This window comes from Dasypus novemcinctus, chromosome 4, assembly GCF_030445035.2.
Source record: "Dasypus novemcinctus isolate mDasNov1 chromosome 4, mDasNov1.1.hap2, whole genome shotgun sequence".
NCBI lineage: Eukaryota > Metazoa > Chordata > Mammalia > Cingulata > Dasypodidae > Dasypus > Dasypus novemcinctus.
Genome location: NC_080676.1, coordinates 24,962,641 through 25,250,998, shown reverse-complemented (window position 1 = coordinate 25,250,998; position 288,358 = coordinate 24,962,641). Strand labels below are relative to the sequence as shown.

Genomic DNA, 288,358 nt, shown 5'->3' with positions numbered 1-288,358 from the left:
AATCATATAATAGCAGATTTGAGGAGGCAGAAGAAAGGATTGGTGAGCTTGAAGAAATGGCCTCTGAAAGGAACATACAAAAGAAGAGATGAAGAAAAGAATGGAAAAAATTGAACAAGGTCTCAGGGAACTTTAGACAGCAAAATATGTGCAAACATATGTATCATGGGTGTCCCAGAAGGAGAAGAGAAAGGAAAAGGGGCAGAAGGAATATTTAAAGAAATAATGGTAGAAAATTTCCCAACCCTATTGAAGGACATAGATATCCCTGTCCAAGAAGCATAACATATTCCCATCTGAAAAAATCCAAATAAACCAACTCCAAGACACATACTCATCAGAATGTCAAAGGCCAAAGACAAAGAGAATCCTGAGAGCAGCAAGAGAAAAGCAATGCATAACATATAAGGGATATCCAATAAGATTAAGTACTGATTTCTCACAAGAAACCATGGAGGCAAGGAGACAATGGTCTGATATATTTAAGATGCTACAAGAGAAAAACTTCCAGCCAAGAATCTTATATCCAGCAAGATTGTCTTTCAAAAATGAGGGCGAAATTAGAATATTCACAAATAAACAGAAATTGAGAGAATTTGTAAGCAAGAGACAGGAATTTCAGGAAATACTAAAGGGTGTGCTAGAGTCTGAAAAGAAAAGACAGGAGAGAGGGGCCTGGAAGAGAGTCTGGAAATGAATATTATAACAATAAAAGTAATTTAAAGTGTTAAGAGTGGTGAAAATAAAATATGACAGATAAAACCCAAATAGTCAGGAATAAACTTAACCAATGATATAAAGCACTTGTATTCAGAAAACTGAAATTCAGTGTTAAAACAAAATTTAAAAAACCCTAAATAATTGGAAGAACATTCCATGCTTATGGATTGGAAGACTAAATATCATTAAGATGTCAATTCTACTCAAATTGATATATAGGTTTAATGCAATCCCAATAAAAATTCCACCAGCATTAAAGAAAAAATTGAAAACATGATCATTAAATTTATTTGGAAGTGTAAGGAGTCCTGAATAGCAAGAAACATCATAAAAAGGAAAAGTGAACCCTCATCTCCAGACTTTAAAGCATAATACCTGCCTATACTGGTAAAAACAACATGGCACTAGCCTAAATACAGATGCAATAGACCAATGGAACCAAATTTATGGTTCAGAAACAGACCCTTACAGATATGGTCAAGTGATTTTTGACTAGCCGGTCAAACTCACACAGCTCGGGCTGAACAATCCATTCAACAAATGGTGCTAAAAGAATTGGACATCCATAGCTGAAAGAAGGAAAGAGGACCCCTATCCCACACCTTATCCAAAAATTAACTCAAAATGGATAAAAAAAACTAAAAATAAAACCAAGAACTATAAGAACTACAACACTTCTAGAAGAAATTATTGGAAAATATCTTCAAGACCTAGTGGTAGGTGGTGGATTTTTAAAGGAGATAAGAGGAGAACTAAGTGGACTACTGAGGTTTAGTGTATGTAGAAGGTTTAATTAGCTTTACTGTAAAATTGTGAACTCTCTAGAGTGGATGGTAACATACAGTGAGTAACAGCTAGTTTATAAATGAGGTTGTGACTGAAAATGGTAGTCGAGTTATGTAAATGCCAATTGACAGAAAGCTTGAGAATAATCTAGGAACTGGATAGCACAGTAAACCAAGAGGTGGGTAAGAATTGTGGTTGGTGGACCCACATCCTGGGGAGGACTAATGCCATCAAATAGAGGGAACTGTATCCCTCGAGAGAAAGGGTGGCTCCCAGGGCATTGGGGCAGTTGAGCAAGTTAGGCCCTGAACACTATTCCATCTATCTCTGGAAGTGGCTCCTCAGGAAACGGAGGTTGGCTGTCACTGTGGGCACCAAGGTGGAAGGGAAAATGGACGTTAAATGTGTGGAACCAAAGTAAATGGGGGGTAAGAGAGGAGTTTCTTGAGAGTACACAAGGATGGATATAAAACATGTAATATTACACCATAACATATAGGAGATGACAGACTGATAATGTAAACCATAATGTAAAACATAGGATAACTAAAAATGTAAAGAACTGTGTATCCTAAAGTATGCACCATAATGTAAGCACAGATGTCACCTTGTTAGAAAGCTAATGCCTCAGACTCTGTACATCACTTTAAGTAAATATGATATGAATAGGGCATAAGAGTATCACTGTGGAAGGGAAAAGGTTTTCTGGTGGATGTGTGGGAGTGCTGTATATTATATATATACATTGCTGTGGTCTAGGACTCCTGTGAAGAAAAGCTGAATAATTAGGGGGGGGAAAAAAAAAAAAAAAAGAAAAAGATAGGATGTGGAATTTTTTCAAGTCAACATTCTTTATCTAAGTTCTTTATCTAACTTTATCCAAGTTCTTTATCTATCCTTCAAACCCATCGCTATATGCCATTCCCTAGTAAGGGACCATGACATTATATTGGGCTTCAAATTTCGGGGAGTTCTGGATCACAGAGTGTTTCAACAATGGCAATGGAGGGATACTGGTATGGGATACCAATGACAGGTGATATATGGCTGACAGGGAGCTGTACAGAACATATGTCCAGGGTGCATGGTAATGTTTGGATATACTCATAGTGGCAACAATTAAAAACCACAGCAGGGGGGGTACTGGGTTCCTGGCCAGTGGTGCTCTGTCGTGGTCTCTAGGGGAGCAGCAACAGTCTCCCAGGTACAGTGGCGGGGACCGGGAGGGAGTGAGGGTTCAACAGTGAGCCCCTGATGCTAATGACTATGCTTGTGAGCTGATAAACCTAAAATAAGAACAAGGCCTAGAGCAACATTGTGCCTGGGAATTTCCTCCTGTCAGCCTTCATGTTACTCAAATGTGGCCAGTCTTGAAGCCAAACTCAGCATGTAAATGCAATGCCTTCCCCCCCAGCGTGGGACATGACACCCGGGGATGAGCCTCCCTGGCAACGAGGGACCACTATCAACTACCAACTGATGATGCAACTGGAAAATGACCTTATACGGAAGGTTCAATGCGGATCAGCAGAATATCCACGTCTACATAAAATACCATAACTTTAAAATGCTGTTTGACCTAAAGTAAGGGGGAAATGAAAAGGAGAAATGACTTTATATGGCTACGAGTTTCTAAAAAAGAGTCTGGAGGCTGGCAGAAGGATTGCCCTCATGCACAACTGAGCAGAGTCAGAGAGACAGATAAAGCAGATACAACCCCCAGATATTGGTTCCTTTGAGGGCTAAAGAGACCCATGGGAGTTATGGTCATGGCCGATGGGGTTAACTACCAGGGCAGATGGCCCCTCTTTGGAAATGGTGTTTATGTGTGATGAATCTGGACTCAGATGGGATCTCCCTTCATAAGACTTTCATGCTAATGTGCTGGAGGTGCAGTTAATGTTGGGGTTTAAGATATATTTAGGGGATTTGAATCTCTGGACTGACAATGTGATAGCCAGGTCCTGAGCCTCAACAGACTCCAGCACCTACAATCTGATCTATTGGACTTACCACACTCAGCTAAGATGGAGTTGAAGAAGGACAACCACCACACCATGGAGCCTAGAGTGATTACAACTGAAAATCGGAGGATTGCATCCAGCATCCATGTGGAATCTGAGCCTCCTCTTGACATAGAGGTGCAATGGACACAACCAATCCAATGTCCACATAGAAGAGGTGGCATTGGATTGGGAAAAGTGGACATGGTGGACGATGGGTATGGGGAAAGGCAGGAAGAGATGAGAGGTGGAGGCGTCTTTGGGACATGGAGCTGCCCTGGATGGTGCTTCAGAGGTAATCACCGGACATTGTAAATCCTCACAGGGCCCACTGGATGGAATGGAGGAGAGTATGGGCCATGATGTGAACCATTGTCTATGAGGTGCAGAGGTGCCCAAAGATGTACTTACCAAATCCAATGGATGTGTCATGATGATGGGAATGAGTGTTGTTGGGGGGGGGGAGAGGGGGGGTGGGGGGGTGGGGTTGAATGGGACCTCACATATATATTTTTAATGTAATATTATTACAAAGTCAATTAAAAAAAAGTAAAAAAAAAAAAAAGAATTGTGGTTGATGGTACAGATGCAAGAGTGTCCCTTGTTAGCTAGAACAAATGTATATCACTACTGCAGGGTGTTGGGAATGTGGAGAAGCATGGGAAAAATAAAGCTGGAGTGACCTATGGACTGTGGTTAGTAGTAATAATATAATATTCTTGCATCTATGCAAAAGATGTACTGAGTTGATAGGCAGTATGGAAAATGTGAGGCAAATGTACACTATGGACATGGCAACAATCAGATGATCTGCATTTAACAAGTTCCACCAGGGTTTTGGTGCACACTGAAGTTTGAGAAACATTGTTTTTTATCAGTGGTTTTCAAATTTAAGTGCATGCCAGTATTTCCTAGAGGCTGCTAGGCCTCACTCCCAGAGATTCTAAGGTTGGCGATGTGGGGTGGAGGCTTAAAAAGTTTCATTTCTAGCTAGGTCTCAGGTTCTACTTCTGCTGCTGGGGCAGGGATCCATATTTTGAGAAAAATAGAAGAGGCTGATTTCTTCTGAGTAACCTAGCACCCTTTTCTATTCAATTAAAATTTTCTACAGAAATTAATCTCTTTTTTACAACTTTTAGAGAAAGCTTTCACTTTATTTGATTCTTATCCTTTAAACTCAAACATTTCAAAAAGGTATTTTAAAGACTATTCTTTTTAAAGCAATATTTATAAACCTTAAACCACCAAAAATGTATACAAAATTAGACTTAACTATTTTCATTAGTGACTTGACCTAATTTTCATGTTCTCCCAGGCTTGAGGAGAAATAACTCACCTTGAATCAAAGGTCTGCAGTAGCCAGCTTCTACTGGCTTACAAAAGCTGAGTGAGGAATTGTCAGTCTCTCTCATTAGTATCTTGACCATGGAGAAATGGTTTACCTACACTGAAATCAGAAAATGCTGTAAGCCAGACTTTTTCACCCTTAACTGTTTTTATTGAAAAAAATTTTTAAACATTTATTTATTTTAAAGGAACTTTAGATTACATAAACGTTACACAAAAACTATAGGGGATTCCCATATGTTCCACTCCCTCCCCCTCTGTCATAACTTGCAAAATTGTGTGGGACAGAGTGTGAACTATAATGTAAACTATAATCCATGGTTAGTGGCAATGCTTCAAATCATGTTCATCAGCTGTAACAAATGTACCACACTAACGGACAGTTTTTGAGCATTAGCACATCCCTGCCATGTATCCTCTTGATTCACCTCTGATGCAATTATGCACTTAGGGCTCCAAGACCATCTACTACCATTGTTTTTCCTTCCGCAAATCTGTTTGAGTTCATTAAAAAGATGTTCTCACCATTCACTTGAATTATTTTATGTTTAACCAATCCTTAACAAAAATGCTATGGAAATTTCTTTCCTAGAAAGCGTACATTCACACAAAACTGTAAAATATATGCTATTTCAAGGAGTTTGTGAACCTCCTGAATCCTTACAAGGATAACCTATGTTAAGTAGGTCTTTGGCTGTCACCTGCTTTCTGAAACCTTTAGGCCTTTTCACAAGTTGGCTCTAGCTTATATCACCTTATAATTTAGCTTTCTCCCTACCTAGCTAGAACTGAGTTTTCCTATTACTTCTTTCCACGGACACCTTTCCAGCACGGTTCAGATGATTTCTTCCACTTCACCATTCTGGCGTTTTGTTTCCTACACAGGCACATTTAGAAGACAAAAGATCATGATAACCTATGTTCTGTGTTTCCCAGGTAACTTTCCCTTCCTTGGCTTGCAATGTTTTTCTCACGTGCTCTGGCCCTTGTCTTTAGCTCTTCGAAGCTATAGAGTATCTTGTTTCTTGTTTGAGCGGTGCTCAAGTTTCATGGAACATAGAAAGCTTCTGCTTTCCTATAAATCTTTATATTCTACCTCTGATAAAGACTTTCCTATTTCAAGGGCTCAATATTCTTTTCTCCGGCACTTTAAAACAGATTGTAACATTATTTTGAAGCAGCAATGGAAATGAATTTTTCTATAAAACGTGTTTTAATTCTATGTTTCCACATCCAGCCTAATCATTTTTGTACATAGAGAACAAAAGCAGTCTAGTGCAGTGAAAAGAAGAAAAGTTGGGGGGCTCATATTGTTTTATCCTAACTTGGGAGTCCTTCAAGTAGTCAATTAATCTCTCTCAGCCTTAGTTTTCTCAACTTGAAATAGGAATAGTGATATTTTCATGCGATTGTTGGGAAGCCTCTAGTGTTTTCCTAAATCTGCCTGGTCTGAATCAACAGAGGCATTTGTTAAGAAGACAGGCTCTCAAGCTTCTTCTCAGGAGATTTCATTTCAGTAGGTCTGGAGAGGGTCTATTAAAAAATCAATTTCCCAGGTGATTTTTATCATCTCAGAAGTTGGGAAAATACACTGATAATGTGTGTGTGTGTGGGTGGGTGTAAGCATTACTCCCTTGATACATCCAGACACTGATACATGACAACTCATTGTTAAGTCCTTGCCACTTTTCTGTTTATTGCTGACACAAATAATTAGCACTTTATTATGTCATGTAATGTTACATTATATTTTGTAACAACATGAAACATAATGATGATACATAATATTATTTTGTCACTAGTATTTTCATATATATGAGTCTTATTTTCTCCTCTAAATTTTAAGGTCTTTATGGGGTGCATCCATCTGTCCTCTTCCATGACTCATAGAATATACTTCAGAAAAGGCAACTAATAAATATGTATCAAATGGGTGATTAATTCATTCTTCCCCTTACAATATTCTTGAGTACACAATGTTAATGTTCTAACTTTGAACTTTAAAGAAGCTATTGGGGAAATTTCAGCCGGATTGCAAATTTCAAAGAGGTGACTAGTGAGCTGCAAACAATAGGTTTAGGTAAGCGATTTCATACAGGTTTCACAAAACTTAGCATCTTGTTTTTTTAAAAAACACTTTCAGTGGCCAGTGTCTATGTTAGGAAGCCACGTAGCTTTATTTATTTTATTATTATTATTTTTACCCCCTTCCCTCCCATCTATCTGTTCGTTGTCTGCTCATCTTCTTTAGGAGGCACCAGGAACTGAACATGGAACCTCCCATGTGGGAAGGGAGTGCCCAACTGCTTGAACCACTTCCCCTCCCTGCTCATTGCGGCATCTGCTGCTTGCAGCATCTGATGGTTGTAGAGTCTGCTTGTTGCAGCACCTGCTCATCTTCTTTAGGAGGCATCGGGAACTGAACCTGGGACCTCCTATGTGGGAGGCAGGCACCCAACTGCTTGAGCCAAACTTCTCCCCTTATTTGTTTTTAAACTTCCAAAATCTTCAGCTTACATGTTATCAAAGCATATATATTGTTATTTAAGAGCAAGAGGATGCATTAACAGTTATTTAAAAATTTGATTGCATTACCACCCAGCCTTACATCATCACAGCACCTCACTCTAGGTCCCCTCCCAGAGACATATACTGTCGGTCAGACCTGAGAAATATTACTTTTCTCTATACCCTGCATTAGAAAAATATATTTAAAACCCTCTTGAAGAAAGCTTCTTCTTTCTCTCTGTGCCTGGGGAAAGAGAAAAATTCCAATCAATTTTGAGTGTCCAGGAAACAAACTTTTTCTGGTGAAGCTGAGAATATCCTTTAGAAGATAGAAGAGATCTTTGTGTCAAATAGAAGTAACATTTATATATGCTTGATCTTTGATAAAATAAATCTTAATTCTCTTTTATTTTGATGAAGAATTTATTTTCTATCTATAGGTATTCAAAAACTGTATTCTTGATTATCATGGTTTCTTTTTTTTTTATTTATTTATTTATTTATTTTTTATAATTTTTTTTATTTTTTATTGACTTTGTAATAATATTACATTAAAAATATATATGTGAGGTCCCATTCAACCCCACCCCCCCACCCCCCCTCTCCCCCCCCCCCAACAACACTCGTTCCCATCATCATGACACATCCATTGGATTTGGTAAGTACATCTTTGGGCACCTCTGCACCTCATATACATTGGTTCACATCATGGCCCATACTCTCCTCTATTCCATCATGTAGGCCCTGTGAGGATTTACAATGTCCGGTGATTACCTCTGAAGCACCATCCAGGGCAGCTCCATGTCCCGAAGACGCCTCCACCTCTCATCTCTTCCTGCCTTTCCCCATACCCTTTGTCCATTATGTCCACTTTTCCCAATCCAATGCCACCTCTTCTATGTGGACACTGGATTGGTTGTGTCCATTGCACCTTTATGTCAAGAGGAGGCTCAGATTCCACCTGGATGCTGGATGCAATCCTCCCATTTTTATCATGGTTTCTTAAACATCCCCATTCTCCCCTTTTCCCCTTTTCTTTTCTTTTCTTTTTTCAACAGGCAGAGTTGTTCCACTTAAAATATAAATATACATTAGCATAAGATTCCTTTAGTGGAAAGAAAAGAATACAAAACACAAATGACTATCATCGTGAGTTAGTAATTTCCCAGGGAATGAGATGTATGAGAGTTTTATTTATATTGCACTCTCTTTTGAAAGTGATTTCTTGGTTTGCAAAAGTGAGATGGTATGCAATTTTCTGTAAATTATCTCAACAAATCACGAGTGGGCACATATCTGTGGTTTTCTTGAAGGGCGGAATATTCCAAGGTCTAGGCTTTGGACATTATCCTCTATTTAAACCCATTTTCAGTCATTTTCTTGGCCTATGCAGACATGCCCTTATCAATTCACAATTCCAAATGACAGTTACAGATCTGACAAAGTTCTGTTTTAGAGCTTATGCCTATGAATATTGGAGGAAATAGCATATTGATTGGGATCTTCATGCTGAATGAAACAGGGCATAGAGAAATTGTTTTGAGTTATAGTTTACCTGATCCGTAAACTTATGTCCAGAAGTGGATGTAAATGGAACCAAGCTTTTTCGTGGTTTGCATATTGTTTTAGTTTCCTGGCTCCTAAAACAAATACACTATACCCTGAGTTGGCTTAACAACAGGAATCTATTGGCTCACGGTTTCAGAGGCTAGAAGGCTCTCCCTACATGTCTTATGGCTGCCTGGCAACCTTTGGTGGTCCTGGGCTTTTCCAGCACATGGCAATGCACATGGCCGCGTCTTCTCCTTTCTCTTCCAGGTTCTGTTAACTTCCAACTTCTGGCTGCTCCCTGTGGCTTCTTTCTGTGTCCAATTTCCTTTGCTTAGAAGGACTTCATCCTTATTGGAATAAAGCCCTCATTCAATTTGGGCACACCTTAACTAGCAACATCTTCAAAGGTCTTAACTTATAAATGGTTCCACACCCCCAAGACCATGGGTAGGGACCTGAACATGCCTTTTGTGGGGGACATGATTCAATCTCCAACACCTATTGATGTGCTCAAAACCCCTAAACTGACAACTTGCAGCTATACTCAAGGTACGATGCATTTTGGTTTAAAAGTGCAGTCCCTTTGTTAATAAGCATGGTAATCTCACCAGGATGCTCCAGATATTGGCAATATTCCTCATTTATCTTGCTAAAAGTACACTCTTGCTTTTGAGTCTGTTGACAATAATGATGGTAACCTGATGGATAGATAATTTTAGAGTCAGAGTTGATTGCTCCTTCAAGCATACAGCCAGATCCATTTAATTTGTTCTCTTCGCTTTTTCTCTTGTCTTTTTGTTCATTTAATATTTTCTCACACTTCTCTTCCTATTCTCATGTTATATGTAATCAACAATTCTTTGCAGGTAGCCTGTAGGTAGTAATAGGTCCACTTTAATAAGAGCAAATCAAATTTCCTTGTTTTCTGTCTCTCCCTGCCTACCCACCCCCCACCCCCTGCAATGAGGAACTCAGGAATGTCTCACATCAGCTCGCAGTCTGCTCCTTCCAGTCACCACTACTGCACTGCATGATCTAGAGTTTCTCCCCAGCTATTTACGTACAAATTTTCCATCTCTCCTCATCTTTCCCATCATCGCCCTCAGTAGACCTGTATGATGGTCTGTGGTTAAAGGGTTGCATGTAGGACTCAAGAGCAGTGCTATTTATGCACCAATGTGCCCCAGGACTTAACTAAATAGTTCTTTCAATTTTTATCATCAGTCTATCCTCTCCCTAGGACTCAGACATACATCAAAGGCAGGGCAACACAGACTCAAGGGCATCTGCTGTGGTGGACTCAGAATCACTCAAGACTTCAACTCTGGGTCAAACTCATCATGGCTGGGTCCTTCTTTGACAAAGATGAGTTCTCCCTGAGGCACCTCAGGTTTATGCATACAGGTTTCAGTTGATTTGTCCCTCAATATGTCAAACATCTGAGAACTGGATCTCACTTCCACTGAAGCAATAATATCTTGATTCTCAGAGTCCTCTGATGCAATAAGGGAGGTCAATGATCATTTAAAACAAAATGCTGGTCTCAACTCGCTGAGTTGATTTCAAATCCAATAGATTCATCAACATCTTGAAGATCACTGCTTTGGGATTCAGTTTCTTTCTTTTTTTTTTTAATGTTTAAAAAAAAAATTTTTTTAAAGATACTTAGATTACAGAAATGTTACATTAAAAAATGTAGGGATTCCCATATGCCCTGTTCCCCCCACACACCACATTTTCCCACATAAACAACATTCTTCTTTAGTGTGGTACATTCATTGCAATTGAGAAATGCATTTTGGGGCATTGCCACTGAGCATGGATTATAGTTTAATTGTAGTTTACACCCTCTCCCACACAATTCTGTAGGTTATGGGAAGATATATAATGGCCTATATCTGTCATTGCAATGTCATTCAGAATGATTCACAAGTTGTGAAAATGCTTCTGTATTACAACTGTTTTTCCCTCTCCTTGCCCTCAAAGCCTCCAGGGCCATTGCATCCACATCATTGTTGTAGTTTCTTCCATTGTTAGAATTACAATAAATCTACAGTAGAATACCAGTAAGTCCACTCTAGTCCATAGTTCATTTCCCAATCCTGAGGATTCTGGGATAGTGATGTCCACTCCACCTCTAACTGAGAGGGGGCTTTGATCCCATATAGCCGATGGATAGGACTCTCTTGCCTGCAGTTGCAGGGTCTCTTGTTTCCTTGGTATGGTGGTTGTCTATTCTCACCTCCCCATTAGTTGTCCTTGGTGAGTCCAATGACCTGGAGAGTGGGTGTTGCAACTCTGCTGGGGCTGAGGGCCCACCCAGCTGGCACATGGACAGCCCAAAGATTTAAGATTCTTGGAAGTACACCTACCAACTCGAGCATCAATATGGGTTCAAATAGAAGGGACAGAAGAACCATGTATAGGGAAACCATAACTGAGTCCAACTCTGTCACTCTCAGGAGCATAAACTCTGAAGTAGGGTCCACTGGCAAGGCACCAAACTCTGGTGGTATTTGCCATGACCCTATGACCTGGGTGTTTCCAAAGCCTTCAGGACCCCCACTATTTAGGATAGTATCTACTTTGGCTGTCTATGAGATCTGTTGAGACGTGCATCAGTGTTATCTCTGGGATGACCTCCTGCCACACTTTGAAGTCTCTTAGCCATATAAACTCATTTGTCTTTACCTTTCCCCCCTTTTATTCTAGTTTTTTTCCCAGTTGCTTTGCTAGTTGGTGTTTGGTAACAATCCCTCAGTGCCAGGGAGGCTCATCCTTGAGAGACATGTTCCACACTGGGGGAAGGTAATCCATTTATTTACTGAGTTTGGCTTAGGAGGGGCCACATTTGAGCAACAAGGAAGCTCTCAGGAGGTAACTCTTTGGCATCCTGTAATACTAGGTTAAGTTTTAATTTCAAGAGCAAAGGCTTATAAGCAAGTTGTCAATATCAAGGACCCATCAATGGACCACCCTCCTTAACTAGTCATTCCCCCTGTACTTGGGAGAGTGTTGCTGTTCCCTTAGATAATGTGGCAGAGCTTTCCAGTTTGGGAATTCAGTATTCTTTCAGTTATTATGTGACTCTCCACCCACTAAGACAATGCCCCATGAACATTTGAACATATTTATATACTTTATATGTGTGCCCAGGTGAACTTCCTCCCATCATTGATACCCCATACCAATGATCCTTCCTTCCCACAGTTGTAACCCTTCTGTGATCCAAAACTTCTTCAAAAATGAAGCCAATGAACTGGTCAAATACAATTAATAGGAAAATGAAATAATAACGATAGGTTTAAATATAAGAAATAAACTACTAATATTTTTTTAAAAACTAAAATAAAATTAAAAATTGGGATATTAAAAAATAATCAAAAATATCAAAAATTTTTTTGACATTTTTCCTTTCATCACTGTAATATCTGTTGTCTTGTATGTACAGTGACATTTTCTTCCATGTATTCTCCATGTCTTACTTTTTTTCATTTTGTTTTTGAAGAAGTTTTAGGTCACAATAAAATCACATACAGAATACAGGGAACTCCTATATACCCAACATCCTCCTCCTTTCCCCCCATCCTATATTAATACTTTTTATATGTGGATGGTATATTTGTTACAACTGATGTATAAATAGTGATGTATAAATCACTAGACTGTACTGTCTGGGCTTTCAAGTTCTGTCTCCAGTGGTGTGTAGTTAAGCCTGATAGAAAGTGAGAGAGCATTGGACTCCGACAGCAAATGATTTAGATCTTATCTAAGCTGTCGAACCTATCTATAGTGCTCACACCTTTCTATCCCATTGGATTCTATTTTCATGTAGTTAAAGTACACTGAACAGGTCTTCTTGGTTTGGGATACTCAGTCTTTTTCATGTTCTTTCTCTTTTTTTTTTTACCTAAAGTTGAGTGTGATTTAGTTATTTTCCTACCAATCTTAATAGAGAACCCACTGAAAGTGAGTATGCAGTGAGGATGATGATATGAGAACTCTGAAAGTATGATTTGAGCTGTTTTGTGCATGTATCTAAAAAGCTATGTTTTAAACATATTTCAAGTTTAGAGACTTTCCTTTACAGTCCTGGGACTTAGATCTAACGCAAGAATATTCACAAAATCCTTTAGATTATTGCTTTTTAATCCACATCTAAATAAATTCACTTTAGAGAGACAAGGAAAAAAATCAGGGTTATTCCAGTGCTATCTCTCATCCAGGAATCCAAAAAGTTTAAAAACAACAGCAGCAACAGCTCATTAATCTTATAAACTTTATTGCCACACGTAGTGACGAGGAAAACTTTTGAGAAGCAAAAGTGTTGTGGTGTTTAAAGGTAATAGAAGTGAAGCAGACTCAAGGCAGAAAGCAAAGCTTTCTGTTGAATTATCTCAAGGAAAGCAATCCAGGGCTTTGTGGGACAGAGCTCGGTGTAGACTTTAAACGGTGTCCGAGCGTTCTTTGATACCTCATTAAGGGATTTAGTTGCTGAGAAACATTTGAAACGCATTTCCTGAAATCAATTTGCTTAACAGTTGTCAACTGGAAATTTTTTTTTGAGATATCCCATGTAGCGAAAGCCCTAATGCCCTTTTGATTAATTGTGTTAGTTTAAGAACATAGTAAAAGTCTAATTCAGTAATCATTTCTGAAAGAACTGGCAGATCCGTTTGATTTTCTTTGGAATAGATTGTTTATGAGTTGGTGACTTGAGAAGGAGTTGAAGAACATTGAAAAAATAAAGGCTCACTCATCAGTCATGCTGTGGTTAAATGGACTGGTTCCTGACAAAACTACTCAATGTATTACACTTTTTTATGTTTGGTTCATTATTTGACAAAAATCATAACAGGTCTTTTTAGGAGCAAGTTGATAAAAATGTTTTTTTCCCCCAATCAGACCAGAGAGATGTGTAATATGAATCATCTTTGCAAATAAGTGTCTAAAACCATATTTTCATTTGATGCTCTAGGTCAAGGTTGGTTTTTCTAAAGAAGTGATCTCTGTTTTATAAAAATAAGCTACCTTTTTAACTTATTTCTTTATATCCCTCCAAGTCTTCAATTATTGCTTTTCAGTACTTCACTATCATTCACACTACGTTCCATCTAAAGGAATGTAACCATTTAGTAAAAAGAATAAAGTCTGTTGTCTGTATGCATGTATCCTAAGAAATAGATATGATGAAGTTTCCTTCCTTTTAAAAGTAACTACTTCAAGTCCCTTGCTAGTTCTTACGTCACTGGTTCTCAAAGTTGGTTCCTGGGAAAGCAGCTTCAGCATCACCTGGAAACGTGTTAGAAATGTTAGTGTGTGGCTTCCAGGCGTCTTGAATCAGAAACTTGGGCACTGGGGCCCAGCAATCTGTGTTTTCACAAGGCCTCCAGGTGATTCTGATGTATGCTCAAGTTTGAGAACCATTGTCTCCAAGTCAGCTCTAGAACTTCCCCTAAAATATCCTTTTAGCTTGGTCATGTGTCCAAAAAAAATCCACTACTTCATAAAATCGAAGAGTCTGAAACAGCTTTCACCATCTTTCTGAATCTGGCTCCAGTTTAGTTACAGTGAACAGCACATTAGTATGTTGACTGATAATTCAGGGTCACAAGCCCACAGGTCTTTTGGCCATGGAGGTAGCATAGGTGAGACGTAGAAAAACTGTAAGACAATAAGGAATTGTGACAACCGTGTGAATGAATGCAGGGTTTCTTCCTGCTCAAATCCCCTGAAATCCTTAGCTTAAAAAATCTCTTTGGGTAAAACAGAGCTGCTGTCTGCAACCTTTGGTTTACATTAAAGTTAGGAACGCCAAAGAAATCTAACGTCCACTCTCAAGAAAGCTTTTGTAAATAGTGATGTTATTTCATTCTAATTGCTATTGAAATTGCACATATCTGGATACATATAAGTTACTGAGTAAATAAACAAAAATAAAAGTGTACAGTGCAGTAAAATTCTTTGCTTTGACTCAGACCTCAGAAAATCGAAGTCACAGGGTTTGAGCTCTTTTTACAATGAGTTGATTTTATCCCTCATCTGATTTCACTTAGCAGTGAGTTAAGAAATATATGCAAGAGTAAATCCAAGACAGATGTCACTTGGGAAGAAATAAGAGCATGGCAGAAGCAGAGAAACTAACATAAGATATGACTTTTTTTAATCTAAGATCACCACTATGCAGAATTCTTGGGATTTGTGATAAAAGTTAATATAAGTAAAGTAAGTATTATTGATTTCTTTCCATTTGATGAAGATTTTGAAAAGGGAATGACATTTTTCCCCCTTCCAGAATACATAATAACTTTTTAGTTAGCATGTATTTCCCCCACTCCTTCTCCTCTAAACCTGAAAAATAGATATTATTTCTCTTTAGCTTACTGAACATATTTGTTTCAGGCTTCTGGAAACTATAAATAAAAAATTAAGCAAAATTTAGATATATGCTCTCTTTTATTGTTTTTTTTCCCAAGAGGATCATTGATATGTTTTAAAGATCATATATTTATATTCTAAAGTCAGTGAAATACTCTATTACTTGGTGTTTTAAATGTGAAGTAGATAAAACTCTAAAAGTTTATCTGAAAAATTGACCAATTAGGACTGAAGCCTGAACAGTTCATTTCTGAAGTATTTCTTCTTTGGTTGGTTCTCCCGCTCATCTGAATCATGGGTCATATACTCAAGTGACTGCATAGGGCAGGTAAGGGAAAGAGTACAACTGGCCAAGTGGAGACTGTGGTGATTTGGACAGGAAATGCCTCATCTGAAACAGGAAGTTGCTTCTCAGCTGCAGATTTTTGGCCTGCAGGAAATTGAGACCAGCATTCCCAGATCTTCCAATCTTCCAAGAGAGGCTGAAAATAGCTACTTGTTAAGTTTGAAAAAAGCAACAGTATTTGGGTCAGACACCATACTCTGTCTGTCCTCTGAGCTAGCACTTAATCACCTACCTTCTGGTGGCTTCAGGGATGATGGGTGCAGGGTGGGCCTTATGGACTATGAGTCAGAGTTTCTGGAAACATCCTTCTCTGGGATTACTGTCTAGATGCTTATTGGAAGATGACTCCTGCACAGAAGACACGACTGGTATGACAGCTCCATGCCCCTTGCAGAGGCTGAACTTGTCTAACCTGATATCTTCAGAAAACCTTCATGTGGGCATGGGACAGGTGGCCATCTTGTCATGGTTTGTCTAGGACTGCCCTCGTTTTAGCTCTCAGAGCACTTCATCACTGGAAGCCCCTCAGTCCTGGGAAAACCATGATGATTTTTCAACCTGTTTAGGCCTAAGGGGCTGAGTATGGTTAAATACATGCAGATTTGAAGAGAAAGAATTTATATGAAGGTTTCTACAGATTCCAACACCATTTAGAGGCAGCTCTAAACTCTAGGAACCTGAAAGTGTCAGATTAAATTCAGTTTAACAGCAACAATTTATTGTACATCTACTATGTGCCAGATACTGTTCTAGGTACTTGGGCTTCTTATATCACTGAATAAAAGAGCAAAGATTCCTGCTCTCAGGGAGAGCAATTTATATTCTAATGGAAAGAAACAGACAATAAACTACAAACATGAAAGAAAGTCTAAATCATATAGAACAGGGGTTCTTAACCAGGGGTCCATGGATCCCCAAGAGTCCATGAGCTTGATTTGAAAAAGAAATCAACTTATTATCTTTATTTTCTCTGACTGTTAACTGAAATCTAGCATTTCCTTCCCTTATGAATGTATGCAATAAGTAAGTTACAGTAGTATTCATTTCACCTGACTGGCAAAGGGGTCCATAACGCAAAAAGTTTAAGAACCCCTGATATAGAATTTTGAAAGGTGATAAGTGATGTGGAAGTTTGAGATTATTTTATGAATCCCCAAAAGAGAACTACTATATTTGTAAACTCATCTATTCCTCTGGGTGTGAGACCCTTTGATTATATTAAATTTGATTAGAGCATCTGTTTGCCTTTGATTAGAGCATCTGTTTAAGATTGCTGTAGAGCTTTTTATTGGGCTACATTAGTGAGGCGTAGACTCAGGTTGAGTCCTTGCGCCCTTGCTGGGTCTGATATAAATGGACACTCAGACAGACACAGGAAGAGGGAGCTCTGTTGTTTTTAAACCTACCATGTGTCAGAAAGGAGAAGGCTCAGACAACTGAGGTCCCAGGGAGAGAGGAGTCATTTGCCTGATAGCTTTCAGCTGAGTGTGGGAAGAGAGCAGAAGAGCTGAGCCTGATACAGGAGTCCCAGGAAGAAACAAACACTATGCCAGGAGAGAACTACAGGATCCCGTAAGCATGAAGCCTCAAGACCTGGGTCCCTGGAGCTCAAGAGGAAAGGGTGAGCCTGGAAAGGAAGGCTGACACCTGGGAGGAGATTGGTGGCCCTCTTGATTTACCACGTGACAACTCGTTACCTAACTTTGGTGAGAAAGCTGCTCTGATGGTGCCTCAGTTTGGACTTTTCATGGCTTTGGAACTGTAAGTTTTTATCCAAAATAAATACCCTTTATAAAAGCCAACACTTTTTTTTAAAAGATTTATTTATTTCCCTCCCTTGTGGCTTGTTTTTTCTTTCGATCCTCTGTGTCCATTCACTGCACATTTTTTTTCTTTTCTTTTTTCTGTGTCTGCTTGTCTCCCTTTGTTGTGTCATCTTGCTGTGTCAGTTCTCCGTGGCACACAGGCCATCAGCTATCTGCAGTGCACGGGCCCACTTGCCTTCACAAGGAGGTCCCAGGACGTGAACCCAGGGCCTCCCATATGGTAGATGGGAGCCCAACTGAACTGATTGAGCCACAGTTGCTTCCCCCAACATTTTTTTTTTTGGTACTTTGCATTGACAGTCCTTTGGCAAAATTAAACAAGTGCTATGAGAAAAAGTAATGAAGAATAAGGGAGATTCAGGGTCTGGAAATAGGAATCTACGTGCAGTATTAAGTCCTGTGGTTGGAATTGTTATGAGATTTAAAGGAGGAAAGGAGGTGGCAAAGAAGGTATCTGGGGAATGTGTTCTAGGAAGTAGAAACAACTCAATCGAAGATCCCTTGGCAAAAAGCAACTGAATGAATAGCCAGAAGGCCAGAATGTTGGAGCACAGTGAATGAAGACAAGAGTTGTAGGAAATGAAGGTAGAGTGATAACTGCAGGAGAGAAATCCTTAAGGAATTTTTTGCTCTGAGGGAAATGGGATGCTATCTCAGAGTTTTGAACAGAGAAGTGACATGATCTGATACATTTTAAAAATGTGAATTGGGTTGTTGCGTTAAGAGTGGATTATGGTGTATGAGGAAGGAGAGAGGAGATCTTCTAGGAGGTTACTTAAACAATCCAGGAGAGAAACATGGTGACTTGTATAGTGGTGGCAATTGTAGCGCTGAATAAAACGTCAAATTCTGGAATTTTTACTGTTTGTTTTCAAAATAATTTTAGTATAGCTGCAAAGATAGTACAGAGAATGCCAAATACCCTTCACCTAGCTTCCCCAATGCAACATCTTACATAATGTTAGTGCAATAACATTGACCAAAACTAAGGAATTAAATCTGTTACAATACTGTTAACTAACTACAGATTTTTTCAGATTTTATGAATTTTTTCACTAGTGTCCTTTCCCTGATCCAGCATCTAGTCCCGTACACCACTGCACTTCGTTGTCATGTCTCCTTAGACAACTCTGATTTGTGATGGTTTCTTGGTCCAGACTTTCCTTTGTGACTTTGTCAGTTTTGAAGAGAATTGGTCAGGTAAATTTGCAGACTATCTCAATTTGGGTTTGTCTGCTCTTTTCTCATAACTATACTAAGGTTTACAGACTTGGGGCCAAGAATACACACAAGGTGATGAGCCAAACTTCTCACACCATCCCTGTGGGTCCATGATATCACCATGACTTATTGCTGATGATGCTTTTTTCCCCTTTCCACACTCTGTTCCTTAGAAGTGAGTCAGTAAATCCAGCCCATACTCTAGGGGAGGTAAATGAAACTCCATCTCCTGAAGGGAGGAACGTCAAAGAATTTGTGGGCATATGATAAAATCTCTACATTCTTTTACAAATAGGTTGGGGAGATACTTTGAAGCTATGCAAATATCATGTTTCTCCTTGAAGTTTAATGAATCTTGCCTGCAGAAATTGTTTTGGTGGTGATTTTCTATTTCCCTCCATTCCTTTGTCAGTTATTATTAGAATTCTTTTGTCCCTTCTACCCAATGTATTTATGTATTCAATCATTTATTTCAGTAGGTCTCATGTCTGTTTTTTTTTTCCTTTGTGATTATAATCCAATACGATTGTTAATCTGTAACTTAAATTGTTCCAGTTTTGGCCATTGGAAATTTTTTTTCAGTTTGATTCCTGCATCCTTTTGACGTACCCAATTAATTAATTAATTAGTTGCTTTAGCACTTCCTTGTTTTTTGGTGCTACATAATATTCCATGCTCATCATGTATTTTCCCTGTACTAGCTCTGGAATCAGTCATTTTGCCAAGAAGCCCTGGTACCCTTTTTTTTAAAATGTATTTTTATTAGAGAAGTTGTGAACTTATAAAACAATCCTGTACATGTTTGGAATTCCAACACAACACCCCTCCACCAACAGACTACATTGTTATGGAACATTTGTTACTGATTATGAGATAATATCATCAGACTATTACCACTAACTATGGTCTATAGCGTACATTTGGTATATTTTTTCCATACCCCCTATTATTAACACAGTACATCTTTGGCATTGACGCAAGAATATTACAGTATTGGTGTGACCATAGTCCATAGGTTACTTAAATTATAATTTCCATGCTCTCCACATTCTTACCACTGTGCACTAGTTAAGTACATTTATTCCAGTTCATAGAAGGACATTCTTGTAGTTGTATTATTAACCACAATTCTCACCCACCTCTGAACTCACTATGTTTTTCAGTCCCTAGATTTTTCTCTAGCTTTCTTTCAATTGGCATTTACATCCCTAGACTACCCTTTCCAGCCACAATTCCATTTATTACCCAACTACATTAGTTTTACTCACTATAACGTGTTACTATCAACTCTATCCTTTTCTGTGCTGTTATGGTCAAGTTGATTAAAATTTCTACATACATTAAGCATCAGTACCCCTTCTCAGCCCTCCTCTTATCTCCTAACAACATATACTCTAGGTATTAACTCCATGCATCCTTCATATTTAGTTTATGTTAGTGACACCATGCAATATTTGTCCTTTTGTGTCTGGCTTATGCCACTTAGCATAATGTTATCATATGTGTCCCCATTTCATTTCTTCTTACAGCAACATAGTATTCCATCATACATATATACCACATTTTTGTTTATACCTTCATCATTTGATGGACACTTGAGTTGTTTGCATCTTTTGGCAATTGTGAATAATGCTGCTATGAACATTGGTGTGCAAATGTCTGTTTGCATCACAGTTTTCAGTTTTCCTGGATATATTCCTAGTAGCAGAATTGTTGGATCATATGGCAGTTCTATATTTAGCTTCCTGAGGAACTGCCAAACTGTCTTCCACAGAGGCTGTACCATCTCACAATCCCACCAACAGAGAAGGAGTGTTCCTATTTCTCTACATCCTCTCCAGCACTTACTGTTTTGTTTTTATTTTTAAATAATGGCCATTCTATGTGGTATGAGATGATATATCACTACCATTTTGATTTGCATTTCCCTAATAGCTAGTGATGTTGTAAAAAGCACATTTTTTTTTCATGTGCTTTTTGGCCATTTGTATTTCCTCTTTGGAGAAATGTCTATTTAAGTCTTTTGCCATTTTAAAATGGATTGTTTGTTCTTTTGTTGTTGAGTTGTGTGATCTCTTTATATAGAATGGAAATCAAACCCTTACTGGATATGTGATTTCTAAATATTTTATCCTATTGAATGGGCTGCCTTTTACCTTCTTGACGAAGCCCTTTGAAGCAAAAAAGAGTTTAAGTTTGAGGAGGTCCCATTTATCCATGTTTTCTTGTTGTTCATGCTTTAAGTGTAAGGTTTAAGAATCCATCACCTACCACCAGGTCTTGAAGATGTTCCCCTACATTTTCTTCTAGCAACTTTATGGTTCTTGCTTTTCTTTTTAGATCTTTGATCCATTTTGAGTTAATTTTTGTATAAGGTATGAAATAGGGGCCCTCTTTCTTTCTTTTGGTCATGGACATCCAGTTCTCTCAGCACCATTTGTTGAATAGATTGTTCTGCACCAGCTAGGTGGGTTTGACAGGCTTGTTAAAAATCACTTCACAAAAGATGTGAGGGTTGGTTCCATTCCTCAATGTGCCTATCTTTATGTCAGTACCATGCTATTTCTACCACTGTAGCTACTGTCCTGTCTACCCAATGTATTTATGTATTTGATAATTTATTTCAGTAGGACTCATGTTTTTTTTTAACTCAATTTTTTTAAACTCACTCTCTCGGAGTTCATAACTTAATCACATCTGAAAAGTGACTTTTGCCACATAAGGTAGTACAGAGATGTATTCACCAAATGCAATGAATGTCTCATGATGATGGAGGAGAATGTTGCTATGGGGGTAGTAATGGGGTGAGGGGGTGGGGGGTATATGGGAACCTCATATTTTTTTAATGTAATATTAAAAAAATGAATAAAGACAAAAAATAAGATAGTACATTCATAGGTTCAAAGAATTAGGGATTGAATATCTTTGGGAGAGGTATAATATTCCATCTACCACTCCACATGTACATACATACAACATTTATATATATATTTATCTCTATATACTAAAATAGATGAGTTTATACTGAAATCTAGATCTATTTCAAAGGTAGAACCAACTTGATTTCCAGTTGGCTTGGATATAAGATGTGAGAGAAAGAGGATTCCAGAATGACTTAAGGTTTTGACCTCCGCCATTGCTGCTGTCAACAGAGAAGGAGAAGGCTATGGGCAGAGTAGCTTTTGCAGGAAAGGTCAGGAGTTTGGTTTGGACATGTTGAGTTTTAGATATCTGTTAGAAATCCAAATGGAGCTGTTGAGTGGTTATTTGTTGATAAGAATTAGAAATTTCAGAGCAAGGGTTGATCTGGAGATATAAATTTGGGAGCTATCAGCATATAGATAGTATTTAATGCCATAAACCTTGATGGTATTATCAAGAGAGTGAGTGTAGATGGAGAAGAGGCTAAAAGATAAAGCCATGGCACTCAGCAATATTAGGAGATTGTGGAGAAGAGGCAAATGAAGCATAAATTAAGTTTAAAAAGATGACTTTCAGCTTCCTTGTTAATAAGGTGAAACAGAATAGCTCTGATCTGGAAGGAGTATGTTTTATGATTGATATAAAAATTTAAAATGGATACTGAATACCAGTAGGAAGAAAACTACTAAATAATAAAATATGCAGGCATGTCATCTCAGAATTATTAAATCAAAAGAAATATCCCCCTAAGTCTCAGTAGAAATTTGTATTTCTTTTGTTGCTTCTTTTAGAAGAAAACTGAAAAAATATCCTCAATTTGTATCCAGGTAGCTAAACTGAAATGGTTCCACTGAGATTTGTTCTAACCCATTAGTTGCAAAAAAAAAAATGAGTTATTTAGAAGAAATTGACTTTGACTTGGTCAGAGTATCACACATAGTCTTGCTGTTTTCTTTAGACTTTTTGGATTCCAAGCAGTCTTAGAAGAAGTAAGATTCAGGTTGACCAGCCCCCCAATTTACCAGACCTATAAGGCAATGAAAGTTGATTTCAGCTACTTTATGAGCTGTTGGCAGATAGAGGGAAACTGATCCTCAAAGACAATTGCTTCAAGTTGTATAAATTCTTTTAACTCAAAAAATTTCCTATGGTACTGTAGAGATATTAGTCCTCATTAACAATCTTATCCTCCAGTTCTCATAGCACCAATTATGTGTATGGAAACAGACACAAAATAGTATAAGGGCAAGATTACAGCAAATAATCCTTCCCATGACAATGTGAAAATATATATTCAAGAGTGGAGATAAGCAAAGGTGAAAGAGTGACTGATTACAAAATGAGACATAATGTCAGTCCGTTGATTGAAGATGTAAATGTAATTTCTCCTTAAGTTATCCTGTGGGTTGAAATTTAGCAGTATTAGACTGTAACATCACATGGTTTATCTAGGCACTTTTGTTTTTAATTTAGCACCTAACCCAAGAGGAGTGAAACATAGGAATACAGCTTGCCAGTAGATGATGCTTGGGCAGGATCTTGCCTAGGTTGGCATCTAAAACTCCTGAAATTGCTAAGTCAGTTAAAGGGTGTCAGGCACATTTTAATTCCAAGGGGTTGTCCAGGACCTTCTAGACATTTATGTGTGTGGGGTGCGTGTGGGTATGAGAAAAATGTGTTCATTTCATGAGAATGCAAATGATTCTTAATGTTGACTGGCATGTGCATGAGTCTACTAGAAGTTACTTTGTCATGAGGGATGGGATGAGTAGTGCCAGTACACCTAGCAGAGGGTTCTGTCGCATTTGGTAAAAGTGAACAATGCCTATCCATCTGACTGCTTATTCTAGAGCCAGAAGATTATACAAACACTTAAGAATGTAAGAATTATTTCCATACTGGTCTGTCAGCCCAATAGTCCATTTCACAAGGCTGAAATGACAAGACTCCAGGAACAGATGAGTAAGTTCTTAAATAAAATGAAGCTTCTATAAACCTCTACAAGGCATTAAGCAGCATCTCCTTTGTTTAAGTTAGCAGTAAAGACTCATGGCTAAAGCTAAGTGTGCTCTTAATGATACATTAAAGATCCACAGGCATAGCTCTCTTGTGTGGGATACTCACTTTCTGTTTTATACAAAAGTATGTCCATAAATAAATGCCAAAGAAAAATGTCTTCAAATAAGTAGGTTTATATGTCTAATACTATGGTAATTTGTCTTTGAAAGAAGCGAACTAATGCTGTATTGTTTCCATCTTTATAAATACACAGAAGTCATCATGGGCTCTGTGCCAGGCAGCAGATCTAGGTTCCTTGGATGTAACCTTGGAATTTCACTATTACTTTGATCTGGTTGAGTAAGTAAAACTATGTGGGGTTTTATTTAAGAATCTATTTTTATTAGTTTCTTATATTTCCCTAGGTTAAAAAACAACAACAGTGCTCCAAATAGGATAATTTAAATATAAATGAAGTTCTGATCCAGAAGTTTCACAATTTAGTTTTGTGGGATATTAATAAGCATTGCCTGGCAAAGGGCTTTATTGTAAAATAAGTTTGGGAAATGCTGTTTTTTTTTTTTTTAAAGATCTATTTTATTTATTCCTCCTCCCACCCCGGTTGTCTGTTCTCTGTGTCCATTTGCTGCATGTTCTTTGTCTGCTTCTGTTGTTGTCAGCGGCATGGGAATCTGTGTCTCTCCTTTGTTGCGTCATCTTACTGTGTCAGCTCTCCGTGCATGAGGCACCATTCCTGGGCAGGCTGCACTTTCTTTCGCGCTGGGAGGCTCTCCTTACGGGGTGCACTCCTTGCTCGTGGGGCTCCCCTATGCAGGGAAACCCCTGCGTGGCACGGCACTCCTTGTGCGCATCAGCACTGAGCATGGGCCAGCTGCACACGGGTCAAGGAGGCCCGGGGTTTGAACTGCAGGCCTCCCATGTGGTAGACGGATGCCCTAACCACTGGGCCAAGTCCGCTTCCAAATGCTGAACTTAGTAAAGTTAAGCAGGTGTCTTTACTGAAAGATTACTCAGAATTTTTAATATGAAATGTATATTTTGAATCTCTGGGAAAAGGATATATATGTATTTTTGTGGGGTCGGGAGTTATGTGTGTGAACACTACCTGGAGAAAGTAGCATATCCAGGACATACTTTGGGAAATAATGGTTTGGAGGAAAGTACTGGGGGCTGAGAATCAGTGCCTTGGTCTGATAAACAGTTGAGTCATTAGCTGGCTATATGGTCTTATTTGAGTCACTTAACTTCTCTGTCCCTTATTTTCCTTGTATGTAAAATTAGGGACCTTTAAGACCTCTTCCAGCTCTAAGAAACAAGTCTCTGTTTTGTGGAAGGATATCATTAACCTTGTTGAACTAACCACAAAGTGCATACTAGATATCACCAGCTTTTTAAATGATGCATTATGGATCTACAAACCATAAACTTACTTACGCCCTTCTTTAAGCTTTGACTCAGAATTTTTAAAGAACAAAGTCTTATTGGGTTAACTTCTGGGCTATTTGTCTCAAAACAATTCACATACTTTAATGGGTATTTCCTAGTTCTAATTTCCAGGTAAGTGTCTGTTATGGTGTCCTTCTTGTTTTAGGATACCACTGTAAAGACACTCTCTTCTGAATTCAAATTACCTTGGACCTTTCCTTAGTCATTTTAGAATCAGCCATGTTGACTCTTTAGACTACTCAATATCAAACACGGGGGTATTGCCCAAAGTGGATTAGAATCCTTGGTAGATTTCTCTACTTAAGTTGTCTTTCAGGGTATTATCTGATTCTAGAACACAGACTGAACAATGCGGTTCCCTTTGGGGTCTGGAGATGAGTTGACATCTAGATCTGTGGAGACAGAGCTATGAGCCTTTGAGCGTGGACCCGCACTTCAGCAGGCCACGTTACAGTGTACAAGGACCTTGTTTGGGGTGTGTGTGTGTGTAAATATTTGTTTTATTGTTATTCTGGTGATACAGAAACAAGACGGCATTCTTTTTGTACATTTCCTCCCCTTGCTTAACATCTCTTGGGATGCATCTTTGAGCCACTCTTCATACTTTACAGTTTATGGGAATAACTAATCAAGATATCTGGATACCAACTAGGTGGATAGTTGATTGCCAATGTCACCCAAAAGAGATGAGATTTTTAATTGAGAGGAAAAATATTGGCAAAACATGTTTTTGTTTATTTACATAAATTTGCTTAAAACTAACATTCAAAAGAATCTCGCATCAGGAACCTCAACTATTTTACAGAAGAAAGTAGAAGCAGTAACTGAAAAAGATATTCCATAACGTTTGTCTTGCAGAACTTGACATTTTAAAAGAAAAAACAGAATAAATAGAACAACGGTATTGCTTTTTCTTCCTTTTAATTTAAATATACATATGTATAATTTGGAGAGAAGCAATTTGTGGTAGACCAACAAAAAATGGGTGTTTAACAGATATCTGTGATATTGCTCCAAACACTCTGCTTCCTTCTAAGCGAGAGCCAAGAATATGGTGTGGTTTATAACTTATGGTTCCTTCTGACCAATATTCACCCCCACCCATCCCTTTTCCTAAAGAAAACAGCAATGAAGGTAATCAAAAGCAAATATTTCTTTTGCTGCTCTTTGAGTTAACTTATGATAATCAGAAAAGAATGACAAGTTTTGTTAAAGAAAAATAATTATATTAAGAAAATGCTCTTTTCCTACATACCCCACACATTGATTAAATTGGGTCCATCTGTAGGGTAACCATGACTTTCGAGCCTTCTCAAAATAGCCCACATATGTTCCCCTTTGTCCTAGAACAGTGTCCTAATCTGCTCGCACGCTGGCATGCTATTTCATCAGGAAGGCATGCTGGGCTTCTCATAGGATCGAATGCAATGATTCCCTTCCTGGGAGTCATAACACCCAAGAGTGACTTGGAAACAAGCTACTTGTGGCCTGATCTGAATGATGTGGAGCATCCTGGAACCAATTCATTATTCTTTGTCCCTATGTAATACTCAGCCACTTATAGTTTCTCTGTGTACTCTTCTCAATCTCTCTCTTCCAGTTGGTCCATGGGGCTGCTAGCTTGGGGTTTCCTTAGAGTTTATAAGTTAAATAGGATGGAGTAAGGATTGGGATGTGAGAAAATTGCAAGACCTTAAAAGTGGAGGTAACTTTTGTCAAAACTGTGAAGAAGTTGAATGAGAGAAGGATGCGGGAGGAGTGGATTTTTCAGTTTCTTTCCAGAATTGCTTTTTGCTACTCCTCAAACTTTCAATATGCACATACGCACACACATTCCATTCCTTGCTCTCTTGCTTTGCCTTTCTTGAATCCCATTTTTAGTTTCGGTTGCCTACCAATATAAATCCACCTTAAGGTCTTATTTTTTAACCATATCCACTGTGATATCCACTGAAAACTGCAAAGGTATAATCTTTCTCAGTATTACTGGTATCATAAACAGGACCAAAAGCCTTAAGAAGGCCACAAGAATAACAAAAAGAGATCATAGTAGAAGAATTACTAGTGTTGGAGTTGGAGTTTGTCCCTTTTTTTTTTTTTTTTGTACTGGGGCCAGGGAGTAAACCCAAGACTTTGTATATGGAAACCTGGCGCTGAGCCACACTGGCTTCCCTGAGTTGGTTTTCTCATTTGTTTTGCTTGTTATTTGTTTTTGTTTTTTAGGCGCACCAAGAACCAAACCCAGAACTTCCCATGTGGGAGGCAGGCAACCTCTTCAGCCACATCAGTTCCTGGAGTTGGTACTTTGAGATAATAGTTGATGAGGCCAAGAAGCACTATTAAAAGTAGATTATTGCATTTCAAAGTGACAACCACAAAAATCTGTCACAATCAATTTTATGTAGCATTTCCTGCCAATACTATTTTGGGATCTGGAAATAGCAGTCAGATAATGTTATTAAATAATGACTTAGAAAAAATTTTCTACTTTGCTCTTCTCCAACATTTTATTCATATAAATGCTTTTCACCTTGAAGCCTTCCTTTGCTAACATCAGGCTGCTGTAAACATAAGCATGTTATTTTGAGGATGTTTAGGTGAGAGAGCTCTGATGAGTTGAGTTCCCAATTAGTGGTACTGATAGACTTGTTGAGACTTCTCAGAATCTTAACTGCCTTCCAGGACTTCTTTATGACTCAGCTCTTTGCTCTGTTACCTAAGTATGCTTGGTAAGTTTTTATGTTACACCTGCTGACCAAGTTAGCTACTACAGTTTCCCACAGCAAGGGAAGAGCCAGCAGTTCTTCCTCCCTCCCGCTCCCATGGTATCCCTCAGTCATTGCTGTGGGCTGTCTACAGGGAACAGGCAGTGCCCGTGGTCATCACATAGTCAGTGTTTCTCCCATGGCTACGATCCAAAGGACTCTGTGCCTCTTGCCACAGAGGAGCTGGACAGGGTTCAGAGAAAGATAAAAGTAAGATCAAGGGGTGAGGAAGACTTCCAGTGAAGATGGACTAGAAATGCGGTCTGGAGAGACCAGAGCTCTCAGTGGTGGTAATGAAGAGCCTGCATCAGTTGCCTAAGGCAAAGAAGTTTGTGTACAAAATCCCTGAATGGAGAACGGGGAAGCTATGTTTGGAAACCCAAGAAAGTCATTTTAAGATCAATTAAAAAAATAGAATGAACTTTCACCTCCACCCTATTTCCTAATGATGCCCTCCAAGTTATGGCAGCATCTGAAAAGACAATGCAGTGGCCTTCAGGAGTTAATATATTCCCTGGAAATTAGAGACTTTGACCGATTTCAGACTATATGGTCAAAAAAAAAAAAAAAAAAGAATTTAAGACTCCTCACTGGTTCCAGATTGGAATATTATTTTTCTAGCTGAGAAACATGGCCTTTTGGCAGGCAAAGCCTGTGCTCATGAGCTGATGAAAATGCTCCCAGTGCATGCTCGGTTGCCTTCCCAGGTGACATGAACAGCTGGTGCAAAATCCCAGACCTCAAGCCCTGCCAGACCACAGGCTACTGAGCCCAGAAAACAAGACCATGACTCATGGTGAACATTCACTGCCCTGAGGTGGATATGGTGACAGCCACACACGTGGTCCTGGGGCAACGCGGACCCAGTCACCTCTACCATCTGCGTCCTGCCATGGATGCCGCACCCACTGTTCTTGACAATCCAAAAATGTTTTGGGAATCTGCTTCCCAACACCGTGGGCACAGTTCTGTAGAGTGCGTATGCCCTAAATTAACCTGGTTTAACCTCTCTTTATTTTCTCTTTGCCTGGGGACTTTGTATTTGGGGAAGATGCAGATTTTGCATCTGATTCTTTCCTTGAGAATAAGGCTCCTGAGTAAGTCAGAGGCTACTTCTGATTTTGTGGCAGCCAAGATCAGAAAAGTGGGCCCATTCCAGCTGTGGGATTCTCTGATTGGGGGAAGTGGAATCTCAGCACCAGCTGATTGTTGCCTCATGGGAAAGTAGGCCCAGGATTGCCAGCTCTTCTAATTTTTTTCAGGGGAAGCCAGAAATCCAAATTCTTAAATGGAACCCCTGTCTTTTAAATATTGGCCACTAATTCAAGTTGTAAAAAAACACAAAAAACAGTAAAAACAAACCGCTGTGTGTCAAACAAAACACATTTTCATATTAGCAGATTAGGCTAATATTTGGCCTATGAGATGCAGGGAGAAGTTACTGTAAAAACATTTTTATTACTGTCTTAAATGAGGGTTTCTAAACTCTGACCCCCTTACAGCTAAGAGTGCATATCTACCTCTGAGATTCTGGGATTATAGTACAATGCTGTGCAAGGGTGAATTTTCCTTGAAGGCTATTTTTACCTTAAAAATTCATGTTAATTTTGCATCTTTCTCTGCAATAAATTTGTGTTTAGTTTAATATAAAATTTTGTTTTGGGTTGTTTTTTGGATTCCTGGCACATATTTGATTTTCAATAAATATTTGTAAAATGAATGATTAAATTACAGTTGATACTTCCAGAAGTTATATCCCGCTGATTGTGTAGTTTCAGGTATCCCAGTGTGAAAAATGTGCCTTAGGATATGAAGTGCCATGGTCTTTCTGTTGGTAGGTGATGGAGTTGGTGGCCTCATCAGGACCCTCAGGCAACTTGCACTTCTTCTAGCCATTCACCAAGTTCAACTTATGAAGGATTTCAATGGAATCTTTGAACTATTATTCTCATCATTTAGATTCAGTCCCCAGCCTGGAGGCATCCTTTTCCCCCATATATTTATGAAATATCTATTGTCTTCCAGACAAGGGTGGGGAGTACATAGATACATTTTAATCCAACATGGAAAGTGAAACCAGAGGTACAGCGGTCGAATCTGGGGCCCAGACATCTGAAGGTTGTGCAATCTGTGCTACGTATTCCATGTCTTTCTCTACCCAGGGAGTCAGTCCTACAGACATTACCCTTGCTTCAATTATCTCTGTATAAACTTAGTGGTGTAAAACGACAACAATCATTTCTTATATTTTCTTCCTTGGTTCTGTGGGCTGATTGTACTAAGCTAGGCAGATCTTGCTGCAGGTTTCTCTGCAGTTGTCATCAGAAAATGACTGAGAATGGAGTCATCTCAAAGGTTTCCACACTTAGGTGTTTGGCAACTGCTGCTTGGCAGCATCTTATTAAGGGCTACTGGCCAGAACACCTGCATGCTTCCTCTCCATGTGACTTGGGCTCCCTCCCAGTATGGCAGTTGGGTATGAAGGGCAAACATCCCGAGAGACGCGAGATGGAAGCTGTACTCCTTTTCTCACTTAACCTCAGAAATGCCATAGTTTTACTTCTGCTGCATTCTCTGTGTCAGTGCAGCCTCAAAGTCCTGCTCCACTTCAAGGGAAGGGGGTAGAGCATCGACCTCTTGATGGGGGGGTGGGTATCAAAGAATTTGCAGACACATTTTAAAGCCACTAAAACTTCCATATCCCCTCTTTTTTTTTTTTTTTAATCTCTGAAATATCTTCTGAAGACAACTTGGCAGCAGTCTCTTCTTTACCACAATTAAATTCTTACTCTTGCTGACAAGGCCTTCCTCCTAGTTTGGGTCTCAGGTGGTGGACAACAGGGGCGGCAGAGCTATGGTGTTGTCTTAGGCTGAGAACCATTGAACTGATGCAGTCCCGAAATCTCAAACTGTAGTATATATGCCATGTAAATCATAGATATCATAGAGTTTGAAGCCACAGAGTGAAAATGGTAAAAACTTTCTGGAGCATCAGTTAATTAAGTATTTGAGAGGAGAAAATAAAGTAATTTAATTGGCAGGACATTAAAAATGCTACTTTCATATTCATATAACCTGAATTTTAAATATTAAAAATAATGTTCAAGGAAATTTTGACTTGCACCGTGTCCCTTGTGGCCTCCCAGGCTCAGTAGGTTCATTCAGTTTCCTCTCCTATGTTATTAAGGATTCCTTGTAGATGAATTCGTGAAGCACTAACCCTCTCACTTGACTGTCAAAAGCCAAGGTTAGAGTGCCAGCTCTTAGTGGAGCATTTGAGCTGAGGCCTTCTAGAGTCTACGACCTGCGCTTTAGTCTTCATAATTCTCTGTCTTTCTGCACACTAGAGCAGGAAAGCATCTGCCATTGCTGCAGTGGTTCTTGGTTATACAGAGTCAGCTATAAATTTTACATTCCTGTGCCTCACTTGGTTCTTCTCTTCCACCTGACTTGTAGCATTTTTACTTTTGGGTAGTATTAGACTGTGGTAACTATCATCTGTGGAGTTGTTCTTGTTTGCTTGTTAATTTTTGCATTACGTCTTCTTTTCTGTCCTCTTATAACAAAGGAATTTCCCTTTGGGAGAATTCTCTCTGATTTTATGAGGTCTTGTTAGAACATCAATCATGTACCCTCACACCTACTACCCCCAACCAATTTCTACCCCCTTCCTTGGCCAAGAGCACAACATGTAAACTAAACTGAGCCAAATCAGGAAACCACATATATTAGTTTTCTACTACTGTTGTAAGGAACCACCACAGATTTCGTGGCTTAAAGCAGCAAAAATATTTTCTTTTATAGTTCTGGAGGGCAGAATTCTAAAATCAGTTGTACTGAGGGCTAAAGTCAAGGGGCCAGTAGGACTAATTCCATCTGAAGGCTCCGAGGAAGACTGTTTTCAGTTTCTAGACACCTCTGTATTCCTTGGCTTGTGGCCCCTTCTTCCATCCTCAAAGCACATCACTCCAATCTCTTGCTTCCATCATCACATCACCTTCTGTCTGACTTTTCCTGTGTTCCTCTTATAAGGACCCTTATGATCACACTGAGACAACCCAGATAATCCAGGGTACTCTCCCCATCTCAAGATTCTTAATTTATTTGCACATGCAAAGTCCCCCTTCCCATGTAAACTAACGTATTCACAGGTCACAGGGATTAGGATGTGGAACGTCTGTGGTGGGCTATGATCCTATCCAGCACATCACCCAGGGTGGTTCATTAAACCAAACAACCAGCTGTATGCCCAGGATCTGAAAACAAAACAAAACCTGAAATCTGAGCTGGTAAAGGAAACCAGTCAGTAAGAAGAAGAATTCATTTATTCAGTTAATCAATCAGCAACTATTGACTGAGCACCCCAAGAACTGGAGATACAGTGGAAAACTAGACAGACCAGGTCTCTGCCCTCATGAAGTGACCATTCTGGTGGCAGAAGCGGTCAATATGCGGTGAGGCAGAGCATGTATTGCCAGGTGGTGGAGTACAGGGAAGAAACACCAAGAAAGTAAAGAGACAGGCATGAGGGAGGAGGGTGCTGTTTTAGGTAAGCTTTCAGATAGTTCCGAAAATATTTAATATAGAATGTAAATTATATTTCAAAAGACTAAAAATGGGCTCATTACTTTTATATGCAAATGGTCATGGGGTTTGTTTGAAGAGTCATTGAGAGATGTGCCGATGAGCTCTTTTTCTCTCCATGGAAAATTCCGACATACAGGAACTGAGTTTGCTCTAGCACTTACAGAGTCCCACAGACTGGTCAGGGAAGTCGCTCCAGACTAGCCACCCCAAGCCTCAGTTTTCTTCAGTGTAAACATGAGACCACAATATCCACTTCACAAGCTTTGTGGGAAGACCAAATTAAAAGATTTGTCTGTGAAGTGCCTGGCATGCTTTTGATACTCAAGTATCAAAATCTCTACTCCTGGGGTAGGGAGTTGACAAAAAGAAAGTGATTCAAAATAAAGCCAGGCAGGGCGAAGCCTGTGCGTGTCGACTGGCCAGAGTCCATGAATTCTCTACTCTGAGTTTATCTGAACTGCCCCAACCCCAGCTTTCTATCCTTTCGAAACACAGAATAAAATCTCTACATCAGATTTGACTAGAGTCAATCACCTGTCATGTCTGGAACAGGGATTGTACCCAGATTGTCATTAAGCCCCAATAACCACAAAGTCCACATCTATAAGAAGAACGGGAGCCAGTGGGTGAAAGCTCATTAATCGAGGAGAACCCATCACGTGTTGACTGGGCTCCCAAGAGAGACGGTACTGTGACTTGCAGGGCAGACCACTGTATCTCTGTCAAGTTGGAAAGATGGTATCTGGAAGCAAACCCTGGCGATTTGAGAATTTACTGTGTAGCCACTTTTGTGAAGTGGTTCCTCCTAGAGAACAAATTTGTTGTGAGGAGTGAAGTGGTTCCTCCTAGACAACAAATTTGTTGTGGGGAGTGGAGAAAACTCATTTCTGTTTATTACTTTGAGTCTGAAAATGACTGGTGGGTGAGCAAGCACATTAAAAAGTGTATTTGTTCCATGGTCCTCAGCTTAGGCTGGCATCCCAAACCATGTTTTGCTGGAAGCAGGATCATGTGATTTTACATACAGAGAGTTTTCCACCAAAATTAATAAGTGGATGAAAAGCAAGCCAGTACGCTCTGGGGCAGCAAGATGCCTTTTGGTCAGCTGATGTCAGAGTTTGGTGGCAGTGGCACTGGGGGCTGAGTCTTCAGGGGCATTTTCTCTGCCAGTGGAGCCACCTCGCTTGGGTCAGCCACAACTATTCATTGCTTTATTCATTGCTGATGCCTCAAAGAAGATGCAGGTTTCAACTCTGACAACATGGGTCCTGTCCCTCAAGTATATCATTTCTCTCTGAAATGTAGTGTCGTAGCTGCTGGCCCCATTTGCTGCCTAATGCTCTTTAACTATGATGACTTTTTTGTGGCTCCTTAACCTGCATCTCCAAACTAGACATTCCAAAACAGAGCACTCAACATAACATATCCATCACAGAAGGCTTCCATAACATGGACAAGAGGGTCACAACTGAGGACCACAACACAACCTTGGAGACACTGCACCAGAAATAGCATCACTCAAGTGTCCACTTATGAGGTGGACAAGCAAGACTGTTGCAAATTTTGCATTACTGGCATTGATGGAGTCAGGATAATCTGGGGTTTCAAGACCTTAGAGTCTCCTGTTCAGGGTCTTTGAATAATATGAAGCCGAGTGACCCTCCAGGCTGTAGCATGAGAAACTGCACCTGACCTCAGCTCTGCTGTAAGCATGATGGGAGGATAGCCAGATATAAGGATACACAAGCACGCAGTGCGCAGATATTGTTTGTGTGTTTTTGTTTGAATATAATTGGTGAAAACGTTGGTTTTGAAAAAGCAGCAGTGATTGTTTGTTTGTTTCATTCCATTCTTGACCAAAGCTCTCTTTAAGAGTGTATTATGGGAAATTGTCACACTGACTTAAAGGAAGGGGTGGGGAAATATATAAACTGTCTGCTAGAAAATTAAATAAAAACACTGCATGGGTAAACATACATACACACACTAAAATCAGATCATTTGAGGAAAGACAAGAATTCTTGATTATTGGGGTGATGACTTTGAAATGAGCTTCTCATGGCATTTATAGATTGCTAAGACTTTTGGAGAGAAGCAGTAAATTTGTAGGTTGCACCCTTTATTTAGAGTGAAGACAACATTATGCCTTCACACTGCTTCTAGCTCTGTGATAAACTTGGCTTCTGCCCTTTCTTTTTCAGGCTACAAGTCAGAGGTTTCTACATGCCAGTTCACTGACTTTTGCAAGTTTACCTTCATTTCAATCATCTGGGGAGCTTGTTATATAAAATAGAGTCCCTGGTCCCAGTTCTAGATAGTTTGATTCAGTAGATTTGGGGTTAGACCTGGAAAGGCCACTGAGCCAGGACTGTATCAAATTCCATTTTAGATAGTACATTTATTAATAAAGAAAATGGTTATTTTTCTTTGTGTCTCATGTGCAAACTTTGCTAATTATTTGCTTTAAACCTGTAAAAGAAAAATAGTAATAAAAAGCCACATGATATTTCCCTAACATAACCTAATATTTTCCTTACATAATTTTCTACACCCATCCCCGTGTATTTAATGTTTGTTCAAGGACAGAATCTCAAGTTCATATTCAAAATTTTCTCTGGCATCTTTAATTGTGCTGTGCATAAACTATTAGGACCTTTCCTAAACCACTTAACTTTCATGAATTTTAGCTTGGAAAAATAATAAAACTCCATTATAACTAACCACATATCTAAAATCTATATTTAAAGACCCGAGAAAGATGGACTTTTCAGTAACTGGTATTGGGACAATCAGATAACTAACTGGAAAAAATAAAGTTGAATCTCTAATACAGTGCACTGGTATAAACTCCAAATGTATCAATTAATCAAATACTTAATATGAAAATGAAATCATACAATTACTAAAAGATCACAGGGATAAATTTCTTTTTATGATTTGAATAGGGAAGGTCTTGTTTATGACTCAGATTCCAGATGCCATGAAAAAAGTAGATTGTCCTAATAAAACCAAAAACTTTTGCATGGCAAAAAATAAACCACCAGTAGCATGTCAAAAGACAAACAATAGTCTGGAAAAAAGATTTTCAGTTCATATTACAAGTGAGAACTAATATCTCTAATATAGAGAGAGCTCCTTTAAATAAAAATATATAATTTTTAAGAAATCAGCAAAGGATAGCAACAGGTACTTAAAAAGAAATACAAATGGCATCTAAAGCTTTTGAAAGATGCTAAAAATTCCTCATAATAAGATAAATGCAACGTGAAACTATATTAAGGGAAGCAGATGTGGCTCAACTAGTTGGGCGTCCACTACCATGTGGGAGGTCCCAGGGTTGGGTCCCAGTGCCTCCTAAAGAAGACAAGCAGACGCCACACCCGTCCCAAGGAGCCAGACGCTTGAATGAGCAGATGCCACAATCCAGCAGACGCTGCAGCCCACAGTGAGCAGATATGACTTAGGCCACTGGGCAATCGCCTCCCACGTGGAAGGTCCCGGGTTCAGTGTCTGGTGCATCCTGGACAAGATGAGCAAACACTGAGCAGACAGACAAGAGAACCATCGGCGGGGGGGGGGGGGGAGGGGGGAGGGGGGGAGGAATGAAAAAAAACCTACATTAGGATATCATTTATCATCTAGTGGACTGGTAATGTCCAAAAGTTTACCTTCAAGCACATTCACATGTTGCTAGTGGGAATGTAAATTAGTACATTACCTGCGGAGGGGAATTTGACACTAACAATCAAAATTGCAACTGCATTTACTCTTTGATACAGCAATCCCACTTCTGGGTATTTATCCTACAGATATTCCTTCCCATGTGCAAGGTGATATATGTATGAAGTTATTTGTTGCAGCATTGTTTGTTGGAAGCAGTCCAAATGTCCTTCAAGAGAGGACTGGTTAACTAGTTCATGTTACATCCAAACAGTGGAGTACTTTGTCACAGTAGAAATGTGGAAGCTATGATGGGTATGGAAAGACTCCAAGACATAACATTACACAAAGAAAGACATTCCAGAGGGGTGCGCATAGGCTAAGTTCTGTATAGGAAAGGAAGGAAAAGAGTGCACAATCCTATTTACCTTATATTTGAATTTAAAATCTCTGAAATATATAAGAAACCAATAAGAGTGGTTGAGGATAGGGGGATCAAGATAGAGTCAGGGATGTATCCATTTCACTGTATTCCATTTTATATGTTTTTAAAAAAGAGCCATGTGAATGTATTACCTATTGAATATATAAAATAAAATTTAAAAACTCTCTGTGAAAAAGCAAGAATGAGCAGCTCTCATGTGGGTAGGTAGTGTTTTAAACTGAAATATAATTTTAATTATGCTGAGGTGAAGAACATTGTGGACTGTCCCAAACATCATAAAGGAAAACATCCCTCCAAAAGTTGTGCACTGAATGGACTGGAACTACAAATTCATTTTCCCAGAGTGAGAATGGACCAACTATGAGCCACACCACCTCAAGTGGTATGTTTAAAGGTTTCTTTTTTCCCTGAGAAATTAATCCATCCAGTCAGATTTTATTTCAAAGAGGATAAAAAAGCACCAAAATAAAAAAGGGTGTTACTAGTCCTCAACTATGTATGTTGGCTGCAAGTAACAAAAAACTTTTCATAGCCAGGAGGAAGGGGGTGGCTGGCATTGGTGCAGTGGCTCAACAACATCACAAAAGTGCTACCGAAGTCCCAGTCAAACATGTGTGTGTCCAAGAGGTAAGAAAAAGAGGGAGGAGAAGGTGGGAGGGAAACAAGCTTTGCCAGAATTCCCCAGCCCAATTTTCCTTTTGCCTCTTTGGTCTTAAACTGTGTTACATGACTAGTTGTAAAGGCAAGAGTGGTGGGTTGGGAAAGTGAGTATTTAGGTTTACCAGCCTCTGTGGTTGAAGAAGAAGGGGAGAAGAGAATTTGAGAGGCTTGCTTGATTAGCTAAACAATAATGTCTGCCCCAGTATGGAAATGGTAGGTTTCATTGTACTAGACAGACTCCACCGATGGCTTCTTCAAGTGTCAATGTCAGGATGACCCCAGAGGGGATTGATTTGAACCTCGGCTAGATGCTTTTTTGAGGCTAATTTCCCCGCATTTTAGAGGAGGATGGACTAAGAGATTCTGTTTGAATTTACTGGGCCTTATTCTTTAGGAACAGCCCAGCTCTTTTCTGCAGCTGTCAGAGTAGAGTGCACTTTAAAATAACACTATTAAAACCCCACGCTCATGTTCATTATTGTTCTAATATTTCACTTTGAAAAATGGCTATCAGTAAGCACGTCAATGACTTTTTGAGCAAATCTGTTCACTGAATATTCTAATGGACAGAGTAGCACATTCTTTAAGAAATCCCCTGATGATAAGCTTGTTTGCCTGGAGTTTCTGAGATTATTTCAGCACCTTTGCAGGTTGAGAGGCCGTTCTGATCACTTGACTATTAAAGATTTGCATATGACCTTTCAGCCCAATCAAATAATTATTACAAGCCAAGCCTTGTAAAACAGAAGTGAATATTCTTAATCAGGAAATATACTTTCATAAAAATGTTTGTGTGTCATTATGCCCAGAGAATGCCTTCTCTCATAAAAGGTTTACATTAAAGAATGATTTACATGTTTTCCTTTGTGAAATTGGAATGATAAAAATGATTTTACTAACCATCTTGATTTTCTTGAGCTTCTATTTTATTCAGAGATTATAAAGAAGAAATGGAGGTTAACTGAAGCAGGCAGACATACCGATAATCCTTCGCAGTGCTGATAAAAACTCCTGCCGCAGGCTGGGAGGAAGAACTGTAACAGAGTTCAGGCTGACACCAGCAAGGGCTGCTGATCTTCACCAAATGGCCACAATCTTACATCACCAAATGACCACAATCTTACATCAATGTCCTGCTTGCTAATTAATGACCTGAGCCCCAAGGGCACCCTGCCCAAACAACCCCGGTAGCCCCGTAGTCCGCCCACTAGTCCACATGGCTCACGGAGTGCACGTAGTAACACACTCACCATAAATCATGCTCCCTTTATCCTCCCCATTCCCCCACGCCCTCCCTTCGGTTCAAACAGCTATTTAAGCTGCTCCCCCAGCTCACCCCTTCAAGCAGAAACCTCTTTTGGTGCTGCTCCTGAATTAATGCAACTTTAGCTCAATAAACTTGTCTGTACCCCTTTTGAAGTCTGTTTTATTTTCAGCATGACTTCTTATTAAAATCTAATTTTGACAACCATAAAAAGGAATGAAGTTCTGATACATGTACAACATGAGTGAAACTTGAAAACATAGGCTGAATGAAATAAGCAAGGCACAAAAGGAGAAATATTATACGAGTGTACATATATGAGCTATCTACAGTAAACAAATTTATAGAGAAAGTAGATTAGAAGTTATCAGGGGCTGAGAGGGTGGGCAGGTGGAGAGTGAGTGATTAATGGGTACAGAATTTATGTTTGTGGATGAAGAGCTAGTGATTAACGGGTACAGAATTTATGTTTGGGGTGATGAAAAAAAGTTTTGGTAATGGATGGTGGTATGGCAGCAGAAAATTGTGAACATAACTAATGCAATTGTGCACATAAAAATGGTTATAATGCCATATTTTAATGGTGTATATGTTAACACAATAAAATTTGTTTTAAAAATGCAATGTTTATAAATTTTCTGTGACCAGCTTTTTCAAGGATCGCTGTTAACATTGTATAGTGTATCAATCAGGATGCTCTAGGGAATCAGAATCAACAGGAGATAGCTGTAAATATCATGAGATTTTAAAAAATTGTCCCACACAACAGTGGGGATGCACAATTCTAAATTCTGTAGGGCAGGTTTCAAGCTGTGACTCCAGTGAAGGTTTTTGATGAATTCTCTAGGAAAAGCTAGCTGGATGAAGTAGAGATGGAAATTCTCCCTTCTGATGGCTGAAATCAATACATCTCCCTTTAAGGCCTTCAACTGAAGTAATTTCATCAAAATTCCCACCTATAATAGGTGTACACACATAGGAAGGGGTTAGCTTTAAGAACAGGATTTTCTAGAATCCATGAAACCTTCAAACTGCCACACTCCACCCTCTGGACCCCCAAAATACATGTTCTTTCTGCATGCAAATTACATTCATTCCATCACAATATTTCAAGATGCCTTAAATCATTTATGTACAAGTCTCATCAAAATCAGTTATAGGCATGTATTTCGTTCTGTGGCAAAATTCCCATCAGGCCGTGGACCTATGAAACTTAACAAAACAAGTTATCTTCTTCCAATGTACAAAGAAGGGACAGTCAGAGGATAAACATGCCCTTTGACATAGGAGGAAATTGGAAGGAAAACAAGGGTTCACGGGTCCCAGACAGTTCCGAAATTCTGCAGGGCATACTTCATAGCAGGGGTTCTTAACCAGGGGGTTCCGTGGAAGGATTTCAGGGTGTCTGTGAGCTTGAATTGAAAAAAATCAACTTATTATCTTTATTTTCTATGACCTCTAACTGAAAGCTAACATTTCCTTCACTTATGAATGTATGCTATAAGTAAATTACAGAAGTACTCATTTCACCTGACTGGCAAAGGGGTCAGTGGAACAAAAAAATGTTAAGAACCCCTGCTCCATTAGATTTCAAAGCCTGAGAGTCATCTATAGAACCAGGGTTCCTTCTTCTCAGGACTTGGCAGAGCGGCAGTCCCACCTCTCCCAAGGGATTATTGCCCAGGGGCCATGCATTCAGCTTCACCTCCATCAAGCATCTGGGAGGCTGCTGAACTCTTAAGGCCTCACCCTCTGAGAACATTGGGGTGATGGCCAGACTCCCCAGCCCTGGGGATTGTGCTCCACCCTCTCTGAAGCCTGAGGTAGTAGCACTCTCCCTGTGCCAGGGCAGGCTCATCTCTCCACACACATGGGTGGGCTCCCTCTCTTTGCCAGAGAGTTATTTTCAGGCCAGACCTCAGTTTCCATGGTTCTGCCATCAAAGTCATTTTTCTGTCAATTACTCCCTGTTCTGTCTTTTTGGTTGAAACTGGCAGTGGTTCTGCTCATACAGATCTTGCAAAAAACTTGTTGGTTTTGGATGTAGGAAACAGGGGTTCAAGCCTTCAGACAGTAAGACTTTCCACAGATCCTTCCTGGGTAATTGCATTTCCAATCCTGACTTGCAGGGAAATGGCTGCCTGGTTCCCTGTTCAGTAAAATTCTCAGATGGGGCACACCTCTCCAGAGACTTATATTTCAGGGGCTCAGAATTTCCCAAACCATCGGTTTCTGGTTTCTTTATGCCCAGGTGTTCAGTTCTTAGTTATCCATTTCCTTTTGCATTTTACTATGTTGCAAGGAGAAGCCAGGCGGCACTTTCCACATTTAGTTTGGAAATGTCCTTAGCTAAATATTCAAACTCATTACTTTCAAATTCTGCCTTCCATCTAACATCAGGAATCAATTTTGCCAAGTTTCCGCCGTTTTAAAATAAGGTTTGGGGGACTTAGGGCCAATCTCCCCTCCAGGCAAAAAACAAGGTAAAAGTGGGGAAGAAGCATTTTCTCCTAGAATTTACTAAGTAATAAATGGTACCTATTATTATTTACATATAGAACCTTGACAGTTTTCAGATCGATAGGATTTTAATGAATCCTGCCCTTTTAAGATGGGCCCTGGGAAATGGAAACAATGTACTGCCAAACTGGAATTCTGTAAACTCTGTTCTGTATGATGCAAAATGGGTGCCAGGAAAAATGGATTCCAGGTTCAAATAATTTTGGAAAAAACTGAATTAAGAAAGTAAAATAGATTTCTTCACCACAGGACATCTGAGAGCCTTTTATATGCTGATGTGCATTTGACCCTCTGATAAATATATATAATGAAAGTCTCTATTTCGAACTATTTGTTCATGTGCATTTTCCTCTTAGCATGTTTATATTAACATTTTAGGGACAACGTTCTGTGGAATGCCAGTTGGGGAAAGGGTCATTTCGATTAATTTTAAGTCAACCAATTTATCCAAATATACTGGAAAAACAGCATTAACTATTGTATACTTACATGTCGACTTACCACTGACTTAAGCCAAACAAAATAAGGACATGAAAAGCAAAGCAGAGTATATATTATACAAAGCAGAGTATATGTTAGGCACTCCTGCCTACAAAAATTTGCTTTTTTTTTTTTTGTTTCTGACCCAGAAAGGCAAATAAAAGTGGTTAAGCTAATTCTTTCTTAGACAAATGTTTATTATTTTCTTCCATTTGAATTGCCAGTGGCCTTGATCATTGCCAAATGCTTTATAGTGAACTGGCTGGTTTCTGCATGTGAGCCCTAATATACACTGGTGGGAAGAGGAGGATCTGAATTTTGGGCCTCATCAAATTTAGATTTCTAATTAAAACAGAAGAATTTTGAAAAGCTCATTTTGTCCTTGTAGTTTATTGTTTTATTTCTAAAGTCTCCTTTAATAATAGTAACAAAATTGGACGCCATCTGCATCTAATTCCTTTATAATTCTTCTGTCCAAATGTTGTATTAAAAATTATTTGTTCAAACATAAACTTCTGGATAATTCTGATTTAATTCAGTTAATTTATTTCAGCTTTGGACTTGGCAGGTAATGAAGTCTAACTGGTTTCTAAAGCATGGACGACTGTTTTTTCAGTTTATTTGTATGACTCTACAGTTAAGCCTTGTTCCTTTTGTTAATAAAGATTTCAGCAACTAATATTTTGGGAGTATGTGCCAAGCACATTATTCCATTTGTTCTTCGCAACAGTCCTCTGAAGTAGATGCAATTATTTTGCCTGTTTCACAGATGGGGACTGAGATTATAGAGAGGTTAAGTAAACCCTGAGGCCACCCAGATCGTACAGAGCAGTAACTAGCTGGAAGCTCAGCCATCAGGACCTCAGTCTATCTCTTAATCACCATGTCCAGTTTTGGGGTACGTGGAGATATAATTTTTAAGACTCACCTGGTTCTTCAAGGTCTTTGCAGAGCAGTAAATCCGTGTGAATCCAACATCCTTAGTTTACTATTCACATGAATACGTCTATATTTGGTAACCCCCAGGGCTCTCTCAATAATTAAAAAACCATAATGTTCAAACTGTCCTGGGAGGGAAAGATTAATAGGAACAGAGAGTGAACTAATCTTGTTTAATTGGGCCAGCATGAGTGGCTGAGTAAAAAAGAAAAAGACTAGTTCGGTCACAGATTGGTGAGGATGTGGATTGTGTACCTGGAGTGTGAAATGGAAATGATACATGGCAAAAATCTGAGCTACAGAGGAACATACTTTACAACCAGATCCCTGGTGAAATGAAAGTAGAAATGCTAAGGCCTCAGATATCTGGAAACTGCTGTAAAAATATTTGTCACAACTATGATTTCTTGTGCATGGGCATCTTTACAGATATGCCAAGATTTATGCTTTATCTGACCCAAATTCTGAAGGAGTCGATGGTAACAAATGAGGATAAATTACTTCATCAAATGCAGAAACAATCCCTTTATTTTATGTGTTCTGGGATTTCCCCCTTCTTTTAATTGTTCCAGCTTGAGAAATGTTCTATCAGGAGAAACAATTATGCTCCATGAAATCTTCTGAAAGTATATTTAAGCCACATGTAGGCTGCTCTGTCCTCTTTTCCTCCCTTCAGTCCTGTCCTATTGAGTGTAAAGTTTTTCACCAAACCTCTTCTCGGGCAATCCTCCAGTGCTAATACACAGGATACTAAAAGGCCTGAAGTAGAGTCTCTACCTCCACAGGGTGCCCGGACTCATGAAGTATCACACAAACACATCAATTACCTATCACAGAGAGGAAAACTGCCGCAAGGGGTATAAAGGAAATGTGAAAGTCGGTGGGCCTCCAAGTAGGTAGAGCTCTGAGAATAATAGAGAAGATGGCACAAAGCACAGAAGAACATCTGAGCTTGTCTTAAATCATAAGGAAGATTTTGACTGGTAGAGAAGGGCGATGGGTAGGGATTTCAAATCTGAAAGTGCTTTCAATCAAAAAGAGTGATGGGATTTGTAGGTAGATGAAGATTACTTATCCAGTTAAAGGCATGCAAATTTAATTTAAAAAAGCAAAACAAATGCAATACAGACATTTGTTTCAGTCTTAGCCTGTGGATTGTCAATTTTCCACCCTACATTAAAGATCCAAGGCCATGCGTCTACAGCCAACAAACCCAACCCACCATTCAGTACTTCCAATCAGCTTTTATTGCCTTACTCTTTTTCTAAATAGATTTATTTATTTATTTACCCCACACTCCCCCACCCTTCGTTATCCACGCTCTGTGTCCATTCACTGTGCGTTCTTCTGTGTCTGCGTGTCTTCTCTGTAGGTGTATTGCCTTACTCTTAAATATGAGCTGACAGATATCTGAGGAAAGCCTTTAACAGCATGGTACACATGGTATTATTTCCAGTGCACATATATATCAGCAGAGAAATTTGCTTTGGCTGAAGGCAACTGGACAAGATTCTGGCCACCCCAGGCTCCTTTTAGTTATCCCAAAGGCTAATGAGGCCAATATATTGATGCATCTATAGGTGTAGATGGTTTATGTGTCCTGGACACTGGGTAGGAAGCTGAACATTAGAGTCTTCCCAGCACATTAGCATTTTGAGTATTTATCTCAACACACCAATTCTTAGCTGTGTGCCTGTCACACATTAAGTACCTAATATAGATGTTGAATTGGTACAAGCCAATTTCTAGAGTAGAAACACAGATTACTCATGTCATTTTCCAGAGCAAATGAAATATTTTAAAAAATTAATTTAAAAAAAAACCCATGTCACAATTCCCATCCCATAACCAAAGGGTATCTACAACTACAAGCAAAACAGTTCCTTCCATCTGCCCCATAAGATCTAAATTCCTTCCATCTGCCCCATCCTCAACTTATGAACAAACATAAGGTGGGAATGCAGCCATGGACCAAAGTAGACTTCTTATTATTCTAGCAATGGAAGAACTTGTAACACTGAGGTGAAAGAGTGGCCACCAGAGGTTCTGAGGGGAGGGAGAGGGAAGAAAGGTGGAACGTGGGGCATTTGGGGGACATTGGACTTGTTCTGCATGACATTGTGATGATGGATGTAAGCCATTATACATTTTGTCAAAACTCATAAAATTGTACAGTGCAAAGTGTAAACCATAATGTAAACCACAGGAGCAATGCTTCAATTTTCATTCATCATTTGTAACACATGTACCACACAAATGTAAGATGCTGCTTATAGGGGAAAATGTGAGCAGGGAGGGGTGGGGTATATGGAAATCCCCTATACTTTCCATGTATCTTTTATGTAATCTAAAACTTCCTTAAAAATAAAGTGTATTATGAAAAAAACAAACAAACAAAAAAAAAAAAACAAAAAAAAACCCCCATGTCATATCCACCAACTATGTGCACCCCATCCTCTCCCCCAGTCCCTCGTAAGCTCTAATCTACTTTCACTCTCAGCAAATTTACTATTCTAGCATCTCTTATAAATGGCATCATACAGCTTAATTTCACTGAGCATGATGCTTTCAAGGTCTGCTCTCTGTGTCCATTTTCTGTGTGTTCTTCTGTGTCCACTTGCATTCTTGTCAGTGGCACTGGGAATCTATGTCTCTTTTTGTTGCATCATCTTGCTGCGTCAGCTCTCTGTGTGGGCAGTGCCACTCCTTGGCAGGCTGCGCTTTTTACATGGGGTGGCTCTCCTTGCAGGGCACACTCCTTATTCGTGGGGTTCCCCTATGCGGGGACACCCCTGCGTGGCACGGCACTCCTTGTGAGCATCAGCACTGCATATGGGCCAGTTCACCACATGGGTCAGGAGGCCCTGGGTTTGAACCCTGGAACTCCCACATGGTAGGCAGATGCTCTATCAGTTGAGCCAAAACTGCTTCTCTCAAATATCTTTTTGAGACCCTGTTTTTGCTCTCTTTGGTTATAAACCTAGAAGTGGAATTTCTGGGTCATATGATAATTCTATATTTAACTTTTTGATGAACTGCAATATTGCTTTCCACAAACAGAACATTTTCATTTCCACCAACAGTCCACTAGACTTGTAATTTCTCCACATTCTCTCCAGCATTGTTTTTTTGTTTTGTTTCTGTTGCTGTTATGGTTGTTTTAACCTAATAACCTTCCTTGAGGTATAAAGTAGTATCTCATGGTGGGTTTGATTTGCATTTCCCTAAAGGCTAATGATGTTGAGCCTCTTTTCATATTCTTATTGGTCATTTGTACATCTACTTTGGAAAAATGTTTATTTAAGTCCTTTGCTCATTTTTTAATTGGGTTGTCTTTTTGTTGTTGTGTTGTAAAAGTTCTTTATATATTCTCAATATCAAGTCTTTATCTGCTGTAAGGTCTGCAACTATTTTCTCCCATTCTGTAGGTTGGCTTTTCACGTTCTTGATAATATCCTTAAATGCACAAAGTTTTTAATTTTGATGAGGTCAAATTTATCTATTGTTTCTTTTGTTGCTTGTGATTTTGGTGTCATATCTAAGAATCTATTACTGAATACTAGGTCATGAAGATTTGCCCCTATGTTATCTTCTAAGAGTTTTTAAATTTTTAAAAATTTCTATTTATTTCTCTCCACTCCCTCCATTGTCTGCTCTCTGTGTCCATTCACTGTGCGTTCTTCAGTGTCTGCTTTTATTCTCATTAGGTGGCTCTGGGAACCGATCCAGGGACCTTCTGGAGTGGGAGAGAGGTGATCATTCTCTTGCGCCACCTCAGCTCTCTGGTCTGTTAAGTTTCTTATTGTCTCTCCTCTGTGTCTCTTTTTGTTGTGTCATCTTGCTGCATCAGCTTTCCACGTTGGCTGGCATTCCTTGCACAGGGTGGCATTCCTGCATGGGGCAGCATTCGGTGTGGGCTGTCATTCCACATGGGCCAGCTCACTGTGCAGGCGAGTTTGCCTTCAACAGGAGGCCCTGTGTTTCATACCCTGGACCTCCCATATGGTAGATGGGAGCCCAACTTCTTGAGCCACATCAGGCTTCCCATAAGAGTTTATATATATATATGGTTTTACCTCTTCTTTTAGGTCCTTGATCCATCTTGAGTTAAATTTTGTATATGACATGAGGTAGGGGTCTAACTTCATCCTTTTGCATCTGGATATCCAGTTTCCCAACACCATTTGTTGAAGATACTATTCTTTCCCCATGGCATATACTTAGCAACCTTGTCAAAAATCAATTGACCATAGATATGTGGGTCTGTTTCTGGACTTGCAATTCTGTTCCTTTGGTCTATATGTCTGTCTTTACGCTAGTATCACACTGTTTTGTTTGCTATAGCTTTGTAGTACAATTTGAAATTGGGAAGTATGAGCCCTCCAAATTTGTTCTTCTTTTTCAAGATTATTTTGTCTATTTGGGGCCCCTTGCAAATCCATGTTAATTTGAGGAACAGCTTTTCCATTTCTGCAAAAAGTGCTTCAGAGATTTTAATAGGAATTGCATTGAATTTGTAGATTGTTTTTGGGTAATATTGGTAATATTGATACCATTTTTTTAAAAGATTTATTTATGTCTCTCCTCCCCAACCCCTGTTGTCTGCTTTCTGTGTACACTCTGTGTGTTCTTCTTGTCTGCCTGCACGCTCAGTGGCACCAGGAAACTGCATCTCTTTTGTGTTGTATCATCTTGCTGCATCAGCTCTTCATGTGTGCGGCACCACTCCTGGGTGGGCTGTGCTTTTTTCACATGGGGTGGTCTCCTTGCAGGGTGCACTCCCCGTGCATGGGGCTCCCCTACACGGGGGCACCTCTGCATGGCACAGCACTACTTGCGTGTGGCTGCTCTGCACATGGGCCAGCTCACCACATGGGTCAGGAGGCCCTGGGTATTGAACCCTGGACCTCCCATATGGTAGGTGGATGCTCTGTCAGTTTAGCCATGTCCACTTCCCCATACTGATATCTTAACAATTTTAAAGTTTTCCAATACATGATGAGATATCTTGTCATTTATTTAGGTCTCCTTTAATAAAATCTTTCAGCAGTGTTTTGTAGTTTTCAGTGTACAAAGCTTCTATAGCCTTAGTTAAATTTATTCCTAAGTATTTTATTCTTTTAGATGTTGTTGTAAATGGAATTGTTTTCTTAATTTTCTTTTCAGGTTATTCGTTGCTGATATATAGAAACATAATTGATGTTTGTGTGTTGATTCTGTACCTGTCACTTTGCTGAAATAGTCTGTGAGTTCTAGTGGTTTTCTTGTGTATTCCTTTGGATTTCCTGTATATAAGATTATGTTGTTTGCAAATAGAGATACTTTCATTCTTTTTTTCCAATTTGGATAGCTTTTATATATTTTTCCTGACTAATAGTTCTGACTAGAACTTCTTGTGCAATATTGAATAGCAGAAGTGAAAGTGTGCATCCTTGTTTTGTTCCTGACCTTAAGGGGAAGGCTTTTAAGTTTTTCACCATTGAGTATCATGTTAGCTGTGGTTTTTTTTCATAAATAGACTTTATCATGTTGAGAGTGTCCCCTGTATTCCTAGGTTTCTGAATATTCCTATCAAGAAAGATTGCTGAATTCTGTTGAATGGCTTTCCGCATCTATTGAGATAATCATGCAGTTTTACACCCTTTGTTCTATTTATGTGGTGTTACATTGATTGATTTTCTTATGTTGAACTACCTTTGCATTCCTGCAATAAATCCCACTTGGTCTTTGTGTGTAATCTTTCTTTTTTTTTTTAAAGATTTATTTATTTATTTATTTATCTCCCCTTCTCCCCACTCCCCCGCCCCACCCCGCCCCACCCTGGTTGTCTGTTCTGTCTATTTGCTGTGTCTTCTTTGTCCACTTCTGTTGTTGTCAGCGGCATGGGAATCTGTGTTTCTTTTTGTTGTGTCATCTTGTTGTGTCAGCTCTCCGTGTGTGCAGCGCCATTCCTGGGCAGGCTGAACTTTCTTTCACACTGGGCGGCTCTCCTTACGGGGTGCACTCCTTGTGCATGGGGCTCCCCTGCATGGGGGACACCCCTGTGCACATCAGCACTGCACATGGGCCAACTCCACACAGGTCAAGGAGGTCTGGGATTTGAACCGTGGACCTCCCATGTGGTAGAAGGATGCCCTAACCACTGGGCCAAGTCCACTTCCCTGTAATCTTTTTAATATGCTGTTGGGTTTGGTTGGTATTTTATTAAGGATTTTGTATCTATATTTTCTTGGTTTGCTAGAGCTGCTATCACAAATATCTCCAACTGGATTGGCTTAATAAATGGGAATTTATTGGCTTATGGTTTTAAGTCTAGAAGAAGTCTAAAATGAAGAGTTTGGCAAGGCTTTCTTTCTCCCCAAATCCATAGTACTCTGGTACTGGTGGCAGCAACCCTTCGGGCTCTTTGGCTTATACTTCTGCCTTTCTTCATATGGCCATGTCCTCTCCTTTCTTTCTTCTGTGACTTCTGGGTCCTCTTTTTAAGGCCTCCAGTAATCTGGATTAAGACCTACACTCATTCAGAGAGCCCACACCAGAACTAAAAATAATTTATTGAAGAGATCCATTTAAAATGGGTTCATAATCACAGGGATGCATATTGAGGTTAGCAACATCATTTGTTAGGGTATATAATTCAACCTACCACATATATTCACAAGGGTAATTAGTCTGTAACTTCCTTTTTTTCCCACTTATTTTTAATTGAAATATAGCATTCATACATGAACATACATAAACAATAAGTGTATAGTAAAAGTTGTGAACTTATAAAACAAACATGCATAACATCAACCTACCACCACCACCTTGCATTGTTGTGAAACATTTGTTATAAATTATGAAAGAATATCATCAAAGTCTTATTATTAACTATAGTCTATACCTTACATTTGGTATATTTTCCCTCCAACCCACCTTATTATTATTATTATTATTTTGAGGTACAGGGGCTGGGGTTTAACCCAGGACCACATATGTGGGAGGTTGGCCCTCAACTACTGAGCACATCTGAGTTGGTTTTCTTGTTTGTTTACTTGTTGGCTGCTGCTCGCTGTATTGTGTTGCCATTGGCTCTATCCATTTCCACATGTTGTAATTTCCTTTTTATTGTGATGTCTTTATCAGGCTTTCATATCAGGGCCTTCATATCAGGGCCTTTCATATGCTGGCCTCCTAAATTGAATTACGAAATGTTCTCTCCTCCTGATTTCTTTGGAAGAGTTTGAGAAGGATTGGTATTGATTGTTCTTTAAAATGTGTGGTGGAATTCACCTGTGAAGCCATCTGTTCCTGGGCTTTTCTTTAGTGGAAGGTTTTGATTTTTGGTTCAATCTCTGTACTTGTTATAGGTTTTCTATTTCTTCTTAAGTCAGTTTTGGTAATCTGCATATTTCTAGGATTTTTTCCATTTTGTCTAGATTACATAATTTACTGGCATACAATTGTCTCATATTCCTTTTCATTTCTTTTTTTCTTTTTTTTTTTAAAAAGATTTATTTATTTATTTAATTCCCCCCCTCCCCTGGTTGTCTGTTCTTGGTGTCTATTTGCTGCATCTTGTTTCTTTGTCTGCTTCTGTTGTCGTCAGCGGCAGGGGAAGTGTGGGTGGCGCCATTCCTGGGCAGGCTGCACTTTCTTTTCACGCTGGGCGGCTTTCCTCACGGGCGCACTCCTTGCGCGTGGGGCTCCCGCACGCGGGGGACACCCTTGCGTGGCAAGGCACTCCTTGCGTGCATCAGCACTGCGCATGGCCAGCTCCACACGGGTCAAGGAGGCCCGGGGTTTGAACCGCGGACCTCCCATATGGTAGACAGACGCCCTAACCACTGGGCCAAAGTCCGTTTCCCCCTTTTCATTTCTGTACGTGTAGTAGTATTATCATCATTTTCATTTCTGATTTTAGATACTTGTGTATTTTCTCTTTTTTTCTTTGTCTGACTAAAGGGTTGAGAATTGTATTGATTTTCTGAAGCACCAACTTCTGTTTCATTGATTCTATTGTTTTTCTATTCTCTATTTCATTTTTCTCAAATATAACCTCTTTCTTTCTTTCTTTCTTTTTCTCTCTCTTTCCTTCTTTTTTTTTTTTAAGGTACTAGGCCTGGTTATTGAACCCAGGACCTTGTATGAGCTACATCAGCTCCCCTGAGTTGTTTTTTTCATTGTTTGCTTGTTGTTTGTTTTTGTTTTTTAGGAGGCGCTGGGGGCTGAACCTGGGACCTTCCATGTGGGAAGCAGGTGCTCAACAACTTGAGCTACATCTGCTCCCATATCTAATCTTAATTTATTGTTTCCTTCCTTCTGCTAATTTTGGGTATAATTTTGCTTTCTTCTTTTTCTAGTTGCTCAAGATGTAAAGTTAGGTTATTAATTTGAGATAATTCTTTCTAAAAATAAGCATTCATAGGTATAAATTTTCTTCTGATTACTACCTTGACTTCATCCTGTAAATTTTGGTGAACAACATTTTCTTAATTTTCATTTACCTCTAAGAGTTTTCTAATTTCTCTTATAATTTATTCTTTAAATCATTGGTTGTTTTAGAGTGTGTTGTTTAATGTCCACATATTTGTAAATTTTCCATTTCCCTTCTGTTATTGATTTCCAGATTTATGCTATTGTGGTTGGAGAAGTTACTTTATATGGTTTCAATATTTTAAAATTTGGTGGCGGACTTGGCCCAGTGGTTAGGGCGTCTGTCTACCATATGGGAGGTCCACGGTTCAAACCCCGGGCCTCCTTGACCCATGTGGAGCTGGCCCATGCACAGTAGCTGATGTGTACAAGGAGTGCCATGCCACACAGGGTTGTCCCCTGCTTAGGGGAGCCCCACACACAAGGAGTGTGCCCTGTAAGGAGAACCACCCAGCACGAAAGAAAGTGCAGCCTGCCCAGGAATGGTGCTGCACACATGGAGAGCTGACACAACAAGATGACACAACAAAAAGAAACACAGATTCCTGTGCCACTGACAACAACAGAAGCAGACAAAGAAGACACAGCAAATAGACACAGAGAACAGACAACTGGGGTGGGAGGGAGGAAGGGGAGAGAAACAAATAAATAAATAAATAAAAATCTTTAATAAAAAAAATAAAATTTATTGAGATTTCTCTTATGCCTTAACATATGGTCTATCCTGGAGAATTATTCAAGTGCAGTTGAAAAGAATGCATATTCTGCTGGTATTGGGTGAAGTGTTCTATATATGTCCATCAAGTCTAGTTGGTTTATAGTGTTGAATTTTAATTTAATTTAATTTATTTTGGGGGATAAAAATCAAGGACAGTGTTGAGGTCCATATTTAGTTGAACATGGTGGAATAAAGATACACTCAAAAAGCACAGAGTAAAAACTAAGAAATTGGCAGAGCAGAAAGTCAGGGGCTAAAGGTATCCGTGAGTTTGACCATACTTCGAAAGTTACAGGCCCAAGATATTGATTTAAGTCGATTGCCTCTAGATCTCAAGGGACTGCAAAACCTTTGCTACTACTGTCTGGATTTTATCTTCATTATATCAGGTATCATAGTCCATCTTCGATTATAGGTGACTGCAGGTGATGTGTCCAGTCTCTGGGGCAGGGTCTCATTGAAACGTGGCCACCTCGCTACAGTCATGGCAATGGAATGGGACTGGTAGAATTCATGAATAAGAGGAATCTAGGCAGAAAAGCAGTGTGTGTCTGTGGCAACACTATGCTTTACTTAACTCATCAAAACTGCTACTGAACCTACTGAACCCTTGCCCCTGTGCCACGTATTGCATTTGTTAGGAAGTCATAGACACCTGTGGAGCAACCATCCTCCAGTCTTCCACTCCTCCACCTCTTTTTCTATTGTGTGCCATTCTGCAACCCGGGGGATAGTGAAGTCTAATGAAAAGGCCCTGCCAGACCTCAAACTCAGAAACCAAGCACAAGCAGCCCCAGGTGCTTATCAGAACAGGAATTCTCAGTGGCAGGGACCCCTCTCCCAAGTGCATAAAAACCACACTCAAACAGTCGAGATTAGTCTCTCTTCTCTGACACAAACTGGGAGCTGCCATCCATTGACCCCAACCCAGAACAGGGTTCAGTCACCCTGGGAGACTGGCCTGATGTGACTTCTTCCCCTGTTCTTTTGGACTCTTTGTGTTCTGCAAGTGATAAGAAGCTCTGCCCTTTCTGGACTCTATTCTGTACAATAAGACAATTTACTGTAAGTTTCTGTTGTGCCTGAGCCTGTGTTCCCCAGATGCACAGTTGCAGCTACTCACTTCACAGCACCGTCATTTGAGGTATCTTGTGTAGGTATGGCCATTACACACGCCATAAACTTCTTGTGGGACTGTTATATTACTAAGCACTCCCTTTTCACCAAACAACTTTACAAATGAGCTGAAGCGTAGGTTTTATGAGCGCAGAAGTTGTACTGATTCTGTTTACCAATGTATCTTAGGCCTTAACAAGGTAAATATCTGTCGAATGAATGAAAAAATTTAATAGTTGCTCAGTACATTTTTAACAGTTTCTTTAATAACACATCTCAGTGAACTGGAGTTAGAAAAAATGTGGTGGTTGGTGGCTGATGAGAAACGGGCACAGAGTAACATATATGAGCTGATCTGAATAACCTATTGCCATGGTCTCCTTTTCTTTTCTTGTGGTCAACTAACTCCACTTGTAAAAGCATGGTTATTTCAAATCTGTTTGCTTGGTGATTTTCTCACTAATTCACAAATAAATCGCAGTATATGCTAACAAACTGAATTGGATCTCCTAAAACACAACCTCACTTTCCATATTATTGAAATTGTATTCTCTCTCTGTTTTAAATGTATATGAAAGTATGGCCTGGGTTAGATTTTTAGAGGCAATGCTAAAGGTTAGAGGAAAAATATCTACAAAGTTTGCTCTTGCCTGCCTGCCACTGTTCATGGTTATGGTCTTCGGAACCATAACCCACCTGCATGGAACTGAAATTTATGACTGAGGTTTGTTAAACACTTCCCAATTTCTGAGCAATATAAATTTCCTCTGTGAATTGAAATCATGCTTGTCAATTTCACATGCTTGAATCTTGGAGAATACAGTTCTAGGAGCTATTAAATTTACTTACCAGAGTAAAAACTTTTATTTTGTGAGCAAATAATGTAATTAAAATACTTGGGTATGTCTGATGGCCTTGTGCTGATATTGTAGTGGTCTGAATAGAAAAATACACATATTGATCAAATATTGGGTTACTTCTGCCTTCTGAATTTTTATTTGTTTTTTCTGAATAATTTTGCATTATGTAATTGTAGCTGTTCTCTTTCTGCCCCATGTATTACTAGTGTTTACTGAATGATGGTATATCTTTGTTAAGGATTGGTGTGAAGCACAGTGCATGAGAAATAGAAATTTCCTATGAGAGCTGAGCTGGGTCCTGTGGGGGCAAATTCCAAGGTCTGGTGGAGAGAAGTGGAAAATTTCATGAGCCATGGGAATTCAGGCTGTTTTAGTTTGCTAAGCTACTCAAAGCAGATACCATGAAATGCGTTGGCTCTAACAATGGGAATTTATTAACTTACAAGCTTACAGTTTTTAGGTTGAGAAAAATGTCCAAATCAAGGCATCATCAATGCTTTCTTCCCAAAGACTGACTGCTGGCAATCCTAGACTTCTCCATCACACTGCAAGAAACATGGCAACATCTGATGGTCTCTCCCCTTCCTTCTGGGTTTCCTTGCTTTCAACTTCTTGCTTCCATGGCTTTTTTCTCTCTTGTATTCATCCCATTTACAAAGGAACCCAGTAAGAAGATTAAGACTCACCTTGGGCCATGCTTTAACAGACATTATCTATTCAAAAGTCCTGCTTACAATAGGTTTACACCAATAGGAAGGGATTAGCTTTCAGAACATGCTTTTCTGGAGTAGTACAGTTCCAAACCACCACACAGACTTACTGTGATTTCTTTGATTGCTGCGTGATGTCTGAACCAAATAAAAATGTGAAGGCCTTTTTGAAAGAAGTAACTAATTAAAAAAAGATGTATTTCAGCCTTAGCTCTGCCATCTTTCTAGGTAAGTTATCCTGTATAAACAAACTAACTTCTGCAAGCCTTGTTTGCCACGCCTGTTCAATGTGGCCTAAATGAGGCACTCCATGTGAAGTACCCAGAACTGTGCCTGTAACTTTGTTTCCTGCTCCCTCTTCTTTGTCCATGCCTTTATTCCTATACCTTAAATGGCCTATACTGGTGACATTAAGCAAGTGAACATTGTATTGCATTGAGGCAGGATAGAGAGTGACCTACAGAGGAAGGGGCCAGAAAACCTAATAAGCCTGGGAAGAGAAACTTAGGCATTGGCCTACGGGCTACAATTAGCCAGCTGAGTCACAGAGCAAGTTAGGAAGGGGCAGCTCATTGCACACACCCAAAGGCTGCATTATTAGGAGGCAGCCAGCAAAGAGGGAAGGGGAGAGGGGTACCACCACCACCCACCCCCCAACTCACCTAGATTTCAGGCTACCTCACACCTCGTGGACGGTGACCAGAAGCTAATCACCACCAATCAGCATGTCCTGCAAAGGTCATGGACAGCAGCCAGAAGCCAATTGCCACTGGACAGCAATCCCCACACCCCTAGGTACCCCCACCCCTGGGTCCCTGCATCCTAAGACCTTGCTTAGCATACACCCTGGAGTCCTGTTCCCCCATGAAACAGGGGACCCCAGGGCAGAACTTCCCATTTCTCCCCCTGGAGAATGCCCACCATCATCTCTTTGAAGGTGCACTCTCTTTTCCTTACTTTACCTCCCAATAAATCCTCTTCTTGCATAATTAATTTATGGCTTGTCCTTGAATTCCTTCTCATGATGAAGCCAAGAACCTAGAGCATCATATCTCAGTTTTTCAGATGAGTGATTGAAAGAGGAGGTTGCACACATGTATCATAAAAATTGAAGGATTCTGAACTGCTCTTGTGTCTCCCATCATGATTCCTGGTATTCTTTGGGGGTTCAAGGCACTTGGTCTCAGCAGTTTCTGTTTAAAATGCTTTCCTCTGGCCTGGGAGAGCATCACATACATCCAATGACTTGCCACATCCTCTTGAGTGGTGGGCCTACTTATTGGATATGCCAGCAGGGTCCTATAAGACCGATAAGGTTAAATTTGTTAGATTTGGGAGTCATTCATCAGGCAATTATTAAGCTCTGACTGAGCCTGGCCCTGTGGTGGGTGCCCGTGCTTCTGTGTATGTGGAGGTATCTGCACAGACTCGTCGTCAGTGAGGGCTGGGTGAGGCCAGAGGGAGGGCACTGAGGAAAAGAGGCTGTTAAAGCTATGCATGAGCAGGATAAGGCTCCAAGCACACTCTTCACTTTGGTCTTAGAGCTGGTCCTCCTGGAGAGAAAGAAAAGGAACTGCCCCTTAAGCCATGATCATTGTGATAAGACAAAGGTAAAGGTTTTTGTGATGGCACATTTGAAAAATTGCTAGGGAAATTTGCACAATCTCATAAAGGCACCCATACTCCCTACTAGATCTAAGGAACAATGGCCTAGAAGGAAATTAGTGGAGAACTTTGAGTTTAGACAATAAGGGGCCTTATTCAATGATGAGAAATAGAGAAGGCATGGGCTCCCCTCCGGCTTTGTTCCCAGTAACATACTGTTCCTCTTATTTAGTCATGCTGAGACTTTGCAAGTGTTTCACTGAAACACAGTATTGGAACTGGGACAGATTTGAGATATCATCTAGTCCAAATCCCTCAGTTCAGAAAAGAAGAACCAGAAGCACAAGGAGATTAAGTGATTTGCTCAAGGTCACAGGCTTCTAATGACAAGTCTCTTTATTTCCATTCTATTTTCTTTCCTCTTGGAGTTACTAAGAAGAAACAGCATTAAAATAATTTTGATCATTTAATTGTCAATTTCTCTCTTTATACTTATAAATGAAGGCATGCATTTTCTAATATACTTTTTTTTACTTCTATCAAATCAACTTAAAATGTTGGTGCTGAGATGCTTTGTGAATTAAGCTTGGATTGTTTGAACTATAACTCATTAGCTTTTGAAACTTGAATTCTTTCCTTCTTGCAGTATTCCTTTTCCTGTAAATAGTCCTCTTTTTTTTTTTTTTAAAAAGATTTATTTATTTATTTAATTTCCCCCCCTCCCCTGGTTGTCTGTTCTTGGTGTCTATTTGCTGCGTCTTGTTTCTTTGTCTGCTTCGGTTGTGGTCAGCGGCACGGGAAGTGTGGGCGGCGCCATTCCTGGGCAGGCTGCTCTTTCTTTTCACGCTGGGCGGCTTTCCTCACGGGCGCACTCCTTGCGCGTGGGGCTCCCGCACGCGGGGGACACCCTTGCGTGGCAGGGCACTCCTTGCGTGCATCAGCACTGCGCATGGCCAGCTCCACACGGGTCAAGGAGGCCCGGGGTTTGAACCGCGGACCTCCCATGTGGTAGACGGACGCCCTAACCACTGGGCCAAAGTCCGTTTCCCTGTAAATAGTCCTCTTGACATAGTTTATTACTATAGATTTCAGCCATCCTTCTAGTTATTCTTACCATTTGATATTTATTTTTATTAACTTCCACGTGTTAGGCAGCTGCTCTGCTCATTTTGGACTCATCTTCAGGGGCTCCCCTTATTAGCCTGGCCTGTTTTGTAGAGACAATCTTAATTGGTCTAATTCCAAATTACAAAATAGGTTTATATTTAGTTCGATGTCTGCCAAATCCAGTTGATTTCAGAATGAGCTATGGCTTCTAAATATTTTTTTACTAAGTTTTACTCCTGGCCTTATAAGATACCTTTATTTGTAACTTTGGATTTATAAAAAGAGCTATAATGATCAAGCCCGGGTATGCCAAGTAATTCCAAGTTTGTTCTTCATGGTTCATAAGCTACAGGCATTCAAACAAGGGATTATTATGTTAGTTTTAGATTTCTTAATAAAGCTGGTATCTTGCAGGCATTTTTGCATACATAACCAGTTTTCTTAGCTTCAAGAAAGCAGTAGTTTCTATCTTACCTCAGCAGATCCAAGCTATAAATGACCTTATAAACCACCAGGGCAATCAGTAGTGACAGATATTCTAGAAGTCTGTGTTGCCACAAATGCTTTATTTTGACTGTTGCAGAGGATATTGGTTAGCCTATTAACAAGAATTTCATATGCTGAAAAGTCTGCATCAGCTCAGAATGTTTGCACTGACCCCGAGATGACTTACCAAGGAAGACTTGGGATCCTAAAAGTGAGCCGCAGAGAGTGTCTACTTACACCTGGATCTGGAGGCTGTGCATTTTCCTGCTTTATGCTCAGGGTCAGAAGATCACTGGGAAGGAAGTGGGCTTGGCCCAGTGGATAGGGCGTCCGTTACCACATGAGAGGCTGCGGTTCAAACCCTGGCCTCCTTGACCCGTGTGGAACTGGCCCACGCACAGTGCTGATGCGCACAAGGAGTGCCCTGCCACGCAGGGGTGTCCCCCGTGTAGGGGAGCCCCATGCACAAGGAGCGCACCCTGTAAGGAGAGCCTCCCAGCGTGAAAGGAAGTGCAGCCTGCCCAGGAATGGCACCGCACACACACGGAGAGCTGACACAAGATGACGCAACAACAAAAAAAGGAAACAGATTCTGGTGCCGCTGACAACAGAAGCGGACAAAAAGAACAACACGCAGCAAATGGACACAGAGAACAGACAACTGGGATGGGGGGGGATTAAAAAAAAAAAGATCACTGGGAAAAAAGTTCCTCAGTAGTTTTTCCAACTGAATTGATTGCCCTTCTTTTTTTTTTCTTTTGAGAAAAGCAGGAAAACAGATTTATTTTACTTCCCTAATTATTTAAAGAGGAAAAAAAAAAAACAATTTGGTTATTATTAAAATCTCATGGCTGATTGTTAATTTATAGTTTTGGGTGTTTTTTTTTTTTTTTTTTTAAAGATGATTGCCCTTCTTGATCATAGGGCAAATTTACCCTTTAGTAACAATTCTCTTGGGGGAGCTTATGGAGAGTAGTATGAAATATTTATTGAGCAAGGCTGCCTAATCTTTTGTGGGAGAGTTCAATTGAGAAAACATTTAGTCTGATAACATTTGTGAATTTTAAGGTGTCTGCTTCCCATTTTCATGTAGCTCATTTACAATAAATAATGAGTTTCCACATAAAATCAAATTCTTGCAAATCTCTGGATCATTTTAAATAAGCTCAATTTGCTGCCATAATCACATTTGAGAGCATGGATGAGCCATCAAGCGTTTTGACCTGTACTACTTGAATAGATTTCGGCCTCCCCATGTTATGTTGCCCTTTATGCCAGTCATTCTAGTTCTTGCTTTCCCAAGTAAGTTAATTTAAGCTTGTGTGAGGACTACTTTTTAAGGGTAGAGTGTTTTAATATATGCCCCATTTCTTAAGAGCTCTGCATGGTGGAACCCACTGAGCCTCAATGAAATCCACTTTGTGAGAATCTAGAAAATGGACCTTTGGGGGATCAGTGTAACATTGGGCCTAACAGAAACAGTGTTCAATTCAATAAAATGGTTTAGTCCTGGAAAAAAATGGTTGCCTCCAAAATATGAATACTCATATGTTCACATGTAAGTTAAATTTTATGTAGAATCTGAGAACATTTTCATGTATTTGATACAAAGGTGGAGTTTATAAAAGATTGTCTGAGATCTAGGAAGCTCTTAAAATGACTCCTTTCTAGGAATGTTAACATCATCAAAGGCACAAAATTTAGAATTAGAGATCCATGGAATTTAGAGATGGCAGATACTTCAGGAATAATCTAGTTCAACTCTCTCACTCTCCACTATTAAGAGTTTTGCTTGCTTGTTTTCTTGGAGATGAGAAAATGGGACCCAGAGAGGGTAATTCTCCAAATCCATGCAGCCCTGGAGGACATAACCTTGAGCCAGCACAAAAGCCTTCTTTCTTCTGGTCTACCACTTTTTTAAGGTGGTTCATCGCTGCACAAAACAGTTTAAGGGTAGATCTTGAAACGGGCAATTAGATTCTGGATTGGAACCAAGTCTAGGATGTAATTTCAGTTTTCCACCTAGGATTTCAAAGGAATTAATTTTCAATCTCTCAGGCCTATAAACTGGGGCCAATGTTGCAGAGGGGCTATCCTGAATCCTTCCTAACTCTGGCATGTGTTACAGACTACACTTCATAGCATTCAAGGAAGTGCAGAGCGCCCAGGAGTTTAATGGGACAACAATTTAGAACCAATATGTTTAGGGCTGGATAGGGGGTACTAGATCCCAATAGATAAATGGCCCAAGCATCCGGGATAATTCTTTGCTATATCTGGGATGCAGTGACTCAGCATAACTGCACTTGGCTGCTGGGGGATGAACTTGATCAGACTGATCCTTGCACCAGCTAATCAGTATATGTATCATGATAGGTATGCCACTGTAAGAAGAGTCAATCATATGTTCTGATAGCAGTAACATAAAAGCTCCCTTGTAAACGGAGGAGCGGAGAGGTCAAAGGAAGCTTAAAGGAGCAGGAGCAGAGAGAGAGCAGAGGAAGGGAAAGACCGTGGAATAAACTCAATATGCATAAACTCCCCTCGGCTCCATGTGCCTTTTGCTTTGCTAACGGCCCTGACTTGCCTACTCTGGCAGAGGATCTTAGACCCAACAGCCAATTGCTTTCCAGAGGAGTCAAAATGACAGCTGTGGAAGAGACTGTAAATACTCATGCATATTCTTGGCGTTTCCTACATTTCTCAGTGTTACATTTGACCAGTGCTAGCCAATGAATGTGAGTGAAAATTTGGATTCTCACAACCAGGCCTAGGTGACAATGTATCCTACCTGTTTTTCCCAGTCCCCTCTCTAACCCTGTGTATGTGGCAGGAAGCAAAGGACTCCAAAATGGCAGGTAAAAATACTAGAAGGATAAAGGAGTCATGAGTTAGAGAAGGGCCACACGGGAAAGCTGCCAAACCTACAATGGATTTGGTGTGAGACAGAACAAAATTTTTGTGTTCTCAATTTCTGGGAATGTTTTTTAATAACAGTTTGCATCAGTTAGCCTGACAAATACAATTGCCTTTTAAATTTTATTTATTCATTTTACTATGAAAGCCTGAGTAATCTGTTAATAGGAGATAAGTGGCTACAGAGGAGTCATCAGAAAATTTCTTTAACATAATTTTCTTTTGTCATTTAAATCCTGATAAGGTAATTTCCAGATGGCCATGCAGTTTGTAATGCATAACATCTAGAAATTTAAGCCCAGTTTTTCTTCTCAATAGATGTTATTCTCATATTAACTGTACATCTGAGGTCCCATCATGGTCATTCATATACACATATTTAAGCCTTTGATTGTTCCACCCAGAAACCAATAGCTTTCTTTTATTTTTTAATTTTTAATTTTTTAAAATTTTTGTCTTTATTTTTTTAATGTTACGTTAAAAAAATATGAGATCTCCATATACCTCCCAGCCCCCTCACCCCACTCCTCCCCCCATAACAACAACCTCCTCCATCATCATGAGACTTTCATTGCATTTGGTGGATACATCTCTGAGCACCGCTGCACCTCATGGTCAATGGTCCACACCATAGCCCACACTCCCCCACAGTCCACCCAGTGGGCCATGGGAGGACATACAATGTCTGGTAACTGTCCCTGCAGCACCACCCAGGACAACTCCAAGTCCTGAAAACACCCGCACATCACATCTCTTCCTTCTATTCCTTTCCCCCAGCAGCCACCATGGCCACTTTCTCCACACGAATGCCACATTTTCTTCAATTACTAATCACAATAGTTCACGAATAGAATATCAGTAAGTCCACTCTAACCCATACTAATGGCTCCTCGTATTAGCAAACAGGCCAAGCTGACATAACAAAGAAACAGCCTATATTTCAGACTCAGGCAAGATAGAAATTTGTTTCTCTCTCATTTAACAGTCTAGAATAGGCCCAGAGTGAGGTTGCTTAAGGACCCATGTTCTTTTTATCTTGTTACTTTACTGTCCCATGTTGACCCTATCTCACCAGCACTGCATTTGCTGCACCATGGAGTCCAATCTCCTTTCTAAAGGATGTTGTCTACACATTCATAAAACATAATCACATGCCCAAACCTAGTTTCAGGAATGGCTTGAAAATGTATTCCCTTCTTGCGTGACTGTGTGTTCAGACAAAACATGGGGAGTTACAAAGAGGAAGAAAAAGAGAAGCAGCATTTTTTTTTAACCCCTGCCCTGCCTTGTGGCTTTGTGCATGCTGTCTGCTCTCTGTGTCCATTCGCTGTACTTCTTCTGTGGCTGTATTTATTTATTTTTATTTCCCTTCCCCCTTGCAGCTTGCTTGCTGTCTGCTCTCTGTGTCCATTCGCTGCAGGCTCTTCCGTGTTCTCACTTACCTCCCTTCTTTTTGTTGCGTCACCTCTGCTGAGTCAGCTCTCTGCAGCTCTTGTGGGCTGGGCTGCTCTCTGTGGCATGTGGGTGAGCCAGCCTTCACAAGGAGGCCCTGGGACATGAACCAGGGCCTCCCATATGGTAGACAGGAGCTCATCTGATTGAGCCACAGCCGCTTAAGAAGCAGCATTTTAAAAAATCAGTTTTATCGACACATATTAATGAAGCATACAATCTATCCAAAGTGTACAATCAATGATATTTGGTATAGTCACATGGTTGTGCATTCACCAATTCAATAATTATTAGAGTATTTCCATTATTCCAATGTTAATAGTAATAATAAACAAAAATACCAAGACAAACTGTACCCCTTAATAGTCCCCTTTCAATCTCCCTAAGCTTCCCCTGCCATACATAGCTACTATTTCATTTCTGTCTCTCTAATTAATTTTGTACACTTATATTTTTCTTTTCTTAGGCATTTTTTTTCAACTTTTTGCCAACTGTGGGGCCTTTGATCATGTTTCAGTATCAGAAGGGAAGAGTTTTGTTGTACTCTGTACTAAAGTGTAATAACGATCCTTGCAAATGAGAAGCTTTGATACTCCCTGAAATAATAATCAGCATCTCTATTGGCATATAGCAATCTTATTTTTCCCATTGTTAAGGAACTAGCACAGAAAATGCTCTGACATGTGTTATTTTCAAAGCGCCTTTCAGTGAGCCTCCACTGCATTCGCCCTTGGAGGTCAGGAGGCAGGGGACCAGTGCAAATATTTAACACCAATCAGAGTGGGAGCCAACTGTAAATACATGGCAGACCCATAGAGATGCAAGGGTGGGGCCTGCTCAGTAGGGGTCTTTGGAGCAGGAAGTGCAGAGCCTTATGGGAAATAATTTATCCTAAGGGAAGTGAGAGTTTAGATTCAAAAGTGTGGTTTGAAGGGAAGGGAAATTCTGAGCTCAATATATTATCTTTCACTCAGCATGTTGCCATGAGCTCATATGTGAGTCCACGTTCAGGTGTCTGTAATAACAGGGTGCACAAATACACACACACACATACAATTTTAACCTCATAAAATTTTTTGAGGATGTTGAAAGACAAGAGGGCAGTGGCATAGTAGTTGATGCAATGGACAGATTCTATGCTGGAAGCTTTGGAAGTCGTAAGAGATGGAGCCCTCGGGCAGGATGCCAATGTCTTCTATGTTTGGCATCAGCGCGCTCAGAGCTGCGCCACTGGGGATGGGTAGCGGTGATGTCCCTTCAGTGAGGATTAGCAGCAGGGTCCCCCTTTGTGGGTATTGGAGCACAACTGCTCCATTAGGAGTCGGCATTAATAAAAGTCTGGAGCCAGAAAGGAGGGAATTCTTTGTTATTTGAGGGTAATAACCTTGACTGGGAGTGGATCCATAAAACTCTCAGAAATATTTGAGCGGAAGGTGAGAGGGTCTGAACTTTGTTCCTGTATAACGAATGGGAGTAAAGAAAGAGACCGGTGACATTTACTGTGAAACTCTACTGTCTCTTCCTACCTCTTCTACCCTCTGTTACTCATTCTATAAACAGGGACCTCACAGTTAATGGTCTTGATCCACTTCATCTGGTGCTTGGGGCTTACGAAGCTGGGCTCCAACCCAGTTAGTTACCTTGCTGCTCCCCACACTGCTGGTCTTTGCCATGGATTTGCCAGGATTCCCAGAAGAGGGATGCACTGCGGCCATTCTCTCATGCTCTACCTGGATTATCCAGTGTAGCACTCTTTCTATTCAGGGACCAGGAGATTCTGATCCTCTTCACGAAAGGATACCCCCCTCCCATTTCATACAACCCGACTTTTTCTTCTATCTTGTCTTATCCTCTCTTTGAGTATCATTTGCAGCTTCTGGTTCAAGGTTCCATGATGGATACGCTGAGAATCACACTAATAAGCAAGTTTTCCTTGTTCTAGCTTTTTGTTTCAATTTTCTGATTATGTTTTGCTAATCAGTCATTTGTACTGTAATATTTTAATCTGGAAAGATACCTTATTTACCAGGGGATAGGATTGCGAGTCATTTTATAAAATGACTCAAGAAATGGTTTTGGGTTGGCCTAATTGGGATGTATTGAAAACATTTGAACAGGTGTGTTTTGTGCTAGAAGGATTAAGGACAGTGGCATAAACTCAGCTCTTAGTCCCCAAACAGTTTGTGTGTGTGTGTGTGTATGTGGTGGTGGTAGGGGGACTGAGTGCCATAATGTCTTGGGTGCTGAATCAAGCCCTGAAAGTACAAAACAGACTCGAATTCTGTTCTCATGTTGCTTACTAGGGCCTCTAATTTCATATTAGTCTAACATTTTTGGCAGAAAATCAGGCTTAAAAAGGAAAATAACAAATGTTGTGGTGAAATAGGAACACTCAGTCATTTCTGGTGGCCATATAAAATGGAGCAGCTGCTGTGGAAGCAGTTCAGAGGATCCTCAGAAAGCTAAGTATATAAGTACCGTACGACTCGGCAACCCCACTAGTACGTATATGCCCAAAAGAATTGAAAGCAGAGGCTTGAATAGATATTTGCACACCAATGTCATAGCAGCATTATTCACATCTGCTGAAAGATGGAAGCCACCCAGGTGTCCTTCAAATGATGACTAGATAAACAAAATATGGTATATTCAACCATAAAAAGGAGTGAAGTCCTGATACATGCAACATGGATGGACTTTGAAGACATCATGTAGAATGAAATAAACCAGACACAAAAGGACTAATATTATACGATCTCACTGATATGAAATAATTAGAATAAGCAAAGTCATAGAGTTACAGGATATAGATTATCAGGGATTGAAGTGGGGAGAGGGAATGGAAAGTAAGGCTTAAAATATACAGGGTTCCTGTTTGGAATGATGGAAATGTTTTGGTAATGGGTGAGGGAGATGGTAGCTCAAATTTGTGAATATAATTAACAGCACTGAATTATGTATCTGAAAGTGATTAAAATGGGAAATGTTAGGTTGTACACATGATAACAGAATAAAAATTTTAAAATCTATGGAACTACCAAAAGTGAACCAAAGTTAAGCCATGGATTCTCTTGTTAATAGTACAAATATAAAAATGTACAATCATCAATTGTAACAAATGCTCCACACAGGTGTTTATAATAGGGTGGTATATGGGAGTCCTGTATTTTATGCATGATTGTTCTATAAACTCACAATATCTCTAATACAGACCAAAAAAAAAAAAATTCAAATGTTCTTTCAAAGTTTAAAATTTTTAGTTTGAAATTCTAGACTCTATGATCTGGCCCAAAATAACCTTGACAAGGGATTTTTCTTCTCTTGGGTTGGAGCTAACCCAATTGCAAATTGAAAACTGCAACAACTACTAACCTTGACTCAGGTTGTACTCTTCTCTTGGTATCTCCATTCTTCCAGTTTCCCTTGGAAAATTCTGTTCATCTTTGAAACCTAGCTCAGTGATGCATCATCCTAAATTTGGCCTGTGCAAATAGTCACCCTTGGATGTAATCTCTTCCTCATTTGAACTCCTATATCATTTCCATCATCACACATCCTATATCATATTCTAGTTATTCTGGCTTTGATGAATTCTCTCCAGTAAGTGTTAACCTGTAGGTTGCCATTGTGTGAATTAGAAAAAGGCACGCCTTCCTCGAGTTACATTACTTTCATCTGTTTGGAAAATAATTGCAATATACAGATTCTGTTAGAAAAAGAAAATTACAGCCACCTGTGTGAAGTGTTACAAATATACAAATTATTTTTTAAAGAGATGTATGGTATTCCCTGAACCGTGTATCACTCCAGACAGCAACCTGATTTCACTTACTAGATCATGCGTTGCCTTCTGTCAGAGCCAGGAGTGAGAACCGGCTCTCTGAGAAAAGCAAACAAACACACACTGATTTGTAGTGTCAGCTTGTTTCAAGCTACCAACATGTGACGTAAACCAGCGCACAAATTCCTGAAAATTTAATAATCAGGTCTCGTGAGCAGGAAAGAGCTCTTGGTTCTAGCACCCCATGGATGGGGCTCTGTTGACTAATTTTACTATCTTCAGAACTCAGTCAATACTGAAGAAGCCCTGAATAATGTAAACATGGAACATAAAGGTGATGTGCATTCAAAACCCTTGGCTCCTTGCCAGTGTGGCCATCTCTTATTTTTTATGTTTAAGCATTTGGGTAATGTAACTTTTTAAAGACATACTCCTTTAAGGCTGGAGTGCAGAAGTTCCTGAGAATATAACAGTTCATTATTAGCTTGCCTAAGGTAGAAATAATACCTATAAATAACCTTTCAGGCAAATGTAATGTGCCAAAAGGAGTAAAATATCAAGGTTGTGTTATGATTAGCATTTCCATGGTTCTGGGCTTCTATTTTCTCAAAGTGTTTCTCAAACCATTCATATTTTAGCTACTTTAGTGAACAAAACCATAAATATTTTCCTGACATATTAGTGCTTATACAAGGAAGGTCCTTTCTTGGTTAATTAGCTTGCATGCTGAGATGAACTTTGAAAGGCTTGTTAAGTGCTAAATAACTAACCTCTGTATGATGAAGAATGTTTATTTTATAAAGATCAATGTTTTAGTCTTTGCATGAGTGAAACAGTTATGACTACTCATTTTAGCTTAGAATAATGGCAACTCATATCTAGTTATTTCAAATTTATGTTGTATCCCTATACTCACCATTTAATAACAGACTAGCGAAGAATAGTAAACATTTTTGACAGTTTTTTTGTAGTTGCATACATTTTTTTCCATTAGAAAATAGTCTCTGAGTTTAGGATACATTTTCAAAAGGTTTAGATAATTCTGCAGTATTAACCAATGAGTATTTCCTTATACCATGTATTTTCTCTAGCTGCTGTGACTAAGTGCCACAAACTTGGTGGCTTAACACAAATTTATTTTACAGTTCTATCCAAAGTCTGACATGGGTCTCACTGGGCAAAAAACAAGGTGTTGGCAGGGCTTCCGTCCTTTCTGGAGGTTCTAGGGGGGGAGTCCATTTCCTTGCACTTTCCAGGTTCTCTAGGCGACTGGAATTCCTTGACTGGTGGCCCCCTTTATTCTGTCTTCCAAGCCAGCAACAGCTGGTTGAGTCTTTTCACATGGGATCTTTCTGAGCTCTTGCCCCTCTTTTTCACTTTTAAGGATCCTTGTGATTACACTGGACCCACATGGAGAGTCTAATTTTAAGGTAAGCTAATGAGCAACCTTCATTCCACCTGCAAACCCACCTGGACACTCTCCCTATTTTCAGGCCAGCTGATTAGCTTCCTTAATTCCAGCCTGCAACTGTGATTCCTCTTTGCCACGTATCCTAACATCCTTACAGGTTCTGGGGAATTAGGGCATGGGGCATGGACATCTTGGGGGCAATTCTACTGCCTGCTACATACCTGAATGAAGAAATGTGATTATATATTTACACTTTACTTCTGAGCAAACTAAGTTTCACAGGAGCTGAATAGGTTTCACAAGGTCTCTGGGGCAAGGACATTTTCTGAATAAAGTGAAGATTCACAATACTATAAACTGTTTTCTCCCAAATTATTATTTTGCCCCAAACTCCAATTTTGTTTTCAGTGTGCATTTGCTTTTGTTCTAATTTTTGCTTTTAAAGAAATCCCTTGCTATTTAAAGGACTGCACTTTTCATACTTTTTCTGTTTCAAGAGTGTCTAGTGAGAAAAATGATTCAAAAGGGATCAAGTAAGTGACTCCAAGCAACAAGAAAGACAATATGGAAAAACGAAATCCTGGTCTTTTAGCAAAGCCCTCGTGTTCTTAAGGACTCACGGAGCTTAATGAGTGTCGGGGACAAGTCAGAGGTAACCACCAAGGTATTAAATTCCAGTTCAGTGGAAATTAGTTTGCTGGTAGCTGGAATAATCTCCTCAGAGTGGTGCATGTGATTGACCATTTCGAAAAGGAGGAAATTGAGGCTTAGAGGAGCCAAGTGCTTGCCGTGCAGCCATTTGGCAGGTCTGTGTTTTGCACATGCATGTCCCCTGATCTATCTGGCTCACTCTTTGGATTCAGATTTTTCCACAGCACTGTGCCCTAGTTCTTCTGCACTGTGGTAATAATATTCACCATTCTCTAAGGAGTTAGGTTTGTAAAAATTTCCCATCTGCCTGCCTTCTGATTCTGAGAAGATCTTGATCCTAACTCTGATTTTAATTCTGAGCAAATGGAAGGGCCAATAATTCTTTGTTCAGTGCAGTGAATTAACAAGGACTGGGATAAGAGCAGGGTGCTAAATTCCGAGGAATTGGACAAATATTACCCTTACCACACAGCTTCTGACAAATGGAAGAAATACACGGGGCTGCTTTCAAAGTAAATGAGGAGTTAACTTTGTTGATAGCATAAGATGCTTAAAAAAAGTGAGGCTATCTTGTACCAATCAAGACATGTCAAAAAGCCAGCTGTGACTAAGGACTAACTCTGTCAACAGACCAGGATTGCGTATTGCTCTTTCCTGTTTCCTTCCAGAGCAAGCAGAGTAATTTTGGTGGTTTTGATCTTTTGTTGCCTCATTTTATATATAAATTTAAGCCAGAATAGTTCCTTATTTCCTCTTCTGGTTGTTGAAGCCCATTTATGCTGACAAATGCAACTTAGGTGTTATGTCTTCCAGGACATTTTTGGCATGCTAGGAACTGGAAGTCATCTGAATTGTCAGATTTTGTATTCTCTCTCTGTCTTCTATATTACACATTCTGCTGTGTAATATATTTTATGTTTTTAATGTCTTGACTGTATTAAAAGGTCAGCTGTATTCATTTCTTTTAATCTCTTAATAGACATGATATACTTCACTCATAAAAGGTGGCCAGTTGATCAATGAATAGGTGAACGGATACGCTGGACAAGTGTAGTGTGTACTGTTTTATCTTCTTTTTCTTTTCTAACTCCTTTTCTTTTTTCTTTTTGTTCCTTATATAGTATCTGGAACATAACAAATATTCAATAGGTGTTTACTGATTTGTTTAAAATGCTTAATATTCCCTTAAAAATAAAAAAGTGTTAGGTAAAGTAAAAAGGAAATTGGAAAACATTGCTTTTCATTAGTTTTCCTTAAAAAATTGCTTTGGGAATTATTGGCCACAAATGATTGATTTTGATAAGTTAAAATGCATTTTATAGTGATGTAGAGAGCTTTGATAGTAACTTTATATAGATTTTGGACTTTAACATACATTGGTTTGTTTCCCAGGCTTGCCACTTGATATCTGCATGAATTTGGGCAAATCAGTTACTCTCGCTGAAATGCAAATTCACCATCTGTAAAATGAGGGTAATGATCCTAATATCATAGGTTAGTTGTATTTAATGAAAAACTGACACAAACTACCTAAATTACATAGCTGGTTTATAATTAATATTCAATAAATATTTTTCCCTTCCTTCCCACCCCACTCTATTAGGATTTTTAACTGGCTTAAATATATACTGGAGCTAAAATGCACAATGTTTTTGTTTTGTTCAAACAAAATTAAAATTAAAGTTGACATTTATACAAATTTCAATATGCACAATGTAATGCCAACTGAAATGCTCTGGGAAGTGTTTGAGAAGTCGTATTACTGGTGTTGAGAACACTCATTTTCTTTTCTGGGAATGGTGTCTTTCTTCTTTGGGAAAACTGCCTTTCCCTAACTACAGAGGGGATCAATGATCATAATTTTTACCCCTTCCCACCATATCCTAGCCACAGGGGTGGGTATGCTTCCAAAATGGGCCAGGTTTTCTCTGGGATGCATCATATGTAGACTGCAGTTATCAGCCTGTCCTCTCAGTCAGAGCCCGGAGTGGTTAAGCTTTGTGGCTTTCTTTAGAGAAAGCCAGTCTTGAGCAATAAATGAGACACATGGAAAGTTACTCATACCAGCCCATTTTGCAATGTGAAATCAACAAAATCTCCAGTTTTTGCTTGATTACTGTGAGTCTGATTTTTGTACCTGCAAACTAAAGTCTTTACAAATAGAAGCATTGTGCTGCCTGTCCCTGATCAGTCTCTTAATTTTAGCACCTGACCACACCAGGTAAATCGTGGTGCCTACCAGGGGAAGTGATTGCTGTTGAATATACTGGCTTCTGTTTCACAGCCCTAGGCTGTATCCTTAATTTGACTAAGGCTTGACAAATGCCAGGGTTTTGTCTGGGTGGAGATCAGGTAGGATAGAGAGGCCAGGTCAGTCAACCCTTCAGCATTTTCTCTCTCTCTCTCACACACACACACCACCTTTAGAGTGTATGCTTTGTTCTCACAGAATCACTTGTCAGAGAAGTTCCGCCAAATTTCTTTGCTCAGCAGTTATATGTTAAAGCCACCTCGTGAACTGTGAGATCTGCTCTGTTCCCAGGGAGTCTCCTGATCAAAATTCACTGTACAAGAGCTATGGGATCTAAGCTGCCTGAGACACCAAGCTGAATAGCTTTTTAAAAAATTAACGAAGCTTTAAATTCAGGGAAATTTTATTCCTCTTCTTTTGTTAATTGCCCCCTCTTTTTCTCCCTTCTTTTTTTCCTTCCCACTTCCCTCTTCTTTCCTTCCAATAATTTTTAAAATGACCTTTAAAAATACTTAAAAAAGCATATAGCCTAAAACATAAACCATAATGTAACCATGGTTAGTAGCTATGTTTCAATATTTGTACATCAGTTGTAGCAAATGTAACATCCACATGTAAAAAGATCATTGTTGGGGAAGGGGGAGAAAGGGGAGGATGTTGGCTATATGGAGGTTCCCTGTATTCCATATGTGACTTTACTGTGACCTAAAACTTTTTGGAGACATAATTAGAAGAAAAAAAATGTAGGACACTGAGGAAGAAATGGAGGAGATTGTTTGCCACTGTACATACAGGACAACACCTATTACAATGATGAAAAGCAAAACGTCAAAAAATTTTTCTAATAATATTTTTCCTTTTAAGACCCCAATTTATTTTTTACTTTATTTTATCTAAATTATCATGTATTTTATTTCTAATCTTTAAACCTATCATTACTATTTCATTTTCCTATTCATTGAATTTGGCAATATATTAGGACTCATTTTTGATGAAGTTTTGGATCACAGAGGGGTTCAACTATGGCAGGGGAGGAACACTGGTGTGGGGTGTCATTGATGGGGGATGCATGGGTGGGAGTTCACCAGGGCATGCATATAGGGTATATAGATATGTTTGAATGTTTATCGGGTATTGACATTGTGGGTGGAGTTTCACATGACAACTGAGGGAGTCCTGAGTTCCCATCATGGGGAGCTGTGTCACATTCCCAAACAGAACAGCAACAATCATCCAAGTGCAAGGGCAATGACCAGTAAAGAAGAATGGTCCAATGATGGGTCCTTGATACTGATGACTATGCTTATGAGCCTGAGTGCTTGAAATTTCAACTTGGCCTAGAGCTGCAGGGTGTCTAAGAGTTAATTCCTGAGAGCCTCCATGTTGCTCAAATGTGGCCACTCTCTAAGCCAAACTCAGCATGTAAATGCATTACCTTCCCCCCAGCATGGGACATGACTCCCAGGGATGAACCTCTCTGGTACCAAGCACTGGCTGGTGATGCAACTAGAAAAAGGCCTTGAATAAAAGGGGGAAATGGTAAAGACTAATGAGTTTATATGGCTAAGAGACTTCAAAATGAACCAGGAGATCATCAGAGGGGTCACGCTTATGCATGTCTCAGCAGGAGCCCAGAGACAGCCAAAGTAGATACAACCCCAGGCAGTGGGGCTCCTGTGGGCTACAGAGACACCTAGGTTCTATGGTCATGACAGATGGCTCTGGAGTTCAGTGTCATGCCAGTGAATCCTACTTTGGAATTTGTGATCCTGAGTGTGATGGAGTTGGACTCAGATGTGACCTCTCTACACATGCCTCTTCTGTCACTTTTACTGAATCTGTGATTGGCACTGGGGTTTGTGTACGTTCAGGAGACTTAAATCTCTGAATGGCCCATGTACCAGTTGGGCCCTGAGACTCAGCAGAGTTGCAACACCTACTCTCCGGTTCATTGGACATACCCAGGTCAGCTGATGGGGAGGCAAGGATGGTCAGCCACCACACCAGGGAACCAAGAGAGTCAACAACTATAGGCAGGTGAGTCCCATCTATCAGCCACGTGTGATCTAAGCTCCCTCTCAATTAAGAGTGGAGTAGGCATCACCATCCCAGAGTCCTCAGGATTGAGGAATAAATTATGGCCTAGAGTAGACTTACTGATATTCTACTATAGAACTGTCATAACTCTAGCAATGAAAGAATTTATATCATTGATGTGGAGATAGTGGCCACAGGAGTTAAAGGCAGGGAGAGGAAAAAAGAGGTGCGATATGGGGGCATTTTCAGGACTAGGAGTTGTCCTGAATTTTTTTGGAGGGACAGATGCAGGACATTATATATCCTGCTATAATCCACTAAATGGACTGAGAGAGAGTGTAAACTACAATATAAACTATAATCCATGCTGTGTAACAGTGCTCCAAAATGTGTTCTTCAAATTCAATTATTGTACCACATTATTGAAAGAAGTTGTTGATGTGGGAAGGGTGGGGGGCTTAGGGATTGGGGTATATGGGAACCTCATATTTTTTAATGTAACATTTTGTGTGATCTATGTATCTTTTAAAAATAAATAAAAAATATATTTAAAAAAGTAATATTTTCCCATTATAGCAATATTTAAAATACAGAAAAACAAAACAAAGAAATAAGAATCACCTATAACACAACCACCCAGAGAGAGATTCTGTCAATTTTTGGCACATATTTTTACAACTCATTTTCTATGCAACAATATTTTAATATAGTTGAAATCATAATGCATATTCAACATTGCGTCCTTTTTTATTTTCATTTAGCACATTGAAATATTTCTGCTTTCGCTTTTTATCCCTATTTCTTTGGTATTATAAATAAAGCTTCATGAACTTCTTTGGAAGTATATTTTAACGGACACAGGCATTCGCAGTATAAGTGTTAAAGGATTTATACCAAAGTAATCAATAATCTAGATACTTGTCCTATTTGTGTCTTCCAGGATGTAGACTAAGCTTTAGAAATTTATTATAATTTGAGGTGATCAGATTGGAGATGACAGAAACACATTAATAGCAGGAAAATAAGATAATATGCCAGTCCTAAAAAGTTATTATTAATTTCTGGTAGAACGGAAATCCAGAAGTTTAAGAATTAGTTATAAGGACCAGATTTCCAGATCTCTTTCTCTGCCCAAGCTGAAAGCCCATCATTATTTCCCTCTAGAGTCAATGATCAATTTTCTGCCAGCCTTCCCCAGTACGACCACCTAAATTTGTTTTGTCAAACAAATAAGAAGCATAGCATTTTGGCTATGAAGTTGAAAATAAGTGCAGTTTTTCACTGTTTTAGAAGAAATGCAATATACAAAGAGATGAACTTAAGAAAACATTGTTAAAGAAAAGATTAGAATGTAATAAAATATGCCAATTTGTCTCCAGTCACGTGTGGCTCTCCTCTTTGCCTGGTCAATCGAATCAAGTTCCTCAGCCCAGAAACACTTCTAGCTTCTGCCCAGTTCATCTGATTATGCTTGTGATTTGCTGTAACATTTGGCAACCTTCTCACTTAACTTTTAAAAACAAACCAGCTCAGAAAACAGTGGTATTTTTGGAAGGATGGGGTAGCAAAAACAAGAAAATATTGATAAAGTAGTTTATATCGTTCATTTTTTTAAAGATTCAGTTTGAAATTAGCAGAAAGTATAAGATTACATATGGGTAAGAGCTACATTGGGTCTAACAATTTTCCAGACATAAACGGGATTAGGATTTACACAGAGGGGGCTAAACAGAATTTACTAGGCATAAAAGCAAAAGTATGAAGACTTTTACTATATTTTATTTCATTTTATTTTTTTGAGACTGGAAACTGATAAAATTTTCGCGTTACCTGTCTTTGACAGGATGGAGTCTTATTTTCTCTCCAAATGAACAGATTTGTTCTACTTTGAGAGCTCCATCTGTGGCCATAGGAATGATAAAGTCTTTTGAGAATATGAGCAAGTTTTGTCCCATCAAAATGCCTAACATTAACAATAGCACAGACCCAGACTTGATAAAACACTGCAGCTTGTTCTTTGGACTAAATTGTGGTCTAGATGGACTTATGCATTTAAAAGGGGTTTTGAGATTATCCTGGCCAGTTGTTCCTAACTGGGGGCCAGATTAAGGATAAGGCAGCATTGGGCACTTTATCAAAAGACATATAATTCCTTCTTCCACTGAGAACAGATAGACTCTAATTCTTTTATTATTTCAGATGAGAAAAGCAGAGGCCCAAGAAATATATCAAATGACCAAGGCCACCTTGCCATTAGTAGAAAAGTAGAACTAGAACCAGAAGGCCTTTTCTCCCAGCACAGTGCCCTTTCCACTTGCACTGAGAAGGAAGCATGAGCATTTCAGCATGGAGGCAGACTCTTTACCAGTGGGTGCTACCAAGAACTTCTCCCATCCCTGGGTTACATCAGCTCCTTAGTATAAGATACTTCAACCCTTGGTGACTCAGCCTCTGAACTCTTTCCTCAACCAGAACTCAGTCATGCTGGAATTGGATTTAGGTGAACGATTACAGGTAGGTTTATCTGATATAGCTAATTGAGAATAGCTACCTAAGGTGCTCATTGAGAATCCCATGCACAATTAATGATACTGGAATTGCAAAGGGGATTGGGAAGTTGGTTTTCTGACTTGGATCTATCCCTTGGTTCTAGAAAATCTTGCATTTCTAGAGAGAGGACCCAGGTCCTGGAGATTTTTTTTTCCAGATATTTTCACTAAAGTCCCCCCACATCCTGCCACCCTGCCTCTGAGGAATGGGTGCCTGCTGTTGAAAGAGCTAGCATTTGAGAAGTCTAGTACTGTCCATACGCGTACAGTTCTGACAGGATGGCAATGAAGTAATGCATAGAGTTGTTGTATTCAGAGCTAGAAGCTCCAACTGCTCAAATATACTAATGTCAGATAGGTATATTTCAGGCTTATTTTAAGGAAACAAGCCTTAAATATTCCTTGAATTATCCATGGGAATGTTGGTGGTGATAAAGGGGGAAAAGGGTGAGGATATCCATGGAAAGTTTGAAACCATATTTTAAATAGTCTAATTAATTTTAGGAAGAACTCAGGAAATGAATTTACTGAAGTTTCAAGTAAAAAAAGATGGTAATATGCAAACATGTTCATAGTTACATTACTGGTAATAGCCCCAAACTAGGGACTTCCCAAATGACCATCAACGACAAGATGGATGAATTGTAGTATAGTCTCATGACAGAATATAATTCAACGATGAGAATTAATGATCCACAACTAAACACAACAATATAGGTGAATCTCACAAATACTAATGCTGAGTGAAAGAAGACAGACACAAATACATACCGATTGATTCCATTTATATAAAGAATGAAAACAGGCAAAACTAATGTGTCGTATATGAAGTCAGGGTGGTTGCTGTTCTAGGAGAAGGAAAGCGAGGCAAAGAAGACGTCTAGGGTGCTAGCAATATTCTATTTACAGGGCTGTGTTCTGCTGGAGAAAATTAATTGAACTATAACTACAAATGGTTTAAGCAATTTTTGTACATATATTCAGCAACTTCTTTTAAAAAGACAAATGAGCATATTTTCAAGAGACAAGAAAACCATTGCCCATATTTTGGATAGAAATTCTCTTACTTTCATGTTTTGTTAGGGAAAATAAGGATTTTTGGAGGCATGCCTTTTTTGGTATAAATCTTACATAATGAAATGAACTAAATTAGTCAATAAGAATAGGAAAAGAAAGGAGCATAAAAGCCTCAGGGGATGAATTCCCATTAGGGATTAGACATTTCTTTTTCAGAATTCTATACGAGCTAGAATTCTAGAAGCAGATCCATCGGAGGAGACGAAGCCTCCCATTTTTATTCAGAAATGCGCTTTCCAAAGCTAGGCAGTTAACACTATAGATTAGTGAGTAATGGGCTCACAATTTTGATTTATTATCAAAATATTTTTATCAGATGATAAATCTGTAAAGATAAGGAGACATGGCACTACAAAGATGCAGGTTTGCCCTTTTACAGTAGCCACTCTCAAGGACAGACAATTTCGAAAATCCCACTTGTAAACCAGAAGTATTATATATTTCTAGACAACTGTCCAATGGCAATATTCACCACCAATGATTGTGTGTAAAGCTTTTCATCAATATGATTTATAAGTTTAAAAATCTCAAATCTTCATCTGTACATCACTTTATACATCTTGGTTCAGAACTGTTTATCGCAGAATAAAGAACCCTACCAAAACTTTAATATTCAATGATTACCAATAATAACAGTTACTTAGTCTGTCATGTAGTTAATAATTAAATATAAAAATTATTATTTATACATTACTACAAATATCTTAAAAAGACCAGTTTTGAGAGAGCAAGAACTTGCTTAGAAAATTGCAGGGGTCCCCAAGAATTTCCTCATCAGTCAAAGCAGGTACAACAAAAACAGTATTCGACATTCATTTTTTGCTTTAAGAGTATTAAAAACAAAATGATCTCAGGATGCATAATTAATAATCCACAAAATTAGTTTAAAACTGTTTAAGCCCCAATATGTATAAGGATTCTTTGGAAGGGTTTTGAAGGAGCATGAATGTTGCAAATAAAAGGAAAAAGCACATATTTAGGCAATGCATTTTTAACATCATGTCACCACTAATTTTGGTATCCCAAATGTATTCTTCATCTTTCTCTCTTTGATCAGAAATCCCAGTTTATATCAACAAGTGGTTAGCACTTTGCAAGGGACAACATAGAATGGACATAACACATAAGAAACAGAAATGAACAGTAATATCATCTTTAGAAATTAAGCATTATTTACACAGAGAGAAGTGATTGATTTGATAGACATTAGACCCCCTCCTCACTTTGCACTCTTTCCAGAATTACCTAACTTTGTCTTTATTTTTATTCTGAAGCAACGATCATTTCAAGAGACTCCCTTCTCTGTTAATTACTCTAAGTAAGTACAATGATCTCCATAGACCGTTTTCTCTCAGATAGAGTTCTCCATTTCTGTGGTGCTGGCAAGTGTGTGTTGTTACTTCTGGGAATCACCAAACCCGGCATTTCTTTTCTGGATTCATGTATGAATTCTTCTGACAATGAAAGGCTTCCGAAAACTCAGGGGAGTTCTGCAAAGTCCCAATAATCCTTCAAAACAAACAAACAAAAAGTCACCATCAGAACTGGCATTTTATGTCCATACTCCATCAAAGCTCTGTAGAATTTCTCCATGCAGGTCAAGTGAGTGAATTTGGAATTTGCTGTTTAAAAGGGAAAAAAAAGTAAACTGGTAGAATGAGTCTGGTCTTCTCATTAGTAGAATTCATAAGAGAGGTAAGAAAGTGTGGGAGTTAGCATAGATTCTGAAGACAGGCTGCATGGCTTGAATCTGGGTTATGAACTGTATTTATTTCATCTCTCTGTGCCTCAGTTTCCTTATCTGTAAAATGCATGTAATAACAGTACCTGCATCCTAAGGTTGTCATGGTGAGTTAATAATTTATAAATACTCTATGTTTTTGCAAAATAAGCACGTAATTCATATTTGGACTTTAGGTTATTACAAGGAGTTTGGTCATCGAATAAACGCATGATATCTCATTGTATCTTGCAAGAGCTCACACAATAACTTAAATATAATAGGCTTCAAATGGATATGTGTTGACTTGATTTAGTAGGAAAACTTTGATTTTATTTAATAGGGAAGATAATGAATGATTTTCTTTTTTTCCAAAGAATTCCTAAGATACCAGAAACTGGATTCAGTCTGAATAACTGGAAAGGGCTGGCACAATACCAATTTCTTCTTATCTCTGAGCCCAATGGGCAAAAACAATACCGCCTCATCCACTATCGGCACCACGCAGCATTTGAGGGGAGAGACAGGTCAGTACAATGCTGCAGAGGTGGTGTTTTCATTTCAACCCAGACCTGGCTCCTTCCCTTCTTGTCCCTCTGGGACAATCTCGCCACACCTACCTTAGGTTGGGAGGAGAAGGCTGGGAGGAAGAGAGGCCAAAGGCCATTCCCTTACTGATCCTCTCCTACCTCTCTTTTGCAGACCTGAGGCAAGTGGACTGGTATGGAGGGAGGACGAGGTGCAAGGGGCATTGAGCGTACATTCTGATTTACTGAAATCTCTAAAAATGGCGGCTGTGCTAAGATGTTTATCAACCTTACACTCCTCCCTTCTCCAACCCCATTCCCAGCACAGCAACCCAAGTGACCTTTAAAAATTTTAACCAGGTAGCATCATTCTCCTATTTAAAACCTTCCAAGGGCTTGAAGGAAATTCAAACTCCTCCCCATTGCCTTGGAGGTCCTGGGGGTTCCAGCCTACCTTCCCGGCCTCCTCACAGCACATTCTCTTCCTGTGCCTCATTAGGCTCAAGCCATGCTGATCTGCTTTCCATTCCTCAAGTCTGCCAAGCTCTGTCCCTCCTCAGTGGTGGCTTCTCCTGCAGACGCCTGGAAGGTTACTACCCAGGAGCTACATGGCTAACTCCTTCTCAGTCTTCATGCCGCACAGTCCTTCTTTGAATACCGTCTGAATTAGATCATCCCACTTGTACTACTGCTATTAAAGCACTTATCACAATTTACAATTATTTAGTCTCATTCTTTACTGTCTAACATACCCACTAGACTTTAATCTCTATGTGGGCAAAATCTCCCGCATGCCTTGCTCCCAGTGGTATTTCAGTGCCTGGCACAGTGAGTTGTATACTGCAGAACCAGGACATACTGAATGAATGAACCTGTGACCTGGTCAATGTGACGACATGCATAGGAATAATAGAGATTATGAAGGAAAACATTGCTTAGTGTTTTTGTTTGTTCACTTGCTACTATGGACCAACTGGTAGATAAAGAAAGCATTTCATTTATCTATCTCCATTTCAGGGACAAGCGATTCATACAGAATTTCCAAAGTCTGACTTCCTAACGTTTTGTCCACCACCACATTCATTAACTGTCCCTCCAGCGGCCACCACCACCACACAACATTTGGATGGTTGTTTTTCAGGACTCAAAGAGGGTTTTTAAAAGGAATCTCCCTAGTGTGTGTTGGGGAGGAGGGATTGCTATGGGATGGGAGCCAGAGCTGGGAAATTTAATCTGTTAGTCCACTCAAGAGGGAGAAGATTGGCCTCTCCAAGAATGTAGACAGGCCCAGTAATGGCAGGTTGAGTGAACGACAAAGACTTGGCTGCACTTCTGAGAACGGCCCTGCGAGGATCTCTGAGAGGAAGGCAGGTGGCTGCTGGGAGCCTGAACATGGAGTCGTGCCTTGGAGGCCCTTGCCCATGACTGTTGGAAGGAAATGGAGCTGCCTGGGCTCAGATGGGTCACTCGGACTGTAGGTATCTCAGCAGGGACCATGGCAGGCTAATTCCTAGGGGGGCTATTCCCTAATTTCTAGGCCCTTTGGATTCCTGTATAACCCTAGAAAAATGTTTACTGAAAAATGGCTGAAATTAAATCTCTTGCTATCTCCTGGTTTAGGATAGGAATTTACAGCTTGAATTAACTTGATAAAAAATTTGCCATTTCTTACCTCTGAATGTTCAAGAACAAATTCACTCCTGGTGAATGGTGAAAGTGATCAAGTATGGAAGAATCAAAAAAGGTCTTAGCCATCAGGGATTTGCACTGGTGCTTAGTCTTTAAAGTCTAGGCTCACGTAAGTTAGAGGGGAGCTTTAATTTCACTTCTCAACTCAGGAAGCTCTACACACTGGCCAAGAGTTGTCATCACACTGGCCCCTGGTTCCTCATACTGCAGAGCAAGCTTCCACACCGAAAGGGTCAATATTTAAGAGTTATTGATGGGTACAGCTGCACTTTTTTGTTTTAATTTTTTTAAAACATTTTCCAAAGATATTGTCTTAGATATTGTCATGGGCGACAAGTATTTCAGAAAAAAAAAAAAAGTTCAAGCCTGTGACTTAATCCTCATTTCTCTTAAACACATTAAAGAACTTAAAAGAAATGACTCAAAGAAAGAAAGTCTTCACAAAACACCACTGAGAGTTAGCAGTGCAGGGACACTCAGCACAGTGTGCACCCAGCTCTCCAGCTCCATTTTATCTCATCTTCCACCAAAAGACTTCACTTAGATACTGTGATTCTGAATAATTATATCAGCAACACACCAGGATTTCATTACTTTCCTAGGATGCTAGAGCGTGGTTGTTTATCACATCAACTTCTTGGATGTTGTAACATCTGATCAATCTGCTTTTGCAAAGCAGAAACGTTATTAATGAAATGAGTCCTTTCTCTGAGTGGGAATCGCATTTCATTAACATTGTATAGATTATGTACATGAATTTCATGCTATATGAAAACTACATGATTACTTTTATTTCATTGTCAAAGAATCTCGTGTAAAAACTATCTAAAAGATATGGTATTGAACATATTCTATCACATATCTGACTACTCTTGCCTGTAATTAACTGGGTTTTTGAATTACTGAATGTACTTTTTGCAATTAATGGGACTTTAGGCACCCTTCGATTTCTCTTTTTAAATGAAAGACTTGGCTACAAAGTTAATTATCCCATTCATGAGGGTCCATCTAATCTTTATCATTAACTAATTTTCATGATTCTTAGACATAAAGTTACACTGACCAGCATGTGTTCCACTACAAATTCAAGAAAAAATAAATGCCAGAGTACATTCTTAGGTATTGGGTAATGGTTAACAAGCACAAAGAGGACTTTAACGGAGCCTCAACAAAATCTATACTGATACTTATAAGGATATCAGAAAGCAATGCTAATATTTAAGATCTATAAAAGAAACATCAGAATTTCAAGGAATGCCTAGTCTAAGCCTGCTAAATCATAAATTAAGAAGTATAAAAAGCCCAATTACATGAAAATTGTCTGCATAAAGCATTGGAAAGAATATTTCCTGAAATAGCGAAAGTTAACCCGTGGACAGTATTTCTTACATTGTGAGGCACTGTTATATAAAGTGTCTCCTTTTTTTGACTGGAAGATAAAATTGGGTAATCAGAACACCTAAGCATCATTACTATGTGGGTGGCATATACATTGGTAACATTTAGGCTCACTTCAAAACTTGTTTTTAAGAAGTATGGTTATAGTCTCATATTTTATATAGAAATATTATACCTGAATATCTTTAGGAACAAATTTATAGATTATAGTAAGTGTTACCATAACAAATACCAATTCCCTGAATTGACTGTGGATGGCTAACCAAAAACTGGATTTCCAAAAAGGACATGTGAATTCAGTTTCTAAAGTGTAAGGGAAAATGTTCTTTTCTTCTTTAATAATAAAGGTTTTAAGTAGAAGGTTACAAAATCTCCCATTATTTCAGAAACATTTCTACATAAATTACCAAGTAAAATTTTTGAGTACGAGTCAATGCCTGTTCATTTTTAGGGGTCTTTTAAAAATGTGTTTTACTTTGTATTGCCAGGAAGCAGTCTGTTTCCAAAACAAAATGTAACCTCAACCTTTTGCCAAGGAAATCCTTTACCTCCAGAGAAAATATTAATTTCCTTGACAAAAGGTTGATATTCCATTTACCCTTTTGAAAAAATATCATATGCTTCTCTTTTTATGAATGAAGAGGTTACAAAGAGGCATCTTTCTGGCCAGAACAAAGAAAATGAAAGTTACAAATAATTGCATATGCTTATAATAAAATAACTATTTTCAGTTTAAAATTGGTATAGAAAAGTTATATACTTAACTATATATATACATCATATAACCAGCGATCAGTTATTGGTGTTCTGAACTATGAAAAACATAAAGAATGAGCAGCAAAAGGACTCTGACTGTCAGTTGATATGGAATGTTGCAAGGGCCATACATTTTATTCACAGGAATTCTTACTCTGTTCATATCTCTGTTATCAAAAACTAAGCCTAATGCTAATTTTCAGACACATGTTGTTATAGGCACTTCATATACATCACCATTAATCCTCTTAGCAACTCTGATGATCATTTAATCCTCATTTTACATGTGAAGGAACTGAGGTATGGAGAGGTTAAGTAGCCACTTGTAATGGCAGAGCTATGGTTGGAACTCAAGTGTGTTTTTACTTCAAAGTTTGCATTTATTTTTACCATGTAAGTATGTAATAGTCTGTTTTTTAGGCAATTGAATGGAGGCATGGGATGGCTATAGGCAGGCAGTGTGATGACAGAAAAGTGAATTAGATTAGAAAGAAACAGAAATGTCCTAATAAAAAGCCAAAATGATAAGTCAAAAAACATCACTATCTCTGGCTCTTCAGTGTAGGGATAAATAGTTCTACACATTAGAGTTTTTAAGGATTTCACTAAACTAATTAACAGTGAAACCATAACTAATGATAATAACAAGAGTCTTTGTCATCAAAAAAAGTTAGTTTTTTTTTCAATATATTGTGGTAAGGGAAGAAGGTAGAAAATATATTTTGAACAAGACCTTTTAATCTAATGGTTAAGATAAAAAATGTTAATACTCAAAAGAAACAATCTTTAGCAATCAAAAAATTAATTCATTCTCCAAGGAAGCCAGATATACATGGTTTTACAAGGTATTACAATCATATTCCTTAAATTCACCTACAGCTTTCATGAATGTTATGTTTTGTTCTTGGGGATATGTAAAGTAAAGCTTTGCCAAATTAGATTGTTAGGTTATTATTTGTGGGTTTAAAAATGCTATCTGTTATTCTCAGAACTAGATTCTTATACCTTAACTACTGAAAACTTCAGTAAGAAGAAAATGACAACTTTTAAAAATTAAAACTAAAATTACTTGGATAAACCATAATGGAAATTGATCCTATGACTTTTATTGCTCATTATTTAAAAAGCTGTTAATTTGATATCTTAGTAAGACTAAATTTAGCTTGGTTATACACTTAGTTGTTGTATTAGTGAGCTTTGAAATAATTGTTGAGGAAAATACAAGATGATGATGATGACAAAGATGATTCTAGAACAAGGTGAGTAAATTCTTCAATTTTTGTTTTTTAAAGGAGAGGTATCAAGGATCGAACCCCAGAGCTTGTATATGTGAAGCAGGTGTTCAACCACTGAGCTACACCTGCTCCAAATTCTTTAATTGTTTTATAATTGAACATGGCTTTTCCCCAGGAATGAATGATCTGAGCTGTTTGTTCATACCTATTTTAGGTAAGGTTTTTGAAATCTACCCCATCAATTCTCTTTTGTTCTCAAGCTCCTTTTCCAACCATCTTATAAAAGGTTTAGTTTTTTTTTTTCTTCTCAAACTTTCTTGCCTGAGAGGTTTTACTGAGAAGGAAATAAGTGATTAAGAGTTATATTGCCTGGGGAAGAGGTGCCACAGGAATTCAGTTCTAAAAGTAGATATGTAGGGATCTAGTATTTAATATTCAAACGTTGGTTAAAATGATTCTCTTTCAATCCATTGTTCTTAGAGTTTCTGATTTGGGGCAGATCTTAGATACTTCCTCTCTGTATAGCACTTTTCTCCAGCATCTTTGATAGGTTATTCTCTTACTTTGCTTCTTTGCACTCTCTCCTGGAGCTTTGGGAATAACTTTAACCCATGTTGGACAACCCCCAGTTAGTAGAAATGGAAATCTTTCTTTGGAACAGCTATTCATTGGTTGTGGCCATAAACCATTCAAAGACTCTTAAAATGTCTTTGTGCTGCCTAAGGTGAAGTCTTGGTTGGACTCCATCAAGCATTGAACCTGGGTCCTATAAATTATGAGGATAAGAGCAGCCATGGCTATCACCTATGCTTCTTGTACAGCATGGTAATTACCCTCATGTGTTCTTTTGATCCTATCTCTGACTCTCAAAAAAACCCCACACAAAACAAAACAAAACAAAACAAAACCACAAAGCACCGGATTCCCAAGTGTTATACAATCTTAGTTAGAAAAAACTAAATTCCAAATTTGGAAGTAATGGAGCCAATAATGGAGCACCTTGAAAGCAGTTAATACACACCTGAAATTGCCTGGACTGTGTACATCGGTTTTAATGGAGTTGACAGCATATTCTGGCCTGTACGTCCCACACCACACCTAGGGATAGGAATAGAAAAACACAGCAGTGATTTAAGGTATAATCAAAGATTATTTGTTTGGCTAGGTTAGGGGGAAAGGAAACTATCCATTGTAAAAATTAAATTGGAATTCTGCATTCCTCAACCATTTACCCTTTAAATAAATATTCCATGATAGGCAACCAGGAACACAATTACTTATCATTAATATGATCTGACAGTCTGTTATACACAATTAAAGCTGGACAAATCAAATGCTCTGTCACAATTAATTAAAACAAGAAAACTCAGCATGCAATACCTAAATTACTGTGAAATTAAAGCTCAAAATGATTTTTATAACTATCAATCAAGAAAAATATAATACCTGGGCAAAGTTCAAGAAAAACAGCTGTTTGTGGTTTAGGTCAAGTCCAGGAAGTAATTTTTCTTCGCCATTCTTTTTAACATAATTCTGATAGGCCTAGGAGGTTAATGAAATAGAAACATGTTGTTTATAAGTTCAAAACTTACATATAAACCTGTGGAAGGAACCAGGCAACCAAGTAACTGATATAAAATAGTACCATTGTAATACATTTAGATATGGCAACGTACAACTATTTCATGAATTAGAAAGAATAACTAGAAATTATTTATAAATGCTCTGAAAAGATGAGGATACTGATTAGCAGACGACATGAGCCTGACACATATCAGATGACCACCAACTTCTGTTGAATGAATGAAAGACATTAAATAAGAGCTGAAAAACTTCTTTCAATGTTGTTATACAGATGGATAGGTAAATGCAGCCAGTTGGAGGAATGAATTGCCAAGGGAATCTGCAATGGTCATTTTTAGCTTAGTTACTACTCTTAGCAAAAAAAACAGACCCACCATTTAGGTTGAATGATTTTTGCCAAAAATAAAGAGATCCCTTAGAGCTCTAATACCTTGTGATTCTAAGGATAAGGATAAATAAAACACAGGACAGATAAGCTGAACCTCAGTTACCTTAGGAAGACGGAATTTAGGTTGCTTGAATGTCAGAAAATGTTCTTGATTCTTAAAGATTTATAAACATTATTGAAAAATGTAGTTTTCCTCTGATAAACATATTTTAAAAATGATCTGACAGACAAATCCCTGATACGTGTCTCTTTTAATTTAACACAAAGATGGTGATCAATTAGATGAGCATAAGATATATTTCACATCTCCTTATTTGCCATCAACATAATTTTATGGAGCCTCTACTATGTAAAGATGCTGGGGATAAAGGGAAGGTTTGGGCCTGCTCTTCCTTAGGGAGCTCACAATCTTGTAGGAGGATAGGACACCACATGTTAAGATTTCGAGTATTTTCAAAGTATAACGAAATATTTGCACAACTGCCATTTGTTTTGTTATTTCAAATATGCAGTTGATTTAGGTGAGGATCTCTATGGAAGTGCCATGAATCCGGACTTTGGCTACATTTTTACAGTAGTGATTCTCAGTTTCACTGTAATGGGAGCATTGGTAGTGCCAATGCCTTCTGCATCCAGCCAAGATGGAATCATGGAGACTAGATTTACTTTCCTGCCAGAAACAATCAAATGGACTAGATACATGGAATCCACAACCCTGGACATGAAGTTAAAAGGAGGGTGACCCCTGAGAGATAGTAAACCAACAAGGTAAGTCCTCCAATTGCCCCAGCTTATTGCTGTGAAAGAGTTTCCAGACCATGACATAGGGAAATCCAGTCTCAGTTCCCAATGTACTGCTTGAAGAGAAGGAGCTCAGTGTTTGAGGACACCAAAGACAGAATACTGGAGAGGAGAGAGCTATGCAGAGAAAGAATTCCAGAGACCAGAGATGGCCCCCTTGAGTATTTAGTTGAGTACTGATCTTCGCAAGTGTGTAAGCAAACTACCTGAAGCTAGGGAAAGAACCACCCAAGATTAGAGATAACAGTGCTTGGCACTCACATAGGACTTGGAATAATGCCTGTTCCAACAGTAAGAATGGAAAAACTTCAAGATTCACAGAGTAGGGTCTTGCCTCACTAGTGGGGAATAATTGTCCCAGATGCACCTAACATGTTGTAAAAGCCAGAACCAAAAAGATCAAAACACTTCCAAGTAATTTAATTATATCCCAGAATAAAACCCTAGAATACTGAAAGGAATACAAAAATATCAAGCATCCAGAGAGGTAAAATTCACAATGCCTGGCATCCAATTAAAAATTACCAGGCATGCAAAGAAGTAGGAATCTATCATCCCCCAGGAACTGGCTGAGATTCATTCCTTTGGAAACTTGGCAGCCAGCTTAACTTCTCAAGTCTCATACTCAAACCATCCTTGGCCATTACCTAAATTGCAGGTACCTCCAGTCATCTCTCCCCACATTGCACTGATGCTTCGTCTTCTCTAATCGAACCATCAATGGACTCCTCCTTCTCCCTTCCACAAACACTTCCAGGGTGAACAAATAACCCTATATACTCACCTCCTCCACTGAACATTATTAAGACAAGTCTGGTTTTACCCTGTGGACAATATGTCCCCTATATCCTCTCAAATAGTCCCTGCTCATTCTTCCATGTGTGGGCTACCTCAGGATTGGGAAGAGTACTCAAAGTCACCTTAACCCTTCCTTGTGTTTTCAAGACCATAATTTTTCCACACTTTATGAAAATCTCTTTTTATTCTTATGTAAATGATATCCACTAGTTTGTCCTCTAATCCTTATTCAGATCATCAAAAAATGGCATCTTTTATAGTGTATTTGCTGCCATATCTCTAAAACCTGGAATAGTAGCAAACATACAGTGAAGACCTCAACAAATATTTGCTCAATGCAAGATTGAACAGAAACCTAAATGAGATTCTAAGGGAGGTTCCATTCACTATTTTTTTTTAAAGATTTATTTATTTATTTCTCTCCCCTTCCCCCCTGCTCCGGTTGTCTGCTCTCTGTGTCTATTTGCTGTGTCTTCTTTGTCCACTTCTGTTGTTGTCAGCGGCACAGGAATCTGTGTTTCTTTTTGTTGCATCATCTTGTGTGTCAGCTCTCTCTGTGTGCGGCACTATTCCTGGGCATGCTGCACTTTCTTTCGCACTGGGCAGCTCTCCTTATGGGGCGCACTCCTTGTGCGTGGGGCTTCCCTACACGGGGGACACCCCTGCGTGGCACGGCACTCCTTGTGCGCATCAGTACTGCGCGTGGGCCAGCTCCACAGGGGTCAAGGAAGCCCAGGGTTTGAACCGTGGACCTCCCATGTGGTAGACGGATGCCCTAACCACTGGGCCAAGTCTGTTTCCTTCCATTCACTATTATACTCTTCCATAAACTAGTATACTCCTTTGGGTGTAAAAGTTTGACTGACTATAGGGCCACATACTGGACTTCAGTCCCTTACTGTATCATTATAACTGGGCTTTGGTTAAATAATATGCCTGTGGCTTAAACTAATCATTCTTCCCAAATGCTGCTTTATCTGCTATGAAACTGAAGGCTCTGCTCATTACCCCACACACTGACCCTGAAATAATCCATCTTATAGGGCATCTTTTCTAAGAAATTTAGCTCAGAGATCATTTCTTTAATGAATGTTGTCTCCTCTAAGGAACTTCAATACTTCTTATTTTCTACTGATATATCATTCTGTGTTTCTTCTTCTCCTTGGCTTCTTGGAAGCTTATGGGAAGGTTTTCAGCTCAGTCACAGCACCTGTATGAACACTATGGCTAGCAAAATTAAAATCCCCTTTCTCCACATGCATCTTCTATTTTCTACCCATCAATTATTACTTAAATATAGAAAACACTCAAACCACTAAAATGGGAAGAAAACATTATTACTTACTCTGTATGCTTGTCCAATACCTCCATTATCAGCAATGTTTTCTCCCAGTGTACTAATTCCATTGAGCTGTTAAAAAAGAAGAAAATATTCTGAGCTATACTAGAATTAATTATTAAGAAAAGATCAACATTTCACTTAATAGTTAACATATCTGAAATGTTCCAAGACAATGCTGATAACATACGTGTTGTCCACCTGCTAGATCCCATGAAAAGTTTCCATACTGATACACCATGCACTGAGATTGGTCTTTAAAATTATTTGCAGATTGTTGAGTCCACCAATCAATGAGGTCTCCATCCTTGTTAAAATTTCTACCTGTAATATATTTATTTAAACAAAAGAGTAAGATATCTTTAATTGAAAGTTTAGGGAATGAGAAAAAAACAATCTTGGAGAGTTTGAACTCAACTTCCAGGGAAGATGGTGGACTTACTCTGCCTCCCAAAACTGCCAGGAGATGGGTAGAAACTTCTGAGATAACTGTTCCTAGGCTCTAGAGGATAGGGGAGCACTCTGCAGAAACCAGGGAAGAGTGGGACTAAGAGACTGAGACTCTGTGGTAAAAAACCTGAGTTACTCACTCCGTGGCAATGACTAGAGCCTACCCCACAACCTGGAGGTGAGTCACTGTGGTTCTGGTCCCTGGCTGGCTGCTGCTGATAGGAAGAGATATGGAGGACCTCTTCCAAGTGCTGATTATGGCATTTAATTGGCAAGTATGTATTGCTGGGTGTCAGCTGTGAAGCATTGTTTTAGCCTAGCCCCGGCATGGATCCTAGTGGCCACTGTTTCAACACCACCCTCAACAGAGGCAGAGCCAGCAGAGGTTGAAAAATCACAATGCTTCCTTAAGACTGTAGGGAACAGTTTGTTGAAGAGTGCTATTTCCTGGACAGGCAAGGAAAGTACAACTTTAGGGAGTCAATAAAAATGCTTTTTGGCCTATTTCCTGCCCTTCTTCCCAGGGCACTTTGGAGCTGATCTGCGCCCCCTCATGGGTCCCTGACCCTATTTTGGATGGGAAATAACTCTTTTCCAGGGTGATCCTACTCCCAGAATTTGTCCTCCAGGCTAAGGCAGCTAGAGGCAAGGAAAGGAAACTTAAAAAAAAAAACAAAAACAAAGCACTATAGAGGCAAAACCAAACCAAATAGAACAGATCAAAATTACCAAAGAAGGAACATAGGAAAGGAAGCTTTCTCCTGGGGTGAAACAATTGCACAAACATTGCAATCTTAAAAATTGTACTGCATACCCAGGGCAAGAATCTGATGTAGGAAAGTGGATGTGGCTCCACTGATAGCATGTCCCCTACCATATGGGAGGTCCAGGGTCCAAACCCAGGGCCTCCTGGCCCATGTGGTAAGCTGGCCCATGCACAGTGCTGCCATGCACAAGGAGTGCTGTGCCACACAGGGGTCTTCCCTGAGTAGGGGAGCCCCATGTGCAAGGAGTGTGCCCCACAAGGAGAGCCGGCCCAAGCAAAAATCAGTGCAGCCTGCCCGGGAGTGGTGATGCACACATGGAGAGCTGAAGCAGCAAGATAATGCAACAAAAAGAGACACAGATTACCAGTGTCACAAAGAATGCAAGCGGACACAGAAGAACACACAGCGAATGGACACATAGCAAACAAAGTGGGGGTTGGGGGGGGAAAGAGAAATAAATCTTAAAAAAAAATAAAAGAAAAAAAAGAAACTAATGTAGAAGACTTGAATAAATTTCATCAGTTAAATGTGGAAAATTCTAAAAGTCTAAAATAAGTTGAACTAAGAGTCAAAGAAGAGCCTTAGCACAAAGCCAATCAACAATAAAACCCTAGGCAAGAGAGAGAAACTGCCCATCAAAGTAAACTCAAGATAATAAAATGCCTAGACATGAACAAAAAATTACAAGCCGTACTAAGAAATAGGAATATATGGTCCAGTCAAAGGAACAAATTAAAAAGTTGGAGGAGACATAGAATTTGGAAAAACTAAATCAAAGATGTTCAAACAAACATCTTAAAGCAATTCAAGGAGATGAAAGATAATATGGCCAAAGATATAAAGGATATTAAGAGGCCAATGTGTAAGCAAAACGAAGAATTTGAAAGTATACAAAGAAACATAACAGAACTTATGGGAATGAAAGGCAAAATAGAAGAGATTAAAAATGAACTAGAGTCATGCAACAGATACCTGAACAGGTAGAAAAAAAGAATCAGCGAATTAGAAGATTGGACATTTGAAATAGAATGGAAAAAACTGAGCAGGGCCTCAGTGGATTGAATGATGATAAAAAGAGTATAAACATACACATCATGGGTGTTCTAAAAGGAAAAGAGAAGGGAAAAGGGACAGAAACAGTATTTGAGGAAATAATAGCCAAAAATTTCCCAACTTTTATGACAGCCATAAATATACAGTCCAAGAAGCACAATTTACTCCAAACAGAATAAATTCTAATAGACTTACTCTAATATAATACTAATCAGAATGTAAAATGTCAAGGACAAAGTGAGAATACTGAAAGTAGCAAGAGAAAAGCAATGCATCACCCACAAGAGAACTGCAATAAGATTAAGCACAGATTTCTCACCAGAAACCATAGTGGCAAAAAGGCAGTGGTATGATATATTTAAGGAACTGAAAGAGGGAAATGGCTAGCCAAAACTTTTTATCTGACCAAGCCATCCTTCAAAAATGAGAGAGAGTTTAAAACATTCACAGATAAACAGAAACTGAGAGTGTGTCAATAAGAGACCTACCCTACAAGAAATACTAAAGGGACTTTGGCAGGCTGAAAGGAAAAGACAGGAGAAAGAGTGCAGAAATGAAGATTATCATTAAGGGTAACTAAAAGGGTAAACAGAGAGACAAAAATAAGCTATGACATACGTAAACCAAAGAATAAAATGACTGAAGTAACTGACTTTACAATAATACAATGAATACTAAGGGATTAAACTCTTCAATCAAAAGGCACAGATTGGCAGAATGGTTAAAAATAGTAATGATCCATCTGTATGCTGTCTACAGAAGACTCACCTAAAATTCAAGGACACAAACAGATTGAAAGTGAAGGGTTGGAAAAAGATATTCCATGCGAACAGTAACCAGAACTGGGTAGTTATACTAATATTGGATAAAATAGACTTTAAATGTGAAACTGTTTTAATTGATAAGATACTATATACTAATGAAAGGAGAAATCCACCAAGAAGAAATAGCAATCATAAATATTTATGTATCTAACCAGGGCGCCCCAAAATACATGAGGCAAACACTGGCAAAATTGAAGGGAGAAATAGACATTGTCACAATAATAGTTGAAGAATTCAATACACCACTCTCATCAATAGATAATCAATAAGGAAACAGAGAATTTGAATAATATGATAAATGAACTAGACATAACATACATATATAGAACACTGTACCCCTAAACAGCAGAGTATACATCCTTCTAAAATGCTCATGGATCATTCTCCAGGATAGACCATATGTTGGGTCACAAAACAAGTTTCAATAAATGTAAAAAGACTGACATTATACCTAGCACTTTTTTCTAATCATAATGGAATGAAGCTGGAAATCATTAACAGTTGGAGAACTGGAAAATTCACAAAAATATGGCAGTTAAACAACACACTTTTAAATAATCAGTGGGTCAAAAAAGAAATAAGTAAATAATTGAGACAAACAAAAATGAGAACAAACATCAAAACTTATGAGATGCACAAAGACAGTGCTCAGAGGGAAATTTATAGCCTTACATGCCTACATTAAAAAAGAAGAGGTAAAATAAAACACCTCAATACACACCTGGAGGAACTAGAAAAAGAACAGCAAACTCATCCCAAAGCAAGAAGAAAGAAAGAAACAACAAAGATTAAAGAAGAAATAAATAAAGAGAATTTCAAAAAGAGATAGAAATTTTTATAAAGGAACCAAATAGAATTACTGCCATGGAAGACCACAATAATTGAAATGAAAAATTCCCAGGAGAGTTTCAACAGCAGATTGGAGCTGGCAGAAGAATCAGTGAACGCAGGGACAAGAAGATTGAAAAGAATCAGGGTGAAGAGCAGAAAAAATAATTAGAAAAAGGAAAAACAGCCTAAGAGATAAGTGGGACACTATAATAATATGAATACCATTACGGGAATCCCAGAGGGAGAAGAAGGCAGAAAGAAGCAGGAGGAATATTCAAAGAAATAATGACAGAAAACTTCCTAAACATGACAAAATATGTGAATATGCATTTCAAATAGGCCCAGTGAACACAAGATAGAAAAAAGTGGAAGGGAAAATCAACCAGACAAATGGTGGTAACACTGTCAAAAGCAAAGGACAAGGAGAGAGGTCTGAAATCTGCAAGAGAAAAGCAATATATTATGTACAAGGGAGTCTCGATTAGATTAAGTGCCTATTAATCATCAGAGATTATGGAGGCAAAGGGCAGTGGGTTGAAATACTTACAGTACTGATAGAAAACAATTGCAAACCTAGAATTTTACATCCAGTAAAACTTTCTTTCAAAAATGAGGATGACATTAAGACCCCCCCAGATAAACAAAATCTGAGGGAGTTCGTCAGCACTAGGCCTGTCCTACAAGCCATGTTAAAAGGAGTTCCTCAAGCTGAGAGGAAGGATACAAGACAGTGAATCAAAGTGGTATAAGAAACAAAGACTTTTGATAAAGGAAAGCATATGGATAATTATAAATACCAATATTATTTCATTATTTTTTTTTGGTATATAACTCCATTTCTTTCTTTTTATAGGTGTTAAAATACAAACATAAAAATAATAATCATAAATCTATGGTATTGGACACACAATGTACAAAGATATAATATGTAGCAAGTATAAAAAAATAGGTGTGGGAACAGATAGGTATAGGAACTGTGTATGCATATGCTATTGAAATTAGGTTGGTATCAGGTAAAAAATGATGGTTATATATCTATGATGTATTAAACCTATGGTAACATCACACAAAATATATGAAAAATATATCCTGAAAGAAATAAGAAAGGCCTCAATATAGTACAGTAAAAAAATCAAATAAATATAAAATTAGGCATTAACAGAAGAATTGGGGTTCAAAAAAGGCATAAGACTTACAAAGACCAAGTAGGAAAGTATCAGTATAAAGTCCTGCATTATCAGTAGTTACTTTCAATGGAAATGGATTAAATTCTTAAGTCAAAATCAAAGATTGGCAGAATGGATAAAAAAGCATGATCCAATTATTTCCTGTTTACAAAAGACTCACCTTAAGTTCAAAGACGTAAGTAGACTAAAAGTGAAAGAGTGGAAAAACATATATCATACAAGTAGTAAACAAAAGAGAGCTGGGGTAGCTACTAATAAGAGATAAAATAACTTTAAGTTAGAAATGGTTATGAGAAACAAAGCAGGTCATTTATAATGATTAATGGATCAATTTTTATACTGATTAATGGATCAAGAAGATATAAGAATTATAAATATATAGGCATCTAACAACAGAGACTTCAAATATAGGGCAAATGTTGACAGATTTGAAGGGAGAAATAGACGGTTTCACATTAATGGTAGGAGGAATTAATATACCACTTTTAATAATGGATAGACCATAGACAGAAGATCAATGAGGATATAGAAGCCTGAACAATACTCTGAACCACTAGGTCTAACAGGCATATATATAAGGCTCCATCCAACAGCAGGAGAGGGCACAATGATCATTCTCCAGGACAGACCATATGTTAGGTCACAAAACAAGTTCCTATAAATTCAAAAATATTGAAATCATACTATGTATTTTTTCCAACCACAATAGAATGAAACTAGAAATAAAAAAAAAAACAAACAAACAGAGGAAGAAGTAGAAAATTCACAACTATGTGGAAATTAAACAAGGTATTCTTAAACAACCAATGGGTCACAGTTGAAATCACAAGGGAAATTAGGAAATATGTTGGGACAAATGAAAATGAAAACATGATATACCAAAACTTATAAGACACAGCAAATGCAGTACTTAGATGCAAATTTCTAGCTGTAAGTGCATATATTAAGAAAGAAGAAAGATTTCAAATCAGAGACCTAAACTCAAAAATTGGAGGATCTAGAAAAAGAGCAAACTAAACTCAAATTGAGCAGAAGGCAGGAAATACAAAGATTAGAGAAGCAATAAATGGAATAGAGAATAATAAGAAAAAAAAATAAAGAAAATCAACAGAACCAAAATTTGATACTCTGAAAAGACCAACAAAATTAACATTCCTTCAGCTAGACAGATGAAGAACAAAAGAAAGAAGATGCAAAAACTAAAATCAAATGTAAAGGAGACATTGCTGATGACCCTACATAAATATAAAGGACTGTAAGAGGATACTTTAAACAAATGTTCACCAACAAACTAGATAACCTACATGAAATGGAAAAATTCCTAGAAAACCAATAACTATTGACAATTACTGAAGAAGAAATAGAAGAGCTCAACAAACCAATAACTGCTAAAGAGATTGAATCAGTAATCTGAACCCCCCCCAAAGGAAAAGTCTAGGACCAGACTGCTTCTGAGAGGAATTTTATGCAACAATCCTAGAATTAACAATCTAAGAAGAATTAACACCAATGCTGCTCAAACTCTTAAAACAAACAAAACAAACAAACAAACAAAAGCAACTCAAGAGGAGGGAACACTCCCTAACTCATTCTATGAGGTCATCATTACCCTCATTTCAAAGCCAGATCAAGACACTTCAAACAAAACAAAAAACAGAGACCCATATTTCTTACTGATATAGATGCAAAAATTCTCAATGTAATACTAGCAAATTGAATTCAACAGCTCATTAAAAGAATTATTCACCATGATCAAGTGAGATTTATCCCAGATATTAAAGGGTGGTTCAACATAAGAAAATCAATTACTGTAATACACCCCATTAAAAGTATGAAGGAGAAAAACCACATGATAATTTCTGTTGGTACAGAAAAGGCATTTGACAAAATTCCACTCCCCTTCTTGATAAAAACACTTAGAAAACTAGGAATATAAGGAAACTTCAATATGATAAAAGGCATATATGAAAAGCCCACAACCAACGCCATACTTAATGGTGAAAGACTGAAAGCTTTTCCTCTAAGATCAGGAACAAAACAAGGATGCCCTGTCACCATTAATATTCAACATAGTACTGCAAGTTCTAATCAATTTGGCAAGAAAAAGAAATAAAAGGCATCAAAATTGGAAAGGAAGAACTTTCCCTATTTGCTGAAGACATGATCCTATCTACCAAACATCCTGAAAATCCACAACAAAGCTTTGCATTAATATATAAATTCAACAAAGTAGCAGGTTACAAAATCAACACCCCAAAATCAGTAGTGTTTCTATATACTAGTAATAAACAATCAGAATAAGATATAAAGAAAAATTTCTTTTTACAATAACAACAAAAGAATCAAGAATCTAGGAGTAAATCTAACCAAGGTTGTACAATTACAAAAAACTAGCAAACATTACTAAAAGAACTCAGAGAAGACCTAAATAAATGGAAGGACATTCCATATTCATGGACTGGAGGACTAAATATCATTGAGGTCAATTCTACCCAAGCAATTTACAGATTCAATACATTCCCAAGAAAAATTCCAATAGTATTCTTTGCAGAAAAAGAAATGCCAAATATCAAATTTATATGGATGGGTAAAAGGCCCCAAATAGCTAAAGCCATGTAGAAAAAGAACACACTTTCCAGACTTTTTTTCACAAGGTCTCAGTAATCAAAGCAGTATGGTGCTGGCATAAGGACAGATATATAGACCAATGGAATTGAATTGGGAGTTCAGAAAACAGCCCCCATATTTATGGTGAACTGATTTTGGGGAAAGATTAATCCCTCAACAAATAGTGCTGGGAAAACTGGATGTCCATATGCAAAAAGAATCATGGTGGACACTTACCCAACACTATATAAAAATCAACACAAAATAGATCAACAAACTAAATATGAGAACAAGAACTACAAAATTCCTAGAAGAAATCAAGGAAGCATCTTCATGGCCTTGTGTTAGGCAATGATTTCTTAGACTTTATACCCAAAGCATAAGCAACAGATGAAAAAATAGATAAATGAGACCTCATGAAAATTAAAAACTTGCACATCAAATGACTTCATCATGAAAGTAAAACAACAACCTACACTAATGGAGAAAATATTTGAAACCACCTATATGGTGTTTAAATATCCAGAACACATAAAGAATTCCTACAACACAACAACAAAAAGACAACCAAATTAAAAAATGGGCAAAAGACTTGAAAAGACATCCCTCCAAAGATATACAGATGCTCATCATTAGTCTTTAGGGAAATGCAAATCAAAACCACAATGAGATATTTCACATCCACTAGAATGGCTATTATTTAAAACAAACGAACCAGAAAATAATTGTTGAAGAGGATGTGGAGAAGTAGGAATACTCATTCATTGCTGGTGGGAATGCAAATGGTACATTCTAAGGAAATATAACTTTCTGCAAAAGTTAAGTATAGAATTACAATAAAACTTGGCAATCCCACTTTCAGGTATATAATTGAAAGCAGGTACTTGAACAGATATTTACACACTAATGCTCATAATGGCATTCTTTACTGTTTCTAAAAGATGGAAGGAACCCAAGTATCCATTAACAAATGAATCGATAAACAAAGTGTGGTGTATACACACAATGGAATATTACTCAGTAATAAAAAGGAATGAAGTTCTGACACATGCAATAACATGGATGAACCTTGAAGACATCATATTAAGTGAAATAAGCTTGGTACAAAAGGACAAGTATTGTATGATGTCACTAATATGAAATAAAGCAAATTCATATAATCAGTAACTAGAATATAGGTTTCTAGGGTCTAGGGTAGGGTTACAGAATAGGGAGTTAATGCTTATATTGTACGGAGTTTCTATCTGGGATGACCGGAATGTTTTGGTAATGGGTAGTGATGATAGTAGCACAACATTTTGAACATAATTAACAGCACTGGGAACATATTTAAGTGTGGTTAAAAGGATAAATTTTAGTTTATATAAAAGTTACTGGAATAGAAATTTTTAAAAAATCCATATTACTATACAACACAGTGAACCCTAAGTTAAGTCATAGACTACAGTTAATAGAACAATTACATAAGTATTTTCTCATCAATTGCAACAAATGTACTACACTAATGCAACAGTAGGGTAATATATGAAACTCTGTACTTTTGCATGATTTTTTTCTGTAAACCTACAATGTCTCTAATGAAATATTTTTAAAAATGAATGAAGTTCTGATATATGCTACCTCCTGGATGAACCTTAAAAACATTAATGTAAATATAATAACCTAGACACAAAGGCTGTACGAAGTATGATGTGGCTTATATGAAATATGAAAATATCAAAATTCAGAGATAAAGTAGATCAGAAGTTGCTGTGTGTTGGGGGAGGGGCAAGAGGACATTACTGCTTAGTGGGTACAAAGTTTGTTTTGGGTGATGAAAACATTTTGGTAACAGACAGTGGTGAAGGTAGCACGATAAGGTGAATGATGTTCATACATCACAACTTAATAACTGAATTGTACACTTAAAATGGCTAAAATGCTAAATATTATGTTATATATCTGTTATCACAATAAAAAAAGTTCTAAGATTGAAATATCACTGCACAAAAGATACTATATTACACTGGGCAGATGATGTGAGAAATGGTTATCCCTCTTCATCCACAGAGTTGATGAAGCCTTCTCTGTCAGGGCTTTCTTTGCTGATGTGCCTGTATATTGACAGAGAGGCCTATGTGGCTCTCAGTACCTCGGTTGAGACCATCAGATTAAATGCTCCTGATCATTTCCCTTTTTGAGCTTCAATTACATATGTCATATATTTTGATAATTAGATTTTTACTACCTTTCTTATATTTATCAGTGCTGTTGTCAATATAAAAAGGGCTATGAAACCTAGTTCACCAATTCCCAGCATTGTAACTGAGCAAGTCCTTTGTGTACTTATATTTTATTTCATTTGAGAAATGGAAATAGTAACAATAGTTACCTTTTAAGTTTGTTGTATAGTTTAATAGATACATAATAAGTTCTTTTTGAAAATTCGTATCCTTCCTGTTCCCTTTTCTTTCTCTGGTTCTCTAAAATTGGGGCTAATAAAAGCTTAGTTATTTTCTCTCTATTGTTCTCTTTCCACTTCTTTCTACTTGTGAACTATCTTGGTTCTAGTTTCATGAATACATCTACATATACACCATGTGCCTTTACTTCTATTTCTCTTTAGAAACTCTACATTTATTTTTCTATTGGGCACAGCATATTTAAGCATGTTGGCGAGGTGCTGAACTAGGTACTAAGTGTAATATGCTTTAAAAAAAAAAGAAGTCTCTGACTGAGAGCAGTTAAGAGTCTTATGGGCACTGCCAGTTGGACATGCTTTACTTTCTTTTTGTTTGTTTTGTTTTAAAGATAGTTTTATTAATGTTGTAAAACCATTCGTTTGTTTTTTTCTATATATTTTTTCCTTTATTTTAAAAGAAGTTTGAGATTACATAAATGATGCATAGAAAATACAGGGAATTCCCATATACTCCACAGTTCCCCTTTCCCACACTTTGCCTCTTAACAACTTTCATTAGTGTAGTATATTTGTTACTACTGATGAACGCATATTGAAGTGTTGATATAATTTCTGACTTTTACATCTGATTTTAAGACAAGGACCCTGCTCTCTAAGAGTTTGGAGAGATAAAATAAATGCAATCAAGAAACAAGAATTTATTAATGGTGTTGACAAATGTCACACTCTTTTGAATGCAAGTTTTTGCTTTATTCTGTCAAAGTGCATTGCCTACATGGCTTACCTCAGTATTAGAAATTTTTTATCTTCTTAATCAACAACGTAAAGGGGACAATGCAAGTATGGTGAGTATATAGTCAAAAGATACACTGGTGAATGTGTTTTTGTACTGATAAATTATAAGAAATATGAATCAAGTGTATTAGGATCTATTTCAGCGAAAGGAAAATGTCAAGTGCACTTTACCATTGTCATCGAAGCCATGGGTGATTTCATGCCCTATGACCATGCCGATGCCCCCGTAGTTCAGTGACTTAGACTGCTGGGCACTGAAGAAAGGGGGCTGCAGAATGCCAGCAGGGAAGACTGAAAAGAAAGAAAATGGTTCAAGATTATCTGTGGCATTGTTCTATGAATGGCAGGTGGGGGGGTTGGCCATTTGTCTATTAAGCTATTTTCCAGTATGTCAGTTTCACTTAGTCATTTACAAAAATCTTTTGTGATAGAAACTAAGGCAGGTCTTTCATTATTGATGACAACAGAGGTCATAACCTTATGATTTATAATCACAATTCCCAGTTTACAATCTCTTTTAAGAGTGCTTTCTGCTGCAAGCAGTTTAGAGGAAGGAATAATTGTACTCTTCAAGGTCCCTGACCCCTTATAAAAATTTGGAATGCTGGGAGAAATAGTCACTCTCAATAACACAAGTATTATGTTTAATGTTATCTCTAAAAATGCATTCGTTTAAAATCGCTTACTAAATACACAGAGTCACAAAATTTAGGGTATCCCCAATCACATAACCCTATTTTATTTTCATAAAGGCATTTATGATTACCCTTATATTCTGTTGTTTCCTTGTTTATAGTTTGTGTCCTTCCTTTTCCTGTCAGTCTTGCTCTTAGCTCTACACCTCAAATACTAGCTCAAGAGCAGAGATTTGTGTTTCTGAACATCAGTTTGCTTGTTTGGTTCATTTGTTTTTTCAGTTCATTGTCCCTGGCACCTAAAATTTGAGTAGTGCCTAGAACATAATAGTTGCTCAGGAAATGTGTTGAATAAACATATAATTAATGACAAATCATCTTAATTTATTATGGTGCCTCAAAGACTTTAGTAAATAAATAATGTATAGTTTTTATACAACTATCCTGCTATCTGCACTACCTTGCTAATTTTTTCTGCTTAGATGTCTCACAAATTTAAAATTTAACATATCAACATCAAACTCATTATCTTTCCCTCTGAGTCATCACTCTCGACTTTATTATTTCTGAAAACGAATGTCATCTGAAATGTCTCAGTCACCAAAGTGAAAAATTCAGGTGTATTTTTGATGCTTCCTTTCCTTTATAAAGTCCTTTACAGTGTCTTTAGACAAAGACCAGGTGGTGTATCTTCCTTCTGGGAGCATTTTCAGTCTTGCTGCCACCATCTTAGTTCACACTCTGATTCCTTGTCTCAATAATTACTAGACTAATCTCCTCATTGGTCTTCTCACTTACTGTCTCATCCTACTCTAATCGATCATAAATCTAGTACATCCTCAATCTATCTGGTAGCAGAGTTATGTTCCTAGAGACAACCGTGGTCATCATCACCCTCCTGTTAAAAAATCTTTAACGGGCTTCTCATTGCTAACAAAGTCTGCCTTTGGGTTGACTCCAGGGTCCTCACCTTCTTCTCTAGGTTCAGCCACTCCATTATTCTGATATAAAGTATATCCTAGCCAAACTATACTTTTATCACTTAAAAGTACACTAATTTCTGGGCCTTTGCTCTTTTCTTTTGGAGTACAATTCCCCTGTTCTATGCAAAGAAGACCATTGTGTTTGGACCATGTAGAGGCAGCTGATCTCTGACTTAAAAAAGAAGTTAACATTAATGCTTATAGTTTAAAAGTTTTATCTTTCATGTTTTAAAACCCTGATATCCTTTAAGAATAAAAGAAACATTACATTCTGTAATAAAAAAAAAAAAATCTGTAGTACGAATACCTTTTACAGGCAAAGTCCTGGCCCATTGCCATGTGGGATGCCAAAGACATCAGAAGATCCCTGGTCTTAAAAAACCTAAGATCTAGTTAGTTCAGAGAAGCAAATACTGTTTCTTTGTCTTCCAGGTGGAGTGAATATGATATAACCTACATGGGATTTAGGGATAAACATTAGATATTTACAGAGGAGACTTTAAAAATATCTTGAGCAATTTAATTGCTCTCCAGACCCTCAAAAAATCTGGAAAGTGGCCATAACTTTCATATTACAAAATAATTTTAAAAACAAGTACTTTTGTCCTTGGAGAATTTTGATGAAAAGTTATACCTCACGTGTAGCTGCCTGAGCTATCAACAGTGCCAAGAAATTATTTTTAGCTTAAAGCATAAAAATCATGTGCCGTACTTTATTAACTTAAAGTGCACACTATCTCCCACACTATGTACTTTGATTAAAATCCACCCATTATATAAAATGCTCTTATGAAACATGCTATCAAGACAAAACATTAACTGTAAAGATCCTGCTGCTTTAATTATACTTTGATATGCCATTCTCCAGGCAAGTGATAAGATTTTTATGGCTCATATTAAATACCAGACTTCAAGTTCAACCTTGCAAACTATGATTTCCCCTTGCACTCTGTCAGCTAAATCTCTGTGACCAAGATCTTGCCCATTAGCACCCTTGCTGTTACTAGTAGCTTTCACAACCACTGTTTATAACCCAGCTGATTAGTTGGTTGTTTTTATGCTCATGATGGCCAATGACTTAATTAATTAAACAAGTCTTTGGACTATGAGACAAAGGATTCTGTCCCCTTCCTTTTCCTTGGTTTATTTTTTTCAAGCTGCAAGCAGTTCAATTTTTGAGTCTTTTATATAAAGCTAAGCTTGCAATCAAGGTTCAAGTTTTTTTGGTGGAAAAAAAATTAAACATTCTTTTTATATTAACTGGAGTACAATCATGTTTGGAAACATTTCTTCTTAATTTTCAAGTCTGAAAATAATACTTCTTAGATTTAGTTGGGCACTTCGGAAAATTTAACTGTCTCAAGGTAGTCATAGTCATAGACCACCCAGGCTGTGATGCCCATAAACTTCTTGAAATTGAAAAAAAAGTTCATTAAGAGATTCCTAGTGTATTTTTAATGAAAAAGAGGAATGCAGCAATAGTAAGAGTCCCCATTTGACTTGGTCATTTCCTTGGACAAGACTTAAGAGTTAGGGAGATTTAAATAGCATTTGAAACATTTGTCAAGATACTCAAGTGCAGCTTTCCTCATGGCCCTGGTGGCTGCTAGAGCTCCATGAAGCAAATGTGCAAGGAAGTGGAAGCAATGAATTAAATACTTTTGGTTTAATGAGGAAACCATTAAAAAAGTCTTCTTGTCCTGAAAGTTGACTATTTTGTTGATGTGAAGTGGCAGGGGTGGGGACAGAATCAAAACTGACATTTAGCCCACAATGGTGAGTTCTGAAAAAACTGGCAGGAACTGAGTTTAGGAGTAGAAATTATTGATGCAAATAACTCCCTATATAAAATAAAAACAATAAAAATATTTTATAACATAAAATGGCTAGTCCATAAGAAATTGTATGAGATATAATTTGGGGATATTTGTATGTCTTGGGTAGGGGGTGGGGGGGGAGGCATTATGAGACACTATTCTATACCAACTCTAATTTCATACACCGTATAATGCATACAATGTACATCATATCATAGCCACTAAGACAATGTTGCAAGGGATGTGTATGTGTATGTTTGTACACAAGTGCACACATACACAACATACACATATTTCTAACAAGGAGAAAGACAAAAATCAAGATCTTCAATTATTTTTAGCTAAGACAATCCCACTATGAAGACTTAAATGAGTTGTCAAAGAAAAAAAGAGCACATGTCAAAGATTTCTCCTCTTGCATGACACTTTCCCCTTTCTGAACTGCTGTTATTAGCAGACAAAGATATGAAAAGAGGTTAACAATTTTTCTTATTTCATATTTCTATCAAATGAGTTTACCCTGACAAACTTCAAAAGGTCTTCCTTTTGCACTAAGGATATTCGTTACAGCCAATTCTTGATTATCCAGAGGAAAATTGTCTACTTTCTAAAATAGGCAACTTTTCATCTCTTATTCCTTTTGCTGTGTGATTACGTGGTATGAGGATATTGAATTCAAAGTGATATTCTGGTCAGGGTATCTCTGAGATGGAACAATTTGGAGGTACCTCCAGAGATTTGGGGTAGTTGAGTCAGCCAAGTTCCTATATTGATCTTAACTGCCCAGATCTGCTGTAGAGAAGGGCTGTAGTGATCAGCATAGCAGAGTGGCCCTAAAGAGGATGTGCCTGGATCTTCTCTGGGGATGAGTCAGCACCAGGTGTGTGATGACCCAGGATCCTTCAGAAGCTGGGTTCAAAAGAAATTACCTCCCTTAAACTGTGCTAATGCAGAGCCATGTCTGGGCTGCCTTAGTTTGCCCTGGGATTCCCCTGAAAGTTAAAGACCATCGAGAGATTAAGACATTTTTAAGATAAGGTATGATGGTTTCCAGGAATACATAACAAAGGATGGGCTGCGTGGATTCTGAGTTGATCATTAAAGAGGCTCAGTCTAGGCTTGGGTAATAATTTTCCTAGCTGGGAAACATATTAGCCTAGACTTTGAGCTAATGGATTTTAACCCAGGTTCACTGTCTTAATTATTATCTAGATGTTGTATAAAAACAACCTTTTCTGATTACTTTGTATAATTCGTTTTCATGCCATATACCAAAATAAATTCCAGATAGATGAATGGTTTAACTCCAAAAATAAAAAGTATAAAAATATTAAAAGAAAATGTATATAACTTCTTAATTTAACTCTTCCTAAGCTTAAAAGTAAAGAGGTAAGGAATAATCAACCTTTTAAAAAAGGATATAATTAATTTTAAGGTTTGTTTTTCAGTCAATGATAAAAATCATGCAAGATTTTCATCATTTTTTAATCTAATTGGTTATAGAATTTTTAAAAAAAGAGGCTTCTGGAAAATCTGACATATGAAGAGATCAGTTTAGAATAATGTTGAGATTATCTTCCCTCTTGATTCTGGACAAAACTTAGGAAGGATTCAACTGAGCACACCTGGAGAAGTTTGCTCTTCTGTTAGGTTAGAACATCTCAGGAAATGCTGAAATCAGTTTGCATGACTTTCCACATACTAAAAATTGTTGGGAAAAATTGGTTCCATTTATGTCATATTTAAGAGACATAGGGTTTAAAGATGTACAAGGTTCCCAGGAAGAGAAAAAATATAGATCTTTGTTACACTGAGTCATTTGGTGATTCATTACACCATTCACTCATGTATTAAACTCCCATGCATATTTCTGTGATATTACTCTCAGTGAATATATAAATTTCATTTTTTCCCCATTTTTGATCAAGATACATAAAATTTTATATGGTTCAATGTAATATAATTGACTTTCCAGCTTTCTGAGTCAGCTCCTTGGAGTGAATATGATCCAGTATAGGACCATCTCTATCGGAATCGGCATACAGAACTGCCAGAAGAAACGATCTCTCAAGAGTGAGCTCTTGGAACCTTAAACCACTTTAGAATACTTAGGCTTCGAAAGTCTCAAAGTGAATATAACTTTATGGAGATGTATTTGATATATTTAAGGGTATTTAAATCACAAAAAGTAAGTATCAAGAAGAGAAGCCATTTTAGCTACAAACAGGAATATTGTAAAAGAACCAAAACTATTTAGCATACTGTATACTAATTTAAAATTTGCCGTTTTAGTGAAAAGATGTACATGGGTACATTTACTTTCAAGAAGTATACTTAATAAATTAATAACCCAGCCCAGCTCTGCGTCTGGGAATACTGTAGATTGGCCACATAATGCACCCCAATTTGGGAAAACCAGAGAAGTATTAGAAGTAACAGAGAATTATTTAGTAATACACCTTACCTATCTGATTTCTGCCTGAAGAATAAAAGGCATTGACTACAGCTGCTCCGCTTATCCACCTATAGGAAACAGAAGAACTCATTACAAATGATACTGCATTATCTAATTTGATCTGCTAACCACAGTAAAAACATTATGACTACTTCTAGGTGCATCTTAACTTTCTGTGTTTGAAACATGGTCAACAAATTAAAATTAGCTCACTGAGAGAGCTCACTTGACACTTCTATTTTTTGAAAAAAATCAGCACATATCCAGGTTTGTATCTATTTTGTTTGCATGATTTTTTATGGAGACATCTTTGATGGGTAAAACCCATTAAAATGTATCTCTTCAGAATTGTGATGACTTAAGATTTTATTGAAACGTGTTTAGCTTTATGTTCCTGGTACCAGGTAACTATGCCAACAATTCTGGAATAGTTGTAAGAATATCAAAGTACAGGTAGTTAAAACTACAAATTAAGTATATTTAAAATTTTTAAATAGTTTATGCCCTTGGCAGCTAGTATTGCTTAATGTGCTTTCCCTTATGGCTACTACTTAGTTTTTTGTTTTTTTTTTTAAATTCAATATTCCATTAATTAAGCAAAGGTATATTTTTTGTATAATAATTGTAAAATGAAATCCAGGTGGTCAGTTCTTAAGTAAATTGGTCTGCTTGTCTGTCTATACCATGATTTATAATCTGCCCAGAATCTAAGGATATATAAAATATAGTCCCTGACTTCAAGAGACTTCAATTTAGTTGAGATGAGACAGATAAATAAATAACTATAACACAACGTTGAGTGACTAAATGGAAAAGATAGTTTCCCTGATGAAAATTACGGGGATGATTTTAAGGTAAGTGTTCCTGCCAATGTACCTATATTTTTATGCTCAGATATTAGAAGAGTGCATTTCGATGATCATATGTTAACAGTAAATCCTAATGTAAAGGCTGGACTATAGTTAATAGTACAATTATAAACATGTTCTTTTATCAATTGTAATAAATATACCACACTAATGCAGAGTGTTAAATATAGGGAAAACTATGTGTTTCAGGAGGGTATATTGGAACTTTGTATTTTCTGCATGATTTTTCTCTATAGTTATAACTTATCTAATAAAAAATTCACTTCTGTCTAACAGAAGTAATATTCCCAACTCAATAAATTATCATATATATGGTTATGTACTTAAGAAAAATGGACACTGATTGACTCCAGATAACCTCTTAAATGTCAGCAAACATGCACACACTTTAGACAATCCTACATTATCTAATGACTCCATTGCAGTCATTCCACATCCATGGCAACATTTAGCAAGACAATTATTATCCCACTCTTAGAAGTTTACAGTACTTAGCACAATGAGTTTAAGTCAGAACTGTTTCCAGGTCCTGCTTTGCAAGGTAAGCAGTATAAAGTCAGCTGCCTAAATCAGCATTTTAGCTCCAATTTCAGTAATTATTTTGAGATATCAGATATGTATCCTATTTTTATTTTTATTTCTGAATAAAGCCTGAAGATAGAGGTAAGAATGGTTGGTCAATGTGTTTCTTCTTAGTTTGTTATTGCTGTTTTTAATAAAGAAACAAAAAACATTTTTAAGCATGATGGTATGACTGATATAGCAGTCCTCCCTAATTTCATTATAGCTGAGTCACCAGTATTTTAATATTTCTTGCAGGTTGATGATGACCAGTATAGCATTTTATTTATTTTAATTAAACTACACAGCTTCCCACATGATTTGTGATGATACCAGAACATCATGTATTTGTAAAACTCATAGGATAAAACTGAGAGATCAGAAACTATATAGAAGTGGATTTTGTGTGATCAAGAAATATTACAAAAGATTCATAAAAACAAAAAGCATGATCATGAAAAAATATATTAGGAATATATATATTATATTATGGAATTATATGGCTAATCACAAATAAAATATACAAAGTTTTGGTTTCAGAGTCAGTCAAAAATGCTAACAATGAAATAGAAAAGGTGCCCATTCAAAGGCTTTTTTTCTTTTTAGCTAAGTATATTATAGAAAGAGGAGCTACATATATGGAACTGATGTTTAAGGCAGCAACAGATCTCAAAAGTCGGATATAGATGAATGAAATGTACAGTATATTACCCATCTTTTGATGACTTTTTTTGTAAAAATAAATTGTTTTAGTGCCTCTCTGCTATTATTACATTACTTTGAGGAGTTTAAGATTGCATTTGGATCAATGCTTGAACTTGGCAGCAGGGTGGGTTTTACATATTAAAATGGTCACTGTACATTATATCACCAAGAAAATAGGCAGCTCTTTATGACCACAGAACACTAACATGAAATTAGAATTATGGTTATTAGGTGTACAGAACACTAGGGTATACTGTATGCCTTTTCTTCTTTGAGAACGCTCATGTGCGTTCTCCTACCACCCCTGAGTAATTATCCCAGCTCAAAAACATGGGGCATTTTGTTCCTGGGAATGATCAGAACTTGCAGTAGTACTCTGATTAGATCATTACTTCTTAAGGTCATCACCTTAAGATAACGGCTACAGGCTCAATGTCTAATATTTGGTGTCAATCATGAAATACCTCACTGTGTTAACATAAAAGCTAAACTAACAGTGCAAAGAACTTTTTTTTTTTTCCAAATTAAATGGTGACATAACAGAATTCTAAGTTCTCTTGACTTGGATGCAGTCTGAAAGTTTCAGAAGTTTGCATTTATGCAACATGACAAATCTGACCCTGAGTAGCAGCAGACAAAAGAGAGGCAGAAGAGAAAATCAAATGGTGGTGATTCTTGTCCTACAGTAAATGGACAGTGTAGGTTACCTGTTCTGTTCTTTGATTTCTCTCCCTGCCTCCAGTGTTCTATGTGTGTGTGTGTGGGTGTGTGTGGTTTAAAGTGGAGAGTGGGAGGATAGGCGGTAAGAAAACTTTATTTTTAATTTCTGAGGCTTAATTTTGTCAGGTAAGCTTATTCTTGCTTTGGGGTACGTAACAGTAGAACACAGAAGGGCCACTAAAAGCAATGTTTCCTTCAAATCTGAGCTAACAATGTGGATGGGAAATATAACTGAAAGACCCCTGAGAGAGGGACCAGGTGTTTTCTCCTCACTCTTATTACCCTGAAGAACCTAAGTGGTGATGAAATGAAAGTGCACAGACGTCACGTTTATGGCAGGGAAGTAAAGCAGAAGTTGACAGCCAGATCCTACCACCTTTTGGTTGTAATATCCACTGGCCTGCAAAAGCACTTGGAATAAAAATTCTCTTTCACCCACCCACGTGTAACTTTAAAATGTAAAACAATAAAATTATTAATGTCTCCTTCCCTGCAAGTGCTCAATTTCTCAGCATCTCCTGGTCTCTGGGCAACTCCTCTAAAATTAGCAGTACAATATAATGGCTTCCTGTGACTTCCTCAACTACCCCTGCGTGGAAAGAGTTCTCCTTTAATAATTGTAAAAATCACTGTAATCCTTTACATTTATTAATATTTTCTCATCAAGACTTTAAAATTTTCTATAGGCCTTCATTCATCTTTCAAAGAACCCACGTAAGATAGATGGCGTCTCCGATACACAGGTATCGAAAATGAGGCAAAGCATGTTTTTGTACTCCTCTTCCTAATACACGTATAAACTAGGTCACTCAACTTGGAAAAGAAAATATAACCTAAGGAGAAAGGACTCTCAACTTCCAATCGAATTTCTTACTTGTAAGCTGTTGAACTGCACCTTATGTAAAAGTTCACGATCATCATTAGGCGACACCCCTGTGGATACGGATGAATGCTTTTCCCCATTTAATGCCATTTCCTACGGCCCTCTTTCACAATTAAGGTACTTCTCTCTTACTACAGCTTCACACTCAGGGTGTCACCTTACCAATAACAAGCTTTAGGATGCCGGCCTCGACACCACCCTGAGGTCTTTCTAGAAGACCCATCGTGACTAAACCGTAACCACAGCAACGACGATTTAATGAGCACCTAACTTACGTGTCCAGCACATTACACAAGGTAACAGCCATTTGCACAACCATGCAAGGCGAAGTAGACATGGTTATCCCTGTTTACAGATGAAAACGGAAGCTCACAGGTATTATGCCAGCTGCCTAAATTCACACGCCTATGTGGAAGAGCAGAGATTCTAACCCAGGTCTGCCTGGCTCCAAAGCGTATTCTCTTTCCACTGTTTACAAGGTGCAGGTTTTTTTGTTTTTTTTTTTTACCCAAGGCACAAAGTAGAACCAAAGAGCCTCATTAAACCATTCATTGTCCTTGCCTAAGTTGTTATCCTAACTGAAGTACTCTGAGTGACTTCTCTGGTTCTGTCAGAAGGGACGAGAGCCTGGACTCCCCTGCTGACTAAAATTGGGAAGAATCCATTTCTCTTTCAGTGAAAGGTAATAAAAATCACTACTTGATTTTCTTTCTAGACGTAATCACTGGGTTATGTGTCATTCTCAGTTTGGCAACAGGGCAAAATCTTTTCACTCTTCAATTCCTCTTTTTGTAGGTGTATGTGTACCCACACGGGTGTGACTTGCCACATTCGGAGAAATTCCCAAACTGGGAGGCATAACATGAGCACTTCTCTCAGAATTTTATTTTGGTGACTTTTTCCCTATTTAGAATAGTCATGGGATATTTCAGGAAGAAATGAAGTGTTTCCCACCCCATATAACCCTTAGCACTTACACAACTTGACATTATAAGTCTCCTGTCTCTCGGGCCCAAAAGAAGGTAACTCGGTGAAGCAGGGGCGTCCAGGTTTTGCTCGCTATGTATGCCTAGATTTAGAACAGCATCGGAACACAGTAGGCACTCAGTAAATATTTGTTGAATGGATGACTCAGCTTTGGGTAACGGGTCCTCCCACCGCCAAGGAATGGGCCCTTCTCCTCCTGTGGCTCTGGGAGGGAGGAGGCCAGTGACGGAGGCCAGCACGGCTGCTTTGCAGGCTCTGGAGAGCCAGGGCACCTGGAAGCGGGCACAGCCTGGACACGGGCCTCTCAGAGGGTGCCCTGGTAGAAAAATACCAAAATTCTCTAAGTTCTCCCAGTTTAAATGACATTGCAGGGCCTTATAGTTACATTGCTTGAGAAATGAAACATGCATAAAAATCTGTCTAAAACTGCAGCGTTTAAATTATTCAACCTCCCTCCCTATATCCTCCTCCCCCTCTGAGAACAAAACAAAATAAAATCCCTCCTGGGGTGCTAATTAAAAAGCAGAATGTTTTTGCTGGTAAAATGTGTTTTGCTTACAACACAAAACTGTATCAGGAATGGCAAAAAGAATATCTTTGTTGGATTTATGGGAGTATAAAAGATGGAAATCTAAAATTTTCTCCTATTACATGTGAGAATATGAGTACACTGCCATGGCAGATACTGCCATGGGGAATTAGTGTGATTTGTTCAAGTTTAGTAGTCTGAATATCTGTTATTCAGTTTTCCGGCTAATACCTGCTGACTCAAACATTATTTTTCACAAATCTTCCCTAGGTATCTACACTCCTGGTGTTTCATTTGTGTCCCAGGTTTCCAGCCCTGCACCCGTTCCCAGGATTGGTCATAACTATGTTGTCCCACAGAACCATCCAAAACTTACCTGACTTTTTTTTTTGCTAATCAACTGAAGAATACAGAACTTATTTGGAAAGATTGTTTCTAGGATATCCAGTCAGGGAGAAAGTCAGAAGGGATATTTTAGAAAGAGTGAGGTACTTCCTCACCTCTGCAGATTTGTTTTTTTCTCTTGTGCCACTTGATGTGGACAAGTCAAGGGAGGAGAGCTTGTGGGTTCTTATCAAAACTTCACAGTGTGGATTATAGAATTTTAATATTGGAAAGAACCTTGGGGACCACATACAGTCTATATCGACCTGCTCGTTTTATAAATAAATTGCATGGCTTTTAAAAGGTCATCCAGGTAAAATGGCAGAAATGGGCCCCTGAAAGAGTGACTCACAGTACTGGTTAAATGGAGTCGCTCTCAGGTTGGTCGCCAGGTTTGGTGGTGCTGGCCCTTAATAAAGAAATACAGAGAACCACAGCTATTGAGCTGTCAGCCTAACAGTTACCACTTACTTCATCCAATTGCCTAGATAGGAAAAAACAGCGGGCTTGAAGCAACACAAGAGAAGAAATGAAATAACCATTTTATTTTATTTTGTTTTGAGTGAGCCCTCTGTTCACCTCAATATTAACTTAAATGCTGACATTTCCAGAATACTTTTTGTTAATAAGTAAGAATTTATTATGGTTTAAAAATGAAAGAGGGAGGATGTCCTAGCACTTTGTTTCCTTGTTATAAGACCATTAAATTCTGCTTTTCTTTAGATTTAATTTTTCCTTACCTACCTCTGTCACTAAATTTTGAATTGCTGAGTTGAGAGCCATATCTTATTCATCTTTTTATCCTCTACAATGTTTAAGCACACTGCTACACATATAGCAGATGCTCAAAAATGTTTATTGAATTGGGTTCCATCAACATCAGCATGTTTTTATTTTGACGCATAATGACAGGAGAGATGCAGCAATGAAATAAATGTTTTGAGCCATGGCTCATAGGTCATGTTTACAAACACTAGCACTAGTCATCACAGTTACATCAAAGAAAGCTTTGCCCTTGGAAACTAGCAAAATAACCTCAAGTCTAAAACCAAAAAAGGAATTCATTTTGTTTTGTTCTTTTACATATTTTCTGTATAGAGGTTTATGTTTGTTCTATGGACTCTGGATTATTACATTAGCAGAAGTAAATAATTTTAGAAAAATTGGAAAGTAATTTTGTAGAAATTAAATTCCCAATGCAGCACTTTTTCTTTCCAATAATATGATACTTTTGAAAATTTTCACAAACTGAGAGGAAGGACACAAGGCAGTGAAATCAAGAGGCCTAAAGGAACAAAGATCTCTGATAAAGGAAACCATATGGGCAATTATAAATGCTAGTATTATTTCATTGCTTTTTTGCTACATTCCTCCACTTCTTACTTCTTATTAATGCTAAAATCCAAATGCAAAAAATAGTAATGATAAATCTATGGTATTGGGCATGCAAGGTACAAAAAACAACTTGTAACTAATACAAAAAGAAAGTAGAGAGATAGGGGTACAGGAACTACGTGTATATATATATATACACACACATATGCACACAAATACTATTGAAGTTAAATTTGTATCAAATTAAATAGGATAATTTTATATTTAGGATGTTAAATTTTAATCCATGGTAATCTAAAGGAAAATATATGAAAAATGTATATCCAAACAGAAATTGGGGTGGCAGACTTGGCCCAGTGGTTAGGGCCTCTGTCTACCACATGGGAGGTACACGGTTCAAACCCCGGGCCTCCTTGACCCATGTGCAGCTGGACCATGCACAGTGCTGATGCATGCAAGGAGTGCCGTGCCACGCAGGGGTGTCCCCCGTGTAGGGGAGCCCCACGTGCAAGGAGTGCACCCCATAAGGACAGCTGCCCAGTGCGAAAGAAAGTGCAGCCTGCCCAGGAATGGTGCCGCACACACTGAGAGCTGACACAACAAAATGACGCAACAGAAAAAAGAAATACAGATTCCCGTGCTGCTAACAACAGAAGTGGACAAAGAAGACACAGCAAATAGACACAAAGAACAGTCAACTGGGGTGGGGGGGAGGGGAGATAAATAAATAAATAAATAAATAAATAAATAAATAAATCTTAAAAAAAAAAGAAATTGGAAGGGACACAATATCATACAAATATAAAAAATCAAATAAGTATGAAAGTAGGCATTAATGCAAATTAAGGGAAAACAGGTATAAAACTTACAAAGACTAAATAGCAAAATGGCAGACGTCCTGAATTACTAGTAATGACTTTAAATGTAAATTGATTAAGCACTCTAGTCAAAAACAGAGATTGGGAGAGTGAATAAAAAAGCATGACCCAATTATATGATTTTTACAAGAGGCTCACCTTAAATTCAAAGACATAAGTAGGTTGAAAATGAAAGGATGGAAAAAAATATACCATGCAAGTAGTAGCAAAAAGAGAGCTATGGGATAGTTATACCAAGATCAGATAAAATAGACTTAAAGACAAAAATTGTTACAAGGGGCAAAGATAGTCACTATATGTGGATAATGGGGTCAATTCGGTAAGAAGATGCAACAATTATAAGTATATAAGCACCTAACAGCTAAACCCAAACTATATAAAGCAAATACTGACAGATGTGGGAGAAATACATGGCTGTACAGTAATAGAAGGAGACTTTAATATACCTCTTTCAATAATGGATAGAAAACCAATACAGAAATAGAAGACTTGAATGAAACTCTAAAACAACTAGACTTAACAGACATATAGAACACTTCACCCCAAACAACAGAATACACATTCTTTGCAAGTGTATATGAATCATTCTCCGGATTAGACCATATGTTAATTCATAAAAAGTCTTGAAAATTTTAAAAAAATATTGAGACTATGCAATGTGTTTTCTCTGGCCACAATGGAAAGAAGTTAGAAATCAAAAACAATGGGACACATGGAAAATTCACTAAGAAACTGAACAATGTATGCTTAAACATCCAATGGATTAAAGAAGAAATCACAAGGGGAATTAGGAATGAAAATAAAAATACAACCTAACAAACATATGGGAAATAGCAAAGGCAGTGCTGAGAGGGAAATTTATAGCTCTAAATGTATACATTAAAATAAGATTTCAAATAGAGACCTAACCTCAAATCTGGAAGAACTAGAAAAAGAAGAGTAAACTAAACCCAAAGTGAGCAGAAGGTAGTAAATAACAAAGATTAGAGCATAGATTAATGAAATAGAGAATAAAATACAGAAAACCAACAAAACCAAAAACTGGTTCTTTGAGAAAAATCAATCAAATTGACTAACTTTTAGTTGGACTGACAAAGGAAAAAGAGAGGGAGCAAATAACTAAAATCAGAAATGGAAACAGTGGACACTACTACCGACCCCCCGAAATAAAAAGGTCTATAAGAAGATACCATGAACAAATGTATATCAATAAATTATATAACCTAGATGAAATGGACAAATTCCTAAAACACACAAAGTACCTACACTGACTCAAGAAGAAATAGAAAAATCTCAACAAACCAATAGCTATTAAAGATATCCAATTAGTATTCAGAAACCTCCAAAAAAGAAAAACCCAGAATCAGATGGGTTCTAAGGAATTTTACCAAATATTCTTAGAAGAGATAAAACCAATCCTGCTGGATCTCTTCTAAAAAATTAAAGAGGATGGAACACTCCCCAATTCATTATATGAGGCCAACATCACCCTTGTACCAAAGCCAGATCAGGACACCACAAGAAAATAAAATTATAAACCAATATCTCTTATGAAGATAGACACAAAATTCCTCAACAAAATACTAGCAGATGGAACCAACAGAACATTAAAAAAATTATCCACCATGATCAAGTGGGACTTATCCTAGTTATGAAAGAGTGGTTGACCACAAGAAAATCAATTGAATAGTACACTACATTAACAGAATGAAGAGGGAAAACCACATGATCATCCCAATTAATACAGACAAGGCATTTGGCAAAATCCAGTCTCTTTCTTGATAAAAACACTTAGAAAACTAGGAATAAAAGAAAATTTCCTCAACTTGGTGAAGCACCTATATAAAAAACCCACAGCTAACATCATACAAAATGTTAAAAGAATGAAAGCTTTCCTTCTAAGATTAGGACCAGAACAAGGATGCGCATTGTGACCATTATTATTCAACATTGTACTGGAAGTTCTAGTCAGAGCAATTAGGCAGTAAAAGAAATAAAAAACATTCAAACTGGAAAGGAAGAAGTAAAACTTGCCCCTTGAGGAGATGACATGATCCTATATACAGAACATACTGAGAAAATGCACAGCATAGAGTTAAAAGATAAATTCAGAAAAGTGGCAAGGTACAAGATCAAAACCCAAAAGTCAGTATTATGTCAATATACTAATAATGAACAATCAGAAGAAATAGAGGAAAAAATCCCTTTACAATAGCAACTAAAAGAATCAAACATCTAGAAATAAATCTAAACAAGTATGTAATGGATTTCTACATAGAAAACTACAAAACTTTGCTAAGAAAAAAACTCAAAGACCTAAATAAGTGAAAGGACACTCATATTTTTGAATCAGAAAATTAATATGGTTAAGATTCAATTCTTCCCAAAGCAATTTACAAATTCAACACAATCCCAATCAAAATTTCAATAGTCTTCTATGGAGAAATGGAAAAGCAATTCCTCAAATTTATGTGGAAAGGTAAGGGGCTCTGAATAGCCAAAGCGATCCTGAAAAAGAGGAATGAAGTTGGAGGACTCACACTTCCTGATCTTAAACCTTATTACAGAGCCACAGTAATCAAAATAATATGGTAATGGCACAAGGACAGACACAGAGACCAATGGAATTGAATTGAAAGCTCAGAAATCAACCCTCACATTTATGAACACATGATTTTTGATGAGGGGATAAAGACCACTCACTTGGGAAAGAATAGTCTCTTCAAAAATGGGGTTCAGAAAATTGGATCTCCATTCACAAAACAATGAATACAAAAATTAAGTCAAAATGGATCAAAGACCTAAATATAAGAGCCTGAACTACAAAACTCCTAGAAGAAAATGTATGGGACCATCTTCAGGACTTTGTGTTAGGCAATAGATTATTAGCCTTTATACCCAAAGCACAATAACAACAAAAAGTGACTATTTGGGACCTCACCAAATTTTAAAATTTTGTGCCTCAAAGGACTTTATCATGAAAATAAAATGACAACCTACATAATGGGGGTACATATTTGGAAACTGCATATCTGATAAGGGTTTAATAACCAGAATGTATTTTAAAAATTCTTTAACTCAACAACAAAAAGACAAACAACCCAATTTTAAAAACGGGCAAAGGACTTGAATAGACATCTCTCCAAACAAGTGGACAAAAAGCACATTAAAAAGGTGCAGCACCATTAGCCATAAGGGAAATGCAAATCAAAATCACAATGAAATACTATTCACACCCAATAGAATTACTGCTAGTTTTTAAAAAATGGAAAATACAAGTATTGGAAAATACAAAAATTGGAGAGGTTGTAGAGAAATGGGAAACCTCATTCATTGCTGGTGACAATGTAAAATGGTGCAATCACTGTGGAAGACCATCTGGCAGGTCTTCAGAAAGTTAAGCATAGAATTACTATATTATTTGGCAATTCCATTTCTAGATAAATACTCAAGAGACTTGAAAGCAGGGACTCAAACAGATATCTGCACACCTACATTCATAGGAGTATTATTCACAATTACCAAAAGATGGATGCAACCTAAATGTATATTAACTGATGAATGTGGTATATACACTTGATGGTATATTATTCATCCCTAAAAATGAGTGAAGTTCTGGTACATGCAAAAACATGGATGAACCTTGAAGACATCATGTTAAGTGAAGGGTGATGGGAATGTTTTGGTAATGGATGATGGTGATGGTAGCATAACATTGTGAATATAATAATCAGCACTGAATTATATATTGAATGTTGTTAAGAGGGGAAATTTTAGGCTATATATAGAAATTTAAATCTATGGAACCACACAAACTGAACAGTGAGCCCAAGTAATGAACTATAGTTAATAGGCAATTATAAAAATGTGCCTCCATCAACACCAATACCAGGTTTAATAATAGGGTGGTATATGGGAATCTTTTATTTTATCCATGATTCTTCTGTAAACCGACAAGTTCTCTAATTTTAAAAAATGTAATGGGGTGCTATGAGTAAGAAGGCAACCGTTAAGTCAAACAATATGTAGGTTTCTGTTAGATGGACAAGGACAGGAGGGGTGGTAGAAGATAAAGATCAAGTTGGGGGAAACACACAGGCATGATTTCAAAGTAGTTTAATATTGTTGGAGTTTTGAAGCCATGGTGTGGGTAGCTCAAATCCAAAGTAATTCTGGAAAATCAGTTGGGAGACATGGAGAATCGTGTACCTCTTTTTAAAGAGTTTCTGCTTCAGAAGATTGGCAACAGGAATACATTGAAGGGTTTTCAACAGTAAATAAGATGATCCAGTTTGTGTCTTCAAAAGATTTCTTGGGTAATAGTGTGGAAGATAAAATGAAGAAATGTGAAATGATTGGCAACAAGAATTTTAAAAATAGAATTTCAAGGGCCTCTGGTGAGCAATGAGAAATTTCTGAATTAAGGCAGCAGTAATGGAAATGATGAGATGGATTTTTCCCATTCCCAGGTAATATTTAATTAGCACCCGATGGATGTAAATCTTTTTGTACTGTTTGTTGTTTTGAGATAAGATTTGAATTAGGTATGCTGTCAACATCTAGAAATATGAGGGGAGAAAGGGATCAGTCTAGGCTGATAGCATGACTTTTTAATTTCTGTCTTGGTGGCAATAAGATGGAGGCTGTTGAAAAATGGACAGATATGAAGCAAAGTATCATAAATTTTTGTCCGGAATGGCAAATATTGTGCTTGTAGGGTCAACGGGACAGCTATGGAAGATGTCGCATTGGTAGCTAGGTATCTGGTCTGGAGCTCAGGATATGGATCTGAACCAGATACAAATACATGGTAGTCATACCAATGGTAGAAGATGTCAACAAATGTTTTAAGAGTTTGCCCAATGAAAGCATGTGAGTGATGAGAGAAAAGGCCCTGGAGTTTATTACTTGGTTAATTGACTGGATTTATTCAAATTATTTCCTACTTTGACAATCTAACTCATCTACATTTCTCTCTAAAAACCTGCAATAGTCAGCAGAGTTTTTCTTACCTCTCTCCCTTCAATTTTAGGTATGCACACCTATATCTTCTGTAGGATTTTGGGAGTGAGGATCTTGAGCACAAAAAATGTAATTTCCTGAAAAGTAACTACAGGTTAAGTGAACAAAGTGGAAGCAATAGATGTTATCTAGCTGACCATCCATACTGAGGAATTGAACTTGGTATTACACACATGCAAAAAGAAAAGTGCAGTGACTATATTCCTATTTCAAGCAGGTGCAACATTAGTCAGATCCTTTTACTGCAAAAACCAAGAAGAACAAAATATGAAGGCCTTTTATTATGTTGTGTCCTACAGTGGGAAGCCCTAGTGATTTGATGGAATTACTGCTATCAGAAGTGCTCCCAATATTTTAGAAGAGAAAAATAACTTTCAAATCTAAATTGGTGGAATTAAAAACATCATCTTGTGAAACATTACACAAAATTCAATATGAACAAGTGTGCTCTAAGGCAAAAAAAGGAAATAACACTAACTTAGAGGTTCTCACAGGTATGTGTGTGTGTGTGGGGGGGCGATGTTGCTTAAAAAGAATATCATTATCTGCATCCCACCCACAGAGAAATTACACCACCATCTAGGGTGGCTATGCTGGGAAAGCGTTTTAACTACTTACCAGGTGATTCTAAAGTCCAGACAGTGTTTTGACACTTGTACTCAATACACAGGCAGAAGATGGACAAGGAACAAAATCTAGGCCAAGTATGGCAAGGAAGACCTTAGAAGTCATATTGCACCAATGGCTGACTATCAGAAGCTCATGCAAAGAATCCACAAAGAACTACTGAACAATGCTTCTTATTGGCCAAGTATTCATTAACGTATTTACACTAATTCTGATATTTATCAATTTAAAGAGAGGCCTCAGAGAAAAATCAACATATATGATGAAAGGGAAAGAACAGTGCAAACTACGCTACAAAATGATTACAGAACTGGGATCACCTTAGTTTCAGAAGAAAACATTAAGCAATAATTCAACAATTATTTTTAAAATTACAAAATCTCTGGTGTCACGTGGATGCATGTTATTTTAGCCATTTCCAGTAAAACAATTTGACAATATTTTCCCAAAGATATTCTATACAGTGCTAACAATTATTAAATGTATATGTATGTATTTTTAAAGAAATAAAATATTCAGACTTGTAAGAAGTAGTCTCAGACTGTGCTTTTACCCACAGGGAGTCCTTTATGATGGCTTTTCACAGGTTTCCAGGGACAGGACTTGATAACTGATGATAACATCTGCCCTCTGTACCCACTCTCCTTCCTGCTTCTCAGTTGGGACATTACACCTTCTCTTATATTTGCAGCCCTGGTTTTAGCACCAGACAGCACAAAATTTGTTCTAATATGAACCTGGAAGTCAGCACAACAATCTTTCTTTCAGGGCACCTCAGTGTTGCAAGACAATAAAATAATGTGTAAGGATTGAAAAGTATTGACATTTCCATTTATGAATTTTGTCCAACCTGTTCTTAGTTTAATGAGAACAGAATAGTCATGTCATCAAACAGCCCACTGTATTTTGTACCTCTCTTGGCACAACACTTCCCTGTGGTACAGTTTATTACATCATGCCTTGTTTACCCTCTGCTGTTGTAGGCTAATGTAATGTAATAAATAGGATTCACCTTTGATTCTCCCAGTCCCATGACACCTAGACTTATACAGTGCTACAAAATATGAGTTAGATGAATGAATGAAAGAACAAATGATGAATGAATGAATGAATGAACCAAGCATCTCATTCGTAGGCTATTGTGTTAGTTGTCATGCAAATCAAATGAGTATATTTATTTTGACTTGCTCACTCATTCATTAAATCAGTTTTGACAGAGAACCTTCTACGTGTTCAGTACTATGCTGAGTGCTGAGGCATTAATGGTCAAAAAGAATGGCCCCTGTTCTCTAGAAGCTAACAGTTCTCAGTGAGAAAAAGTCAAAATCAGCAGGGCTAGGGATTTAAGTACACACAAATATATATGTCGATAAATGTTACACCCATGCATTTAACTGAAAAATAAGCACTGGTAGTTAAGATGAAGTACTAGTGTCACTAAGAAGGAGAGATTAGGAGCATCTGAAGGATATGAATGAGGGGAATTCCTGTCATCTCCTATTTGGCTACCACACAGGGTCTCTCACAGGGTTGAGAGAACTGTTACATATGGCAATTCTAAGAAGGGGATAGAACTGTAGGATGCCTGACTGATGGAAAAAAGGTGGATAAAGAGAAAGCTTGAGGGAGGTATGGGTTACTTAGGCTAAGGTGTTACTGAGAATCTTATCCACAAACCAGGTAGAGGGGACAGGCAATAATGAGTAAAATTTAAAAAATCAAAGAAGCGAGTTCATCTAAGGACACCCCAATGAAAAATTGGGGTGGGGATGAGAACCTTACCTAGAAGTTTAGCAAAATACTCTTAGATGACATTAAAGGTACTCAATGGAAGGAGAACATTATACTGTTAAACATTTTTTCCAAATCAGGCTCTTCCAATCTGACAAAGAAGAGGAATAAAAAGGCCTGCTTCTGAATGAACACATTAGAAACTGGAATATACATACTCTTCCTTGTCCACCTTTTCTCGGAGCTTCTTTAGTTGTTTACTTTGACTGAACTTCAAATTTTGAATTATGTTCTCAAAGTATTCCTCTTCATTGTAGTTCAACTATATTACATAAAAATATTTGGGGAGAAGTATTAAAGCTAGTATCTTCAAAAGATTTGCTAAAAACACAGAGGGAATATCTTCTTAAATTCTATCAGTTAATAAATTTAGCAGAGAGAGCATTAAAACTTACCAAAGAAGGATTTAATTCAAATTAGCCTACTTCTATCTTACAAGCCACTGCAGCTCTAACTGAATCACCACTTTAGTCTATTCTTTCATAAGTAATCAAATGAAACCAGGAGTCAGACAAGCCTCACAATGTTAATATTTAATCCTTGCATGACAGGTGAGGATAACAGCACATTGTTCTTTAGTACTTACTATGTGTAGGGACTCTGTCAAGCACTTTACATATATATTATACCCATTTAATGCTTATTAGTAAGGGCTGGTATCCTCACTTTGAAACTGAGGAAACTGAGGCACAGGGCAATTAAATCCCTTGCTCAAGTGCACGAGTGGTGGAGCTGGGATTTGAACCCAAGGAGCCTGGCTCTGAGTCTGCTCTTGGCTACCACACTCCTGCAGTAAGGACCCCCAGGGCTTGCCCACCAGAACTAGCTCAGTTAAGAGATCACCAAGCTTTTCTGCAAATGGAAAGGGAGGAGAGGGCACTGCAGTTTACCAATCCCTGCCTCAGGCTAGAAATCCCTGGGTTAGGAATTACTGTCATCCCTGGACTGGGGCAAGAGTCAACTTGTCTCCAGAGTTTCAAGCAGTGATGGTAATCACAGCTGAACAACAGGATGCTCAGCTGAGTCTAAAGTCAGTGTTAGAGGGACTTTAATCCCCTGAGTTTCTGGTTCTCAACCTTAGGTTGTTGTATTTTTTTAAACAAAAGAGGTGTGACCTGCTGGATTCAGGAGGGGAACAATTAGAAAGTGGAAGGAAACTAGATTTGACCAAGGAGCCTGAGAGCTGCCTGTTGCTCAGTCCAACCGATGATGCTACCTCGAAGCCCACCCTTTGATGCTCTTTAAATAACACTAGATTTTTCTTAGTATTCTTAAAATGCAATACATGGAAAACAAAATAACATTACTCATGTCGATCAGTTACAGTTCAGGCCAACACAATTTTGGCTTCAGTGCGAACGGTTTTACACAACGACCTATGGTTGTAGGCCACTTCACCAAATTTCTGGCACCCCATAGCTAGAAATGACAGTTACTGACTCCAGGTATCATTAGCCCAGAGTCGTCATAGAGACTTACCTCAAGGTATTCATTATCCAGTTTGTTGTTATTTGTAATAATGTCATCAGGATAGCCGATTCTTTCTTTAATTGCTAAGGCCTATGAAAAGTATAACATTGAATGTGCGGATTATTTAACTGTCAAATACAAATATCATAATTTACCTATCACTAGCAATTGAATAACTTGATCCACATGGCTTACAAATAACAATAGTATATGACAACACTTGGAGACCTCTGCAATCTGCTTCTTCCCAGGGCTCAAAATACTAAAATAGATCTGGAATTTAGCCTCTAATGCTCAGTTCTCATATGCTGCAGCTTTCCCAAGAAAATCAAAATGAAAACTGGCAAGTCATTGTTCCACATACATTATATTCTTATGAATTTTTCTATGAAAAGGCTTTTTCTTCAATTTTACAGGAGTAATATTTAGAACATCCAATCTAGCAGCTTATAATTATCTTTCCACTTCATTGATGTGGTTGAGAAAACAGAGATGGCTTACAGGTTTAGTGCTAATATTCTTCCTGAATATTGGTTCCTGGGAGTTTTAATGTTCTGTTTTGGTCTCTAATGCCAGCATACCCATCTTTTGCAAGGTTAAATGAATGACATCAATTAAATGAGTGGAAAATAGGTTTCTCCCTGTTATATCAGCTCACATTTATCACTGGTCTATCACTTGGTATTTCTAACTTTAATTTTTAATTTCTTTTTATTACTTTATTATTATTTGTTATTACTTTCTATTTACTTATTTCTCTCCTATTTTTTTCAAAGATGCTTGACTTTTGGCTTTTCCATTTTACCCTGCTCTTAGTTTAATTAACTTAAAATTTTCAAGGGGAATTAAGCCTCTGTCTCTGAGTTATATGGTTCACCAGAAAATGTATGTGGTTTTGTTATAAATCCGCTATATATGCCCAAGGATTTACCAAATGGAACAGGTGATGTGTGACTGACGTCAGACCAAGCCCTTTCTTTTTTTTTTTGCAGGTTTCTGCACCACAAGCTCATTACAAACCACTTCATAGGTACAAATTAAGCCCCACCCAGTGGTACTTTATTTCCAAGGAGATGTCCCCAGAATGTTCAGAGACAAATTCTGCGGAAAGTAAAATGTATCGCATTAAAAAGGATGTATTGTCAAATACTTTGGGTAAATACTGTGGCAAAAACATGAAACAGGTTTCTGTGTTGTGGGACTTGACAGAGTCTAATTTTATTTGGAGGGATTAAATTGTCCAAATATTCATTCAACAAATGTTCAAGTGCCTAAGAGCCAGGTACTTTGCAAGGAGCTGAGGATGCAATACTAGGCAAAATTGTTGGCCCATAGAACTTACTGTGAGAGCAACAACAGAGAATGAAATGAGTATCAACTGTCAGGTGTGATGTATCATGCTACAAAATCACACCCCAGGAGCACATAACCCAGTCTGGCATGAGATCAGGGAAGCCTTCCTGCAGTACATGTTTCCTAAACTCGTTTGATCATGGGATATTTTTGTGGAATGTGTAGGTCTGGTTTTCTAGGACACCACTTTGGGAAATCTAGAGGCTAGAATAATCAAAGAGGCTACACCAAATGGTGTCATGTCATGGGTAGCGTGGGCCTAAATTCTAGGCCTAACGCATGTAGGACTCCTTAAGAGCTGAAAAAAACAGTCTTTCCAGGTGATTTAATTGTGAAAAACTGGATTATAGGCTGATTCTGTTATTTCAATTGGTTAAAATAGATTTATTGCAATATAATCCTCCTGGGTCAATCCAAAGAATGGTTGGATCTTCCCACCTGCTCCCGCCCATCCCGCCAGATACAGAGGAATAATCAGGTTGCATGTCAATGTTGCTCATAAAGCACAAACAGTTTTCAAAGAATATGCTTTTGATGACCTCTAGTTTTTATATAGTTTTCAGGACAAATGATCTAAGTAAATTTAAGCCTAAGATTTCTGTAGTTATCTTAACTGTATTCTTATGCAATATATTAGAAGCCTCAATAAAAGTCAAACAAAGCCGGTGGATAGAAATAGTTGCTAGAAGGCTCCTTTGACATCTCCTTAGACCACCTTATAATACACAAATATAACGTACTATCTTACATTTGTTTGAACAGAAATTTAATAGTTTTCTTCTTAGGTTATGTAAAAAGCTAAATTGGGCATGTTTTAAAAATTCTGCATTAAATTTTGCAATTAAAAATTTCGCATTAAAAATCAAGGGCTTTTAGATGTTCCATGAAAGAAGGAAAAATATGAACAATTGATATATTATCTTTTAATTCCTTGTTTTCTGAGATCTTGCTTAAACAAAAGTGAAATGGTAATATTTTCTTTACTGGTTGGAAAGAAGTAATGAAAGATGAAAATCATGAAATAAAATTTACCCCTGAAAAATGTTTCTAGAAGTATTAACATCTTTTAGGAGCTTGCATTTATTTATCTAATCCTTGATAATATTTTTTCTTATTTAAAGTTAATCTTTTTCTTTAAAGAAATTTCTCTTTGATAGTGAACACTGCCTTGATTATTACCTTTTCTTCAGCTTTCTTTTTTGTTTCAGCATCCATCCAAGTAAGGTCATCTAAAGTCTGAATAAATACTTCTCGGATCTGTGTAATCAAATCCTCAACCTCAAACCAAAAGAACAGAAGACAAACTCAGGCCACAAATTCTTCTTTGTAACATAAATTTTTAAGAAATAGAGCTACGACCTGTCTTTATCTGACTTGATAGCATGTTAATAAATGTTAAGTGTATAGACAAACTGCGATATAAACAAAAGGGTGGGTATATGTGGAATATTACTGCCATTAGTACACTACTAGTTAAATAGTTCTTAATATATACATCAGTAAAAAACATCACCATCAGAATGTAGTAGCTTCCACTGTCATTTAACACTAACATAAACTATTAACTGTCATTGCCACCAGTAGTTTATTTAAGCATGAAGTAGCATTTCAATAGTTTCTTTCATCCTATTTTTAAATTTAATTGTTTTTATTTCAGTAACAATGAAAAGTGGGATGCGTTTCTTATACTACAAATAAACGTTATTTTACCTTCCAGGTTTTGAAGACAACATTAATTCTTGGCCCATTTTGCTAATGGAATAGATTATAAATGATTGTATCAATAAAACGTGTGTCTGGGTACTCTAGACAGGCACACTGCTTTTGGAAAACAGATAGCATGTTTTAGACTAAATAATGTGAGAAGCAGACTTGGGAAACAATGTCAAATTATGATCCAGAGGTTTTCTGCCCGATTAACAAAATCTTAATGAAATTATGGACTATTGGAATTGCCCATTGATGTAAACAAATAATTAATAGTTTTGTTGGGCTGGAAACATTACCACATGTTTACTCTCTCCAGCAAATGCTGATTCTACATAAAGCCTTCCCACAGCATTTTCCATATTCCCATTGACATAGTTTGCACAACGTCTCCAAGTTGCTATTTCTGATGTTGTTCCATAAAGGGCCTGTGAAAGGGAGAAAGGAAATGGCATATGACCAGAAGTAGAAGGCCGGAGCATGCTAAGAGCACACGTTTCACGAGGTTCTATTCTTTCTGTCTCTCTTATGTTCTTGCAGTATGTATTGTTTTTTTCCTCAAAAGGCATGTGTCCCTATCTTAAGATATAATTCAATTGGATTATTTATATATGATTTGAAAATAAGATGTATTTTTCAGTGACATGTCCAAGTAGGACCTTCGGTCATTACAAGTTAATAGTTTTCTGTATAGTTTTAGAGAAAAATAAAACCCTATCATGACTGCATATACATAAATGGGAAGTAATGTTGAACAGATGCAGCAGGGGGGACATCTGATATACAAAAGAATACATTCCTAAAAATATTAAAAAATAAAAAAAATTAAGTTTAAGTAAAGAAAAACACATTCTTGCTGTTTACTATTTCAGCTCAACTCTGTATATTTAGAAGAACTATAATTATACACATTTAAGTACCAATAATGGGGTTGAATTAGGTAAGGGAAATTCAGCACAATACCATCCTTTCCATTCTTTATTTTTAGAATGTGTTTAGACTTCCTTTTAAAGAGTAAAATCTGAAGATTCTATTCAGGCACAGAGATTTTCTCTCCAGGACACCAACCAATACATTTGTTAGAATCTTCTTCCTCAATCCCTCTTACCCTGTCCCCTCACAACAGGATTAAGATGATGATTGCTTAAATAATGTAGATGCAGCCTAAGAAAAGGCCTTAGGGTTATGTCCAGGTAGGTGTGCTTTCAATGGATTGTCCATGTCAATGTAGTCCATCTATGTATATGTCCAGTGTGCTAGGAGCACCTAAAAATTAAGCTAATGGAGATAGACACCTCTGAAATTATTTTTAATATAACAAAATTCAAGCCAGTAATCTTTCATGAACTGCTTAAATAACTTAATATAGCTTCTTACATTGCAATGTAATCACAGTGCCACAGTAGACAGTCAAGGATGACAAAGCCCATGTGAACTGATTTCCTTCCTGGGCAACATATCCTATTTATGGGCAAAACAGTCAATGTTTGGCCTTTGTCTCTTGGCAAAGTTAACCATATCCTAGCAGTGTACATGGCAAGCCACGTATCTCCTTATGTTTAAGTCTTAAGAAAAAAGAGATTTTTTTTCTTCACCTTGCGGAAAGCATTTCTGGACTCCTTGTAGCTTCGGCTGAGGCTGCTTACAAGATCCATTATGAACCGCCAGGACATTAAATTTTGAAGATCTCTGTATAAAAAAACCCACCACCCAGCAACAGAAAAGATGAGGCTGCAAAGCTTCTAAAGAGTGATATGAAATGTAAACTTTGAGGATATGGGCACTCTGACATACCTACCTGGATGTATATTTGGTAAGAATGAGTTTAAGTTTGGTTAAATATTCTGGAGCATAAACAACCACTTCTTCCTCATTTGGAATTGTAATATTCACAGTTGACATGATTTGATTTGTGAAATTTGACCAGCTGAATGGCTGGGAAAAAAGCAGGCATAAAACATTGAGTAATTATGGATTTCTCTTTTCCAAGATTCAATTATGATTAGAGGGTTAGACATTAAAGGGTGTTGGTTGCATCATTACATAATTATTGCAATAGTCAGTTTAATATTTGTATAGGATATTTCCTCCTTAATTTTTTAAACCAGTTTTTGAATTAAAATGAGTTCTGCAACATGATTATTCAGATAGCAGAATTTAAACTATTTAAGAGCAAAAACAAAGCCTCTCATAATTAGAGACTATACAACTAGAAATTAGGCTCATCGCCACCTTCATGATCTAAACATAATTAAAAAACAAGAAAAAGAAACCTAACTTTAAAAATAAGGCTTCCTTGATTTATACAAAAATTGAAATATATGTAAAGTGTTTATCTTTTAAAAGTGAATACTAATAAACAATCCATTTGAACAAAGTAGTACATCTCAGTGGGACATACGCTGTAAATGAAAACATACTATTATAGCAGAGGTATGGTGATATTAAAGATACAACACAAATGGTCCAATTAAGCCAAACATAAAACATTTTAAACTATCAATATTCAGTCTACAGTGGTTCTTCCTACAGTTTTTTTTATGCTTTAAAAGCTAGGTTGCCAAAAGAAGGAGTTGTGCCTTTCTATTATTTCTTAAATAAGAACTGTGGTTATTCAATCACCAGTGGAAATGTAAAAAAAGCCAAGGAAGTGAGATTATGCAAACCTTGCTGAAATGCCACATTTTAGTGTTCGAAAATGTTTAAGAAAATTATCAGTATCTGAGGCTCTATTATTCTAATATAATATGTATCTATATATAAATATGCTGATCACACAAGTATGAAGTTCTTTGTATTTTTCTTGATTTTCTTTGGTTGTTTAAACCATTCTTTCTAAATATATTTATTAAACACTTAGTATATTAAAAAGTTCTGTGTGAGGGGAGCAGATGTAGCTCAAGTGGTTGAGCACCTGTTTCCCATGTACAAGGTCCCAGGTTCAATCCCTGGTACCCCCTACAAACAAACAAACAAACAAACAAATAGAAAACAAAATGCAACTCTCATTGGTGAGCAAACGTAGGTCAGTGGTTGAGTGCCTGCTTCCCATGTAAGAGGTCCTAGGTTCAATCCCTAATATCTCTTTTAAAAAGTTCTATGTGAGAAATGCTTTACTCAATAGGTAATTCCCTTAAATAAAATCTTTTTTAATACACTTAGTGCCAACAAGAATTCCATCACTGAACGTGGTAGTTTGTAGATTTTCCCATGGATGTTGCTTCATTTCCTGATCATGAGTATCAAAAAATACACAAGAATAAATACATAGCTGAAAAAAGATAATTAGATACTAACTAATGAAGTACAATTAAGCAAACAATGTCAAATGCTGCTTATTAATGGAATCTATGGGAAAACTTTCTTTTTATCTCTTACGGTCTAATTTTTCATTTTTGTTCTGAACACCACAGTAGACATTGATAGGAGCATGGACATTCTATAAATAAATTATTCTTTTCAGAGTTTAAAAATGTCGTGCCTTTAGTGTTTGAGTATTTAAGTCAGATGACTACATGATGTTTTTTCAGAAAGATTTTCCATTTTAATACTTTCTAAGCCCTTTTCTATGAAGTCCCTAATATTATTGCATAGCTGTCTTGAAATTTTACCTTTGAAATTCAGTGCTAATTTAATGATTAATGATTCAACTTTCACAATGTTTAATGAAAAAACTTAATGACTTCAGCAAAGTTTTTTTTAGATCGTGTCATGAAGACAAATGGTTGGTGTCATCTAAATTCATTTTGAACTTCAATTTATTTTAATAAGTAAGAGATCAGTGAATTTTAGGAAATAGCACTTAAATGTTTTAATTTTAGGGAATGGCACATAAGAGAGTACATAAAACTTGCTACTTACCTTCCCATCGATCTCTAATGAGAAGTTATTCTGGATCTGGGCCAAGGTCATTTTGTTATAAAGAAGCATTGGATCGTTTCGGTCTTCAGGTTTAGTTGTAGCCTATGGATTTAATTTTTGATCATTATTTTTGAACTAAGAATTCTTTAGAAAAATGCAACTACATATGAGGGTAAAAGAAGTTTGGGATAAATATACCATATAATTTGATTTCAGTTCTATTCTGTAATTGTTTTGTCATTTATTTTAACAGATCAAAAAGTGAAATTTAAGAGATTCAGTAACAATTATCAAGAGTTGGCTGCAGTATCAAGTATAAAATTCTTTCAAAATCTTTTTGTATTTTGATACTTGACAAACCACATTATGCAATCAATATTTGTAGCCCTCTTTTCTCAGGTTAATGGCCACTGCAGTTTTGTCTCCTATTGTTTTATAGAGTAATAACTCTCTTGGATATAGTCATTACCAATTTATCTCTCAAATACTCTGTCTCCCCAACTCCCACTCAGTACCTCAGTTAAAATACAGGCCAAAAAAAACCACAAAAAAAACAAAAGTCTCAGCAAGGATTTTAAAACAGGTAAAACAAAGAGAGTTCATAGTAGCACAGTTAGGGTGCAAGTTATCTGAGAAGAGTGACAACCCCAGTGACTGTCTTCCCATCCTGCCCAGTTTCATGCTCTATACTCAAGAGCATCCATTTCTTTTTCACCAAATCTAAATAAGAGACAATTGCAATAACTCCTCAATTAGTAACTGATGTGAATAAATGCAATTTTAATGGAAAGAGATAAAAAACAAAGGTTTAAAATAGAAATTATGCTCCAGTGTCAATGAGTCCAATTTCTCCTTTGGGTTACTTATTCATTCATTTATTTAAAACAATTATTGAATATCTCCTGCATATAATATCATGCTGAACACACAGAGATACACAGTTGATACATGATGACTAACACTCATCCCAATCTTTGAGTGGAGTCTAAGAGAGGAGAAAAAATATAGACACAAATAATTTTGAGGTCTGAGAACTGCAGAGTTGAGGTTGGTGAAGGTAGTCCATGGTCAGGGAAGGTGCCAAGTGGTGAATATCCTGGGAAGCAAACTGTCCTCTAACAATTCTGTTACTAACACAGAACCACACAGAACCCATCAAACTACCATTCATCCAGCTGCAGCTTCAAGTACAGTCTCTCTGATAGGAGTTTTTGTGTTTCAGATGGACCCAGAAAATCCAAAATTGCCTTGAAAGATCTTCAGGCTTCAGGACTAATCAAGTTAGAATGGCTTTGTTAAGAGGTGGAAGATGTAGGGGAACAGGTTGTGGTTTGTAGTGCCAGAGGGAGCTCTATGGAGCCTATGGAGAATCTGATCATAGGTTCAATCAGTAAATCGGATGCCACTTGGGACCCTGGCAGAGAAAAAAGTGCCAACCCAGACTCCAAGGGTTCATCTGGAACTAGAGGAAATTCAGGAATACACCGCTTGGGCTTTGCTGCAAAATTTTTGTCTGATCTCCCTTGAACTCAGCAGACTGACAGTCCGAAGTCAGTGGCATCACCCTGTCATTTGACCATGTTCAGTTGTGAATGCTTCTTAGCAAAGCAATGCCTTAATGGTCAGAAACAATCTCTGAAATCACCTTAAACTTAAATAAAATGAAATTAAAGTTAAATAAAAATTGTACAGGGCAAAACTAAAACAGCTTTTCTGAATATTTTCCAACAAGTATGTATTGAGCCTCAAGGGCATGGCAACAAGTTTGTCTGTAAATGGTAGAATTTTGACGTAATACATCTATATTAGGTAATTAACTATACCTAGTTCCACGTTTGTCAAACTTAGTGTCTCTTGGATATCAGGATCCAAGTTCACTAAAAAATTCTACAGTTTTAAGAAAGGTCTTTTTGAAGTCAATGATCTATTACAGAGCTATGCATTTTTATTACTTGATTAAGGAGTTGCACAGAATTCACCTTTTACCCTTAAAATGTGATAGAAAGAAGGGAAAAAGTGGTTAATATTATTCAGTGTATCTGAGAAAATGTGTTTTACATTGGCAATTTCTTTTTCCAATTCCATAACTCGATTCATTTCCATAGAAAGCTGTTTTTCATCACTTGTCAGTCCTTCTTCTTGACGAATCAATTTAGCCACAGAAATCATAAAATCCACATATGCTATACAAGCCTGTGAGAAAAAAACAGCACTGAATTACTGGACAACATTCTAAATATTCATCATAGTGCTTTAACTTAATTTTTTTTTCATTTCAGTATTACTTTTCGGTAACAAAGCATAGTAAATTAAAACCCTTTCTAAATCCTAACAGAAATGACCTGGACAGATTCTTAGAAGGTCAATGTGCCTTACAGCAAAGCAATAAAGAATAATTTGAAAGTGTTGTAATTTATAATAATTGTGGGATGGAGATTTTTAATTTTCAATAAAATTATTTTAAATTGCCTTAATGAGAAAGCAGTTGCAAATACTCAGTAAGCAACAATACTTCCTTCTCTTAAATAATAAATTCCTTTAAAAATCTTTTCTTAGATTTTTCTCTTCTCATATATATCATAGTTATTTTTTCAATTATTCATGAAGAGATGGTCACAAATTCATATAATATTACTGGGACATCTTTATATCTGTCTTTGCAGGCCATGCAGTATTATTTTTTATGAGATTGTGCTCTTATGAGCTCCTCCAGGAGCTCATAACTAAAACTATGGGTTTTAGTTAATACCATAATTAGTTCTAGATACTGTGAAATTTCATTACAAAATATTAATACCATGGATTTAGCTTTCAGTTTTCTGAGAACTCAAAATTCTTCACATACATTTTAATTTTTCAAAAGTTATAAACTAGTTGTATTACTGACCTTTTAAAGAATAAATAAATGTTGTATTCAAGGTCAGAGGCCATAACATCAAGAAATGGAGTCCTGCTTTTGTCAATCTCAACCTATTGCTATTTATTATTTATTAAAATAAATTGTGAACTCATCTCATTAAAATTTACTCAAAATTCAAGTTCCCAGCAACAGCCTTACTACAAGCAGGTAACTGATATTAGGAAAGACATGATAGACAAATCAGGAAGAGGTAGACTCTTCTATGCTTCTAGGACTTGTTCAAGGGTGACTACAAAGGAATATGATCCAGTGCTTAACTTTTTCACAGTTTCAGGAGGATTTTATATCCCTATTAAGTGATAGTAAGTGAAAGAGGCCCACTTATAGTTACTGGGAATGCACAGGCACATTTGGATTTACAACTACTCATGATGAAGACCAAATCTAAAACCAGTAGGGAGATGAAAACAATATTTTATTAAGCAAGAATCTAAGCAAATTGTGCACAGTATTTGCTTACAATGATCTTTATTAGATTCTGAGTCAACAGTTGCCCCATGGATAAATAGGAAATTTTGAGTTTTTTTACAGGTTATGACAATAAAAAGTTTTTAAAAATAAACCTAATCACTATGGTCACCGGAGTGAAAAGATGATTCTGTGTTCTCGCCAACACCATTCTTTTCCAATGAAAGGTGATCAGAGTTGTTGTTTCGCTTTGAAGTAAACAACTGTCTGAGTTTATACTTCATGGGACCAACTACTCCAATGTATAAGCATGCAGTGTTTTGCATTAACTGTATTTCAAAGCACATATTTTCATCTGCCTTGGCATGGAATTACTATTGACTGTGAAGGTGATGATAATTTGAATTTCCCAGTATCAATTTACTGAATTTTTTTCCCTCTCTACTATAAGACATACTTCTTTGTTAATGAAGTGAGAAAACAATAACCAGAATCCTCTTGTGCACTTTATTGACTCTGAAAACTAGTTTCACTCCAGTATCTGTATCCTTACAGATATATTTCAAGACTAGAGCAACTGGCCTAAGGCAAACACAAGAACTTTTGATGATACTTCTAGATTACTAAGCTGGAAAAGTTTCCCAGAAAATTGGAAGCATATGTCACTGGCTTCAGGGATGCTTGGGATCTTTATGCAACTATATGGAATGTTCTACTTCCTTTAATGAGTTTGACTACATGGTAACTACTCCAATGTGACTGCTATCTTATTATCTTGATCATCTTTCCTGGTTTCCAAATTTATCTAGTGTTGTTAGAACCCTGGTTTACTGCTGCTGTTAAATACTTTTTACAAGATATGATTCTACCTCAAGATTTTCATTTTCTTCTTAGAGATCCTTATAGATATGTAAAAGGACAAATAATGCTAATTGTCATGATTTGGGGAGAGCGAAATCAACAAATACTTTAATATTTAAATAGTCCATTAGTGACATAGTTTTTAAGTTGAAACTGAATTTTTCCTTTTTTTGCTACTGAGAAAACAATTAATTATTATACTAGGACAGGTGCCAGAATCTGCTATTTCTTTTGACAGTCACAAGACAGCTTCTTTGGATCTTTGGAATAGTAATTCAGTGATCCTTCTTATGAAGAAGGTCCCACATAGACATCATGTAGCCTTTCTTAAAAAAGGCTTTCCTTTAAAAATTATTTTTTGCATACACTAGCACTTACAGTAGCAGGTTCAAAGACGATAGTTTGTTTTAAACTGTTGGGTAAAATCTGTATAATAGCAGTTTTGTGGTTTTTATTACAAACTATCAATGAGATGATATTTTTCAGTACTCAACACCATGAATTTTTATTTTAATTAGAACTAACCTCATTTTGAGGATCAAACAATGGTGTTTAGAAACTGGCTCTGTTTAGAAATTGGGGTCCTCTTTATTAGAGAATGTTTGTTTGTTACAGTCACCAAAGAAGAGAACATTGTCATTTGACTACTGTTTTCCAAATGTGAATATCAATGCTAATGAAAGAAAGCAAGACCTAGAGAGGAAAAAAAAAAAAAAACCCCGGGCACTCTGGCTGATATTTGGGTACCTTGATGCTCTACCTACCTACAGATCAGGAGTTTCATTTCCAAAGATTCTCTTCTGTGCCACTTAGGTTTTACCAATATTCTGCCTTTTCTTAAAGGAAGAAAACCCAGATAACATGGGGCATGATGTGACTAAGGATCCACAGAACTGAGTTATTCTTAGCCACTGCTAATGAGGGATATTTAATAGTGCTGCACAGGAAGTTTCCTGTGGGAACACATAAGGGACCCATTTTGAATGAAATACCAAACAGGAAGGATATATTGCCTCTCAAAAGGTTAGAGAACATTTTCCTGTTTAAGCAGTATGTCAGAGGCATGTAGCTGCCAGCATAGAGAGACTGGCTCCTTGCAGAGCGACTCCAGACAGACAGAATCAAACAGCCATTCCTGGGCATTGGAAATGAGAAAGTCCACAAATGGAGCAGGATTCTATAGCAGGAAGTACACAGAACAAATGAGGACCCACCATGGACAAGCACGGAGACTGTTTTGGGCTTTCATTAGGTCATTATTGAAAAGAAACTGGAGATTTGTACAAGAAATTATATAACTGCTATGGTTTGTTGCAAATGTTTAGAAAACTGCATATTGTTCTTTTCACAAACTAAGTTCATTTGATCTCAAAAATATCCTCATTGTATTTGCTAAGTCCCAAGTTATAAAGCTCCTTTCTGTTTTGTTAAATATGTATATCTGGACTGAATTAGTCTACTGGTACTCAAAAAGGTCAAAATGAGGTCAGCAGTCCCTCATGCAAGATCTGTCTTACCAAGTCAAGGCTATGTGTTACAGTATCACTAGATCCACAATATATCACTCAAACACATAGTGGCTGAACAGTTTAAAATACACCAATGCTACGCTAAGTTTCAATTTCACAGAAAAGTTTCCTGAAAACCTCCCTGTTGCTCAAATGTGACTTCTCTAAGTCAAATGCAGGATATAAATGTACTACCTCTCCCCGACCCTCATCCCCCCATGTGGGACATGACTTCCAGGGATGAGCCTCCCTGTCACTGAGGGATTATTACTAAACATCAACTAGCTATAAATCTGGAAAAAGATCTTGACCAAAGGGGGAAATGGTAAATCCAAATGAGTTTTTATGGCTAATAGATTTCAAAGTGAGTGGGGAGGTCATTCCAGAGGTTACGCTAATGCAAGTCTCCGCAGGATCTCATTGACAGCCACAGTAAACAGTGCCTCAAATAACAGGATGCCTGAGGGCTCTAGGGACATCCAGAAACTACAAGCAGGGCAGACAGTTCAGGAATTAAATACCCTGTCAGTGGGTCTTACTTTGGAATTTATGTTCTCCAGTGTAACAGAGTTAGACTCATTTATAAGTTCTTTACATATGGCTCTTCTGCTCCTTTTATTTGAACCCATGATTTCCACTAAACTTGATAAATACATGTCCCAGAGATTTAAATCTTTGGTCTATCCATGTGCCAGCTGAGCTCTGAATTTCAGCAGAGTTGCAACACCTAATCTTCAAGTTCATTGAACTCACCCAGCACAACTAACAAGGAGATGATGATGGACAATGCCCATCCCAAGGAAAGAGAGTATGTGCAACTGCAAGCAAGGTAGTTCCATCCATTATCCTATGGGATCTAAGCTCCCTCTCAATTAGAAGCAGAGTGAGCATCACCATCCCCAAATACTCAAGAGTGGGGAATGAACAATGGACTAAAATAGACTTATTATTATTCTAGCAATGGAAGAACTCTTATCATTGATATAAAAGCAGTGGCCACCAGAGGTTCTGAAGGATGGGAGAGGGAAGAATAGGTGTAATAAGGGGGCATTTTGGGGACATTGGAATTGTCCTGCATAAAATCACAATGATGGATATAGGCTGTTACATATTTTGTCATAACCTACAAAATTGTGCAGTACAGAGCGTAAATCATAATGTTAACATGGCTAGTGGCAATGCTTCAATATGTGTTCATCAATTGTAACAAATGTACCACACTAATGAAGGATGTTGTTAATGTGGGAAAGTGTGGAAGGGGGAGGGGGTGGGGCTGCTGGGAATCCCTTGTATTTTTTATGTAACATTCATGTAATCTAAAACTTCTTAAAAAAAATACACAAAAGTTTTCCCTTTGAGAGCCACCTCTAAAAGTATCCTAGGTCTGCTCACCTTGCTACCATCCTAGTCCATTACCTGGATTACCATGTGACTGCCTCTCTTATCTGTTTCTGTTACTGCCCATTCTTTTTGAAAACAGCAGCCAGAGTGTAATTAAATATATATATATATATATATATATATATATATATATATAATCACACCTATATACCCACCCACACACCCTTGCCTCCATTCACTCATCATATCACCATGGTTTATTTCCTTTCAGTGTATCTTATTTACTTAAATTATTTACTTGTTTCTTTATTGTCTATCCCCTTCTATTAGAATATGAGTTCCATGAGAATAAGGACCTTTTCTGGCTTGTTTTCCTTGGTATTCCTAGTGCCTACAAAAGTATCTGTCACATAGGAGATACTCAACGACTATTTGTTGAATAAAAAAGTGAAGTTAAATGTTAAATATATGAAGTAAGTTGTATTAACTTCCTAGTTCATTAGAACTTCTACTCTCAGCCTAAGTCCTGAGCAGTTTCTCTCAGCTTGTATTTTGGGTGAGTGGGAAAACAAAATTTTATCTTGGTTTAATCTCAATTCCAGCTTGAACCTTCTCATCTAAAATCTTGCAAATATCAGCTTGTGCTCTTTCCTAGCTAGGTACAGCTTGGAGAATTTTCCTGGTCTGTGTCTTTTCCAATGCTGACACACAGACCCTGTGGCTCCTCTTTCTGCTTTTAGTCCATCATGGCCATTTTTCCAAAGTCTCTATCCTTATTCTTTAAATGTCTCCATTTCTTATAAATCCCCAGTTTTTCTAAAAGCTCTAAGTTTCTTCATAACTCTGCCTCTCCCCTTCTGCTGCCATGCCCTGCAGCATTGCAACCTACAGCGTCTAATTTCCAATTCCTTCCTCACCTCATTGAGGCTCTAATTATTTAGCCCAGTGATTTTCTCTTTTCTTTTAGCCTTGAAATGCTGTGTTCAAATAAATAATATTGCCAATGTGTAAACAAGTAAAATCAATCCTGATGAATTTTCTCGAAGTATGAGTATATAGGAGGGTGTGATGGCACAGAGCCCTGACATTGGCAAATGCAAAGTAGACCTTAAGTTTGGAAGCCACTGCCTTAGCCTGTTCTACTTTCTCAGACAAATGTCAGCATAGAACATAAACATATATATGGCCCAATTATGCTCAAGTATTTTGGATTTGTAAATGACCAATTTCCTTAAAGAAAAGGACAAAGTAAAGCTTAGCCTTGATGATAAGTTAAAGAGGCGGATACCCCTCTCATTGTGATAAAGGCACAATTAGGTGCTATCTAGCTCTTGAGACCATCATGGGTTTACTCAGTCCAGCTGTCTATATTTATATTTAATAAAACATATAGGAGCTTTTTTAACTTGGGACTTAGTGAACACAAAAGAATTTTTTTCGAGACCAACAATTCAATTTGTAAAAAGAACATACAGTGTCCCAAACATATGCAACAAACTTCAGAAGCTATACAAGTTCTCATAGGAATTTCCAGTTTCTCTTTATTAATGACTTGATGAAAGGATGGAGAAAGAGAAACTTTGAGACCAATTCCAAATCATCCCCAGTACAGAGTTCAGGAGCTCTTCTGCTGTCGGTGAATCAAGATATACAAAAATTTTCAGGTGGTTGATGGCCAATCCCGAGAATGGGAATAATGATTTTATCAGCATTGAAATTTTGAGCCTTGTAAGGAACAGAATTATTTTGAAGCACACTAATTCTGTCCTTTAGGGCAGGGCAGTTGTCATTAAGAGAATTCTTTAGGTAATTAGAATATGTCAGACCTGAGGTCCTACCTATTGAACAAGGCAGATATGGAATAAAAGGCTCTTCTATGGACCTATTTTGAATACTTCTTCATCAAGGGCAGAGGTCTCTCTCTGAGAAGAAAGGGCTGTTCTACATCACCCACCTTATCTAGGTTTGACTAATGGCAGTTTATCTCTACACAATTTGTTGGGATTCAGTGTGTGGCTTTATCTCTAAACAGAGAGATACTGCGTACAATAATAGTTCCTTCTGTGGTTAAACACACCTCTCAAAGTAATCTAACACAGATTCTGCCCAGGCTATTAAGACCACCAACACCAGCAGACGTGTTCTAAACTGTTATAAATTAAGTCAACTGGGGACTAAATGTATATTCATTAGAGTGCTATGCGGTGTGGTGTCTGCCGAATTCAGACTAGAGGGCAAAAGATGATTCATTTAGATAGGCGCTTGGCACTAGATTTCTTGTTCTTTTTGAACATCTAGTGCTCTTTTGTTGTCCTAGTCAAGTACCTTAGGATTCTCTTCACAAAAGGACTAAAGAGCCATGAGTGAATTAGTCCCTTTTTTCCTTTGTGAAACTTCCCTTTAATTCTAGTATGGAAAGTGGTCAAGTAGTATCATCTCTCTCCCTTTTCAACAGCAAGATTTTCCCATTTGTATTTCTAGAAGGCCTACCTGAAATCTTATGTAACTTAGGAAAAAAGAAGTTGAAATATCCTAAACTTAAGGACCAAAACCATTTGGGGAAATCAAAAATTTCATATTAGAAAGGTCAAATTTTCATTCATATATAGCAGAAAAGATAAGATCCCTAGAGTAAATTATTATGTTTTCATGTGGTATACATTGCAGAATTTTGTACTTAATCAAATTTCAGGGTTATCTTTATGTCAGAAAATTTTATTAAAAGTAGTTGGGCAAGTGATATCACGATAGCCTGCAAATATTTTAACAAGTTGCAGTTAAATGGCATATCACAGTCTATCTAGAATGAGATGAGAAACGTGATAAAAAATATGATTTCACTGAGTACAAACATGCTGTAGCAGTTTGATGTTACTTATGAATTCCAAAAGAAGATAAGGATTATGTCTGTGAACTGGTCTATTCCTCTGGGTGTGATACTCTTTGATTGCATTAAATTTAAAGGCTGTATGTTTACTTGATTAAACAAGATTAGGGCTTTGATTCCATCGCATCAGTAGGACATCATCAGGATTGAGTCCCCAGCCCCTTGGTGGGCTATATAAATGGACACACAAGAAGACACACAGAAGAAGACAGAAGAGAGAACTTTGTCAGTTTTGATCCTGGAGCCCTGTGGAGAGACGAACGATTTGCCTGATAGTCTACAGGTGCCCTTCTGAAGAGAACAGAGCAGCTGAGAAGCCCTGAGAGATAAGCCCTATGCCAGACTACAGCTGAGATTTGAAGAAGCTGGGCTCACAGAGTGGTAAAAGGAAGAAGGAAGGAGAGACCAGGAGAGATCTCTCTCCATCTTGCTTCAACATGTGGCAACTGACTTTGGTGAGAAACCAACCTTGAGTTGGACTCTTTAGGGCCTTGTAACCGCAAGCTTTTACCCCAAATAAATCCCCTTTATAAAACCAACAGATTTCTAGTACTTTGCATGAGCACCCCTCTCAGCTGGCTAATACACATGCCTGTGACAAAGTCTCTGAGTTTGCTACTGGGTTACCTCAACTTTTTCAATGTAGGAATATTTCAAGCCCTTTATTAAATTTTAGGCACTTACTTCTCAGTTTTTATATAAATTATCCCTTATTTTAGGTCTGCTAGTTAGTGTTGTTTTTTCTTTTATCTTCAGAAAGCCATTCTTTTCTATTACTCCACCTATCTTTGCCACTTGATTCCTGAAAAATTTCTTTGCCAGTCCCTTCTTTCTTCATCCAGCCTCAATAGTGAAATAGAATGTATTATGGAAGCTCTCTGCTTAATTGCAAGAAACTTTCTTTTGGAAAATGGAGCATTTCACTAAGAGTTAAAGGCTAGAACTTCTTCTTGACTTTATTATCTATTCAGTGTAGATCCCTTATCAAGGAATCTGCAGTCCTTCTGCACCTAAAGACTGAGAATTCTCAGCCTGTTGTTTAAATTATTGGTATGTGGTGAGGTCTCCATATAGATGACAGTATGCAAAATGCAGTATGATATCTGTTTTAAAGAGGCAGGTGGGGAGAAATACAGTTTAAAAGGTTGCTGTGAAAGGGTAATTTGACATCAAATTGCCTGAAACAAGCAATATTTTCATTTCTTATCTTCTATTCAAAGGGGCAAGACCTTATCTAAAGCAGATATACCTTTCTGAATGTCAGTATGATCCTTCTTCCCTCATGTTTTGGGAACCAGAATTAGGATTTAAAGACATATAAGCAATTCTCAATAAATCTAGTAACTGAGGATTACACATCTCTAGGAGCATAACACTTGACAAGATCTGTTTATTTCCCGGGTAGGAAGCTTTGCATAAGATGCCAAGCTAATAAGACATGTCAATTTTATAAAGCATATATTTGTTCAGTGTTTGTACAAATGTCAGTATGGCCTTCAGCCTTATATTTGGCCTGTGCAGCACTGAGTTAACACTTTTCGATTATAAATCCCTGAGAAATGATAGCATCTGTCTGTTCTTGTGTGGCACTTTATGTCATGTACATGAGCTGGCTTAATTAATACTTTTAAAGGAGAGTATTAATTAAAACTCTCCAGGCTTTTGGTAGACGTATCATTGTCAACTGGAAAAAGACTGGAGCATGGTGACCTCTAGTAGCTATTCCTGCTCATCTACTCACAATAGAAGCCTTTTCGTGGAATTGTTCTGTCAATCACACATCCTACTTTCTTGAGCTACAGGGATGGGCAGGCACTGTCATCTAGCTAATTAGAGGACCCAATCCCCTGTGGAGGACCAGGTGATATAAGCAAGTCCAAAAAGAGCCTTTCCTCCGACATTGATAAACACTGGGAGAGACGGAATTTTATTTTTCTAGATTGTGAAGCTGTAAATGCTCACCTTTGATGCTACAATGGAGATATCCATTTTTTAAACATCTCTACATATTTAATCTAGAATGATGACTGGGAAAATAAGAGAAAGATGGCTCAGCTCAACTCCTGGAAACAGCAGCTATGACTAATCCATCCCTAGAAAGTTTTGTTATGTTAGCCAAAAAATGCTTACAGTTAATATTCCATAGCTGACACATGGAACCTTTTTGTTCTGTTTCTTTATTTGTAAAATGAGGGCTTAGATTAAATTTTCCAAAGTCCCACTTAGCCCTCAAAGTCTGCACATGTGTGACTTTAACCAGAAAAGATATATAATCCTGTCATAAAAAATATGAGAATATATATCATTGAGTTTTGATTGCGCCAAGCCATGTTCCTTCTTTAATTGAGAGGGAGGTAAATAAAAGGAAAAGGAACTGAGATATTTAATTTTAGAATGATAACTAGAGGAGTACAATATGCATTTCTCAAAATACAACATTTAAAACTGTCAGAATAAAAGCAAATGAGTTTGAAAGCCAGAAATGCCATTAACAAGAGAAAAATTAGGTTTTGTGTTTAAGGAGGTGAGAAATAGTTCTTGAAAACAAAATAAGTTATCTATTTTCATTACTCAGTGATGTAGCAACACAAGGCATTTTACTATTTTGAATGCCATGCAAATGTCACAACACAAAAATTCCATTCCCAAGGTATTAAAAGCAAAAACATACACCTGTGAAGTGAAACTTGTCTTACTGTGTAATTGTAGTAGCTATTTTCACTGTGTACTTGAGGAGTTTAGTATTAAGATTATGGAAGATGATTCCCCTAGCAAAGCAGGAGCTCTGTGACTGTTTTAGTGGGTTATTTAATTTATCTCTCCTTACCAAATACATCGAGGACTGAAACTGGGTGGGAAGATCAAGAGGGAGTAAGGGCTTTAGAATAGGAAGTAGCAGTCTGTCTCCAACTGCCAGGGTAGGCGGCCATAGTGAAGGGAGGATCCAAAGATGATGGCCCTAAGTGGCCATGGTAGCTGCTGAGGGTGGGGAGTGGGAAGAAGAGATGTGATGTGGGGGCATTTTCAGGACTTGGAGTTGTCCTGGGTGGTACTTCAGGGACAGTTACTGGACATTGTATATCCTCCCATGGTCCACTGGGTAGACTGGGGGAGAGTGTAAACTATAATGTGAACCATTGACCATGTGGTGCAGCAGTGCTCAGAGATGTATTCACCAAGTGCAATGAATGTCCCATGACATTGGAGGAGGTTGTTGTTATGGGAGGAGTAGGGTGTGGGGGGTGGGGGGGCATATGGGGACCTCATATTTTTCAAATATAACATTAAAAAAAAATAATAAAGACAAAGAAATTTTAAAAAAACCAAAGATGCTGGTCCTTGCCTTTGCTCAGATTGGCGAACAGCAGTTGCCTTTGCTCAGATTGGCAAACAGTAGTTGATCAGTTCTTTTTTTGGCAACAGAACCCCACAATACAAATAACATAGGGTTCTTGTGATTGAGAAGGGGTGAAACCTCCCCTTGTACCCAGCTCCTGAGGCCTATTTGCAGATCCTAGGACTCCACACTCTAGTTTGGAAAAATCATTGGCCTCCTGGTGACCCCATGTCAATCCCCATAACTTCTCTTAGATATTTTCAATAAAATAATGTGAAATGCAAAAGTACAGGACTCATCAAATGTGTAAATACACTTCAGGCAAATTGAATATGACAGAGGAATGGGTCGAGAGAGGCTTCAACCTCAAGGTTGTGAAGCCATACAGACTATCAGAAGAGAAAAAGGCAGTGACTCATTGATGGCATGGAGCTAAAAGAGGATCACTAGGACCAAGGCTCTTTCTACAGAGGGGAATAAAGGTTCTGGAACCTAGCTAGAGCCAAGGGAATTTCCAAGAGGACACAGAGGAGGTGAGGCAAGAAAAAAGTATGAAGGCTTTAAAGACCAGGGAGAGAGGTAAATTTGTTGTTCCCAAATGGATGGGACTTTTTTGCACCTGAGGGTGGATTCCATTACTAGCCTAGAACCCAAGAGTACTAGGACAGCCACAGAGTGCATGTGACAAAAAAGGCCAACAGTCAAAGTGAAAATGAGAGTCCACATTCAGAAATGTGTGGGGAAACGTAGTAGACCTGGCAGTGCCGACGACCTGCACTTCTTTGGACTCCAGCTTTTAGAGTAAAGGCTATGAAGGCTGAATTGAAAAGAGGAAAAGAAATAGATGGTTTGTAAGAAGTCTGAACCAGATAATCTGAGATTAGACCTAAATTATGTTAGGATAAGTGATCTGTGCTCAGTAAATCATTTCCATTAGCTGAAGGCGTCCTAGACCTCACACTTACCCAAAGCACAAGGTGCAGAATCAAAGAAGGGCCTCCCAGAGATCAGGTTCTTTCTTTTCTTTCCTCTTGTATTAGTCAACCAAAGGGGTGCGGATGCAAAATACCAGAAGTTGGTTGGTTTTTATAAAGGGTATTTATTTGGGGTAGAAGCTTACAGATACCAGGCCATAAAGCATAAGTTACTTCCCTCAACAAAGTCTACTTTCACGTGTTGGAGCAAGATGGTTGCCAACATCTATGAGGGTTCAGGCTTCCTGGGTTCCTCCCTTCCTGGGGCTGGCTTCTCTTTCCTCTGTGAGCTTACTTCCTGGGGCTCCAGCATAAGGCTTCAGCATCAAACTCCAACATCAAAAAAACCCTCCAACTCTGTCCTTTGCCATATCTTTTATCTGTGATTCCTCACCCACCAAGGGTGGAGCTCAACACCCCACTGGCACCAGAGGTTTGCCTGATTATCAAGTAAACCTCTGAATGCAATATAATCTAATATGCCCAGAGGAAAAGATCAGTTTACAGACATAATCCAATATTTCTTTTTGGAATTCATCAATAATACCAAACTGCTATACCTCTCTTCTTCTCCCTTAACCACTCATCCACTGATTCAGCAATATTTATTGAATAATTACTAAGGATGAGTAACTGAGCTAGGTACTGAAAATACAGCTATGAATAAGTGAGACCTGATACTGGTACTACTGAGTTTACAGTTTTTAGAAAAAAATGGCATTAAAAAAACAAGAATAAAGAAACCCAGGTGCTGTGGGAGCATACGGATGTCTAGTATAAAGTTCCAGGGAAGACTTTCATGGAAAAGGGACATTTAAGCTGAGACTTAAAGCATGAGACAAAAAGGAAGAGTGCTGGGCAGGTGGGCATTGTGTGTGGGGCAGAGGGAATAGCACAGGCAAAAACGTGTAATTGAGGCAATCCATTTTGATCACTGATACATAATGATATTAAGATTTTTGCCAGCTTTATAACTTCTTGACTAGATATTATTTACCCTTCTCATCATTGTTTTTCCCATGAAGCAATAAAATTCTAAGAAAAAAAATGCTTAAGGGAGTTGATTTCTTTCAGATATAGCAGGGTGGTGGAGAAATTAGAATTAACCTTTATTATAATTGGCGGTGGATGCAGAGGGAAGTAAGTGGTGGTGATTGGGAAAGACCAGCAAATATCATCAGGGAAATAAGAAGAAAATTGAGATTTCTTTTCCCTAGCTACACATCCTCCCTCTAAGAAAGACTGGATTTAAAAGAGGGGGAGAGGGGAGCAGATGTGGCTCAAGAAGTTGAGCACCCACTTCCCACATAGGTGGTCCCAGGTTTGGTTCCCAGTGCCTCCTGAAGAAACAGAAACAAACAAGTAAAACAAATGATAAAACCAACTCAGGGAAGCACATGAGAGATCTCTGATTCAATCCCCAGGCCCTCATACCTCAAAAAAAAAGGGGCGGATGAGGTGGGTACAGAAATATTCTGGTAATTAGCCAGGTATAGCATGGCAAGTAAAATTTATCTCATGCCAACTCCTTTCAACTAGAAGGAGGTTGCTTGGAACTTAGAGCAATGGGTTGAGAAGGATTCTAAGGTCTGAGGTAAGCAGAAAGGAGTGCTGTGATCATAAGCCATGGTTACGAAAGGGGGCAGGCAGCAAGCATGCTATGAGTTTGGTAGTCTGATGAAGATTATGGGGGACACCTAATTTGAGATGATAAAAACTTCTGGGCTACAAGTGCCTGAGTTTTCTTTATTGTTTTGTTCATATAAATAAGTATGCTAGTAGGAAGTACTACTCTTAGAAAGTTGGAATGATATAAACCAAAGACACAGAGAAAAAAAATTCTACCTCCATTTCTATAGTTCTTCTGCTGAGTGTCCTAAGGGAAAACATCTGAGCCTCAGATTTCTCACCTATAAATTCTATAAACAGAATGTGTTACTGCTTCTAAATTTGATTAATGCTATGTTATTTGACTACAAACACATATTTCCTGAAGTCCATTGGTATCCAAGTTCCTCTTTTTCCTTTTAGTAATAGAATCTCCCCTCCCAGCAACCAAGTTTTAGCAGGACGCAGGGTCACCCAGGCCAACACTACATTTTCGAGCCTCCTTTGCTTTCACATGTGGCCACATGACTGAGTTCTAACCAATGGAATGTGAACAGATACATATGCAACTTCTGCATTCCTTACTTATGTAAGTAAGGAAATTATTTGGATTCTTTTGAAGCCAATAGCTGCAACTCATATAATAGTCAAATTGTACCAACCTTAAATAGCCCACACCCATTTGATTATTTTGTACTATTAATTGTAGCCTTTTGAAATGAATTATTTTCTTCATTTGGATGTTTTCTAGCCATTCAAAAAGATAACCTTACAGTGACTTTATTCCATGTTATTACGCTTAATCATTAAGCAAAATAATTGCTGGGGGAAGACTTCTGGGAAGATGGAGGACTAGAGAGGCAGAAGATTACTTTTCCTCCAGAATAATAACTAGAGGACAGGCAGAGACTGTCTGGAAGGCCATTCTGGGGCTAAGGGAACCAGCAGAAGGCTAGACACCACCCAGAAGAGAGAGAAGTGAAGGAAAGGAGTCTCTGCTGGCTGGAAAAATCCCATGAGTAAAGCTACAGCACTAGCTGCTAGTGCCCATTCCCCCACCAATGCAGCAACCAGCAGGGGTACCACTGACCCCTGACAGGCAGCTGTGGACTGAGGGGGTTGCAGGGGCTCTCTTCCCAAGATAGGGGAGAAGGAGGGACACAGTATACAGCAAATTCAGATTTTGGCCAGCAAACTTGGTGTGGTGGGTTGGAGGGGTGCCAGCACATAGCTACTTAACAGAAAGCCCTAGACAAGAGAGAGAAACTGATCATCAGAGTAAACTCTGCATAATACTCAGATGCCTAGACATTAGCTTACAAGCCATACTGAAAAAGGAAGATATGACTCAGGTAAAGGAACAAATCAAAGCTCCAGACAAGACTTAGGACTTGAAACAACAAATCAACAATGTTTATACAAATCTCCTAAATCAAAGCATGGAGTTGAAGGGCAACAGGACTAAAGAAATAAAAGACATTAGGGGAAACGGACTTTGGCCCAGTGGTTAGGGCATCCGTCTACCACATGGGAGGTCCGCGGTTCAAGCCCTGGGCCTCCTTGACCTGTGTGGAGCTGGCCCATGCGCAGTGCTGATGCGCGCAAGGAGTGCCCTGCCACGCAGGGGTGTCCCCGGCGTAGGGGAGCCCCACGCGCAAGGAGTGCACCCATAAGGAGAGCCGCCCAGCGCGAAGGAGGGAGCAGCCTGCCAAGGAATTGGCGCCGCCCACACTTCCCGTGCCGCTGATGACAACAGAAGCGGACAAAGAAACAAGACGCAGCAAAAAGACACAGAAAACAGACAACCGGGGGAGGGGAGGGGAATTAAATAAATAAAAATAAATCTTTAAAAAAAAAAAAGACATTAGGAAGATGCTGGGTGAGCATAAAGAAAACTTGGAAATCTTGGATAGAAAAATAACAGAACTAATGGGAATGAAACACACAATAGTGAGATTAAAAATAAAACAGAGGCATTAAACAGCAGATATGAAACCATGGAACAGGTATCAGTGACACAGAGACAGAAGAGCTGAAATTGATAAGTGAGAACAGTAAGCAAAAAGAATGAAAAAAATTGACCAGGGAAACAGGGAGTTTAATGGTAACACAAAGTGCAACAAACAACATATGTGACATGGAAGTTCCAGAAGGAGAAGGAAGGGAAAAGGGGTAGAAAGCGTTTTAGAAGAAATAATGGCTAAACATTTCCCAATTCTCATGAAAGACATGAATACACATGTCCAGGAAGCACAGTGTACTCCAATTAGAATAAATCCAAATAGACCTAAACCAAAACAAAAAATATTCGGAATGCCAAATCCCCAAAATAAACAGAAAATTTTGAAAGAAGCAAGAGAGAAGCAAGACATCATATACAAGGAACATCGAGTAAGCCTTAGTGTGGATTTCTCTCCAGGAACCATGGAAGTGAGAAGGCAGTGGTTTGATATAATTAAGGTACTGAAAGAGGAAAACTACCAGCGGAGAATTCTTTATCTGGCAAAACTGTCCTTCAAATATGATGATGGGTTTAAAATAATCACAGATAAACAGAAACTAAGAGAGTCTGTAAATAAGAATCCAGCTCTGCAGGAAACACTAAAGGGAATTCTGAAGACAGAAAAGAAAAGATAACATAGAGGTTTGGAGGAGACTGCAGAAGTGAAAACTATCAGAAAGGGTAACCAAAAATGTAAAAAAAAAAAAAAGACAAAAATAAGATATGACATATGAAAACCAAAGTATAAAATAGTTGAACTAAGTAATACCTTTACAGTAATAAAATTGAATGTTAACAGATTAAAGTCCCCAATCAAAAGATATAGGCTGACAGAATAAATAAGAAACATGAGCCATCCATATGCTATCTGCAGGAGACTCACCTTAGACCCAAGGAATGCAAATAGACTGAAAGTGAAAGGCTGGAAAAAGATATCTCATGCAAACAGTAACCAAAAGAGAACAAGGGTAGCTATACTGGTGTTAGACCAAACAGACTTTAAATGCAAAAAAGTGATGAGATGCTGAGGTCATTATACTAATAAAAGGCACAAATCCACCAGGAAGGAGTAACAGTCATCAATATGTACGCAAAATAGCCAGGGTACCCCAAAATATATGAAATAAACTCTGGCAAAACTGAAAGGAGAAATAGAAATCTCTACAATAATAGTTGGAGATGTTAACATGCCACTTATGTCAATAGCTACAACAATAAGACAGAAGATCAACAAGGAAACAGAGAACTTGAACAATATGATAATGAGCTGGTCCTGCCAGACATATACAGAAACTGCACCCCATTAGTAGGTTATACATTCTACTCAAGTATTCATGGATCTTCCTCCAGGGCTAACCACATGTTGGGTCACAAACAGATCTCAATAAATTTAAGAAAATTGATATTATACAAGGACCTTCTCTGATTATAAGGGAATGAAGCTGAGAATTAACAATAGGTGGAAAAGGGGAAACTTCGCAAAAATATGGAATCCAAACAACACACTCCTAAACAATCAGTTGGTCAAAGAAGAAACTGCAATAGAAAATAGTAGGTACTGCAAGACGAATGAAAATGAGAATACAACTTACCAAAACTTATGGGATACAGAGAAGACAGTGCTGAGAGGAAAGTTTATAGAACCTAAATGCCTATATTTTAAAAAATGAAAGAGCTAAAATCAAAGATCTAACTGAACATCTCATGAAATCTTGAAAAAGAACAGCAAAGCAATCCCAAAGCAAACAGAAAAAAAGATTAGAGCAGAAATAAATGAAATTGAGAACAAAAAAATAGAGAAAATAAAAAAACCAAAAGCTGATTCTTGAGAAAAATCAATAAAATGGACAAACCCTCAGCTAGACTAACAAATAAAATAAAAAAGATGCAACTAAATAAAATCAGGAAAGAAAGAGGGGTGTGCATTAGGACTGATTCCAGAGAAGTAAAAAGGATCATAAGAGAATGTTATGAGAAAATGTATATCAACAAATTAGACAACCTGGAAGAAATGGAAAAAATTCCTAGAAAAACACAATCTACATTGACTCCACAAGAAACACAGGTACTCAATAAAACAATCACAAGTAAAGAGATTGAATCCATCGTCAAAAATCTTCCAACGAACAGAAGTCCAGGACCAGATGGATTCACAGGTGAATTCTACCAAATGTTTCAAGAAGAATTAATACCAATCTTATTTAAATGCTTCCAAAAAAGTGAGGAGGGAAAATTACCAACACATTATATAAAGCCAACATCACCCTAATATCGAAGCCAGATTAAGATACTACAAGTAAAGAAGTACAGACGAATCTCTCTAGTGAAAACACATGCAAAAATTCTCAACAAAATACTTGCAAATCCAATCCAATAGCATATTAAAAGAATTATTCACCATGATCAAGTGGGCTTTATTCCTGGTACCCAAGGGTGGTTCAATATAAGAAAATCAATTAACATAATACATCACATTAACAAATCGAAGGAAAGAAAAACACACGATGATCATCTTGACTAATGCAGAAAGGTATTTGACAAAATCCAGCATCCTTTCTTGATAAAAAACATTTTGAAAGATAGGTACAGAAGGAGAGTTCCTCCACATAATTAAGGGCATTTAAGAAAAACCCACAGCCAACATCGTACTCAATGGGAAGAGGCTGAAAGCTTTTCCTCTAAGATCAGGAACAAGATAAGGATGTCCAATGTCACCACTGTTATTCAACATTGTGCTAGAAGTTCTAGCTAGAACAATTAGGCAAGAAAAAGAAATAAAAGGTATCCAAATTGGAAAAGAGGAAGTAAAACTCTCACTATTCACAAATGACAAGAGCTTATATTTAGAAAATCCCAAAATAGCTAAAACAAAGCTATTAGAGCTAATAAATGAGTTCAGCAGAGTGGAAGGATATAAGATCAACACACAAAAATCAGTAGTGCTTCTATAACCTAATAGTGAGCAAGCTGAGGTGAAAAAAAGAAAAAAAAAATTCCATTTACAATAGCAACAAAAAGACTCAAATATCTAGGAACTAATTTTACCAGTAATGTAAAGGATCTGAATTCAGAAAACTGCAAAACACTACTAAAAGAAATCAAAGAAGACCTAAACAAATGGGAGGACATTCCATGTTCATGGATTGGTAGACTAAACGTCATGAAGATGTCAGTTTTAACCAAACTGATTTATAGATTCAACATAATACCAATCAAAATTCCAACAGTCAACAGAAGTCAATTACCAAATTTATTTTGGAGGGAAAGGGGTCCCACATAACCAAAAACATCATAAATATGAAGAACAAAGTTGGAGGACTCACAGTTCCTGCCTTTGAAGTGCATTATAGAGCTACAGTGGTCAAAACAGGATGATATTGGCATAAATGGAATTGAATCGAGAGTTCAGAAACAGACCCTCACGTCTATGGTCAACTGATATTTGATAAGTCTACCAAGTCCACTTTTTTGGGACTGAAGTCTCTTCAACAAATGGTGCTGGGAGAACTGGATATCCATAAACCAAAGGATGAAAAAGAGGACCCCTCTCTCATTCCCTGTACAAGAATCAACTCAAAATGGATCAAAGACCTACACATAAAGCCAGGACCATGAAACTCCTAGAAGATAATATAGGAAAACATCTACACGACCTGGTAGATGGGCGTCTCTTAAACCTTATACCCAAAGCATGAGCAACAAAAGAAAACAATTGATAAATAGGATCTCCTCAAAATTAAATACTTGGCATCTCAAAGGACTTTGTGAAGATGATAAACAGACAGCCTACTCAATGGGAGAAAATATTTGGAAATCACACATCAGACAAAGTTCTAATATCCACAATATATAAAGAATTCCTACAACTCGACAATAGAAAGACAAATGACCCAATGCACGAACAAATGACAACATGGATGAACTTGGAGGACATTATGTTGATTGAAGCAAGCCAGGCATAAAAGGACAACTATTGTAAGATTTCCAAATTACGAAATAAATATCATATACAAGCTCATAGAATTAATAGCCAAAATATATGTCACCAGAGAATAGAATGTAGTTAGAGAATGGAAAGCTAAAGTTTAATGTGTGCAGAATTGGTAAAAAGTTGTTTGTAATTGCTTCGAAATGAATAGGAATGATGGAAGCACATTATAGGATTTGTAATTAGTAGCACTAACATATGGGTAGGATAGTGTTTTATTTCTTGTTCTTTTTTTTTTTTAATATCAGAGAATGAATATGCTCTAATATTGATTGAAGTGATGAATGTACAACTCTGTGATTATACCATAAGCCACTGACAGTACATTTAGAAAAACTGTATGGTTTATGAACAGAAAAAATCAGGTAGGTAGGGGGAAATACACCAAATGTAAGCTAGGGACTATGATTAGTAGTAACACTTTGACGATGCTCTTTCATAATTTGTTACAAATGTTTCACAACAATGCAAGGTGGTGGGGTGAGGTGTGAGCCCTGCATGATGTTTTTACATGTTTGTTTTGTAAGTCCACTATGTCTCCTGCAAAGTATAGCACTATTGTTATTTTCTTCTGTTGTTTCTTATGTCAGTAATAGGAGCTCCAGATCCTCCAGCAGTTCTAAGGGGTGTGACTCCCACTGCCTAGCTGATCAATGTCAGAGTCAGATGTGGCTGCAAAGGATTGTCTGAGCCTGATTCCCCTACTCACACAGATCTTAGAAAGACAACTCAGAAGGCTCTGCAAGGGTGATTTCTCTCACTTAGACTACGATAAATATGTTCATTTCTTGAATGATCCAATGTAAAGGTGAGTTAAATCATTTAAAACTGACTTTTAAAAATTAATCCCCTGGCTTAAATACTAAGAATCAAAAACACAAATAAGGAATTTCAAATTTCCTTTGATTTCTTAAAACACCTTCATTCTTTTTTATGGTGCCTAGTTACCAAAGGTAAAAGGTATGTGATCTCTAATATGTGATTTTAAGTATCCGTCCTGAGTAAAGAACATAAAAGAGTTGAGTTTAAATTTGTCCTTAGTCTTTTTCATTATTTTTAAGTTTATTGCAGGTGAGTTCGAGTCTTTTTCTTGCTCTTTTTTTTCTTCCTTACCTCTTTATATATACCAGTGCATTCATAGTAATCTCTGGAAGGGAGACCAAGTCGTGGTTGGTCAATCTATAAAAATAGATATAAAAATAAACCATTCAGCAGATACAGAACAGCTGGACCAAAGACAAGCATGCCTATGTATCTATGAGCAAAATCCTAGATCCTAGTTTTCTTGCTGTTTATATGGATAACAATCAAACACCGAGTGAGTACATAATTTGGAAATGTTTTCCACACAACTAGTTAAGTGTTATACTGATGGATAGTTATATAATCTGGTGGATTGTAGTGCACATATTTGAGGAAAACAAAAGAAAATTTGACCAAAAAAACAGACTGGAAAGAATTTTTCAAGGAGAATTGAAGGTAGAGGTGAACAAAAACATGTTAAGTTTCGACTGGAGAGTTTTTAAACTACACATTAAAGGGCCTCTCTGTTTCCTGAGACGCTAATATGCTCTTCTGGGGGACATTCTCCTTTAGCCTCACCCTCACTTGAGATCAACTCTTATTGGTGGGAGTGGGTCATATCCTTCAGGTTTATTTGTATGGGGAAAGAAAGGTAGAAAACATCTATGGTAATTCTTTCAGTTTAAGCTGGTGGAAATCTTGCTAGATGTTTTGGAGATCTTCTACACTAGGGGGATAGAGAAGACTCCTCCTTAGCTCCCCAAAGCTGCTCTACTCAAAATCACTTTGGAGACCACACCAGTTAAAGTGTGGAGAAAAAAACACAGTTCTGCTCAAGTATGTCGGGTCTACCTTTCATATGCAAGTGTCAGCTACTTGGCCATACTCACAGTTTTGTGAGGTTTCTTCCTATTTACTTGTAGGCAAGACAGGTACGGGAGTAAACCAGGGCATTTATGGGTTAATATGAGAAATTTCTAGTAGCTCTGAAGAGTCCAGGCCAAAACAAAAGAAACATAACCTAAAGGATTAGTAGAGAAAGTTCCAGAAGGCATCTCCACACTGAAGGGCCCAGCTCCCTTCCCAACATCCTGACTTCTTTTACATGGCATATAACAAAAAAATTTCAGTGGTGGATGAAGATTGCGCTTAATAGTATAAATATAAGAATGTTCTTCTTTACTACAAATTGTTAACAATATGATGACACACAGGAAAATCACAACTAATGTAACTTACAGACAATAGTTAACAGTAATATTGCAAAATTTTTGCAGCAATGGCCAAGAAGATATTAAATCAATTCTAAGAATTGGGGGGTATTAGGGATATGGGACTTTTCCTTTTGGAGATATAAAACATTCTAAAATTGACTAAGGTGATGACAGCACAACTCTGCTGAAAGTGAGAAACACTGAGTGTACACTTTGAGTGGACTGTACAAAGCATGGACTGTTTAACACAGGGAACCCAGCAGTGGAAGGTGGCCTGTGGTTAACAACAAATATGAGAACATTCTCTCATGAACTATAACAAATATATAATATTGATACAGGGTCTTAATAATCGGGTGGGTTGAGGGAAAATATACCAAATGTAAGATATGGGTTATAGTTAGTATTAATATTTTGATGATGCTCTTTCATAGTTTGTAACAAATGTTTCACAACAATGCAAGGTGTTGATAGGGTATCGTATGGATGCCATGTTATGATGATATGCCTGTTTGTTTTGTAAGTTCACAACTTTTACTATACACTTATTATTTATGTATGTTCATGCACGAAAGATACACTTCAATAAAATTTTATTGAAAAACCTAATAGCTATTTTAAAAGAATGACATTTTATTTACCTTATTTAGAAATATAGGGAGAGAGAATCAAAACTATGCCCTAAATTTCTTTTCTATGTTCTTTTATTTGAAGCACTTAGGAATTTCTGCTTTCCAGATTTTCATTACTTATGCAAATCAGAAGATGCTCCTTTCATGAACATACAGAGAAATGAGGTGGTTTTTTTAAGTAGGAAGGACCCAGAGTCTTTGATTTCTTATAATTTGTTTTATGAAGGGAGTGGTATTTGAACAGAGGTAGCAGATGGCAGAGATGAATGTCTAAAACATTGTGCTAGGAAAATACTTTTAAAATTGGAAATTCAGATACCAGGGACAGTGTAATTTTATTACCACCTTGCTCATGCAATTCAAATGAGAATAAGCATTATTTCTAAATATCAATAACTATGTGTGTGTAAGTTTTATTATAATTTAAAGATAACTTTGGCTGTCTGCCACACAAACTTACATGAATTATATGGTTCGTAGAGTTCTTATCATCGGTGCCAACAAAAAAATTAATAAGGACTTTCTTTCCATATTTAGAGTTCAATTGTGCGATAGATTTCTCAACTGTCCAAGAAGTACCTAAAACAATGAAAGGTGAAATATATCTTTAGAAGCTTTAATGCATTAATATGATAATAATATGATAATAACATAGATCATAGATATTTACATGGAAATTATTTTTTTTAAAGAATATAGATTGCCTTACCATACATTTGGTCCCAGTTTTCTGTTGCTACTGGCCACCCATATATATCTGGTAACAGTTTGAGCAAGGGTTGTCCACCTCTGCTATCAATAGCAGCTTTGGAAAACAATGAAAATAAGTCTATGAATATTATTGCACCAATATATGCACACTCCTAATGAAATCAAAGAAGAGCACTTACATTCATTTAAACAAGACCTGTACAATGTTTTTGCTTTCTGCACTGCTACTATATCTTCAGTTTTGGGTTCCTGAAGGACATCTGAAATAAGGCATGAAATAAAATACATCAACATGGTAGTTCATTTGCAGCTGTAACAAACATATTCTATGTAAGTTCAGTAAAAAATAGTTTTCTGGACATAGGTTCACTCTCTTCTCACTTCAACAACTATAGAACAGACAAACTCCTTACCAGATCATCATTTGTAACAGAGAATTGGGAGTTAGCTTTATCAGCCCAGTTAGATGAAAGTCTTTTTGACTAGATTATCTTTTTTCATGAACAGTGATGTGTGCTGATTTGTCATCACAACAGACACTTTCCTTGAAACTGAGATTTTTAAAAAACCAAATAATACAAAGGAATTTGGAATTTAATATGGATAGTTCTCATGATGGCTGGAAAATAATTATCTTTGTGTGAATGTACTGTTCATGCCTCAAATGAATTGAACGAATTGTTCTGCTTGTTTGGCAGTTAGAAAATAGCAAAAATTCTTTTTCTACAAAGTAACTTTTAGAAGAGAAGAACAAAGAACAGAAGGTAGCAGGGGCTAGTGACAGACTTTCTTAACTTCCCAGAGAGAGAGTCCTAACTGGCTTAGAATAAGTTTATCTACTCTGAGGAGACAAATCTTCTAGTAAATCTTATAGTTATCTCAACACAGGACTGCAATAGGGTAGGGAGACCATGGTGATGGTGTTTCATGGCAATCACTTACATTTTTTTCATCTGTGAATGGCATAAAAATGTTATTTCTAGGTATGATAGTACTTTACCATTTTTATACCCATAAATAAAAGCAGGACTGGTAAGCATACCAACATATCCACTTCAGTGTCTACCACCCTCAGAGAGAATTAGTGGTGGTCAGGACACTTGGAAGGTTCACTGACTTTAATCTTTGGGACCCTGTGACAGTGAACAGCTGTATGTTAAAAAACAAAAGAGAGAGAGATAGAGAAGTCTTTGGTGCACCAAAAAACAGCTCCACTAACCTTTCAAAACAACTTCCAGTTCATCTCTTAAAATGTCAAAGTTACTGTAACGGGAGCTGGTCTCAGGAATGACATTGCGTTTCAGCCACCCTCCACAGGCGTATTTGAAGAAGTCTGTACAAGGTTCAGCTTTGGGATCCATGTTCTGAATCAGTCGAGCAGCTGAAAGACCAGAGAAAGGACCCGGTGAAATAAAGGTGGTATTGCGTAAGTAGTTTGGAGGGGGAGAAAAGAGGCATGTTACTTCTTCTTTAGCACAGTCAACTGGATGGATACTCTTCTTCTAATTTTTGTAACTGTCAGTTCAAGTGGAGTGATGAGTATTACCTTGGCATAGTCCTCCTTCCCTTTACTATAGTTGGTTGGTCTTTTGCTTGAGAGGTCTGGGTCTCCCCTTCCTGTCCTTCATGTCCCAACCCCATAACTGAGGTTCTTGCTAGTACCTATCTCAGAAGCAAAACTAATGTCGGTCTACTTGGACTTCCTGGGTCTCGGGTTAATATAACATCACTCTTCAGTGTGGTCATTTTAGTTGACAACTATGCTCTTCAAGACAATATGACTTTTGGGTGTCTCTGAGATACCAAGGGATGAGGGATTATTAAAGGATTTTATCATTTTCACGAGGATCTGAAGCTATAGTTATTTCTTCTAGGACCTTGTTTACAAAAATTTTGCAATTCAAATTTGACATCTGATTTGCATTTGTTTATGTAGAGCCTGACATTATAAAAAAGGCTGAATCACCTTGTCAGTTTTTCTTATGTCCACTGTTATCTTTGAGAACTACGATGAAAATACAAATCAATGAAGGATGAGTATCTACCATGTGCAAGACACTGTGCTAGGGGCTGCAGTTGATAAAACAATGTATGAAATATGCATTATTACCACTGAGGAGAAGAATAAAGTACAGGAGGTCCTGCAGAGAATAGGTACAGGAGCTCCAATGTCTATAATCGCTACACCTGGAATAATTAAGAGAAAATCCTGCCACTGCTTTCCCATTTACTTTCTAGTACAAGTTGAACTGTTTTGCAGTGAAAACAAAAGAGCAATTGTATAAGAGAATATAAGTTCTCAAACAAGCTTTTGAAAATACTTCACCTTCTGAATTCATTAATTGAAAACTTCAAACAACTGCTGAGTTGTGCTGTTTTTTCCTACTTGGCATGGGAAATCTTTTGGCTTGTGGAAGCTCAGGCACCCCACCCCCTTCTAACCACCTTCTGAACATTTCTGCTTGACTGCTACCAGACCTTTAACACAAAACTCTGAGTTGCCTCCAAGCCAGTTCCTCTCCTGACTTTATATTTTGGTATACAGCACAATCATTATTCCAGTCTCCCAGGTCAAAAACCTTGAGGAAAACTGTATTTCTCCTCCCCCACTTGGGCTTATCAGTAATTCCCTAGTGGCACCTCTTTTCTATACTTCTCTTTCTTTGTTCAGAGTCAACCTAGTTTGTATCTTCATTCCCTTTGGACTAGAAACCACCCTAATACTCATCTTGCTGGTATTATCTCCCTACTCTTATATATTCTGCACATCTCTCACAGATTAAACTTCCCAAGATGCCACTGGGCACTGGACACTCCCTTGCTCAGACATGTCAGAGACTTGCCATTGCTCATGTTAAATTACAAACTTTTAACTTGGCCTCTAGACTTTTACCAGACCCAACATACTTCTCCACCTTCTCAGTTTCCTCTACACTTTTTTTTTTTTTTTTTTGCTCCTACTCTTTTTTTTTATTTTATTTTTTTTATTTTAATTTTTTTATTTTTTATTGACTTTGTAATAATATTACATTAAAAATATATATGTGAGGTCCCATTTAACCCCACCCCCCACCCCCCCTCTCCCCCCCCCAACAACACTCGTTCCCATCATCATGACACATCCATTGGACCTGGTAAGTACATCTTTGTGCACCTCTGCACCTCATATACATTGGTTCACATCATGGCCCATACTCTCCTCTATTCCATCCAGTGGGCCCTGTGAGGATTTACAATGTCCGGTGATTACCTCTGAAGCACCATCCAGGGCAGCTCCATGTCCCAAAGACGCCTCCACCTCCCATCTCTTCCTGCCTTTCCCCATACCCTTCGTCCACTATGTCCACTTTTCCCAATCCAATGCCACCTCTTCTATGTGGACATTGGATTGGTTGTGTCCATTGCACCTCTATGTCAAGAGGAGGCTCAGATTCCTCCTGGATGCTGGATGCAATCCTCCCATTTTCAGTTGTAATCACTCTAGGCTCCATGGTGTGGTGGTTGTCCTTCTTCAACTCCATCTTAGCTGAGTGTGGTAAGTCCAATAAATCAGATTGTAGGTGCTGGAGTCTGTTGAGGCTCAGGATCTGGCTATCACATTGTCAGTCCAGAGATTCCAATCCCCTAAATATATCTTAAACCCCAACATTAACTGCACCTCCAGCACATTAGCATGAAAGTCTTATGAAGGGAGATCCCATCTGAGTCTAGATTCATCACACATAAACACCATTTCCAAAGAGGGGCCATCTGCCCTGGTAGTTAACCCCAACGGCCATGACCATAACTCCCATGGGTCTCTTTAGCCCTCAAAGGAACCAATATCTGGGGGTTGTATCTGCTTTATCTGTCTCTCTGACTCTGCTCAGTTGTGCATGAGGGCAAACCTGCCAGCCTCCAGACTCTTTTTTAGAAACTCGTAGCCATATAAACTCATTTCTCCTTTCCATTTCCCCCTTACTTTAGGTCAAACAGCATTTTAAAGTCATGGTATTTTATGTAGACATGGATATTCTGCTGATCCGCATTGAACCTTCCGTATAAGGTCATTTTCCAGTTGCATCATCAGTTGGTAGTTGATAGTGGTCCCTCGTTGCCAGGGAGGCTCATCCCCGGGTGTCATGTCCCACGCTGGGGGGAAGGCATTGCATTTACATGCTGAGTTTGGCTTCGAGACTGGCCACATTTGAGTAACATGAAGGCTGACAGGAGGAAATTCCCAGGCACAAAGTTGCTCTAGGCCTTGTTCTTATTTTGGGTTTATCAACTCACAAGCATAGTCATTAGCATCAGGGGCTCACTGTTGAACCCTCACTCCCTCCCGGTCCCTGCCACTGTACCTGGGAGACTGTCGCAGCTCCCCTAGGGACCACGACTCCTCTACACTTTTTAATACAAACTCTGTCCCAACCAGATGGGCCTGCTCAATGTGTCACAAACATGCCATGTGTTTTCCTACCCCTGCGCCTTTCCTCCTAGTCCTTTCCCTGCCTAGAGTCTCCTTACCCACACATGAACTCCTCATTCTAGTCCCTTCCAAATTCTCCCTGGTATTAAAGGTTTGGCCATGTCCTAGCTCTCCCCTGAGACTCCCATGATTCTAAACTTCAGGGAAGATCTCTTTCACAGAACTCCTGAGCGCTCATTGTTTCACTCAATCTTTAAGATGCAGATGAGGTTGTTATTTTGTATTGTGGGTCTTTCTCTGTCTTCCCAACCAAACTGTTGATATAATTAGCCTCTTTGTATTTCTGGTACCCAGCTAGTAGGAGTGCAAATGAGTTTGTGTGTGACAGTGCTCCTGACTCTTCGAGTACTCTTACTCCTTCCTCATGTACATCCCCCACCCCTGCTTCCATGGGTCAGATAAATTCCATCTCACCACCTCCAGCAGACTCTATTTCTTCCTTCCCATTCCCACTCTTGTTTCTTATTTCAGGTACACATTCATTCAGACCAAGCCTTGGCCCCAGCCTCTCCCCACCCCAGGCCATCCTGGATGAATGTTTTCATAACATTTCAGCATACCACACCCCCACTCCGAAGTTTTCCAAAGAGTCCTACTGCATTCAGAATAAAACCCAGATTGTACAGTATATTCTGAACCACTTGCCCTAATTAAACAAGGATATGTTTCTGCTGTGAAATAACTTATATTTTGCTGCTTCTGTAACTTTGACCATGTTCTTCTAACCCAAACCTCAACCTCCACTAAAATATCCTCTTTTTCCAAATTTCTTAATCTCAGACATTGTCAAAGCCCAGTTCAAATCCTCTTGCATGACACGATCTCTGACCAACTCTTGACTGTCCTTACAGAGCCGGCATCAGCCTACATCAGACATATTTTGTGTGCAAATTCCTTATCTCTTTTTGATTAGGAGTCCACTGAGTAGGGAAGGCATTTTCCATTTCTCTCCCAGGTCTAACACTGTGCTCTATAATGATTTGCCAATGAAGACTCTAACTTGTAACCTGAGATAAAGACTGTGAAATTGAATGGCAGAGAGAGAAAGGGATTCCCTTGAACTTGGAGGGAAAGACATGATAACAAGGAAAGTGAAAATAAAGACCCTGAGTACATAGAGGATTATCATGTAAACTGAATAAGCAGAAAATTGGAGCCTGAAAGAAGTGTATTTTTAGTAATTTTATGTAACTTTTTGCTTTTAAAATATTTATAAAAATTTAAACTGAATGTTGTAAAAGGCTACTGTCATTTGGGGAGCAACTTCTATTTTCTTTCCATCTATGGGAAAATGAACAGTTTACGTTACAACACAGCAGAGAGCAATACTCAAGAGAATACTGATGAACAGTTCTTATTGCCCATTTAGAAATGCTTCGTGCCCTTTTAAGCACCCTGAATAAAAAGGAGTGGTGGTTCCAGTTCTGTGCTTATTGAGTGCAAATCCACTGCCCATGTGAACGCAACTGAATTTCCCACATCTCGCAGGAGGAAAAAAGATTCCCCTTCCCCTTTTTGGGTTGAATTTGCTCACCTGCTACCCAGCATTGTTACATTACTTGCATGTGAACAACAAACCAAAGAGAAGGCATTTAAACAGCTTGTGAGGGATATGCATTCAAGAGTCAGGAAGGGGCAATTTTGCTAATTTCTTCCTCTGGGGCCTTTAAATTTTCCCTTTGACCAGAGAATCCATCTGAGCATGGGTGATTCCAATCACTTCAAAGCGCTCTCTGTTCTGATGAATATTTTGGGGCCATGGGCCAAGGCAAGTCATGGGCTAGCACTTTTATGCCCGGTCTTTGATCAACCTTCCTTTAATCTCTTATCGTGGGTCTGATTCTCGTTTTGTACCTTCTCCTGCGGACCTCCCCTGAGCTGACTTTGCTTTGAAGTCAGTGGTAAACCTGTGCATAGAAGGGCCCTAGGAAACAGAAGCACAACTGCCAAACTGGTTGCAATTGTTTTTATGTTTTACTTTGTTTTGAATTACTCAACCTCTTCACAAAGCCACACCTGGGCTCTTCAGATGTTTCCTTATCTGTGGGTCTCTGGCTTCTGAGTAAACAAACGTGATTAAAAACAAACAAAAAATATCCACCTTAATAAGCAGACATTAAAATGATATAGTGAAGGCAAATGTTCTGGCAGGAAATGTTGTTGATCAGTGATTGTAAAGGGAAATAAAGAGTATACTCTGATTTTTAAAAATCAATATAAAAGCACAGAAAGTCTAGAAGGATATGTACTAAAGTGTTTACAACAGTTATATCTGGGTGGAGGGATTATGGGTGTGTTTAATTTTGTAGTATTTGCTTATCTTTATTTTCCAGTTTGTATTAGATGTACTGCTTTTGCAATAAAAAAGGGTTATTTTAATTTAAGAAAACAGTCACATAAAGACAAGAAAAATAATCTTCAATTAATAATGAGCTTATTTCTTATGAATGACAATTCTGAATGTTCTGGGCTGATAATAAATGACACACTATTTTTCTTCCTAACTAATCTTCTTGTAACATTCTCCCAACCTATTTGACTATAGGAATTTAGAAACAACTTCAACTACCATCTCAGGAGTTATTAATTACTATACTCATTACTGTGGGTCTATCGTCGGGTTGGAAGACGCTGTATTAACTGGAAAAAAAGTTTCACTTCTTAAGTCAGACAGACCTGTTTTGAATCCCAGAGCTCCACCACATTTTAGTAATATTCCCAAGATCAAGCAGCTAGTAAATGGTGGAGTCCCAGAATTTGCACTTAGGTGTGTGCGGCTCCAAGCTCCCAGCCTTCCCTCTGTGCTTTGGATTCAGCGGGATGAGAGCAGGTAACAAGTGATGACTTGCTCTCCTCCCCCTTCCTTCCCTGCCCTCTTCTTCACTTCCTCTCTTCCCTTCTTCCTCAATTTTTCTTGCCCTAATACTGCCTTATCACCAGGAGCTAGTGCTGGGGAAAAGGGAAGGAGAAAGTATCAAGACTTGGAGGGACTGCCTTGACCACGCAGTGGAAATGGAAAAACAACAACAACAAAAACAGATGAATTCTGCATGGTGGGGCATGCAGACAGGAAAATGGCCTCTTCAAGGGTACTTCCAGGGTGCATCTTCTTGAGGTGTACATGTAGCAGGTTTCCTAGCAAAGCTATCTTGGGAGCATATTAGATTATGAAGAGTGAAAAACTTTCAGTGATATGTTTTAGACCATACTTTTCAACTCTGGCTAAACATGCGAATCACCCAAGCAGCCTCTACAACATACAGATGCCCAGGTCCACCCCTGACCAATTAAATCAGAATTTCTGGGCATATTTTTTAAGGCTTCTTAAGTGGTTCTAATGTGCAACCAGGGGAGAACCACAAGATTAGATGATAGAGAACATGGAATCCGAGCACAAGATGATTTTATATTCGAAATAAAGAGGTCCCATGGCCTTATTTCTTCTTACCTTTCCAGTCTACAAATACAAATGGGTTCACATCAAAGAATGCACATTTTGCATTGTCTTTAGTCTCCTGTGAGTCCCTGGCAATTACGGCAAGGAACCTCTCATGGACTTCAAGTACAATCCCACGGCCCACTCTACTCCACTGACTTTGGCCCCTACAACCTCCTTCCCCAGACAGATTCCCTGGGAGTTCTAGAGCCACATGATATGAGGAAAATAACTGTCTTCCTTATCTTTCCATCTTCTGGGGGAATCCAGAGGCCCAGGTTGTTTGTGCTTCCAGGGTTTACCCTCTCTTAGATTTTTACTTTTGTGTGTCCCTCTCTGAAGAACTACAGCAGGCTTGGGTATCAGGGGATTTCAATAGCAAAAACTATACTATGTTAAGAATCACACCTCTTCACCAACGGCCAAGTCTTTGTTCATGGACCATCGTTGTTCCACGGGGTTTCCCGCACCTTTAAGACGAGCTCTGTCTATCTAGGAGGCTCCTTGGTTTCTGGCACAACAGACTTAAGGTGCAATCACTTCATCAGTCTGCCGGACACAGTTGGACGTAGCTGAATTTCACTAACACTGGAACCCCACTACATGTCTACCTCAAAAAGAGGCAATTCTTTACCTGCCTTTGAATATCAGTGGCTTCCGAGCCTCAAGATTCCCCCCTTTCCTACCTGCTTGCCCATTTTCCAACACTATCAATTGTTTGCTGCCTGAAAATCAGAAGTTTGGTGCTATACACAATAAACATTTCAATGTTTAAACATGTACATTTCTAAAAGGTTTGTTCCCTGGTCCTATTTACTTGTGTGTGTGTTTAAAGAAATTTTTGCATTTGTTAAGGGCTCATGGGAAAATTGTCAGTAAAACAGGGGAAACCTGAAATAATTAATTCTGATTGCCACAAGTAGCAAATGAGTAAATGGTACAGCATAAAGTATGTGCTCTAGGACTTTTTTTATGGATTTAATTTTAGTAAATGCCGGTCCCTACTTAGTAGGTCATTGATGCTTTCCCATGTGAATGAAAACAGGCGAAGAGCAAAACAAATCCTTATGTCCAATTTTTCCTTTGGGGCTTTTTGAAACATCTAGGAAATGTACAAAGCAGGCACACACAAAAAATTAAGTGGGAATGGAATTCAAATAATTCCTTTCTATGTTTTATTTTTAAAAAATCCTGGCCACTATATATTAATCACATTTTAAATAGGTTAGGCATCTATTTACATTACATGCATCACATAGGCACCCCTGGTACGGACTCTTCTTGTTCTACATGGAAGTAAGATTTAGGGAGTGGTATATGAGCAAAATTGTTTTCGGCTTATTCTCTTTGAATTTGTCTAAGCCCCTGGAGTCCTGCCCCTAATCACAGAACACTTTGATTTTAGTATCTAAAAATTATTATAATGAAAAAATAAAAATAACCATAATCAGCCTGGCTTATGATTGCTTTGGAAGTGTCGAGAAGAGTTTGGGGAAATGTTGAGGCATCCAGAGCAAATGCTCTTTTGTTCAGACCTTAGGACACCCATCTTTTATCCAACCTTCTGTCATAAATGCCTTCTTTATAGACACTAAGATTGATATCATTTGCTAGGCAAATTCTGATAATTTAAAAATCATCTTTGACAACAGTCTACAATACTGCTGACCTCATTCCCCTGCCACCACCCTCCTCCCACCGTCCCCCAATCAAGATTAAGGCAAAGTCAAAACATTTTGAAAGAACACAAGGAAAATGCAATATAATCACAATGGTCACAAAGGAATCCATTCAAAAGGCAGCAATGAGGAAACTAGAATCTGGGGGACTATTCCTAAAGAGAAAATGACTGGAAATTAGCAAGCACACCAACTCTAATGCTAATAAAAGCCAAATGACTTTCCTTACAAACATTTTGGATTCTTCCACAATCTGCTGTTCACTTTAAAATGCAAATCCCTGCCCCCAAACTGTTTTTTTAATCTCTTGGTTGCAGGGAGGGTGGTTGGTGGACTGCTAATTATTTAAGTCAAACACTCCCAGTTGACCATTATTTAAGTTCCAGGTAAATCATGTGAAGTGTTTTACTAGTCTAACTGGTCAACTCTTTATGCAGATTTCCTCAATAGAACTGGGGGAAGTTTCTTCTCACGGTTACTTTATTCTGTACAGCTGCAACTCTCAAGTGAGTAGACCTATTTTTGTGTATAACATGAGAAGTAAAAGTAATTAGTTTATAATTATACTTCATATATACTTGTGACCAATTTACCTTAAATCTGTAGCCCTTATACATACAAGACACATACATACAGGCACCAGGTTATACATAGCTAACCTGGAGCCCATTACCTCTCAGATTTACAGATGACATCATCAGATTCACATATGGAATGTAAACTATAAGGATTTCCATCTGGGTTCAGCCAAAGATGCATAATAATATTAATATTAATAATAATAATAATAGATACCAATGCTTGAGCATCTATTATATGTCAGGAACCAAGCACTTATTTCATGCTAGGGACTTTTCTAAATGTTTTAAGGTTTATTCTCATCTAACCCTATTTGGTAACTATTTTTTGTTCCTATTTTAGAGATACAAAAATGAAAGGCAGTAATTTGCCCAAGATCATACAGTCAGTAAGTAGCAAATCTAGGGTTTGACCTTTAAGTAGCATGGCAGAGTCTGGACTCTTAACTACTATGCAAAGCTGCCCCTCTGGTTTCAATTATTTTCTTCCTTCTTTCACCTCTATTTAAGGAAACCTAGGCAGAGTGGCTAAATAGCATACCCAAGGTCATCAATATGAATTTAGATTGGGTCTCAGTTTAATCATAAGATGGTGCTTTTTCAATACTATCATCTGTCATAACTCCAAGTAACAATGAAAAAATTTCAGAAGCTCTATAGCAAGTAGAAGAGAATCCAAATAAAGTCATACAATAGCCAATGTTTTTCTTGATGCCTCATTAAAGCTTTAATTGCCCCTAACATGATAATAGTTATATGAATTTTTTCACCTTATTTGACCCTAGAAATCATTGAGAGTTTTAAAATCGCAGAAATTTCAAGTCTAATGGATCCATAGTAATATTCTTTAGTTGGCACTCCCCAAATCAGTGCGATTCTTCAAACGTATAGGCTATTTCAATGACTGGTTCATAGCCAAGAAAGAACAGTTAATAATTTTCAAATGGCGATTCCTCCAAAATTCACAAGCAGAAACATATTCTGCTATTAAATGAAAGTCTTTTATCAGTGATGAAAGTCTTATATCAGTGTTGTAAAGAAATTAGAGAGTCATAAGTCTAAAATTCATTTTTCTTTTTCAGGTTCAATTTGCATTTGGAAAGACTTTTTTAAAATTAATTATTTTTTCTCTCTTTAATGTAAAAAAAAATGTTACCTTAAAAAAATATGAGGTCCCCATATACCTCCCACCCCCCTCACCCCACACCTCCTACATCAACAACCTCTTTCATTATCGTGGGACATTCATTGCATTTGGTGAAAACATTTTGGAGCACTGCTGCACCACATGGATAATGGTTTACATCACACTTTACACTCTCCCCCAGTCCACCCAGTGGGCCATGGCAGGACATACAATATCCAGCATCTGTCCCTGCAGGACTACTCAGGACAACTCCAAGTCCTAAAAATGCCCCCACATCATATCTCTTCTTCCCTCTCCCTACTCTCAGCAGCTACCATTGCCACTTTCTCCACGTCATTGCTACAATTTTTTCCATTACTAGTTACAATAATTCCATAGTAGAATATCTGTAAATCCACTCTAATCCATACTCTATTCCTCTATCCTGTGGACCTTGGGATGGTGACGTCCACTCCACCTCTATATCGAGAGGGGGCTTAGATTCCACATGGATGATGAATGCAATTCTTTTGCTTGCAGTTGTAGGCACTCTTGGCTCCCTGGTGTGGTGATTGATCTTCTTCACTTCTCTGTTAGCTGGCCAGGGTAAGTTCAATAAACCAGATGGTAGGAGTTGCAAGTCTGCTGAGGCTCAGGGCCTGGCTGTCACATGGATAGTTCAGAGATTCAGGTCTCCTGAGTATACACCAACCCCAGCATCAACCACAGGTCCAGTAAAAGTGACAAAGGGGCATGTATAAAAGGTCACCTCTGAGTCCAGCTCCATCACACTCAGGAGCACAAACTTCAAAGTAGGGCCAACTGACATGGCACTGAACTCCAAAGTAATCTGTCATGACCATAGAACCTGTGGGTCTGTGTAGTCCTCAGGAGAACCAGTACCTAGGGTTGTATCTACTTTGGCTGTTGGAAAGACTCTTTGATAGCAAAAAATTATCTGGAATTATAAATAAGTTATAAAGGATGCATGTTGATTATAGTATTACTGGATGATAATGTTCACTTTTAAAGTAGAGGTTATGAAAAGGCTACATTGTTCCTTCAGTAACTCTTATCATATAGATTCCAAGTTCCCTGGACACTGGTAGATGTCTCTGAAGAGAAAGCAATGAGAATGCATATCCATGTTCCTCCCATTTAAACATGTGGTAATTTTGGGTCATATTGTTGGCCAATAACAGCCAAGAAGACTTCAAAAAACATGTAATTACTGAAAATGTCTCAAAATATCTCATCTTTGCATCAATTTTGGCTAGGGAGTGGTTAGGAGGAAGACCAGAGCTGCAGGATAAAAAAAGTGAACGGAGCTTTTAGAATGCTTCCTAGAATGAAATTAAAATTGTTAAAAAAAAAAAAAGTCTTTTCTCTAGTGAGCACTATTAAATTTAGTGCCTTGATTTAGTAAGAAATCAAGCATTTGTTGACCCAAGATAGTGTTTGGCCCCATATGCTTATATTTTAAAATGAAAAATAGTACATTTTTGTATAGAGAATCCAAAAATCCCAGAGGATAGTGATAAATAATTTTGCCCTCCCCAAAAAGATTTTCTCCTTGTGGAACATGAACACACTGAAACTTTTCATTTCAACAAATATTTTTGAGTACCTCCCTATCCTATCAGCAATTGAGTACACCATGGAGAATAAACACATAATCTCCATCCTCAGAGCTTGCAAGCTTTCATCTTAAACAAGACTCAATTCTAATGAATGTGACCTCCCATATTATAAAATATATCAATATATGAAGAGTTGTTTTGCTATGCGCAGTTCTCATTTTCAAACCTTAAATTTATCCTGTGTTCTGCTGAAAGATAAAATTCCTACTTTATACATAACCCAAAGTTAGGGAATCACCTTCAGTGTGCTTCCATAAATGAGCTTATGCTTGTAAAAGTTAGGATGTCATGAATGAAACAACCAGGAGGAGCCCGAAATGATGAAAAAGAGCAACTAAACTTAGCTAAATAATGTTGTCCTAGAGAAGAAGAGCACACTGGCTTAATTAAAGGTGAGCAGACATGAGTTACTGAGAAAGAAGCAGCTCAGAGAGAATGGGAGTTGGAAAAGAAAAACAAGACTAATAGAGACTCTGATGCTGAAGAACTAAAAAATGTTTATCCAAGTAGAAAATAGGATGAAAATTCTTCCTGACACAGGAAATTAGTGGGAAAAAAGAAACATACAGAAACTTCCTTTGTTGACCTAGTTCTAGTTTAAGAGTGCAGAATTTGCAAGGTGAATTAGACAACTGAGGAACAAGCAAGTCATTTTGCTGCTAGAGAAGGAGATGGATGAGGCACAAAGGAGCTAAACTTAGGCATCACGATAGGAAATAAAGAAATGAGAATCCTACTTATACAAGTGGGAGAAGGCCAGAATTAAACTTTTCTTTTCTGCTGTATTTGTGTAACAGGTGCCCTGACAAATTTGTCCTTTTAAATCACTTTGCTTAGACTACAGTGGTTATGTGACATCAAGACAAAGAACCTGAGAACATATTCATTTATTCAACTAATATTTATTGACAAGTTACTATGTGCCATGCATCTAGCTAGTTGCTGGGAACAGAATAAAAACTCACACTATAATGGCCAAAAACTACACACTGGACAACTAATTACAAGTGTGACATGGTTTATAAGTGAGGTTTATAGGATGTTCTGGGAGCATAAAACCTAAGGGTAGCAAACGTAGTCGGGGTGGAGGCAAGGAAAGCCTCTGTAAAGAAATGAAGGAGGAGTTAGCTAGTACAAAGAAGATCATTTCATTAATTCTTTCATTCAGCAATTATTCGAGTGTCTGGTGAGTGATGACCTTTACAAAGGAGGAAAGCAAAAGCGAATTCGAGAGTAACATCAACATGGCTAAGGATGACAGCCCCTGGAAAAGTCTCCCCTCAGAAACATCTATTAAAAGGACAACTCTCACTTGACTGGAACTCTGGACTGAAGAAGGACTCCAAAAATGCTGAAAAAAGAAAAAGAAAAAACGAAAACAAAAACAGGTAGGAGACTTAGGTTCTAGACCCACTAGTCCGTGTCCTCCCCCCGCCCCAGTCCCGCACACCTTAGGAGTAAGCAGCACAGAAGCAACAGGGACCAGGTCCCTCCTGCCATGGATGCAGACCATAGAGCCACTTAAACAGTGAGTTAGAACGCCGTTCGGATCCAGGCACAGGGCCCCAAGTCTGCAGAGTCCCAGGTGAACATAAAGCAGCTGATGAGCAGTACATACAAAAGTGCTCCCAGAGGGGTAAAAAAAGAGACTTCGGCAGAACTGTTGACAAGAGACACATACTCAGACAAATCTCTGACTGCTGAATCACCTAAACAAAAAATATACCTTTCTGGATTAACCCCATCTGTCTCCCTGGGGTGCAATACCCTCAACAGAAATTAGCTAGAGGCAGAAAAGCCTCACAGAAAGAATAAGAAAAAGTAGGTGGGGGTACTGAACTGCTGTAAGGCAGGACAGGTCCCAGAACTGAAAAGTATATTGAAAAGGAAGCACTGAGTGAGGGAGAGAATTTAGACAACTCATAAGATCTGGGGAGAAAAATTCTGCACAAAAACAAACAGAAGGTATAAAGATTCCTGGACAAGTAACAGAGAAGAAAGTTTTCCCCAGAAACAACTGCACAGAAAACAACTGCACAGAAAAGGGCAAACTTAAAAGTTGTACTGCAGGTACAGAAGAACTTTAGAAAATATGAACAGTTAAACACAAGCTACTGTAAAGGTCCAATATAAGTTGCACAAAGTGTCAAAGAAGAGCCTTAACATTTAGCCAATCTACAATAAAATCCTAGGAAAGAGGGAGAACATACCTTCAGAGTTAGGACATCAAAATAATCAGATGTCCAGATATCAGCAAAAAATTACAGGTCATTCTAAGAAACAGGAAGATATGACTCAATCAAGGGTAAAAATTAAAACTTCAGAAGACACACAAAATTTCAAACAACTAACCAAGGAAGTTCAAACAAATCTCCAAAATCAATTCAAAGAGATGAAGGAAAATATGGATAGAAATAAACTAATGGTGGATATAGAGCTAAAGGGTATTAAGACAAGGTGTGAGCAAAAAGAATTAGAAATTTAAAAAGAAATGTGGCAGGAATTATGGGAATGAAAGGCACAATAATGGAGATTAAAAATACACTAGAGGGATATAAGAGCAGATCTGAACAGGCAGAAGAAAGAACCAGTGAACAGGTTCAATTGAAATCATTTAGTCAGAAGAACAGAAAAAGAAAAGAATAGAAAAACGTGAGCAGTGTCTCAGAGATTTGAGTGACATATGTATCATGGATGTCCCAAAAGGAGAAGAAAAAGGGAAGAAAGAATATTTGAGGAAATAATGGTCAAAATTTTCCCAACTCATGAAAGACATAAATATATATGTCTAAGAAGAGCAACATTCTTTAAACCAGGGGTTTGTCACCTTTTTTGTTCCATGGACCCCTTTGCCAGTCAGGTGAATACCATGGACCCCTTCCCAGAAGGTAGTGACAGATAATGACACTCAAAATCGGCATATCTTTAAATTAAATTTTAGGATTATGCCAAATTATGCTTTATAACTTTCCCATAATTTCAATACCTGATAACCTAACACGGTTCAACATCTCTTCAAACGGTCATTTTTGACATTTAGAAATTCAAGTTTTCCACACCGTCATAAAACCATCTCTGCCATCCTTACCAACCTTTTGGCAGGCAGTTATCCACTGCACTCAGAACATGCTACATCAAAATAAAAATCATACTAAGTCCACAGTATACTGTATATTAATTAATAAATATATCACACATGCACCAACACATCCCCCAAAAATAATTTTTTAAAAATTTTCAATACAAATTCACGGACCCCTTGAAATCATTCCACGGACCCCTTGGGGGGATCCATGGACCCCTGGTTAAGAATCCTGCTCTAAACAGAATAACACCTAAAAGATCTTTCTGAGACACATACTAATCAGAATGTCCAATGCCAAAGATAAAGTGAGAATTCTCAAAGCAGCAAGAGAAAAGCTAATGGTCACATACAAGGGATCCTCAATAAGACGAAGTGCTGATTTCTCATCTGAAACCACAGAAGTGAGAAGGCAGGAGTATGATATATTTAAGGTATTGAAAGAGAAAAACTGCCAGCCAAGAATTCTTTATCAAGCAAAACTGTCCTTCAAAAATGAGGAAGAGTTTAAAACATTCACGGATCAACATAAACTGAGAGTTTGTCACCAAAAATCTTGTCCTACAAGATTTGCTAAAGTAAGGATAACTAAAAGATTTGCTTTAGTAAGGGTAACGAAAAGGGCAAATACAAAGCTCAATAATACTGTATCCTCAATGTACAGTACTTATTAATTCCTATTAGAGTCAGAATACAATTGTATGAATGTTATACTAGAATAAATATTTTTAAAAAACCTCCATAGGACTATACAACACAGTGAACCCTATTGCAAACAATGGACTATAATTAATAACGCTATTATAATAATGTTATTTCATGAATTAATTATAGCAAATGTACCACATTAATACAAGGTGTTAATAAGAGGGTTGGTATATGAGAACTCTGCATTTTATGTATTATATGCATAAATTTTTCTGGAAACCTATAACTTCTATATTTAAAAAAGAAAAGAAAAACAGGACTGTACAACATAGTGAAGCCTATTGTGAAAGATGAACTATAGCTAATAGTACAATTATAAATATGTTCTTTCATGAATTATAACAAATGTATCACGTTAATGCAAGGTGCTAATAGAGTGTCATATGGAAACTGTATTTTATGCATGGTTTTTCTGTAAACCTACAACTTCTTTAATTAAAAAAACATGGGACTCTATAACATAAACAGTGAACCCTAATATAAACCATGGACTACAGTTAATGCTATAACTATAAAAACATTCTTTCATCAATTGTAACAAATGTACCACACTAATGCAAGGTGCTAATAATATGAGAATAGGATCGTACATGGGAACTTTGTATTTTAGGTATTATTTTTCTTTAAATCTACAACTTCTCTCATAAAAAACACTTAAAAAAGAGAGAGAACTGGAGTTTAGAGCAGCTCTCTGCGAGAGCGCTGAGGTAGGCCATCCTGAAAAACAAGGGCATGAGATGTATACAGGATGAAGGTAGGTTGCCAGGCTTCAGCCTCAAGGAGGGGCCTCACGTGTCTTTGATCTTTGGCAGCAGATGTGTGGGTCTGGTCTTTGTCACCTTTTTCGGTGTTTAGTGAAGAGGGAAGGGATATGATGGTGGGAAAGAGGACTCACTCTTGCCGAAGTTGCGGAAAACAGCCTTGTTCTAGAAGTTCCTGTGACAGGCATCTCATGGGAACAGCTTTCCTTCTATACCCAAGCTGTCGTATGGCTGGTCACATAAGGTCTAAATCATCTCTATAACACACACTACCAAATTGACTTCATGCTTTCACAAGTTGCTTCTTCAGCAAGTTCTCTCCTCAAATCCAGACAGTACTTACATACTGCAGATGTTAAGCAGCTATCTGATCTCTTCTGTAAGCTTCAACATGTAGCACAATGCTACCATCGATACCACTCACTGCCAACACCTAGCACAGTGACTGGTCTATAATGGACACTCCAAATGGATCCTTCATTCACAACAGTCTTCTAATAGTAAATTATTGCTATCTGTAATTTATAAACTTTAAGTACCACAGGTACACTGTATCAGAATCTGAAGATATTTTGATACTGGTTTCTTTTTCCTATTACTACAATTGAATAAAAAATACTTTTAAAGTCAGATAGGAAGTATCTGAAAAATTTTAATTTTTCACATGTAATTAGATTTCCTTTCATTAAAGAGAACAAGACAACAACTGATTCCTTACTTCAAGTTTTTTTGTTTTTTTTAAATTAATAGGTGTGTTGGTGATGGTTGAGGGAAAACCAGGATCCATAACTTTTTGTGTTGGTATGTGAAAACTGGTGAAGTTGCAACTTCCTCAGGAAAAGAACCTTTTTCTTCCATACAAAATGTTTGTCAATTTTATAAACAGGGCTTAGGTAGAAGTTGTTTGAGCCAGCCCAGTAAGACTGAATCCGATTTTAGACAGACTATGAGAGATCAGCAAGAGAAGAAGATGCCAGCGAAGAGCAAGGGAAAGAAGCTACCCAGGGAGGGGACAAGCTAGGCAGCTGTGATCAAGGGCTATAGCCAGCAGACGGTGTCTGGTCTTCAGGGTCTGGCAAAGATTATGAGATTAAGAGCTAAGCTAGATTCCTGAAAACAGATTCCTGAAAACAGGGAAGAAAGGCAGAAACTCAGTTTCCAGAGCCGGGTAGTGAACCAGGAGTGACACTGCAAGGAACAGTGCGGGAACCTGCTTACCAGAACTGCAGTTAGAGGCAGCTCCCCAGGAATGAGGCTGATTAGATGTGGAGACGACAAGCCTCGTAAGTGCCTGTGCTGGAATGGGACTGACCCTGCAACTGGGGCTCTATATAGAACTCCACTAGTTTGCCAACTTTTCAAATCTTCACATTTCTTTTTCTCATTTGTGTTTTACTACCAAATCTAATACATACCATGCAAAGTTTCATAGCCCCTATTACTACCATCTTATAATCTTAAATATCTTATGACATTAAAATATTATGCAATTATATATATATATTATAGGATACATTTATCTATCTTATATGCTCATGTGTTTATAATATATAATATATTAAAAGATTCATATGTGCATGGATATGAGTTTAAGGAGCATTTCAAGGTTTTGTTTGTGCCACTTCTCAACATCTCTCAGATCCTTGTTACAAATTTCACTACAGTGTTTTGAGAAATTAACAGCTCAGTTAATGACTTTTTGTAGATTGGTTTGATTCACTCAAATGTGATTAAATTATTTTTCTGTCAAGTAAATTGCTATTATTTTGTTTTTTGGCATCTAAGTAACTGTTAATTGCATTAGTGTTTGGGGATAATGAAATGATTTTGGCTTCAGACTGGCTAAGGTGTCAAAAACATCCTCATTTATTCAGCTAATTTCATTATATCAGAAAATTAGGTCAAAGGATTTAACAAAAACTTTCATTTCTGGAAATATTTTCAAGTAACCTCTGATTCTTCAAGCATCTTATTATAAGTCTTCAATGATTTGAGGAGTTCTCTAAATAGGAATTTCATTAAAGTTCAAGAAAGCCTTGTGTAGCAGTTGGATATTATTTATGGATTCAAAAAAAAAAAAGATATTGATTATGTTTATAAACAAGTCTGTTCCTCTGGGTGTGATTCCCTTTGATTGTATTAAATCCAGAGGTTTTACATTTACTTGATTAAATCAAGATTAGGGCTTTGACTCAGGGTTGAGTCCCTGCCCCTTTGGTGGGCTGATAGAAACAGACACTCAAGAAGGCCCAGGAAGAAAGAGAGCTCCATAGGCACAGAAGAGGAGAGAACTTGGTCATTTTGGTCCTGCCATGTGACAGAAAGGAGAGGCTCAAACACCTAAAGCCCCAGGTAGAGCTGAGCCATTTGCCTGATAGTTTGCAGCTGAGAAGGCCTGGAAAGAAACAAGCCCTCCAGCCTCCAGCTGAGATTGAAAAAAGCTGGGCCTACAGAGCCTTAAGAGGAAGAGGAAGGCCGAACCCTCGCAGAGATCGGCAACCATCTTATTTCAACATGTGGCAACAGACTTGGGTGAGAAAATACCTCTTATGGTACCTTGAGTTGGACTCTTTAGGGCCTTGTAACTGTAAGCTTTTACCCCACATAAATACCCTTTATAAATGCCAACCGATTTCTGGTACTTTGCATCAGTACCCCTTTGGCTGACTAATACCCCTTGATTATCAAAAAAGAAACTACTTAAAAAGATAGTCCTGGGGCCACGTCCACCATTTTATATAGCTGACTTGCTGGGGGCGGGGGGGTGTTTAATTTTTATTATGGAAATGTCAAACATAACACAAAAGTAAAAAGCATAGTACAATGAATCTTGATGTATTCATTATCCAGCTTTGACAATCTTCAACTCATTGCTACTGGTTTCATCTGATTCTTCTGAAGCTGATCTCAGACAATGTAATTTATCCAAAAATATTTCACTGAGTATCATTTAAATATAGTGATTTTTAAACATAATACCATTATCAGACATGAAAATTAATTTAAAAATATTTTTATTGTGGTAACGTAAATAGAAAATAAAATTTCCCATTTTGACCACATTCAAGTATGCAAGTCAGTGGTATTAATAACATTCACAGTGTTGTACTACCATCACCACCATCCGTTACCAAAACTTCATCACCCCAAACAGAAACTCTGTACTGATTAAGCAATAACTCCCCATCCCCTAATCTCTGGTAACTCTACTTGCATGTTCTAGTTATTTCATATTGGGATTTACAATCTCTGTCCTTTTGTGTCTGGCTGATTTTAGTTAACATGATGTATTCAAGGTTCATCCATGTTGTAGTTAACATGCATATCATAAATTAATTCCTTTTACAGCATTATAATATTCCATTGTGTGTATATACCACATTATTTTTTAACTTTTTATTTTAAAATACTTTCAAAATTACAGAACAATATAAAACCCAAATACAAAAATAATACAAACCCCATACAAAGAACCCCAACATATCTTTATCCCCTTAGACAGCCAGAAACACCAATTTTTTTTTTACCATATTTGCCATATCATCCTATCTATCCCCTTAATCTGTCAATCCATCTATCATCTACCTGTCTTTCTGCCTATTGATTTATCGATCCATTTTTGAACACTTCAGTGTAGGTTATATATATCAGGCTCCTTGAACAACTAATATTACCACATATATTTCATAATAAGTATATTTACATATGGGACCACCTTAAGCACAGTTATCATGTTCAAGAAATATAACACTGATATTTAGCTTATAGCCTATATCCAATTTTTTCGTGTCCCAAAAATGTCCTTTTAGGCCTTCTCTCCTGCATTATTATACCCCTTCCAGTATTACATATTGCATTTAATTGTTACAGTCTTTTTAGTTGCTCTTTTTTTTTTTTTTAATTGTGAGAACATATATACAACATAAATTTCCCATAGCCCTCACTCCCAATCATACCATTCAGTGGCATTACTCATATTTATATTGTTGTAGTACCCTCACCACCTTCCATTACTGAAACTTTCCAATCTCCCCAAATGAAAACCCATACCCATTGTGCATTAACTCCCCATTCACTTCCCCTACCCCACTCTAGCAATCTGTACTCTTATTTCTGTCCTATGAACTTTCACATTCTCTGATATTTTCTTTTTTGTTACCATGGGGATTAAAGTTAACATCCTAAATCTATAACACCCTCCTTTGCTTAGATACCAACTTAACTTCAATGGTACACACAACTATATTCCAATACCCTTGTTTCCCCCACATTTATATAGTTCTTGTTACAAATTGCATGTTTATTCATGATGAGTTCAAAAGCACTGATTTACCATTATATTTTATGCATTTGCCTTTTGATCCAGTAGGAAGTAAAATGAGGTGTTACAAATGAAAAATACAATAGTGCTGGCATTTATATTTACCCAAGTTATTAACCTTACTGAATATCCTTATTTCTTAATATGGCTTTGATTTACTGTCTAATGTCCTTTTCTTTCAACTTGCACTACTCTCTTAAGCATCTCTTATAGAGCTGGGCTGGTGGTGACAAATGCCTCAAGTTTTGTTTTATCTAGGAATGTCTTAATCTTGCCCTCACTTTGAAAAACAAGTTTTGCTAGGTATAGAATTCTTGGTTGACATTTTTTGTTTTCAGCACTATAGGGAGCCAATGTAGCTCAGTGGTTGAGTTCCGGCTTTCCACATATGAGACCCTTGGTTCAATCCCTTGCCCCAGTACCAAAAAATATATATATATACACACATACGTATATATCATCCCACATCCCATTGCCATCTGGTCTCTATGGTTTCTAATAAGAATTGCCATGGAATCTTATCACAATTCCCTTGTTTGTGACATGTTACTTCTCTCTTGTGCCTTTCAGAATTCTGTTTATCTTTAGCATTCAACAGTTTGATTATGAGATATCTTGGTGGAGATCTATTTGGGTTTACCTTGTTTGAAGCATCTTAAATGTGTCTATTCATGTCTTTCATAAAATTTAGGAAGTTTTTAAGCCACTATTTATTCAGATATTCTCTTTCTTCTTTCTTCTTCTGAGAGTCTCACAATATGTATTTGGTACACCTGATGTTTCTTATGTTTTCCCACAGATTCCTCAGGCTTTGTTCATTTTCTTCATTATTTTTTTGCTGCTCCTCAGACAAGATGACTTCAATTGTCTTATCTTCAAATTCACTGATTCCTTCTTCTGCTAGCTCCAAACTGGCAGCTCCAAAACACCCTTCTAGGGAATTTTTAATTTCTGTTATGTGGACTATAGCTTTTTCATTCTTTTTCATATTATCCTTCTCTAATAGATATTCTCTTTTGTGTATGTTTATTAGTTTACTGATTTCCTTTAGTTCTTTGTTCATGTTTTACTTTTTGAGCATATTTCAGAACATTTATCTGTTATGTCCCAGGTCAAGCCCTCATTGATGATTTCTAATGCCTTAATTTCCTCCTTTGCTTATGTCATAATTTTCCTGTTTCTTTGTATATTTTGTTGTCTTTTGTTGAATCTGGGACAATTTGATATTTTAATGTTTCATTATTGGGATTTAGACTCTGAGGCATCTGTACCTTAAGTTTTTATTCAGCTAGTGTTATGAAGATCTTTCCTTGAATGCTAGTAGCTAAATAAAACAAAATAAAAAATAAAAATAAAAAAAAAAATAAAGGAAGAAAACCCCTTTCTAATTCTTTGCAAATTGACCTGTACAAGAACTCTCCTTCAGAACTTATGAGCTTAGGGATTAGGTCAAGGCCAAAGCATAGGATCTGCCCTGATCCTTTCTGTGCATGTATCTTGTCTTGGGCCTGCACATATGGCCCTTGGAATTCCCTCATTTACACAGATATGAATGCCCTGTCTCCACTAGAACAGTTTCCTTGTGATCCTGGACATTACACTATATGTCCTATATAGCCAACTATCTCTTGCCCCACACAGTCACTTGACTGCTCTCCAGAGAACTCTTTAGGAGAACTCTGTGAACCTTCTACATGCATGGCAAGTTCTCAACAGCAAGACCCTCAGGCCACCACCAGACTTACATGCTCCAAGCATGTGCACAAGGGTTACTCTGCTCCCTTTAGAACCAGAACCAAGGATCCATATGGGAGTGCTGACTGGCTCTATTATAAGCCAGTGAGGGGTAAGGGAGGGGTGTTGAGAGCCTACCATTTTTAATTCTCCTTTTTCTTGATTCAGCACTCACCTTATTACTGCAGTCCTTTGTTCTCTGAAACTTTGAAAAAGGTGTTTCTGTTAGTTCAGAATGGATGGATGGAGTGGATGGAGGCATTTCACTCCACCTCCTTGATTTCAATTTGCTACCTTGATTCCAATCCTACCTCATTTTATTTATCCATTCATTTAATGATGAACACCTGGTTTTCTTCCATCTTTTGGCTATTGTGAATAATCCTATTACAAAAGTGGTATATGAATATGTTGAGCCCCTGCTTTAAATTCTTTGGGATACATCACTGTGGGTGGAATCAAGCTGGATTGTTTTCACCTTAAGCATCAAGCATATAGCAACAGACCCTCTGCTACCTATTGTTTACCTGTCAATTGACTTATTGACTTCCCCACTATCTGGTCTATGCTATGGATCAAACCCTTTTTCATTAGCTTCATGGTGAAGGCATTGCCAGACTGACTGGATTGAAGAATTTTCTCTTTTAATTGAAACTATTGCCTCCATTAGATTGTCACTTCTGTGGACAATCTTTCTATATAGCTCTAGTCAGACTCACACTAGCCCTTTCAAGTCTTCAACAGCCTCCTTACCTATTTACTTTCTCTACTGGCTCACTGTGGTAGAGACCTGACTTCAGAGAAAACTGAAGCAACTGGATGCTGCTGGATGCTGCTGGATGATGACAGTTTTAACCACATTTGCCTCTTTCCCTTTGGTAATAATGGAATAGAACTCACTCTTCCTGCCATCTTTTCTCTGTATTTATCCTCTCTTACCCACTAGGGACAAGATCTATCAATTTCCCCATCTTCAATCTCTTCCTCTCTGCTTTTAATTCTTACCTTCCTCGAACTCTCAGCTGTATTCAACTTGAATGCTCCCTCTCTGATTTGGGCATACTCTCTTTCATTTTATTTGGATGATGGCAGAGTTTCTGGTTCTTCTTTTAGCCTCCTTATGACTCCTTCCCCATCTCTTCAGGAGGAGTTTCTTGTTCTTTCATTTTAAAATATTGTTTTATCATCAGATGCCATTCTGGGTCCTTTTCTCAGCTAACTGTCCATTTCTTCCCTGGGCAATCTCAACCACATCATGTATGTGCTGATGACACTCCTGAATCCATAATGGCAGCCCTTATCTCTCTGAGTTCTACTTCATGGAAGACTCACCAGTAACTCAAATCTAACTTGTCTTCAACCCATTACCCAAAAAGCTTATTGTGTGTTTCCTGGATCAGTGAATTGCAAACTTATCACCCAGTTACCCACATGGCCAGAAATTTGAGTTATCTTTTACTCACTTATTTTTCACCAGTTCACATATTTAAACACTTTGCCTGATAAAGTCCATCTCGTAAATATTTATCAAATCCATCCATTTCTTAATACCCCCATTAATACCCTTCAAATCCAGGCCTCCATTCTCCTTCATCCAGATAAGTGCAATAGCCTAATTGATTTCTTTTCAGCAGCCATTGCTTGTAGGGCAGACTTAGTGGTGGCAAACTTCTATTTAGCTTTTGTTTATCCGGGAATGTCTTAATCACTCCCTCATTTTTTACGAGACTTATCAGACATAAAATTCTTAATTGGCAATTGTTTTCTTTCAACACTTTAAATATTTTGTCCCATTGTCTTCTTGTTTCAGTGGTTTCTGATAAAAAATCAGCACTTAACCTTATTAGGACTCCCTTGTATATAACACATTGCTTTTTTCTTGCAGCTTTTAGAACACTCCTGTTCTTGGCATTTACAGTTTGACTAAGTGTTTGGGCATGGTTCACTACAAGTTTATCCTGATTGGGATTCATCAGGCTTCTTGAATTTGCACATTCATGTCTTTCATAAATTGGAAGTTTTCTGCCATTATTTTTTAAATATTCCTTCACCCCCTTCTCTCTTTCCCTTCTGGGATTCCCATAATGGGAATATTGCTATGTTTGATGGTGTCTCACAGGTCTCTTAGTCTCTGGTGGTGATTTGAAGCTGTATATATCTCAGAAAAAAATGTTCTTAAAGCTGATCCATTCCTCTTACTGGAGTCTTTTATCAATGGGATGATGATGATATGAGAGAGAGAGAGAGAGAGAGAAGCTGAAAGCAACAAAACCCAAAAGAGAAGGGAAGGACAAGCAGATGCCACCATGTGCCTTGCCATGTGACAGAGGAGCCAAGGATTGTTGGTAGCCAAATTTCAGGAAGAAAACATCACCTTGACAATGCCTTGATTGGACAATTTTCTTGACCTCACTTCTTGGTGTCTGCCTAGGAAACTAAAATACTCTGTTTGCTTTTTTATTTGCTATATCTAAAATCTGATCTTCATTGATGGTTTCCAGGTTTTTCTCTTTTTCCCTTTGCATGGGCCATTATTTCCTGTTTCTTTTTATGTCTTATAATCTTTTTTGTATACTATATTTTAATATTTTAAAATATTCTCTTGGGTTTTAATCCCTTGAGTTGTCTGTTCTAAATCCAATGGAAAAAAATCATCTTCCACAATCTTTGCAAATTGTCTTTACATTGGCTGGTGCTCTCCTTTGGAATTTAGCCATATACTATGCAGAATATCACCAGAGATGAATGTGAAATGCAGAGTCCTTTCCTGAGTCTTTGTCTTTCCTGGGCATGAGCTTTCTCATGGCCTTAGGAAATTCTCCATTACAGGAATTTAAATACCTCCTTTACTGCCTGTGAAATAGACCTCTCTGTTTACCAGATTCTCTATCATATGACTTAAAAGGGGTAATCCCTTTTCCCAGGTCACTTAGACTTGGTAGTTTCTTACACTCCTTGTGCTCTCTGCAAGTTGGGAGGGTAAGTCCGAGAAGAGTTTCCTTGGTGAGTCTTTCAGGCTGCCACCCAATAGGTCGGCACTGACATACAAGCACACCAGTATGTGCACAGGGGTTACTCTGCTCTCTCCAGAACAGGGCCAGGGACCCCTGATGTGAGCACAGATGGCGCCACACTGCACCAGGGAGGAGATGGAAAAGTGGCCAGTAAGAGTGCCACAAACTTCCCTTACCATATTTAAAGCTGAGTTTTCTTGATTCAGCACTCACCCTGTTACTGCAACCCTTTAACTGTTTTCTGGAGGTTTGAAGAAGATGGCACTTGCAGTTTTTGCTTGTTAGTCAAAGATTCTGTGGGAGAATGGCACCCTAAAGCACTTTATGCTGCAATATTGACTGACTGGAAGTGCCCCTGCCCTTTACTTTTCCAGCCCCAACTCTTGCTACCCTGATGTCACTCACACTATACCCCAGCCATCGTGAACCTCTTGGGGTTCCAGAACTCCCCAAGCTGTTGCTTTCTTCTTCCACTGAGGCCCATGTGTGTGCATCCTCTGTCTCCAGTGGTCAGCCAAGTCCTGGCTTCTGCAGTACTAATGGGCATCATTTCCTCTTGGGGTTGCTTTCCTGGTCCCATTACCATCTCTTCAGCTGCCCACTCCCATACCTAATTTGGTTTAGTGATCCTCTATCCAGCACTTCGTAGCACACTTTCTTTTCTCTGTTATTGTACTTATCAAACCATATTGTAACTGGTATGTCATCCCAATCAGGTTCTTATTTTCCTGAGGTCAAGGGCTATCTTATTTTCTTATTTCCAGTTTCTAGAAAAGTACTCAGCATAAGAAGGTATTCCATTAATTATTTTGGAATAAATGAGTAAATGAGTGACTAGATTAATGAATAAATAAATGCACACATGAGGAAAATACTGTTCTGAAATCTCTATGGAAACATTCATGCCCCGTTCACACTGGGGAAATTCAAGAGGGCATGCCAGGCTCAGCTTCTCCCTGATTATCAGCAAGAAAGGCCCAGTGTGTTTCCCACTCTGACTTAAGGTCTTGACTGAGTCCCAGTCTGAAATTATACCTGTTAAAGAAATCAGATGGTTAGTAGATACCTTCTTTTTAAAAATGGCAAACCCAGGCAATTCCTATACACTTTAATGACAATTGATTTACATAACTTGATTTCCCTCTGAACACTCCACTGAAGGAATAGGAATTTTTGTGGCAGAGAAGGACAGAAGATTTGGCATGAGTGTATTTTTAAATCTTCCCAATTTATCCAAATAAGCAGCCACAGGTGAGGACTACTGTTCTTCAATGCTTCTCAAACTTTAATATATACACAGATGTCCTGGTGACTCTGCTAAAAATGCAGATGCAGATTCATTGGGTCTGGAGAGGGCCTAAGAATCTGTATTTCTGCAAGTTCCCAGCCGATACTGGTACTGTTTGTTCATGGACCACACTTTAAATAGTGAGATCTAGTCATTCTCCTCTGGCTTATTTATTTTTAGGAATTATCAGTGTGAAGGAAAGGGCTCACAGTAGGAATCTGCATGGTGAGAACAGTAATCTAGGTTTTCAAATCTAGGTGTGCCTATTGGTAGATTTTGCTCTACAGGAAACAGGGATCCAAGTATAAATTTCTGATGATGCTCATTTTAACTAATCCGCATGCTGAACTGTCACCCCCTACTAAAATAGAGCACAGTTTCAAAGAAAATGTTAATAAGGGATGACATTTTTATCTGAGAATATCCAAAATATACATTCTTTTGTTCTTTGTCACATCTCCCTCTTTAAAAACATATTATCTGCTTTTTGACTTTTAGTCAAGAGCTTTATATAGTACATTTATAATTTTCATGAAGTATTTTAAATGATACATATCTGTGCATTATACCCATGGTGCACCTTCTTGAGGGACACTTGGGATGAAATGGGCCATTGTTAGTCTTTGCTGTTTTTCTTTAAGATGAGACCCTTTAAATTCCAATTTTATAGATAAGGGAAAGGAAAGGCAGAAAGCTAAACTGACTTAATTAAGATTGCATACCAACAACATGGGGTATGGCTAAAACACAGCCTAATTCTCCCATGCTAAGTTGATTTAGAGGAAAAAGAAGCAATGATCTTTCAAAAGATTGTGCCTTAATTACACATAACAGTTGCGTCTCTTTGAAACAAAATTCATCATTTAATGGCCCTTCTCCTGTACATGCCTCTTGCTGGAATTTATCTATATTCTTATTCATCTATTCATTAGCCTATGATGTGCCTAAAAGACTTTAAAGTGGCCTTAGAGGGATACATAAAATAAAATAAAAAATTATAAACGTTAGATTAGAGAAAAAGGGCAACAAGACTAATGCTGGTGAAACAACTAAATACCAAAAGGTCCTGTTCGGGTTAAAAATAAATTTGGCACTTGACTTTTTCGTAGTCAGGGCAAAAAGGGAAACATGATCAGCTATACATCCATAGCACCCTTATGAAAAACCAATCCATTTTCCCAGAAGCAGGATTATCCCCAGTAACTCATCTCTGGTAGACCTAGTAATCTGGCTTTGCGTCAGATGGCTGGTACACCTAACCCTACTACGCCACATGCACCACTGATGCCCTCTGTAAGTGAAATGCCAGGGCAGGCAAACAATGCTTCCAATGTCTAATCCTGAAACAATTTTAACTTCCTACCTAATTTATTACTTACATAGACTCTTCATCAATATAACCCTATGTAATCAAATAATATGAACTCCCTCAAACTGAGAAACCTGAGCTATTTTTTTCAGCTAAGATTTACTAGGCAGCTTAATATTTAATAGCTTACATAAGATTATATTGAGATAATTACTTGTAAATGGACGTTATGGAAATAGAAAAAAGGGATGAGGGTGTTGTGATTAGACACTATTCCAGTTATCAGCTAATCCAGAAATAGGATCAAAATGACACCCAGACTTCTTTTCTAAATGATATTAAAGAATGAATTATTTTTAGGATTAACGGGCTTATACAACTTTCCTATTATGATCTCATACTATTTAATTCTCTAATTTTTAAAAAATGTTTTAAAATAATATATTAAGTATCAAGTTGAGCTTTGATTACATCAAGAGTTCAATAGAGAGGACCTGGTTACCCCATGGTTTTCATGATGAACAGGTCGAAGCAGAATGGTCTGAGCACAGAGGAGCCTTCTCATTACCTCTAATATGTTAAGTGTAAAACCAGGATCCCTATCCCAGGCTAAACTACATTTTGTATATTTTGTAAGTGTAAACAAATTTTTGTAGCTGTAAAAAAAAATTTTTTTTGATTCCCCGATAAGCCTATGAGGGCCTTTCTGATTTTCTTTTCTTTGCTAATTTAGCTGCTTAATTCAACTTCCCTGTCTATCCCTTGACTGTGCATAAGCAAAGTGAAGGTGAACTACTGCTTAAAATTTTCCCAGAAGGTAGGAAAAACATATGTTCTGTATTTCTGTATTTATCACATAATTGATTCCTTTACTTGGAGAACAAGATTTGATTGACATATGCTAATTTTGACTGGAGAAATTTAAGACAAGTATTGCTGCTCAACCATCATGAGAATTTTCTCAGGGAAGCCACCGAAAGCCAACTGCCATATGCCACATTTAAATTAACAAAAGGGTGCCTCTGCAGTCTTTCTACAGTACCTGCTGTGTTCTTATTGCTAGAAGGACTGTTTTCACATTTAATTACATAAAGAAATAGCATCATTTCCTATTCTGAAAGGTTGCTACAGGCCTGGCAATACTCGAGTCAGCCTGCAGTCATTCCTGTATTATCTGCTTGTGTCAGTTTTTCGTCATGGAGGCTTCGTCATGGAGGCTGTTGGGGTGTTAACAGGCAAAAAGGAAGGGACCATGGTTCACTGTGACCATGGCTGCTAGGGAAAGGCCAGATGGCTGGTGCCAGAATACTGCAACAAAAAATTACCAGGAGCTAGCCCTGGCAAAAATTACCAGATAGCTGGAAAGTTCACTTCAATTCAAGCTTCTTGGCTCAAGCCACACAACACTGATAATTAAATGAATGTATGAATGTGTCATCTCACCATATTGGATATATCTTTCCAGTGATCAGAGTATACCCCCTTTCCCTGCATTAATAATGAAATACTCATCAAAGGTTTGAATATTTAGAAAGAATTCATAAATAATTATTAAAATGAAAGGAGTGGATAGCCCTAAAAGGTGTTTCATCCAGGTCTTGATGCTCTAAAAACTTGTCTCGCAGGGCTGCCAAATAACATTGTGCAGTGTACTACCTGTACAGCTGTACAGGTAGTCCTGCTCTCTGGTGAACTGCACTGATTAAATATATAAACTTAGTTATTCTGACCCTTGAAGAGTTTAGACCACACTGCTAACATTTGCTTCTTCAAAGCCCTGAATGCCACATTGCATTTTGATGAACTAAAATCGCTGATGAAGCTGTACACAGTTTTTAGCAAAGTAACTGGTTTCTCTGGTCAAAAAAAGTTATTCTCCTGCCTCTAGGTCTAGATTTAATTATCTCAACTTGGAGTCATCTTATGCCTTTTATCTCTCAATTCTAGCAGGTAGAGAGGCAATCCACTCATATACTGTCTATAGAGACATAGGATATTAATCTTTGAAAGACTTTTGGTCTCCTTTGAGGCTGCACAGAGAAAAGGTCATGAATACAAACCCTGGACCCAGGCTGCTTGGGTTTGAATCCCAAACCAACTTTGTTCATCTGCAAAAAGGAGGCAGTAATTTACCTATCTCACGGGGTCATTATGAGGATCAAATGAGTTAATACACGTAAACTGTTTGCAAGAGAGCCAGGCACGTAAACACTCAGTAAGTGCCAACTAGTATTATTCTGTTCATCTACAGCAATCCTTCCCTTTCTATTCCTTTACACTGTATACCTCAATTTAAGTAATAAAATAGCATTTTAGTGTTTAAGTCTTCAAAGACAGTCTAAAAATGAAGGAACTATGGAAGGCTGTAAGATAGTTTCTTCTTGCTGCTGTAACAAATTGCCACAAACTTAACGGTGCAAAACAACACAAATTTACTATCTTAATAGTTCAGGAATTTAGAAGGCTAAAAAAGGCCATCGGGGCTGTACCCCTCCTGGAGCTCTAGAGAATTCCTTCCTTGCCTTCTCCAGCTGCGAGAAGCCGCACACATCACTTCTCTTTCTTAGACTCTGACCCTTTTATAAGTGCCCTTATGATTACATGGGGCACCTGGATACAACAAACTGGTCTCTACACTCAAGGGCCTTAATTTAATGACACCTGTAAATGCCTTTTTGCCATGTACACAGGTTTTGGGGATAATGACATATTTTGGAAGGGGGCGGGTGTGTTGTTAGTCTGCCTATCACAAAGGGAAAAGCATTGAATGCCTCTTGAGATCACATCAGTCAGTAGTACCCAACAGGAAGCAATTCTGGCCACCCCCACCCTTACCCCAACCCCCTGCCTGCCCAGGGGAGACGGTGCAATGCCTAAGAGACATTTTGCCACAATTTGGAACAGAGGCAAGGGATGATGCTAACTAAACATGCCGAAATACTCATAAGAGCATTTGTCACACAACAAAGATTTATCCCAAAATGTCAACAGTGATGAAGTTGAGAAATCCTGCTCAAAACCACGATTCCTTCAAACCTTCTGAGTTAGGAAGGCAACATGCAATGGAAGTCAGTTTCAGGATTTAGGCTTACAGAGATATTTGAGAAATCACATACAAGATCTTTTGACAATCTACATGGTAAATAAGAGATGAGCACTACTACAAATACTTTAATGGTAGGATCTTGAACAGTCTTAAAAATTATTTGTTAAATAGTATTTTTATATTTAGGTTTAATTGCTCTTTCATACTGATAAATTTCATATGTAGGCAAGTTATTTCCTGTATATTTAAGTAATGTTGAAAAGTATATTACACACATCATTATATATATATATGTATTATAAATAATTATATTCCAGATGCTCTAATTTAAAGTAATTAACACCTAAAAGAGTTCAAGATGATCCATAGCCTTCTGTAGTATTTTATAAGACTTGGCATGGCTTTACATCTATTCTTTTACTTCAAAGGATCAAAGAGAAAAGCACATTTGCCATGACAATATGTTCCACTGGGAGAAAGATTCAAGTTGGAACCAACTTTCACTTAAAGTAGTGCCATGGATATCAATGCCTACTTTTCCAATTCTCAAGAATTTCTATTCTCAGGTTTCACTCTCCCAGTCTTTTAAAGTGAGCTATAAAATTGTTGGTAGTATGCTTTTCATTTCATCTACATTTTTCTTTTCTTTTCCTTTCCACCCACTTTTCTCTCTCTCTTGCCTTTATTACTTTCTTTCTCTGGGATTTCCCAAGTGTTTATAATTTATAGCAGCCTCTAAAAGCAGTAGTTGTTTTCTCTGTGGCAAATAAAATGTCCTGACCAGTAAAGGGCTATGTATGTATATGCATGGCAGTGAAGTGTGTAACTATGAGTGTGTCATCACTTTTTCCCCAGGAAGAACAGTAACTCAGAATATGAAAGTATTCTAACAGTTTGTGAACGCAAAGAACAGAATGAAGAATAAGACAGAGCAAACTTGTTTACCACTGAAGTTATTTCTATTGCATTTATTTTTCTGCCAAGTTAGTGCTGGAAGGTGTTTTACATGTGGTATGATTTCTAAGCTACAACTAGAGGATATAGGTTAAATATATTTTAATAAGGTGACAGTTTGCCAAGCACTATTAAAAAAAAAAAAAGCTATCTCCTTAACATTAAGCCACAGCTAAGACACCAGATTCCAAATGTTACATTGCTCCTTGGGGGTGTTATACTGGTGCCATCCTGCAGGAAACAGCCCAGATCTCTGGGGCAAAAATTAACTAAGATGTTATAAAAATAAGCCTACCTAGTCAAAGAATGCAGTTACTTTAAAAATAAAATGCAAGGAAAAGAGAGAGAATGAAAATTAGAGAATGTGTGTATGTGTGGATGTGTGTATGAGGAGAAAGCAAGAGAAGAGAGAACTTAAAGATTGACCAAGACTTTGACCTATCAACTAATTTTGATATATAGAAATCACTGGATCCCAATAAGAACAAAATGTAAAAAGAAATTCAAAAGACAATTGGAGAAATTTGAATATGGATGAGATTTTGATAATAATCTATTAATTATTTAGGTGTATAAATGGTATTGGGTTTGCATTTTGAAAAGGGAGTCATACCTTGGAAAAATACATGGTAAACTATTTAGAGATGAAATCATGAAATGTGTGGGATTTGCTTCAAAATAATCTGTGGGTGAAGATAGGAATACATATAAAATAAGTTGCTTGAAATATTTCATAAATGTACACCAAACACACACGGATGTAAACCCAATACTCATGTCCTTTACTGAGAGCCTATATCTCCATTCTAATGTCTACATTTATTCTAAAAACTAACCTGTCCCAAATGATTTTAACCATTTTCTGTTGGATGTTCTTACGTGGGTTTTGGTTATTCACTGACCTTGATAAAATACGAAGTAAAAAGGTCTCAAAATGATAGGTTATCATCTAACGTCATAAATATGTGCCCATGGCTTTTCTGTACTGCTTTTTAATTTTTATTTTATACTCTGGACCTCAAGTACAATGGCTACACGTCCCAAAACATGATGTGTGTGGCTTGAGGCAGACCTGATTTGGATATCAGTCATTTGTTGCTCAGCGTAAGGTTCACTTTCCCATACAAGCGCTTTCCCAGACAAAAAAGTCGCTTTATTCCCCGGGGAAATGGCTGCACAAGGCTCAAGTCTAGCAGACTGTGACAATCAGTGCCTTAGCTGGGAGATGTCCCAACTTGTCAAAATTACCATTTCCTCACCACCCCCCCAAATCCTCCCTTTCCCTTTTCTCTCTTCCAGCTATCCTGTGTTTGTGCCTATACTGTTTTAAGAAACTTTCATTTATATATTGACCCTAATTTCCTCCTAGTTTCTCAGTCATTAATACACTTGACATCTCTGCTAAATTGTACCCAAATATTTTTCTTCTGCTTGTCAAATGGTCCTTTTTCCCCCACCACCCTATTGATGTGACATGTAGCTCTATACACTGCTGTCTCCACCTCTGATTTTTCTTTTCCTTTAACCTTAATTTGGGATTAAGGTTACTCTTAATCTTAAATTCAGGCCTGTCCTTTTTCTCCTCTCCTTCTGAGCACTCAACTTCTCTCAAGGCTTCAGGTCTCACCCATGAGCAGACAGAAGCCAAATCCAGAGCCCCAGTGACTCAGATCCCATCTCTATCTTCCTCCTGTCCATCTTCACTTGCATGTTACCCTGGCTTAGACCAAACACATCTGGGTCCATATTAATCACATTCCTCCCCCTAACTCCTCTATTTCTGTGGGGACTGCCACCATTCTCCCCAGTTCCCCAGGTTTTAAAATGTGGTGTCATTTCGAACTTGTGCATGTCTTTCATTTCATTTAGCAAGTCACGTATGTTCTATCATTCCAGTTCTCGTTCATGTCGTCTCACAGTTCTCTCATCCCACCACAGACAGGCCTTCTCAGCTCACACCTGGATTAGAGCAGCAGCCCATCCCTGTGCACACAGCCCTCTACCACGCTTTATCTTTTCTCACCCAATCCATCCAGCCTACCATTCCCAGACTCATCTTTCAACTTTTGTCTGATCACTCCTCTTCTCAAGAAAATACCCATGACTTCTTTAGTGCCATGTTAAGGCTAACACATGGATTTTCCAGACTCTCCACAATGTGCCCCCATCTATTAAACCTAGATTTTCACCCCTTCTCAACAACATGATTTATTTCTGTTTTTCTTTTTCTGTTTGGAATTCCTTCCTAGGCTGCATCCACTTCAAAATCCTAAGGGCCCTCTCAAATCTTCTCTAGAAAATGTTCTTGACTACACATTGCACCCTTCTTAGTTCCTACCCTTCTAATGATTTTCATCAAGAAACTTAGCACTTAATGAGAGGATGTTAACCACTTCCTGTGTTTTGATCTTGTTTATCCAACTTGATGGCAAACTCCAAGAAGCCAGAGATAAAGTTCTTTACTGCTCTGCTCTACCGTACATCCCAAGGCTAAAAACAGTGAATTACATTTTTTAGAATGAAGTAGTTAATTACTCTGAGGACTGATATGCATTTTGATTTTCCTTGAATAGAAAGTCCAACATATAAATAAGTGATCTTTAATGAATAAGAGTATAAACAAAGCAAATGTCGAGATTTATCTATAAGCATTGGCTTTTTGAATGGTATTCATTAATTGTAAAATTATTAATTTAAAAAAAGACTTACCTGATTTTATGCAGTCTGATGACTTGCAAATACCATCTAGAAAAAGGAGGGTACATTCATAAATACTTGTAATACATATTTTCTAATTTTTCCCTACCTGTTATTTTTAAAACTGTCCAATTAAACAAGCAAGTCCTTAAAACAAGAACTAAAATGTAGGTATCATACCATTTATTTAACCATTGTCAGTGGTTAAAAAAATAGGTGAATAAAATAGGCAAATCCTAAATTAAAATTTTTGATCATGAAGAAAAATAGGTTTATATTTTCATCTCTAATCACTAGGCCCTATACTTACTGAATTGAAATAATTTTTTAATCTGGTATTCTCTTTTTTTTCCATTAAGGAACCAAACCTTTTTTAATCTTTATCATGAAAAACTTCTAAGATTCAAATTAGACCTTTTAAATTCCTGTGGAGCCTTTTAGAATTTCAACGACACAACAAAGTTGACTAATGAAGTTGGCCATTAAATTGTATATACTTTAGTCAAATAAAATTATACATTAGAATCATAAAATAAGCATGAGCATTCTAAATATACTTGAAAATAACTTAGCTCAAATATAAAAAGATATTGTACTTCAAAGTTAACTGTTTGACATATTCATGTTACATTTTACCAATGAATCTTTACAACATCATTTTGTGGATCTCACATTTGTTTGTTGGATGGTAAGAGCATAAGATGAAGATTTCACTCTCTCTTGCATTTCTGTGTGCATATGGATGGGAGTAACTTACCATCATAGGTTGCATAGAGGGCTATCATTGTCACAGCTATGACAGTGAGGAGCAGGACAAGGACTGAAAGGCTGATCTCCAGTGGGGTCCATCTCTGTTTCTTCTTTGGTTTTGGAGTGTTGATATCAGTTATATCCATCTGACTTTCTGATCTGCCCATCACCTAAAATCTACAAAGAATTAAAAAAAAATAATAAAACTACTAATAACAAACAAATAAATAGATATGATAAGAAAACATATATGCAATTTTCTGAATGCTTAATGTGGCTGAATAAAAGTAAAAGGTTAATTTATTTTAAATTAGACATAAAAGTTATTTGTTGAAAGTCTAAATTTTCATTGTGAAATGGGAAGGGTGTAGAACCACGCCTATTTGACAGGTCCTGGTCACTAACTTGTGGGGCTTTTTTGGAGATATCACAGAAGAGTCAAGCAAAATTAAACAGAGACTCAGTTAAATACTCACATAGGATTACTTCAGCAGTTCACAGGAAATAACTGCTGCACTATCACCAAGGAAAGTTTTAAACCCACCTTTCTGAACTTTGGACTAAAGTCAAAGATTAATTTTTTATCTTGCTCCAGTGGCTTCCTTTATAAGCTCAGGAATCAATGACTAATACTTTGAGGTTTTGACTAAGCAGTAATTTGAAATATGAATACAGATAAAAACAAAACAGAACAAATACTACAGGTAGTTTATTTTTAAGTCTTAGAAACTTTTACAGTTCAAAGTTACTACTGCTGTTGATATGAGTCTCTATTAACTGGTTAGACAACATTCTGAAAATCGTCATTCACTCAAACAAAAGTTGCCAATTCATACTCTGAGATGAAAGATATTAACTATAATCAATGTTTCCTTGTGCAACTGGGGAAGAAAAAAATATGATTTGAAAAATTCTACCTTTTGGGTGAGGGTATTAAATGTTAAGATATATGTTTAACTTGTATTTAAACTAATAATAGCTTTTATTAGTATTTCCTATGGTTCAGTCACAGTTTGTAGTGCTTTGCAGGTACTAACTCATTCAATCTTCATAAGGTGATTATTATTTCAGTTCTTAAATCTAGGAAACTGGGGCACAGAAAAGTCAGATAACTTGCCCAAGATTTCACAACTAACAAATGCTCTTTATAAAGAACATATTTTGGCACTGTTTGAAGTAAAAGAGCATCATGTAGCAAAGGCTGTTTTACATCTTCTTGACCAAGTTTAGGAAGAAAATTAAGTGGATGCGAGTGTATGTTAAATTTCATTATATTTCCTTTAGTGGCCTAATGATTTTTTTAAATCAGTGTTTCACCAAAGCGTAGGACAATTCCAATTTTTCTCCATGACTGTAGAAAGAGAACAACTTAAGTTAACATTAGCTGTTTATAGATGAATGAATATTAACTAGTTATAATTTAGTTCCTAGATGGAGTGACTGCTCAGAAATGCTCTTATGTTTAAAAAACTTTGTTGAATAAATACAATTCCCTGAGGATGTGTTTTATGGAAACTGAGGCACAGGGGAAATCAGAAACAGACTCTACAAGTGTGGTCTAGGAGATCCAGCAAATAACTAGAAATTTAGTGTCCCCAGTGAGTTACTAATAAGTGAACACTACTGGACTTTAGAGTTCTGGATACAAAGTCTTAAGCATGCTGCCCCCTTGATTACATGAGGCTATAACCAAAGACAAACTATCAAGTAAAAATACTTTATTAGACAATGAAAACCATGCTTGCTCAGTAAAAGTGCAATGTAATGTACCTGAGTGTTAAAATGTCTTACTTAATGGTTATGTAACTCCTGTTGGCTTATTCACACAGCCCCTGGGGTTATGGTACAGAATTATATTGATGGTAGTCCTGTTTTAATAGATATGTCCACTGCAGGAGTGGCAGTTTGAGAAGGAAAACATAGGAACAAATTTAATACTTGGACAGAATACAGAGGTAAACAATACAAAGCATAATTTCCCCAATTTCCCCAGAAGCTTTCAGGACTAACCTAAAGAATATCTTAATATTAAACATTTTTGTTCTAGTATTTCCCCTTGAGTATTTATTTCTCCCATCACTCTAATGATGATGACGATGCTAATAATAATAGTAATAGTTTCCTGGTATAAAATGACTCATTTTCCTTTTAGTTAAAAGGCAATCAGCTTCTCTAAGTAAAACTTAGAGCAGGGTAGACAGGGCAGGCACAGGGATATATTAAAAGTGCTTATTTGGCACTGCCAGGCTTCATGGGGCAGTAAAGCTAGTTGGCAGACATTTCTTTCTCTCTTTGGGTTACTTTGCCCCAGTGTCTTCTTCCTACCCTTGAAATTGGCGTGTTGAGGCAGCTGAGCTCTTAATGGTCTGTGTCTAAAGCTGTAGAAATAGTTATGGGGAAATTAAGGCAGTGACTGATGCCTGCATCAAAGGAGTATCATCTTTGAATCTTCTGCAAATTCCTTCTCCATCTGCCCCCACCTTGTAAACTCTGTAAATTCTTCAACAAAGTCTTTGGGTTCTAAGTAGCACTTTTCAATAGCACTAGGCAGAGGCAGAAATGATACAAGTTTAAACCACTAGTAAATTTCACTTATCTCCAGTTAATTCTGATGGACTTACCATTTTCTTTTAAGAAAGGAGGGGTCAAAATCGTGATCCCCTGTACAGAACAGACTTCACCCCCAGATATTTGAATATGTATCTAACTCAACCACACTCAACCTCATTTGAAAGAGGGTGTTAATTAAATAAGAGAATACAAAATAAAATTATAAAGTTGGTACAGGTACTTCTAGTCCCATTTAAACCAGGACATGTAAAAACATACTCATATCCCTAAAACATTTTATCTCAATTAGAGATATGTCAGAAAACGTAAGCCAAAAAAGTAGACACTTCCACAGAAGAGAATAGAGATTTAGGAGGTCTGATTCAACAAGAGTTCTCCTGCAAACTACAGCTTCATATCATCACAGAAAGAATCGAATGGCTATTTTACCTAAGTATAAGCTTGATTTCAAAGCAATGTAAAGCAGCAATCCTTATACTAATTGAGTATAAAGATATCAGTTTATCGAATAGAGAAGTCACAGGGTTTGGAGGATAACTTGTTTGTTAAAGAGAAATTTATAAATCTAATGAGCAATGGTCATCTTCACATCATAGTACTATATTATCTTATGTCTGCAGAGCCCTTGAGGTTGTGCCGTGTAATTACAGTTTGTGTTATGGAAACTGAGGCAAGGAAGAGGGAGAAACAAGTTCAGTATTTAAACTGTAGTCTCAGGAGCTGAGAAGGGCAGGTACACAGAAGAAATCTTGTTTCTTCCGACATTAATTATTAAGAACCCTGCTTGCCGGGAATATGGAGTCCTGGACACCAAGTCCCCAACATACTACTCCCCTGTGTAGTGTAGCTGTACAACCAAACACACAGCATAGAGTCCAAGAAACTAACAGACTAAATATTTTTTTTAAAGCTCTGGAACGCAGCAGTAATGCAAGAGAGTGAAGCTACATGCCTTCTTTGCTGGTGCGCCCATTAGCAGCTTCCAAATGCTGACACTGTAAGTCAGGGACTAGTTTTCAGTTTAATAAAAAATGCCATTTGAGCCCTATATGAGGAGGAATAGATTTGATCGAGAGGTTAAAGAGAGATGTTCCGTTGCAATTACTCTTATTTTCAAATAATTCAAGTAGACCGGTTAAGTAGGACTGGGTCTTAAAACTTTCCTATACAAAAGAACCACCCTCCCTCCCGTCCCGCCAACCAACCTTCCTGTGATTTAAACTCGCTATCAGCATAAATTATATAATAGGAAATTAAGGGTCAAAGCAAAATGAAGAGATCTCCAGGTTAAGAAAAGTAAAAATAGAAATGTGAAGAAAATCCCTCCAAAAGTAAAATCAAAACAACCCTTGGCTTAAAAAAACAAAACAGAAAACCAGTGTCTCTCCTGCAAAATGAGAAATCCCCAGCCCCCAAATCAGCCCCGCTGTAATTTGGTAGCTCTGATACCGGTAACCAAACGTAACTTCCCGAGGCAGAGGCTGCAGGGAGCTGCGGAACTGAACCTGGAGATGGACCTGACATCTCTTGCAGAACCCTCCTCCAGGTCGCCTCCTCTGCCCCTCTCCCTCGTACTTCAGGTCCCAGTTGTGGCTCCGTTTCAGGGCACGCCTCCCTCGCCCCCGGCCTCGGGGTCCTGGGCGCTCGGACCTAAGCCGCTCTGCCCTCCCGGTGCCCGTCCCACCGACTCCCACGGACTCCCACTGCCCCGGGCGCGCGTCGCATCAGACCCTTCTCCCCCAGCTCCCGGGGGCCAGCTAGCTCTCCCGGGACTCACCAGTGGGATCTGGGAGAAGTTGGAGGCTGCTGAGCAGACACATCCCGACCAATGAGCGCGCGGGGCCGGGCGGCGGCGGCGGCGGCCGCAGAGCCCCGCCGCGCGCGGGTCTGTCCGAGAGCCCGCCCGGGCGCACCGCGAGCGGCGTGGGCTGCGGGCGGCGGGCGGCGGCGCGGAGCCGCGGCCGGACTCCGGGGAGGGCTCCGGGCCCGCGTCGGGCCGGGCCCGGGCCCGGGGGCAACCGGGAACATGGGCATCCCGCGGACACGCACCCGGGGAAACTCACCGTGGCCTCTCAGCAGAGCCCGCGCCGGGAGTTGGGCGACTGCTCCCGCCTGCGCTTGGCCAAGCTTCGCCACTTGCACATCTCCGCGCCCCGCGCTTCTCGGCGCTCTCACCCCCCCTTCGCCTCGCCGCTGCAGGACCAGCGAGAGGAGCAGTTCCCTGGATGACCTGAAGGTTTCCGCTAGGTCTCCTAAATCCTGTCACATCATGTGAGGGGGCCGGGGGCGGGGGAGGGCGGTGAGAGAGAACCCCTCCCGCAGTCCCCCACCTCACCATTCCCAAAAGGGCTTTGCCAGACATTCTTGGAATTGCTTAGCTTCGAGGCTTTCGAGAAAACAATACATTTCCTCTTCAGGATTCTGTAGTGCTGATGAAGGTTCTAGCTCTCTCCCCAGTGGACCTGAAACCAGAAAGACTCTCACTCTTAAGCTCCTTCTTTTTCCTCCCTTCATCCAAGCCTCCCTCTGTCTTTCTGATTCTATTCTTTCTCTCTCTCTCCCTGTCTCTCTATCTCCCTCCCTCCCTCCCTTCCCTCCTTTTTCTTTTTCCGTTTCTTTATTTTCTCTCTCTCCCTCTCTCTCCCTTTTTCCTTCTCTTCCCTGTTCTTTTTCTTTTCCTCTTTTCTCATTCTTCCTTTCCTTCCTTTTTTTCCCCTTGGTCAGACCACTATGATGTCAAGAGCTACCATCTGTACTGAAACCTTCACTCCCTCCGACTGATTCCTGGGAATCTTACTCTGTTGGGTACCTGAGGGGATGATGTGGGGGGTGGGAGTTGGAGCAGGGGGAGCAGAAAAATAAATGCAAGTGTTTACCTACTAAAATTGACTGTAATGTGTCTGGATCCTTGTCAATTTACTGCAGCCAAGTAGCACACCATTTTTACTAAAGATAACTACAGTACCTTCTCAAGTGGGTAAAAATAACAACAAGGAAATACTTTTTGCAACAAAAAGTATAAGCTGCCTTTAGCAGTTATATCTGTCAAGGAGCTCAAGAGAACCCAAACTCCCTTAATTTGTTTTTTGCTTTCAGGATTTTTAATTCAGTTATCCATTGCTAAGTATATAAGTAGCTTTCCTATCCACCCTTTTCCTACTTTGAATCATGTATAATTGTAAACATAAAACCTGGGGTATTCACCCTGAAATAAAAGTGTGTTTTCCTGAATGTAAAATCTGTTTTTAACACCACAATGAATCACTGCTTGAGAGGGGTCCCTTTGTACTGAAATATTTTACATCCTTTTCATAGTAGAGGAAGCTGAAAAACAAGGAGAAAGTGATCTGTTAATGAAATAGCATGTGGAATCCAGTGAAAAGACTTTTTAAAAGTTGATCTTTAAATAATCAGATTAATATAAAGATATCTGTATATACTTCAAAAGTGCTACTGCTTGGAGAGCAGATGTCGCTCAGAGGTGGAATGCCTGCTTCCAATGTAGTAGGTCCTGGGTTCAATCCCTGATACCTCCTTTAAAAAAAAAAAGTGCTATTTCCATATCTGTGTGCTTTATTCTCTTTCTCTGTGTATATTTCCTACTGTACTTAATCCTCATAACAACTCTGAAACATGGTGTAATTATCACCCAAATGAAAGTAAGGTGCTTGGCTTATGCCATGAACAATTAACAGCTGGGAAGCATTGAAACTGGAATTTGAACCCAGTTCATTCTCACTCAACTGCCCAAATTACTATGCTCCTCATTTCACAGGAAGGATTGAACCATAAAAAGGTAATTTATTCAAATTCATTCTCTGTTAAACTCAGATCGTGTAACACTCCAGTGCTTAATTTTTATTACTTTTCAGCTAAATTACCAAATGTTTTTTTACCCTTACAATAATTGACAATGAATTAAAATGAATCAGAAGTCTTTTTTTTGTATAGCCACTTCTCAGTTTCTTCATATATACACCAAAGAGTTCATATATTTCTTCTGATTAACATAATAATGAATGTTGAGGAGATGCGTATCAACCAGAAATGCAAGCTAAAACTAGGTTCTGTTTTCCAATTTACACAAAAATTTAAACAAAAAATTCCTTTGGAAGACAATAGAATACATTGACAGTTCAGGAATATCTTAATGCTAGTAAAAAATAGGATGGCCTGATTTGTTTATAGTGCCTTTAAACTTAGAGCTGAAAATTGAAAACATGAGGTAACATTTAAAATTTTTTAACTTAAACATTTGTTTAAAATTAGAACGTATATATATTACAATCCAGCTCTTGAAGGATATGAATCAGTGCCACCATGAGACCAAAGAACACATTTGGCATTTAGTTAGACAAAAGCTTTATTGGGACTCATGAACAGGAGAGACTCTTTGATGGTAGCCGGTCAAAGAATCAATGAAGGTAGTGCTCTGCAAAGAGATGAGAAAATGAGGGGTGATGTGTGAGGGGTTTCAGAACAAGGGCATTCCATAGGGTATGAGAACAGATTTTCTGCTAGTGTGAGGTCTGGTGATGTTTCTGCTATGCTCATAGGAAGGACGTTTACCAAGAATGTTAACTGCTTTGGGAAGATTATAGCTTACAATAGCATGTATACATTCTCTTCCCTCTGGGGAGTGTTATTAACCTTTAACTTATGTCTAGTTCATGCAGGCAGCTATGTGCTGAAGACTTAGGAGGAACACTGGGAACCCACAATCCACCCCCTCCTAGCATCCTATGTTGACCATAAGACAAGCATTGCATCCACATTCCATAGCAATAGTTTAAAAGACAACAGCTAAAGCTGTTCTGTGTTTTTCAGTGACAACCTGGCACAAAAATGGCCAGTGGGTAGAACCACCGGCAGCGCACTTTACTCTACATCTAGCTTTGGTAATAAAATTACATAACTCAGGGAGTAACCAGGCCACATCACGGATTTCCTCTTGTCATTCCATGCAGACCGTGGCAATGCCATCTAGGGTGACAGTCTCAGCCGTTAAGCATCCTAAACCATTATATACAGCATATCCTAAGAAAGATCTGAGTTTATTCACCTGTTCCTTGCAAGGTATAAAATATAATTACACATCTTATTGAAAGATGGCAGCTGAATCTCAGTCTTAAATGTGAAGGTCATGTCCCAAACTTGTTGATGGGTAACAAAGTAATCTGGGACTTTCAAACTGGATCTTGTGGCCGGCATTTGGTGGGCTTTATTCTGACCAGCTGCAATCCTGGTTTTTATACTAACTTGCCTTAACTACCCCCTCAGAGAGTTCATACGTTAATTCTTAAGGGGATACTGAAGGACAACGTTCATTCTTCTGCAGCTCCTTCTTGCTGGTTAGGGGCATAGAACCTGCCTGACTAGGTGTGAAACTCTCTGGCTATTTTGCCGAGGTTGAAGGAAGGCAGATCTGGCACCTTGATTAGATGAAATCCCTACATGACTAATACGTTGTTATGGAAAGCTATGATTCTCAAAGAAATAAAATAAAGTTAGAATTTTAAAGATATAGTTTACTCTAGGGAGAGATTGTGGTAGACCTACTGGGTTTGGTATAAACTGCCACCCCCAGTTCCCATAGTGGTGGTTATGCCTAGGACAGCTAGGAAAGGTATAAGGAAAGGCACTGTCCCCAGACGTAAACTAACAAAGACAATATAGGCAACAACAAGGCAAACATACAGCAAGCAAAATAAAGACAATACTTAAGAGAGCCATTCTTTTATCTTATAGGTAAATTCATTGATTACTTAGAAAATGGAATAAGCTTACAAAGACTCTTAACATGCTCAACATCCTGCATATGTTCTAGAATAGAAGAGATATTATTATATTCAGCAGGTATATAGGTACAGCACTTAATACTAATGTATTGCAGGATCTAAGCTCCATGTTTACAATACTACACATGCTATCTCTCCATGGGAGCAAGCAATAATCCCAATTGTGTCTACTCACATAGGTTCTACTCACATTACTTTGGTAATTATTGCTTCACTTGGTATATCCCTTACACATCCAGCATGCTGCAGCACCTTTGGCCCTTGGAAGGAAGCTCCAGTGTTTCACTGGCCTGGTGCATATCACCCTTTGGCACTATGAAACAGAGCCAATTTGGATGCAATGTACATTGTAAATCTGGTCATATTGAGCCACTGCTGCCTGCTGCAAGTGTCTGAAACTGCAATATACTTTCCATCCACTTCAGAGGCATGTCCAGAGATGTGGTAGATTCTTTTATTATTATAGGGGTTGTAGTGACCAACCTATCCAATAACTCAAATGGAGAGGCACTATGCACAGCACTGGGGGCATGGTTTAAACCACAAGAGAGTCTAACAATGCTGGTCTAACAATATACAAGCAACATTTTCATTAGTAGATAACAAAATACCAGGTAGTTGAGTCATATGAGGAGGCTTCCAATATCATTCATTTTCCCTTCTAAATTCTCTTAGTTTTCTACAGTGACTTCAAAAACTAGTTTAGGCATAAGGAGGGTCCAAAGAGACACATATAAGGCCCCAGCTATTTGCTATACTGATTGGTTGTCTTTCTATGTTCATCTGTCAGCTTTAAGGAACAAATGGTTAGGCCTCTGTATTAGTCAGCCAAAGGGGTGCTGATGCAAAATACCAGAAAATTGGTTGGTTTTTATAAAGGGTATTTATTTGCGGTAGGAGCTTACAGATACCAGGCCATAAAGCATAAGTTACTTCCCTCACCAAAGTCTATTTGGAGCAAGATGGCTGCCTTCAGGCTTCCTGGGTTCCTATATTCCTGGGACTTGCTTTATGCTGGCTTCAAGGTTCCTTCCTTCCTGGGGCTGGCTTCTCTTTCCTCTGTGTGCTGACTTCCCAGGGCTCCAGTTTAAGTCTTCAGCATCAAACTCCAAAATCAAAACTCCAGCATTAAAAGCCCTTAACTCTGTTCTTTGCCATGTCTTTTATCTGTGAGTCCCCATCCACCAAGGGATGGGGACTCAACACCCTAATCATAACTCAGTCATGCCCAGGTACAGATCAGATTCATGCATAATCCAATATTTCTTTTTGGAATTCACCAATTATATCAAACTGCTACAGCCTCTCTGTTTGCAGTTACCCAGGACTTCTTTTGAGTCTGGGACTTTCAAACTGGACCTCATGACCAGGGTCTTTGGGGGGCTTCATTCGGACCAACTGCCACTTCTGTTTCCTTTTCTAACTTGCCTCAACTCCCACCTGAGAAAGTTTACACCTTATTCTTAAGGGGGAGCTGAAGGGTGATGGTCGTTCTTCTATAGCTCCTTCCCAATGTTTAGGGACAGTAGTCCCTGCTAGACAGAGTGTGAAACTCTCTGGCTATTCTATTGAGGTTGAGGGAAGGCAGATCCATTTCATCCAGAAATGGATGAAATCCCCACATCACTAATATCTTGTTCTAGAAGGTGTCAATTCTGGAAGAAATAAACTGGGTTAGAATTTTGAAGATATGTGATCCTACTAAAAGGATAAAGAAAATGGTGGTAAGTAGCCCCAAAAAGGGGGCCACACTTGACATACTGGACCATGGGAGTGAGAAACACCAGGTGTCTCCAGAGGCTACATGCTCCTGAAGTTGATGGGTTCTGCTGTTGGTTAACTCTAGGGAGAGATTGTGGTAGACCTGCTGGGTTTGGTATAAACTGCCACCTCCAGTTTCCACAACAGTTGTTATGCCTAGGACAGGTAGGAGAGATATGAGGAGAGGTACTGTCCCAGACATAAACTCAAAAAGACAATATAGGCTACAATAAGATAAGCATATGGCAAGCAAAATAGAGACAACAGTTAAGAGAGCCACTCTTTTATCTTATAGGCACATTCATTAATTACTTAGAAAATGAATTAAGTTTGCAAAGACTTTTAACATGTTCAATATCCTTCTGCATATGATCTAGAATAGAAGAGATCTTATTATATTCATCAGGTATTTAATACTAACCAATGCACAAGTTACTCTTTGAGCTTCAGTTAATAGATCTAAGCTCCAGGTTTGCAATACCATACATGTTGTCTCTCCATGAGAGCAGGCTATAATGCCAATTTTATCATTAGGTTCTGTTGACATTACTCTAGTAATTATTGCTCCACTTGGTATGTCCTATACTCAGCCAGCATGCTGCAGCACCCTTGGCCCTTGGAGGGAAGTGCCAATTTTTCACCACTGGTGCATAGCACCTTCAGCACTATGGAACAGACCCACTTTGGAGGCAATGTTCATTGTAAATTTGGCCATATCAAGTCATAGTCAACTGCTGCAGGAGTCTGAAACTGCAACACACTTTGCATCCACTTCAGGAGCCATGTTCAGAGATGTGGTAGATCCTTTTATAATTTTAGGGATCATAGTGACCAACCAAACCTCAAATGGAGAGGCACCATTCAGGGTACTAAATGCCTAGTTTGATGCACAAGAGAGTTTGAAAATACGGAATCTATCTCTTAATTTTTATACACTTTCTAAATTCTTCCAATGCAGTTTATAACATATTAAATGGACTTAATTATTTTTAGTACTTTGCTTTTTAATTCTATACCTTTACTATGATTATGTTAATTAACAAGTATTTTACTTTAGTAGTACAGAAAAACGACTTTCTCCGTTATTTTATGAAATTCTAAAATTCCCAATGGAGTCAAGATTATCTTCACCCACCACTACTTTAATATGCAGATTGAGGTGGCCTCTGACAGGTTTACCTGTTATGAAGTTAATTTATGTTATCAATATCAACTCAGTTTCTATTTAATAATGGCTTCCTGGAATTTCCATTTAAATACTTCAGTTTAAAAAATGCTTTTACAAACTTCCCTTAACTATCCATAACCACATAGACTGTAGTTACTTCATCTCAAGACAAATTTCACCTTTACAAAACACATTCCCTTACTTAATGCTACGTAATTTCTACAATACCATCTTTAACTTTCTGTATTTGTTCAAGTCAGTGTCTTACATATTTCCACCCTGATTTTATGAAAACCAAATATCTTATCTTAGGACAAAACACATTCCCTTAAACAAACTTATCAAACTTTAGTCAGCAGTGTCTTTGAATTCACTTCCACAAAACTTTTTCTTCTTTCTAAACCCATTTAAATTGCATATTCCTCATTTTTCCCATTTAGGAAAAAAAAAAACTATTCATTTCCATTTAGACAGAAACAATTTTTTAAAAAGAAATTTGTAATAATTTCATTAGCCAAAAACAAGTTTTTTTTAAATCTTAAAGATTTAATACATATAATGCTAATTTATTTTATTAGTTTCCTATAAACCTAGGGAGATTACACCCAAGCTAAATAAAATTGAAACCATTATTATTTATGCAAGAAATGTTCTTTTTTCTTCCTTCATTCACAGGAGGCTAAAACTTATTTTTTCTTTAATAAAATTCTAAAATAGTGAATAATGAATAACCTTAAAAGCATATAACTGCCAGGTTCTGGAATATATTATACTTGTTTAATTTCTTTTAATAATAATTTAGAAAAATCTTTCCATACCTTCCAAGGACTTTTTCTTTACTTACTGAAATTTGGTCATTGGATTATTACTATGATATCAAAAGATGTTAAAATTTAATTGGGGAATTACAGGACAGACTATACAAAACAAGGTTCATTCTGCAATATCCCGTCTGTCCTTATCATTTTAATTTCCAGACCTAGTTGACAGAATTCTAGGCTAAATTCATATCTCCTCTATCTTTCCCCACCCAGCCATCCCCTTAGTTCCCTCAACTGGTTTTAAGGAATCACTGGAATTCAGTCAAGTTTAGGAGAGTCCCTGGGGGCATGATAGGCTATAGAAAGATTATGGGAGAATTCAGGATAAACTTTTTAGTTTCTTTTCTTAAAATAGTTTCTTTATTCAGATGTTACATGACATTTTATCCTGTTTGGCTTTTCTAATTTGGGCTTCGGGAGTACTCATTTACCTAAATAAGCACCCATTTAATTTTAGCAATTTGGATAGAGCTCTTTTAAGAATTTTCATTTGTTAATTTAATATTACCATCCAAAGGTATGAAAATATACACTGAACAAACTGACAAATACAAAAAGAGTTAAGACACCAATCAACAAATGAGTTTGTACAGCTAAGAGACTTCTAAGTGAGTCAGGAGGCCATCCCAGAGGTAGCACTTACGCACATCTCAACAGGATCTCACTGGCAGCCAAAGAAGATACTATCTCAGATAGTGAAGCTCCTCAGAGATATGGCGACATCCAGACACTATAGTCAGGGCAGATATCTCAGGAATTTGGCCCCTTGCCAGTGGGCCCTAATCTGGTATTTATGCCCCCAGAGTGACAGAATTGCACTCAGTGCTGGTTTCCCTGTGTATGACTCTTCTGTTCTATTTGAACCCATAATTAATATTAGAGTTTGTAGGGGTACATCCAAGAGACTTAAATCTTTGAGCTGTCCATGTGCCAACTGAGCCCTGAATCTCAACGGAGTTGCAGCACCTACTCTCCAGTTCAATGGAGTCACCCAGAACAACTAAGGGGGAGGAGATAATGAACAAACAACATACCAAGGAACTGAGAGTGCCTGCAGCTGCAAGCAGGACAGTCCCATCCATCAGATGTTCAGAATCGAAGCCCCACTCAATTAATGGTGGAGTGAGCATCACCATACCGGAATCCTCAGGATTGGGAAATGAGCTATGGACTAATTTTAATTTAGTAGTATTCGACGATAGACTTACTGTAATTCTAACAATGGGAGAAATACCATTGTTGTGGAGGCAGTGATCCATGGATGTTCTAGGGTTAGGGAGAGGGTGTGGTAGGGGGGCATTTTTCGGACTTAGGAGTCATCCTGGATGACACTGCAGTGACAGATACAGGCAGTTATGTATCTGGCCATAGCCTGCAAAGTCAAGTGGGAGAGAGTGTGAACTACAATGTGAGTTGTGGTCCAGTCTTGGTGGCAGTGCTCCCAAATGTGTTTATCGGTTGCAGTGAATGTACCACACTGATGAGAGATATTGCTAGTGGGGGAATGTGGGAGGTATGGGGAATGGGGCATATGGGAATCCCCTATATATTCTCTGTAACATTTATGTAATCGTAGCATCTTTTAAAAAATAAAAAAAAAGTGAAATTAAAAGACACCAACAGAAGCATAAAACTCACTCCTTTGGTATGGCTGTGTCCAGGCTCTCCACCATTTCACATATCTGATTTTCACTGCTTTTAAGATCTCTGGAATCAGTGTTGTTTGTAATATGCAAGCTTGTTCTTGGAAACACTTTTATTAGTAACCAGCAACCAGTTAGAAATACTTGAGCTGTATAAATGCACTTAAGCACTATTTTAGCAGATTAGACATACAGACATTTAACACTCACATATTCTTGATTACTCTTTGGGAGTACACGTAGACGCGAATTCAGGAGTAAGCTATCGATTCAAAACTGAAAGTCCTTTTTAGCACCTTGATAAAAATTCGGATCAAAATAAAATGTGAATACAGCTTAAAACATTGTCCAAATAACATCCAATTAAACTCTTCCATTTTACACAGTTTTGTAATATAACTGATCATCAACTCAGCACAGGCGATAGATTAAGGAATCTTTCATCTCTGTCTGTGCTAGGACTTATTGCTTTCTAACTTTAACTTTCCTTCTAAATAGAGCACAGAGACTTTCTCTGCTTCTTCTGCCTCGGCAGCCACCCACAAGTCTCCTAAGAGAACATACTATAGCTGCCATTATCTGGCAGTCTCCCTTTTCCTCATTTAAGTGTAGCTGCTCTGCTATCTGCTGTAGCACAGCCAGCATATCTGCCAGAATTTTTTGGGCATCCCCATATTCTCTCAGCAGTACCCACTTGTCCTGGAGGCAGCCACTCCTCTCCATATGGATGTTATAGGCCAACGTGGTACTTCCCCTACAGATTCTCCTTTCCCTAAACTTATACCCACTACTGCCAGTGGTCCAATTGTTACAACCCAGCTCCTGAAGGACACAAGTTGGTGTGGCCACAAGACCAAAGAACACACCTGGCATTTAGGCAGGCACAAGCTTTATTGGGACTTATGGACAGGAGAGACTCTTTGACCGTAGCAGGTCAAAGAATCAACGAAGTTAGTACTCTGCAAAGAGATGAGAAAATGAAGGGTGATGTGTAAAGGGTTTCAGAACAAGGGCATTCCATAGGGTAGGAGAACAGAGTTCCTGCTAGGGTGGGGTCTGGTGATGTTTTTGCTATGCTTGTGGGAAGGACATTTACCAAGCATGTTAACTATCTTGGGAAGATTATAGTTAACATAGCATGTATACATTCTTTTCCCTCTGGGGAGGGTTGTTAACCTTTAACTTATGTCTAGGTCACACAGGCGGCCCCATGCTAAAAACTTAGGAGGGGGTCTCTGGGTCTCCACAATACATGGTAACAGAATAATTTTTAAAAACCCATGGAACTACATTACACAAACAGTGAACCCTACATTAAACCATGAGCTGTAATTAATAATACAATTATAAAATGTGCTATCATCAATTGTAGCAAATGTTCCACGCCAATGCAGAGTGTTGGTGATGGAGTGGTATAGGGGAATCCTGTATGTTATTCACGATTGTTCTGTAAACCTACAACTTCTCTAACAAAGAAAAACAAAACAAAAATAACTTTGTTAGTGAAAACTTTTCAGACTATTCAGTTATGAGCATCTGTCATAGTTTTATTTAATCTTGCTATAAGAGAAAAAAAAAATCTGCAGGATGCCAATTCAAAGATTCAGTTTTGGTAGTGTATTTTACAAGAAAAAAAGAATAGAGACAGACTACACAGAGAAAGGGAAAAAATGCTTAGTTAAAGTTATTTTTAGACTCTAACTTTCAGCTGACAGTCAACCTTGTGGGTGGGTAACTGGTTTCCCATAAGTCTTAATCCCATTAAAGTTCATCAGACATTTACTTAAGTATTTTATCAAGAACCCTAGATCTCTTACCAGAGGGAGGTTATGCAAGTTTGAGATAATTTTCCTTTTACATAATAAAGAGCCTCCAGGTACTTCTAGTAAGTGAACTCAAAAAACTAAGCTTAGTGAGGTTGTCCAAGTTCTTGCAATTTGGTGAATTTTAGGGATGGGAGTGGGGGAAGTAGCCTTCCTGGTTGCTATGCCTAAGTTATTAGGAATGGAATGCACTGGTTCTGGCAATATGCAGAGTGTACCCTTAAAAACTGTCCTGGTTAAGCAATACTTATGAAAGTAAGGTAAAGTACTTGTATTTTTGTTTTGTTTTTCAATTTATTAAGCAGTTTTATTGAAATATATTCACATACCATACAATCTGTCCAAAGTGTAAAATCAATGGCTTTTAGTATAATCACAATGCCTTGCATTCATCGCTATACAGTAAAGTAGTTTTAAGGTCTTTATAAATGCAACTATGAGCCAAAAAGAAAGGAAAGAAATACCTCAGAAGCAAAACATAAGGAGAGCCAGGTATCCAGAAGGGTATGTGAGTACTGCATATCAAGAGGCCTTACTAATCTTAGGTGACCTAAAGCTTTAATTTTAACACAAATACTAAGTGTGTGAACTTCAGACAAAGCATAGGCCAGTGCAAGGTAAAAAGTCAGGTAAAAGATTTATATGTAAAGCTAGACATGAGAGCTATCTTTGGTGAAAGGCAAACTAGAGAAAAACAAAACCAGAAATATAAATCCCACTAAAACCGGCCCCCCACCATAGAAATATAAAATTATTTGCTTTTTTTAGGCTTTGACTCAGGATGGTAGATTTAAAGCAAAAAACTTCCCATGAGAATTCATATTAAGGCCAGATTTCACATGAAATTTAGAGCTAAAATTAATACCAATTATAAGGCTTGAAAATTACCAAGTTAAAAATTTATAGTAAAGTGGTTCTAGTTAGATCATGCCACACAAAAACAGAGTGATTACCACTACTTGACTATCATGAAAGGAGTTTCTTGAGAATCAATTTATGAAGCAAAATGATACTAGATGGATGATCTGATATGGTGGAAGAATGGTAGACAAAGAATATATTAATAGCAACCATGTAGGTAAATCTATGAAAACATTGACTAAGAAAAATAATTTATGGCATTAAAGATCAACTAAAATACTGGACAATGGTGTGTAAGTTGGGAATGTATTGATTAGAATTAAAGTACTCTAAAACCCATACTTACGTCGTTGCAATGGAGGTTAATGTTATTAATTAATTTTGGACTTTACTAAGTAAACTATACATACAAAAATTACTAGTGTAACCCTAAATGAATAGAAATAGAATGCATGAGATAAATCCTGTAGAGAACATAAAACTAGAATTAAATAAAAGTCAATCTAAATGGAGAGAAAAAAAGAAATATTAGAAAAAAAACATGTAAGAAGTTACAAAATAAGATTATAGAAATAAATATAAATACATTAACCACAATAAATATAATTTGACCAAATTATCCAGATTCAAGACAAAGATTGGAGTAAAAACAAATAAGCAAAATCCAATCATTTGCTTTAAAGACATACACCTAAAACATAAGGTAATAAAATGGTTAAAAGTGAAAGGATGAAAAAAAATACATCAAACAAATATTAAACAAAAGAGAACTGAGGTAGTGATATTTGTAATCGGACAAATTTTACAAGAAGTAAAGAAAATAATCAATATTCTAAATTTGAAAACATTCAGGAGCATAAGTTTTAAATATGTAGTGTAAAACTTGACATAACTACATGGGAAAATGGAAAATATATCATAATAAAGCGTAATTTTGACAAATAGTTTTTAATATTTGATAAATTAAGTACACAAATCAGTAAAGATACAAAGATGTGAGTAAAAATATTAAAAGCTTATCTAATGGAAATATATAGAATGTTTCACCCAAGAATTGGAAAATATACATTTTGAGTCATTTATGGAATAGTTATAAACATTGATTATATATCAAGCCATTAAATAAGACTCAATGAAATTGAAAGATTTTTCAGTATAAATAACACCACCTTGTACTGCAGTATAACTATATTAGATATGCAAAGCAGAAAGATTAAAATTGTACACATAAAACATCTCAAACACTTACCACAAAAACAAGCAAAAAAGTCCCACAAGTATATATATATACATATGTTTTAAAGATTTATTTATTTATTTCTCCATCACCCCTCTTGTTGTCTGCTCTCTGTGTCCATTTGCTTGCATTCTTCTGTATGTGCTTGTCTTCTCTTTAGGCAGCACTGGGAACCAACCCTGGGACCTTCTGGAGTGGGAGAGAGGCGCTCAATCTCTTGTATCACCTCAGCAACCTGGTCTGCTGCATCTCTTATAATCTCTCCTCTGTGTTCCTTTTTGTAGCATCATTTTGCTGTGCCAGTTCTCTGCTCAGGCCAGCTTGCCAGGCAGGTCAGCTCTCCTGCGTGGGCCAGTATACCTTCCCTAGGAGGCCCTGGGAATCGAACACTGGACCTCTCATATGGTAGATGGGAGCCCAGTTGCTTGAGCCACATTCTCTTCCCCCCAAGTATATTTTGAAATCTATAAAAAATGCACACAGACCATTTTAATTGACACAAAATATCAAAGATGAAATCATAATGGAATACATAACTGAATAACAGGGAAAATAGAGTAGGATCTCATTTTACATAAGCTTAAGACGCTTGAATTCAGGTAAATGCAATTGGCAATCAAAAAAAAAATAAAGGCATTGAGAGAGAATTAAAATTTTTTAAAGTTATTTATTTACATGACTATCTTTGTTTACTTATCGTTACTAGAGTGTTTATTTGCCTTATTTATAAAAAAATTGTGATAGGTATGTTGGTATAAGAAATAATTTTTAAGTAATGGGGTTTGCTATTATGTGTGATTTTCAGCTTATGTGAAGGTTCTTGGACTGTATTGGTATTGTATACAATACCAAACCTATGGTATTGTATACCAATATATATCAATTGAAATACCCAGAGGGAAATTTATAGCTTTAAATGCTTTTACTTTAGAGAAAAAAAAAGCTGAAATTTAATGAGCTGAGCATCTAATTTAAGAAGTTAGGGGGAAAAAACTAACAGAATAAATACTGAGAGTAGAATGAAAGACATAATTATCATAAGATAATAAATTAAAGAAAAATATATAGAAAAAAAATCAGCAAATCCAAAATTTGATATTTGAAGTGACAAAATAAATTGGAAAGCCTAATTAAGGTACAATAAAATGTTATAAGTAATGAAAATCAGAGAAACTACAGATAAAGCAAAAATTTAGAAAGGTAATGAAAATGTTGTTATGGACAACTATTTTATATCAATACATTTGAGAAATTAGATGAAAGGAACAGATTCCTTAAAAAATGTAAATTCCAAAAACCATGAAGAAAGAGAAAGAATCTAAATAATTCTATAATTATTAAATATATTTAATTAACAGTTAAGAATCTTCCTGCAAGGAGGTAAAAAGGAAAGGGACCAAGAATTTTTTACAGGCAAATTCCACCTTGAAGTAAGGAATGAACAATTTCATTCTCACACAAACTCTTCTAAAAAATAGAATTGAGAGGAATATTTCTGAATTCATTTGTAAGGTGAATATAACCTTGATGCCCATAACAGAATAGTACCTGAATGGCAAATTTCTGTCAAACTAAGTCACAAATTTAGAAGCAAAAATGCTGAAGCAAAATATTAGCAAACTGAATGCAGCAGTGTATTAAAATGCCAAAAACTGTAAGTACAAGTTTGCATCAACATTAAATATTTTATTAGAGGGCCTAATCTGTTATGTTAGCCAAAGAAACAAAGAAAGAGAGAGGAGAGGGAAAGGATGGAGAGAGAGGAAGGGGGTAGCGCAGGAAGAAGGATGGGGGCAGAAAAGAAGGAATAAAGAAAGAACTAAATAAATAATGAAAAAACTGTAGATATTTGAAAACCATATGATCACCAATACTGAAAAACCAGAAGATACTCCAAAAATTATTAGTATTTGTAAGAGAGTAATATGATTATTGGATATAAGATCAATATTAAAAAGTTAATTGCATTTTTACAAAAGAGAAAGTAAAAGTTAGAAAATGTAATATATCCTGGTTTGTCTTTTGTGGACCCCAGAAAATTATGTTTGTTAGCTAACCCATTTCTGTGCCCGCAAATGCAATGTAAATGGGGACTTTTGAGTAGGTTCAATTAAGGGACCTTTAATTAGATCACTTGATTGGTTCACTTTAGGACCTTTGATTGGATTACCTCAATGAGATATGACACAGGTTGAGTCTCTGCCCTCCTGCTGGGGTCTTATATATATAAACTGAGAACTGGAAGCAGACACACAGAGAGAAAGACAGCCACCATTTGACCCTGTGAAAGAGGACTCCAGGATCAGCTGCAGCTGAGAGTCCAAGAGAAAACCTGAGAGGCTGAGAATGAGGTCGGAGACTGCAGCAAAGAAGCTGAAAGAGACAGGCCTGCAAAGAGATGTGCCATATGTCTCATCATCCTCAGCTGAACTCAAGAAGTGAGCCCGAAAGGGAAGGCAGAGACCCAGCAGAGATCTGTGCCATGTTGACTTGCCACACAGCAGGACTCCAGGATCTGCCAGCAGCCAACCCTTGGGGAGAAAACACCTCTGATGGTACCTTGATTTGGACATCTCATGACCTCGGAACTGTAGGATTTTACCCCAAATAAATTCCCTTTATAAAAGCCAACCCATTTCTGGTATGTTGCATTGGCAGCCCTTTGGCAAACTCAAACATATTCTTAAAAAGACCCATCTACAACAACAAATATATATGTATAGACCATAAAAATGAAACATAAAGATATAGATAGCTATTTCCCAGGAAAAAATTCCAAAAGCAGCAAGCAAATTATAAGTCTTCACTGAAAGATACTGAAGAAGACTAGGTAAATTGAGGGACAAACCCATACCTGGAGTTTAGAATTCAGTATAATGAAAATTCAGTATAATGAAAATTTTTTCTGGAGTCCTCTTTCACAGGGTCAAATGGTGGCTGTCTTTCTCTCTGTGTGTCTGCTTCCAGTTCTCAGACCAACCAATTGGTTTAGGTTGACCAATTCTCCTCAAACTAATCTACAAATGAAACTAAATACCAATTAAATCCCCAATAGAATTGTTTTTAGAAATATAAAAAACTGATTACGAATTATTTATGAAAGCACAAAGGGAAAATTATAATCAAGATAATTGTGAAAAAGAAGTACAAAGTAGAGGGAATTTAACCTACTAGATAGCAAACATGTAAAGTATAACATGTAAATTAATTGTAATTTAGTAATTTAATAATAATTTTTACTGGAATAGACAAATGCTATTTGTCTATTTTACTAGAAAATAGACAAATGCAATAGAATAAAGATCCAAAAAGTAGACCCATGCATACAAGAACACTTAATATATGCACATTTGGTGTTACAGAACAATAAGAAAATAACTTAAAATTCTTTAAATAGTACTGAGGCTTGCAAATGGGAGAAAAATATTGCATTCCTACATCACATCATACCAACAATTTTATTTTAAATTAATTAGGAGCTAAACTTTTAAAAATATTAAAAGTGTTCTACGTATAAGAAAAAGAATAACATTATGACTTTGACATAAAGAATGATTTAAAAAATCAAAATGTGCAAGTCATATAAAAAGATTGATACATTTAAAAGCAAATTAAAATTTTAGTTAGATAAATTTAACTAAATTAAACTTTTAGTTGAAATTAAGAATTTGTCAAAAAAACTGTAAAATAAAAGTGCAATACTATTATGTATCAATAAACTGATTTGTACAAAAAAAAGCAAGCTGCACATAAAGGAAGATCAAGCTACACTCTAGAGGAAGATATCTCCAACATATAAAAGTGGGAAATTATAAGTATTCAGAATATATAAAGAACAGCACGTCAATAAAAGCCAAACATTTCCCCAAAAATGAGTAAAAGTTATGAGCGGGCATTAAAAAGAATAAATGGAAATGACCATAGTGTAATAGAGTTAGGAATTAACAAATGATTATGATTAATGCATCAATAAACAGACGCTTCTTCTATTACCAGTAACAAAATTGATACCTGAAATTACTGAAGCTAGCTAGAGTGGTCTCACCCATTCATGGTTACTCTAGGTTAGGCTCATCCTGATGTACACTTACTATTGTGATGGTGATTCTAGGTTGACCTTACACTTTTTTATAGATTAGGCTCACTGTGATGTATACTTACTATTATTGTGCTGGTAATTCTAGACTGAACTTGCCTTTATTTATGATTATTGAAATAATCATAAACAAAAGTAAATTCAGAAACAATAATGGGGTTCCCTTGTGTATACTTGCCATTGTGATGGTGGGTATCATTATGTCTGGGGTTCGCTGGTGAAAACTTTCCATTGTGATGGTAACCACTCTACCTTCCTGTTTAATGTCCTTGTGGAAAACCCTGTGACTGACCTCTACTCTGTACTTTCCTATCCCAGAATCTTGATCTCTGACAATGATTGTAACTTTGGGACTCTCCCTGGTTTGGGGCCCACCCCAGTCCTGCTTAACTCCTTAATGTTTATTAAGGAAGGAACCTGTATCTAGCTTCTCCCCAATTATTCATTAGCACCCTGATGGTATAAAATATTGGAATTTCTGCAGATGAAGGAGGCAGGTTTAGGCCAGGAGACCACTGTCCTCCATTTCTTGCACAACCAATAAAACAGAGGTAAGAACCCATTTTTGCTCAGTATCAATTTCGCGACCCAGATGGGATGAACGACAAAGGGGTCCCTGAAGGAGTCCATCTGCCCGAGGTTCTGGGGCCCCAGCAAGAGAGGTAAAGATGATATTTGAGGTTTCTGTGGCTGCTAGACCCTCTTGGTCTTAAAGCTCAACGATCAGGTTTTCCTTACCTCAGTGGCTCTCCAGTTCCTAAAGGAGTCCCTTGAGAGCACAGGCAGTGCCTAACAGTGGAGGGCAGGCCAGTGTGTTAGCCCTCAACGTTGTTTCAAGTAACTATGAATCTTGTTCTTCAAGGAGTGAAGCTTGCTGGGTCCTGAGAGAAGGGCGAGGAAGGAAGAGACTAGATGGAACATGGGGGGCATTTTGGGGCCATGGAAGTGTTCTACATGATCTTGCAATGATGGATACAGGCCATGATAAATTTCATCAAAATTTATAAAATTGTATGGTCCAAAATGTAAACCATAATGTAAATCATTGACCATAATTAGTAGCAGTGTTTCAATATTTGTACATCAATTTGTAACAAATGTACCATCCACATGTAAAATGTTATTAATAGGGATAAGGGGAAAAGAGGGAGGATGTTGGGTATATGGGAATCCCCTATATTCTGTACACGACTTTTCTGTAACTTAAAGCTTCATTGAAGACAAAATGAAAAAAATAAGTCATTGGGGGAATAAACAGAAGAAAATGTCACTGTACATACAAGATAATATCTTACAGTGATGAAAGACAATATAAATTATTTTAAATTTTACATTTGAAAAATTATTTTTTATTATTTCAATTTTTAAAAAGTTTTTAATGTTTTATTTGTTATTTTTAAAGCTATCATTAGTTCATTATCTTATTAATTGTATTTGGTTATTTTCTTTGCCTCATTTTTGAAGACGTTTTGGATTACAGAAGGGTTCCAACTGTGGCAGGGGAGGACCATTGGTATGGGATGTTAGTGGTGGGGGATGCATGGGAGGAGGTTCACCTAGGGTGAGCCTATAAGGCATATAAATGTGGTTAAGTGTTCCTGGGGCATTGTCATGGTGAGTGGGGATTCACACAATAACCAAAAGAATATCAAATTCCCATCCTGAGGAGCTCTGCTTCATTCTCTAATGGGACAGCAAGAATCCCCCGAGTACAGCTAGTGAAGGAGGATGGACCACTGATGGGCCTAGATAACGATGATTGTACTTCTGAACCTTTACTTTTGACATTGAAATGTAGTCTAGTATTACAGGGTGCCTAAGCGTTACCTCCTTAGAGTCTGAGAGCATTTCTATGGAATGGAATGCTGTATTAGGGTTAGAACTGTTCTGTAAAATAGAGCAGAAATGGGATGCGATGATGTATATTCAATCCTTTGTCTCAGTAATCTATGTTAATGAGAAAATACAAAACTTTACCTGTAAAGGTTAATGGGGAAAAGAAAAATGTCCTCTTTGACTCAAATCTGGAGGAAGTAATGGGGTCTTTTTAAAAATTTTTATATTTTTTTATTTTTAAAGAAGCTTTAGGTTACATAAATGTTTCAAAATTATAGGGGATTCCCATAAGCCCAACTCTCTGCCTCTCCCACACTTTCCCACATTAACAGCGTCTTTCATTCGTGTGGTACATTTGTTAAAATTAATGAACCCGTATTGGCGCATTGCTACTAACCGTGGACTATAGTTTACATTTCACTTTACACTCTGCCCTGCACAATTTTATAGGCTATGACAAAATGTATGATGGCCTGTATCTGTCATTGCAATGTCATGCAGGACAAATCCAATGTCTAATGGAGTCTATTAGCTCTTTCATCCATTCCACCTCCACCCTATAATTAAGGGGCCGATAGATCAGGAACGGAGGAAGCTTCACCGTCTCCTCCACTGCATCCCCCATTACCAGAGGTAGAAGAGCCTGAAATAGAAATATAAATGGTCTTCCCCCCTCATACATGTCAGGGTACTCAATTAAGCCAGGGCGTCTCTAAAAAACCAGCTGCTGAGTCACCAGCAAACCTTCTATCCCTCCAGTAAATGCCTGAGGGAATAGATGAACAGGGAAACCCAAGAGGATTTTTATATGCGAGTACTCTGTTCTCCAAATCAGATTTGTATAATTGGAGAAATAATATTCCACTCTTTAAAGAAGACCCAAAGAAAATGGAAAGCTTAGTTGCTTCAATTTTTGCAACTTTTAACCCTAATTGGGCAGCCATTCAGGCCCTACTAAATACTTTAATAACAGGAGAATAGTGGAGAAATGGTAAAATCAATGGCAAGGCAGGTAGCAGACAGGAAACAAGGAGAGAACCCTGGCTCTCCAGTGGATGCTGGAGAAACTTAGGACTAGTGAGGGATCCTGAATGGGATCCAAATGATGCTGCTGACGGGGCTGAACTGGAACATTATAAATGGTGTATTGCTATGGGGCTGAGAAAAGGGGTCTCAAACCGATAATCTTAAAAAGGATTAATGAAATAATCAAAAGAATGCCCCTCAGCTTTCCTTGAAAGGATTTATGCTACATACCTGCAGTACACTGACATAGATCCAGAAAGTCCAGAGAATGCCAGGACTATAAATATAACCTTTATTACTCAGCATTTTCCTGATATAAGGAGAAAGCTGTAGAAAGTTTGATATTGGACTAGGATTGCCTATCTCTAGACTAGTCGAAACCACCTTTAAGGTCTGTAATAACAGGGACCAAGCCAAAAAAGACTGGTACTCCCTGAAAAGCAAGTGGCACTTGAGAATTGATATCTCAAGAGGAAAACAGCATGGATGGGCTCTACTGAAGCAACCAGAATGAAACAACAGCAGAAAGACTTCTCAGAACAAATACCGACAAACTACCTGAGATCTTGAAGGAGAGGAAACAGAGGAACTTCCAGCAAACAGGTATGTGTGAACTTCAAGAAGGTTTAATATACATCTTCTGGAGAACAGATAAGAAACGATAATCATTTGGTCACTTATTTTGCTTGAGTGCTGTTAAGTACACTACATTCTAAACTTTAATACATGTGTGGTGCCTAAAGAGTGGGATACGTTCACTTTTAGCCAATACATAAAATATGGTATGAAATTATCAGATTTTCCCCAACACCTATTTCTGGACTTTATCCTTGTTTTCTGTCCTTGTTATTGTATACCCCAAGGAACTAACATATTGGTAAACACTAATTTCTTTTTGCAATGGGCACACTCTTCTGCTAATTCAATAAATCAATCAGCTTCTTAGGTATGTGGCCAATTACCAATTACCAATATCTAGTGTTTCTGGGCTACCTTGGCGGATATCACCCCTCCAGGGAACTGACTGGAAATAACTAAGAAAAGTAATCAAAAAGATGTGAAGACAGATGGACCTTAGATACCCTAAACATAACTAATACAAACACAAAGAAATGGCCAATTAATTTGGAAACCGCAGGACATAGAATTTCTTTTTCTTATAGTATGAAAATAGCAAAAGCTATTCAAAATGCAAATTATTTAGATAATGAGGCTGAATAACTATTAGAGAAAAAGAGGGGCATTTATAATTTTAGGATTGTATGGCATGGCTAACACCTGGGTGTGGTAGACTGAGCCAGATAGTCCTTCTTCGCTGGGAACAGGGGAACAACTTGCAGCAACATAATATTTTTAAGACAAGGAAAATAGGACAGCTGCCTCCAGAGCAATGTCTCTAAACCATAATATTGCAAGAAAGTGACTGGTTTGGGACAGATTGGTTTAAGAGATCTGACGTTTGCTGGGTAGCTCTGAAAGGAGCTCAGTGGTTATGTGGCACCAACTTATGGCCTTGGATGTACCCAGGTTGGTTAGGCAGATGCACTTTAGGATTAGCCTGGGCTCAAAGAAATATTCATAAAACTTTACCATTAGGAGCAAATCTATCTTTAGTAAGAACTCGATGGACACAATCTGTATTCCATTGATATGATCACCTAGCAGCTGTATTTCTGCCATCATTAGGCACAGAGGATGTCATACTTAGAATAGAAGGCTCAAGAGTATCTTTTCTTAAATACTGAAATGACTCTGATGCATAAAGCAGTATGATTACAAAACCAAATCTTGACAGTTTGCAAGGAGGGTCACGTGCTATAAGAAAAACTGAATGTTGTATCTATATACCTGATGAGCCTGATAATGTACCTAAGCTATCAGAATGTAAAAGGAGTCCAGTTAAAGTTATAGATGCTGGCTCCTCCTCCTTCAGGGTATTTGATCTATTTAGCTGGCCTCCCATAGGAATGGGATCATGGTTTCAAGATTATAAGCAGGACTATTGATATTACTACTAATAACTGCAAGCATGTTCATCATTAAAACTTGTCTCTGTCTCTTATCCCAGCCTTGCCACAAAAGAACTACTGAGAAAACAGTACTGCTCCAGCCAAAACCTGTAGTTAAAGAATATATACAATTACAATCTAAGAAGTTCTATTTTCCCAACCACCAGGGTCAACCAATAAAACTTTTTCTCTTTTTGAAACCCTGGTCTCAGGAATTGGCCTTAAAGACACATTGGGAGGACAGATCCCACTTTTGTTCAGTATCACTAATATATAAGAATCACAACCTCATTAATTATAGGTAAATGCAATTAAAACTCCAACACAAAACCAGGTTTTACTCACCTGATTTCTTTTTTTTTCTTTTAAAGATTTATTAATTTATTTCTCTTCCCTCCCCACGCCCTGCCCCAGTTGTCTGTTCTCTGTGTCCATTTGCTGTGTCTTTTTCCTCTGCTTCTGTTGTCAGCAGCACGGGAATCTATGTCTCTTTTTGCTACGTCATCTTGTGTCAGCTCTCCACGTGTGCGGCACCATTCCTGGGCAGGCTGCACTTCCTTTCACGCTGGGCAGCTCTCCTTACGGGTGCACTCCTTGCGGGTGCACTCCTTGCGCGTGGGGCTCCCCTATACGGGGGACACCCCTGCATCGCAGGGCACTCCTTGCGCATCAGCACTGCGCATGGGCCAGCTCCACACGGGTCAAGGAGGCCCGGGGTTTGAACCGCGGACCTCCCATGTGGTAGGCAGAAGCCCTAATCACTGGCCAAGTCTGCTTCCCAACCTGATTTCTTATATGCCCCTGGTAAGAGTATCAGTTCACCTGTCCAATCTATAAGAGAAAGAGTTCGTTCAAGACTAGTAAAGTTAAAGGCTAAAGAGATTGCTGGAGGTCTTCAGTGTATTTCTAGCTATAGGCTAGCCCCAGGGTAGGGAAACTTTCTCCTTAAAGGGCTTTGCAGGCCTTCACTGTCTCTGCTGCATTCCCTCCCTCCCTCCCTCCCTCCCTCCCTCCCTCCCTTCCTTCCTTCCTTCCTTCCTTCCTTCCTTCCTTCCTTCCTTCCTACCTTTTCCATAACCCCTTAAAAATGTAAAAAAAAACCCAAAAAACCCACAAGAAACATTTTTAGCTTGTGGGCTGTACAAAAACAGACTGCTGACTAGTACTGGATTTGGCTGGCTGGCTATAGTTCACTGACCCCTGGCTAGCAGGTCCTCCAAGGATTATCTGATTCTTGTGGGTGAACACCTTTGCTTGACTCTATATAGGTATTTTACAACTCTCAAAAGACAACCCTTGTAGGGAACTGATAACAATGCAAATTATTCTTATTTAAAATAATGCAAATGAACTTTCTCCATTAGAAATACTATTGAATGGCACTGAAAGAATAACTCCAAATATTTTAAAGCCCTATATGGTATTAACCAGTTTTGCATCTATCAAATTCATTTCATCATTCCCAACTGCCTATATATCTCCCTGCTCTTCAAAATCTTTTTTGAAGCAGTCTTATGATATATTACAGATTCTCTCATTAACTAGAAAATTTAATAAAATCATTGGCAAGTGTGATGGTTAGGCTAATGTGTCAGATTTTTTTTCTATGTTTTTTTTTTATTAAAGTTAATAGATCACAAGGAATGTTACATTAAAAAAACAAAAAAACATAAGAGATTCCCATATAACTCACTTCCCACCTCCTCACCTCATCATTTTTGTAAATTGTATTTTTTTTAAGATACATATAACCACAAAAAAAATGTTACATCAAAAAATATAAGAGGTTCCCATATATCCTCTACCTCCCCACCCCACTCCTCCCACACCAAAAACCTCCCCCATCATTGTGGCACATTCATTGCACTCGGTGAACACATTTTGGGGCACTGTTGCACTACATAGATAATAGTTTACCCTGTAGTTTATACTCTCTCCCAGTACATTCAGTGGGTTATGGTAGGATATATAAAGCCCAGCATCTGATCCTGAAACATCATTTAAAACAACTCAAAATCCCAAAAATGGCCCCACATCACATCTCTGCTTTCCTCTCCCTGCCCTCAGCAAATACTGTAGCCACTTTCTCTACCTCAATGCTAAAATTTCTTCTATTACTGGTCACGATAGTTTTATAGTAGAATATCAGTAAGTCCACTCTTGTCCATATTTATTCCTCCATTCGGTGGACCCTGATATGGTGATGCCCTCTCCACTGCTAGATCAAGAGGGGTCTTAGATTCCACATGGATGATGGATGCAATTCCTCTGCTTGGAGTTGTAGGCACTCTTGATTCCCTGGGGTGGTAGTTGGTCATCTTCAATTCCCTGTTAGCTGACCTGGGTAAGACCAACAAACCAGAAAGTAGAGAGTCACCACTTTGCTGAGACTCAGGGCCCAGTTGGCACATGGGCAGTCCAGAGATTCAAGTCTCCTGAGTATGCACCATCCCTAGTGCCAATGACAGGTGCAGTAAAAGTGACAGAAGAGGCATGTGTAGAAAAGTCACATCTGAGTCCAGCTCCATCACACTCAGGAACACAAATTCCAAAGTAGGATCCTCTGCCATGGCACAGAACTCCAAATCCATCTGCCATGACTATATACTCAGTGGATCTCTGTAGCCTTCAGGAGAACCAGTACCTAAAGTTGTAACTACTTTGACTTTTTCTGGGGTCCTGCTGAGGTGTGCATAAGCACGACCCCTCTGATGACCTCCCACTCTTTTTGGAAGACTCTTAGCCATATAAACTCATTTGTCTTTGCCATTTCCCCCTTTTATTTGAGGTCAAAAAGCTGTTTTTAACACTTCATCCAACATGTAGGCTGAGATATTCTGCTGGTCTGAGTTGCCCTTTTATTCAAGGTCTCTTTCTAGTTCCTTCACCAGGTAGTGATTGGTAGTAATCCCTTGGTGCCAGGGAGGCTGATCCCCAGGAGTCATGTCCCACACTGGGGGGAAGATAATGCATTTACATTCTGAGTTTGCTTAGAGAATGGTCACATTTGAGCAACGTGGAGGTTCTCAGGAGGTAACTCTTAGGTACCCTGAAGCTCTAGGCCTAGTTCATATTTCATGTACACAGGCTCCTAAGCACAGTCATCAGTATCAAGGGCTCATTATTGGACCATCCTTCCTTGTTGATCTTTGCCATTGCCCTCGGGGGATTATTGTTGTTCCTCTGGGGAATGTGAGAGAACTCCCCTGGGTAGGAACTCAGCACTCCCTCAGTTGACATTTATAACTGTAACTGCTATAAAGATACTCAACATATATCATAACATATTTATGTCCCCTATATACATGCCCCACCCTATGTGCATCCCATCAATTACACCCCACACCAGAGTTCCTCCCCTGCCATAGTTGAACCTCTCTGTAGTCCAAAACTTCTTCCAGAGTGAATTTTAATATATTGCTAAATTTAATTAATAGGAAATTAAAATATAGTGATGGGTTTAAAGTTTAGAAATAGAATATATAGTAATTTAAAAATACTAAAATAAAGTAAAAATAAATTGGTGTATTAATAAAATGAAAAATATTATAAAACATTTCTAATGTTTTACATTTCATCACTGTAATAGGTGTTGCCCTGTATGTACAGTGGCAAGGCACTTTCTTTCATTTCTCCCTCAGGGTCTACATCCTTTTATTTCCTAATTTTTAATTTTGTCTTTAAAAAGTTTTAGATCATAATAATTCACATACACAATAGAGGGGACTCCGAGATATCCAAAATCAAACCCTTTTCCCCTTTTCCCAGCAATGATCTTTCTACATGTTCATGTTATGTTTGCTACAGCTGATGTACAGATTTTGAAACATAGCTATCAAACATGGTTCCATTTTGGTTTACATTATTGTTTATATTTTAGACTGTGCAAATTTCTAGAATTTTAGTTTCCTTATGTTTTACATTTTAGTTTATAGACTTTTATACACTTTAGTTGTAAGTTAACATGTCCTATATCCATCATTGAATGATCTTGTGGAGCACTTGCATTGCCCCCCAGTCTCCCTGCTTCCATCTATGCTATATCTCTCACTCCCCCCCCTCAGGGCCCACAGTGACAATCAACCTTCACTACTTGATGGACCATATTTACAGATACTGCAACAATGCTGAGGGCTTGACATGCTAGACTGACCTAACTAATTGGGAGCCAGCAATTCTCTCTCGAGACACAATTCCCTCTATTTGGGAACATCAGGTCTCCCCAGGATGTGGGTACACCTTCACACTCATTGTATGGGTCTCCACTCAAATATATAACACACCATGACAAAATGAGCACTATATACTCCCTAGAAGCTTGCCTCTGCCCTGGATGACCCCCTCCCCCCCCCCCCCACCTTAAACACCTTAAACCCATGATCCTTCCTTATTATATTTTCTAAAGAGTTTTCTCAACAGTATAATTTCAACCATATACCTGACATTCTCCCATATTCAACTTTTCCCCCCAGTCCTCCCCCCAATTCCTGGGTCATCTTACCCATCCTCCCAACCCTAGCCTCCCTCAAGCCCACAAAGCCCTTCCCAAAGTTATCCCTATGCCCTCATCTTATCCCTTCCCTGTACAGATACTTACCTCCAGCTTATCATAGACTTAACCCATGTAGGCCTCAGCTTGCAACCTTCCTCTCCCCCACAAATTCCTTTAAGTCTATTTTCCAGTCTTTAGCTCTCTGAGACAGCTCTGTTTGTTTGTTTCATATTGGAGAGGTCATATAGTATTTGTCCTTCAATGCCTGGTTTGCTTCACTCAACATAAGGTTCTCAAGACTCATCCATGTTATCACATGTGTTTGTACTGTATTCTTTTTTATAGCTGAGTAGTATTCCATTGCATGTACAGTCCGCATTTTATTTATCCATTCATCCATTGTTGGCATTTGGGTTGATTCCAGCCTTTGGCAATAGTGAATAATGCTGCTATGAACATTGGTGTGCATATATCGGTTTATGTCCTTATTTTCAGATCTTCTGGGTATATAACCAGGAGTGGAATTGCTGGGTCATATGGCAAATCTCTAGCTAACTTTTTGAGAAACCGCCAAACTGTCCTCCAGAATGGCTGGATCCTTCTGCATTCCTACCAGTAGTGGATGAGTATTCCCATTCCTCCACATCCTCTCCAGCACTTGTAGTCTTCTGTTTTTTTGATAGCTGCCGCTCTTATGGGAGTATGATGGTATCTCATGGTAGTTTTGATTTGCATTTCCCTAATAGCTAGTGATTTTGAGCATTTTTCATGTGCTTTTTAGCTATTTGTATTTCTTCTTTGAAGAAGCGTCTGTTCAAATCTTTTTCCCATTTTTAAAATGGGTTGTTTGTCTTTTTATTTTCAAGATAGAGGAGTTCTTATATATGCAGGTTATAAGTCTCCCATCAGATATATGTTTACCAAATATTTTCTCCCATTGGGTAGGCTCTCTTTTCACTTTCATGACAAACTTCTTTGAGGTGCAAAAGGCTTTAATTTTGAGGAAGTCCCATTTATCTATCTGTTCTTTTGTTGCTCGTGCTTTGGGTGTGAAGTTCATGAAGCCATTTCCTATTTAAAGATCCTGTAGATGGTTCCCTACATTGTTTTCCAAGGTCTTTACAGTCTTGGCTCTTACATTTAGGTCTTTGATCCATTTTGAGTTGATTTTTGTATAGGGTGCGAGATGATAATCCTCTTTCCTTCTTTTGCATATGGATGTACAGTTCTCTAGGGACCATTTCTTGAAAAGGTCATTATCTCCCAGTTGAGTGGGCTTGGTGGCCTTGTGAAATATCAGATGACTGTATATATGAGGATCTATATCAGAACTCTCAATTCAGTTCTATTGGTCAGTGTGTCTATCTTTGTGTCAATATCATGCCGTTTTAACTACTGTAGCTTTGTAGTATGTTTTGAAGTCAGGTAGTATGATTTCTCCAGGTTCATTTTTCTTTTTCAATATGTCTTTGGCTATTTGGGACCTATTTCCTTTCCAAATAAATTTCATAGATAGTTTTTCTAGTTCATTAACAAATGCTGTGTTCATTTTTATTGGGATTGCATTGAATCTGTAGATCAGTTTTGTTAGGGTAGACATCTTAATAATATTTAGTCTTCCTATTCATGAACAGGGAATATTCTTCCATTTATTTAGGTCTTCTTTGATTTCCTTGAACAGTGTTGTGTAGTTTTCTGTGTATAAGTCTTTTACATCTTTAGTTAAATTTATTTCTAGGTATTTGATTTTTTTATTTGCTATTGTAAATGGTATTTGTTTCTTGATTTCCTCCTCAGATTGTTCATCATCAGGGTACAGAAATGATACTGCCTTTTGTGCATTGATCTTACACCCTGTGACTTTACTGAACTCATTTATAAGTTCTAGAAGCTTTGTTGTAGACTTCTTAGGGCTTTCTTTGTATAGGATCATGTCATCTGCAAATGGTGAAATTTTGACTTCTTCCTTTCTTATTTGGATCCATTTTATATCTGGTTCTTGCCTCAGTGCTCGAACAAGTACTTCTAACACAATGTTAAATAGAAGGGTTGATAGTGGGCATCCTTGTCTTATTCCTGATCTTAGAGGGAAAGATTTTAGGATTTCACCATTGTAAATGATGTTATCTGTGGGTTTTTCATATATACCCTTTATCATGTTCAGAAAGTTTCCTTCTATTCCTATCTTTCACAGTGTTTTTATCAAGAAAGTGTGCTGTATTTTATCCAACACTTTTTCTGCATCTATAGATATGATCTTGTGATTTTTTCCCTTCGGTCTGTTTATGTGGTGTATTACATTAATTGATTTTCTTATGTTGAACCTTCCTTGCATATCAGGAATTAAACCCACTTGGTCAGGGTGCATAATTTGTTTAATGTGTTGTTGAATATGATTAGCAAGTATTTTGTTGAGGATTTTTGCATCTAGGTTCATTAGAGAAATTAGTTTGTAATATTCCTTTCTTGTGGTGTCTTTGTTTGGCTTTGGAATCAGGGTAATGTTGGCATCATAGAATGAGTTAGGCAATATTCCTTCTATTTCAATTTTTTTGGAAGAGTTTAAGCAAGATTGGTCTTATTTCTTTTCAGAATATTTGGTAGAATTCATCTGTGAAACCATATGGCCCAGGGCTCTTCTTAGTTGGGAAGTTTTTAATGACTGATTCAATCTCTTTACTTGTGATTGGTTTGTTGAGATCATTGATTTCTTCTTTTGTCAATGTAGGCTGCTTATGTGTTTCTAGGAATTTGTCCATTTCCTCTAAACTGTTGTTTTTGTTGGAATATAATTTTTCTAAGTATCCTCTTATGATAGTCTTTATTTCAGTGGGGTCAGTGGTGATCTCACCCTTCTCATTTCTTATTTTATGTATTTGAATCTTCTCTCTTTTTTTCTTTGTTAGTCTAGCTAAGGGTTTGTCAATTTTATTGATCATCTCAAAGAACCAGCTCTTTGTTTTGTTTTTTGAATGCTTTCCTATTTTCTATTTCATTTAGTTCTGCTCTGATCTTTGTTATTTCTTTCTTTCTTCTTTCTTTCTTGTTTATTGTTTTTTTTTTTTTTACTAAATCCTCCAATTGTGCAGTTAGTTCTTCAATTTTAGCTCTTTCTTTTTTATGTATGAATTTATGGCTATGAATTTCCCTCTCAGTACAGCTTTTGCTGCATCCCATAAGTTTTGATATATTCTTCTTGAAAGATTATCCCTTTCACTAATAAGTAGTGTCCATCTTTGTCTCTCACAATAGTTTTGCATTTCAAGTCTATTTTGTCCAATATTAATATGGATACACCTGCCCATTTTTGGTTATTGTTTGCCTGTAAAATTGTTTTCCAGCTATTCACTTTCAATTTCCTTGAGTCCCTGGGTCTGAGATGTATTTCTTGTAGACAACATATAGATGGACCATATTTCCTTATCCAATCTTCCAATCTGTGTCTCTTAAGAGGTGAATTTAGTCCTTTGACATTCAGTGTTATTACTTTCCAGGAATTACTTATATTAGCCACATTTTCTGTGGATTTGTGTTTGTCATATATTGTTTGATTTTTTCTCTTTTTGTACTTTTAGTTGTTCTTACACTCTCCTCCAACTCTGTCTTTCCTGTTTTTTTTTTCTTTTCTCCTGCAGAACTCCTTTTAGTATTTCTTGAAGGGCAGGTTTCTTGTTGGCATACTCTCTTAGTTTCTGTTTATCTGTGAATATTTTGAACTCTCTATCATTTTTGAATGCTAGCTTTGCTGGATAGAGTATTCTTCATTTGAAAAACTTTTCTTTTAGTACCTTGACTATGTCATACCACTGCCTTGTTCCCTGCATGGTTTCATATGAGAAATCAGCAATTAATCTTATAGAGCCTCCCTTGTATGTGATAGTTCTCTTTTCTCTTGCTGCCTTTAGAATTTTCTCTTTGTCTTGAGCATTGGATAATTTGACAAGCATATGTCTTGGGATAGGCCTGTTGGGATTTATGCCATTTGGGGTGCATTGTGCTTCCTGGAAATGTATATCCATCTCCCTCAGTAGATTTGGGAAGTTTTCAGCTATTATTTCCTCCAACACCCCTTCTATTCTGTTTCCCTTCTCTTCTCCTTCTGGGATGCCTATAATATGTATGTTTGTGCATTTTGTACTGTAACTCAGGTCCCTAAATCTCCCTGCTGGATTTTTTCTATCTTTTTATCGATTAATTCTACTAACTGATTTCAGATGTACTGTCTTCCACATCACTAATTCTTTCCTCTGCCTCTTCAAATCTGTTGTTATTTACTGAGAGTGTATTTTTGATTTCTTGGATTGTGCTATTGATCCCCATCATATCTGTTATTTTTTTTGTGCATGATCCCAATTTCTTCTGTATGCTCTCCAAGTATTTTATTAATATGTTTAATCTCTTCCTTCACTTCATTGAATTGGTCCATGATACAAGTTTTGAGAGCTTTAATTACTTGTTCAAAGTTCCACTTCTCTTTCTGGTTTTTAGTTTGTTCATTGGATTGGGTCATGTTTTCCTGATTATTGTTATGGTCTGTAGTTTTTTGTTGCTGTCTGGTCATCATTTTATCTTATTGGGTTTATTCTATTGATTATCTTCTTTGTCTAGTCTTGGGATTTAATTAGTTGTTGTTTTTGTGGCATGTTAAGTCTTCTCTTTGTCACTTTGTTCTTCTTATTCTTTTTCCTTGTTGTTGGCTGAGTTCCCTTGAAAGAAAATATTATGTCCAGAGAAAGCAAAAGCGGTAGGAAAAAAATATATCATAGTAGTATTGATAGTGAATGTTAGCAGAAGAATCATGTGAGCTCTAGAAGAATGGATATAGAACTCATGTAAGCTGTGTATAGTTATATACTCAGATAGTAAACTGAATATGGGGAGGAATATAGTATGAGTTAAAAAACCAGTGTGGTCAGGAGAGAGGGAAAGATAAAAGAAAGCACAAAAATATAAAGAGTGAATAAAAGATAGAAAACAGAATAGAGGTATTAGAGATAAAAGTCAGAAATATTGGGGGCTAAACAAAGAGAGGTGGAATTTAACAGAAACAATAAATGGTGGAGGAGAGAATGATGTAAAGGAAAGGGGATGGCATTGGTAGCCAAAATCAGTACACACAGAAAAGAGGAAATTGAGGATGAGGAAGCACAGCAAATAAGAAACATGGCCTGTAGCTCCTAATATAACAAAAGAAAAAGGAAAAGGAAAAAGAAAGAGAGAAGAGGAAAAAAAGCAGGTAAGTAGAAGAGAAAGGGAAATAAAGAAAGAAAAAAAAGGGGGGTGGTGGTGGGGATAAAGAGGAAGGAAAAACAAGGAAACAAACCAAGAAAAAAGACCAGACAAGGCCTCAGACAAGGAATCCTCTTTGCAATTGAATAAACTGCTTAGGAATCTGACCTTCCCCCTTTCTCCCTTCCTCACTTTCCTCTTTCCCAAGGCAGCAGGAAGGCTGAGTGAGGGCTCCTGTAGGAAATTCAAATGCGTCCCTGGTGAACCAACCCATCTCAGAAAATAATGTCTCAATTTCTTGAGAGAGCACCCGCCCCTTGCCAGGAACCATAAATATGCTATTGGAAGCCTGTAGAGCATGTCCTACTGTCCCTCTCCCTTAGGTGTGCTACAAGGGGGCTGGTTAATTTTCTGAATCCACCTTCTCCCAGACCAAGTTTCCTATCCCAGGGTGTTTAGGTAAATCGGGCTCTCTCAGCAGATTCCCCTCTCCTCTCTTCCTATGCTCTCCCCAAGTCAGCTGATATGCTTCTCCAAAAACTCAATAAAAGGGATGGACCAGAAAAATGAACCTGCACTCCTGGGCCCCTCTGCACCTCCTACCTAAACTCTCCCACTCCCGGAGTTAGTTTGCAACTGGAGGGGTAGGGCAATGCCGGATATCCGGGAGTGCTGGTTTTGGGAAACAGAGGCCTAGGAAATGTGGACTTGGGTATGTAGGTCTGTGAAATGTGGGCCGCAGGGGTTCAGGGGACATAGGCTTGGAGTTCATGCGTTTGAGGAACATGGGGCTTGGAAACTCCACCCCATGACTGGCAGTTCTCAGTGAATGCTGCAGCTTTTAGCCCTGGGAGAAAGGGATTTACCTTCCCACAGCTTCTGAGTTCAGTATTAGAAACCCACAGTTCTACCTTGAGCAGGCACCAATTCTACTGCAGTCTCCCCAGATTGACGTCCAGACACCTCCCACACTGCAGGTTCCCAAAACAGCCCGCTCCAGCAAGACTCTGTCACCACAGACAGTCCTGAAAGCCTCTTTACAGACTCCTCCTTTGTTCTCTAGCCAAAAAGGACCTAATGAGTCAAGTTGACGAGGTAATGTGTCCTATTGTTTGGTCAAGCAAGCACTAGGCTAATTGTAATGCAAGGGTATTTCCTAGACTAATTATCAGTGAGTTGATTGCATCTATGGCTGATTCCAACTATAATCTGATGAGATTACCTTCAGCAATGAGTAATATCTCAACCAACCATTTGAAGATCTTAAAAGGAGAAGTGATTTCAGCCTTCAGGGAGAGAATTCCCATATCTACATCAACAGCCAGCATCTCCTAAGGAACTCATCAAGGACCTTCATTGAAGTTCCTGGCTTGCAGCCTGCCTTTTCAAAATTTGGATTGGTGCATCCCCAGGGACATGGGAGAAAATTTTATAAAATCTGATAAAAGACACCTCAGCTGAATTTGATGCAATCAAATCACACCCAGAGGAATAGATTAGTTTACAAGCATAATATATCTCTTTTGGGGGTTTATAAAATAATTTCAAACTGCCACATTAAAAAAATAGTGTTGAGTGAAAAAGCAAGCAGCTATTGTGTGTAATCTTGTATATATATATAAAAAAAAAGAAGACAAAAAAATATGGTTATGTAATCAACAAATGCATAGTTTAATGGGTAAAAGAAATACAAACATTTACAATAGGACATGGTAACTTTCATAATTGAATTATAGGCAAACTTCACTTGGCATATATTATATGGCAACTACAATAAATTGAACTATATATCCTAATTTAGACATGGTCTTAATATATTTTTTTAAGATTTATTTATCTATTTATTTCTCTCCCCTTCCCCTCACCCCAGTTGTCTGTTCTCTGTGTCTATCTGCTGTGTGTTCTTTGTCGGCCTCTGTTGTTGTCAGCAGCACGGGAATCTGTTTCTTTTTCTTGCATCATCTTGTTGTGTCAGCTCTCCGTGTGTGCGGCACCATTCTTGGGCAGGCTGGGCTTTCTTTCGCGCTGGGTGGCTCTCCTTACTGGGCACACTCCTTGTGCGTGGAGCTCCCCTACGCGGGGGACACCCCTGCGTGGCAGGGCACTCCTTGCGCACATCAGCACTGCGCGTGGGCCAGCTCCACATGAGTTAAGGAGGTCCAGGGTTTGAGCCACGGATCTCCCATGTGGCAGATGGATGCCCTAACCACTGGGCCAAGTCCGCTTCCCTGTTCTTAATCTTAATCTGCATTCCTGTGGGTGTAAACATATGGTAGACAGGATCCTTGAAGATATTTTAGTTGAGGTATAGCCCAACTGATTGATGATGGGACTTAATCTGGATTATTAGAGTTCTTAATAAGCAGAAGAAATTCAGACTTAGTCAGAAAAGCCATGGGGAGCTAGGAGCCAGAAGCCAGATGACAATAGAATAGGAACAGAAAAGACAGGACATTGCCACATGGCATGAGACAGGGATGCAAGTCAAGGGACTCAAAGGATCATGGGCAGGTAGCACCAGAAAGCTATTTGCAGCAAAACAAAACAAAACAAAACAGAACAAAAACTGATGTAGTGATTTCTAATGGTAATCACTGAAAGAAGAGAAAACTATTATAGGAGTCAGGACAGTGCCTACAGATTTGGGGAAGAAAGCGTCACCTGAATGGCACCTTGATTTTGGACTTCTCCTAGCCTCCTGAGCCAATAAATTCCTTTTGGTTAAGCCAAATCATTGCATGGTATTTGTCATAGAAGCCTGCAAACTAAGACAGCAACTTTTTAGCACTGGGTATATCAGAACATTTTGTCACATAACAGATTTTTGATGCGATTGGAAGAAGGAGTAGGAATTTGCTGGAGGAGATAAGGGCATTCAAGAGAGAACACAGAGTATCTTCTTTCTCTCTTGAATATTGTAACACAGGGTGGAGTATTTTGATGACTTCAGGTAGTCTGGTATTGCTGAAGCACAAAATTATATGGAGAGGAAGAAGAGATAGGGGACATTTTCTTGAGAGAAGACTGGAGAGGTAAGGATCAGATAATGAAGAAATTCACATGTCCTGCAAAACTGCTTACATTTCATTGCTCACAATGGAAAGTTACGGTAGAATTTTGAGCAAAAGAGCAATGAGATCAGAGCTGTACATTGGAAGGGATAAGCTGCCTTGCTGGTAATAGGGAGGAGGCAAAAATGGAGGCAGAGACCCATTAGCAGGCTAGTGCAATAATTCTTATGAGAGATGTTTTAAGAATAAACAAATGATCTAAGACAATTGAAAGATGATGGGAGATTTTTGAGGTGAATCCACAGGTATTCGAGATTTTAAAAATATTTATGTTAGAGAATAAGAAGGAATCTAGAATGACTCCTACAATTTTGGGCAAGTCTTCACTGAGATATGGCACATGTGGTGGTTGTGTAGAGCTGTAGAGAGGGTGTTGGATATCTTGCCAAAATTGCAGCATCTCTGTCGCATGAAAGAATATAAAGATGGGATGATTGTTTCCTCTGAAAATCCACCAAAACATCTAAATATTTTTAAAGTGTCAAATGCAATGATAAACTGTGATGATGGGACAAATAAGACTCAGAAATATTATAAGGTCTAGTCTCACTCAATTAAGAATAAATAGACAAAATCACCAAGCGTTTATCTTGAAAATAGCCGGGTACCAAGAGGTTTTTGGACTGACTATAACCAAATGATTGAAAATTAAATTTCGAAACATAGAATTGAGCCTGTTCTCTGGCTAAACTGTTCCATGTGCTCTGATGTTGCAGTCAGGGGTGTCTGTATGGGGACAGTGTGTACTTCCCTCTGACAGGGGATGTGACTAAGTTCAGTTTCAGTGATGGGCTTATCCCTCCATATCACCAAAATGATCATGTGTTTAATCTCAGAAACCCTCTAGAATTCCTTTACTGACAACGTGTAGAGAAAGAGGAGAGGAGGGGGGTAGTTTTACAGTACAAATTGTGCAGACGTTTGGCATTCACAAGCCTGGGACATATTCTGGCCCGGAGGGAGGGCTGCCCTTGGCAGGCACTTTGAGGATGCCTATCACCACATTCCAAGGAACATGTGCATCTGATTCATTCACTTTAGATCTCTCTGATGCATTTCCTGTGGCCATCTGAGCCCTGACACTGGGGGTAGGGCAGGGAGTTGAGCACTGCACAACAGCAGCTGTGGGAAGAATCTGAACGCCCCTGACTTTTCTCAGGGAGACAGCTGCTCAGCCCTGGTGCACTTCACCTTTAGGTCTCAGGCTCTTTCTGACACTAACCTTGGGCAGAGGTGCTTGATTACAACTAGTCAAAACTAGGACAAGCAAAATAAAGAAGAGAAATGTGTTTTTTAAGCAACCTCTGAGTTTGCATCTAACCTTGAAATAATCATATTCTAAATGTAATTGATTTCCAGCTTCTCTTGGATCCATAATATGTCCAGGAAAAATGCCAAGTGGAATAGAAATATCTGGATTTTAGATTCTTATGCTTTATAGCATACCAAACTTTTTTCCTTTTTTTGCCCAAATTTATTTTTGTTTTGCATGTATAGGAAACAGGACACTATCAAAAGGGGGGTGGGGTGGGGGGGAGTTAGTCATTGTAGCAGAGGAAAAGCATGCCCAGACCAGCTTCCAGTTTGCTCCTAATCAGCAGTTCTACATACATCAAGAGACCAGGGCCATTTGGGTTTACATTATCGTTTATATTTTAGACTATACAATTTTCTAAATTTTTAGTTATCTTATGTTTTATATTATGGTTTATATTTTAGCCTATAGACTTTTATACATTTTTTGGTGTAATTTAACATGTCCTATATCCATCATTGCATGATCTTGTGGAGCACTTCCATTGCCCCCCAGTTACACTGGTTCCATGTATTCAACATCTCTTTCCCCCTCCCCTCAGGGTCCACCATGACAATCAATCTTCAATACTTGAAGGACCATATTCAGAGATACTTGCAACAATGTTTAGGGCTTGACATACTCAACTGCCCTAACCCATTGGGAGCCACCAATTCTCTTGAGAGATACAATTCCCTCTGTTTGAGAACATCAGTCCTCCCTAGGATGTGGGTTTACCTTCACTCTCATTGTATGGGTCTCCACCCAATGATATAACCCACTATGACAAAATGAGCACTCACACACTCTCCAGAAGCTTGCCCTGTGTCAATGCCCCCCCCCCCCCACTTAAGCATCTTAAACAGGTAACCTTCCATATTATATTTTCTAAAGAGGTTTTGCTGGTGATCATGTTTCTGGCTTGGGGAACTGGGTAGTAGGTGTTAGTATAAATTACATAACATTCCACATACCTGTAAAACCTTCAATTTACCTTTCTATCTGTTCTGATCATTGTCATCAGTAACATTGGCATAAAGGACACTATTAGGCTCTGTGTTGATATTGTGCTTTTAATATGTAATTAATAGGGAAGCAGACTTGGCCCAGTGCTTAGGGCATCTGTCTACCACATGGAAGGTCCATGGTTCAAACCCCGGGCCTCCTTGACCCGTGTGCAGCTGGCCCATACACAGTGCTGATGCGTGCAAGGAGTGCCGTGCCATGCAGGGGTGTCCCCGCATAGGGGAGCCCCACGAGCAAGGAGTGGGCCCCATAAGGAGAGCCACCCAGTGGGAAAGAAAGTTCAGCCTGCCCAGGAATGGCACTGCATACACGGAGAGCTGACATAACAAGATGATGCAGCAAAAAGAAACACAGTTTCCTGTGCTGCTGACAACAACAGAAGTGGACAAAGAAGAACATGCAGCAAATAGACACAGAGAACACACAACTGGGGCAGGGGGGAAGGGGAGAGAAATTTTGAAAAATATGTAATTAATAAATAAAATCCTTAAATAGTATATACATGTATATACCATCCCAGGGTCCACAGGATGGAGGAATAGAGTATGGATTAGAGTGGACTTACTGGTATTCTGCTGGGGAACTATTGTGATTAGTAAGGGAAGAAACTGTAGTAGTGATGTGGAGAGGGTGGCCATGGTGGCTGCTGATGGTAGGGAGATGGAGGAAGAGATATGGTGTGAGGGTATTTTCAGGATTTGGAGTTGTCCTGGGTGGTGCTGCAGGGACGGATGCTGGACATTCTATGTCCTGCCATGGCCCACTGAGTGGACTGGGGGAGAGTGTGGACTACAATGTGGACCACTGTCCATGTGGTGCAACAGTGCTCCAGAATGTACTCGCTACGTGCAGTGGATGTGCCACAATGATGGAAGAGGTTGTTGAAGTGGGTGGGGTGGGGGGTGTATGGGGACATCGTATTTTTTGAATGTAACATTTAAAAGAAAATAAGGAAGAAGAAGAAAAAAAGAGATCAGGGTCAGAACTCACTCTAGGAAGTAGGTATAATCTACTGACAAGACAAAGGAAGTCAGAGCAGCTGGGAAATATCACCCGAAGTGGAATTTCAATATATAGTGAGCGTCAGTGTTCACTGTCTGCAGGGAGATAATCTTTTTTGCAAAACTATGCTTAGATTTAAGCCCATCCTTTAAGTTCATCCTTTCCAGTGAGTCATTCTAGCTAGTATCTTTCTTACCCATTCAGATTATTGCATCTACCTACATTCCTTAAATTCAAGGGAATTGGAGTGGGTGTAGCTCAGTGGTTGAATGCCTGATATTTGACAAGAATTTGTTCGAAGCACGTGTACATGTACAAGTCTTTGTATGACTATATGCTTTCATTTCTCCTGGGTAACTATCTAGGAGTGGAACTGCTGGATTATATGTCAGGGTGTGTTCAACTTTTTAACAAAGTGACAAATTGTTTTCCAAAATGTACCATTTTACATCCTTACCAGTAGTGTATGTAAGTTCCATTTCCTTCATATCCTTGTCAACATTTGGTATGGTCAATCTTTTCAATTGTAGCCATTGTAGTAGGTGTGTAATGATGTCTCCTTGTGGCTTTAATTTGCATTTCCTTAATGATTAACCATGTTGAGCATCTTTTCATATGCATATTTGCCATGCATATATGTGTATATATATATCTATATATAAATGGGTGAAGAATCTGTTCAAAAGAATTTTTAAAAGAAAATAAATTGTAAAGGCTATAATTATTATTAAATCACAGATTTTACCATTTAATAGTTTGGCCCATTATCACTTTAACACTTTTTTTTTCTCAAATGTTGAAAAATGGCTTGTTAGATGAGACTCTTACAAAAGTCAAAAAACCAGGACTTCCGGCAAGATGGTGGCTGAGTGAGCTCGCCTTGCCGTCTCTCCTGGGAAGAGGCAGCTGGGCACCGCTGGAGGTTCTCCGGGACCAGGCTTTTTCAGGATATTTTCAGGGCAGGAAGTGTCTGGACATCGATTTGGTGGGAAGGTAACGGAAAGGACTGGTCTATAAGATATAAATTGGGACTTTTTGGGAGGGGGAGGCAAGATGGCGGCTGAGTGAACTTCCCGGTTACTAGCTCCTGGGGGGAATTGGCTGGGAGGCGTCGGAGACTCTTTGGGACCGGCTGTTTCGGGATTTTTTCATGGTCCGGAGGTGTCTGGACATCGATTTGGAGGGAAGGTAACAGAGAGGATCCATCTGTGAAATATACACGGAGATCCCAGCTACGTGTGGAGGATTCCCTCCTTGGGTAGGCGGAGCCGAGGCAGCTAGCACCGCGCGGAGCCCTGGCGGGCGGCGGCCAGGGTAGCCGAGTCCGGCCGAGCCCGGCTGAGCCGTGGCGGGCGGGGGGGCGGAGCCCGGCTGAGCTCAGCTGAGCCCAGCCGCGCTGCGCCGGGCGGCGAGCGGGAGAGCCGAGCGCGCTGCGCCGCGCCGGGCAGCGGGCGGGAAAGCCGAGCCCGGCCGAGCCCAGCCGAGCCCGGCTGAGCCGCGGCGGGCGGCGGGCCGGGGACCGGAGCCCAGCTGAGCCCAGCCGAGCCTGGCGGCGGGGTTTCTGTTCTTTGGGTTTTTTTTTTTTATTTTTTTTTATTTTTTGTTGTTGTTCTTTTTTTTTTTTTTTTCAATCCTCTCTTTCTTGTCCCCAATATTCTTCTTATACTATTTTACCTTAACAATACAATAGGTCCTACAGGAAATACCTCACATTTGCTGGGTTTCCTCACCCTCCACTGCCTCATTTCTCTGTGAATAGATTTAGCCTATCTACACTATCCCCTTTCCCCTACAACTTGATATCCTCCACCATCTGCTATCTCTCCTATATTCCATCTCCCTTTCTTTGATCCACAAAGTGTCTAACTCTTAATTTCTAATACCTTTGTTTAGTTTTCCATCTGGTATTCGTCCCTGAAACTATTACCTCTCTTTTCTCTTTCCCTCTCTCACGAAAACAATAGCCTCTTAGTACGTACCACATTCCTCCCATATTCAGTCGTCTACCTCATTATAGGTACTTTCCTACTACTATAACTCTACACAATTTACATGATCTAACCTCCATCCTCCCAGAACTCATATTCTTGCTTTGTAAACATATATCACCAATACTACTTCACACTTTTTCCTTCCTTACACAATTGACTTTCCCCAGCACTAATACTTTCCTTTAAAGTGAGCTTAACTAGCAATAAGAAATTGGAATAAGAAGAACAAAGTGACAAAGAGAAGATATAACACTTACGCAAAAACAACAGCTAATTAATCTCCAAGACTAGACAAAGAAACTAAGGAACTGATTAAACCCGTCAAGAAAAAATGTTGACAAGACAGCAACAAAAATCTACAAACCAAACCAGTAATCAGGAAAACATGGCTGAATCCAATCAACAAACTGAAAATCAGGAAGGGGGGCAGGACTTCGCACAAGCAATGAAAGATCTCAGAACATTTATCACCGACAAATTTGATGAAGTAATGAAAGAGGTTAACAGCGTGAAGACAACACTTGGAGGGGAAATTGCAGACATGCGCAAAAAAATAACAGATATGATGGAAATGAACACCACAATTCAAGAAATCAAAAATACACTTGCAGCAAATATCAGCAGACTAGAAGAGGCAGAGCAGAGAATTAGTGATGTGGAAGACAGTGCATTGGAAATCAAACAGATAGTAGAAGTGGTCAATAAAAAGGTAGAAAAAATCCAGATAGGACTTAGGGACCTGAATGATAACGCAAAATGCTCAAACATACGTATTATAGGCATTCCAGAAGGAGAAGAGAAGGGAAAGGGGTCAGAAGGAGTGTTGCAGGAAATAATGAATGAAAACTTCCCAAATCTACTGAAAGAGACAGATGTACATATCCAAGAAGCACAGCGCACTCCACTGGTCATAAACCCCAACAGGCCCACCCCAAGACATATACTTGTCAAATTATCCAATGCTCAAGACAAAGAAAAAATTCTAAAAGCAGCAAGAGAAAAGAAAACCATCACATACAAGGGAAACTCCATAAGATTAAGTGCTGATTTCTCATCTGAAACGATGGAGGCAAGAAGGCAGTGGTATGATATAGTCAAGGTACTAAAGGAAAAAAATCTCCAACCAAGAATACTCTATCCAGCTAAACTAGCATTCAAAAATGATGGAGAGTTCAGAATATTCACAGATAAACAGAAACTGAAAGAGTATATCAACAAGAAACCTCCCCTTCAAGAAATTCTTAAGGGAATTCTGCAGGAAGAAAGGAAAAAACAGGACAGTCAGAGATGGAGGAGAGTGTAAAAGCAACAAGAAAGACAAAAATAGAAGGGGAAAATAAAATAATACAAACAAAATATAACAAACACAAATCCAACCAAAATATGGCTACCATAAATAACTCTCTAAATGTAATAACACTGAATGTCAATGGTTTAAACTCACCTATCAAAAGATTCAGATTGGGACACTGGATAAGGAAATATGACCCATCTATATGCTGCCTACAAGAGACATATCTTAGACCCAGAGACTCATGGAGATTGAAAGTGAATGGCTGGAAAACAATCATACAAGCAAACAACAACCAAAAAAAGGCAGGAGTAGCTATATTAATATCAGACAAAATAGACTTTAAATGCGAAACAATTGTGAGAGACAAAGAAGGATACTATATTTTAGTGAAAGGGACAATTTGTCAAGAAGATCGAACAATCATAAATATTTATGCTCCTAACAAGGGCGCCTCTAAATATGTGAGGCAAACGCTGGAAAAACTAAGTGAAAGAATAGATGCATCTACAATTATAGTGGGGGATTTTAATACACCACTATCAACTCTGGACAGAACATCTCAAAAGAGAATCACTAAAGAAACAAAACATTTGAACAGTATATTAGAAGAGCTGGATCTAATAGACATATATAGATCATTACACCCAAACACAGCAGGATATACATTTTTCTCAAACGCACATGGAACATTCTCCAAGATTGACCATATGCTAGGCCACAAAGAAAGGCTTAATGAATTCAGAAAGATCGAAATCATACAAAACAATATCTCTGACCACAGTGGAGTCAAGCTGGAAATTTGCAAGGGACAGAGACCCAGACTTCACACGACAATCTGGAAATTAAACAGCACACTCTTAGAAAAACAGTGGGTCAAAGAGGAAATCTCAAAAGAAATCAATGACTACCTTGAAACAAATGATAATGATAACACAACATACCAAAATTTATGGGATGCAGCAAAAGCGGTACTGAGAGGGAAATTTATAGCCATAAATTCATATATCAAAAAAGAAGAAAGAGCAGAAATTGAAGAATTAACTGCACATTTGAAGGAATTAGAAAAACAACAACAAAGTAACCCAACAGGAAGAAGAAGGAAGGAAATAACAAAGATAAGAGCAGAACTAAATGAAATAGAAAATAAGAAAGCACTTGAAAAAATAAACAAGACCAAGAGCTGGTTTTTTGAGAAGATCAACAAAATTGACAAACCTTTAGTGAGACTAACAAAGAAAAAAAGAGAAAAGATGCAAATACACAAAATAAGAAATGAGAAAGGTGAAATCACCACTGACCCCACAGAAATAAAGACTATCATAAGAGGATACTTTGAAAAACTATATTCCAACAAAAATGACAATTTAGAGGAAATGGACAAATTCCTAGAAATACATAAGCAGCCCATACTGACGAAAGAAGAAATTGATGATCTTAACAAACCAATCACAAGCAAAGAGATAGAATCAGTCATTAAAAATCTCCCAACTAAGAAGAGCCCAGGGCCAGACAGCTTCACAGGTGAATTCTACAAAACATTCCGGAAAGAACTAACACCAATCCTGTTGAAACTATTCCAAAAAATCGAAACAGAAGGAACACTGCCTAATTCCTTCTATGATGCCAACATTACCCTAGTACCAAAGCCAAACAAAGACACCACAAGAAAGGAAAATTACAGATCAATTTCTCTAATGAACCTAGACGCAAAAATACTTAACAAAATACTTGCTAATCGTATTCAACAACACATTAAACGAATTATACACCATGACCAAGTGGGATTTATTCCAGGCATGCAAGGATGGTTCAACATAAGAAAATCAATCAATGTAATACACCATATAAACAGATTGAGAGAAAAAAACCACATGATTATATCTATAGATGCAGAAAAGGCATTTGACAAAATACAGCACCCCTTCCTGATAAAAACACTCCAAAAGATCGGAATACAAGGAAACTTTTTGAACATGATAAAGAGTATATACGAAAAACCTAAAGCCAACATTGTTTACAATGGCGAAATCCTGAAATCCTTCCCTCTAAAATCAGGAACAAGACAAGGATGCCCATTGTCTCCGCTCCTATTTAACATTGTCTTGGAAGTACTGGCTCGAGTACTGAGATATAAAAGGCATTCAAATTGGAAGGGAAGAAGTCAAAATTTCATTATTTGCAGATGACATGATCCTATATATAGAAAACCCTGAGAGATCTACAACAAAGCTCCTAGAACTCATAAATGAGTTTAGCAAAGTCGCAGGTTATAAGATCAATGCGCAAAAATCAGTAGCATTTCTATACACCAATAATGAGCAAGATCAGGAGGAAATCAAGAAACAAATACCATTCACAATAGTAAATAAAAAAATCAAATACTTAGGAATAAATTTAACTAAAGAGGTAAAAAACTTATACATCGAGAACTATACAAGATTGTTCAAGGAAATCAAAGAAGACCTAAATAAATGGAAGAATATTCCCTGTTCATGGATAGGAAGACTGAATATTATTAAGATGTCTATCCTACCAAAACTGATCTACACATTCAATGCAATCCCAATAAAAATCAACACAGCCTTCTTTAAGGAACTAGAAAAACTAACTATGAAATTTATTTGGAATAAAAAGAGGCCCCGAATAGCCAAAGACATATTGAAAAAGAAAAACGAAATAGGAGGAATCACACTTCCTGACTTCAAAACATACTACAAAGCTACAGTAGTGAAAACAGCATGGTACTGGCATAAGGAGAGACACACAGACCAATGGAATCGAATTGAAAGTTCAGATATAGAACCTCATGTATATAGCCATATAATATTCGATAAAGCCACCAAACCCTCTCAACTGGGAGAGAATGGCCTATTCAACAAATGGTGCCTGGAGAACTGGATAGCTATATGTAGAAGAATGAAAGAGGATTACCATCTCACACCTTATACAAAGATCAACTCAAGATGGATCAAAGACCTAAATATAAGAGCCAAGACCATAAAGACCTTAGAAAGCAGTGTAGGGAAACATCTACAGGACCTTGTAATAGGAAATGGCTTCATGAATATCACACCAAAAGCACGAGCAGCAAAAGAACAAATAGATAAATGGGACTACCTCAAAATTAAAGCCTTCTGCACCTCAAAGGAGTTTGTCAAGAAAGTAAAAAGGGAACCCACACAATGGGAGAAAATATTTGGCAACCATATATCTGATAAGAGACTTATAACTTGCATATATAAAGAACTCATAGATCTCGAAAACAAAAAGATAAACAACCCATTTAAAAAATGGGAAAAAGATTTAAACAGACACTTCTCCAAAGAAGAAATACAAATGGCTAAAAAGCACATGAAAAAATGCTCCAAATCCCTAGCTATCAGGGAAATGCAAATCAAAACTACAATGAGATACCATCTTACTCCCATAAGATTGGCAGCCATGAAAAAAACAGTAGAATACAAATGCTGGAGAGGATGTGAAGAAAGGGGAACACTCATCCATTGCTGGTGGGAATGCAGAAGGATCCAACCATTCTGGAGGACAGTTTGGCAGTTTCTCAAAAAATTATCCATAGATTTGCCATATGACCCAGCAATACCACTGCTGGGTATATACCCATCAGATCTGAAAACAAGGACACAAACCGATATATGTACACCAATGTTCATAGCAGCATTGTTCACCATCGCCAAAAGTTGGAATCAATCCAAAAGTCCATCAACAGATGAGTGGATCAATAAAATGTGGTATATACACACAATGGAATACTACTCAGCTGTAAGAACCAATACACTACAATCACACGTGATAACATGGATGAACCTTGAGAATCTTATGTTGAGTGAAGCAACCCAGGCATTGAAGGACAAATACTATATGACCTCAATGCTATGAAACAAGTTAACTGCCTCAGAGAGCTAGAGTCTGGAAAAGTGGCTTACTGGAAATCGGGGGGTGGAGGAAGGATGTGAGTTAATGTCTGTAGGGGTGGAATCTGTGATGAGCTGGGGGTAAGTATGAGCACAAAGAAGGGACAAAATGGGGGCAAGGGGTTACCTTTGGGTGGGGTTTTCTGGGTTTGAGGGGGGCTGGGGATGGGAAGAGGGGTAATATGGTCCAAGAAATAGGTGGGAGGGAGGGGCAACATACAAACATGGGAGAGTGCCAGAAGTTCATTGAGAACTAAATGTTGAGTAAAACGTATCAAAGTATAAGTAGGAGGGTTACCTGGTTAGGACGCTCAGGGGTTATGGTCTGATGCGGGAGGACTCCGGAGGGAATAGCTGAAGGGTCATTTTGCCAAGGTGGGTTCTACCATTGGGTGGGGTGGACCCATATCCTGGGGAAGACTAATGCCGACGAATAGAGAGAACTGTATCCCTCGTGAGAAAGGACGGCTCCCAGGGCATTAGATTGGCAGGCGTTGTGGGCCCTAAGGGGAGGGGAAAATGGACGTGCAATGGATGGAACAAAGGTAAATAAGGGGGCAAAAGAGGAGTTATGTGAGAGTACACGAGGATGAATATAAAACAGCTAATATTACACCAAAAACATATAGGGGACCACAGACTAATAATGAAAACCATAAGACAAAACATAGGATAACTAAAAAATTTAGAAAACTGTACAACCTAAAGTATGGACCACATAGTAAGCACAAATGTTACTTTGTTTGAAAACTATAGTTTCGGAATCTGTACATCAGTTTCAGGAAATATGATATGAATAAGTTAAAAGATTATTGCTGTGGAAGGGAAAAGGTTTTATGGTGGATCTGGGGAAATACTGTATATTGTATATATGAATTTTGGTGATCTAAGACTCTTCTGAAGCTGACATTATGTTGGGATTCACTTTATGGGAAGTTTTGGATCACAGAGTGTTTCAACAATGGCAGCGGAGGAATACTGATATGGGATGTTATTGACAGGATATATATGGTTGACAGGGAGTTATACAGGGCATATGCCCAGGGTATATGGTAATGTCTATATATACTCATAGTGGAAACAATTAAAAACAACAGCTGGGGGGGTACTGGGCTCCTGGCCGGGGGGTCACTGTTGTGGGCCCTGGGAGAGCAGCGGCAATCCTCCAGGTGCAACGGCAAAAACCAGGAAGGAAGGAGGGCCCAACAGTGGGCTCTTGATACTAATGACTACACTTTTGAGCCTATGCACCTGCAATAAGAACAAGGCCTAGAGTAGCGTTGTGCCTGGGGGTTTCCTCCTGACAGCCTTCATGTTACTCAAATGTGGCCACTCTCACAGCCAAACTCAGCGTGTAGATGTGATGCATTCCCCCCAGCGTGGGACACGACACCCGGGGATGAGCCTCCCTGGCACTGAGGGATCACTACCACATACCAGCTGAAGAAGCAACTAGAAAATGACCTTGAATTAAAGATTCAATGCGGAACAGCAGAATATACCTATCTACATATAATAACATGACTTCGGGAAGCGGTTTGACCTAATGTAAGGGGGAAATGGAAAGGAGAAATGAGATTATAAGGCTGTGAGTCTCTAAAAAAGAGTCTGGAGGTTGTCAGAAGGAATACCCCTATGTACAACTGAACAGAGTCTAAGAGACAGATAAGGTAGATACAACCCCAGGTATTGGTTCTTTTGAGGGATAAAGAGACCCACGGGTTCTATGGTCATGGCAGAAGGGGTTCACTGCCATGACAGATGGCCCTTCTTTGGAGCTGGTGTTTCTGCATGTTGGAAATGGACTCAGAGGGGATCTCTTTTCACAAGACTTGCATGCTACTTTATTGGAATTGTAGTTGGTGCTGGGTTTAAGATATATGTAGGGGATTTGAATCTCTGGACTGATAATATGACACCCAGGCCCAGAGCCTCAACAGACTTCAGCTCCTACACTTTGACTTATTGGACTTACTCCACTCAGCTAACATGGAGTTGAAGAAGGTCAACCACCACAACATGGAGCCTAGAGTGTCTACAACTAGAAGCGGGAAGAGTGCATCCAGTACCCATGTGGAATCTAAGCCCTCACTTGACATAGGTGTGCAATGGACACAACCAATCCAATGTCCACAGAGAAAATGTGGAATGGGTGTGGGAACGGTAGCCATGGGGGCTGCTGGGTGTGGGGAACGGGAGGAAGAGATGAGATGTGGAGGCGTTTTCGGGACGTGGAGTTGTCCTGGATAGTGCTTCACGGACAATTACGGGACACTGTAGATCCTCCAGGGCCCACTGGATGGAACGTGAGAGAGTCTGGGCTATGATGTGAACCATTGACTATGGGGTGCAGTGATGCTCAGAGATGAACTTACCAGGTGCAATGGATGTATCACGATGATGGGAGAGAGTGTTGCTGTGGGGGGAGTGGGGGGCGGGGGCGGTGGGGTTGAATGGGACCTCATATATATTTTTTAATGTAATTAAAAATAATAATAATAATAATAATAAATAAATATTTAAAAAAAAAAGAAAACGAAAAAAAAAAAGTCAAAAAACCTTGTTTTTCAAAATTATAAAATGTTAAAAATACAAAAAAAAGCTATAATTATCATGGAAATTTTAAAAAATATATAAGAACTCTCTACTTTGTCTTCGAGGTAGAGAAGTTTTTTTTTTTTTCTTAATTGTGTTTTCTTTCCAACAATTCTTGGAATATTAGTCAAAAATAGAGTCTCTAGGAGATCTGTTTTAAGCACAAGGAAAACCCTGGCTTTCTTCAACATTACCGTACATACAGAAAATATATCATATGGGTCTGACCTAAATGTTCTATCCTATCACACATGCCCTTTCTGTAATGACTAAGACAGTGAATTCTAAAATATGATAGGTTCTACCAGTGGTAGTTGAAATAGTTTTAGGTGGTACAGAGGTATTAAATTATGTTTTAATATAGTATGTAAATAATATACAAGAGGTACTCAGAGCTTTCAAAAGTCATTAACATAATTCACACATGATTGAAATTTGGAGAAAAACTGCATCAGTGTTTAGCCCAATCACTTTAAAACTTTGCTCCATGGAAAGCTAGGGCTTACAAGGAGGTATTGAGTTTGGGCAGGGACAATGAAAAGTCAAGGAAAGGTAAACAAATTTCAGGAGCATAGCCCTGGGATCAAGCAGAGCAACTCATATTATTTATTTTTAGGAAATAAGAAAATCAGAAAATTTTAAAAAGACAATAATATCCCTATTCACATCCACAATTATTTTCTCTTACTGTATACCTTTCCAATCTTTTTCTAAGCATTCGTACATGATTTATAATGAGATTATTTCATATAGTTTTGTATCATGCTTTTAAAAATTAATATTATAAAAATGATTATTTTCTGCCAGTAAATACTCATTAAAATTTGATTTTGTACCTTGCGAAATTAATTTAAAATGTGAATCTCAGTTTTCATTTCCATAAAATGCAAGTTGGACTAGTTGACACCTAGAATAACTTCCTGGTCTAATAGTCCTTGAGTCTTTTGTGCAAACAACTAGACACTACTGAAGTGTTTAAATAAATAATTCCTTGTTGGTATTCACTTTGGAAGATGCTACATGGAACTACCCATGCAAGAAGGAGCTCCATTGCACGGCAACTACAGCAGTTTAGAGAGTTAGTCCATACCTTGGGTTCATATTTGGATTCATATTTGAAATCACTTTTTCTATGACCACATTGTGCTGTTATGTATGGAATGCTTCTACTCAGTTACTGCCCTCTCATTTTACCTCAACTTTGGCTGCTCCAATGGCTGTCTGCCTATTTAAGGCACCACCCAGGGCTCCACAGAGTAGATTTTGCTTATGTCATGTAGTTCATATTTGGAGTTAGTCCATCCAAAACTTACCCATTGAATTTGGTGAGAATCTATCCTGCCATTTTTGAATTATGTAGTAAGAGAAAAACAAAATGTCACTTTTAAGATATAGATTTCAAGAGCAGTTAAGGATAATTATAGGCTATTCTTTGTTAAAAGCTGTGTCTGACTATACCCCATTTCCTTTTCTTTAGCTGGGACTCAAGGGTGGGCATTTCCATTTGTCTTTATATCTGTAGGATGTTTAGGACCCAGGTGAGGGATAACTTCACAAACATTTATTAAGTAGACACATGTGCTAGTCACTGTGGCAGGTGCTTATGATATAAAGATGAATGGAGTATAGTCCTGCTTGTTAAGTCTCAGTCTAATAGGACTGAGAGGAAGAAACAGTAGCTACAGCTATGCAATAAGTATGGTCACGGAGGAATGTCTAAAGTGGTGATTTTAAAAAAAAGAATATTTCTTATATGCCAAGCACCATGCTAAATAAATTGTTGGTAAGCAATGTTTTCTTCATCCTCAAAATATTCCTGGTTAAGTATGTGCTATTATAATTTCTGTTCTACAAATGAGGAAACCAAGGATTAGAGAGTTTAATTTGCCCAAGCTAATAACAGAGCCAGGACTTTAAACCAAGCATTTTAGTTGCTAAAAGGCCTTATTTTTAATCACTTAATTCTAAATATCTCAGTGAAAGGAAGAAGGCCATCATATGATAAAATATGACTCTAAATAACTTACTGTTAAAAATTAATTTATGGTTTGGTTGTATCCCTATAAAACAATGACGTGATGCAAAATCTGCTAAAATCAGTTGGCATAACAGAGTCAATTGTACGACACAGAAAGGATCAGGATCACTTTTTTCTGCCTGAGAAATAAATGTTTCTGCCTGATTTTTCCCCTGGGGAACTTGAAATGTAATTTAAAATTCTTTGTCTTATTTTAAGCTAAAATTTTAAGGTACTATTGTGATCATTGAGTCAGTAACTTTTTTCTACTTGTATTATGATAGAGAAAATTTTAAAAATGTTATTATGATCAACAGACCTTAAGAGTTGGGGTTAAAAAATGAGAAGTGCTTAGTAAGAAAATATCGGAAGTGAGCCCTACATTTGGGGGCACTTCTACTTTAGGGTCAATTCTGAAAGAAATATCTGAGACCCTGAGCCTGAACAGTGCTTTTGACAATCTTGTATAGCTAAAAAGAAAACAAAACTTAAAAAGTGAATGAGAGACTGCCCAAACAAAGGGGGCTAGAAAATTGCTACATTCTTCAGGTTGGGACCCCAAAGGACTACACATTAAGGATTAGGGTTACTAAAAGTAATTCCTTCTAGGAACTGAAAGTCAGCTTGAATTCTGTAGACCTCTAAATTGGATTGTTAGATTTTTAGCCTTTAGCCACTTGCAGGAAGCAAATGAAAATCTGTGAAGGAAAGTATTAATAATATCATTCTAAGCTTGGAATTTTTTCCATATATTTTTATATACATAGTCCAGCACTCTATTAAAAATAGCCAAGTTCATTAGGAGAGAGGAGAAATGAAAAACACTTTAGAGCAACAACAGACTTTGAGTTTATAGTTAACTATAAAAAGGAAGTAATTAAGTTGAAGCTGAATATAGCATTAATGACCTATATATATCAGAAGAAAATAATCAGAATGAAGTACTGAGAAGAAGAAAGGTGGATAATAAAGACAGAGGCTACAGAATACAATGACAAGATCTAATATACTTGCATTTGGGGTTTCAGAAAGAATTAGGAATGAATAGGACAGATACAATATTTGAAGATATGATGGCTGAGATTTTTCCAAATCTGGTAAAAGATATCAATCTATTGATTCAAAAAGCCAAAGTAGAATTAAAAAGGAAGGAAGAAAAGAAGAAAGGAAGGGAAAGAAAGAGAGGGAGAAAGGGAGGGAGGGAGGGAGGAAGGGAGGAAGAAAGGAAAGAGGAAGGTAAGGGTAGTAGGGGGAAATATTGCCTGGTGATTTGCCTACATTATCTGTTGTTTCTCTGAAGTTTTGTTTATTCTCTTTTCATGGGCTTTGTTATTTATTTATTTATTCCCCTCCCCACCTCACCCCTCCTTGTCAGCTCTCTGTATCTATTTGCTGTGGGGCCTGGTTGTTTCTGATTGAGTACTGGACATTATACATAAAAACTGTGAAATAATTCCAAGCCCAGTGTGAAATTATCTTCCTTCACATTATATTTACATTTGCTTCTTGCATGTCACTAGAGATTAACAATCTTGGACTCAAAAAGGACTAATAAATTGGTGGCTGAAATTTCAGCAAGAGTGAATACCCAAAGACAATGGAAAGATAATGTAGGTTTTGAAAAATATATATATGTTCTTCAAGAATTAAGGCAAACTAAAGAAAATTTGTTACTATAAGATTCACACTAAGGCGAATAGTAAAAGGTTGTAGATGGAAAGGATGCCAGATGAAAGTTCAGAGAAGCAGAAAAGGGATAATGCATAATACAAACATAAATCTAAATAAATATAACGATGTAAAACAAAATAATTAAGACTCATGACAAATATGCCATTTAGCACCATTTCTTTTCAACATTCAACAAGAAATCCTAGCTAGAGCAATACGGCAGGGCAAGAAATAAAAATGTATAAGGTTTTAAAAGGAACAAATAAAACTATTATTGCAGAGGATATGATGTGTACCTAGAAAATTTAGAAGAAACTACAGATAAATTGTTAGAATTAATAAGTGAGTTTAGTGGGGTTGGGATATATAAGGTTAATATAAAAAATCAATTGTATTTCTATACACCAGTAACAAACAGGTATGTAATAAATTATTGTTACAGTAATGGAATGCTCTCTTAGGCCTTTGTATCCTAGAATAAAGCTGAATGAATAATGTCTGATACTTTTTATTTATACAATTGCTTTTAATTTAACTTGCCAGAACTTTTTTTACATATGTTACTCCAAATATTTCAGAATCTTGTCCATGGTATGCCTTATCGAAGGATCATTTTGCCCACCCACCTCTTTATTCCTTCTTAGTCAGAGACTCAGGACTTTACCTCCATCACATTCCTCAGCAGAACCTATTATCTGGAAAGAATCTGAGGGCTCTGGAATAACGGAATATTAGATCCAGAAGAAATCTTAAATTACCTTCCTAACCCCACTCACTTTACAAATGAGTAAATGAAGGACCAGAGAGACCAACGTATGTGCCCTAACTTGTCTGAATTAAGGCAGAAATGCCTGTTGAAAATTAGTTAACCATCTTAATCATAAGTATTTAATTAAACATATTTAAAAGTTTCCAGCTAAATGAAGGATCTTTAATATTTGAGTTTCAGCTTTAACCAAGCCCAAGAGAAGGATGTGTCAGATTAAATATACTATCTTACAGTCATGAAATCATACAATTCTGATGCAACCACACAGAATGTCATTCTGCCCCCAACTTCCCAAAGGTCAGGTATGAAGATCTCTTCTAGGAGTCAGTAACCTGTGGCCTAGTTGTTCAATGTTAGTATTTTTTACATACTTTTTAAATTTTTAAAGAGATACTTATATTACATAAATGTTACATTAAAAATGTAGGGGATAGTCATTAGTCATTAGTCAGTATGGGCCTGAAATAAGAACAAGGCCTAGAGCAGCATTGTGCCTGGGAATTTCCTCCTGCCAAACTCGGCAGGTAAATGCAATGCCTTCCCCCCAGCGTGGGACATGACACCCGGGGATGAGCCTCCCTGGCACCGAGGGACCACTATCAACTACCAACTGATGATGCAACTGGAAAATGACCTTATACGGAAGGTTCAATGCGGATCAGCAGAATATCCCTGTCTACATAAAATAACATGACTTTAAAATGCTGTTTGACCTAATGTAAGGGGGAAATGGAAAGGAGAAATGAGTTTATATGGCTACGAGTCTCTAAAAAAGAGTCTGGAGGCTGTCAGAAGGATTGCCCTTGTGCACAACTGAGCAGGGTCTGAGAGACAGATAGAGCAGATACAACCCCCAGGTATTGGTTCCTTTGAGGGCTAAAGAGACCCATGGGAGTTATGGTCATGGCCGATGGGGTTAACTACCAGGTCAGATGGCCCCTCTTTGGAAATGGTGTTTATGTGTGATGAATCTGGACTCAGATGGGATCTCTCTTCATGGGACTTTCATGCTAATGTGCTGGAGGTGCAGTTGGTGTTGGGGTTTGGGATATATTTGGGTGATTTGAATCTCTGGACTGACAGTGTGATGGCCAGGTCCTGAGCCTCAGCAGACTCCAGCACCTACAGTCTGATTCATTGGACTCACCACACTCAGCTAAGATGGAGTTGAAGAGGGACAACCACCACACCATGGTGCCTAGAGTGATTACAACTGAAAGTGGGAGGATTGCATCCAGCATCCATGTGGAATCTGAGCCTCCTCTTGACATAGAGGTGCAATGGACACAACCAATCCAGTGTCCACATAGAAAAGGTGGCATTGGATTGGGAAAAGTGGACATGGTGGCTGATGGGTATGGGGAAAGGCGGGAGGAGATGAGAAGTGGAGGTGTCTTTGGGACATGGAGCTGCCCTGGATGGTGCTTCAGGGGCAGTCACCGGACATTGTATATCCTCACAGGGCCCAATGGATGGAATGGGGGAGAGTATGGGCCAGGATGTGGACCATTGACTATGAGGTGCAGAGGTGCCCAAAGATGTACTTACCAAATGCAATGGATGTGTCATGATGATGGGAATGAGTGTTGCTGGGGGGGGAGAGGTGGGGTGGGGGTGGTGGGGTTGAATGGGACCTCATATATATATATATTTTTAATGTAATATTATTACAAAAGCAATAAAAATAAATAAATAAATAAATAAAACAAAAAATAAAATAAAATAAAAATGTAGGGGATTCCCATATGGCCCACTCCCTAACCCTCCCACACTTTCCAACATTAACAACATCATTAGTGTGGTACATTTGTTTTACAATTGATGAACACATTTTGGAGTGTTGCCACTAAGTATGGATTATAGTTTACATTATAGTTTAAATCCTCTCCTGCACAACTTTGTAAGGTATGACAAGATATGCAATGGTCTGTATCCATCACTGCACTGTCATTCAATCAGTGTCTCGGAAATGCCCCCATATTACACGTATTTTTCCCTCTCCCTCCCCTCAGAACCTGTGGTGGCCATTGCCTCCACATCAATGATAAAAGTTCTTCCATTACCAGAATAACAAGTCTTTAGTAGAATAACAGTAAGTCTATGCCAGTCCATCATTCATTCCCCAGTCCTGAGGTTTCTGGGATAGTGACACCCCACTCCATCTCCAATTGAGAGAGAGCTTAGATCCCATGGGGTAGAGGGATGGGACTCCCTTGCTTGCAGTTGCACACTCTCTCTGTTCCTTGGGATGGTCGTTGTCCATCATCATCTCCTTGTTAGTTGTCCTGTGTGAGTCCAAAGAACTGGAGAGTAGGTGTTGCAACTCTTGAGATTCAGGGCCCAACTGGCACATGGATGGCCCAAAGATTTAAGTTTCTTGGACGTGAACCTATCAATCCTCATACTAACTCTAGGTTCAAAAGAAGGGGCAGAAGAGCCATGTGTAGGGAAGTCAGAACTGAGTCCAACTCTGTCATACTGGGGAGCATAGATTCCAAAGTAGAACCCACTGTCAGGGTGCCAAACTCCTGTACTGTTAGCCCTACCAATAGTGTCTGGATGTCTCCAGAGCCCTTAGGAGCCCTGCTATTTGAGGTAATATTTACTGTGGCAGTCAGTGAGATCCTGCTCAATGTAGGATCCTTCTACCCTAATCCTTATTGCTCAAGAAAGTGACTAACTGATTAACAGTTACTGTTTTGAGCCTCTGGGTCTAGTTGCCCTAATCTCAACAAACCCTTAAATGAAGCCTCTTACTGTTTGTAATTTTTCAAATATATAATTAATATATAAGCATATATAAACAATAAGTGTATAATAGAAAGAGTGAACTTACAAAACAAACACGCATAACATCATACAGGGCTCCCATACCTCACCCCACCATCAATACCTTTCAGTATTGTGAAACAGTAGTTACAAATTATGAAAGAGCATCATTAAAGTTGTGCTACTAACTATAGTCCCTATCTTACATTTGGTGTATTTTTCCCCTCAACCCACCCCATTAATTTTTTTGTTCATAAAGCACACAATTTTTCTAAACTGTATAATCAGTGGCATATAGGATAATCACAGAGTTGTGCATTCATAACTTCAATCAATATTAGAGCATTTTCATTACTTCAAAAAAAAGAAAAAAACCAAAGCACTATCATACTCATATGTTCATGCTACTAATTACAAGTCCTATGATGGGCTTTCACCATTTATATTCATTTCTGAACATTTAAAACAATGTTTTACCAATTCTGCACAGATTAAACCTCAGCTTTGCATTCTCTAACCACATTCTATTCTCCAGTGACTAACATTCTAGCTATTAACACCATGAGTTTGCACATTATATTTAGTTTATAATAGCAAAATAATACAATATTTATTATTTTGTGCCTGGATTGCTTTACTCAACATAATATTCTCCAGGTTCATCTATTGTTATATGCTTCATGACTTCATTTCTTCTTACAGCTGAATAATATTCCATCATGTGTATATGACACAGTTTGTTTATCTGTTTCTCAGTTGATGGACACCTTTGTCGTTTCCACTTTTTGGTAATTGTGTATAATGCTGCCATGAACATCATGTGAAAATGTCCATTTGTATCCCTGCTTTCAGTCTTTCTGGGTATATAGCTAGTAATGGTATTGCCAGGTCACATGGCAGGTCTATATCTAACATCCTTAGAAACTGCCAAACGGACTTCCACAGTGTTTGTATCATTCTACATTCACACTAACAGTAAGTAAGTGTTCCTATTTCTCCACAACCTCTCCAACAGTTGTAGTTTTCTGTTCTTCTAATAATGACCATTCCAATAGGTGTGATGTGATATCTCTTGTAGCTTTGATTTGCATTTCCCTAATAGTGATTTTGAACATTTTTCTATGTGTTTTTTAGCCATTTGTATTTCTTCTTTAGAAAAATGTCTTTTCAGGTCTTTTGCCCATTTTTAATCAGATCATTTGTCTTTTTATTGTTGATTTGTAAGATCTCTTTTTATATCATGGATATTAGACCATTGTTGAAAGTGTGATTTCCAAATATTTTCTCCCCTTGAGTAGGCTACCTTTTTATCATCTTCCCACAGTCCTTTGTGGTGCAGAAATGTTTAATTTTGAGGAGGTTCTGTTTATCTACTTTTTGTTTTGTCTCTTGTGCTTTGGGTGCAAGGTTTAACAAACCCCCCACCTATTAGAAGTTCTTGAAGATGTTTCCCTATATTATCTTCTAGGAGTGTTATTGTTCTGGCATTTATGTTTAGGTCTTTGATCTATTTTGAGCTGATTCTTGTATAAGGAGTGAGATAGGGATTGTCTTTTATTCTTGTGGTTATGGATATTCAGTTCTGCCAGCACCATTTGTTGACTGTTCTTTCTCAGAAAAGTGGGCTTGGTAGGCTTAACAAAAATCAGTTGATGATAGAGGTGTGGGTCTATTTCTGAACTCTCACTTTGATTCCATTGATCGATGTGTCTGTTTTTATGCAAGTACCATGCTGTTCTGACCACTGTAGCTGTATAATACACTTTAAGTTCAGAAAGTGTGAGTCCTCTGACTTCCCTCTTTCTTTTTATGATGTTCTTGGCTATTTGGGATTGCTTTCCTTTAAAAATAAATTCAGTAATTGACTTTTTTACTTCTGTAAAGTAGGCTGTTGAAGTTTTGATTGGTATTGCATTGACTCTATAAATCAGTTTGGGTAAAAATGACATCTTTATGATGTTAAGTCTTCCAATCCATGAACATGGAGATTCCTTCCATTTGTTTAGCTCTTTTTTGATTTCTTTTATCAGTGTTTTATCATGTTCTGAATACAGATCCTTTATATTTCTAGATATTAAATTAATTCCTAGATATTTGAGTTTTTTTGTTGCTCATTATTAGTGTATAGGAACATTACAAATTTCTGTGTGTTGATCTTGTACTAGATATTTCAGAATTTTCTAAATATGGGATCATGTCATCTGGGAATAGTGAGAGTTTTACTTCCTATTTTTCACTTTGGATGCCTTTTATTTCTTTTTCTTGCCTAATTGCTCTAGGTAGAACTTATAGCACAGTGTTGAATAACAGTGGCAACAGTGGCATTCTTGTCTTATTCCTGAACTTGGAGGGAAAGTTTTCAACCCTTCCCCACTGAGTATGATATTGGCTGCAGAACTTTCATTTATGCCCTGAAACTTTCCTTCTATCCTTATCTTTTGAAGTCCTTTTGTCAAGAAAGGATGCTGAATTTTGTCAAATGTCTTTTCTGCATCAATTGATATGACCATGTGGTTTTTTTTCCCCTTCAGTTTGTTAATGTGTTGTATTATATTAATCGATTTTTTAAATGAATCACATTTGCATACTAAGAATAAAATTCACTTGCTTATGGTGAATAATTCTTTTAATATGTTTTTGGATTCAATTTGTAGTATTTTGTTGAGAATTTTTGCATCAATATTCATTAGAGTGGTCTATGATTTTTTTTTAATATCTTTATCTGGGATTGATATAGGGTGATGTTGCATGTTGGGCAATTTTCCCTCCCTTTCAATTTTTTGGAAGACTTTAAACAGGATTGGTGATACTTCTTCTCAAAATGTTAGGTAGAATTCACTTGTGAAGAAGCCATCTCATCTTATACTTTTCTTTGTTAGGAGAGTTTTGATGACAGATTCAATCTCTTGTGATTGGTTTGTTGAGTTCTTACTATTTTTCCCTTCTTTTCCCGGTCTGTCAGCAGATGGCATTCTTGGGCAGACTGCTCAGTTCAGGCCCTAGATTCTAGGGGAAATGCATTTACTGTAGCCCTACTCAGGCAGGCAGTGCAGAAGCAATGTCTTCAGGTCAGTCCAAGCCTTAAAAACAAACTTCCTCAGAAGTTGTTTTCCTTCCTTGACCAGTTCTACCTTTTTTCCCTCCCAGGGCAGTAGGGATTCTAAATGAATCATGTTTCCCATTTTTTTCCATTAGGATATCTGAGTAGTCTTTTGATTTTCTCACATAGTATATCTAACCAAGAAGAAATAACAATAGCAAAAGCTTTGAGAAGGTAAATTACCTTTAGCTCCCTGGGAGCTCTCAGCACAAACACTGCCACAGCCCTATCCAGTCTGAAAGTGTGGAAATCTTCCAAGCTGCAGATGAAGTTCACTGGCCAAAATCTGAATTTGTCACAAGCTGTGGACTGCCTTATCCCCTTTCTTGGGGAAGAGGAATCCTGAAATCCCCTCAGTCTATAGCTACCTGCCAGGGGCCAGAGGACCCAGTGCTGTTTGCTCTGAAGGTGGGGAGAGGGGGTGCCAGCAGCTGCTGTTGCAGTTTCACTCATGGGATTTTTCCAGTCAGCTAAGACTCCTTTCCTTTGCCCCTCTCTCTTCTAAATGGTGTCTAGACTTCCCCGGTGTCCTAAATCCTAGAACAGTTTTCCAGATAGTTTCTGCCAGGCTTGTAGCCCTCTACCTCTCTAATTCTCTGTCTTCTACTTCTAATTTATTTTTTCATTTTGTTTGCCTGGGTTTACAATACTATCCAAAAATAATGGTAAATTTTGTTCCTTTCCTATTAAATATATAAAATTTGTATTGTTTTTCTTCTGATTGAATTAACTAACATAAAAGTTTTTATTTACCTGGAATGTAAATTATATAAATAGTTTTCATAATATTGATCTATCCTTGATTTTCTTCAATAAACTCTACTCTGGTCATGATATATATTCATTTTAATCTTTTATCATTAATATACTTTTGAATCTAACATGCTAATAATTTACATCAGGTGGAGGATCCTCATTCAAATGTAAGAGACAGGCAGTGTACTGAAACAAATTTCCTGGGTTGCATCCCAGCCCCACCATTTAACAACTATGGCATCCTAGCAGTTTCTTAAGTTTTCTGTATCCAAGTTTTCTTATCTGCAAAAAAACTATAATAATCATATCTACCTCATAAGCATATTGTGGGAATTAAGTGAATTTATATTCCTTAAATACTTAAGGTAAAATTGTCCTTGGGAAACAATAAGGACTTTGCAAGTGTTAGCTGTTTTTATGTTATTCTGACTAAGTTTTGATATCAATATATTAACCTTACAAAGTACACTTGGAAATGGCCCTCCTTTTTCTATGGTCTGAAAACATTTAAGAGGCAAAACATTATTTATTCCTTGAGGATCTGAAAGAACTCAGAATACAAGGACTTGTCCTCTTATAACATATAGTACTTTGTAAGGGACAATTTCATATTTTCCACCTCTTCTTGAGTCATTTTTGGTAGTGGGCATTTTTACTGGAAAATTATACACATGGAGATTTTTCAAATATATCAACAAGGAGTTTTTGTTTTCAACACTTTTTCTTGGTTATGTTTGAAAAACACTTGTTCATTTTATGGCATTTTCAAAGAGTAAGGTCATAGCTTATTCTTTATGTGTTTACTTTTCCATTCAATTCAAGTGTTATCTTTTAAAATTCTTTTCTCTACTTAGGTTGTTCTTTTTCTGATTTTAAAAATTAAGTGCTTAATTTGATCTTTGGCACAATATTGCAAACTTTTCTTAAGGTGTAAAGCAAGGGTTCTTAACCTTTTTTGACCCATGGACACTTTTGCCAGTCAGGTGAAAACCATGGACCCCTTACTAAGTCCACACTATACTGTATATTATTTAATAAATATATCACACCCATACCAACTCATCCCCACAAGAACACTGTTTTTTTTGAATTTCAATTCAAGCTCACAGACCCCTTATTAAGAACCCGTGATGTAAAGGAATGGCTAAGAGATGTTTCTGCAATTCTTTTCTTTCTTGAAGATTAATATATTATATTTATATTTTATTTGTTATGATTGCATTGCCATTCCTTTATTTATTTATTCATTCATAAATATTTATTTAGAACTGGACACTTTCGAGGATGGTAGTGGTGAGCAGTGAACAGTGAGTAAGTCACTTATTACCTTCAAGGGACAGTAGTTAATGGGCAGTAGTTAAATGCCCATTGAGGAAAGGGAGATATTCTTCCTCTTTCTTGGTATCTGAATGGATAGAACTGAATTGCATAACACTTTAGTTCAATTATCAGGAACTTTTAGTAAAAGTTTTGACAATTTAAAATAGTTATTATTCATAGTTGCTTATAGAAGATTATTATTCATAGTAGCTTATAGAAGATTTTCATCTACTGCCTACAAATGCATTCTAGAACATATGGTATCCTTGAAGTAAACATGGATTGGGTTTTCTCAGGTAAGTTGTTGGGAAAATTTATATCATAGAACTTTCCTTCTCTAAAAATTAACAAACAAATACAAAAGAAGTTTTACATAGCAGCAACTACAACATGCACAAAAGAATAATTTAGTATGACAGCAGGTGTTACTAAGCAAATGGGCTCATTTGCCTGATACACACAGAATTCAATGTCCTGGCACCAGGATTTTGAGGAAAGAAAGAGTTTATTGCAGAGCTGACTGGCAAGGAGACAGAGCCAGGATATTGGCTCAGATCTATCTCCTCATGTTAAAAGGTTTTAGGATATTTATGGAATTAGACAAAGGGAGGTGGGATAGTGATGTGGTTGTATATATATTCAAATTAGTGGCTCAAGTTAACTTATACTGATTGGTAGTGTATATATTCTAATTAAGGACTCAAGTTAGTGTGTACTGATTGGTTGTGTCCTTCAGTTACTATCAGTAGGGAATAAGAAGTCCTTGAGGTATAAAGAAGGGGCATGGGAGCATGATTATAAATCATTCAGCTAATACAAAATAACAACTAAAAGTGAAGTATGAAATAACAAGTAATAAGCTAAAATAACAACTACAATTACAAATAAATCCACTATAGTTAGTAGTTATATGAGAGTCAAACAAATGGAAATATAACCAAATCGGGGAAAGGGAGGCAGAATGTGACAGGCACATTCCCTACACATCCCTTAAGCAATATAGGGAAAGATGATGAATTAAATCCTCAAAATTATCTGTGATCTTTACCCCTCTCACTCCTCTCTTCCTTCTCATTCACAGTCACCACAATTTGAAGATAAAAGAATGAGCAAGTATGTTGTCAGCATGGAGGAAATACATCAAATCTTTTTTTTAAAGATTTATTTATTTACTTAATTCTGCCCTCCCCCGGTTGTCTGTTCTCTGTGTCTATTTGCTGCGTCTTGTTTCTTTGTCCGCTTCTGTTGTCGTCAGCGGCACGGGAAGAGTGTGCGGCGCCATTCCTGGGCAGGCTGCACTTTCTTTTGCACTGGGCGGCTCTCCTTATGGGTGCACTCCTTGCATGTGGGGCTCCCCTATGCGGGGGACACCCCTGCGTGGAGCAGCACTCCTTGCGCACATCAACACTGCGCATGGGCCAGCTCCACACGGGTCAAGGAGGCCCGGGGTTTGAACCGCGGACATCCCATGTGGTAGACGGACGCCCTAACCACTGGGCCAAGTCCGTTTCCCCACATCAAATCTTTTAAAAGCATAAACCATAAGCCACTTTCTACCAATGTATCAGAGGCTAGCAAGTCTACTAGGGCTCACTCACCAGGAGTTAAATGAGGTAGTTGCTGGAGAAGTCATGGACATACTCAGTGGCCATCTCCCAGCCCTTGTCTGCCCACCACATTGTCCCTTCTTGCTTGTTTGCACGCAGGAGTTCAGTAGGTTTCATTTTTGTTTGTTTGTGTGAAGATGTCCAATATGTTTCTATTTTGCAAGAGATTACAGGCAGCCTGGGGGAGATGTTAAATCTTAACCAGCCCCAGGTGCTTGCCAGGGCACAGGGGTTGCTTGATAGATGCTTTTTGCTCATTGGTAGCCCCTCCCCAGGGTGTGTAAAATCCAAACATCTTAGGCAGTTGTATTAGTCAGCCAAAGGGTGCTGATGCAAAATACTAGAAATTGGTTGGTTTTTATAAAGGGTATTTATTTGGGGTAGGAGCTTACAGATACCAGGCCATAAAGTATTAGTTACTTCCCTCACCAAAATCTATTTCCATGTGTTGGAGCAAGATGGCTGCTGGTGTCTGTTAGGGTTCAGATTTCCTGGGTTCTTCCCTTCCTCAGGCTTCTCTCTGGGTTCAGGGTTTCTCTCTTCCCAGGGCTTGCTTCTTCCTGGGCTCAGGGTTCCTCTCTTCCTGAGGCTTCCTCCTCTTTCCTCTGTGAGCTTACTTCTCAGGGCTCCAGCTTAAGGCTTCAGCCTCAAACTCCAACATCAAAACTCCAACATCAAAAACCCTCAACTCTGTCCTTGCCATTCCTTTTATCTGTGAATCACCATGTCCTAATAACATGGCCCGATCAAAGCTCTAATCATAACTTAATCATGCCCAGGTACAGACCAGATTACAAACATAATCCAATATCTATTTTTGGAATTCATAACCGTATCAAACTGCTTCAGCAGTATAATTGCACCTTGTCTCCCCAAGAAGTGGGGCATGTGCAGCTGCCAACAGTGACTCAAGCAGTTGTCCTCCCCTGGAGACCAGTCATGACAGAATCTCTTTCCCTGCTCCTTTGTGCTGTGTAAATAATACAGAGGTTATTGTTGAAAGTCTCTGTTGTGGGTGAGCCTTTGTTCCCATTATGCACCTGTAGAAACTCACTCCACAGTAAAGAAGTCTGAAAAATTATGATAATCATCCCAAGTTGATTTTCAAAAGTGTTTAAGGATTTGGTATAAGAGATGCCAAAAGAGAAAATAAAAGAATATCATCTGAGGAAAGAGGCACTTGGAAACTACAGGTGAAATCCCATTTCACTTTTTTATGAACAAATGATTTCTAATTTTATAAAAAAAGAAAATCTGAGTAGGGGCAATTAAGAGTGGCAACTAATGAAAGACAGTAAGTAATGGAATTGATGATCTAGGATTCTGTTTGAAGACACTGCATGGGGGAGAAAGAACGACTGCCTAACTAGCTTCATGTTAAAAAAAAACACCATGGCCTCACAGGGAGTACTAAACTAAGGATAGAACTTAAAAAAATCTCAGCAAGCATAACATTTTGAGGTATAGCACACACTTAGAAAACTGCATAAACCTAAACCACACATGTATGTCTTGAACACTCCCATGTAACTAGCAATCAGTTCAGTAAGCAGAACTTTACAAGTACATGAGAGTTCCTCCTTGGGCTCCTTTCCAGCACTATCCACCTCTCCAAGGGTAACCATTATTCAAACTTCTAATTTCACAGAATAATGTATTAGTCAAAGTTCTCCAGAGAAACAGCACCAACCTGGTATCTATATATGTAAATATTGAGAGTCATTATAGGAACTGACTTGTGCAACCATGGGAATTGGCAAGTCTGAATTACATAGGGCAGACCATAAGTTGGAAAGTTGGTGAAGGTTAAATTGTATTCTCCAGGAGAAGTTGACTGACTGACATAGAGATTGAAATTCTAAGCTCTTGCCTTAAAGCCACCAACCAATTGCATTAGGAGACTCTTCACATTGCTTAAGACAATCTGCTTTGTTATAGTAGATATAATTACCCATAGATGAAATCAACTGACTGAGAATCATACAGGAGATTTTCTCATTTTCTTTTTTCTTTTTGCTCAACATTTTGTTTGTGACATTCATCCTTAATGTTGCATGAACTTTAGTTATTTTTTTTTTCATTCTCATTACTGTATGCTATTCATTGTGTAGACATACCACATTTTTTCCCATTTTGTTGTTGAGGCACTTGAGCAGTGTTTCAGTTTGCTAAAGTCTGCCAATGCAAAAAATAACAGAAATGAGTTCACTTTTATAATGTGAAATTATTAGGTTAAATCTTACAGTTCCAAGGCTGTGATAATTTCTAAATCAAGGCATCATCAGAGATGCTGTCTCACCAAAAGTTGGCTGGTAGTAGATTCTGGACTTCTACCACATGGCAAGGCCAAATAGCAGCTAGATTCTGCCTTCTCCAGGCTCCCTTTCTCCCTGAGCTCAGCTGTGGGCAGTCAGGCATGTGGCTAATCTCTCCCTGGGCCTTGTCTCTTCAGCTTCAGTCTGTTCTGCTGAATCCAACTTCCAGCCTCCCTTTCAGCCTCTTGGGGGTTCTCTGTCTTTCTGCTGCTGTAGGTGATCCTGGAGTCCTCTCGCACATGGAAGGGTAAAAATGGCAGTTCTCTTTATCTGTGTTCCATTTAATATAAGATGCCAGTGAAAGTATTAGAACCCATCCTGGGTCCTGCAATCTAATCAAAGGCCTTTAACTGAAGCAATGTAATAAAAAAATGATCTAATCAAAAGGTTCCTTAACAGAATCTAACTAAAAGACCCCACATGCAACAGGTTTACATGCACAGGAATGGTTAGCTTAAGAACATAATTTTCTGGGGTCTACAAAAGACTCAAACCAGGACAAGCAGTTTCCAGTTTAAAATGGTGAACACATTAGATGTTTATCAAGAAATTGAGTTGTTGGATCATAGAGTATACATTCATATATAACCAACTTTAGTAGCTAGATGCTGCCAAACAGTTTTGCAAAATGGTTGAATTAATTTATGCTATTACTCTATGAAATTTTTGATTGCTCCAGATCTGGGCCAACCAATCTTCTTCATTTTAGTCATGGGATAATAAGCCATGGAATATCCTCTTTTCTGAGGTGCTCACTGATGTCTTTAGTCCATTTTTCTGTACAGGGAATTCTTAATAAAATGGTATAACAGAATGCATAGACAAGGTCATCCAACTGTGATTGTCCATAGTTGGAATTAACTCTTTCATACACACTCAGAAAAATAAGGGCATTCATATCAAATCTCTAAAGAATACAACAAAATGGTTTTCAGTAACCTGGGAGGAAAGGTACCAAAATTACTTTGGAGTAAAAAGAATATCTTGATAGAACAACTCAATTGAAAAATAATTAAGACGAAAAGAAAAGGCATGGAATTTATATAAAAAGCCCTACAATAAAAATGATTAAAGAAAGAGCATAGAGCAATAGAATAAATCCATCAATAAGAAAATGGGGCCAAAGAAACAAAAGTAAATTCCACACCATGAGAGATTTTACCATAGAAAAATTAATGAGAATAGGAATTCAACAACAACAAAAAAGATTTAAAACAATTAAAATAAAGATGAAGCAGAATGAGATGAAATGGCAGAATTCAAGGCTAAGGGGAAAAAATCAGGGTACTAAAGAGATAACTAATAAATTAGAATGAAACGGTATGTTGAATTTAGAATTTCTGAGATGGAGGAAAGGTTTGGGATAATTGCTCTGATTTGATATGAAAGAGACAAGGAGATTAAAACAATTAGAAAGAATGTATTATATATGGAGAACAGACAACAACAATTTAACACTGAGATCATTGGTACCCAGGAAAAGGAGAAACTAAACACTGAAATAGGAGGAAGTATTCAAAAATAAAAATAATGAGAACTTTTGTAACAAGAAGGAAGAACTGAAGTTATATATTAAAAGACCAAATTGGGAAGCGGACTTGGCCCAGTGGATACAGCACTGTCTACCACGTGGGAGGTACACGGTTCAAACCCAGGGCCTCCATGAGCCATGTGGAGCTGGCCCATGTACAGTGCTAATGTGCGCCAGGAGTGCCCTGCCACACAGGGGTGTCCCCCATGTAGGGGAGCCCCATGTGCAAGGAGTGTGCCCAGTGCGAAAGAAAGTGCAGCCTGCCCAAGAATGGCACTGCACACAAAGAGAGTTGACATAAGAAGATGACGCAACAAAAAGAAACACAGATTCCTGTGCCACTGACAACAACAGAAGCGGACAAAGAAAAGAATATGCAGCAAGTGGAAACAGAGAACAGACAACTGGGGCAGGGGAAGGGTGGGGAAGGGGAGAGAAATAAATAAAAATAAATCTAAAAAAAAAAAAGACAGAATAATCTTCCCAGCTAGCTCAGTTACTAGAGCATGAGACTTTTTTTTTTAAAAGAAGTTTTAGATTACAGAAAAGAGACATTGAAAATATAGGGGATTCCCATATACTGTACCCTTCCCCTTCTCACATTTTCCCATTAATAACATCTTTAATTAGTGTGGTACATTTGTTACAATTCATAAACAAATACTGAAGCATTGCTACTAACCGTGGTTTATAGTTTACATTATGGTTTACGCTTTGTACTACACAATTTTATAGGTTTTGGCAAAATGTATAATTGCCTGTATATGGCAGTGCACTGTTATGCAGAACAATTCCAATGTCCCCAAAATGACCCATGTTACACAAGTTTTTCCCTCTCCCTCCCCTCAGAATCTCTGGTAAGCACTATCTTTATATCAATGCCGCAAATTCTTTCCATTACTAGAATAATAATAATTCTACTTTGGCCCATAGTTGCATTCCCCCTTATGTTTGTTCATTCCTCAATCTTAAAGATTTGGGATGGTGATGTCCAGTATTCCTGACTGAGAAGGGACTTAGCTCCTATGGGGCAGATGGATGGAACTACCTGGTTTGCAGTTGTAGATACTCTTTTTTGGGATTGGCATTGTCCATCATCCTTTTGTTGGTTTTCCTGGGTGAGTCTGATGAACTGGAAAACAGGTGCTGGCTGCAACTTTTCTGAGATTTAGGGCTCAACTGGTGTATGAACAGACTGAAGATTTAAGTCTCTAAGACATATATTTAATGGGTATAGTGCTAATTGTTGGTTTAAATAAAAGGGGCAGAAGAACATGTGTAGGGAAATTAAAAATTCGTCTACCCTGTTACATTGGGGAGATAGGTTAACGTATACTCCAAGGTTAAGATCCACCAATGGGGTGCCTACTTCCTGGGATTGTGTGCCCTGCCTATAGTGTTCATACATCTCTGGATTCCTCAGGAGCACCCCTGCTTGAAGCATTGTTTACCTATGGCAGTCAATGAGAGACCTCCTGAGACTTCTGTAAGTGTAACCTCTGGGATGACCAACCGACTCACTTTGAACTCTCTTAGCTATAAAAACTCTTTTGTATTTAATATTTCCCCCTTTTGGTTAAGGTCTTTTTCCAAATGCATTGCTAGTTGGCACTTGGAAATTATCTCTCAGTGCCCTGGAGGTGCATCCCAGGAAGTCAAGACCTGCTACAGAGGGAATGCAGGGAGCTTATATGCTGAGTTTGGCTTAGAGAGAGGTCACATTTGAGCAACAAGTTGTTTTTCAGGAGGTAACTCTTAGGCAGCATGAGACTCTTAAAAGGTCCAACATTCTAGATAAAACTGATACAAGATGTTCAGCAATAAGGAATGATCTGAAGAATTTACCGAATTGACTATCAAAGAATTTTGCAAGGGTCTAGGTAGAAAAAGATTATATACAGGAAATTCCATACTTTCTTTGATTTCACAGTGAGTAATGTCTATATAGCTCTAATGGAAAATGTTAATAAAAATTTTTATGCAAACTTTGGTGTCCTTTAACACAAAAGCAAAGGTATCTTTAAACAAATGCAAAATCTCAGAAAATGCATCACCTACTACTCCTACTAAAAATACATATTAAAACAACAGCAGCAACAAGAGTAAACACCATTAATTAAAAAAAAACAACAAAAAACAAGATCTGAAAGAAGAAATTGTGATGGAAGGATTTGTGATGATCATTAAGTTTATTTGTAAACATATAATTAAGGCTAAATAGTTATAAGAAATATAATTATAGAAAGTTAAATATAATTCTTGACTATCAACAACAGCAATAAAAACAAGAGTTATTAGGGAAGAAGAGATAAAGTGTTAAGTTAAAGAGGACTCTAAAGTTAATAAATCAAGAAACAAAATTTAGATATATTAACTAAAGCTATAAAGTAAACTACTAGATGAATTAAAAATAGAATAAAGCAAATTAGATTGGTAGTGAATGGTGGTGAAAGTAGCACAACATTATGAATGTAATTAATGGTAAATTGGATATTTGAAAGTGCTTAAAATGGGAAATGCTATGTTGTATATGTTACCACAGTAAAATATTTTTAAAAGTTAGATTGGGCTCTTTTGCCATCGTGGCATAATCCCACTAGAGCTCATCTTTCCCACTGATTGCAATGAGAAACTGTGGGCAAAAGTTCACAACAATGTTTAGAACTGATTTAGTACTCTGAAAAGAAAAAAAAAAGGCAGTTTGTAGAAGACAGTAAAAACTTAGTGAAGTGATCCACATGAGTGAGTTTCCCACTTATTTCATTCTTTTTTGGCTCTGCTCTAACAGCAAGCCCTATAGAAACTAGAAAAAGGGGCCTCCACTGGCTGAAGAGTGTGTTGTGGGTGGAGACTATGAGGGGAGAAAGCCAGAGAAGGAATCTCTAGTTCTGTGTATGAACCTGCCCAAGTCCCAGCCTGACCTCTGTGTTATTCTTGCACAGGTCAAATCTAAAGCATCATATAACAAGAGCTTAAGAACTGAACTGAGATTTGAACCACATGCATGAGTATCTTGTTTAACCCTGGAATAATGCCTAAGCATTAGACTCAGCAAATGTAACAAAGGCTTAAAGAGCTGAACTGAACACTAGATCACTTAAACAGGTCTCATACGAATCCCTGAACTATAAATGCATGGGCCAGGCTTAAAACAACATAGCAAAGCCTCAGAGAACTGCAATAAAATTTGAAATACCACTAATAAAGGTGGAATAGACCATATTGTCTGAACCAGACCAGTTTTTCACAGGATTATAACATGACCCCTAGTCCATCATCTACCGCATGGTTCACTGTGTTATACAGTTCTATGCTTTGTATATTCCATTCAAAGTGTACACTCTCAGTTTTATCATAGAGTTGCACTGTGATCCTCTCAGTAAATTTTAGTATGTTTTCCTTACTCCAGTAGAAAAAAATAATATACCCCCTTATTATTTACCTTTAGTGTTGACATAGTACGTTCTTTGATATTGATGCAAGAATACTGCAACATTGCTGTTAAATGTAGCCCATAAGTTACATTAATTGTATTTTTCCCATGTGTCGTTATATCCTTAACACTTTGTAATGGGGATGCACATATGCTCTAGTTCATAGAAGCACATTCTTATATTTGCATTATTGACTGCAGTCCTCAGCTACCACTCAGCTCAATATGCTATACAATCCCTAGATTACTCTCTAGCTTTCTTTCAATTGACATTTATGTCCCTAGAATACCCGTTTCAGTCACAGTCACAATTATAAATCAGCATTGTTAGTTATACTCACTGTAATGTGTTACCATCAACTCTATCCATTTCCACACATTTACAATCAAATTAAAAATACTACATACATTAAGCATCAGTACCCCATCTCTGCCCACATCCTGCCTCTTACTAACCTAGACTTTAGATTTCATCTTCATGTGTTTATTCTGCATATTTAGTTCATATTACTGAGACTATACAATCTGTTGTCCTGTGTCTGGCTTATTTCACTCAATATACTGTCCTCAAGCCTCAACTATATGTCCCAATTTCATTTCTTTTTACAACTGAATAGAATTCCATCATATGCATATAATACAGTTTGTTTATCCATTCATCAATTGATCGTCCCTTGGGTTGTTTCCATCTGTTGGGAATTGTGAATAATGCTGCTATGAACATTATGTAAAAATTTCTGTGTCCCTGCTTTCAGTTTTTCTGAATATATTCCTAGTAGAGGGATTGCCAGATCATACGGTAATTCTATATTTAGCTTCCTGAGGAACTGCCAGGCTCTTTCATAAAGACTGCACCATTCTGTACTGCTACAAACAGTGAGTTTTCCTCTTTCTTCACATCCTTTCCAGTATCATAGTTTTCTGTTTTTTTTTTTTTTTTAAGTAATGGACATTCTTTAAGTTGTAAAATGGTTTCTCATTGTAGTTTTGATTTGCATTTCCCTAATAGGTAGTGATAATAAGCAATTTTTTCACAAAATTTTTTGGTCATTTGTATCTCCTCTTTGGAAAACTGTATATTTAAGTCTTTTGCCCATTTTTTATTTGGATTGCTTACCTTTTAATTGGTGAGTTATATGATCTCTTTATATAACATGGAAATCAAATCCTTATCAGATATTTGGTTTCCAAATATTTTCTCCCATTGGGTAGGCTACCTTTTCACCTTTCTAACAAAGTCTTTTGAAGCACAAAAGTGTTTAATTTTGAGGAGGTCTCCTTTATCCATTTTTTTCTTTCATTGCTCATGCTTTGGGTATTAGGTTTAAGAAACCCCATTTACCACCAAATCTTGAAGATGCTTCTCTACATTTTCTTCTAGGAAGTTTATGGTTCTAGCTTTTATATTTAGGTCTTTGATCCATTTTTTAGTTAACTTTTGTATGAGGTGTGAGTTAGGGGTCCTCTTTCTTCCTTTTGGATATGGATATCCAGTTCTTTCAGCACCATTTATTGAATAGACTGTTCTTACTTAGGTGCGTGGGCTTGACAGCCTTGTCAAAATCACTTGACCATAAATATACTCTATTTGTGAACACTCAGTTTGGTTCTATTAGTCTATATGTCTACCTTTATGCCAGTACAATGCTGTTTTTACCACTGTAGCTAAGTAATATGATTTAAAGTCAGGAAGTAAGAGTCTTCCAACTTCATTAGTTTTTAAGATATTTCTGGCTATCTAGGATTCCTTACACTTCCAAATAAATTTGATAAATAGCTTTTCCATTTCTTCGAAGAAGTTTGTTGAACTTTCTATTGGGATTGCATTGAATCTAAATCATTTTGGATAGGATTGACATCTTAATGATATCTAGTCTTCCAATCCAAGAACTTGGAATGTCCTTCCATTTATTTAGGTCATCTTTACTTTCTTTGAGTAATACATTGTGATTTTCTAAATACAGATCATTTACATCCTTCGATAAGTTTATTCCTAAATATTTGATTCTTTTAGTCACTATTGTAAATAGAACTTTTTCCTGACTTCCTCCTTAGATTGCTCATGACTAGTGTATAGAAACACTACTGATTTTTGCATATTAATCTTGTATCCTACTGCTCTGCTGAACTCATTTAATAGCACTAGTAGCTTTGTTGTATATATTTCAGGACTTTCTAAGTATAGGATCATATCATTAGTGAATAGCAAAAGTTTTACTTCTTCCTTTCCAATTTAGATGTCTTTTTTTTTTCTTGCCTAATTGCTCTAGCTAGAACCTCTAGCACTATGATGAACAACAGTGGAGACAGAGGGCATCCTTTGTCTTTTTCCTGATTTTGATGGGAAAGCTTTCAATTGAGTATAATGTTAGTTGTGGGTTTTTCATATATGCCCGCTATCATGATGAGAAACTTTCCTTCTATTCCTACCTTTCAAAGTGTTTTTTATCAAGAAAGATGCTGTCAAATGCCTTTTCTGCATCAACTGAGAGGATCTCAGTTTATTAATGTGGTATATTACACTAACTGATTTTCTTGTGTTGAACCAATCTTGCATACATCAGATGATAAAACTTTCTTGGTGATGGTGAGTAATTATTTTAATGTGCTGTTGGATTCAGTTAGCTATTTTTTAAAAAGGATTTTGCATCTATATTCATCAGGGAAATGGTTCTGTAATTTTCTTTTTTTGAAATATCTTTCTCTGGCTTTGGTATTAGGGTGATGTTGATTTCTTAGAATTAGTTTTGTAGCATTGCCTCTTGTTCAATTTTTTGGAAGAGTTAGAGCAAGATTGCTATTAAATCTTTGAATGATTGGTAGAATTTGCCTGTGAAGCCATCTGGTTCAGATTCATTTGGGGAGGTTTTTTTTTTAAAGATTTATTTATTATCATTTATTTATTTATTTATTTATTTATTTATTTATTTATTTATTTATTTATTTATTTATTTCTCTCCCCTCCCCCCCCCCACCCTGGTTGTCTGTTCTCTGTGTCTATTTGCTGTGTTGTCTTCTTTGTCCACTTCTGTTGTCAGCAGCACCAGAAACTGTGTTTCTTTTTGTTGCGCCATCTTGTTGTGTCAGTTCTCCGTGTGTGCGGCACAATTCCTGAGCAGGCTGCACTTTCTTTCATGTTGGGTGGCTCTCCTTATGGGGCGCATTCCTTGTGTGTGGGGCTCCCCTGCATGGGGACACCCCTGCGTGGCACGGCACCCCTTGTGCGCATCAGCACTGCACGTGGACCAACTCCACATGGCTCAAGGAGGTCCAGAGTTTGAACTGTGGGCCTCCCATGTGGTAGACAGATGTCCTAACCACTGGGCCAAGTCTGCTGCCTGGGGAGGTTTTTGATGACTGTTTTACTTGTGATTGTTTTGTTGAGTTCTTTTATTTCTTCTATGGTCAGGGTAGGTTATTTGTGTTTTTCTAGGAATTTGTCCATTTGATTACATTGTCTAGTTTGTTGGCATACTATTGTTCATAGTATCCTCTTATGGTCTTGTTTCTGTGGGATCAATGGTAATGTGCTCCCTTTAATTTCTGATTTTTAAATTTGAATCTTTTCTCCTTTTTTCTTTGTCAATCTATTTTATTGATATCCTCAAAGAACCAACTTTTGGTTTTGTTGACTCTATTTTTTTCCCTCTCAATTTCTTTTATTTCTGCCCATCCACCCACCTTCAGATCAGACAGTTTTGAATTCTCCAGCCTCTGGCCAGAGGCTATGGACAGAGGGGGAGGCAGGCATCCATCTCCCCAGGAAATGGGAGAGGGAGGGATGTATAAGGCTGATTCAGCTTTTGGCCAAAAAATTATATCTTCTGTGTCCCATGAGTCTTCCACGCTGGGTGGGATTGTGCCATTGTTTGCTTTGGCAGTTGGCAGGGAAGGAAAGAGATCCAACACTCATAAACACACTCTGTACTGACCAGGACTAGCTGTCAAGAATGAAGAGAGGAGTAGAATTATTTCTTACCCAGGAAAAGGGAGGGGGCTGCCAGCAAAGTTTGGAGAACAGTCTCTGAGAAAGTTTGATTTGTGAGGCTCTAAATTGTCAGAATCGATGGACCCGAAGGGTATCGGGAATGAAAGACAAAGAGAGACTGGGATCAGGGGATCTGCAAGCATTGATTTCTCAAGCTCATCAGACAAGTTTATTAATATCAGGGGCTTCTTTATATACCCCAAGCAACTGTGAGAACCAGCAACTATCCTAGCTAACTATTCCCATAACTTCGTTAATGAAAACACAGTGCACAGTGGATAAGAGAGTAACTAAAGCCTAAGATGTTCTATTATGTTATTGAAACAAGTATACTCATAAATCTTGTTGCCCAGGTTACTTGAGATATCAAGTCTGGGTTCTGCTGGAATGTTATGTTTCCCAGAGAGATTAGCCACCTGCACATCCATCTCCAGGGACAGCATGACCCAGTGCTCAGAAAGTAACTTGCTACCATGGAAACAGCATGCCTTTGTTTCCCACACTAAATAGTTTTGAGGCAGGATCCTCTGTCACATTGTTGGGGCTGGTGTTGCAGCAAGCACACTCTGAACAGAATCTGAGCTGAGATGACTGCTGAAGAGTATTATCTACTGGTGGATGAAGGAAATGCATGCAAGGAAATTAAAAGTAAATAAATGAGAGGGTTTTTTTATGCCTTTACAGCCTCCCTCCTGGGAAGTGGGTCCACAACCTATTACTGGAAACATGGCCCAGATTTTAACAACTAAACAGGGATAATCTTAAAGAGCTGGAACAGACTGATCTAAGAATCAAAGGATGGCAGTAACACACAGCGTTCCACCACTAAATCCCTACATAAGAGAGAGAAATTGAGCATCAAAGTAAAGTCACCATCATAATCAGGTGCCTAGACACCAGCAAAAAATTACACACCATATTAAGAAAATGGAAGATATAGCTCAAGCAAAGGAATATATCAAAGCCCCATGTGAGACACAGGATTTGGGACAACTGATCAATGAAGTCCCCACAAATCTCCTAAATAATATCATACAGTCAGAAGTCAACAGTAGACTTGAAATGATGGAAGAAAGAATAAGTGATGCAGAAGACAGAAGAGCTGAAATTGAAAAGAGAATAACAGTTAGAGAAAAGAATGGAAAAAATCTCACAGGAGCTCAGGGAATTGAATGACAGCACAAAACACAACAACATATGTGCCATGGGAGTTCCAGAAGAAGAAGAAAAGAGAAAAAGGCTGAAAAAGTATTTGAGGAAATAATGGCTGAAAATTTCCCAACTCTCAAGGAAGAAATGAATTTACATGTCCAAGAAACAGAGGATGCCCAAATAGGAATAAATCCAAATAGATCTATGCCAAGACACATACTACTTAGGATATCAAATGCCAAAGATAAAGAGAAAATTCTGAGAACAGCAAGGGAGAAGCAAATTACTACATACAAATTACACCTGTAAGACTTATTATGGATTTCTCATAGAAACCATGGGGACAAGAAGACAGTGGTATGGTATAATGAGGATATTGAAAGAAAAATTGCCAACCAAGAATTCTTTATCCAGTAAAATTGTCCTTCAAATATGAAAATGAGTTTAAAATATTCACAATTATATAGAAACTAAGAGGATTCATTAAAAAAGAAGCTGGCAGGGAAACGGACTTGGCCCAGTGGTTAGGGCATCCATCTACCACATGGGAGGTCTGTGGTTCAAACCCCAGGCCTCCTTGACTGGTGTGGAGCTGGCCCACACATAGTGCTGATGCATGTAAGGAGTGCCGTGCCATGCAGGGGTGTTCCCCGCATAGGGGAGCCCCACATGCAATGAGTGCACCCTGTAAGGAGAGCCACCCAGTGTGAAAGAAAGTGCAGCCTGCCCAGGAATGGTGCCACCCACACGGAGAGCTGACACAGCAAGATGACGCAACAAAAAGAGGCACAGATTCCCATGCCACTGACAACAACAGAAGTGGACAAAGAAACAAGACACAGCAAATAGACACAGAGAACAGACAACTGGGGTGGGGGGTGGGGGGAGAGAAATAAATAAATCTTTAAAAAAAAAAGAAGCTGGCTTTATAGGAAGCATTAAAAGGGAGTCTTACAGCACAAAAGAAAAGGACAGGAGAGAGAGGCTTGGAAGAGGGTATAGAAGGGAAGATTTCCAGAAAAGACAACCAAAAGAATAAAAAGACAGATGAAAATAAGATATTACATATGAAAGCCAAAGAATAAAATGGTGGAAATAAATAATGCATTTACAGTAATATCATTGGATGTAAATGGATGAAACTCCCCAATCAAAAGATATGACTGATAGAATGGATAGAAAAAAAGAGCCATCCATATGTTGTCTATAAGAGACTCACCTTTGATCCAGGGATACAAATTGCCTGAGAGTAAAAATTTGGAAAAAGATATTCCATGTAAACAGTAACCAAAAAAGAGCAGGGGTAGCTATACTAATATCAGGCAAAACAGACTTTAAATGCTAAAAAGTGATGAGATGCAGAAGGCCATTATATAGTAATAGAAGGGATGATTCACCAGGAAGAAGTAGTCATAAATATCTATGGATCTAACTATGGTGATCCAAAATACATGAGGCAAACTCTGGGAAAACTGAAATGAGAAATAAACATCATTAGACAGAACAATAAGACAGAAGATCAACAAGGGACCAGAGAAACTGAATAATACTATAAAAGAACTAGACCTAATAGACATATACAGGATGTTGCATCCTAAATCAGCAAGTTATGCATTCTTCTCAAGTGCTCATGGATCTTTCTCCAGGATAGACCTCATGTTGGATCTCAAAGCAGGTATCAAAAATATAAAAAGATTGAAATTATACAAAGCACCTTCTCAGAGCAGAATGGTATGAAGCTGGAGATCAATAAAGGTGGGAAAGGGGAAAATTCACAAACATGTGGAGGCTAAAGAATACATTCCTAAACAATCAAAGAGTCAAAGAAATTTTAAGATAAATTAGTAAATATCCTTAGATGAATGAAAATGAGAATACAACTTATCAAAATGGATACAGCAAAGGCAGTGCAGAGAAGGAAATTTACAGTTCTGAACACCTATATTTAAGAAAAAAACCTGAAATCAAAGACTTAACCAAACACTTGGAGGAACAAGAAAAAGAACAGCATACCAATTCCAAAGCAAGCAGAAGGAAAGAAATAATGAAGATTAGAGATATAGGAAATAAAAGAAATTGAGAACAACAACAAAAATAGAGAAAATCAACAAAACCAAAAGCTGGCTCTTTGAGAATATCAATAAAATTGGCAACAACCTAGCTAAACACATAATGAAAAAAGAGAGAAGATGCAAATAAATAAAATCAGAAATGAAAGTGGGATGCTACAAATTACCCCACTAAAATAAAAAGGATCATAAGAAGATATTAGGAGAAATTGTATAACCACAAATTAGATAACCAGATGAAATGGACAAATTCTTAGGAACCCATAAACAACCTACATTGACTCTACAAGAAATATAAGAATTCAAAAAAAAAAAAAAACAATCACATTAAGGAGATTGAATCAGTCATCAAAACTCTCCCAACAATACTGGAATCTCTGGGCTGTCCATGTGCCAGCTGGGCCCTGAGCCTCAGCCATGTTGCAGCACCTACTATCTAGTTCATTGGAATTACCCAGGTCAGCTGACAGGGAGGTGATGACAGACAACCACCACACCAAGGAACCAAGGGAGTCTACAGCTGCAGGCACGAGAGTCCCACCCATCAACCATGTGGGTTAGCAGCCCCTCTCAATTGAGAGGAGGAGCGGGCATTGCCATCCCAGGGGCCTCAGGATGGAGGAATAAAATATAGATTAGAGTGGATTTACTATAGAATTATTGTGACTCTAGTAATGGAAGAAATTATATCACTGATGTGGAGACAGAGGCCATGGGAGTTGCTGAAGGCAAGGAGAGGGAAAAAAAGGTGTGATATGGGGGCATTTTTGGAGTTGTCCTGAATTATATTGCAAGGACACATGCAGAACATTATATATCCCACAATAACCCATTGCATGGACTGGGAGAGAGTATAAACTACAATGTAAACCATAATCCATGCTGTGTAGCAGTGTTCCAAAATGTATTCATCAAATGCAATGAATCTACCACACTAATGAAAGTTGTTGATGTGGGAAAAGTGGAGTGTATGGGGAGTAGGGCTTATAGGAACCTCCCATATTTTTTAATGTAACATTTTGTGTGATCTATGTATCTTCTAAAAATAAATACAAATATATTAAAAAAACAAAACAAAACAAAACTCTCCTAACAGAGAACAGTGCAGGACCAGATGACTTTACTGATGAATTCTACCAAGCATTTCAAGAAGAATTAATAGCAATCCTGTTTAAACACTTCCAAAAAATTGAAAAGAAGAGAAAATAACCCAACACATTTTAGGAAGCCAATATCACCCTAATACCAAAGCCAGATAAAGATATTACAAGAAAAGAAAATTACAGACCAATCCCTCTCCAACAACATAATAAAATAATTATACACCATGGGGAAATGTAAGTGACTCAAGTGATTGGGCTCCTGTCTACCATATAGGAGGTTCAGGGTTTGATTTCAGGGGCCTTCTGGAGAAAGGCAAGCTGGCCTGCATGGCACGCTGGTCTGAGTGGAAAGCTGGCCTGAGCAGAGTGCTGGCCCATGCAGAATGCTGGTCCACACAGGAGAGTTGGCCCACAAAGAGTGCTGGTGCAGCAAGATTATGCAGCATAAAGACACAAGAGGAGGGACAATAAGAGATGCAGCAGACCAGGGAGCTAAGGTGGCACAAAAGATCGAGTACCTCTCTCCCACTCTGGAAGGTTCCAGGATCAGTTCCTGGTACTTCCTAAAGAGAAGACAAGCAGACACAGAAGAACACAAAGAGAGCAAACAGTGAGCACAAACAACAAAGGTGGGTGGTAGGGGGAGAAAGAAATAAATGAATAAAATAAATCTTAAAATAATTATACATCATGACCAGTGGGATTTATTTCTGGTATGTAAGGGTGGTTCAACACAAGAAAAGCAATTATTGTAATATTCCACACTAACAAATCGAAGGAAATAAAACCACATGTTCATCTAGATTGATGCAGAAAGGCTTTTGACAAAATCCAGCATCCTTTCTAGAAAAAAGCATGTCAAATGACAGAATGAGACTGAAAGTTCCTCAACTGATAAAAGGCATATATGAAAAACTCACAGCCAACATTGTACTCAATGGGGAAAGGTTGAAAACTTTCCCTCAAAAATAGCAAGCAAGATAAGGATGCCCACTGCCACCACTGTTATTCAGCATTGTACTAGAAGTTCTAGCTAGCACAAGTAGACAAGAAACAAAAAGTAACAGACATCCAAATAGAAAAAGAATTAAAACTCTCATGATGCAGATGATATGATCCTACATTTAGAAAATCCAAAATATGTACAACAAAGCTACTTGATCTAATAAAAAGTTCAGCAAAGGGGAAGGATATAATATCAACATACAAAAATCAGTAATGTTTCTGTACTGAACAATTTGAGTAGGAAATCAGGAAAAAAATCCATTTTATTTTTTTTATTTTTTTATTTTTATTTTTTAAGATTTATTTTTATTTATTTAATTCCCCTCCCCTCCCCCAGTTGTCTGTTTTCTGTGTCTTTTTGCTGGGTCTTATTTCTTTGTCTGCTTCTTGTTTCTTTCTCCGCTTCTGTTGTCGTCAGCGGCACGGGAAGTGTGGGCGGCGACATTCCTCAGTGGGCTGCACTTTCTTTCGCGCTGGGCAGCTCTCCTTACGGGTGCACTCCTTGCACGTGGGGCTCCCCTACGCGGGGGACACCCCTGTGGGGGGGGCACTCCTTGCACGCATCAGCACTGCGCATGGGCCAGCTCCACACGGGTCAAGGAGGCCTGGGGTTTGAACCACGGACCTCCCATGTGGTAGACGGACGCCCTAACTGCTGGGCCAAAGTCCGTTTCCCAAAAAAAACCCATTTTAAATAGCAGCAAAATGACTCAAATACCTAGGAATTAATTTAACCAAAGATGCACAGTACCTATTTAGAAAACCACAAAACACTGCTAAAGAAATCAAAGAAGACCTAAACAAAGGGAGAAACATTCTGCATTCATGATTGGAACACTAAATATCATGAAGATATCAATCCTACCCAAACTGATTTATAGATTCAATCCAAAACATCCTAACAATGAAGAGTATTATGGGAGGATCCTCATTGCCCGACCTTGAAACATATTACCACCTTGAAACATATTACGGTGGTCAAAACAGCATGGTATTTACATAAAGATAGACACACTGATCAGTGGAATAGAATTGAGAGTCCAGAAATAGACTTGCATCTCTACGGCCAACTGTTTTTGACAAACTTACCAAGTTCACATTACTGGAACAAAACAGTCTCTTGAACAAATGGTGCTGGGAATACTGGATCTCCATAACCAGAAGAATGAAAGATGACCCCCATCTCACTCCCTATATGAGAATAAACTCAAACTAGATCAAAGACCTAAATATAAAAGCCAGGACCATATAACCCCTAGAAGAAAATGTAAGGAAACATCTTCAAGATCTTCTGGTAGGTGATGGTTTCTTGGACCTTACACCCAAAGCATAAGCAACAGAAGAAAAAATAGTTCAATGGGACTGCCTCAAAATTAAGCACTTTTGCATCTCAATGGACATTTTTAAAAAGAGTGAAAATGTAGCTGATTCAATGGGAAAAATTTTGGAAATCTCATATCCAATAATGGTTTAATAGCCATGATATATAAAGAGATGCTACAATTCAACAACAACAAAAAAGACAAATGATGAGACTGAAAAAATGGGCAAAAGACTTGAACGGACATTTGTCCAAAGAAAAATACAAATAGTGAATAAAAAACATATGAAAAATATTCAATATCACTCATGATTGGGGAAAAGCAAATCAAAGATAAAATTAGATATCATTTCATACCTATTAGAATGGTCACTATTAAAAAGATGGAAGTCTACAAGTGTTGGAGAAGTTGTGGAGGGATAGGAACGTATATTCATTGTTGGTGGGAATGTAGAATAGTACAGTCACTGGACAACATTGTTTGGCAGTTCCTAAGGAATTTGAATATAGATTTGCCATGTGACCTGGCAATACCACTACTAGGTGTATACCTAGAAGAACTGAGTGCAGTGACATGAACAGACATCTGTACACTGATGTTCATAGTAGGTTATTCATAATTGCCAAAGGTGGAAGTAACCCAGTTGTCCATCAACCAATGAATGGATATACAAATTGTGGTGTATAAACATGATGGAATATTATACAGCTATAAGAAGAAATAAAATGAAGTCATGAAGCATATGACAACATGGATGAACCTGGATAACATTATACTGAGTGAAGCAAGCTTGGCACAAGAGGACAAATACTTCATAATTCTGCTATTATGAACTAAATACATTGTGCAAACTCTTGGAGTTGATAACTAGAATATAGGTGTCCAGAAAATAGATTGATGAAAGTTGAGGGTTAATCTGTGCAGAATTGGTAAAAAGTCTATTTGTAAATCTTTGGAAATGAATAGAAATAGTGAAAGCATATCATAGTATTTGTAACTAGCAATGTTAATATATGGGTATGACAGTACTTGAAAGGGAAAGTCTAAGGTCATATATATTACTAGAAGTAAAGCTAAAAAATGTAACATGGAACTGAATAGCATAGTGAAATCTTGTGAAATATGAGTATGGGTAATATTGGATATAGAAGACTGTTTTTTTGAAACTAAACAAATGTATGTTAATGTTACAAGATGTTAATATCAGTCAAACATATAACCAAAGAAAAATATGGATAGTAGTGTATATAATATATTGAAAACCTTCCTTTAAGGGTGAAAGAAAAAAGGGAAATATACAAAGTGAAGGAACTAGATGAAAGGTACTACATATTGTTTGACTCCACCTATACAAAATATAAGTACAAACAAATTAGAAAGATGGAAAAAGAAGAGCAGCTATGTATGGCAGGGGAAGAATAGAGAGATTGAGAGGTGCTTATTAAGGGGTAGAGCTTTTTTTGTCTGTTTTTGTTTATTATTATTATTGGAATAATGAAAATATGCTAATAATGATTGAAGTGTTGAATGTACAACTATGTGATATACCAAATACCATTGATTGTACACTTTGAATGGATTGTATGCTTTATTAATATGTATCAATATAATTTTTTTAAAAGAAGACCTCAACAAACCAATTACTAGTAAAGAGAATGAATCAGTCATTAAAAACCTCCCAACAAAGAAAAGCCAAGGATCTGATGGCTTCACAAGAGAATTCTACCAAATATTTCAAGAAGACTTAATTGCAGTTCTATGCAAATACTTCCAAAAAATTGAACAAGAAGGAATGCCATCTAACTTATTCTATAAGGACAAATCACCCGTATCCCAAAGAAAGATGAAGATACCACAAGAAAAGAAAACTGAAAATCAATATCTTTTATGAATAAAGAAGAAAGCATAGGAAAGAAATCTTCAGGACTTTGTGTCAGGCAATGGTTCTTGGCCTTTATACCCAAAGCAGAAGCAACAACAACAACAAAAAATTAGCTAATTGACCTCTTGTCAAAATCTAAAACTTTTGAGTCTCAAAGAACTTTATCATGAAAGTAAAATCGTAACTTACACAATAGCAGATACACATATCCAAGAAAAGTTTACTATCAAGAATATATAAAGAAATCCTTCAACTGAACAACAAAAAGACAAACAACCAATTAAAAAATGGGCCGAAGAGTTGAATAGACATCTCTCCAAAGAAGATGTTCGAATGGTCAGAAAGCACATAAAAAGATGTCATCACAAGCCATCAGGGAAATGCAAATCACAATGAGATGGCAATTTATACTCATTGGAATGGCTGCTATTAAAAAAATGGAAAAGAACAAGTGTTGGAGAGTGTTATGGTTAGAGACTGAATGGGCCCCAGAAAATCATGTGCTTAAAGTTAATCCACTCCTGTGGGTGTAAAATTATCTTAAATAGGGTCTTTTTATTATATTACTTCAGTTGTGGCATGGTCTTGGTTGTGTCTTAATCCTTTTATTGCAGTCCTTTACAAACAGGACGAATACAGAGAAAGGAGAGAAAGCCACCGAAGCCAGAAGCTGAAAACAATGAAACCCAGAAGAGAAGAGAGAGCCCAGCAGACACCATCATTTGACAGAATCGCTGGCAGCCAGTCTTCAGGAAGAAAACATCACCTGATAATGTCTTGATTTGGATATTTTTCTCAGCCTTGAAATTTTAACCTTGTAAGATAATACCTCCTCATTATAAAAGCCACACCATTTCTGGCATATTGCTTTCAGCAGTAGAGCAGACTAAAACAGTGGAGAAATAGGATCACTTATTCATTGCTGGTAGCAATGTAAAATGGTGCAGCTGCTGTGGGAGATAGTTTGGCAGTTCCTCGGGAAGCTAAGTATAGAAGTACCATATGACCCAGCAATCCCACTACTAGGTATAAACTGAAAAGAATTGAAAGCATGGATTCAAACAGGTATTTGTATACCAGTGTTCCTAGGGGCATTCCTCACAGTTGCCAAAAGATGGAAGCAACCCAATTGTCATCAACCCAATAATGGGTAAATAAAATATGATGTATATATATAATGAATATTATTCAGCTATAAAAAGGATTGAAGTCCTGATACATGTGAAAAATACTTAGGAAAAGAAATGATATATTAATGGTCAAAAAACATGAACAGATTTTCACTTTCTTACACAATAAAATAAATTCAATAGGAACCAAATTGTTGATCTTTTCCACCTACCACATTGACAAAATTACAGAGGTTTGATAACACCCAATGTTGGAGAGGGTGTGGAGAAATATACTACTTGTTAAATAAAATAGACATCTTCCTTGAAATAATTTGGCAATAGTCATTCAAATTGAAAATTGAGAAGATTAGAGTACTATTTGCTATTTAACCCAATTTGCATAAACCATTATACATACATGTGTATAGATTTTTACATGTGTATGTGCATGCATGTATCCTCCCCCTACTTCCTGAAGGATCCCCAAGAAACACATCTCAGTTGTTACCTTTGGTGAGAAAGACTGAGTGTGAAACAGGAAGATTGCCGTTTTCTTTTCAATGCATATGTCTCTTTTGCAGCATAGGGAAAAACTGACTGGTCTTTGTGCCCTGCTCCGGGGAGGTAGCTTCTACTGTTTGGAAATTCCCTTGATAGGAGTGTCTTTGTGACTCATGGTGGGGCATGGACCTCTGTCAGTCTGCTAAAGATATGGCCGGGTGAGGTGAGCCACACCTGCAGACTTCGAGTGGGGACTAGCCACACCAGAAAAACCAATCATGTGATTAGGGTATTGGCGTTTTGAGTTGAGTCCTGTCAGCCTGACCTTCTTCCCCTATACCCCAGAGGAGGGCCAGAGATTGACTTCCGCCACATGGGCACTGATTCTACCTATCATGACTACCTAAGGAAACCCCACGTAAACGCAGGACACTTGGCGCTCCAGAAAGCTTCCAGGATGAAGTGGATGCCTGGCTGTGCCGGGAGGGTAATGCACCCTGACTGCAGGCAAGGGGGACTTGGAAGCTTGCATTTAAGATGCTCCCAGACCTCCCGCTATGTGTCTCTTCTTTGGTTTCTTCTTATTTGCATCCTTTTACTATAATAACTATAATCTTAAGTATAATGCTTTCAATGAGCTCTGTGAGTCATTTAGAGAATTATGGATCCTAAATTGGTAATGGGAACACCCGAATTTGTAGCCGGTTGGTCACAAGTGCAGATGACTTGGATCCTTGAACTTGTGATTGGTGGCTGACGGACACTATTGCAGAGGTTTGTCCTTAATCTGGGGCATCAGGCTTAACTATGGTTAGAGTCAGAATTAAACTGAATTGAGTAACTGCAGTATCTGCAGCTGGTGTCAGAAGCTGTAGAAGTGTTGGAAGTTGTAGAAGTTTTTCCCAATTTTATACTGTCCTATTGTTTTTTTATCATTGGTTTGTATCACTTAAGATAAGTAATAAACAAGACAAAGAAATTGACTAGGCTAATGGAAGGTATTCCATTATGAAATTGTCAGAAACTAGTTTACATCAATTGGTCTGAACTCACCAGAAAGGAGAGCTTGAAATAAAAATCTATCAGTACCTGAGCATCTGTGCACATTATTTCAGTGAAGATGCAAGCCTCTGTGATCGTTAAAACAGGCAATCCATTTGACTAATTTCTCTAAACCTTTGAATTCAAATAATCTTGTTAAAAGAATATTTCAGAGCTAAGTAGAATTCCTGCAAAATTATAAAGTCCAACTTCAAGAAAATAAAAAATAGAATTTCAGTAAAGTTTGGAAACATTTAGAAAGTTTTCCTCTCTTTCTATATCCCAGATTTGAGATGCTACAATGCTACTAATCTTTTCTCTCTAAATAACAATGCCATTCACTAATGTAAATTGATACACAGGTCTTTGGTATGTAGGGCATGGTACTAAAAATGTTTTTTCTCTTCTCTTCATTCTCTAGCTCTTTGTTTTCTATTAAAATTGAATTCCCTGTTCATTTTTCTAAAATACTGCACAGTGCACATCAATTTAAATAGAGACCCTGGAGTTAGAACACAATTTCCAAAAGGACTTTAGGTAGATTTGTAAGCCTTAAATACCTTGCAAGACCGTCTGAACACTATCTCAGAGATAAAAGTGACAGTCTCTTCTGTCTTGATTGCTTTTTTCTTATTAGCTTTATTTATCCTTTGACAAAATCCTTTTAGATACAAAACAGCTTTGTATTATAATAAATGCAACATAGCTTCCCTTTTTAAAGTTTGCTGCAATAGAAATAGTCAATGCAAAGTGCTTGTGACCTTTAAAGGCTTGTGGCTTTTGTAAATGCTTTTCTCTGGAACAGAATTTAAGACCTTCACTTCCACAATATTTAATACTGCTTGCCAGTAACTATCATCACATTACCATTGTCAAGGAAACTAAAATGGCTGCCTGCATTGGACATTGCCAGGAGAAGACCCCTTTCCAAGAAGGACTTTTCCAGAACACAAAAACAATTAATCTGCAAGGTGTTCCTGGAAAAAGGGAACACATGGTACAGGGTTGCTGATATGTGACACCTGGTGATAAAACTAGTTTAGATCCAGTAGAGGGGGCTCATCAGGATGAACAAGCATGCCATACTAATCAATGTCTGCTCTCCACTTTGTAGGACCCCTTATGTAAAATGGAAACTTAATGTCAGCCCATCAGAACATTTCCTCCCTTGCTTCCACGTTTCACCTGTTCCACCACGTTTCTTCCTAGGGATAGCAACTTCTACACTTTGAGTGGGATGCTGCCAAGCCATAAACTAAAAGCTGTGAGGTCCCAAATTGCATGAAAAGCTTTTTTCACCTTCTTTTATATTTTAGTGGCACTTACTACTCTGAAAATATTTTTTGATACAATTGTGGATTATCTGTTTGTCTACAGAATCAGGGTCAAATTTCCCATGAAGCTAATGAAGTTTAAGTTTCAGAACTCCCATTGGCCCAGGCCCCTGTGAGCTGTGAGCAGCCAGGAATTGGTGGAAGTTATGAGATGTTCAGGGTGAGGGGAAGTCAGGCTGCGATCAAGACACTTTCTGTCAGCATTTCTGCCAGCATTGCTGGCAATTGATTATGGACAGCTATATGAACATATAAATGTATATATATATATATATATGAACATATATAGATGTATATATAGATGCAATTTCATATATATATGCAATTTTCTGTATACATATTTTTGGAACTAAGAGTAAATTGCTGGCATGATACCCCTTTCTCCTTAAATAATTTATTATAAGTTTTCTAAAAACAGGGAATTCTTTTCCATAACTAGAGTATCAAAATAAAGGAAATATCTTTGATATAATACTATAATCAGAAAACTATATGATGAATTCTTTGGATGGTTTTTAAAAAGTCAAAAATCTCTCTTATCTCTTATTCCAACAATGTTATTAGAATGAGAGTGACCATTTAAAAAATAATGAGAAATACTTATCAGTAAAGATTCAGAGGACTGAAACTCATTTTAAATTAGTGATTATTAATCTCAAGTGTGTCCCTACTTCTACTACTTGGCAATTCTACTCTTTTTACCTGGTCTACTTAATTCCCATTCTCCTAATTCATACCTCATTCATTTAGTCAAACCTCCACAACTTTCTTGTCTCTTCTCTCTCTCAGATGATGATTTAACTTATTTCACTGAAAAAATAGATGCAACCAGAAATGGCTGTCCACTGTTCCCGCCACAGAGTTTATCAAATCAACCTTTAGCCATGTCCTCTGCCTTATTCTCCAGTTTCTAAGAATGGGCTGTTTTTGCTCCTACCTAAGGCACTGGGTCTGGCCCCATCCTCACTTGCCTCCTCAAGGGTATGAGTCCTTTGGCTGTCTCCATCCATTTTTGTATCATCCATATTTTCCTCTTCACTGATCATCCATTTCATCATACACACCTGATTTCATCTTCCCCTCTAGCTACGACCACATTTCCTCCCCTTCATTAGCTAGAGAACTAGAGTTTTCAGTACTCACTGCCTCCTTTTCTTCTCCAATTCTCTCCTGAACCCCCTCTAGTTAGGCTGATTCTACTCCACAATTCCACTAAAAATGTTCTTATCAAGATTATCAGTAAGGTACATTCATTGCACTTGGTGAATACACCCTAGAGCACTGCCATGCCACAAGGACCATAGTTTACATTGTAGTTCACACCCTTCTCCAGTCCATCCAGTGGGTTATGACAGAATAAACAATGTCCTGCATCTGTCCCAACAATATCATTCAGGACAACTCCAAGTCCTCAAAATGCCCCATATCACACCTCTTCCTCCCTCTCCCTGCCCTCAGCAACTCCCATGGCCACCGTCTCCACATCAATGATACAACTTCTTCCACTGATGGAATCACAACAGTTCTGTAGTAGAATACCACCAAGTCTACTCCAATCCATATTTCCTCCATCTTGTGGACCCTAGGATGGTGATGTCCACTCCACCTCTAAATCAAGAGAGGGCTTAGATCCCACATGACTGATGGATGTGATTTTCCTGCTTGTAGTTGTAGACACTCTTGGTTCCCTGGTGTGGTGGTTGACCATTCTCACCTTCCTGTCAGCTGACCTGGGTACATCCGATGAACCGGAGAGTTGGTGTTGCAACTCTGCTGAGGCTCAGGGTCCAGCTGGCACATGGAGAGTGTAGCGATTCAAGTCTCCTGAGCATAGGCAAAACCCAGTGCTAATCACAGGTTGAGTAAAAGAGACAGAAGAGGCATGTGAAGAGAAGTCACATCTGAATCCAGCTCTATCACAATCAGGAGCACAAATTCCAAAGTAGGGCCCACTGTCAAGGCATTGAACTCCAGAGCCATCTGTCAAGACAGTTGAACCTGTGTGTCTCTGTAGCCCTCAGGAGCACCAGTACCTGGGGTTGTATCTACTTTGGCTGTCTCTTGGATGCTGCTGAGATGTGTGTCAGTGCGGCCCCTCTGATGACCTCCCAACTCATTTTGAAGCCTCTTAGCCATACAAACTCATTTGTCTTTACCATTTCCCCTTTTATTCAAGGTCTTTATTCTAGTTGCATTACCACGTGGTGTAGTGGCAGCGCTCCAGGTTGTATTTGCAAAATGCAATGAATGTGCCCTACTGATGAAAGGGGATGTTGGTGTGTGTGTGGGGGAGGGGCATATGGGAACTTCTTATCTTTCTTTTTATGTAACTTTTTACAATTTTTATTTTATTTTATTATTTTTTAAAGATTTATTTATTTATTTAATTCCCTCCCCTCCCCCGGTTGTCTGTTCTCTGTGTCTATTTGCTGCATCTTGTTTCTTTATCTGCTTCTGTTGGCGTCAGTGGCACGGGAAGTGTGGCCGGCACCATTCCTGGGCAGGCTGCTCCCTCCTTCGCGCTGGGCGGCTCTCCTTATGGGTGCACTCCTTGCGCGTTGGGCTCCCGTCCGCGGGGGACACCCCTGCGTGGCACGGCACTCCTTTCGCGCATCAGCACTGCGCACGGGCCAGCTCCACACGGGTCAAGGAGGCCTGGGGTTTGAACCGCAGACCTCCCATGTGGTAAACGGATGCTCTAACCACTGGGCCAAGTCCGTTTCCCAACTTTTTTTTTTAATATTTAAAAGAAAAATTAAAAAAAAGTTACTCCATCATTCTTTGATTAGCATTTGTATGATATTTTTTAAAATATCCTTTCAATTTTTTTGAAGTTTTTGCTTTTTTATCTTTATCCTTTCTATTTTTAACTTACCTATTTCTTTATATTTAAGTGGATGTCTTATAAACAGCATATGGTTGCATTTTGCTGATTATCCTGTCTAATAATTTCTGCCATTTATCTGATATATTTAGAACATGAGTAGCAATCTCTGATTGTGTGGAAAATGTAGTTTCCCACCTCTTTTTGCAATCTTTGAGCTAAGAATGTTTTTGCATTTTTAAATGGCTGAAAAAAATAAAAATAAGAGCACTATTTCATGAAAAAAAGATTATCAATAACATCTGTGTTGTCAAATCTAATGGCGGGGAAACAGACTTGGCCCAATGGATAAGGTGTCCGTCTACCACATAGGAGGTCCGTGGTTCAAACCCCAGGCCTCCTTGGTCCATGTGGAGCTGGGCCACGTGCAATGCTGATGTGTGCAAGGAGTGCCGTGCCATGCAGGGGTGTCCCCCACGTAGGGGAGCCCCACGCGCAAAGAGTGCGCCCCGTAAGGAGAGCCTCCCAGTGTGAAAGAAAGTTCAGCCTGCCCAAGAATGGCACTGCACACATGGAGAACTGACACAACAAGATGACACAACAAAAAGAGACACAGATTCCCGTGCTGCTGACAATAACAGAAGTGGACAAAGAAGAATATGCAGCAAATGGACACAGAGAACAGACAACTGGTGGGGGGAAGGGGAGAGAAATAAATAAAAATAAAATCTTAAAAAAAAAATCTATTGGTCAGTTTCCAGTGCTCACCACACTTTCTCTGACCAACAGCATTTGACATAGTCAGTCACTCCCTCCCTAAAACACTTTCTTCCCTTGGCTTCTAGGATACTCTTTCTCATAGATTTCCTCCCTCAATCACTGCTTCTTTTCAAGCTCCTTTGCTGGCTTTTCCTCTCTTTTTGAGTTTTAACCATTGGAATTCTCCAGGCTTATCTATGCAATGATGCCTGATGGCAACAGAGCAGAAGTGTTAAAGGCACAAGCTCTGGAGCCAGACTGCCTGGCTTTTATTTTGCCTCTACCCCTTATAAGCTCTTTAAACATGGGCAAGATATTAACTTCTCCATGACTCAATTCCCTTATCTATAAAACGGGAGTAATTATAGTACTTACCTACCAATTATTGTGAGAATTTGTATTGGTCAGATTTAGCCAGGAAAGAATAAACTACTTCAAATATTTACAGTGGAGGGAACTTAACGCATTTGAGTAGTGACACAGATGATTAGGTGAGCTGAGAAGCCAACCAAGGAATGGTGAGAAAACCCAGCAAAAAGCCACTACCATTACCTTGAAGACAAAGAAACTTACTATAAAGCTGCAGCTTTCAAGACAGTGTGATATTGACGTAAGGAGACACATAGTAAAATGTAACAGAAGAAAGAGTCCAAAAACACCCTCACATAGATGGTCAATTGAATTTTGAAAAAGCTGCCAAGATAATTCAAGGGGCAAAGTAAATTATTTTCAACATGTGGTTCTGAAAAAGCTGTGTATCTATTTGGAACAACAACAAAAAAGAACCTCCAACATAGTCAAAAATTAAGTTGAAATGAATCATAGAAATAGACTTTAAAGTCAAAACTATAAAAATTCTAGAAGGAAACATAAGAGAATGTGTTTACAACCCCAGTGTGGGCAAAAATTTCTTGGAAGTAAAACACCAAAAAAATCTATAGAAGAAATGTGATGAATTGGACTTAAACAAAATTAAAGATTCTGCTCTTCAGTTTGCACAGCTCTTTGAAAGAAAAGGAAAGCCAAAGACCAGGAGAAAATATTTATGATGCATAAATCTGACAACACATAAATCTATTCAATAATAAGTCAGCAAACAATACTCAGTAATAAAAATGAACAAACTTCTGATACACATAACATGGGTGAAATCACAAAAATAACACTCTGAGTGAAAGAAGCCAGTTCAAAGATTATATACTATATGCTTACATTTACATGAAATTCTACAAAAGACAAGCTGTAATGACAGAAAGCAGATCAGCTGTGGCTTGGAGCCTGCGGGTGATTGGAGCGTGGACTGGCACAGGGCACAAGGGAAATCTATGCAATGATGAAAATGTTTTATTTCTTGATTACAGTGGTTACTCAAATGCAAACATTTGTCAAAACTCTTCAGACTGAACACTTTAAATGGGTGCCTTTGATTGTGAATTATACCTCAATGAAATTGATTTTAAAAGTTAAAAAGAATTTAACATCTTCAAAAATTAATTATTGATTTTTCCTGAAAACCTGCTGCTCTTACTTCTGTCCATCTCAATACCTGGCAAATATATTCTACCTCAACTGTTCTACCTCCACACACTCTGAAGTCTTGTGGCATTTTGAAATTATTTCATGAATCTTCAAAGAGAAAGATTATGTTTGTGGGCTGGTCCACTCCTGTGGGCATGAAACCTTTTTCAAATTGGACTACCTCAGTGAGGTTTCACTCAGATTTAGTCTCTGCCCTCTTGTTGGGTCTGATAAAGAAAACAGCGACACATAGGAAGAGAGAGCTCTGCAATATATGATGCTGCCACGTGATGGAAAGGAGAGACTCAAAGATCTGAAGCCCCAGGGAGAGAAAAGCCATTTGCCTTATAGCAGTGGATGAAAGTGGAACAGCTGAGCTTGAGAGAAGAGGTTGGGTAAGAGACAAACCCTGTGCCTGGTTGTGCTCAGCTGAGCTCTGAAAGACAGTACAGCCCGAAGGGGAAGGCAGAGATCACCCGCCATCTTGCTTCAACACGTGGCAGCTGACTTGGGTGAGAAAGCACCTCTCACGGTGCCTTGAATTGGATTTTTCACAGCCGTGGAAATGAAATGTTCTAAATGTTCTGTTTTCTTCTATTAAATATTCAAAATATTCTATTTTCTTTTATTTTGGCCCCTTTCCCTTTTCTGCCACAGTTTTTCTCAGTGGCAATCCGGTCACTTGTAACACTTGTTGAATTATGTATCCCAATAAGTCATGTTCAAGATCTGATCCTTGATCCTCTGAATGTGAACTTATTTGTAAATAGGAAGCTGTTATTAATTAAGATGAGGCCAAACTGGATTGGTGTGGGCCTTAATTCAGTATGACTGCTGTGCTTAGAAGCAGAGGAAATTTGGTCAGAGGAAGAGACAGGGATGGGGTGGGGGGATAGGGTCATATGACAGAGGCAGACCTTGAGCTATTCCAGGAGCAAAGACCTGTCACAATTCCTGGCCACTGTCAGAACTCCACAGACTTCAAAGGAAGCACAGCCCTACCAACACCTTGATTCAGACATCTAGCCTCCAGAACTGGGAGAAAATTTCTGTTATTTAAGCCAACTTGTCTTTGTTGGTACTTTGAAAGAGCAGCCCTGACAAACTAAGACCACACTGTTAGGCTCGAAACTCTCTGCTGGTAATTTAACTCATCCAGAGTAAAAGACCGTTCCTAGAATGGGCTACCTACAAGGCAAGGCCCCTCACAGTCTGGCTCTTCTACACCTCTGCATATTTCCCAAAGCTCCCTTCAAGCCAGCCACAAGGACCTCCTTGTCCAGAACACTCCAAGGCTGCTCCCACATTGAGGTCTCTGCATTCGCTCCTTTCTGATCTATGGGGTGTCCACCCCCATATAGCTTCTGGGTTCTCTGGGTCTTTTCTTTTTGGATCTCCTCAAATGCCACCTTCTTACAGAAGTCTTCCCTGACCATAGAATCCCGACAGTCTCTGTTCTTTGTCCTTGCCTTATTTTTTTTCTCTTTATTTACTTTTAATTGTATTTTTTTGAAGATACATAAATCACAAAAAATGTTACATTAAAAGATATAAGAGGCTCCCATATACCCCCCACCCCCATTCCTTCCACATCAACAACCTCTTTCATCATTGTGGCATATTCATTGCATTTGATGAATACATTTTGGAGCATTGCTGCACTGTATGGATAATAGTTTACATTGTAGTTTATACTGTCCCCCAGTACATTCAGTGGGTTATGGCAGGATATATAATGTCCAGCATCTGTCCCTGCAATATCACTTAGGACAACTCCAAGTCCTGAAAATGCCCCCACATCAAATCTCTTCTTCCCTCTCCCTGCTCTCAACAACTACTGTGGCCACTTTCTCCACATCAATGCTACAATTTCTTCCATTACTAGTCACAATAGTTCTACCAGTAAGTCCTCTCTAATCCATATTTTACTCCTTCATCCTGTGGACCCTGAGATGGTGATGTCCACTCCACCTCTATACTGAGACGGGGCTTAGATCCCACATGGATGATGGATGTGATTCTCCTGCAGTTGTAGGCACTCTTGGTTCCATGGTGTGGTGGTTGACCATCTTCACCTCCCTGTTAGCGGACCTGGGTAAGTCTAACAAACCGGAGACTAGGAGTTGCAACTCTGCTGAGGCTCAGGGCCCAGCTGGCCCACGGCCAGTCCAGAGATTCAAGTCTCCTGAGTATACACCAACCCCAGCACCAACCGTAGTTTCAGTAAAAGTGACAGAAAAGGCATGTGTAGAAAGGTCACATCTAAGTCCAACACCATCACACTCAGGAACACAAATTCCCACTGACAAGGCCCACTGACAAGGCACTGAACTCCAGGGCCATCTGCCATGACCATAGAGCCTGTGTCTCTGTAGCCCTCAGGAGCACCAATACCTGGGGTTGTATCTACTTTGGCTGTCTCTGGGATCCTGCTGAGGTATGCATAAGCATGACATAAGCATGACTCCTCTGATGAACTCTGAACTCTCTTTTGAAGACTCTTAGCCATATAAACTCATTTGTTTTTACCATTTCCCCCTTTTATTTAAGGTCTTTTTCTAGTTGCATCACTAGTTAGTGATGACAACTGAGGGAGTGTTGAGTTCCTAGCAAGGGGAG

General features: G+C 38.0%; 1 protein-coding gene and 1 pseudogene across 3 annotated transcripts; one reads left to right on the top strand and one right to left on the bottom strand.

Annotated features, from left to right (window-relative positions):
* Positions 1-32,964: 32,964 nt before the first annotated feature.
* On the top strand, positions 32,965-34,073 carry LOC101428496 (actin-related protein 2/3 complex subunit 1A pseudogene; annotated as a pseudogene).
* Positions 34,074-75,229: 41,156 nt separating this feature from the next.
* Positions 75,230-195,382, bottom strand: MME (membrane metalloendopeptidase). Of its 3 annotated transcripts, none has more exons than XM_004448464.4 (23): positions 194,900-195,382; positions 190,273-190,442; positions 189,528-189,563; positions 154,894-155,055; positions 153,854-153,934; positions 153,673-153,768; positions 153,424-153,542; positions 151,208-151,273; positions 130,319-130,453; positions 128,261-128,362; positions 126,198-126,334; positions 125,995-126,088; positions 124,699-124,827; positions 123,872-123,970; positions 121,349-121,429; positions 120,028-120,131; positions 104,588-104,646; positions 98,860-98,979; positions 87,964-88,097; positions 87,780-87,845; positions 84,310-84,405; positions 83,885-83,961; positions 75,230-77,047 (listed from the first exon to the last, which is right to left on the bottom strand). In XM_004448464.4, exons 2-23 carry the CDS (start codon positions 190,430-190,432, stop codon positions 76,948-76,950), a joined length of 2,253 nt encoding a protein of 750 aa, XP_004448521.2. In that variant the 5' UTR covers positions 190,433-190,442; positions 194,900-195,382; the 3' UTR covers positions 75,230-76,947. The 3 variants fall into 3 exon arrangements, with proteins under 3 accessions (XP_004448521.2, XP_004448523.2, XP_004448522.2); XM_004448466.3 differs by lacking the exon at positions 194,900-195,382 and adding an exon at positions 194,614-194,759; XM_004448465.3 differs by lacking the exon at positions 194,900-195,382 and adding an exon at positions 190,742-190,773.
* Positions 195,383-288,358: the final 92,976 nt, after the last annotated feature.

Bases quoted from the DNA above. Each gene is read 5' to 3' on its own strand.
- MME (XM_004448464.4), bottom strand. From the start codon at position 190,432: ATGGGCAGATCAGAAAGTCAGATGGATATAACTGATATCAACACTCCA. The intron at 128,363-130,318 runs GTAAAACACATT...TTAAATCCATAG, and splicing joins TGGAAAAAGAAATTGCCAAT to GCTACAACTAAACCTGAAGA. The intron at 126,089-126,197 runs GTAGGTATGTCA...TTTTTTATACAG, and splicing joins CTTACCAAATATACATCCAG to AGATCTTCAAAATTTAATGT.